The following is a 243,382-nucleotide window of genomic DNA, read 5'->3' on the forward strand; positions in this document are numbered from 1 at the left end:
TTTATTGGGAAGTTTCAGAGAAAGCAAATATAAAGGCCCCTGGACCTTACTAGGCACTCAGCAGACTTGAGTGCTCTACTCCTTCTTTTCCTTGCCTCGTGGATTTAGATGCTTTGCAAGGTTCTGTCTGGGATCTGCTCTTTTCATACCTCCTGTTCTTCTTAGTGTCATCTACTCGTATGGCTTCAACTGCCTCCTAGATGTCAGGGAGGACTGTATTTCCAGTCTCCCCCTTACTACTGATGTTCTGAATGACTCTTCAGCTGCCTGCTAACCAAGTCCACCTGGATGTCCCCTAGGCCTTCTCTACCGCACATGTCAAACAATATCACCACTTACTCCGTTGTTCAAGATGAGAAATCTAAGTATCAATGAGTATCAATGAGTCCTGACTTGACTAATCACACCCTTCTCCCTTCTCCTCACATCTAATCAGACACTGGCTTCTGTCACTTAAACTCCACTTGGTACCCTCAATGGATGATCTATTTTGCTTGTTGCTGTTTCCCCAGTGCCTGGAACAATGCCCGATATCTACTAGATACCTACTCAAATCATTTATTGAATGAATCAATCTGTGCTCTTTGTCTTCACTGCTATGATCTTTGGAAAGTCAAGGTACATAGCTCCTGAACTAGTCTGCCTGCCTCTAGTAACTCCAGCTCCTGTTACCTTCTTTCCAATCCATCTTATAGACTGCCTGCCACAAGTTAAATGGTGAAGATTCTAAAACAAAGACCCCAAATTTTCCCTCGCCCCTCATAATATAGCCTCAGTTTACCTCTTTAGCCTATTCTCCTGTCACTTCCTCACTCTAAAAGTTCCCTACTTTCACGACCTTCCACACACATACATTTTTTAAAATTTCAAATTCCAACTGTTCATTGAGGTAATAAAGCAAAATAGGGGGAAAAAAAGATGTGTTTTATGACTCAGGATGTGGTCTATCTTCGTGAATGTTCCATGTGAGATCAGGAAAAATAAATACTCTGCGGTTGTCGGATGAAGTAGTCTATAGATGTCGATTAGATCCCATTGACTGATGGCGCTGATGAGTTCAACTATGTCCTTACCGATTTTCTGCCTGTTGGATCTGTCAATTGCTAATAAGGGGGTGCTGAAGTCTCTAAATCTAACAGTGGATTCATCTCTTTGTCCTTGCTGTCCTATCAGTTTTTGCCTCATGTATTTTAATGCTCTGTTATTGATGCTCTGGTTTTGAGCATTTCATGATTCCATTTTCTCCCTTCTCTGTTAGCATATCAACTGTATATATATTTTAAATTTTTGTAAGTTACCTTCCAGTTTGCAATGTACGTTTACAACTAATCTAAGTCCATGTTTAAACACTATACTGTTTTCATGGGTAGTAAGCAATCTTATAAAAGAATATTTCCAATTTCTGCCTCCCATCATTGCTGTCATTCATTGTATTTATCCATACGCTATAAACATTAAAAAATTGTTGCTATTATTTTGAACAAAGTCATCTATTAGACCAATTAAAATTTTTTAAAAAGATTTTATTTTACCTTCATCTATTTGTTTTCCAACGCATGTACTTTATCTGTTTCTAACCCATGCCATTTCCTTCACTTTGAAGAACTTTTAGCACTTCTTGTAAGGCAGGTCTCCGGCAAATTTCTTCAGTTTTTGCTGACTCTTCGGCTTTCACTTTTAAAGGTAATTTTGCTGGATAATATCCTCTGTTGGCGTTTTTTCTTTCAACATCTTAAATATCTACACTCTGTTCTTGCTTGCATGGTTTCTGATGAGAAACCCAATATCATTCTTACTCATGCTTCTTTATAGAAAAGGTGTTTTGGGGGCGCTTGGGTGGCACAGTTGAGTGACCAACTTTTGATTTTGGCTCAAGTCCTGATCTCAGAGTTGTGAGATAAAGCCCTGCATCAGGCTCCGTGCTCGGCACAGAGTCTGCTTGGGACTCTCTCTCCCTCTCCCTCTGCCCCTCTCACTTGTGCTCTCTCTCTAAAAACAGAACAAAACCAAAAAAGGTATTTTTTTTCCCCTAGCTTTTTTTTAAGACTTTTTGTCCTTGCTTTCTACAGTTTAAATATGATATGCTCAGGTGTAGATGTTTTTCATATTTATCATACTTGGTCTTTTCTATGCTTCCTGGACCTGTGGTTTGGAGTCCATCATTAATTTTGGAAAATAGCCATTATTATTGCAAATCTCTCTTCTGTTCCTTTCTTCTCCTGGTATTTCCATTATACCTATGTTATAGCTTATATAATTGGCCCACAGTTGTTGGATAGTTTGTTTATTTTTTTCTATTTGCATTTCAGTTTGGGAAGTTTTTACCAACATATTTTCAAGCGCACTGCTTTCTTCAGGTGTGTTCAGTCTGATGATTAGTCCATCAAAGGCATCTCCATTTCTGTTAGGGTGTTTTATTTCTAGCATTTTTTAATTCTTAGAATTTTCATCTCTCTACTTACATTACCCATCTGTTTTTGGATGTTGCCTACTTTTTCCACTAAAAACCCTTAGCAAATTAAGCACAGCTGTTTTAAATTCTTGGTCTGATTAGTTCAAACATCCCTGCCATACCCATCTGATTCTGATGCTGGATTTGTCTCTTCAAATGGTATTTTTGGGGACATCTGGGTGGCTCAGTCAGTTAAGCCTCCGACTCTTGATTTCCGCTCAGGTCATGATCTCAGGTGTGTGAGATTGAGCCCTGCATTGGGCTCCGTCTGCCCCAGGGAATGAAGCCTACTTAAGATTCTCTCTTTCCCTCTGACCCTCACCATACCCTCTAAAACAGTAACAACAAGAAAACAAATTGTTTTTGTTTTTAGTTTGTTTGCTTTTTCATTATGCTTTGTAGGTTTTTTTTTGGTTGAAAGCCAGACATGATGTATCAGGTAAACAGGAAATGAGGAAATTAGGCTTTTAGTGTAAGGTTTTATGCTAATCCAGGTAGGTTTGCTATAGTTGTGTAGACTTCAGTTTCCTCTTTTCCTTGTTTTTATTCTTCCCTGTTGTACTGTCTCCCTGAGAATACTTTAAGAGTGTATCCTATCACTCTCAAATTCCACTATTATGACACTGGAGCCCCATTTGATGTAAAGGATTTGGGAAGTATTGTATAATCTTATGATTCTAAATCTGTTCATACTTACCCTGAGTCCCTGGGCTGTGACCTTCAGAAGTGTTTCTTAGAGTTTTTTTTCCCTCCTCTTACGTGACACAAGAAGGCTACAGGGGGCTAGAATGGTCTAACTGCTCTTGCCCCAGGCTGGATGAGGCTCTGGTAATGTGGTTGGTTTTCCTTAGAGGGCAGGCCTTTGTCATGGAAGATGACCCAGGTGTATTTCAAAATAGTTACTTTCCCTTCCCCTGTCCTGCCTGAAACACAGAGGATCCTGATCTCAATCCTGAGAACTTGATGGGGTTCCTGGGGATAAATCCTAGGGAGTACAGAGCCTCCCCTAAGAGTGGGCCCTCAGGGGGTTTTAACTGTCAAGCTAGTTTACACTCAGCCTCCAGTAACTTGTCAAAGTTACCATTTCACTGTTCCTATCAGTTACTGCTCCAGTAGCTTCTGCTCCCAGTAAGCTCGCTCAACTATGAGTCTGTCTTTCCAGTTTTTGCGGTAGTTTGCCCTGTGACCTCAATTCTCTGGTAGAAATAAGAAAAGCCATCGATTTCCGGCCTATTCAGCGTTTTTCTTATCGTGAGGATGGAGTAATGACTTCCAGGCCCTTCACACATCGGAGTGGAAACTGGAAGTTTCCTGCAAACTTGTTTTTAGTTCTTTCCCGATTTTCTCTATCAAGCTGGCCTGAAATAACCCTCTCTGAGGAACCTTCCCAGACCTGTCTCTAAGAAATGAAAAGCTCCTTCCTGTGCGCTCCAGTGCTTGGCGCAACTGCAAGTATCCCCCATGCTGGCTACTGGCTCTGTGACCGAATGGCTAGAGAACAGGCAACATGGCACAGCTTTGCAGTTCTAGCACATGGTATAAATCAATGTCCAGTGAAATGAAAGGAAAAATGAACAAAACACTGTTCGCTAATTAAAAACAAAGTACTACTTTTATTTGGCTCACTTCTCCATTTATTAGAATTACCACGTTTGGAGAGGCACGAAGCACTTTTAACGTTTTACACGACTACAAAGTTATCACAAATCCCAAACCTTTTAGCCACGGATACTTCCCTTACTCCGTTTAAAGAAAAAGCTTTCAGAACATTTGAGTTAGCTTGAGACACAGAGACCCTGAATATATGGGAACTACATATTTTTAAATGCTTGCGCTTCCTGTTCTAACAATGTCTTCTTTAAATGGAATCCAGCATAAAAGGGATTGAAATACATAAGGTCAGATGCAAATGCTTTGGAGAGACCATGAAATTAATCTGTACAACATCGTAAAAGCTGTTGTGTGCACAGAGCCCTGCAAGCATTCACTGAGCCATCTGCGCTTCCATGGCTTGTGCTGTCCATTCTGGCGCTGTCTGACTAATCTTCTCCAACAGGTTATTCACTTGGAAACAAAGGGACTGGATCTGTTTGTCCCACGTCGGCAGGGCTTCCCGTGCTACACAAAAGAACAAGGTACACAGTTGAACATTACTCCATATATTCACAGCAAGTGTGAGTTAAAAGATAAACACAGTAGTATTAATTTTCAAAAATCTATTCCAAAAATCTTGGCTAATAAAATTAAGCTAATTCAGGAAAGTACCCAAATTACTGGCACAAAGCACAAAACCAAAAACCATATCCACACAGATCCATGTTATTATTCATGAAAATAAAACCAACCAAAGTACCTCAATCACAAAAACCACCACAATAAAAGCCTCACTGAACCGATCTCATCACCAGTTTCTTGATTCATAAGACACTGCCACCTACTGGAGAAAGCAAATCTCTTTATATAGGCAAGGCTGTCTCTACTGGACTCTCAGGAGTAAGTATTTTAATGTTTAAACAAAAAAACAAAAAAAACTCAACATGAAAACACCAGGATTTGCTCTGCACCAGCACTATGCAATTAGAAATGATAAACCTGAGGGAATATCCCATTCGAAACAGCACCCAAATTTACAAAAATGGGCATAGAAAAGAAAAACTAAAATAAAACAATTTTAAGAAAGGACATAAAATAATCTGAGTAGACACAAATGAGTCCCAGATGGAAAGATGCAATATCATAAAAAAAAGTCCTTCCCTGTTAATATATAAATTTTTAAAAAATTACAAAGATAATCCCCCCTTCCTCTGTTTTGCTTTCTAAACAGGACGAAATTATTAAAGTTAATATGGAAGAATTGATGTTTGAGAATAGGCAAGATGATTTTGAAAATTAAGAACAGTGGCAACACTGTAGTATATCTCTACCGCAGGATAAAGTACCGCTTCCATACCATGACATGAATGGAACCAGAAAGCACTACGTTAAGTGAGAGAAGTCAAAGGTCACATAGTGCATGACTGCATTTCCATGAAGTATCCAGAATAGGTAAGTCCTAAAAAAATTCAGACAGTGGCTGCCAGGGGCTGGGAGAAGGAGGGATGAGGAGCAATTGCTTAATAGGCAGAAGATTTCCTTTTGGGAAGCTGAAAATGTTTTGCAACTAGGTAGAGTTAGTGGTTGCACAACACTGTGAACCTACTAAAGGCCACTGAATTGCTCACTTTAAAGTGGTTCATGTTATGTGAATTTCAACTCAATAAAAACATAGCAGTGGAGGGGTAGGAGATGCTTTTCCAACAGCAAAATTTACTATAAATTTGTTTATTATCATATTGTTGCAGATCAGTGGAACTAAACAGATTACAGAAAGAGATCCAAACATGTATGTGGAACCTAATATTTGTCAAAGATCAGAAAGTATGTTTTACTTAATAAATAGTACTTGCAAATTAGCGATCCATCTTAAAAAAAAGATAAACTAGACCATACCTTAAAATTATACACAAAAATGAACTGTAGACAGATTATATTTCTAAACATAAATAAAAATATTAGAAGAAATTTTAGAAAAATATTAGTTTTACCACAAAGTGAATGAGACTTTTTTTTTTTTTACAGATTTTATTTATTTATTTGACAGAGAGAGACACAGCAAAGAGAGGGAACACAAGCAGGGGGAGCGGGAGAGTGAAAAGCAGGCTTCCCGTGGAGCAGGGAGCCCGATGCGGGGCTCGATCCCAGGACCCTGGGATCATGACCTGAGCCAAAGGCAGACGCTTAACACCTGAGCCACCCAGGCGCCCTGAATGAGACCTTTTAAATCAATACAGGAAACTAAAAAGCCATAAAATTAAAAACTGACATATTTGGCTGCGTAAGAATTTTAAAATGTGTTTATGGTATGCATTGCCTTACTTCAGAGACACAACTGACATGATTTAATAATTTGGTTTTTATTTGTTTTGTTTGCTTGCCTTATGAAAAGATCACAATCATTCTGGCTGTACTATGGCAACTGGACCAGAAAGGAGCAACTGCGGACGTGAGGGGGGAAAAGCCCAGAAGGTGGGGGAGGTTTCAGAATAGGCTGGTGACAGTAAGAAATGAAGACAAGTATACGGGTTCCAGATGCACCTAGGAGATAAAACTGAAAGGATTCTGGGCAGCAAAGAAGAGGGGCCAAGGATAAGGAATTCTGGAGAAAGTGAACAATGCAGCTTTTGGCTGGCTGGCTGGCTAGCGGGTTGTGGAAGGGAGACAAGGAGGGAAGATAATGAATTCAGTTTGGGATATGTTCATTCTGAGATGCTCAACAAACAAACAGGTGGAAAACTAGTAGTCACTTAACACCACTGGGTCTAATTCTCAGAAGAGAATTATACCCTAGAAAGGCAAATATAAGCATTGTCCACACAGAGATGGCAACTGAATCAATGGGAACAGATGGGATTACCAAGGGGAACAGTAGAGTGAGGAGGAAAAGGCCTGGAGTTAGCCCTAAGCAATATTGGTATTAAAAGGCACCACAGAATCTACAAAGATGACTGGAAAAATCGCTGGAAAAGGAGGAGGGAAAGCAGGAGAATGGGGTGAAAGAGATGAAGGAATCAAGACGGTGTGGATGGTGGGGATAGTTCAAAAAGTCGTAAAGGATCAATGCTACTCAATATGCTGAAAAGTCAAAATGAGGCCTGAAAGATAAAAAGATCTTTGTTAAAATGGGAGAGACCCAAGTATGTTTAAATATTGATGGAAAGAAGCCAACAGAGCAAGAAAGAATGAAAACAGACAAAATAACTGCTAATTTCAAGTTCCTAAAAAATTGTTAAGAGGGAGGGACACCAGTCAGAGAAGGAATCCAAAGCACAAGGAGACCTGGAAAGGGAGACAGAAACCACCTCCAGTATAACACAAAGGAAGAAAAAGATAATCACATGATATTTAAAATTCAGACGTTTTATAAATCTGATCAAGAAGTTAATTTAATTTCAAACTGATATTTTTTTCTGTGAAACAGGAAACAAGGTTTGCTGCTGAGTGAAGGAGGAGAAAAGTCTGAGATTTAAGAAAAATGAAATCTGAAATACCCACTGCAGAGTAGGAAAAAAGGGTGGATTAGAGAAATGTGTCAATAATCCCAGGTACTGGGGCGCCTGGGTGGCTCGCCATTAAGCATCTGCCTTCGGCTCAGGTCATGATCCCAGGGTCCTGGGATCGAGCCCCACATCGGGCTCCCTGTTCCACAGGAAGCCTGCTTCTCCCTCTCCCACTCCCCCTGCTTGTGTTCCCTCTATTGCTGTCCCTCTCTCTGTCAAATAAATAAATAAAAATCTTACAAAAAAAAGAATCCCAGGTACTGTTGAGAACCCATGACCTTGAATTTGCAGTGGTTATCAATCTGTCTGGTGTTCTGACTCTCCTCCAACATTAGTTAGCTACCCAAGTACAGGAATGAAAAAGATGGAGAATGGGTTCATTACAGGTGAAGCTTTCCTGGACAGCCGGAACAAAAAGTTAACAAGCAAGGCATCTAGGGCACCTGGGAAACAGTAATGAAAATAATGATCAGGGTGCCTGGGTGGCTCAGTCAGTTGAGTGAACAACTCTTGGTTTCAGGTCAGGTCATGATCTAAGGGTCCTGGGACTGAGCCCTGCGTTGGGCTCTGCACTCAGTGTGGAGTCTGCTGGAGACTCTCTCTCTCTCCCTTTGCTCCTTCCCGGCTCACACACTCTCTCTCTCTCTAAAATAAAAATTAATAAAATCTTACAAAAAAAATAAAGATACAATGAATCATGGATGCCAACCTGGATAGGAAGAGTGAAGACAAAAAAGGGCTGGGCTGCCTGGAAAAAAGTTAACATTAATGGACCGGAGGCTCGAAAGTAGTCAGGGAGGAGCTGAAGTGGAACTTAACTGACACAGACTGCTAGAAAGGGCAAAGGTTATGGTGAGAGTATTTCAAATTCAAATCTTACAAGTAGCATGGTTCCAGGTACAGCAAGGTCCAGGGTGGAAATGAGGTAAGAATAGGGGCTGAGGAGGAATAGGCTTGACGAGAGTCAAGAGATAGACTTATCTGTCTGCCTCCATGAGTTTAACGCGCTGCTGAAGAAGAAATCCACTGGCATCTCTACATGCCTGATACATTGTATGTGGTGTCTGATGAGTAAGTGAATGAACTGGCATAACGATTCCAGTTTCTAATTTTTCCACAGCATAAAAAATGCTTCATTAAGTAGATCCATGAATGTAAGTTCATAAAAATTATTTTAAATTATTTCTTTGGGAAATAAGTTCATTCCAGTAGTAATATACTGGGTCAAAGGAAATTGTTCAACATGTCCTAATCATAAATATACAAGAGTTTCCTGCCATCTCATTATGATAGAAATAAGCCAAACCTCTTACTTTCAAAATGAACTATTCCATCAATCTGATCAATAAATCCATTCATACGTCCTTCTGTTATCATTTGTGATGCTATTTTTTCTGCCTGTGAAAAAAAAAAATCCAAAGAAACAATAAACTCTCACAAACTTTATCATACCTAACAGTTACTCACATATAAGAGAACTGAAATCTCTTGGTTTAGCTACCCACACACTTTCTGTATTGTTCATCTGCCATTCACCACAAGATTATTCTTGTAAATCTGCCTATTTTATCCCCCAGTTCTTTCTGGGTATAATTGATTATTTTAATATATCGTGGGATCTGTTTTACTTGTGAGATTTTGGACAAGAACCTAGCACTCTTACCAATTTCTTCCTCTGCTTAAAATCAAACTAACAATTTTTCTTCTGAGATCCACACCTCAAAAAAACCTAAACAAACTGGTTTTTCTTTTTATTTCATTTAAATTTACAGTGTTTATCACCTAAAAAATTCTTTAAGAAAATAATATTTTTGAAGAAAGTAGTATTTTGAAGGAGGAATGATGTTCAAATTTAAAAGGGCATTAAAAAGGGGTGCTTGGCTGCCTCAGCTGGTAGAGCCTGGGACTCTTGATTTTGGTGTTGTGAGTTCGAGCCCCACGCTGGGTGTAGAGATTACTTAAAAAAATAAAATCTTTTTTAAGCACTCGTGCGTGAGTCGAGCACAGCCGGAGTCGAGACCAGAGGCCGAACTCGGGATCTGACAAGATGGCCGGGCTGCCCCGCAGGATTATCAAGGAAACCCAGCGTTTGCTGGCAGAACCAGTTCCTGGCATTAAAGCAGGCAACGCCCGTTATTTTCATGTGGTCATTGCTGGCCCCCAGGATTCCCCCTTTGAGGGAGGGACTTTTAAGCTTGAACTATTCCTACCAGAAGAATACCCGATGGCAGCCCCTAAAGTACGTTTCATGACCAAAATTTATCATCCTAATGTAGACAAGTTGGGAAGAATATGTTTAGATATTTTGAAAGATAAGTGGTCCCCAGCACTGCAGATCTGCACAGTTCTGCTATCGATCCAGGCTTTGTTAAGTGCTCCCAATCCAGATGATCCATTAGCAAATGATGTAGCGGAGCAGTGGAAGACCAACGAAGCCCAAGCCATAGAAACAGCTAGAGCATGGACTAGGCTATATGCCATGAATAATATTTAAAATCGATCTGATCATCAAGTTCTCCTGTTCTCCTGTTCTGCCAAGACTTCTTCCTTTTTTGTTTGCATTTAATGGACACAGTCTTAGAAACATTACAGAATAAAAGCCCAGACATCTTCAGTCCTTTGGTGATTAAATGCACATTAGCAAACCTATGTCTTGTCCTGATTCACTGTTGTAAAGCATGAGCAGAGGCTAGAAGTACCATCTGGATTGTTGTGAAACGTTTAAAAGCAGTGGCCCTTCTCTGCTTTTATTCATTTCCCCATCATGGTTTGAGTATAAAGCACTGTGAATGAAGGTAGTTGTCAGGGTTAGCTTCAGGGGTGTGGGTGTTTTTCTTTATTACTTTTTTTGAGGGGGAGAGGTAGTTTTATTTTAATTTTTTGGGCTCCTTTCCCCCCTTTTATGGTGATCTAATTGCATTGGTTAAAAGCAGCTAACCAGTTCTTTAGAATATGCTCTCTAGCCAAGTCTAACTTTATTTAGACGCTGTAGATGGACAAGCTTGATTGTCTGAACCAAAATGGGAACATTAAACAAACATCACAGCCCTCACTAATACCATTGTGACTTGCTGTCAAGTGTAGAATCCTTCCTTCAAGAAAAAGCTTGTGACCATTTTGTATGGCTTGTCTGGAAACTTCTGTAAATCTTATGTTTTAGTAAAATATTTTTTGTTATTCTAAAAAAAAAAAATCTTTTTTAAAAATTTAAATAAATAGATAAGTGAAAATTAAAAGAATTCTAGGGGCGCCTGGGTGGCTCAGTCATTAAGTGCCTGCCTTCAGCTCAGGTCATGATCCCAGGGTCCTGGGATCGAGCCCTGCATCGGGGCTCCCTGCTCGGCGGGAAGCCTGCTTCTCCCTCTCCCACTCCCACTGCTTGTGTTCCCTCTCTCGCTGTGTCTCTCTGTCAAATAAATAAATAAAATCTTTAAAAAAAAAATTAAAAGGATTCTAGGGGCGCCTGGGTGGCTCAGTTGGTTAAGCGACTGCCTTCGGCTCGGGTCATGATCCTGGAGTCCCAGGATCGAGTCCCGCATCAGGCTCCCTGCTCGTAGGGGAGTCTGCTTCTCCCTCTGACCTTCCCCCCTCTCCTGTACTCTCTCTCTCTCATTCTCTCTCTCAAATAAATAAATAAAATCTTAAAAAAAAAATTAAAAGGATTCTAAAGACAATTAAAGAGAGGGGCGCCTGGGTGTCTCAGTCGGTTAAGCATCTACCTTTGGCTCAGGTCATGATCTTGGGGTCCTGGGATCGAGTGAGCCTGCTTCTCCCGCTCACTCTCCCTCAGTGCTCTCCATTTCTCTCTCTCTCAGATAAATAAATAAAATCTTCAAAAAAAAATAAAGACATTAAAGGGAACCAAAAGATCCTCTACCTAGCTCCTAAAGACATGTTTCATGTTTACTATGTGTAAGCAAACTGGCTTTTGACTTGGTCGTTTTAGTAATTCTGACCATCTTCACAATAAATCCTAAGCAGACTGTATTATATTGTTAAATATATATTCATTTCCCTAGTCTCAGTCTAAAAAGAAAGTATCTTTTGATGGGAACTTAAGCTTTGGTTCCCAAATTGTTCCATTTCCTGTACTGTGTATTGAATGTGTACAAGTAAAGGAACTATGTTAGGAAATTCTAAATTAAAATTTCACCAACAGATAAAAGGGGATGTGACCCATTACTACATGACTTTAAGGTATGCAAGTTAGGTAAAAGTAAGTTGATTGCTTATTTTTACTCTTATCTAAAATTAAGAGAATGTTTTTTAAATGACAGCTGAAATACCCCCTAAAGACTACTGGTACTTTGTTGGTATTTGTACAGAGCCAACCAAACCCTTATCATGACTAAAAATGAAATTAATTTCATACTAACTCAGTCAAGTTAAGATAAATCAAGCATAAAAATTACCACAGAATAGCCTAGAGAATTACCACAGTTATTCTTTCAAACAGATGAAATATTTAACCTTTGAGTCAACGAGAACAGAAAAAGAAGTAAGGCATGTATCAAAATCTCAAATTCATCAGAAGTCAGAAAACACTATGAAGTGGATTTAAACAGACACTAAGCAAAGATTCTCACAAAATAGGTATCATAACCTGGAACACCTCACTTTATCATAAAATATAGTTTAAGACTTAAAAAGCAAAGATCTAAGACAATTCCATCACTGTACTACTGTTAACATTCAGATAATTTATTTCCATTTTCCTGAGGCTTTTGTGTATTTTTATTGCAGTTGCCAATATTTATCAATTACATATTTTCTCACTACATCAATAGTCTCTTAACTTCTTTTTTATATATTGGAAACAAGAAAATACCTTAGCTGCAGGGATCTCTAAAAGAGCTCCAAGTTCTTCAAAGGTAATATTATTATATAATTTGCTTGCAGACAACAAATTGTGTTCAATAACAGCTCTGTCCAAGATGCTAGAACCTTAAATAAATATAAATAAGACAGTTATAAGCTTGAAACTTGTTTTACACGTTTTTCTAAAAAAGATTTATTATTTGAGAGAGTGAGTGAGTGGGAGGGAGGGGCAGAGGAAGAATGAGAGAGAATCTCAGGCCGACTCCATGCTGAGCGGAGCCTCACATGGGGCTCAATCTCATAACCCTGATCGATCACGAATTGATCCAAAACCAAGAGTCAGACGCTCAACCGACTGCGCCACCGAGGCGCCCACTTTTAAAAGACTCCTTGTTTTTTCTAAAAATTTCTACACATGTAACAACCCATAATCATTTTCTTTATTCCTTTTACCAAATTGTAAAAGTAAGGAAAATGCGGGCGCCTGGGTGGCTCAGTTGGTTAAGCGACTGCCTTCGGCTCAGGTCATGATCCTGGAGTCCTGGGATCGAGTCCCGCATCGGGCTCCCTGCTCAGCAGGGAGTCTGCTTCTCCCTCTGACCCTCTTCCCTCTCGTGCTCTCTCTCTCTCATTCTCTCTCTCTCAAATAAACAAATAAAATCTTAAAAAAAAAAAGTAAGGAAAATGCCTTATTTGGTAGAGTTTGAATAATATACAACTAAATACAAATAACATATTTAGAAAGTAAGTGATTGGCAAGTAGCTACTAACAGGCTGAATGGATTTAACCTGTTAGGTTTGGGGTTCTGCTTCCTTAGGGTAGCTATCAGATTCATTAACTTTACTCTTCTTGTGCTATTAGCCCAAACTTTTATTAGCAAGAAGCAGCAAAACTACCATGCAACCTGTTCTGCAAACTTGACAAAGTCAATACATATACAGCTCAGTAGAAATACCTCTCTCCTTTTGGGCATTCCATAAGCACCTTACTGTGAGGCAAAGATGAGAAATGTCTAGAAGGTAGGGCCAGCTAACCACGGGAGATCAGGTATAGCATCCTCCCTTAAGTGAGGTGACATTAAGGCCTGATGAAGTGCTGGACATAAGGCCCCATTCTGAAGGTGTCTGACTGCTAGGCTCACCCAATTCTTTCTTCTTTTTAATTTCCAGTTTCATGGAGATATAATAGACAGAGTATTGTTGTTGTTTTTAATTTCAATGATTTTTTCTTTCTTTTTTTTTTTAGATTTTATTTATTTATTTGAGAGAGAGAGAATGAGAGATAGAGAGCACGAGAGGGAAGAGGGTCAGAGGGAGAAGCAGACTCCCTGCTGAGCAGGGAGCCCGATGCAGGACTCGATCCCAGGCCTCCAGGATCATGACCTGAGCCGAAGGCAGTCGCTTAACCAACTGAGCCACCCAGGCGCCCTCCATGATTTTTTTCAAGTTTTCACTGAAATTCCAGTTACTTAACATACAGTGTTACATTTTTAATTTAGGTATAGAATCTAGTGATTCATCACTTATATCCACTTATATCCAACACCCAGTGCTCATCACAAGTGCCTTCCTTAATACCCATCACCCATTTAACCAATCCCCCTGACCCTCCCCTCTAGTAACTTTGTTTGTTCTCTATAGTTAACAGTCTGTTTTCTGGTTCGCCTCCTTTTCTGCTTATTTTCATCTGTTTTGTTTCTTAAATTTCACATATGAGTGAAATCATATAGTATTTTTCTTTCTCTGACTTATTTCACTTAGCATTATACATTCTAGCTCCATCCATGTCGTTGCACATGGCAAGATTTCATTCTTTTTTATGGCTGAATAATATTCCGGTGTGTGTGTGTGTGTGTGTGTGTGTGTGTGTGTGTGTGTACACACACACATACCTTTTCTTTATCCATTCATCAGTCGATGGACACTGGGGCTCTTTCCATGATTTGGCTATTGTTGACAATGCTGCTACAACTATCAAGGTACACATATCTCTTTGAATCAGTATTTTTGTATCCTTTGGTAAATACCTAGAAGGGCAAATGCTATATCGTAGGTTAATTCTATTTTTAACTTTTTGAGGAACCTCCATACTGTTTTCTAGAGTGGCTGCACTAGCTTGCATTCCCACCAACAGTGTAAGAGGGTTCCCCTTTCTCTGCATCCTCACCAACACCTACTGTTCCCTGTGTTGTTAATTTTAGCCATTCTGACAGGTGTGAGGTGATATCTCCTTGTAGTTTTGATCTGTATTGCCCTGATGATGAGTGATGTTGAGCATCTTTTCATGTGTCTGTCAGCCATCTGTACGTCTTCTTTGGAAAAATGTCTATTCATGTCTTCTGCCCATTTTTTAACTGAACTGTTTGTTTTTTGGGTGCTGAATTTTAGAAGTTCTTTATATATTTTGATTAACACTTTATCAGACATCACATATAATATTGTATTAGTTTAAGATGTACAACATAATGATTTGATATACGTATACATTGTAAAATGATTACCACAATAAGTCTAATATCCATCACCTCACATAGTTAAAAGTTTTTTTTCTTGTGGTGAGAACTTTTAAGATCTACTCTCTTAGCAACTTTCAAATATAAAAACCTAAATCAATGGGAAAATAGGAAGACTTAATATTGCTAAGATGGCAATAGTCTCCAAGTTGATCTATGGACTAAGGGTAATCCCTATCAAAATTCCAGCTTTTTTTTTTTTTTTAAAGATTTTATTTATTTGAGAGAGAGAGAGAGCACAAGCCAGGGGGAGAGGCAGAGTGAGAAGGAGACTCCTGGCTGAGCAGGGAGCCTGACACAGGGCTCAATCCCAGGACCCTGGGACCATGATACGAGCCAAAGGCAAATGCCCAACCAACTGAGCCACCCAGGTGCCACTCCAGCTGGATTCTTGGCAGAAACTGACAAACTGATTTTAAAATTCATTCTACTGGGACTCTGAGGAGCCAAAACAATCTTGAGGGGGAAAAAAAAGTTGGAGGACTCACACATCCCAATTTCAAAACTTGCTATAAAGATAGAGCAACCAAGACAGTGTGGTAACTGGCATAAGAACAGGAATATAAAATAATGGAATAGAACTGAGACTCCAGAAATAAACTCTCACATTTATGGTCAACTGATTATCAACAAGGGTACCAAGATAATTCAATGGGGAACTTACAGTCTCTTCAACAAATGGTGATAGGACAATTGGATATCCGCATGCAAAGAATAGAAGTGGACCTTTATCTTACACCATATACAAAAAAATGAACTCAAAATGAATCAAATGTCTACATGTAAGAGCTACAATTATAAAACTTACAGAAGAAAACAGAGCAAATCTTCATGATCTTGGATTAGGCAATGGTTTCTTAGATATGACACTGAAAGTAGAGGCAACAAAAAGGAGAAACACTGGACTTAATCAAAATTAAAAACTTAAATGTTTCAAAGGATACCATCAAAAAAGTGAAGAAACAACACACAAAATGGGAGAAAATATTTGCAAATCATCTGATAATGATCAGGTCTAGAATATAAGAATTCCTGCAATTCAGTAATAAAAAGACAAATAACCCAATTTAAAAACCGAAAAGGATCTGAACAGACTTCTCTTTAAAGATATACAGATAGCCAGTAAGTACATGAAAAGCTGTTCAGGGAAATGCAAATCAAAATGATGAGATACCTCTTCACACATGCTAAGATGTCTAAATCAGAAAGATCATAAACGTGACAGCAAATATGGAGAAATTAGAACCTGCACACACAGCTGGCAGGAGTGTAAAAAGGAGCAGCTGCTTTTGAAAACAGTCTGGCAACTTTCCAAAAGACTAAACAGAATTATCATATGTCCCAGTCATTCCACTCCTAGGTAAATACCCAGAAGAATTAAAAACCTGTGTTCATACAAAAATTTTTACATGGAAGGTGGCAGAGGAATAGGAGACCGTAATTTCGTCTGGTCCCAGGAATTCAGCTACATAGCTATCAAATCATTCTGACCAACTGTGAACTCAACCAGAGGTCTAAGAAAAGACTAGCTGCAACTCTACGAATAGAAAAGCGAACACTTTCTGCAAGGCAGGACGTGCGGAGAAGTGAATCCGAGGTGATATTCGGGAAGATAGATCGTGGGGGGAGGGTGCCTCCGTCAGCCGCCACCAGCAAGTGATAGAGCCGCGGAGCACAAAATCAGAACTATTAGAAGTCTGCTCCAAAGCCAAAGAAACATTGAAAAAGAAAGCCAAAACAGGTGGCATCACAATTCTGGACTTCAAGCTGTATTACAAAGCTGTAATCATCAAGACAGTATGGTATTGGCATAAAAACAGACACACAGATCAATAGAACAGAACAGAGAACCCAGAAAAGGACCCTCAACTCTATGGTCAACTAATCTTCGACAAAGCAGGAAAGAATGTCCAGTGGAAAAAAAGACAGTCTCTTCTTCAACAAACGGTATTGGGAAAATTGGAGAGCCACATGCAGAAGACTGAAATTGGACCATTTCCTTATACCACACATAAAAATAGACTCAAAATGGATGAAAGACCTAAATGTGAGACAGGAGTCCATCACAATCCTTGAGGAGAACACAGGCAGCGACCTCTTTGACCTCAGCCACAGAAACTTCATCCTAGGAACATCGCCAAAGGCAAGGGAAGCAAGGACAAAAATGAACTATTGGGACTTCATCAAGATAAAAAGAAAGAAACAGTCAACAAAAGCAAAAGACAACCAACAGAATGGGAGAAGATATTTGCAAATGACATATCAGATAAAGGGCTAGTATCCAAAATCTACAGAGAACTTATCAAACTCAACACCCAAAGACCAAATGATCTAGTCAAGAAATGGGCAGAAGACATGAACAGACATTTTTCCAAAGAAGACATCCAAACGGCCAACAGACACATGAAAAAATGCTCCACATCACTCTGCATCAGGGAAATACAAATCAAAACCACAATGAAGTATCACCTCACACTGGTCAGAATGGCTAAAATTAAATGACAGATGTTGGCGAGGATAAGGAGAAAGGGGAACCCTCCTACACTGCTGATGGAAATGCAAGCTGGTGCAGCCACTCTCCACAGTATGGAGGTTCCTCAGAAAGTTGAAAATAGAGCTACCCCACAACCCAGCAATTGCACTTTTACCCCAAAGATATAAATGTAGTGATCCAAAGGGGCATCTGCACCCCAATGTTTATAGCAGCAATGTCCACAACAGCGAAATTTATGGAAAGAGCCCAGATGTCCACTGACAGATGAATGCATAAAAAAGATGTGGCATAGGGGCGCCTGGGTGGCTCAGTTGTTAAGCGTCTGCCTTCGGCTCAGGTCATGATCTCAGGGTCCTGGGATCAAGCCCCGCATCGGGCTCCCTGCTCAGCGGGAAGCCTGCTTCTCCCTCTCCCACTCCCCCTACTTGTGTTCCCTCTCTCGCTGTCTCTCTCTGTCAAATAAAGTCTTTTAATTAAAAAAAAAAAAGATGTGGCATATATATACAATGGAATATTACATAGTCATCAAAAAAAAAAACCCTGAAATCTTGCCATTTGCAACAATGTGGATGAAACTAGCGGGTATTATGCTAAGTGAAACAAGTCAATCAGAGAAAGACAATTATCACATGATCTCACTGATATGTGAAATTTAAGAAACAAGGCAGAGGATCACAGGGGAAAAGAGGAAAAAATAAAACAAGATGAAACCAGAGAGGGAGACAAACCATAAGAAACTCTTAATCATAGGAAACAAACTGAGGGTTGCTGGAGGGGAGGGGGGTGGGGGATGGGGTAACTAGGTGATGGATATTAAGGAGGGCCTGTGATTTAATGAGCATGGGGTAAAAACTGATGAATCACAGACCTGTACTTCTGAAACCAAAAATACATTATACATTAATTAACTGAATTAAAATTTTAAAAAATTTACATAAATATTCATAGAAGCATTAATAGCCCAGAAGTGAAAATAACCTAAATGTCCATCAACTGATGAGGAAATAAAATGTGGTACATTCATATATAGAATATTACTTGGCAATAAAAAGGAATAAAGTACTGATAAATGCTACAGCATGGATAAACACTTTGCCAAGTGAAAAGGCTATATATTGTGTGATTCCACTTATATGAAGTGCCCACCACAGACAAATCTACTAAGCAGAAAGCAGATTAGTAGTAATATTATACACCTTTGGGAATATACTAAAAAACAATGAATTGTAATTAAAAAAAAAATTACGTCTCATGATTGCTAATGTAGGGTTTAATGCCAATAAACAAAAATGTCCAAAAGAGATAAATGAGGAAAAACAGGAAGGCCTAAAATGGAAGAAGAACAAAACATCTGTCCTCTCTATATAGTCCCATGTGAGAAATTTGAGAATCATCTGCATCCTCAAAGGTCCTAGAAAGTATCCTTTTTAGAAAAGAATCTTTTCACATTTCTTTTCATAGCCAGAAAGCTCAAAGTCAAATCTGAAGCTTGACTATATCAATCCTGGTAACTTTTTCTTTTTAACTATCTTTTAACTTGTTTGTCAGGTATCTCCTTGCAAAAAGAATTTAAAGCTGCTCAGGGGCGCCTGGGTGGCTCAGATGGCTAAGCGTCTGCGTTCGGCTCAGGTCATGATCCCAGGGTCCTGGGATCAAGTCCCGCATCGGGCTCCGTGCTCCTTGGGAAGCTGCTTCTCCCTCTGCCTCTCTCTCTCTCTCTCTCATGAATAAATAAATAAAATCTTTAAAAAAAAATGGTTAAAGCTGCTCAGAATACACGGAAAAGAATTTAAAAGTAGCAACAATCAAAACACATACATACACACTATTTATAGGTGGGCTACAAATTTAATAAGCTTTCTAGCAGTCAAGATAAGAAAAGCCAATCAGCTCATTAACTCAAAGTGTGTTTAATAAGATAAAAAAACAACTGTTCAGGAGAATCACAACTGCAAGACTGTGAAGGAATTTTTCCTGAGGATTGCGTAACGAATATCCTATAGAAAAAAAAATACCTCCTTTGGACAGAAAGGTGAGAATCAACTAGTTTGCTTCTTAAAATACAAATTAAATGAAAAATTCAATAGGAGATCACTATAATCCCTTCAGTGATCCGGTTTAACTCAGGGGAGTAGGACTGGGTGAAGTGTATACCTTTCAGCAAACTCCTGCATAAATGACTCTTTATAGCTAAATTCTCTTTGATATATTCTCATTGAATCCAAGGAAGCGAGTCCAACAAATCTGTGTTTATCTTGACTTTTTTCATGTTTCTGATGCTCTATTTTTATTATTACATGTTATTGTTTTAAGTTACTTTAAAACCTCTGTAGACAAACATATATAAAGTGACTGATGCTATAAACAAGCAACTATTAAAAACTTTTCTGGAAAAGGTAGCCTGATAAAACAAATACATCCCTTAACTAGGAAATATGACACCAAGTTCTATTCTTACTGGCAATACTTTCACCCTGAATAACCTTAAGCAAGCTACTGTGCCAAATTTTACTCATCTAAAATAGGACTGGATAATTATACTGTTAAAAACTGATGCTTAAAATTAATTAAGGTACTTATCAAAGGGTTTGAGTTTTTTAAAAACCAGGCGCTAGGGGCACCAGGGTGGTTCAGTCGTTAAGCGTCTGCCTTCGGCTCAGGTCATGATCCCAGGGTCCTGGGATCGAGCCCTGCATTGGGCTCCCTGCTCAGCAGGAAGCCGACTTCTCTCTCTCCCACTCCCCCTGCTTGTGTTTCCTCTCTTGCTGTGTCTCTCTCTGTCAAATAAATAAATAAAACCTTAAAAATAAATAAATAATAAAAATTAAAAAATAAAAACCAGGCACTATTAACATAGGCTGTAATTCTGCCCTTACAATTTCCAAAAATGCATTATTCTACAATATGCTTTCCAATAGGGCTATTTTTATAATTCAAATCCTATCTGTATATAATACTCGTTTTCAGTCAATATAATATTCCTTTTTGGTCATCAAAGTGTTATATAAAAATATTATAGAAATATAACAAGATGCTTCAAATTTAACACACGTTCCACTAGTGTGTACCTAAATATTCACTCCCACAAATTTTTAAGACATGATCATTACCATCAGCTGTAGTTGCTTTTTGGTGAGGCATCAACATGGCAGCAAATTCTTGAAGTTGATTTCCTCTGATGATCCTGTCTAGGTACATTTTCTCTAGGATCCCATAAGCAGCAAGTTGCTGGCACCTTTCATCCTTAAAAAGAGTAGCTAGCATCCGAGAACGCTGCTGTCCTAAGGGAAACAAATGAGCATCAAATATTCTCACAATCTATTTCTCCAATAAGAAACTATGTTATGACTCAATTTTTGCCTACTAAGAATATAGTCAATTGTCCTGATTTGTAGCAGTTATGTTCTACAAAGTTGCTGCCCACACTGAATTAGTGAATACTCAATTGCTCATCCAAAAAGAATGAGTGGTATGTACTGACATATAAAGATTGCCAATATACAGGTAGGAAAAAAGCAGGTTACAAAAGCATGTGTATCATGATACTGTTTATAAAAAAAGAGGACACACACAGAACTTTTACACTGAAGGAAATCCAAGTAACCAGGAAAAGTTCTTTAGAACTGGAAGCAGTACCATTTTATATACTGCCTTTTTAGTAACAAAAATACAATAAGTAAGATCACTGCTTCAGGGGCGCCTGGGTGGCTCAATCATTGGGCGTCTGCCTTAGGCTCAGGTCATGATCCCAGGGTCCTGGGATCGAGCCCCGCATCGGGCTTCCTGCTCCGCAGAGAGCTTGTTTCTCCCTCCCCCACTCTCCCTGCTGTGTTCCCTCTCTTGCTGTGTCTCTCGCTGTGTCTCTCTGTCAAATAAATAAATAAAAAACCTCTTATATATAATTTATATATAATTCTCACTTAATTTCATTATTCATTTTTAAGAGAGATATTAGACAAACTAAACTTCATATTATCTCTCTTAATAACTCCTAACACATGTGGGTAACAGACTGATACATGCATATTTAAAAATATTTCCTTGCGGGGCGCCTGCGTGGCTCAGTCGGATAAGCATCTGCCTTCCGCCCAGGACATATCTCAGGGTCCTGGGATCGAGCCCCCCATCAGGCTCCCTGCTCAGTGGAGAGCCTGCTTCTCCCTCTCTCTGCCTGCCACTCTGCCTACTTGTGCTCTCTATCTCTCTGTCAAATAAATAAATCTTAAAAATAAAAAATACATAAATAAAAATAAAAATAGTTCCTTGCTAAATCCTCTAGTAGGTAATGAGCCTGAAATTATTAATTCAGTAATGAGCCTGAAATTATTAAGCAAACGTAACTGTTCATGAAAGCACAAATTACATGTTTACCTGCTGATGCCAAGATGGTACAGTGCAAAGCATGTTTTAAGGCCTCTAGTCTTTCACTTTCGTGCACTATTGTCTTGTAAGAGAGCTCATTGTACCTTTGTGCAGCTTCAATGAATTTTCTTCTATAATCAAGAACACGTGCATAGCATACCTATAGAGGGAAATTTTTCAATTGGGGAAAAAATTAAAAATCAAAGCAAAAAATAAAAGATAATTTCTAATATATAACACCATTTATCAGATGTTCTGGAGAATCTTAGTATAGTAGGATTCTTCAATACAAAATTAATCTCAAATCAACTCATCTGTTACCTTATAATGTATCTGTAACTGTTCATTGGTGGATTCATTCTGAAGCAATGATGCTCGATTTATGTAAGCCTCTGCCTGGACTGGGTCATCATCTTCCAGATATAGCCTAGCAATCTTCAGGTAAGTTTCCAGCTTATAATCTACATTGTACTGCCTAGGATGTAACAGAAAAACACAGAATGACTGAGTATATTATCAAGAAAATTTTTAGGAGTTGGAGAAAATAAATTTTTTTCATTATATATATTCTGTTAATATAAGAGAATCAAATTTTTACTGCATTGGAGAAAATCTAAAAAATATTTCCAAAATAAATTTTATTGAATTTTTATTATTTTTATCATGATTGTTCCATTGTATTTTAGCTTCTTTCAATCCTCAGATAATCTCACAAGTCATAGAACTTAAAAGAAAAAAATGCCCAGTTGAGGGGTGTATCATATACTGCTGTTGGGGCTATAAATGAGTAAACCATCATGGAAAACAATTTGGCAATATATTTTCCAACGACCCTTTGAATCCTTTAAAATACATATATATTCCTTAACTACTACATTTTACTTCTAGAAAATAAATCCCAAGAAAATAATTAGGGATGTGCACACATACACAGAAGGAATATTCATTTGTAAAGTTATAAATATCTTAACAGGAAAACACTGGGAATCACCTATTATGATATTTATAATAATCAACTAAATTGTGGTACATAAAAGATGGTAGAATAATATACAGTTATTATAACCATTACTATATAATAGTCATGTATTTTTGCTAAGTAAAAAAACAGGATAAAACAACATGTAAGACACTATTAAGATGTATTTCTATACATACATATGAAGATAGTAATAGCAATTATCTCTAGGTGTTGAGATTACAGACAGTTTTCATTTTCTTCTTTATCTCAGTGACCACATTTTATGCAAGAAATGCACAACTGAACACCTCACATAATCCAAAACTCACAAAAATCAAGATTAATCCTTACAGAAAAATTAATCTTTTTTATTACCAGCAAAAGTGAGCCACCATGTGGCAAGAACAGTTTACAGTTTACATGGCCCAAGCTCTGAAATTCTTTACTTTTTAAATTTTTTTATACTAATTTGAATTTTTTCCACAAGTCATATATTACTAGCATTTTGTACTATACTATTTCCATTCACAACTCAAATTTACATTAACTGCTATAAATAGCACTATACTTTTTTGAATTTTCCAATTTTATGCCATCTACTAAATTTAAAATTCCTGTAATTATCAGAATGAATCATTGTTTAAAGAAACAAATTCTCAATCGTTTATCCAGATTCTACTTTTAATCACTTTTAGGTTAACTTGTTTAGAAAACTGCTAAATTTTCAGTTCTCTGATATCCTCACAGATAAAGATAATGCTACAGGACGTTCAAAATGGTAATTACTGTCACTACAAAGAACAATATCTAATTTTATATTTATTTCAACTGCCAGTGAAAGTACATCAATTGCCCTGTACTACGAAGAAAATACTCCGCACAGAATAAGACCAAAGCAAAGAAGAAAGCCCAGCCTTTTCAAACTATCAAAGAAAAACAAACAAACAAACAAATGAACACGAAGGCTTGGAAAGCAAAATTCAACATCCACATAATGAAGCCTTTCTCAAACTGGCTGCTTTTTCAAGGAGCAGCACTGTCTAATAATTTCATAATAAGCAATGCACAAAAAGCAAGATGCCTGAACTACTGTCTGCCTTATCATTCATCACAAATATTAATGAAGACAAAAAAAGAATTCCTCATTTACCTGGTAAAAGAGTAGAGAAGCAGCTGAAATATTTTTAAATCATTCACAGGTGGTATTTTTATACTTGTCAATTGAAAGGGGAACATATTTAAAAAACATAACCAATAATCTCCCATCTGCCCTCCTTCTTGTATAATGTACTTGGGAGGAGTGCTTCATAAAGAACTAGAGATATTTCTAAAAATACTAAAGGTAAGATTAATTGAATAAAAGTTATAAATTATCATCTTAATTCTTTCTAATTGTTTCTCCCTCTCACTTAGTCTAGCATCCCAAACCCAACAACCCATTGAACCCACTGTGACCTCTAAACCACTGAACTCATTATATTGCTACTGTCTTTTTCCCCTTAAAGGCCTCACTTCACCCCTCACCTCATTTAACCCCTATGGTCAATCACTGTTAATTATTGAATATGCACTCATCTCCCTTGTCCATCTCTTGCTGTCACACTTGTTGGGCAACATCGTAACTGTGATTAAACCTACGTTTGCCTACTCCTTTCCTGCACCCTTGTAGCTGAACTCTGACGGAGAAAAACACCTAACCAATCTGAATGATCTCATTTCAATCACTACAATCTTCAGATGAGCCCTTTTTGCTGCCAACTATATTCCTAGTCTACTCACTCTCCTAGAGAATTTTTTCTCCTATTTTTGTCTTCCCTCAACTTCAACACTACCACCCCCATCCACATCTCCAGCTGATGACCGATTCTGACTTCACTAAGAATACTGAAGCCATCAACGAGTACTTGCACAAACTCCCCCAGCACATGGCTAATACAGCACCCGCATACTCTGTATTGCTGGCTGTTACTGTAGATCACGGGGGGCTATTCTGCCCATCGGGGAACATGTGGCAATGTCTACAGACATTCTGATTGTCACAAATAGGGGCAATGATGCTACTGGCATCTAATGACAAAGGTCTGAGATGCTGCTAAGCATCTTGCAATACACAAGACAACCCCAACAAAAAAGAATTAGTGCATCTAAAATGCAAACAGTGCTGGGGTTGAGAAACTCAGTCACCGGTGAGCTATCTATGCTTCTATCTAAAGCCTATCCCTCCGCTAGTTTCCTTCCCCTCTGTCTACTCCTGCCAGAATCCTCTCTTACTCCCCCGTATCAAATTTTTGCTTTCCAAAAAATCATAAAAGAAAAAATAATCTCTGCTGCTTCTACCCTATTTCTCTGCTCCCTTTTGTGAAAACTTCTGCAAAGAGTTGCCCATACATACCATCTCCAATTCTTTTCTTCCCATTCTCTCTTCTCTTCCCATTCCAATCACGCTTTTTCATGCTTACCATTTCACCAAAACAGCTTTTGCCAAGTGTCTCAATGACCTCCACCTTACTAACTCCAATGGCTAACCGTCATTCCTCATCTTACTTGACCTAGCAACACCAGAGCTGATCACTTGCTCCTTGATACGTTTTCCTCATTTGGCTTTTAGGCGACCACACTCCACATTCTTCTGGTTGTCTTCTTACCTAAATACTTTTTACTTCCTCCTGCCCCTGACCTCTTAATGACGAGTGCTATAGGAATCAGTACTTAGTCCTCTTCTCTATATTTCCTCCCTTGGGGATCTCACTGATATAATGGCTTTAAATTCCATCTACATAGAGACACCTGAGTAGCTCAGTTGGTTAAGCGTCTGCCTTCGGCTCAGGTCATGATCCCAGGGTCCTGGGATTGAGCACCGCATAGGGCTCCCTGCTCCGCAGGGAGTCTGCTTCTCCTGCTTCTCCCTCTGCCTGCCGCTCCCCCTGCTTGTGGGTGCTCTCTCTCACAAATAAATTAATAAAATCTTAAAAAGAAAAAAAAAACCTAAAAAAAATTCCATCTATATATCAATGATTCCCAAATGTAGCTCAGATCTCTCTCCTAAACTACAGACTAATATATTCAACTCCCTACTAGATACTTTCACTTGGTTATGACATGTCCAAAATGGAACTCTTGATTTTCCCTCAAAACCTATTCTTTACTACTCAGTAGATGGCAACTCCATCTTTCCAGTTGTTCAGACCAAATCCAGGATTTATCTTGGCTCTTCTTCTCATACTACATATCTAAGCTACCAGAAAATCCTTAGCTCTACCTTAAAAACATATCCAGAATCCAACATTTCTCACAATCTCCATCTTCTCTGCAGTAGTACATAAGCCTCTTAACTCATGTCATTACTTCTATCATTACTTGCCTATAATTATTCTCAACCCAGTAGGCAGAATGATTTTCTAAAATATAAGTCAGATCATGTCATTCTTCCATACAAAATCCTCCAATGGCTCCCCTTCATTTCACTTAGAGAGAAGCCAAAGGCCTTACAATGACTTACAAGAACCTACATAATCTGGTCCTCAGTACTCTCTGATCTCAGCCCCCCACCTTTCCTTGGCTCACTCCACTTCAACCACACTGGTATCTCGATCTTCTGAAAACACTCCAGGCATGCTCCTGTCTTAGCACCTTTACATTAGCCATCCTCTCTAAGAGGATCTCCTAAGAGTCTTCCCTCAGCTCATAGCCATTCCCTTACTTCCTTCAAGGGTCTGAGAAGTTGTATGTGGACCACCCTACCACTCCAATCACCCTTTCTAATGATACAACCTGTTCTCCACTTTCCCTTTACTTTTCTCTATAGCACTTATCCCCTTCTAACATACTGCAAAATTTTTGTACTTATTAAATTGTTTATGATGTTTCTTTCATTAGAATGTGAGAAAAAACATAAGTGAACTATGATAAATATCCTATATACATCTCCATCCAATATCCACTATTTACTATACTTTTGTCCTGTTTCCAAAGGAATTCCCACCAACACTTGGGCTGCATTTCTCCAATCTTCTTCTTTCTCATATATGGACGCAAGATGCTGTCTTATTGAAGCAACCTGGAATAGTAGGTAGACATGTTAAATTATATCAGCTGACATTAGTGACTAAAATAAATGGAGGCTAAGTTAATCTACTGTGATAATGCTGTCATTCAACATATTAAGCTGACAAGTAAATAGTACTAGTTTAACTAGACCATCCCAATTTTTTTTATGAATTTTGCATTCACAGAATATCAAAATACTGAACTAACACACTTCTGCAATGTGGATTATGGCAATAATTTAGTTTAAATATTAAATTTTACTTTTATGTTAACTGTATATATAATGCTAGCGTTTTCCTATGATTTTAGCCTTATTAACAATTTTTCTGATTCTTAAAAATTGTCTAAAGAGTAATATTTGGTTTGTAAATCAAACTGTAATATCCAAGCAAATGTCAGCTGGAGTTACAACATCCTAATATTTAGTTTTATACTGTAACATGCTGTTTGGCGCACTGTTTTGTCAAAAATAAAACTGGATGATCATCTCCTTTAAAAATGTCATAGTATCTCTCAAAATAACTGCTGCTATCTCATGTTCAAAAATCACTGGTCTAGATTTTTACCTGCTCCTCAAATGAAATGACTCTAGGTTGGATCTTTTCCAAGGTGAAATGATAGATTTCTTTGGCTGTGCTATCAGGCAGGTTAGGGAGATGGGTACAGAAATCAGTCAGCAACTGTCGAGAGATCACGAGACTGACATTCTCATTCACCACTTGTCAAAAAAAAATAAGAGATAAGAAAACATGAATAATTTATCAATTTTCATTAAGCAATCAATTTTTACCTAAAATTAACATTAAGAACAATATAGATTAGTACAACCTTCACTGCATTATTCAGGGACTTCCATACCCATATCATCTTATATTACAGAATCAGTTTTCCTTATGCTGAATTATTTGATTACATAATGACTACACTAAAACAGTAAAAATCCCATAATTTTCCTAAGAAACAGAAATGGCTGGGGAAAAGTTTTGTTTTACATTTGAGAATTTTACATTATTCCTTCTCTTCCTTATTGTTCTACAAAGGGAAGGCACAGAAACACCTATATTTTTATGTATGTACTTATATACCACCTGGTGACAAAAAGGAGTTAAAGAAGAAACAGATAATTTTCACGAAATTTAAATAAAGCAAGTAGTGACAGTTACTGCCACTTGTATTTTCCCAATAAAAACAACAAATAAGAACTGAAGTCAGCACTAGATGTACAGACATATTTAATGACATAATTCATAAACATGTATGAGTTTTTATTACTGTATGTGATAAAGGATGAAAGCTCTGAAGCCTTGCTGCTTCCACCACTCCCGATCAGATGCCCTCCAACAAGAAACTTAGCTTGTCTGTATTTCTGTTTCCTCCTCTGTACAATGTGGCTAAGGCCGCTGAGAAGCTTAAATGCATTATACATAGAGCACTTTAAACAACATGGGGAACAAAGCACTGAACAAATGTTCATTATTATTATCACTATTATTATATTTTAAAAGATGCATCGTGCTTGTGACCACTGCTCAGATAAATTAAGTCTGAAATCAGCAGTTACTGGGAAAATAAATGATCATTCAAAAACTGTTCAGCTGAGGGCGCCTGGGTGGCTCAGATGGTTAAGTGTCTGCCTTCGGCTCAGGTCACGATCCCAGAGTCCTGGGATCGAGTCCCACATCGCGCTCCCTGCTCCTTGGTAGCCTGCTTCTCCCTCTGCCTCTCTCTCTCTCTCTGTCTCTCATGAATAAATAAATAAAATCTTTAAAAAAAAAAAAAACTGTTCAACTGATGTAAATGATTTTCCGTAGACTGCTTTTCATTGGTGCACTGGATTCAAAGTTTATATAAAGATTAAAGTTTATAATAAAAATCACTATTCTTTTGCTACTACAATGCAATGTTCTCAATAAAACCATTCCTAACATTTTTTTGTAAGCAACGGCCAGCTCAACACACACTGCAGGCCCCAATTTTTTGAGGCAGTAACTTACGGTAACCTGTAACAAGCTTGTAATCAGTTCATGATATATTAATCATAATTCATTCTTGGATAAAACCGGATACAGATGAGAAAACACTTTCATTACAAGTGTCATTAGGCACTTAACGACTGTTAGAAAGAAATTCCTACATAAACTAGCACTTCTCATGAGAATGTATGTGAAAGCATGCCCTACACTGTAAAGCACTCTCAAGTGTCATTAATATTGTTAACTCAGTATCAATTCCAGCCTGGATTTTGAGTAATTTTCAAAATAACTGGATATGTTTGAAGTCAGGGAACAGGTGAGAATGTCTTGAAGAATGGAAATGTCTAGTTCCCATTCAAATGGAATGTTCTTAACGTTAATAACGGTCAACACCTATATAGCGCTTATTATATGCCGGGTACTATTCAAAGCACTTTACTTGGTATATTAACTCATTTAACCTCAACATTTCTACAGGGTAGCTATCACATCCCCATTGTATAGACAAGGAAATGGAGGCACAAAGGAATTAACTTATCCAAGAACACACAACTAATAAAACAACAGACCAGACTGAATCTAGACTATTTTCCTTATCATTATGCTACACTGTCTTTCATCAGTTACTGTATCAATTACTGTACAAAACCTTAATTGGTAATGTAACTCTGAAGACAACTTATTGAAAAATTACCTAGTAAAGCTTAAATTCTAAAATGAATTTCAATGTATATTTAATCTCAATGAAAATTATATTGATAACTTGATATAAAACAAGCTTGAGCAAGCTTTGAAGTCCTAACTCGATAATACAAGGCAAACATGGAATTTTCATTCCACTTACTTGCTTCCACAAAAGCTTTCAAAGCTTCTAGTTGTTCTGCCCCAGATAACTGAATGGCTTTTTCCAGGATCTGACGATACCTAAAACAACACCAAATAAAAATAATGTTCAGAGAACACCATACTCTAATGCTAACTTTGATGTTTATTCATTTCTATTTATCCTGGTTTCTTTCATAGTGCTCTAGTTTGTAGTTTCTTTATAGTACACCACAGATTTTTCTGTTGTTGTTTTAAGTTCCTAGTCCATCATAAGAAACACTAAATCTGTAATTCTTAGATGTCACTTCCAGTTTTCTTTACATTATACCACAATTTTTTTTTTTTTTTAATGTTTTCAAGAGGAGCACCTGGCTGGCTTAGTCGATAGAGTATGAGACTCTTGATCTAAGGGATGGTGAGCTCAAGCCCCACAGTGAGCATAGAGCTTACTTAGAAAAGGAAAAAAAAGTTCTCAAGCCCATCAGAAGAAAACAAATCTGTAACTTCAAGTTACTGGATCTAAAGTGCCACTTTTTCTTGAAAAAGTTTTAGCTTTAAATTTAAACTAAGTCAACTTTTGGGGTGCCTGGGTGGCTCAGTCCACTGGGCATATGACTTGATTTCAGCTCAGGTTGTGATCTTGGGGTTGTGGGATGAAGCCCCCCCCCTCCCCCCACGGCTCCATGCTCAGCACGAAGTCCGCTTGGAATTCTCTCTCTCCCTCTGCCCCTCCCCACACTTGGGTGCAGGCATGTGCACATGCTCTCTCTTAATAAATAAATGAATCTTAAAAAAAAAAGTCTCTTATGCTTTGCCTTTCTCTCTTTAAAAACAAATAAGTCAACTTTCTTTCAAATGCCTTAAAAAATAAGTTTTATTTCCTTCAATTGTGTATTACACAGACACACAAGAATGTTATTTGAGGTGACCCAGAACCTTTTCCTCTTGTGGGCCTAATGAAACCAGGGTCACCAACACTAGGATAGTGTTGATGAGGAAATGAAACCAAGTATTAGGGACTGAATGTCTTAGTGTGTACAAAACAAACTCCAAACCAAATACACTGATAGAACACATCTTATGCTATCAGACAGTGCCTGTATATTCTTTATTTGCAATCACTTCTAATAACTATTCTCCCTAATATTCATGACCACATAAGATTCAAATCAGCACTCTAAAAAGGATGGGGGAGAGGCGTCTGGGTGGCTCTGTTGGTTAACTGTCTGCCTTAGGCTCAGGTCATGATCTCAGGATCCTGGGATGGAGCCCCCAATTTGGGAATCCCTGCTCAGCAGGGAGTCTGCTTCTCCCTCTCCTTCTGCCCCTCCCCCCACTCATGCACTTGCTCACGCTCTCTCTCTCTCAAATAAATAAAAATCTTAAAAAAAAAAAGGATGGGGGAAATGCTAAAAACAGGAACAATGACAATTATTAGGCAATGGCAAATTCATTCCTAAAATACAAACTCTAGGAGGTCAAGGATTTTTGTTTGTTTTGTTGACTGCTATACACACAATGCCTAAAGCAGCATATCACAAGCATTCAAATATTTAACAGTATTGGTAAATAATAATACAGTATTTTATTTCTTAAACTGAGTGGTAGGTACACAAGTATTATACTATTTTTTATCCCTTTTGTCTTAATAGTAATATTTATTAGAAGCATTAGTTAATGCATTTTACAAACCTAACAGTATCAATTATTCAGAACGTCATCCAGAATATAGTTAAGAAATAAAAATATACAAATAGGAAAATATATATATACAAATAGGGTAGGCAAATATATATATACAAATAGGGCCCAAACTCATTCAAATTTATGATTTGTAATTTTGTAGGGCACACCCTCAAGCTACCATTCAACACTTACGGATTCTCAAGCCATACAGTATTCTCTGAACCTTGGTTATATGATTTCTCAAAAACACAACGAATGAATCAAATTGACTTGTAAGAAAGATAAACTGACAGAAAAGGCAGCAAACTCCAAAAGAACAGAGAAACTACTCTAATAAAGCAAGGAAATATTATTAAGCTTTAAAATAAAAATTGATACTTTTAAAATTATTTTTAAAATTTGAGGGGCAGTATTCAGTTATCTGAAAATTCATTAACATGGAATATCTCATTCTTTCTATACATACACATACACACACATGCACATATACTATTTCCCATATCTATATTTATACATCTACTTTATTGCTCTGGGAATTTAAGTTAATACATTCAATGTTTTATTCATTTTTGATTGGCTTATTATTCATATTCTTCATATTCATGGCTGAGCCCCCTTAATCTTATATCCCTATAGATTATTTTATACTAACAATATTATACTCAAATATGACAATGTCCCACAGAAATTTTCTGATTAACCTGTTTTAAGTCATTGTTTTATAACTTATCAACTAATCTGTATTAAAAACACACCAAAAGAACCTCTAAAAAGGATAAAACTTTTATATTAACTACATCATACAACTTGCATTACAAACTGCCTACCCAAACTCTCAACTTTTATTGATTAAGAAAGTGAGATGCAGAGTTTGGGCTAGATGCTATCTTACTCATTCTCTAATATGTAAATTCTAGTATCTAAAAATAAGATATTACTTTTTTACAATAATAATAAGGAATGACTAATAAACCTAATTTAAATCTGGGATTTAAATAATCAATCGGGCACCTGGATGGCTCAGTCAGTTAAGCGTCTGCCTTCGGCTCAGGTCATAATCCCAGGGTCGCAGGATTGAGCCCCGAGTCAGGCTTCCTGCTCAGTGGGGAGTCTGCTTCTCCCTCTCCCTCTGCTTCTCCTCCCTCTTGTGCTCTCTCTCTCTCCCGCTCACTCTCTAATAAATAAAATCTTAAAAAAATAATCATTTAATATTGCCATATTAAATCATCCAAAAATGCTAATTGAGCACCTAAGCTTTTTAAAATGCTAATATAAGATTCTGTGTATGATACTAAAGAGATTTTAAATAACCTTAGTCTTTGAAGATATAATATAGTCAGGCAAATAAAAATTTAAAAATCAAATATTATCACATATTAAATTACAATAAAACAAAAGTTACTGAAATGAGTAAAACAAACCGAACAATATAAGAAATATGACTGTAAGAACTAAGAAATGAATTTGGTAAAGTTGTGGGGTACAGAATCAATGCTTGAATATTTGTTGTGTTTCCAATAGCCAAGCTATGCAAAGAGCCCAGATGTCCATCAACAGATGCATGGATAAAGAAGATGCAGTACACACACACACACACACACACACACACACAGGAATACTACTCAGCCGTCAAAAAGAATGAAATCTTGCCATTTGCACCGAAGTGGATGAACTAGAGGGTATTATGCTAAAAGAAGTAAGTCAGTCAGAGAAAGACAAATATATGATTTCACTCACATGTAGAATTTAAGAAACAAAACTGATGAACATAAGGGAAGGGAAGGAAAAATAAAATAAGATGGAAACAGAGAGGGAGACAAACCATAAGAGACTCTTAACTGTAGGAAACAAACTAAGCGTTGTTGGAGGGAAGGTGGGGGGAAAGATGGGGCATCTGGGTGACAGGCATTAAGGAGGGCACATTATGTAATGAGCACTGGGTATTATACGCAACTGATGAATCTCTAACTTCTACCTCTGAAACTATTAATATACTGTATGTTAATTAAATTGAATTTAAATTTTAAAAAATCTGTTGTGTTTCTAAACACTAATAACAAATTATCAGGAAGAGAAAACATCCTATTTACAATTACATCAAAAAGAAAAAAATAACGAGGAATAAATTTAACCCAGGTGAAAGATCTGTACACTGAAAACTATAAGACATTGATGAAAAAAATTGAAGACATAAATAAAAGGAAAGATATTCCAGAGTCATGGATTGAAAGTATTAATATCGTTAAAATGCCCATACTACTCAAAGCAATCTACAGATTCAATGAAATCCCTATCAAAATTCCAATGGCATTTTTCACAGAAATAGAACAAACAACTAAAATTTGTATGAAACCATAAAAGACCTTGAATAACCAATCTTGAGAAAAAACAAGAAAGTTGGAGGCATCACACTCCCTGATTTCAAATTATTACAAAGCTATAGTAATCAAAATGGTATGGTATCAGTATGAACACACATAGATCAAGGGAACAGAACAGAGAGCCCAGAGATAAACCTGCACATATATGGTCCATTAATTTATAACAAAGGAGGCAATATACAATGGGGAAAGGACGGTGTCTTCAATAAATGGTGCTGAGAAAAATGGACAGCCACATGAAAAATAATGAACCTGGACCACTATCTTACCCCATACTAAAAGTAAACTCAAAATGAATTAAAGACTTGAATGTAAGACCTGAAACCATAAAACTCCTAGAATAAAACATAGATGGCAAGCTTCTCAACATTGGTCTTAGCAATATCTTTTTAGATACGACTCAAGAAGCGGTGATGACAAAAGCAAAAATAAATAAAGGGGATTATACAAAACTAAAAAGCTTCAAGTGAAGAAAAACATCAACAAAATAAAAAGGCAACCCACAGAATGGGAGGTTATCTGATAAGGGTTAACATCTAAAATATATTTAAGAAACTCATACAACTCAATAGCAAAAAATAAATAAATAAAAGAGTGATTAAAAAATGGCAGAGGGGGACACCTGAATGGCTCAGTTGGTTAAGCATCTGACTCCCAATTTTGGCTCAGATCATGATCTCAGGGTTGGGAGATGGAACCCCACATCAGGCTCCACCCTAGGCATGAAGCCTTCTTAAGATTCTCTCTCTCCTCTTCCTCTCTCTCCCCAACCCCCTGTTCACTCTCTCTCTCCCTCTCTCAAAAAAAAAAAAAAAAAAGTGGGGGGGGCCAGAGGAACTGAATAGACATTTTCCCAATGATAAACAGATGGCCAAAAGGCACGTGAAAACAGGTTCAACATCACTAATAATCTGAGAAATACAAGTCAAATCCACAATAAGATATCACCTCACACCTGTTAGAATGGCTATTATTAAAAAGACAAGAAATAACAAGTGTTGGCGAGGATACACAAAAAAGGAAACCTTCATGTACTGTTGGTGGGAATGTAAATTAGTGTAGCCACTATGGAAAATGGTATAAATATGTCTCAAAAAAAAAATCCGTATTGCGATCCAACAATTCTACTGGGTATTTATCCAAAGAAAATGAAAACGTTAGTTTGAAAAGACATATAAACTCCTATGTTCATTGCAGCATTATTTACAATAACCAAGATATAGAAACAACTTGTGTTCATCCATGAATGAATGGATAAAGAAAATGTATGTAAATACAATGGGATATTAATTCAGCCATAATAAAGGAAGAAAATCTTGCCTTTTGCAACAAGACAGATAGATCTTGAGGGCATTATGCTAAGTGAAATAAGTCTGACAGAGAAAGATAAATACCACATGCTCTCTCTTATAGTGGAATCTAAAATAAAACCAACCCAAACACAAAGATGCAGATCAAATTGGTGACTGCCAAAGGCACAAAGTGGGGTATAGGAAAATGGGTGAAAGTGGTCAAAAGATACAAACTTCCACTTATAAAATAAATAAGTCAAGGGGATGGAATGTACAGCATGGTGACTGTAGTTAATAATACTGTGTATTGCATACTTGAACGCTGCTAAAAAAAAGTAGTTCTTAAAAGTTCTTGTCACAAGAAAAAAAATTTTGTAAGAATAAAAAATGGATATGTTTCTTTGAAGTTAAGAATATCTATCAAAGTCACCATTTAAAAAGTGAGAGATGCTTTCCTCAGCTGCCTCTAAGGTGCTCGGGCCTTCCAAGGAAGCTAAGGCCGTGATGGGGTGAGGGCCTCACCATCTGGTGACTAGCACCACACCAGGCAGCGCCCACTCAGCACTCACCCACACCATGGCCTCCACCTTGGAGCTCGCCTGTACCTGCTTGGCCCTCATCCTGCAAGACGATGAGGTCACAGAAGCTAAGATCAATGCCTTCATTAAAGTAGCACGTATGGATGCTGAACCTCTCTGGCCAGGCTTATTTGCAAAGGCCCTGGCCAATGTCAACATCGGGAGCCTCATCTGCAACATAGGGGCTGTGAGAGCTGCCCCAGCAGCTGGCGCTGTCCTGCTCCTTCCACCACTGCTGCTCCAGCTGAGGGGAAAGTGGAAGCAAACAAAGAAGAATCAGAGGAGTCTGATGATGACATGGACTTTGGTCTTTTGGATTAAGCCTCTTCTGTAACCTGTTCAATAAAAAGCTTAAAAAAAAAGGTGAAACATGCAAGCCACAGATAGAAAAGATACCTGCGATCCATGTATTTGGCAAAAAAACCTCCCATCCAGAATACACTTAAAATTCCTGTAAATCAATAAAAGATGAACAACCCAATTAAAGAACAGATAAAATGCTTAAATAAGCACTTAGAGATAAGATCCAAATGCCCAACAAGCATATTAAAAGGTACCAAATAACCTCAATATTCATTAGGTTAACGCAAATGATAGGCACAAGTAGATACCATTATACTTCCACTAAAATGAGTAATATTAAAAACATTAACAAATTTGAGTGTTGGTGAGAATGTAGGGGAACCAATCTCATCTATCCCTGATGAGAGTATAAAGTGATCTACACTCTGGAAAACCACTGGCAGTTATCTACTAAAACTAAACATGTCCTCTATAACCCAAATATTCCATTCTTGGGTATATATCCAAGAGAAATGAATGTCTATGTCTATAAAAAGATAAATACAAAAATTTTCATAGTAGCTTTATTCATAATAGCTCTAAACTAGAAAAAATTTTAAATCTCATCAAAAGAAAGGCCCACTAATAAAATGGAATTCTACAAATCAATAATGAATGCTTCATGCATGAATGTATCTCACAGATATTATGTCGAATGAAATAGGACAGACACAAAAGGGTCCACTGAATGGTTCCATTTACGTGCATTTTAAGAACAGGAAAACCCAAATCACAGTGATGGAAGGAGAACAGTGGTTATATTCGGGGGTAGTGACTGTGAAGGGGCATGAGGGAACCTCTGGGCATGCTGGAAATATTCCCAGCTTGATATGGATAGTTGTTACATATCTATGTATGTGAGAAAACGTATTGGGCTCTACTTTTAAGAGTAATGTACTCAGGGGCCCCTGGGTGGCTCAATCGTTAAGTGGCTGCCTTCGGCTCAGGTCATAATCCCAGGGTCCTGGGATCGAGCCCCAAACCGGGCTCCCTGCTCAGTGGGAAGCCTGCTTCTCCTTCTCCCACTCCCCTGCTTGTGTTCCCTCTCTCGCTGTGTCTCTCTGTCAAATAAATAAAATCTTACAAAAAAAAAAGAGTAATGTACTCAATGCAGTGTACTTTAAAATATACAGGTATATATAAACCCACACATATCTTATATTTTAATAGAAAGTAAAAACAAAATTAAAAAAGAGAGATGAAAAATGAAGAGGTAATATTTTAATTCAGAAAAGAGTAAAACCAAAAGGGGTTAGATTAGCTAGAGAAGGCTCCACGAATAAAACACCTTTTTACTGAGCACTCAATAGAAAAAATGGAAAAATGATTGATATGGAGAACATGAAAAATACCAAATATATTTTCCTTAAAAAATATTATGGAGGTGGGTGCCTGGGTAGCTCAGTTGGTTAAGCATCCAACTCTTGGTTTCAGTTCAGGTCTTGATCTCATGGTCGTGAGTTCAAGCCCTACGTTGGGCTCCACGCTGGACATGGAGCCTACTTAAAAAAAAAAAAAATTATGGAGGAAAATAAATTTAACTAAGGTGCTTGCATCTGCCCTATCCATTTATCATCATCAACAAATGTTTACTGAGCACCCATTTATGTCCATGAACTAAAGTTCACTATGTGGATTCCTGATTTCTTGGCACCTAAATCTGAAGGTAAATAAAACATACCCACATGAAAATGTATCACAGTCACTATTTAGAATCAAAATGAGTAGAATAGGTATGTATTAGTAGATCTTTCACCTATGGTAATGATGAATTAGATGACTAGACCAACCCTACCTCAAAACAAAAACAAAAACATAAAAAGCTGAAAGAAATGCAAAATAATAATAATAATAATAGCATAAAATCCTAACAAGAAAGAAGAAACAGGGGAGGATGAGTACAAAGAGCTTCTGCCTGTGAAAAGCCAGGTGAGAGGCAGAGTGGCACTTCTGGTGGGCTCTGCCTTGGGGCATTCTGCCAATCTCCTAGAAACATTGAGAGGCAAGTTGTAATTTTTGGCCAACTACAGAGCTAAAAGAAAAGGAATCTGAGATCCATGCTTGCCAAAGGAGGAAATACTACCACTTTGGAAATAAGATTACAATTTCTATTCTAAGGATCATCAAGGTAAACCAGAAAATTCTGAAGGCTTGATCCTAGACAGCTATCACCCTCAGGTGACTGGCAGAAGGAAATGAAAATCCTCCATGAAAGGTTACATCCTAAGCCTCCAAATGTTTCGAAAAGTATATTTTTAAATAACTTGCCCAACAAAGATCACAAGGCACATGACAATATGAGAATCAACAAAAGCAACAGACAACAATAGCAACAAGCAGGGACTCCAGATACTGGAGACTATCAGAAAGACTGTAGTACAATTACATTTATCATGTTTACAGAGATAAACTCAGGCTTCAAAATTTCAGCAAGAAACTGAGAACCATAAAAAGTGTCATTTGAAGAAAGAACCACCGAGGCACCTGGCTGGCTCAGTCGGTAGAGCATGTGAAGCTCCATCTCAAGGTCATGGGTTCAAGCCCCACGTCAGGCGTGTAGCCTACTTAAAATAAAAAATTTTAGGGGTGCCTGGGTGGCTCAGTCGTTAAGCAACTGCCTTCAGCTCAGGTCATGACCCCAGGGTCCTGGGATTGAGCCCCGCATCGGGCTCCCTGCTCCGCGGGAAATCTGCTTGTGTTCCCTCTCTCGCTGTGTGTCTCTCTCAGTCAAGTAAATAAATAAAATCTTAAAAAAATAATAATAATAAATAAAAATAAAAAACTTTTAAAATATATTAAAAAAAGAAAGAAAAGAAAAAAGAACCACCAAAAACTACAGAACTAAAAAATACTATATCCAAGCTTACTCAATGAAGTTCTTAACAGTAGATTAAACACATTTGAAAAACTGATAAACTAGGAGGCAGGACAGAAAAACCTATCCAGAATAAAGCATTGCAAAGTAAGTACAGAAGACAGGGTAAGAGACATAGAGGTCACAGTAAGAGGGGCCTAACAGGTGTTTCACTGGAGTCCTAGAGAAGAAAACAGAATGGGACACAGGCTACATTTGAAAATATATGGCTGAAACAACCCAGGACCATGAAAGAATCTATCTGATTCAATAAATACAGTGAAGCACAACCAGGATAATGCAGTATTTACAAACTAAACTAAACTAAAATAAAATACCATAATTCTTTCACCTTCTGCATATATGCCCCTTGCAATGTGACTCTGTAGCTCTTCACATCAAAAGGTAGAGTTTCTTTTCCCACCCTTTGATCTGAGCTTGTTTTGATTAATAGAATTTGATGGAAGTGAAGTGCCTGTTCTGAACCTAGACAGACCTCAAGAGGTCTTATATGTGTCTTTTTCTCTTGTAACCTTGCTGTGGCCACATGAACAAGATCAGGGTAACCTACTGGATAATGAAATATGTAGCCCAGTCACCTCCACTGCCCCCACCAACACAGCAAAGTAGCAGTGCCTACCTAACCTGCAGCTGACTACAGACACATGTAGGAGACACGTGTGGAACCCAGATCATGCAGAACAGAGAACCATCCAGCTGGGCCCAGCCAACCAACAGAATTATAAGTAAATGATTGTTGTTTTAATCCACTAAGTTTTAGAGTGGTTTATTTCATAGCAAAAGCCAACTGACAGAGAAATAAACAAATCCACACAGACATGTCACAAAGAAGTTTCAGAAAATTAAACCATTTGTAATTTTCTTACAAATCAAAACCACAATGAGATACCACTTCACACCACTCAGAATGACTGTTGGTGGGAATGCAAACTAGTGCAGCCAATCTGGAAAACAGTATGGCATTTCCTCAAAAAGTCAAAAATAGAACTACTCCAGGACTCAACAATTGCACTATTTATTTACCCAAAGGATACAAAAATAGTGACTCGAAAGAGCACACGCACGCCAATGTTTATAACAGCAATGTCCACAATAGCCAAACTATGGAAAGAACCCAGATGTCCATCAGCAGATGAATGGATAAAGAAGATGTGGTATACATACATACATACACACATACATACACACACACACACACACACACACACACACACACACACACACAAACGGAATATTACTCAGTCGTCAAAAAGAATGAAATCTTGCCATTTGCGACTACATGGATGGAACTAGAGTGTACTTTGTTAAGCGAAGTTAAGTTGGTCAGAGAAAGACAAATATATGATTTCACTAATATGTGGAATTTAAGAAACAAAACAGATGAACATAGGGGAAGGGAAGGAAAAATAAGATAAAAATAGAGAAGGAGGCAAACCATGAGACTCCTAACTATAAGAAACAAACTGAGGGTTGCTGGAGGGGAGGTGGGTGGGGAGGATGGGGTAATTGGATGATGGGCAGTAAAAAGGGTACTTGATGGCATGAGCACGGGGTGTTATATGCAACTGATGAATGACTGAATTCTACCCCTGAAACTAATAATATACCATATGTTAACTAAATTGAATTTAAATAAAAAAAATTTTTTAAAGAAAATGACTGATAATATGTAAGAGAATCTCGGTAAGATTAACAACTGATTTCTCAGCAAATTTTAATTTTAATTAAAATTTAAAATGTTAAAAAAGGAAATAATTTCCTAAATGAGCTCGATCTTTAAGTATTTTAAATATTTCAATGTAGTGTTAAGTGGGAAAGAGTGGAGGAAGACAGGTATTCTAGGCCAAAAAAAAAAAAAAAAGAAATCACTATCTGAAATGCAATCTAGTTGGGGGAAGATAATATAAGGCCAAAAGGTAGATGTGTTTAGAATTAAGGGCTATGAGCCAAGCAGATAGGTTGTATTATGGCCTTGCCACAAGATATGTAACCTCAAGCAAAGTATTTCACCTCTGTACTTCAGTTTTCTCATATGTAATGTAAATTTTGCTCATTAAGGATTAAAAAATGTAAATAAAGATGTGCTTGGCACATGATAAACATCAGATGTTAGGGAACTTCTCTCTTGAGATGGGAACCACTAAAACTGTTGTGTGTGGGAATAATAGAGAACCAGAGAACCTGAGTTATAAGGGGCCCTTGAGATTATATAGTCTTATCCTCTGGTGTGTATGTGTCCTCCATTTTTTGACAGTTCTATTCCATTCTATTACTAGAAAGTTCTAATCCAAAGTCCATCTCTGTAAGGCAGAGCAGTCTATTTTCTTTTCTGCAAAATGGCCTTTCTTTTTTAAGATTTTATTTATTTGACACAGAAAGAGAGAGAGCACAAGCAGGGGGAGCAGGAGAGGGAGAAGCTGGCTCCCCACTGAGAAGGAAGGATCCTGAGATTATGACCTGAGCTTAAGGCTGAGGTCTGAGCCACCCATGTGCCCCTGCAAAACAGCCTTTCTAATAGTCAAAGAGAGCTAAAAGGTCTCCCATTACTCTCCTTTCTCCACGCTAACAGCTTCTTGTAAAATGAAATGTTTAGACTCCAAACCCTGCTATCCTCTTCTGGGTACCTTCTATATTGAGAAGTGGGAAGACAAAAAAAAAAAAAAAAAAAAGGTCTTATTTCTATAGAAATAACTCAACAAAGACCTATAATCCATAACATCATACCTGCCCTCAAAGAGATCACATTCTAATTGGAAAAGTAGACAAGTAAACAGACAATTAAAACAATTAAGTGCTATGGTAGAGGTAAATATAATCTGCCACTGGGCATAAGAGCAACAAACCAGGTCCTGTGTGTGTGGGTAGTTATGAGTGTGTGTTGGTGGCTGTTCAGAAAAGGCTTTTTGGAAGAAATAATATCTCAACTGAGTTTCAAAGAACTGAGTACGTTTTAGCCAAGAAATTAAGACAGGCTATCGTAACAGCTACCTATTCAAATGGTCCCTCTTCAAGGCTCTCCTCCCTTCTAAAGTTTTGTATGAGATAATGATCATAATGCATAATATATACAAAAGTAGTTTATAAAATTTGAAAAATGCACCTCATACGGTCAATTTCTTATGTCAACTTTAGATTATTGTGTTAATTCACAGTTATGAGAAAGCATTTCTAATTGAAGTTTGGGCAAGAAAAGCAGGCTGATAGGTTAAAAATAAGCTTTATAGAGTAGAAAAACCTGGGTTCAAATATAAGCTCTGCACCTTTCTAGCTATTCATTAATTCAACTAACACTTATTAAATGACTGCTCTGTTATAAATATTCTTAATTGCTGGAAACACACAGTATCAATATTTTAGAAATGAATTTACTCTGCCATCCCTTTATATGTACTGCTTTGTCACTCAACTCCTAACATAAATCCTAAAACTACTGATATATTTCAAGAGTGCTTTCCTCATAGACATGTAGCTGGCAGAACTGTTTTGTTATGAAAATAAATATCCCAACACATTCCTGTAGAGATAGGACCAGATATGTACCTGTAGGCAAGGCCAAGACTTTCCTCAGAAAGCCCTGGCTATCAGTTATCAAGCACAACAATCTCAGGTGATAGACTATTACAATAATGGCCTCGAATGAATCATGCCCCATCTGTCCATGCCCCTTTCTAATGTAACTTGGCCACTCCTCCCAGAAAGAGGTACACTCCATTTTTCCTCCCCTTGAATCTGGGCTGGTCTTGTGATTTACTTTGACTTGTTTTAAAGAACTGACATTATGAGATTTCCACGGCTAGCCTTAAGCGTGGCAGCTTCCACTCAGCCTTTTGGAACACTTCTATGGCCCTATAAGGAACTACTGAATGAGAGACCATGTGGAGAGACAGAATCAGCCAGCAGCCTGATGTATATGTGAGCCCATTTTAGCTCCACCAGCCCCAAATGAGCTGCCAGCTGACTCTGCACCTGCATGAGTAAGCCCGGCTTAGACCAGCAGAACAGTCCAGTCAACCCAAAGAATCCTGAAAAATAATAGTTGTTTTACACTACTAAGTTTTTGGTTTGTAACATAGTAATACATAACTAAAGGACCCTGTAAGATAGGTACTATTGTTTACCTGCAATTCACAGCTGAGGAAGTAAATTCTTAGCTTAAGTTTCAGAATTCTGCGAACATTTGAAAAACTATATCTCTTCTGATAAAGAATGTACTTCATTTTCTTCAACAAAACAAAAAAGAAAGAAAAGCGTGGGGGGAAATATAAGCTGAGCATGGGGGAAAATATATGATCATTTTACTTTCATCCAAATCTAAAAATTACATGCAGAAAGGATTAAACCATGAATGAAGACAGTCGGTACACTACGGAGTAGAAGACACATTCACCTTATTTACAAACCAGGGAATAAGTCATTATATGTACTTACTAACTGCTTTATAATAATAATAGTAACAAAGACAATTTTGTGGCACTAAATGTCAAGTACCGTTCTAGTAACATGTGTGATGTAAATGTATATACACACACATACTCATTTTGTCCTTAGACAAGAATAAGTCCTATTATCCCCATTTTCATGAGAAGGAAACTGCAGTACATAGTAGCTAAATCCAAGATACACAGCTAGATTTCCCACTGATAAAACTAGATTACATGTGCCACCAGAGAAAAGATAGCAGAGTTTTCATAAAACACAGCCAAGGTTTCAATGGCCAGGTTAGAGCAGGTGTATCCCATTTATGTAGATGAACATGATCTCAGCTGTCAGGATGTAAATATTACCATCAACTTAAGACGCATACTTTAAACAGAATACAAGTTCTTACAAAAGAACTGTATAATGTTCTGTATAATCTACAAAAAGAAAACGGACAATTATCTACCTACCTACCTACCCACCTACGATTGTAACTGCTTGCATGACAGGCATATGTCACAAATTTTAACGTGGAGTGGATCTAACCCTTCAACATAAATTCCGCAAAATTCCTAAACAATTCAGATCCCTGCAAATATCACTAATCTAGACATCCTGACTCACGTTGTGAGGGCGTTCCGCTTATGTGCCCCTCTTCAGAGTTGGTGGCGGAGAGAGAACCCAAAACACAAGGTCTCACAGAAGATGGTCCAGGTGGTTCTGAACACATGATAGCGGCCATACCTCCTCACCCCTTTCAGCCTCTAGAAGCCATCTCCCAGAAAACCCTGCATCGAGGTCCCAGAATATACATTTCCCTCAATCAAAAAAAAAAAAAAAGGCCCAAAGAGAGACCAGAATTCGGTGTGAGAGGCCAGCCAGGGATGGAAAGAGACACCAGGGAAAAAAAAGAAGGCCGTGGGAGCAGTCGTCCCTCAGACCATGCTTCCAGAATCTTAACAGGTAAAGATGCTATCAAAGACAGAACAAGTTGACAGTCACCCCAAGTCTGACACCCCCCCCCCAGGGTTCCCTGCACCGGCTTTCCGCTGCTCCCAATTTTTGCGTCTACAAACGACCTCAGGCCCGCCCCCTTGGTCGTCAGGCTGTATCACATCCCAAAGCCGCCGTCAACACAAGAACAGGTCTATGGCTTCCCTCCCGACCTCCCAGGCCCCTGAGAAATACTCACTTGCCCGCAAGATCTTTATGAGAGCCGCTCGAATTCATGAGCTGGGCCAAATCCTGCCGCACGGCTGCCGCCATCTTTCTTCCAGCTCAGCAGAGGCTGCCGGGCCTCGCACAGCCGAAAAGAAAACGAGTGTAGGCCTCCAGACCGCAGCTAGAGGGAACCCGAGATGCCATAGAGTACCGACTGTGTGGGCCAGAGCGCCGGGTGCGAGAGCCTGCGCAAAGTCCGTCCCCAGAGTTGAGTGACGCGAAGCTCCACTCACGTCCGAGGCCCGTCCAGGATTCTCCCACAGGCTCAGGCTCGCGCGCTCCCACTTAGGATTGGCGGATGAAGTCGAAGGCGTGTGTTGCTTGTGCAACTCCAGTAAGTGCCGGGCACCCGAAATTGCCAAGTCGTCATTAATGAGGTTCCGTGTCTCACTTACGTGATTTACTGTTGTTCCTAGTTCTTTAAGACAGTCCTTAAACTTCGTGTGTTAAAAACGAATTGCTTTTATGTCCAATTCACCACAGACTGGTACTGTTGTAAAATACAGTAAAAAATGTACATATTTCTCCTCTGACTTTGTACCCTTTATATAGGGTGATCATGCATCCCAGTTTGTCCAGGATGATGCCATTTTCCGTCTGTTGTCCTGGAGTGATTATTAACAACACCCCCTTTCACTCTAGAAACTGTTTCACCTGGATGATAAATTATATGGTCACCTATCTTTTTATGTAATTGTATACATTACTCATGTATCCTTATGGACTTTCTGCACATAAATTATTATCCTTTATTTATAGAAGATAACACACCATATCATTATTCCCCTTGATTTTCTTCACTTTTTTTTGGTAGCTCTTACCATGTATATCCAGAGAGCTTCCTCATCATTTTTTTTTTTTAAACTGGAGAGTATTGCATATAATGAGGGGATGGTCATAGTTTATTTAATCTTTATAACCCGACACTTAAATTGTTTTTAATCAATCAACCAGTGCTGCAGTAAAGAAGTTCCTACCAACAATATGTAGAAGTGCCATTTTCTACAGCCTTGCCTACAAAGGATATCAAACTTGAATTTTGTCCTCATGGTGTGTCATAAATAGAATGTTCCCTCTATTGGAAAGGGGAAAGGAGAGAAGACTAGAACAAGGAAATTCTTTAAGAAAGTAATGTGGAGATTGCTTACATCAATTCTGATACCAATCCGTTGGCAAGAACTTAGTCACATGACCAGGCCTAGCAACAGTGAGGCTGGAAATTTGGTTTCCAGTCCAGCAGCCCTTTGCCTAAGAAAAAGAAAAGGATGGGTTTAAAGGGACAGTCAGTAGTCTCTACTATAATCTGTCCCACTGATCACCTAGATACCTGCGTGTATCCTTCTTACAGTAGAATACTCTTACCCCTAAAGAAGAGAGATCAATTCCCTGTTCGTTTCTATACCAGCTCAAAAAGCAGGATGTTTGATGATGCACAACCCTCTCCATCTGATTGGGATATGTCTTTTCATGGCCCAGAGTTATATACACTGTAAAACAAATTATCTGCTCATGCCTGTACATGTAATACAAAACAACAGTGGAACAGGAACAGGATAACCACAGTTAAAACTCAAAAAAATTAGAATGTGAAACACATAGCCGTTACTTCTCCATAGCAATGATGGAACCCTGGGCAGGAATTAGAAATACTCAATACCTTGTAGGGAGTAAGTTCCTTGGTTAGACCCTCATTCTGCTCTTTGAGAGGATCTCCATTGTCCATTGTACTCTGGGCCCCAGTTTTGCCCTAGGAATGTAAGTTAACTGGATTTTGGAGAGTATTCCCTCTTTGGAGGAATGCCTTTGGATCTGGATTGAGAGCTCTTGTAGGCCAGGTTTTTCAGTGTTTTGTTTTTGTTGTTTTATTTAAATGTAATTTCATTGAATATTCAGTAAACTCTACTTCCAGACAGTTTCAGGTGCCAGTAACCACGCCCACAGTTGTTTCTAGAAATAGTTGTTAAATGTGGCCTATTTCCTGGATTCCACACTCAAACCTTTCTTAACATCTTTCTTTTTAATGACAGTCTTGAGGTTATCTGAAACAATAGGCTTAAGTGAGAAGGGAACTCTATTAATTTGATTTTTGCTTCAGTTTATCTTTGTTTTCTGTTGTTTTTTTGCCCATTTGTGTTTGCCAAAAAATCTTAATGGGCTATGAGAAAACCCAAAATCTCTTCTGCTATATAGGGGTACATAAGCAGTTGGCTTTTTCAACTTAGTGAAGCCCAAGAATTACCAGCTGTTCTATTTGCTTTTTACTCTGACTTTGAGGTTTATTTGTAATACCTTGCTGAAAGCAGAAAGAAGCAACCAAACATACAAACTGTCTCTTCCCATATACCTCCACTAGAGCTACAAGCTAGGTAGAGAAGTTGTCTGCCTTCCTGGTTCTTGTAATCAGCAATTTGACTAAACTTTTTGACATGACAAGGCCTCCCTTTTCCAGACTGCTCAGGGGTAATCCTGCTCAACCTCTAAAAGAATCTGTGTGGGCGCCTGGGTGGCTCAGTTGGTTAATCGACTGCCTTCGGCTCAGGTCATGATCCTGGAGTCCCAGGATCGAGTCCCGCATCAGGCTCCCTGCTCAGCAGGGAGTCTGCTTCTCCCTCTGACCCTCCCCCCTCTCATGTGCTCGCTCTCTCTCTCTCACTGTCTCTCAAATAAATAAATAAAATCTTTAAAAAAAATAAAAGAATCTGTGTATTTTTAGGTTTTACTTACAGCACGGTGGAAAAACAAACAAGCATGGTACTGGAAACATTCTCTTTTCAGTTGCTTAGCAGCAAGAAGTTAGCTAGGCTTGTTTGAATTAAGAAATTCTAATTCTGTTTTACTATGCAAAACCTTAGGTCCCAGCCCCTACTTACTGAGTCAAAACTGTCATATTATCAAAATCCATCTAGTAATTTTTGCACATTAAAGTTTGGGTAGCACTGCTCTAGCTTAGATGTCCACACCACTAGATAGATGAGTTCTCTCACTAAACTCTTGCCTATTAAAGCCATTTCCCTGGCTAGGAAACTCCCACTTTTATATAATCAGATATAAAAGCTGTTTTCTGACCTCTCACAATTTCCCTACAAATATGCAGAGAGAGTCATCCTGGGGTCCTTTTCCTGGTGCATTTTCCACTCTGTGTCCCATGTGCCCAGCTCAAATATGCCTTGCTATAGAAATAAAAAAAGAGCATAGGTGATTGCATATATTCTGCTGTTTTCTGAGCATCAGTCCTTACTCTACATTTGTTCCACATGTTGCTAGTGCTGTGTGACAAAATTATTCTAGAGTCATCTTGTGTGTTTCCTAGCCTAGACCCAGAATCAGCTGTTTCTCCAAGAAGCCCTTGTTCCTTTAGTTCATTTACAGATAACAATCTGAGTGCCAGGGATGTTCGTTGCTACTGTCTTGGTCATTTTGGGAACTTTTCATAGGACAGAACTAGGAAATATATATATATATAGAGAGAGAGAGGATAAAATAAGTCATGAGTTCATTCTGATACTTCAAATTCCAGTATAGGTGATTTTACTTAACCTCTTTTGTATTACATCTGTATCTCCTTTCCTCCACATCCAGAATCCTGGTTCACAAGTACATAGGAGATTATAGAAGCAGCATATTCATTCATCCTACATTGTACACACAACAACTTCAGAATAGCAATACTAATACTACTATCCCCGATGTGACTGCTGAAGGAATTCAACATTTTCCTACTACTTTTCTTCCATTTCCTCTGTTCTATTGTGAGCACATACAGCTGTGACAAACTATACTTTCTTCCTCCTAATCCTCCTTCGGTCTTGTTCTGTAAGTAGTACACATTTAATGCTCACCATCAGCTCTTATATTGAGACCTCTTAGTCATTTTAGTTGGCTAAAGCTAGTTCTTTAATAGGTTTCTCAGGAAGGGGCTCCTGGAAAACATAATTTTGAATGTTCTTGAATGTTGGAAACATCTTGTGCCTTTTATTTTTGAAAATCAGTTTTGTTAGATAATCTTGACTCACTTTTCTTGAGAATCTGAAGTGTGATGCTCCATTTTCTTATGACCTAAAGCATTGCTGAAAAATAGCTCATGAGAGTCTAATTTTCTTTTCCTTATAGGTCACCTCATCTTTTTGCCTAGATGCCCCCCAGTTTTTTTCCCTTTAACATCAAGTAATTTTACTAGACTATGTGCTGGTGTTGGTCATTCTGGGTCAAAATTCTTAGGTATAGAGCGTGCTCTTTCAATAGATCGTTTCAATTTTTTCAATAATATCTTTAATTACAATTTTTCTTTTTGCTCTATTCCTTTGGTTTCTTTCCTCAGAAACTACTATTGTCTTTATGTTAGATCTTCTTTATCTTAATATTAGTCACCTTCCCTCAAAATCTTTTTCTTTTTTCACATTTTTAATTTTCTTTTCACCCTGTTTCTCTTAAGGCATTATCTGACACTTATATTTGCTCCTGGTTTCCTTCTAGTTGAGTTTTCATTCCCAAATAATGTTTTTATTGCTAATTCCTACTGAGTTCTGCCATTATGTTTTTCTGTCATGTCCTGTACCATTTTCTTTTCAATTTAACTAATGTGAAAAGTGTATTAAGGCTTACCTTCTTTTCAGTTTAACTGATGATTACCTTCCCTTTTCTGACATTCACTATCACTTTTTCTTTAGCAATATGTGAGGACAAGTTTCAGCCCTTTACTCGCTTCTGGACTCTCTAGTCCCCCATTGCCTCTGTATCATACCTCAATAAATGAGACTCATAGAATATTTTTACTTCCACATCCTTCACTTCTAGTTGAGACCTTGAAAATATATTGATGTCTGCCCCCTCCACCCTTACCTAGTTCCTCGGTTTCACTGAGATAGGTTGGTACTTTGTTCCATTTCAATAAATACTTGCTTTTCCTTTGCAGTATGGCTCTTCTATTTTAGGAATCCTTAAGTTAACACTTGGGCTGTAATTCCCAGTTTCATTGTCATTATTCACTTACATTACTATATAAATTATTCATCACAAATTCCCCTTCTCTTCATCTTCCCTGTCTTGATCTGATTGGTTGTTTGGTAGTGCTCACTCTTAAGTGATCCCTCAGAGGCTGTGCATGGGTAACATTATTTGTGATTCTGTGCATATTGACAAATATCTTTCCATCCTCTTGATGGTTGAATGAGATTTGGGCTGAGCTGCTGTCCTTTTCCCTCAGTGACCTGTAAAATGTTACTCCACCTCAACTCACCGTCTGCAGCAGCCATCCCAGACAGCCTAACAATTCCTGTAGTTATCAACCCAAAATGGCCAGCACTTGATTGATCACTGACAGCTTCCCTAATTTTTGCCCCAACCAGGGAAAGCCAAATACACCCGCCCCCTACAACCAATTACATAGGATACCCCACTTCCGGGCTGCTGCTGACAGCTCCTCCATGCCAACAACCTCCAATCAGGGCATACCTGAATTCCCTTTTTCCACTATAAAGCTTTCCATTCCTCTGCTTGTCTTTGAGTATCTGTTAAACAGAAATGATGGTGTCCCAAATCCCTTGCTATAGAAGCTCCAAGTAAATAGCCTTTGCTTGTCCTTATTTGGCTTCGTTTATTTTTGCACCTTTCTTCTCCCTCTCTTGTACTTTTTCTTCTTCCTCTTCCTCCCCCTTCTCTTTCTCCTCACCCCTCCTTTCCCACCCCCACAGTCCCCTTTGTTCTTTTTGTTTTTCATCTTCTTGTAAGTAACTTGTTCTTTCCACCTGAAAGTTTTTGAAGATCTTCTCTTTATAGGAATTTCCCTCACATACGTCTAGGTGTGTCTTTTCTCATTGATATTACCTGGAACTCAGTGACCCCTTTCGCTTGCAGATGCATGTCTATCTTTAGGTCAGGGAAATCTTCTGTTATTATTTAATTATTACCTCTCTTTTTTCTGTTCCTTTCTCTCCTTCCAAAACTCCAAACGTCACATATCAGGTCTTTTGGATGTATCTTCAAAGTGATGTGCCTTTTCATCATAATTTCTCTCTTTATATATTTTTGCTCTGTGTTTTGAGCTATCTTTTCCACTTTTCAGGCCACTTAGCAGGATTCAATCCTTCTTCTTCAATGTATCATCAGTGTTGTATTTTTAAAAATCATGATTTCCATTTATTTACTTGTGTAAAAATCTTATAGCTGCTTTATTTATAATAGCCTCAAATGAAAACAACCCAAATGTCCATCATAAGGAAAGTGAATAGAGAAACTGTGGCATATGTATTCAATAGAATACTACTCAGCATTAAAAAGGAAAAAAAAAAACTATAGATATATGCAGGAATATGAATGAATCTCCAAACATTATACCGAAAGAAATCAGACATTAAAAAGTACATATAATAAGAGTCTATCTACATGAATCTAAGATTCTAATTCTAAGTCAAACAAAACTAATCTATGGTGACAGAAAATCAGAAATTACTTAGGGAGGGGGAAAATGGGGAAGAATGGTAATTTACTGGGAAGTAGCAGGAGGTGATGAAAATATTCTATATGTTTACAGAGGTGTGGGTTACATGGGTGGTATGGTATAGATGTATCAAAAAAAAAATTCATCATACTGTATACTTAAGATCTGTGCATTTTATTGAATGTAAAATCTCAATTTAAAAACAGAATAAAATGCTTTTTGTGCAATTGTCTTGTGTGTGTATTGAATTTAGTCTTCTTAAGGGCTTTTATTTATGTATTTATATATTTATGGTTTAAGAAGTCTTCTGTCTTCTTTAGCACTTTCAAAAGCTGGTGGTCTGTCAGTTTCAAAGGAAGAGAAGTTTCAGTGCAACTTTTTTGTTTCCTTAAAGCTCCTCTTTGTCAGGATGACCAAGTCCTTTTTCTTTCTTTCTTTTTTTTTTTTTTGACAATTTATCTCATTGTTATATTTTTAATTGAAGTATAATTAACATATGGCATTATATTAGGTTCAGGTATACAATACAGTGATTCGACAATTCTACACATTACTCGGTGCTCATCATGGTAAGTGTACTCTTAAACCCCATCACCTATTTCACCCGTCCCGCCACCCACCTCCCCTCTAGCAACCACCCGGTGGTTCTCTGTATTTAAGTCTGTTTTGTTTGTCTCTTTTTTCTTTATTTGTTTTGTTTTTTAAATTCCATATATGAGTGAAGTCATATGCTGTTTGTCTTTCTCTGTCTGACTTCTTTCACTTAGCATTATACCCTCTAGGTCCATCCATGTTGTTGCAAATGGCAAGATCTCATTCTTTTTTATGGCTAAGATTCCATTGCATATATATATATATGTATATATATATATTCTACATTTTTATCCATTCATCTATCAATGAACACTTGGGCTACTTCCATATGTTGTCTCTTTTAAGTAATGCTGCAATAAACATAGAGGTCCATTTATCTTTTTGAATTAACATTTTTGTTTTCTTTGGGTAAATACCCAGTAGTGGAATTACTAGATCATATGGTAATTATATTTTTAATTTTTTGAGGAACATCTGTATTATTTTCCACAGTGGCTGCACCAGTTTGCATTCCCATCAACAATGCATGAAGGTTCCTTTTTCTCCACATCCTCACCAACACTTGGTATTTCTTGTCTTTTTTATTTTAGCCATCTTGACAGGTATAAGGTGGTATCTCACTGTGCTTTTGATTTGCATTTCCTCGGTTATTAGTGATGTTGAGAATCTTTTCATGTGTCTCTTGGCATTTGTGTGTCTCAGAAGGTCCTCTTAAGAACAGTGCCAGCGGGACGCCTGGGTGGCTCAGTCGTTAAGCATCTGCCTTCAGCTCAGGTCATGATCCCAGGGTCCTGGGGTCGAGCCCAGCATTGGGCTCCCTGCTCAGCGGGAAGCCTGCTTCTCCCTCTCCCATTCCCCCCTGCTTGTGTTCCGTCTCTCGCTGTGTCTCTCTGTCAAATAAATAAAATCTTTAAAAAAAAAAAAAAACAGTGCCAGGGCAGGTACTATACTCCCACTTGAAGGACTATGGGTCTTCTCAGACTATACTCTCTCCATTATCCAGTATGTTCTGATGCTTTTCCCTTTCTCTCTCTCTCTAGACTCACTATAACTTGAGGCTTCATTCATGTCATCTAGTGCCCACTGTGTGTCTGCTCATTCCCAAGTATTCATGTTTCAATTTGGGTCATGTAGTTGAATTGGAAGTGGGAGAGAAGGGTGAAAGATACGTGATAGTCTGATTCATTTTTATAAACTAGCTGGTACCCAAAACTTTGTGCCTTGTATTTAGTAAGGAATCAAAAATATTTGTTACACTGACTAAAAAACATAGTTGAGTAAATAAATAGACCTAGAAAATCCCAGCATCATTGAATGTTGTTTCCATCTAAATTTCCCTTCTCTGGAGTTGGCATTAAAATCAAGGAACATACAAATCCAAAGGTTGAGTAGGAACTAATGTTAGTGAGGTAGAGAAGATGGTCCAAATCTGCCACCAACTATGGGAACAACCAGAAGCGAATAGTGAAATCTGGGTTGTAAAGCAAGAGCTCTGAGACGTAGAAAGACAAGTAGGAAGGGATGGGTTAAGAGAGTAAGTAGAGGGACACCTGGGTGGCTTAGTCAAGCGTCTGCCTTCAACTTAGGTCATGATCCCAGGGTCCTGGGATCAAGTCCCGGGTAGGGCTCCTTGCTCAGCAGGGACTCTGCTTCTCCCTCTCCTGCTGCTCCCCCTGCTTGTGCTCTCTCTGACAAACAAAATCTTAAAAAAAAAAAAAAAAAAAGAAGGGCTATCTTGGGTAAAAACTGTGATGAGCATTATGGTCCAACAATAGAAACCCCAGACCCTCTTAACAAAACAATACCTGGAGGACTTACAGCTTCTGCCTACCACAGAAGGCTGAAAAAAGCATTCCCACCGTCACAACAACAAGCTAGGCAAGTTACAAAATCATAACTTTTATTGAGCCAATCAGAGAGCTGAGGTCACAGGACAGCTGACTAGCCTGAATCCAAGGAAAGACAAGCTGCTTGTAAACAGGTGAGAGGCAAGCCCTGGGTCATCTGTGGCATAGCATATGAAGGAAAATAAAGCAGCCATTCAAACAGCAAAGAATTCTGCTAAATGTTTAAATAAATTGTTAAAGATTGAGTATGGGCTTGCATGCTTGTGGAATCCCATGGAAACCACAAAGATAAGGGGAATTCACATCACCGGCTCTTCTCTAGGGAAGGTGTTTTGTAATTAAAAGGAAAAGAAAAAAAGCTTTACCCCGTTTCTAGTCTCTCTAGAGGCAGAAGTCTCCTGTTAGGTGGAAGATGAGCGTATTCCTTTTTTTTTTTTTTTTTTTCTTTTTTAATTTGTCAGAGAGACAGCACCAGCAGGGGGAGATGCAGGCAGAGGGAGAAGCAGGCTCCCCGCTGAGCAAGGAGCCTGATGTGGTACTTGATCCCAGGACCCTGGGATCATGACCTGAGCCGGAGGCAGACGCTTGACGGACTGAGCCACCCAGGCATCCCAAATGAGCACATTCCTTCAAACACATTAAACTCTGGGTCCAGGTCCAAATGAGCAAGGCCAAGAGAGGGGAAGCACTTCCCTCTCTGTGTGAGCCCTTCTTTCAAGTTCCCATACCCTGTCTCAAGATGTGCCTTTTTTCAGGATGACTGACATTGCAAATACTTCCGTCAAGTGTAAAGCCCACTCCTAACTATAGGGATGGTTACACCCTAGCAAGACAAGTCCTTGCTTATCCACAGGGAATATGTTTAATCCCTCTAGTGGATGCCTGAAACTACCGATAGTACCGAACCCTCTACATTCTATGCTTTTTCCTGTACATACATACCTATGATAAAGTTTAATTTATAAATTAGTCACAGTAAGAGATTAACAACAACTAATAAGATAGAACAATTATAGCAATGTACTATAATATATATGAAGTTATATGAATGTGGTCTCTCTCAAAATACTGTACTGTACTCACCTTCTTGTGATGATGTGAGATGATAAAATGCCTACGTGATGAGATAAAATGAGGTGAGTGACGTAGGCATTGTGATTTAGTGTTAGGGTTAAGCTACTACTGACCTTCTGATGACATGTCAAGGAGGATCTGCTTCTGGACCAGAGTTGACTGCAGGTAACTGAAACCTCGGAAAGTGAAACCACAGACGGGCAGGGGGAGGCAGGACACTAGATCAGAGCATTACAGAGAATCCTCTACTTACATCCTTTTTTGGGGGGGGTAAAGATTTATTTATTTCAGAGAGCGAGCTTGAGAGCATGTCAGCTTGTGTGAGTGGGGGGAGGGGCAGAGGGAGAAGGAGATAATCTCAAGCAGACTCCCTGTAGAGCACAGCGCCCAAGGGGCTCGATCCTACCACCCTGAGACCATGACCTGAGCCTAAATCAAGAGTGGGATGCTTAACCCGATTGAGCCACCCAGGCACCCCTACTTCTATCCTTTTAATTACAAAAACAAAAATAACTATTATAGAGGCAAATAAATCTTGTTGCCAAGAGGAAAAATAATTAACTCTGTCTACCATCAGCAGATGACTTTAGTGGTTGATTTTAATTTTCAGGTGGTTTGACATTATTAATTACATCATGTACCATATGTGAAAAAATTTAGGGTATGTTCAGAATGATACTGATCTACATTCCCTTATTAGAAACCACTGAGTATTGGGTGCCTGGGTGGCTCAGTTGGTTAAGCGACTGTCTTCAGCTCAGGTCATGATCCTGGAGTCCCAGGATCGAGTCCCGCATCAGGCTCCCTGCTGAGGGAGTCTGTTTCTCCCTTTGACCCTCCCCCCTCTCATGCTCTCTCTCTCAGGTAAATAAATAAAATCTTTAAAAAAAAAAAAAAAAGAAAGAAACCACTAAGTATCAGTGTAGTTTGGAATTGAGGATAAATAATTTTAAAAACTTTTTTCTTTTAAAACCGTCTTTGGGGCACCTGGGTGGCTCAGTCGGTTAAGTGTCTGCCTTTGGCTCAGGTCATGATCCCAGGGTCTTGGGACCGAGCCCCCCATCAGGCTCCCTGCTCAGTGGGAAGCCTGCTTCTCCCTCTGCCTCTGCTGCTCCCCATGCTTATGCTCTTCCCTCCACAAATAAATAAAAAATCTTCAAAAAAAACACAACCAACTTTAATGGAGTATAATTGACATATAATAAAATGCATCCACTTTAAGAATACCCAGTGAGTTTAGGCAGGCCAGGTTTGTCTGCTGAGTTTGTCATAAACTTCATGAAATCCTTTAGTTTTCAAAAATTTTGGATTTTGAAACTGTTGATAAGGGATTATAGATCTGTTATAAAAGAGTTACGTGATAATGGAAAAGAATACAGTGATAATTACACTTATATAGATGTATAAATTGCTTGTATAGCGACATCTGGACTTAATGACAAATGGACTCATGAACCTCTGGGTAATCTTTTGGATACTAAGCTATTTTAAGAAAATTTTATTAACTACTGTATAGTTTGTACCTAACAGTATACCTGGAACATAATAAGTACCCCATAATACATTTCATTTTTGTCTATTGATAATTCTACCCAACTCATACTTCTATACCGCTATCTTTTTTGTTAATTAAAAACATTTTTTGCGGGGCGCCTGGGTGGCTCAGTCGTTAAGCGTCTGCCTTCGGCTCAGGTCATGATCCCACTCCTGGGATCGAGCCCCGCATCGGGCTCCCTGCATGGCGGGGAGCCTGCTTCTCCCTCTCCCTCTCCCCCTGCTTGTGTTCCCTCTTTTGCTGTGTCTCTCTGTCAAATAAATAAATGAAATCTTAAAAAAAAAAACATTTTTTTTTTTAATCTTGAGTAGGATCCATGCCCAACATGGGGCTTGACCTCACGGCCCTGAGATTAAGAGTCATGTGCTCTATCAACTGAGCCACCCAGGTGCCCCACTTTATGATTATTTTTTTAAAAAGATTTTATTTATTTGAGAGAGAGCAGGAGCAGGGGAGAGGGGCAGAGGGAGAGGGAGAAGCAGACTCCCTGCTGAGCAGGGAGAGGGAACCCAACAGGGTCTCCATCCAAGGACCCTGGGATCATGAGCTGAAGGCAGACGCTTAACTGATGGAGCCACCCAGGTGTCCCTTTATGATTATTTTTAATAAGAACCATTTAGTCTCTTCTTTCCAGTATTCAAACCTCTATTTTCTTTTTCCTTATTTAATTACACTTAGCTAGGACACCCTAGAAAACGTTAAATAATAGCTGCTATAGCCCTCCATCCTTGTCGGGTCCCTCCCTGACTTTAATGTGAATGCTTCCCTCATTTCACTCTAAGGTATGAAGTTACTGTTGTTTTCTGGTGATTATCTTGATACATTTAAAGAATGGTCTTTTATTTCTGGTTTACCATAAATTTTTAAATTTGAAATGGCTGTTGAATGTTATACAATGCATCCCTAAAGAATATCATTTGGCTTTTCTCCTTTAATAAATTACCTGAGATTTCTTAGTGTTAAACCACCATTCTTGGAATAAACCATACTTTGTCATGGTATGAATTCTTTTTATTACCACACCACTGTTTTTGATATTTTAATACTCATTTTTCTTTGCAACAAAGTCATAGTGAGAACAGAAGAATTCCTCTCTTTGGGTATTGTTTGTCTTGGGTTTTCATATTAGCGTTATGCTAGCCTTGTGGAATAAACTGAGGAATTTTCTCCCTTTTTGGGATAGTTTCCCTAGAATCCAGCCAGGGTTTGATACCCCATCTCAACTCCCTTCTTCTTCTAGAGGTGTCCACAGTACTAGAGGTGTCCACTAGCTCTCAAGGCTCCTCATAAACTGGACTAATCTACTGATCCCCAACCAAGTCTGTGTATCTTTCAATTTTCTCCCTTTCCTTGCACAGGCCACAGACCCTCTGGCTTCTGAGCCTTTTCTAATTTCATGCCACTTGCCTTGTCATTGGGAGATATGGGTGGTGTTGATTTTTGCAGGACAGAATTAACATTTGAGGTGGGAACTGTGTAGCTGCTTCACACCTCTCACTTCACTTAACCCTCAAAATCCTGGGATTTTTACTTTGTAGATGGGAAAAGGAACCTGATAAATTGCTATACACTAATGTGTGAGGTGCCAGAATTTAAAACAAGGACTGCTTGATTCCAAAGCAACTGCTTCCACTACAACGTAAGTCTCACCTGGTCCATTATGGTCGCTGGCCATAGTCTCTGACGTTGACTTGTATGTCCTCCGTGCTCCGTTGGCAATTATAGACTGTACTACACCATTTGACATTGCCCTCTTTCGTATTTTTTGTTTCGTCTGTGTAGTTCTTGTCTCATACTGCAGTTATTAACTGAATGCCTGTTGATCTGACTCCACATTTAGCTATCTTTTCTTATTTTATAATAAAGGGCATCGACGAAAACAAAAGGAAAAGGTGACTAAATGCAAATAATTTTGATTGTGTTAGTCTTAGCTACACATTGCAAAAAGTCCCTTTCAAAGTAAGTTTAACTCTGCGTGGTCTCCCAAGGACTTTTTAGCGATCCCTGCAAAATCAATGCCTAAAAACAAAGAGAGAGGGCGTTTGTGAATATTGATTTACCCAAGCACATCAAACAATGGCAGTTTGCTGGAAGTCGCACCTTCAGCACTAACTTCCTAACAAGGAAAGCTAGAATAGGAGGCACTCTCAACAGCAGGCGCAACCCGGCTTACCCCCTCCCACCTTCGGCCGTATGGAACTTTCCCTGTGAAAGCTTTGACGGAGCGCTCCCTAAGAGTCACGTGGGGCTGGAGCGTACTCCCGCGCCCTGCGGAATGACGCGAGGCTCGGGTTGCCAAGGGGAGGGGCAAGGCGCCGCGGAAGGGGCGGGGCGAAGGAAGCCAGCCGGGAAGGCGGGGCCGGTGGAGGAGAGGGGCGGGCGGACAGGGGCGCGCTGGCGGGGAGGGCCCAGCGTATTATGGGATGCGGCGGTGGAATGGCGCTGGGCGCGTGATTTTGAACAAACCCGGGTCTGTGTCTCGGAGGCGCCGCCGCCGCCGCTGCTGCTGGGAGCCTAGGGAGCGCGGCGCGAGGAGCAGGCGGCGGCGCCGCCGGCTTTGGTGAGTGTCAGCCCCGGGGGTGGGGACATCTGGGCGGGAGGGCGGGAAGGGGACACCGGCCCCCGCTGCGGGTGGTGGAGCGGGCGGAGGGCGCCGGACCGCCCCCTCTGAGAGCCCGGGCTGGTGGATCGTGGCGGAGAGCGGGAACCTGCGGGCTGGGGGCCGCCGCGCCCTCCTCGGCCGCAAGGGGCGGGAGGATCCTCCCCGCTTGGCCTCTTCCAGCCGGCACCCGGGAGGGCGGCTGTCACCCGGTAGGGCCGGCGCTGGGCCGGCCGCCCGCCCTTCCCGGCAGTCGGGAGGAAGGGTTCCGGCGGCTGTTGACACGCACCTTGCGTGGCCGGAGAAGCCGACTGTGCCCGCCCTGGGTTTCTGGGAACCGGTTTTGCTGCTGTGTCATTTTGTACCAGCCCCTCCTTTCCTTGCTGCCCGCCGCCCCGTTCTTCCTATGCCCCTTTGTATGATCTCTTCGTGTATGTCCGTTTTCCTCGCGAAGCCCACCATCTAAATGTCATAATGTCCCCGAGGTGCACGGGGAAAGGGAGCGGGCCGGGACTTAGCTTGGCCAAGCAACGGTAAACACCAAGCAGAGTGCGGATGGATGGGGCTGGCGGAGGAAAAATAAAGTTTAAACATGAAGAAACTGGGAAGACTTGAGACTCTCAGGCTCGAGCAGGCTACATAGATAAAGAGCGATTGGGCTGGGTGGTAGATAGCACTTGTTTAAAGCCTGAATCTACTGGCTTTTATATGGAGTTGTCATTCAAGAAAGGTAAGGAAATGAAATGGCCTTTTCAACTTCCACCTCACTCTTCTTAGACTAACTTTTAAAACAGACAGTAGAGTGGCCCTGTTCTCAACCTTGAAATTCAATTTGATCATTGCAGGTAGGTCTTTAAGAGTTTATATTGTAGTTCAGTGGTGGGTTTAGAATTCAGCTTTTTGAATGCGCGACTACCAAAGCTTTCTGAAATTAACAAAGATAACCAATTTGATTTTTTGTTTTTGTTTTTTAATTCTGGTCTTGTCGCAAGCCTTGCAGCTTGTGGTTTTGTGTTATTTCTTAGATGATTAAAGAAATGCTTATGTTCTTTTTTAGTTATTAAACCGCATAATGAGAGTAGCTGGTGGGAAAGATGGGTAACAGGTCTTGTTCTAAAGCAAGCTATTTATTTTGTCTGTATTAAATATATCTGTGGTAGATTTTTTTTTCATTTGGTGACAGATCTTAAAAACATTTGGCAAATAATTTTAGTTTAGAGGTATATTTTCTGTACTTTAGAAATTGTTCATGAGTAGGATCAATACATTTTAAACCTTGTTGGGCTTTGACATCTTAAACCAATGACAAATTGGAAGTCACAGTGTTCACGGACAGAAATGATCAGATGAAATCAAGTGGAGAGGGAAAATAGTTCAGAACTTTATTTTTAAAACTATACCACATCTAGTTTTGACCACATCATCAGCATGAGGATCAGTGCCTGTAATTTACAAATGTGTCAGAGATCAGACATGCATATGGAAATGGGCCGTTCTGTCAAAGTAGTGCCGACAGTAGAGGAAAACGTCAGAGTTGGTGAATGACATTAAAGGTCTTTATCATGTTTTTAGTATCTGAAATGAGCAGAGTAAATAAAACGCATTCCATCATCCGTCTCAAGTTGCTTTTCTGAAAATGAAAGAGTTTGGGTTCTTTGTCCTTATGCCGCTTTCCGTGTGGCTTTTGCTCTCCAAAATATTTTTTTGCTCTTCAAAATAAAAATATGCCGGACTTGGGACTCGGCAGGTAGAGGGACTTCCTTTCACGTAGCTGCCGGGCCCGCAGAAGCACCATTTTTCGCTGTGGGGTGAAAGGTCTCGGCGTGGGCTGTGTGTGCGTTTGTATCTCCCTGTGCATTTGAAGGTTGGCGGGGCGGGCGGGAGGTTTCCCCGGATATGTGGGTGTGCGCCTCTCCGGAGGGGAGGGCCGAGGAGGGGAGGAGGAGGAAGGGGGAGGTTACTGGCGGCGGCGGCGGCGGCGGCGGCCCGGGCTCGGGCTGTCGGGGAAGCTGCTGAGCTGTGATGGTGATGACGAGGTGAAAATGGCGGATCTTTCGAAATACAATCCCGGCCCCTGACATACCAGAGGCGGCGGCAGCGGCGGCGTCTCCACCCGGACTCCCTCCCCGGCCCCCCGGTTCCCTGTAGCGCTCCAGTGCGGGCAAACTGGGAAAGGAAGCGGCTGGCCGGAGCTACCGTGCACAGGCAAAACAAGCACCGCCCGGGCTCGGAATTGCCCGGGACCTTCTGGAGCCCCCACCTCGGAGCCGGAGGGAGGAGAAAGCGGCAGCCGCTGGAGGTAGAGGAGAAGGGGGTATCCGAGGGCTTCTCTGCACTGAGATCTCTTTTATTTAGGGGGGTGATGGGGATGGGAGGAATTGCGTTGTGGATCAAGGAATGACTAGTCCAGAGTGCAAAGAATCAGTAGCCTTGTAATGACATCAACATTATTCTATGAGTGTTAAGAGGGCTCGAGTTTGCTCTTATACCTAAGGCTGCTGCTGAGGCCTAGAGGAACCGCTAGCACTTATCATGATTTCCTGACTTAATATTTAAAAACATCCACTGTAGTGGGTGTTGGTTTAATGATGTTCAGTTTATAGGGTTGTATGTTTCTTTAGAGAGGCAGAGCATAGGCATTTTTTTCTGCATTTAAGCTCTATGTCTTAGATCATAGTCTATAACTTGTTAGGGTATGGATGCTCACATTTTTTGAGCATATGGACCAGTTTTGTAACAATTAAAAATATTTTCTTTTTCTTTTATGGCTCTGTCATCTATAGAGTGACCCGTTTGCCCCTGCCATTTGGCAAATAACAGTTGAGATACTGTCAGTCATATTTTATATCCATGTTATTCCCCCCCCTCCCCAATCCATTTCATGCATTTGGAGACTAAAGTTACAGAATATTTTGCAGTATGTAAGCTTTATAATCCAAGTGAAATACAGCTGTGGGAGCTCTCTTTTGGCTCACAAGTTTTACGTTCATTGTTAAGGAAGTTGTGATGGCCTGATGCTCCCACTTGATGTGAGGACACTAAGTTGATAGAGGTGAATTGAGACCTCTGTTTTGTTCTGAATGCTGGACTTGTTAGCTCTTTGTTTAAAGAGCTGGCGCATTGGATTGATTGACTTTATGACCATAGTTTATGGCCATAGTTTAATTTTGTTTGGTTACCTAAAGATCCATGTATGTTTTAGATTGTGCTACAGATCCCTCAGGAGGTCTGTCTGCTTGCACACTCCAGTAGTGTTACTGAAAAGTTACATGTGAGTCAAATTTTTATACATTAATTTGGGGCCCTCTGGTTTTTTCCAGCTTTTGTAGTGGAAGGTTGGGTCAGTGACAGTGAGTATATTAGCCTGAACAGAGAGGTGAATATTTAAGAAATGCCCACTGGTAATGTTTATGATTAGCAGTCATTTCCTTTACCCATGTTTCCTACAAAGAGATGATGTCATGGAATGACATACAATATCGTACATTATGTATTTTATTCAGAGGAGAAATATTTTTGGTATATGTGTGTATATAAATAACTTAGGCATTTGGCTTTCACTCATTAGAAGAATAAGGGACCAAAAAAATTTTAGGGGAAGTAACTGCAGAGGTATTCAGAAACTTTAGTTAATGAGTATTTTGTTAAATATGTGTCTGATGTTCTTGTATTATCCAGTAGGGATTTGGTTTTGTTTTTTCTTACAGCTTTTCTGTTGCCATTATTTGGTACATGTTAACTAGCTTCTAAGTTAGTAGTAAAACTCAGAATTTAAAAAGTAATTAAAATAAAGAGGGAGAGTAAAATGCTTTTTCCATTGGCTTTTTCTTTTAATCACAGAGGACTATTGTCTTTTTTTGTGATTCTTTGTGATTGTCTTTAAAGGCCAGTTTTCAGATTGTTATGGTTAAAACAATTGTCTATTAGGGCACCTGAGTGGCTCAGTTGGTTGGGCGTCTGCCTTCGGCTCGGGTCATGATCTGACGGTCCTGGGATTGGGTCTTGCATCTGCCTCTGCCTCTCTGTCTCTCATGAATAAATAAATAAAACCTTAAAAAAAAACACAATTGTCTATTAATAATTAGAAGCGTATTAGAAAGAAATGAAGGAGGACTTATGCCACCAGAGAAAATCTAGTGTCTTTTTTGGGGAAGAGGAGCATTATGGATTTTCAGTATTTATAACAAGTGTTGCTATTGGGTATTTCTTATGTGTCACATACTGTGCTAGGGATAGGGCATATCTCAGTATCATTGCCTCAGGAAATTTTCAGTTTAGGAATTGTTGGGAAGTAAAATTGGAAGGATGGATTGGGTAGAGCTTTAATGCAGAAGGCCCTGAGAGTTACAGAAGATTATTTAAAACAGGAGAGTGACAGCCTCAGAGATGCACTCAAGGGAGTTAAATTCTGTGGTTTTTACAGAGACTGTGTTGTAGGTTGGAGGAAACAGAGGTAAAAGTACCATACCAGGTTTCAAACTCTGAAGATTTGGAAATTCTTGGTTGCAGTGGGAAGGAGACATTGTGCAGGTGTAATCTGCCTGGTGTATGCCAGATCAATAGTTCTATGGAGAGACATCAAAGATGATGAGATCTTAAGCCCTGTCATTTGACAGAATATCGAAGGCCATAAAAAGCTAATTTAGTTGGAGAAAGAGGAAAAGAATTTTCATTTGAGTTCGAGTATACCACATAAAACTATTTTCATAGTAACCCTGCAAGTAAACGGAGGCTTAGTGAGATTACTGTTTAGGGTTATGTGTTAAACAACTAGAAGAGCCAAGATTTGGAAATGGATCTTTCTGATTTGAATCCCTGTGTTTTGTCTACCATGTTAGTCTTAAGCATGAATAATATATATAGTCCCCCCTTTAAACAGAAAAAAAATATTGTGGGTCCTTATATTGGCCTAAATAGTTTTATTAAAATATTTAATTTTTAGGTGTATATAAATATAAATTCCTTATGTTTATTGCTTTTATGTAAGGATAAAACACAAGTAGATTTATAAATTAAATATAAACAAAACTATAAAGCCAGTAAAACAAATTAAATTTAGGGTAATGGATGATGTTGTTTTGCTGAAATAAATTCTTTGCATAGTAAATATACTATTGCCTGCCTTGGCAAGGTGTGCAGTTTTCTATATACTATACATCCTGTGATAATCCATTTCCTACACCACTTTTGTGCATTTGAATGCTGCAAAGCTTTCCTCCTTAAATCACAGATGCTTTGGCTTTCACTTGGCACAAATATATCATTTACCTTATAAGACTCTTCTGTGCCTTTTTTTTTTTTTTTTTTAGCCCACCCTAGTTCTAGTACCATTGATTATGGATATGAGGTAGTTATTCAGATGATCCAGAATACACTGTTTAAAACATATTATCAAAATGAAAATACAAATTTTTCGAATCTTCCTCAGGACTCATGGCTTATAGTCCACTGCTCCCAGTTTAGTTTGAGAAATGTAGTTATATACTAAGTTTTTGAGTTGTCAACCTTTGATTTTAGAAATCAGAGCTAAAATCCAAATGGTGTAGTTAACCAGTTAGTCTGATGGTAAGCTCTAGGTACAAAAGTATAGTTCTTAAACACTCAGATATTTTTGTCTAATCTAACAAATTACTCATCTGTAATATGGTGATAGGTCACCACTTCATAATGTCATATGCAAGAATGAAACACTTGAACAGTTGTTCATCCTGGTTGTCCTTCACCTGTATAAGAAAGTAACAGTGTTTTAGCACTGATAATATTCCATGTGGAACTCTTAAGAGATTTAAAAGCATAGAGCATTTGCCATTTCTATCTTACATTATTTTTTATGTTGTATTTATTTATTTTAATCACTGTCCTAAGTCAGACCCTCCATTTATCTCTGTCTTGAACTAATTACTCTAATAGCCTTCTAACTTGTCTCTCTGCCTCCAGTCCAAAAAAACACTGAGATGAAGTTAATCCTCCCAAAGTATAACTGTGATCACGCCATTCTTCTATTGATTTCTAAGCTTTGTTAGGGCAAGGTCTTCGGTTAATTACCCATAATGCCCTTCACAAAGTTGGGAAGTAATAAATATTTGTTAATTAAATGACTGATAAAAATTATAAACTAGTTAAAAATTAAGAGAACTGTTTCAATTTAAGATGGAATGTAATTGCAGAGAGTATTGGTTAAAAGCTAATTTTGAGTATTTAAAAACTTATTTGAAAAGGAGTTTCTCAGTTTGTGCCTTGTGAGTTTATTTTATTTGAAGTGTTGTGAAGTCTCAGCATTATATAAACCTGTCTTACTCCAATAGACAAACCAAAATTATCTTGGTAAATAATGCTTGGATTGGTAAATAATGCTAGAATTTTAGATGATACCCCTTCCCCATGATTAATTATTCCTTCTTCAAGTTTGTGTTGAAAGGTTATTATTTGGCAGCTCAGTTCTAGGCACTGGAGATAGGGGATCTAGTGATGAAGACAGACAAGTCCCAGTCCCTGTGGAGTTTGCATTCTAAAGAAGTAGGGGTAGGGCAGGAAGAATCAGACTTTCTGATTGTGATAGATGCTATGATGGAAATACCAGGGTAATGTGATAGAATGCTTAGGGCAGTGGAGATGAGTGTGGGAGTGGTATTTTAGGTAGATCTTAAAATGTAATACAGTTGAGACAAATATAGAAATCATTAGATTTTCTGAAATCAGTGAATCTTTAACACTCAGTAGATTTAAACCATTCCACCATGTTCAACTGTGAGGAGGAAAAACTCAGTGTATTTATTCCAGAATCATACTTTGCCTTTAGAACTTTGTTTTATGAGCAAAAAATATTGGAGGCAGGCAGAATATATTGTATGTTCTGTCTTCTTTCCTACCATACCTTGCCAGGTAACCCCTGTAAAGATGAGGTGAAGTAAAGCTCCTCAGTCCCTAGTGGCTTGTGAAAATCCTCTCTTTTCTTAGAGTGGTCCTCAACACAGTGATGATGAGGTTGCATGTGCTAGTACATATCTTCCATTCCTAAGGGATAAAATTAGAGTGATGATTCATGTAGCTGCATGGCCAAACCCTTTCCTGCCATGCCCACAGCTCCTTTTGAAAGTTTCTTTTAGCACAGGCCACCATGCCTTGCATGTGACCCTGATTGAAACAGATACAGATGTCTAATCGTAAAGCAGTTATCATAGTCTGCTCGGTGGCTTTGAGGTGTGCTGGCTCCAGAATTCTGCACAATCTGACACTACATAGAGACTGGCCAAACCGATCAGATCTTTTCTTCTTAGAAGTTTGAACTTTACTCCTAATTCAAGGGAGACTCTAGTCATGTAATTCCTAGTCTTTTTTAACAGGACAAATAAAAAGACATGTTATTCTGAATAGCAAGGTTCAAAATATATGAAGCAAAAAAATGCACAGACGGAGAGAGATAGACAAATCCACAGTCATACTTAGGGATTTTTAACAGCCTTTCTCAGTAATTGATAGAAGAAAAGGTAACAATATAGAACATATGAACTACACTATCAACCAACTTGATGTAATTGACATTTGTAGAATACTCCCTCAGCAACTGTAGAATACACGTTCTTTCCAGGTGCACATGCAGTGTTCACTGAGATAGACCATATACTAAGCCATGAAACAAGTCTCAAATTTCAAATGATAGAAATGTTGTAGAATATTACATTCTTTGGCAATAATAGGAGTAAATTAGAAATCGATAATAAGGGGCGCCTGGGTGGCTCAGTTGTTGGGTGTCTGCCTTCGGCTCAAGTCATGATCCCGGCGTCCTGGGGTCGATCCCCGCATCAGGCTCCCTGCTCCACGGGAGGCCTGCTTCTCCCTCTCCCTCTCCTTGTGTTCCTTCTCTCGCTGTCTCTCTGTCAAATAAAAAAAAAAAAAAAGAAATCGATAATAAGGTAGAAAATGCCCAGATAGCACACTTCTTTATTTTTCTGTGTGTCAAAGACAAAATCACAAGGAATATTAGAAAACATTTGCAATGAATGGTAATAAATTGAAAATAAAATGACATTAGTAGAATGCAGCTAGAGGTTTGGGGCAAATTTTTAATGTTAAATATTTATTTTAGGAAAGAAGAAAGGTTTAAAATCAATGATCTAAACTGAGGGTTTTAGACATACTTTTGGCTTTGGAGGCCATGTAAATCTGGTATATGTTTATGTATATACTTTTTTTCCCCCTCAGCTATTTAAAATGTAAAAACCATTCTTAGCTGGAGAGCAATAAACAGACTATAGGCCTGATACGGTCTGTGGACTATAGTTTACTGAACCCTGATCTGTGCTTCCATCTTAAGCTTCTGGAAGAACAAATTAAACCTAAAGCAAGCAGAAGGAAGGAGATAAAGATAAGAGTCAATTAAACAAAAAATGGAGAAAGAATTGAGAAAATCAGTGACGCCAAAGTGGTTCTTTGAAAAGATCAATAAAATTGATAAATCTCCAGGCAGACTGATGAAAAAAAGGAGAAAACAAATTACCAAAATGAGGAATGAAGAGTTGACATTTCTACAGACATTAATATAAAATAATATTATGTATAATTTAATGCTAATAAATTTGGCAACTTAGAGGAAATAGACATAGTCCGTGGAGGACACAAACTGTCAAATATCAAAGGTTGCTGAATAACTGGAACAACTCTACATCTGTTAAGGAAATTGAATTTATAGTTAAAAACAAGAAATCTTTATGTCTAGATGGCTTCATTGGTGAGTTCTGACAAACATTTCAGGAAGAAAGAGTAACAATTCTATGCTGACTTTTCCTGAAGAGGAGGCAACATGCCCCAACACATTTTATTAGGCTAACATTATCCCCAGACAGCCACTATACACCAGTATCTTTCATGAGTATAGACAAAAATGCTTAACAAAATATTAGGAAATATAATTCAGGAATTTATACGAAGTATAATACATCATGACTGAGTAGGGCTTATTTCAGGAATGCAAAATTGGCTTAATAATAAAAAATCAATATAATTCAAAGGCTAAAAGAGAAAAGCCGTGTGATTATCTCAATAGCTACAGAAAAAGCATATGCTAGAAATACCCATTTATGATTGGGGGAAAAAAATCCCACCCAACTTTGCAAACTAGAATATAAGTAAGCTTCCTCAACCTGGTAAAGGGAATTTATGAAAAACCCACAGCTAACAAGTAAGATTGGGACCAAGGCAAAGATGTCTGCTCTTACCACTTTTATTCAACATTTTGCTGGAGGTCCCAGACAGTGTAGTAAGGCAAGGAAAAGAAATAAAAGACACGCTGATTGGAAAAGAAGAAACATAGATGTTATATTCAGACAACGTGGATTGTGTTTGTAGAAAATCCTAAGGAACTTACATCAAAAAGCTACTAAAATTAATAAGTGAATTTACCTACGTTGTAGGCTACACAGACAATATGAAAAAAACCCAGTGGTATTTGTATATACTAGCAGCAAACAATTGGACAATAGAAAAAAAAGACCATTTGCAATGAATCAAAAAGCATGAAACTCTTAGGGATAAATTTATGTGCAAGACCTGTATACTTGAATTATAAAACATTGCTGAGATAAGTAGAGAGACACAGGTTGGGAGATAAGTTTTCCATTGGTCTTTGCAAGAGAGGCAGTGACTGTCTTTTTAAATAATCATTTCTAGGATGTTTGTATAGCATACAGCCTTGAATGATAGATATGGTGATTCCTGCTGCAGCCAAGGGCAGATTTGCTTGTTGTGCAGTATAATAAAGATAATATCTTCCTGTGGACAAAAGGGCAGGTGTGCTTCAGCCCATTATAAATGAACCAGGTTCTCTGAGCTCAGGGTTATGAGTTGTGATACAAATCCCCTGCCTACACAGCATCTACCTGGGCCTCTCCGTGTCTACCCTGTGGGACTTTCAGGCAGCGGGAAGAACTCATAGACACATGATGGTCATGTTCCTTGCTGTGCTGTAAGAAGTCATCTGCGTTTCTACCTAGGACTCCAGTGTGGTCTGCCAGTATCTGTGAAATGGTAACAGGATACTTTGTTAGCTTACAAAGAGGGTCTAAAATCTCAGATCCCTCACAGTTCTTGGCAGTTTGGGCCATGGAAATGGAGTCCTGACAGAGACATAACTTTCTGAAAAAGGAAGATGACAGCCGTGTGGGTTAGGTTAGGGGATATGAAAAGACTCTGGCATCTGGTAGTGAATGCTGTCACTCAAGTGGTGGGCAAGGGTGGCAGGGGGAATAAGTCTTCCAGTGTTCTACCTCTTAATGGATATTTAGGGGCTGAACTGAGAGCCCAAATGGTGCTTTGGTTGTTGTACATTCAACTTCATAGCCCCATCTGAAAGGCACTGTGGCTGTAGCTGCTGAGTTAAGGAGTCCCCAAAGCTGAGATAATGATAATGGTGTCAGAAATAGGACACCAGAAATGGCGTCAGAGGATATAGAATTTGGATGTATTAGAAGTTAGTTTAGTTGAGTTGTAACTGTGAGTACTTGAAACTGAAAGTAAATGCACTGCCAGACCATTAATCTCCTTCTGGGACCTGACTTCTCCCTCCTCCTACACCTTGACTTCAGGTGCTTTAAGGAGAAAGATGAATACAGATTGGGCAAAGATCTCCTTTTCCTTAAGGGGGAACCAAAGGCCATAGCCACATGTCCAAATATGCTGGGGGAACTTCAGGGAGAGCAAGGAGTCAGACTTCTGTGGTTGTGTTGGACACTGGCACTCTGCCAGTTCTGTGGGGGATGGAGTGTGCTAGATGCGACTGATGGGGCTTGGACAAGGTTTGCAGTAGGGAAAGGAAGCTAATGTGACAATTGTGGGTTGGGCCCTTTGTTGTTGTGTACTGTTTCCATTGCTGAAGGTATAATTGGTGTTGTTTTTACATGCCTACTTTAAATTCCCATAAATGTCAGAGGGGATTCTCCTGATCAGAAAGACCTGTATGTAGAGAAGTGCTAGTACTTTGGGGTCTTAAAACGCTAGTAATTCCTTTGAGCTTCAAGTTATTGTGACTGGTGATTTTATAGTGTATAAAAAGAACTTATCCAACTCAGTAAGAAGACAAAAAAGCCAGTATTTTTTTAAAAAGGGAAAAGATTTTAACACTTTTCAAAAGAAGATATACAAATACACTGCATATATGAAAAAATGCTCAGCATTGTTAGTCATTTGGGCATTGCAAGTGAAAACCACAATGAGATACCACTTCACACCCATTAGAATGGCTGACAGTACCAATTGTTATCGAGGATGTGGTGTGGGTGGAACTCTTGCACATTGCTTGTGGGTGTATACAATGTTGGGAAATAGTTCAGCAATTTCATGGAAAGTTAAAAATAAATTTACCTTATGACCCAGCAAGTCCACTTCTTGGTATTTATTCAAAAAATATGAAAATATGTATCCATAACAAGCTTGAACTTGAATGTTCATAGCAGTTTATGAGAGTCCCAAACTGGAAACAATTTCCAAATATCCACTCACAGGTGAATGGATAAACAAATCATGGTAGATTTGTATGATGGAATATTACTCAGCAATAAAAAGGAACAGAACTCCTAGTAAGTGAAGGAATAAAGATAAATCTCAACATGCTCAGTGAAAAAGCTCATTTATATGATTCCTTTATGTCCTGAGTACATAATATATGATTCCATTTATGTGAAGTTGTAGAATGGGCAAAAAGTCAAAACTATAGTGATAGAGCAGCTCAGTGGTTGTGTGGGGTGGGATTTTTAGGGTAGGGGATTGACTGTAAAGGAGTAGACTTGTTTTTTCTTCATTTAAAAATACCAGTGGTAAAAATTTAAGGCAGTGTAATTTTGTGATTAAAATTGTGAACTTTGGTATTATAAAACATACCCTGATTTTGAGTCTGGGCTCTATCATTTACTAGTTATGTGACCTTGGCAGGTTTTTTTAAGCTAAGTTTCTTCATCTGTAATGTGGGAGTGGTAATGATACTATCTCGGAATTGTGAGGATTAATTATGCCATCATTGGTATATAGCAAGCATTCAATAATGATTAATTTTGGCACTATTAGTATTTGTCAGTGATAATAGTAATTTGGTGCTCATGTCTGTTATTCTTAATCTCAGAATGGGTATTTTTGTTTTGTATTTTAAAAAAGGGAAGAAAAGGAATTGCTGATTAAGTTTCTATGGATCTTTAATGTTGTATGGGCAAATAACATTATTATTTAGTCAGTCATGAACATGATGCACTCTCTTTAATATGTGAAGATAATGGTACTGACTCCTTCATTAGAAGTTCTGCATAACCTTTGACTAAAATCATCACAGTTCTCACTTGTTCATAATCTGCTTTATTATTATTATCACCACTTTTTTTGTAATGGGACTGGTTCCCTTTTTGACATTTTAAGTGGCTATGGAGGATTTGAGAATCTTCTTTCCAAATAAAGGGTTTTTTTGGTCTGAAGCTAATTGATCAAACTTGAGCCAAATAAGTCATTTAATCTGTACTTGTTGAGGTGGATTACTCTAGAACTCCTTTAACATTAATTTGAATATTTAATGGATTTTTATAGATGGCAAACTACCCTCATCTTAGGACCTAGCTCCCTGGAGATTTGAAGATATTTTCCAATATTTGTTTACATTTAAATCTTTCTTTATATGAATCGGCAGTTTTCAAGTCTACAATAGGAAAAAAAAATAACTGGCAAGAAATAAGATGATCAGACATGTCAAAGACTGAAGAGTTTTATGAGTGGGCATTGGAAAGGAGTTTCATGTAATTATGTGACTTATTGTTGCTTGAATGCAGTATACTTTTGGATTGAGACATGGCGAATGAGAATATTTGCTTCTAGTTTTGTGTCCCAAATGACTTATATTTCAGATTCTTGAAGGTTGAGAGTGTGTTGAAGTGGTTTAGGCCAAATAGATATCAGGAATATCCTTCATTCAGTTATACATCAGCAACAGATGATTATTTTGTCACTTGCACTTTTTTGAATAATTTTATTCTTAAATCTGTTTTGAAAACTAGTAATTTATTCATTTTCAACTTTTATTGCAGTGCCTGATCAACTTTCTAGCAGGAGAACGATCATGGAGGTGGTGCCAGCTGAGGTGAATAGTTTGCTTCCAGAGGAGATAATGGACACTGGTATAACTTTAGTGGATGATGATAGTATTGAGGCTGTTATTGTTTCATCCCCAATTCCTATGGAGACAGAACTGGAAGAAATTGTCAACATAAATTCTACTGGTGACTCTACAGCCACGCCCATTTCCACGGAACCAATCACAGTGTACAGTAACCACACTAACCAAGTTGCAGTGAATACCACAATTACTAAAGCAGATTCTAATACCACAGTGAAACCAGCTTTTCCAAGTGGCCTTCAAAAACTTGGTGCTCAGACTCCTGTGACTATATCAGCCAATCAGATTATTTTAAACAAAGTATCACAGACATCAGATCTTAAACTTGGCAATCAGACCCTTAAACCAGATGGACAGAAGTTAATTTTAACAACTTTGGGCAAGTCTGGTTCACCAATTGTTTTAGCACTACCCCATAGCCAACTACCCCAGGCTCAGAAAGTTACAACTCAGGCCCAGTCAGGAGATGCTAAATTGCCACCGCAGCAAATTAAAGTAGTTACCATTGGAGGGAGGCCAGAGGTGAAACCTGTCATTGGTGTCTCAGCATTGACCCCAGGAAGTCAACTGATTAATACTACAACTCAGCCCTCTGTGTTACAGACCCAACAGTTAAAAACAGTACAGGTAAAAAAAAAAAAAAGGGGGCTTATTAATTGAAATGCATGTTAAAAATTAAATTGATTCATAGTTGTGTTTGTAGGGTGATTAAATGCATAGTTGTTACTGAATTCTTTTGAATGTTGCTTTTAGTAATTGTGTGGTTTCTTTTTCGTAAAATTTGATATGTCTAATGCTTTGAAAATGTTTGCTAGAGAACTTAGAGCAAACTTAATTTTTGTTAAATTTCAACCTAGTGTATTTATAGCTCTTTACTCATTTTTAAATGCTTTATTCTTAGTAGTAGTTTGATTGCAAGTATGCTCTGCTGGTATAAAGATACCAGACTTGCTGCTGGGCTGTCAAAAAATCATTCAGACATAATTTTTTTCAGTTAACAGATGGCCAAAGTCTAGGAAAACTTGCTGCTCTGAGAAATCCTTGGAGCCAGCAATAGTACATACTAGCCCGCGTGTGCCACCTCTTTGCAGTTTCCTGTCCACTGCCATCACTCATGTTTGCAGTGTGGAAAAGGCAGTGTCACGTGATGGAAGGTAACATATTGGCTTTAGAATTGGACCAACTGGATTTGAGTCACTTCTATGATACCCTACCACCTGTGGAACTTTGGATCGGTTACTTCTCTGAGTTTTTGACTTTAGCTGGAAGATGGCTGTTTGATCATGATGAAATACATAGTAAAAGATAGTACTTAATGTAGTTCTCAAAACTTTGAGGATCCTTCAGAATGGTGCCTATTAGTATGAATAGGATCCTAAGATAGAAGGTTAATAGAACATATATTAAATGGTTCCCAGTTTTTCATGTTCACATAGGCCTTTTTAGGTCATCACTGCTCTTAAAATAAAATGATCCTCTTAAGATCAGGAAACACAAATACATTCCCTGCTTGAAAGTTTCACCTCTCAGAAAAAAAGGAGCAGGCATGACTTAGAGAACTGGTGCAGGTACATAAGGAAATAGGAAGATGTGGGGAACTACCTGTGCTTAGCTGATGTTAGAAATAATGATGTTTTGGTTATTATGTTGGCAGAATAATTAGAAATTTATTTTTCATGGGCTTTTTTTTTTTTTAAGCTTTTGTTTTTAAGTGATCTCTACACCCAACGTGGGGCTTGAACTCACAACCTCGAGCTCAAGAGTTGCACACTTTTCCAACTGGGCCCAACCAGGTGTCCCTCATGGGCTTTTTATTTAAGCACTTTGTTTGATTTCTCAAACCTTATAATTTGCCCATATCCCTCCTGCCACTATTAAATATTCAGCGCTCTTTCCTTTCTTGATTTTTTTTAAAGACGTTATTTATTTGAGAGAGAGAGGGCACGAGCAAGGGGAGGGGGAGAGGGAGAAGCAGACTCCCCACTGAGCAGGGAGCCCAACATGGGGCTCCATCCCAGGACCCTGGGATCATGACCTGAGCCAAAGGCAGATGCTTAACCAGTGGAGCCACCCAGGCGCCCCTCTTTCTTGTTTATTATCATCTCTCACTTATCTCTGACTTCCTTTTACTACTTTTGGTGAGAATCTCTTGAATGAGATAAACTGTCCCCATCAAGCATCTTGTCCTCAGCTTGTTTTTTAAATCAGTTTTGAAACTTGTTTTTATTAGTTTACCATAGTTTATCTGGCTTTGGGAATCATAACCACGTTCACAATAAATTAATAATGAAAACCAGAATGTCATTTTTTTTCATTTACTAGAGCAATGTATACATGCTATTTAATGACTAGTTTACTTGTATCCACAAGTTTTCTACTATAATCCCCTAACTACTGACAATGAAAGCGAAGACTGGGATCTAATTCTTAGAACTTCTTTTATTATTGTTACTTTTATAAAACCTGACTATTTATGAAAAAAGGACTATCATTTATTTATTTGAGAGAGAGAGAGAAAAAGCACAAGTGGGGAGAGGGAGAAGCAGACTCCCTGCTGAGCAGAGAGCCTGACACGGGGCTCTATCCCAGGACCCTGGGATTATGACCTGAGCTGAAGGCAGACACTTAACCGACTGAGCTACCCAGGCACCACCCCCAAAAGAACTTTTATTTAAAAAAAAAACTAACAAAAATAAAAGAAACCCCATTTAGAATATCATTCCACTTGTCCAGTTTTTAGGCACCTTAAATCTTTCAAACTCCAAAGTAACCTACAAAGCTCTAAAGCACAGAAAAAAACAAATAAGCCACACATTTATGTTTCCTCTTTAGGCAACAGAATATTTGGTTTAGTATTACACAGTGTATATGATTCTCTGGTTTTTTTCCTAGACAATCCTCAGCGTTGTCTTACGTTTAATCAGAGTATTGAAACTGTTAGGGTATGGACAGCAGGTAAGGGTGGAAGAAGGAGACCCATCTTGAAAAATGAAGGAAAGAGGTGACAGTTGAGGCCAGAGGCAGTAACAAAGATGTATAGTTACACTTAATTACAGATATATAAACACTTTCCCATATTTCTTGTGTATAGTATATAAGAGTAATTAATAACTAACAGTCTGGAACAACATAACTCCTTATTAGTTCCTGAACCAATACAATACAGTGCCAGTAATTACCTGCATGTATTATTTGAGCATATATTTGGCTATCTTATTTGTAAAATTCCTTTTTTGATTCATTTTTGTCTTTATCTGCTGATTACATAAATTTGTTAAAAGTAATACTTTATGCTTTGTTTTACTTGATAAAGTGATTTTGTTCTAGAGTAGTTTAGAATTTAATGATGCAAAAAGTATGGTTCTTTGAGGGAACTATAAATCATTATTTTTAGCAATGTGCCACTAAAGAAACATAACCACAAGGGCAAATTGAAATTGTTCATTTAAATAATTAATGTATTATTTATCAAATCAATCAATTGATCAAAATCAATGCTTTTGATTGTATTGTTTACATTTTTTTTCCTGATTGGTAAGTATTCATATAGTCATATGATCATGAAAATCAATTAAAAATAGGGAAATACTCTAAGCTCCTAATCTTTACTTTAGAGTTAAGAATATTTAAAAAAAAGAATATTTATTACAAGACATGGGTTTCTAAGAACATCAATACTTTTTCCTTTTGTGATTATTAGTAGTAAGTCAATAGATGATATATTTTGACATTTTGGAATTTTAGACCTGTAAACACAGTTGGGAAATATATTCATTCCCTTTATGTCTCCCAAATTGCATCAATTTTTTGAAGTATAGTCATACATTTATTTGGGTATATCAGTTTTGCAAGCTGGGTATTTTTTTTAGTATAGTAATGGATCTCCTTTTTTTTTTTTAAGCGATTTGTATTTCATTTATATTTTGTCAGTCACATGTTCTGAGTGTAAGAAAGTAATGTATTCTAAGTGTAAGGTTGTAATGTGTTATTTAGTTTAATTTATAATTTGAGCACAAAGCTGATATTTATGTAGTTCTGTGATCCATTGCAGCTTCTGGTATATTTCTGTCATTCAAATTGGTCATGTTTATTCATTTTAAGTCATTATTTCCAATATTAGCACTTTTAGGACCTCAATTTTCATATCTGACAAAAAATAAAATTAATATTTAATGTTTTCCCTATCATAGCTAAATTTCTGCTTTTAACTATTAGAAGAAGCTCAATCTTTGCATACCTTGATAATTTCCATATTAGAACATTGATAACTGTACCCTCCTTGACTTGTGGAGAATTTTAGTTCAGGTCAACAGATATAATTTAAGATCAGGGATGAATATAGACCCTACCTTCAAAGAATTGATAGCCTAGTAAACAGTATTTTAGCAAATAACATTTCTAGCACCTTTGCCTTTAGAATAGTCTTTGTTTTGCCAAACTTATTTCTTTGTATCCTAGGGCATTAACTTGTTGGGTTCTTTGTATACCTACCCCCTGCTCTATATGTATAGATATAGATATATTTTTAGATATATGTATCTAAAGCTGAAGATCTAATCATAAGCCTGTCTTTATTGTGTATTTATGTTTTGCTTCCAGGGGCCAATGTAACTGCATTTACAGGTGGCTTCATCATTTGCATTATGCTTTCTTAACTGACTCTACTCTTCTGTTATTGAATCATTTATTATTTTGAGGAAATATTGCTGTGTCATAGTGTTTTAGTATTGTTTATTATTAAATAAGCATTATTATTAAACATTTCTAAATACTCATTTGGTTTTCATCATATGCATATTATCCTACAGACTAAAATAAGGATTTACAATAAAAATGCAAAGGTATTGCTATATATTGGCTTAAGGATGGGATCATATTAGTATTTTGATGAACGGCTGAATTTTAGGTGTTTTTAACATGAATACTTAGATATATTCTGTTAAATGAGCTGGTTTCACATGTACTTCTGTATATCAATCTTCTGTTTAATTTTGAAGGTGTTTTACAGAAACAGATCGTCTTCATAGTTATTTATATATTTCAGATTGCTAAGAAGCCTCGAACACCAACCTCTGGTCCAGTAATCACGAAGCTGATCTTTGCAAAACCAATTAATAGTAAAGCAGTTACAGGACAGACAACTCAAGTATCACCACCAGTCATTGCAGGTTATATTTCTTTATAGTTTATTAAGCTCTATGTTTACCTTCCTTATAGATTTAAAAAGGGCTTTTCTGCCATCTTGAAATGTTTTAGTGCAACAAGTAGGGTTATTATCACAAACCAAACTAGTTAATAAGAAATGTGACACTTATTAAATGTGTGCTTTGAGCAAAATATCTTATCTCAAAATTAGTCCATTATTTTAGTCTTCGTAGCTTTTTTTTACCATGAAGGTAGCGAAGTCTTAAGCACCAATAATACTAGCTAACATGTGCCTCTCACTATTCTTAGCTCTTTACATAGTGACTTAAATAGTCCTTGGGCAGTCCTGTGAGGTAGGTATTAATAACAGCCCCATTTTGCCAGTGTGGAAATGGAGGCTCTCAGCTCATAAGTGGTCGAACTGGGATTTGAACCCAGGCAGTTTGTCTCTAGAGCACATGTAGTTAAGTTTAATAGGTTTAAATTAATACCCACGAGAGTGTAGTATTTCATGGTTTCTGTTTGAATTTTTGGTTTCAGTGTGTTAATATGCTTTATATACAGTTTTCTATGGACAGAAAATTGTCCAGTGATAGTAATTACTTAAGTGACAACAGAATTTTAGCTATATTTACCAGCAAGTTCCTCAGTGTGGCCCAGTTCTCTTTCATTATATACTTTAAAATTTGTCATCACCAGTAACTGTAACACCTCAGATCTTGACTTCAAGTATTTTATTTTCTTCATAGTTTATCTGCATTGTATTCTCAATCTAGCAGTTCTTTGACTTTGAGATCTCTAGTCCATTAACCCTTCTGTTTTCTCATTAATAATCACCCACTTCCTGTCCTCAGATTCTTCCTTAGTCAACATGGAGTCCATGACCCATAATTATGATTTCTGAACAAACACCAGTGATACTATTCTTTTCCCTTTCTCCTTCTATAATGGCTTACATCCAGCTCTCTTCTTACTTTTTGCCTGGCAGGCTGCTCAGTCAGTACTTCTAGAGAGACACACAGCCATGGTAACTGGTCTTTAATTCAGAGCTATACTAACATGACTCTTTTCACCAGTTAGGGGCTCATTTCTAATTTCCATTGTGTTCAAGGCTTATGGAGGTACCTCTGGATGGCAGACTTGACTAGAGACTTTCAAATGCTAATTACCCATTGCTAGAAAGTGTATTCTTTTGATGAGGGTACTTCAAACATTAACCGTGGGGGAGGGTGGGGTAGGTGGGGATATATACTAAAACCACCTACTACTGTTTTTGATCAGTTTACAGAGAGTGTAACAATAGACAACTCTGAAGTCAATGGCAATGATCTGTCATTTTCCTGAGGCTTTGAATTGTATATAGGGAGGCTTCTCATTTTAGCAAGTGAGAGGAGGCATGGAAAGATTGTAATTTGAGGGTAGTGTTGGGTGAATGAATTTTCTCTTTTGGCCCTCAGCAGAGATTTGTGATGTTATAGGAGGCTGTCTTGAGGGCTCTTATGGGAGGCAGGTATGGCCCCAGAAGAAAGACTGGAACAGGTTTGAATTTGGAGCTGGTTCAGGAAGTGGGCTTCAGTTGGCTGAAAGTAAGGAAGGTTTTGGATATATTGATGAAAAAGGGACCCCCACCAGTCCTCTGGGAGGTTTTGGTGGAGAGGATTAACCAAGAGGAATGACCCAGTGCAGTGTTTTGTTTTGTTTTGTTTACTAGTTTTGAGTTTGAGAGAGTTCCTTAAATTGTTTAATTATGTGGGAAAAGTATATGCTAAACAATTGTGGTGTCTGCAGAAGTCTCTGAATGAATATTTGGTCATTGCCAAGATTTCACCTTTTTTATATTTGACTGTAATGATGTCATTGCTGGGTGTTTGGGTCATTTATATAATGTGTGTGCACACTAATCATAGCTTCACCTTTTAATTATAGGCAGACTTATTGGTTCTACCAAAAGGCATAGATAGACTCCTGTTAAATTTTATTAGAGTTGTTGGCATAAGTTCAGTTGGAGAGAGAATTTCTACTGTCAACTGGTTCATTACATAGCCTTTTAAATTCGTATGAGCCAAATTTTAAAACACTGAGGTAGCTTTCCTCTTGAATTCTCTTTATCACAGGGAGGTTCTATCATCTTTATATTGCAGCTATTGATTTCTCAAAGTACATTTAGATTGTTTTTAAATGACTTTTGGTCTTCTCATTGAAGATGGATATCTTTTTCTGTCTTACAGTCAAGATAAATTTATGTTTATATATAAGTGATTTTTCTAAAATGCAAATCTGATCTTGACACACCCTTGCTTAAGATTTTCTTGGCTGTATCCATTTATCTATTTCTTCGCTTCAGTCTGTCAGATTTGAATTCAAATGCAAGTGCTTTCTTAACATTAAAGGCATTTCTGATTGAATACATCCTTTTTTCATTTTCACCTCTTATCAGTTCCATATTTACTGATTTAACTTATTTTAAGAGATTACCAAATGAACTACGTTCTCTTAGGACTTAGGATCTTGGCATTGTTCCTTTTACTTAAAATGCCTTTCTTTGCTATACTCTTCCCCTGATCGTCTCTTATGTACTCCCATAAAACTTAATTACATGTACTAAATTCTAACTTTAACTAGACTTCTTTAAATTTCATACTGGTTTTTACTATTTCCATTAGTCACACTGTATTATAATACTTGGTTTTCTTGTCTGTCTCCCCTACTATATTTGTAATTTTTCTTAGTGGTAATTTTTTTGCTTTGTTCTAATTTTTAAAAATTTATATTTTAAAAATTGTGATAAGATATACATGCATAAATTGTGGTATAACGTTTTAATCATTTTCAAGTGGACTGTTCGGTGGCATTAAGTATATTCACGCTTTTGTACCACCATCACCACCATCTATCTCCAGAACTTTTCTCATCTTGCAAAAGAGAATCTCTATACTTATTAAATAATAACTCCTCATTCCTCCCTCCCCGCAAACTCCTAACAGAGACTTTTTGTCTCTGTCAGTTTGATTGCATATCTCAAATAAGTGGAATCGTACAGTATATGTTCTTTTGTAATTGGCTTATTTCATTCAGCATAATGTCCTCATAGTTCATCTATGTGGTAGCATGTAAGAATTCCTTTTTTAGGCTGAATAATACTCCATTGTGTGTATGTATGTATGTAGCTCTTTTATCTTGTTTATCTTTCCGGACTTGGCACAGTTTCTGGCACATAGATGTGGCTCAGTGAATGTGTATTTTTGGATGAATGTGTATGTCATGGAAGTGGTGTGGTGTGTGGAGCTATTGGGAAGCTTGGGTTTTAGTCATGGCTCTTCTATTGATTTTGTCTGTGATCTTGGGTAAATAATTATCAGTTCATCTTATTTCTATAAAATGTTGATAGCTGACACTTCAGAGGGCTTTGGAGATGGTTAAATGAGATACAGAGGTCCTCGTTCTCAGAGCTCCTGAAGTACAAGGTTGCTACAGTGGAGCAAGCTTCGTCAGTGTGAAAATATTCACTGATAAACTAATCTCTTACAGAATTAGTCCTCCCTTAGATAGGCGAGCTCCCTGCCTGCCCCCCAGCCCCCATCTTTTGGAGTACGTTTCTTGATTCTTGGAGAACAACCAATGATAGAGTGTAAATACCTTGCAAATTGACTTCAAGGGGAAATTGTATAACTTGCATACTTGCTTGAATCTGTCTGCACAGCTAAGGATAAAGAGGGGTTTGGAGATTAGATAATCTGGAGAGATGCTATCTGGATGAGAAATAAGCAAGCCCCTAAAAAAGAATAACTTGAATTTTAAAGAGGTATAGAGGATTCTTGGGAAAATTGATGAAATCCTGAAATATTTTGGCAGAGATGACCTTCAATGTGATCATGTTATGCCCATCAAACAGAATGTCATTGTGCTGACATACAGTTTTCAGAAGAATCCTCTTTCCCCCAGACTTAACAATTCATCCTAAGAGTTAGTGTAGTTTTAATTATAAATTGGAAATTTGTTATATAAGCCCCCCAAAATATATATATTTTGTCTTAGAAGCCCCCCAAAAGTGAAAATTTTACTCTTAGTTTTCTTTGTTATTTGAAATAAAATTTTTGTCCCTGTTTTAAACGAATTCATTTTTACGTGGCCTTTTTCCGGATCAATTATTTTCAGGAATTGAGGATTTTCTGTATTAACTTGTTCAGAAACTTTTTTCTGAATCTGTGTAATGCCAAACAAATAAGAAATTATAGTAATAACCATAAATGATGAGCATTTTACGGAACTGTGTCTTTATTGGTTATTTTCTTAACATAATGGTTGTTGGGGTTTCAGGTTTATCCCACAGGTATTAGTTTTAGAAACTAGAACAGGCAAACATTTTACTTCAGGCAGGTTCAACACTTCAGGGTGGCCTAAAAATATCTGATGTAGATTCATTTAGTTTATGTAGAATTGACTTACTTAGTTATGATGTAATTCAGGTTAAAGAAGACAGCTCTCAACTGAAATTCATTAATGACTGTTATCAATGAAATTAAATGTAACCATGTACTACAAAGAAATTGAAAAAATTGTATTTAAAATATTTTTAAAATTCATAAATGTGAGATAAACCTGATTTTAAAAAGAAACTGTGTATGCTGTGGCACTGTTATCAGAAAAAACAATCCAGGAGCTCTTTAGTGCTAGTTCTCTATTTTCGTCTAAAGAGAAAGTCCTTTCTTTTTTCTCTTTTTCTCTTGCTTTCCCCCCTCTCCCTCTCTCTTTCATCTCTAGATAGATCTATGAATTAAATCACAGCATTGAAGAGGGGATTTTTAGAGATAATTTAGTTATCCACCTTTTCTCTTTCTTGGGTGCTTGAAGTCCCTTTTTAGCCAGTGCATTTGATTATACAGCATCTGCTTGGAACACCTTCAGTGACTGAAAACTCACTTGTGGGAAACGGTCATTTCAGTTGGAAATTTTTGTTAGAAGTTCTTTCCTAGTGCTGAGCTGAAACTTGTGTTTCTGTGTGTTAGTGCTGTGCATCTGATGTGCTGAGAGTGGCTCTAATCCTTCCACTTGACAGCCTGGATCAGTCAGGGTAATCTTGGCTTTCCTGCCGTAACAAACAATCTCTAAGTCACAGAAGTTTAACAGATTGTACTCTTAGTTCACACTTGATGAGATTATCTGCATGTCCACTGTGGATTAGAAAGAGGGCTGTGATCCTGGTTTCTCAAGGACCTGGGTTGAGAGAGGGATCATCGGTCCTCTCAGATGTGGCAGAGGGAGAGAGAGCTTGGGGAGGTCTTGCACAGGCAGTAAGTGTTCCGGCCCAGAACGACACACATCACCTCTACTCAGAATTTGTCAGCTAGAACTTGTCAGGTGGCCCTAACCAAATCACAGGGCGTGGGGAGCAGTCAGAAGTGCAGTTCTACCACGTGCCCAGAATGGCAGAGAACCAGAATACTTGGTGAACGACTGTCATACAGTCGTTCAAGAATTCGGAGATGTGTTGTCATGTCTTTGTACGCCTCTCTTGCATAGGATAAAAATTCCTAATATTTCAGCTCATTGTGATATGATTCCCAATTTCCTAAGCCATCCAGACACCGTGCAGTTTTTCTGTGTTTTTCCTGATGGGTATTGTCCAGAAGGGAACACAGTATTCCTGCATTCCTGTTGGAATTTTTTTCTTTTCTTTTGGCAGTCTAAAATCAGGTAGTATTAAACCAGTGTTCAGGTTAGTCTGATAACTTTTATAGACGTGGCTTTAAATTGTGTCCTGAATGGGTTAAGTTCAGAGTAAGACAGCTGTAGTATAGTACAGAGAAAAGTTTTGAGACTTGGATTCAAGGCCTGACTTTCAGGAGCTGCGTTATGCAGGGCATGTTGCATAGTTGTCCTGAGCCTATTTTCTAATTATGATAGATAGAGCCTAACAGGATTGATGAGAATGTGAGCAGATGTGTTTTCATGGACTTTACATAAAGCGGTATTAAGATACAAAGTATTACTAAGAAGCATTGTTTTGTTTCCTTCTGACTAGTTTCAACTTAGTTCATTAGGGACTCACTTGAGTGTTTGAGTTCATATGTAGATACATATGAAGTAGTGAACATATATACTACAGTCCTTGTGGGTGTAGATCATCAACACATACATTTTTATATTATTATTGAAAAAAGTCAAACTGATGTGCTGCCTCTCATTTGCAGGTAGGGTTCTTTCACAGTCTACTCCTGGGACTCCATCAAAGACCATAACAATATCTGAAAGTGGTGTTATTGGATCAACTTTAAATTCTACAACACAGACACCAAATAAAATAGCCATCTCACCTTTGAAATCGCCAAATAAGGTAAAAAAAAAAAATTAGCCACAAATGCCAAGTGTTGTGGTTAATGCCTTTATGTTCTTACTAGTCACTTTAGATACTTCAGTTTTAATATATTCCCAAGCAAGTAGTAGGCATTCATCGAATACTAGATTAATTTAGTAATCAAGGATATATGGCAGAAAAAAAGCCTTACTCTAAACACATAGTAACCTAGTAATCATTTTGCATGCTAAGATAATTTCCATGGCCCATATGAAGATGGGTACAACAAAAATCTTTTGAATGAGGTACATGATGTGTTTAGATCTTCAGTTAATATTTGTGCAAAATTACTGTCTTTGGGAAGTCACATATGTAGTGACTATATGAATATAAAATGTTAAATGTAACTTTATTATTGTTATTTTGATAAAATACTCTGTTTTCTGCTTAAACTGTCCTGGGTTTCATGGAGATCTGAGCTTTTGCTGGGAAACAGAGTACCCAGGGTACTAGAAATTGCCATCAAATGCTGGTAATCAGATTCTCAGTTTTTAGACTTAAGTACAGTTCATTCAGAGCATTCAAAAGCTTTTCATAATTTGTTTTCATTTTAAGGTAGCTATAGTTTTACTCTTAGGTCAAGTAAGTAGTCTTCGCTCACTTTCCTAAAACATACCGAGTCATTATACCAGCATAACATTTTGAAAAGGTATGTTTTAAAGGACATATTCAGGTGGAAAGCTAAGCATCATTATTCTGTAAGATACTGCCTTTGTGATTCTGGAAACTTACTACCCTTTGTACTGCCTTCTCCCTTAACTTACTATTATTATTCATAAATAGAACAAACATTAAACATTTGTTTTACATTTTTAAAAAAGTATAGCTGGTGGTTTATGTCTTAGTGAACTTGAATATAATGTATAAATATAATGTCTCTTATAGTTCATTAAAATGGGATTCTACTGCATAATAATAGAAATTAATTATTAAATGAAATGAATTCAGTAGATATTTGAGTGCTAACTATGTGCTATGCATAGTGATAGGCATTGGGGATAAAAGCATGAATAAGACAAGTTTTTCATTTCAACAGGGAAGTTAGACTTAAACATTAAAAATTGCCCTACAGAATCATGATGGTCACAAGTGGGTTGATGAGCTCTGTTGTGTGTCAGGGAAATTTTATACAAAGGCTATTCTTGAAAGGTCTTAACTTTAAAGGTATTTTGGGTCTTAGCTGTGGGTGAGCAGAGGAGGCTTTCTGGATTGAAGTAATACTTTACACAAAAGTGGAAAAGTGTGTGGCCCTTTGAGGGAACTACATTGCTTTGGTAGTGTAGAGCTCAGGGTGCTGTGGTTAGATGGAAGGTTTTATTATCTTCAGGGAAGTTTGCCCTGTATTGTTCTTGAAGACTTTCTGTGGCTTTCCGTTGCTTCTAGGGGAATGGTGTCCTTGTCTGCACATTGGGATCACCTGGGGAGTGCCTGGTTCCTATCCCCAGAGACTGTTTTAATTGATCTGGAGTTTGGCCTGGTGTCAGGATTTTTAAAAGCTCTCTAAGTGATTTTAATGGGTACCCTAGATTGAAAACTACTACTCTAGGAAAATATCAGATATGCATTTTTAAAAAGATGATTCTTGTGGCATTATGAAAGATAGTTTGGAAGAAAGTAAGTCTGAATTTTGAGAGAGACCAGTTAGGTTAGTGATTCTCAACCTTGGCTGAACTTTTGAAGCACCCTGGGACCCCCTGAAAACACTAATGGCTGGGTCCTACCCTGACTGTTTAAATGAAGGTCTCTAAGACTGGAGCCTAGGCATTTTAATATTTTAAAATTCTTAAGTGTGGGCCAGGGTGGGCAATCACTAAGTTAGATTATTATAGTACTTTATGTTTGAGCTAGACTAGTAGCTAAGAGGCTTGGGAAGAAGAGATGTGTTAAAAAAACTTTAAGACATAAGATTGGATGTCAGGGTCCTAGGGAGGAGAAGGCTCTAGGATGACTCCTAGATTCCTGACTTGAATAACAGAGTAGGTGGTGGCACTATGGACTAGTATGACTGGTATATGGGCGATACCTGATGGCGTACAAAGAGGAACTAGCTTGTTTTTCTCTCATCCTTGACTTTAGCCATGAGATCTTGGATCTTCCTCCCCTACCTCTTGACAAGAGGTTATTTTTAACTGTAAGAACAAGCCTTACTTTGGTGATTAAATTCACAGGTATGAAAAATCTAGTCAAAACTTTGAATCTAGTTGAAAGCTTCTCTCTTCAACTCAGACCTAATCATGGCTCAGGGACCATGTAGTGGAGAAGAGGAGTGTTTCTTCCCCTCTTCTACCTCCCCCACTTCTGCTTTTGGCTGCTGACTGGAAGGAAGATTAGAAGAGAACGGACAAAGTTTTATATGACTGAGACTGTTGTAATCTAGTGGCCAGTGTGGCAGGTGTTCAAGTGTGGACTTTCACAGATGTGCGTTTAGGAAAGTTTTTGGAGACCCCTGTGGATATGTCCCCATTGCCCAGTTCTCTGTCAAGAGTGTGATACACACTCAGGCTATCTTTGGCAGTTTTCTCCTGGCTGTCGCTTGACTCCTGTAGTCTACAGCCTTTTACTGCAGAGCACCCTTACAGCAGAGGTACGTGTCTTTGGCCCATCAAGATGCTGTAGCCCTTCTGCAGGCTGGGACCAGTTTCTGTGTTCACGTATGTCCTAAACTCCTGGAGGTATGTGTCAGGTTCTCCCAGGAACTCTCTCATTGCATTCATTTCTGGTGTGGCTAGACCAAGATAGACTTGAGAGTTTATCACACACACACACACACACACACACACACACACACACACACACACACAGTTTCTTTATCACAGTATGTTGCCAACCAAAAATTAAGATGTCTGTTTTCCCTTCTTAGAGTTGTCACCCAGTCTATCCCAGAGATTTTCTTGGAGAGCCCCTGCCTTTGTTCTTACTGAGGTATAAAGCCTTAGCATTCTGTCTTTATGAATTCACTTCTATTTCTAATCTGTTTTGTTTTATTTTCAATAGGCAGGAGGTAGATGACGGTAGTCTGCCATGGATGTCTTGTCTTAGTTTTTAGAGTGTGGGGGCTTATTATTTGTAGTTCTCACTTCAACCAAATTTGAGATAGTAGAAAAAAATCACATTATTGTTTTATACTAGAGAGGGGATATAGGGAGAATAGCTGATTTGGGCAAAAAGATGCTGTTTAATTCTTGGAGATGTTGGTCATTGAAGTACCCGCTGAATAGCTAAAGGAAGATGTCCATTAGGAAGCTGAATATAGGCAGTGACTAAAACTACGCGTGTGGATGAAATCAAGGGAGCGTGAGGTTGTCTGTAGAGAGAAGAAAGCAGGACCGAACCACAGAAATATTAAGTTAGTAGAAGAGAAGGAGTCAGTGGAAAGAAGGAATGGTAAGAGAGGTAGTAGGAGAAACTAAAAAAAACTGGAAGGGGAGATGACTTCAAGAATGATATTGGGCTATAATCTCAAATGTTAGGAAAGTCAGTTAAGAAAAAGACTGAAAAATAAGGATTTGCCCCATTGATCAAAAGTGGTCAAAAGGAACTCCAAATACCCACCTTTTCCTACCTGCCAGCGCTCACAATCTGACCACCATCTGCCTTGAATAACCAGGAATTCTCTCATTATTTATCCCTGTTTATATTGGGTAACATCCAAAGGCCCGGATTGCTGTCACACCTTTTCTCTCTCACATCTCATCTCCTTAAGGCTGTCAGCATGTTCTATCCCTGTTCTCACCTATCCCCTACTCTTGAACTCCCTCCCTGGAGTTCATAATCAAAATAATACCCTAATTCCTCAGTCTCTTTACTGAGTGTTCCTTTTATTTTCTTGTTCTAACAGATACCCAACTCTCCCCTAGGATACTGCCCCAGCAGACCTCTTAAATGATGGCCATTTTTTTCTCCTTTAGTCCTTTAGGCCACTGAGCCTGCAGTGGAGGGGATGGGACTGAGTCTTCCTTGCTTCTTCTCATTACATTCTTCAGACCCTTCTCACTTTCTTCATCTTTGAAACTAATGTGTTCAGGTTTGTTTTGGAAGTCAGGCATATTTTCTCCATTTACTTGATACTATAGTTGTCTGTTATTATAGGACATATTTCTTCCATTATATTTATTTTCTAAAGTAATCCTCAGTTCTCTAAAGTATTTATTAGATATGTAAATAAGCGCTAAACCAATGAAAATGTTCTACATGGTTTACTTTCTTCTTGCTTTAGATTTTAGCAATGCTTTTCTCTACTTTCTGACACTTAATGTCTTTTGTCCTGTAATCTTATTCTTACCTTTAAGTACTGTTTTTTTTTTCATGGCATATTTGGATTTATTTCAGAAATGCAGTGTGATTTAAAATTCAGAAATCTATCTGTCGAATTCACAACATTAATAGGAAAACAAATAATTTTACAAATATATACAGTACATCTCAATACATGCAGAAAAATCCTGATGGTAGCCAGCCTCCATTTTGGTTAAAAATACTTCAAACAATAAAAATAGAAAGATATTTTAATAATTTGAAAAGGCAGAAAATGCATCAAACTTCATGTTATCTTGCAGTGTTGAACAAGCATATCCACTTCCCACACTTGTTCAGTTCTACTGCAGGCCTGCATTAATGTGGTATTGCAAGAAAAAGAAACAGATGGCATAGGGTTTCAAAAGAAAGTAAAAAAATGTCACAAATTACATATTATGTTATTACATACATGTAAAATGTAAGAATCTGCTATTGAACTATTAGAATTAATATATAAATTTAGCAAGATGATAGATACATAGTCAATATAAAAATCAATATTTCTAGACCATTTATGTTTAATGTAATTGTTCATATGTTTGGATTTAAATCTTGCATCTTACTAGTTATTTTCTCTTTGTCTCATCTCTTTTTTTTATATAACTCTTCTTATGCCTTCTTTTGGGTGAATAGAATTGTTTTTGTGATTCTATTTTTTCTCCACTATTGGCTTATTGTAGTTTAAACTTTTAAAAAATTTATTGGTTGCTTTAGAGTCAAATAATACATTTTTGACTTATTGTAGTCTACCTTTATATTTATGTCACTTCATGTAGGGTAAGAACCTTATAGTTGAGTACTTCCAGTTCTTTTCTCCTATCCTTTATGCTGTCACTGTTAAACATTTTACTTTTACATGTTATGAACTCCGTAATATATTTTTTGTTTTTGCTTTACACAAAATTACCTTTTAAAATAACTAAAAATAAGAAAAGTAAGTCCTTTATTTATTTTCATTTTAACTATATCTTACACGCTTGCTTTCTTTCTGTAGGCCCCAATCTTAGTTTGGTATAAAACTCCTCCCTAAAGAACTTTCTTTAGGAGGGGTGCCTGGGTGGCTCAGTCGGTTGAGCATCCAACTCTTGGTTTCAACTTGGGTCTTGACATCAGACCCCACATCAGGCTCCGCACTCAGTGGGAGTCTGCTTGTCCCTCTCCCTCTGCTCTTCCCCCACTTGTGTTCTCTCTCCCTCTCAAATAAATAAGTAAAAATCTTAAAAAAAAAAACAACTTTCTTTAGGAAAATTTAATTTTCTAGGAAAATTAGAAATTTTTTTAAGGAAAATTCTGCTGATGAGATTCTCTCAGCTTTTGTATTGCATGAAAAAGTCTTATTTTGCTGTTAACTTTTGAAAGATATTTTCACTGGGTAAAAAATTCTAGGTTGACAGTTTTCCCCCCAGTGCTTTAAAAAAGTCACCCCATTGACTTCTAGATTGCATAGTTTTGGCAAGAAGTAATGCTGTAATTTTTGTCTTTTTTTCCTTTGTATATGTAATGTGTCTTTTCTGCCCCTGCCTGCTTTCAAGATTTCCTCTTTATATTTGGATTTCTATGGTTTGACTGTTAATGTATCCAGCTGTGTACTGTGTTATTATTGTTTTCTTTTTTAAATATATATTTATCTTGATTTTAAACTATCTTGGATATAATAATTTATTGTCTTTTATTTTTTTTTTAACTTTTGACTATTATCTCTTCAAATATTTCTGCCTTACGTTCTCTCTTCTCATTCTAGAGCTCTGTTTTTAAAAACGTTAGACTGATACAGATCCATAGCTGTAGATACTCTCTTCTATTTTTCCTCTCCCACTTTGTTTTGTTTGGGTTTGGGTTTGGGTAATTTCTATTGACATGTCTTCAAATGCATTGATTCCTTCCTCATTTTGTGTGGAGTTTACTGACTAGGCCCATTGAAGGAATTCTTCATCACTGATAGTTGTATTTTTTAAATTTCTAGCATTTCCATTGACTCTTTCTTCCAGTTTCCATCTCTCTGCTGCATTTCCCCCATGGTTCATTGCATGTTGTCTTACTTTCCTACTGAGTCGGCTGATATATTAATCATAGTTATTTTAAATAGTTATCTGATGGTTGCAACATCTAGGTCATCTCTTAGTCTTCCTCTCATTTTATTGCTGGAATGGCTGGCTGGACCATTTAAAAATTTTTTTTGGATTTTTAAACTTATACATCTAGGGTGGGGAAACCATATTCTATTAAAAGTAGGTGACTTAGAATACAGAGTGAAGCTGAACTGTTGATTCATTTCAAATCTGATCAGAAAGATTTCAGGATAGTGAACTTTTGGATAAATGAAGCTCAAGAAAGGTAAAGGTTTCCAGACCTTGTGTTCTAGAAAATTGGATCAAAGAGGGGCCCCTGGATGGCTCAGTCATCAAGCATCTGCCTTTGGCTCAGGTCATGATCCCAGGGTCCTGGGATGGAGTCCCACATCGGGCCCCCTGCTCCTCAGGGGAGCCTGCTACTTCCTCACCCTCTGCTGCTCCCCCTACTTGTGCTGTCTTATTATCTCCCTGTCAAATAATAAATAAAATCTTAAAAAAAAGAAATTGGATCAAAGAAAAGAGAGGTTAGAAACTTCGAAACCCTTTCTTTCCCACTAGTTTGGTCTTAGAGTAAATAAATATTCCTAAAAGGTAAGGCCTCATCATACTTTATGTAATGTTAATGGTTACCCTTTTTTCCCTTAGTGTCTTTATGATGAATGTGAATCCATCTTCAAAATATCTTACTCTCTACTTTTGAGAGTTTATGTAAATTATCTTTGATATCTTTGAATATACTTTACATAAACTTCTTGTCAGTTTTGCTCCCCAACCCAGAGGAGTGCTTTTCCTTTTTGACTTTTATTTGGTAAACAAATTGTCCTCTTTGCCCTGCCTGTGGTAAGTACTTGAACCATCACCTAGCCATTTAGAATGCAGGCTGCCATGTGAGGAATTTCAGAGCATAAACTATGTATGGATGGTTTAAGAAAAGCTTAAAAAAAAAAGGTAAAGTTTCTTCTCTGATTCCTATGACCAGTATAACTTCTTGAATTCTTCCTACTTCTGGCTCTTCTAGGTTGGAAGAATTCTGTGAAGCTTTTATAATTAAATTCTAGATTCAACAGTTTACTGTAGTTGCTTTGTCATTTATCTATCTGTCCCTGTATCCATTAATCACCTTATTTTTAAAATTTATTTCAGAGTAAGTTGTACATGTCCAGTATACTTCTCCCCAAATATTCCATTAAGCATACCACTGACTAGAATTCACTATTTGTTTAGAGGTTTTTCATTTAGGTGAACTTTATGTATACTGAAATATGCAGCTCTTAAAAGGTACCATTAGATGAGTTTAGATAAAAAATGCATGTATCTATGTAACCCAAATCTGTTAGGATAAAAACATTGTTATCATTGTAGGAAGTTAAGAAAAGTTTTTCCTAATTATTTTTTAATGTATCTAGATAAACAGGGCACCTATCATTTGACAGGTTTGGTAAAAAAACATTTTTGACGTATGTCCTAGAAATTGAGAAACAAATGACTGCAGATTATTAAAACTTTTTGCTTGTAGTTCAGATAGGTTCCAGGTTTTTTTCTCTCCACTAAATTAGAGGAGGACCTAAGTGAGTTTTCAGATCATTAAAAATAATTTTTGATGGTAGAATAAATTTAAGTTTGGGTATAAAACTCAGGAGTTGTTCAGAATCTTAATGTATATTACAATAAATATTCATCTGTTCATGTATACTTATTTGTGCAAATAATGTTTTTAGTATTTATAAGAAAAATAGGAATAGAATTGGTACTGAACTCTCACTCTTGCAATATGTAATGTTCAGCTGTGAGTATGGGAAATAATCTTAAAAAAAGAGTACCATCATCCATCTGATTAAGAGATGCATTCTAGGGGCGCCTGGGTGGCTCAGTTGGTTAAGCGACTGCCTTCGGCTCAGGTCATGATCCTGGAGTCCCGGGATCGAGTCCCGCATCAGGCTCCCTGCTCAGCAGGGAGTCTGCTTCTCCCTCCGACCCTCCCCTCTCTCATGTGCTCGCTCTCTCTCATTCTTTCTCTCAAATAAATAAATAAAATCTTTTAAAAAAAAAGATGCATTCTAATAAAATCCTTTTTATTTGTAATAATCACAATTTGTAATATATTTATTTTGCTTTGATTAAGTCTATACAGTAATTAACTCAATCCAGACAAAATTATATAATACTTAGAGCTTTACATTAATGGGAAATAATGTTTTTAAATTTTCAATTTATATACATCTTTTTGTTTCAGAGGATTATAAAAGAATTTCATACATAAAAATGTTACATGGGAATAAAATTTTTAGAGTTTATGGAATTAAATACAAGTTCATAGAGTAAAGGGAATAATGTAAATTTCTGACTGCTAAAGAATGGTTTATTTGTATTAAAAAAATGTAATAGATACTGGTGAGTATCAAATCACCGTGTGGATTTGATTCCCTGAAATACATTATAAAAAGTGATGTGACAGGTTTATGTTAATCTTACTAATACTTATAATAGGCTTGAAATTACAACAAACTGAATGATGTTCTTAGTCTCTCTGAAGATTGTCTCCATTCTAGCCAGCTGGAAGAGAAAAGACATGGAAAAGCACACGTGGGAGGCTTTTATGGGCCAGACCTGGAAATATGCTTCCATTCACTTCACTAGCTAAAATAAAACTGAGTTGCATGGCCTCACCTTAACAAGGGAGGCTAGGAAATATAATTGGCTATATGCTTAGGAAGCAGAAGAGACTGTGGATTTTAGTTAGCAGAAAGCAGTCTGTAGCATAATTATCTATATATAGCATAAGAGTGCTACATTAACATGGGTAATTGACATTAGTCAGGAAACTGGGAACCTGAGCAATAATGAAGTTTTCTATTATAGAGAGATACTCTTCTATTCTCTATCAGTGGCTATCAGTATTTTTTGAGGTCATTGTGTCCCCTGTGCTGAGACTGTGGGAACTATAGAAGAGCTTACAGTGGTGGTTGGGCAGACAAAATTGAATGCGCATAAAACAATAATGAATAATGAAATAGGTGCTTAGTTGTGTGATATAGACAAGATAGTTCAAAACTAAAAAGAGGTAGGTCCTCTTCCTTCATTCACCATTTACTCAGATACTTAACCAATGCCTACTATGTGTTAGGGGCTGTGCTAGGAAATAGGAGAGAACAAAATTAGAAGCGTGGAACCTAAAGTCTATGGCAGTTGCGGGAGGGAGTGTGATGGAAATGAATCAAATAATTATACAAACATATAAAATTGCAAAACCATGAACAGAACAGATGGCATGAGATCCTATGTAAGGAGGTTGAACCACAGTTAGGATGATTAGAGAGGGTATCCCTGAGCTAAGGTTTTGTATGGCTTTGAATTAGAGTGGATGTCAGCCACAAGAGTGAAGAATTGGAGTGTACGTGTGCGGCACTAAGACAACTATTCTGATCAGAATTAGTAATGCTTTGGAGGGAATGGAGAGCATATATAGATAAGGTTAGATTATGGATAATTTTCAAAACAAAGCAAATTTAGGCTTAAAATTAGTAATGCTTTGGAGGGAATGGAGAACATATATAGATAAGGTTAGATTATGGATAATTTTCAAAACAAAGCAAATTTAGGCTTAATTTTGTCATTTAATGGAGATTCATGGAATGTTTCTGAGGCAACAAGAGCTAAAGAATTAAAGTGAAGTTTGCAAAAAAATAGCAATGTCTCTGGTGGCAGGTAGAGGCTAGTCATAAAGATGATTGAATTTGTTTTGCAAATATCCAGGCAGGAAGTGATATGAGCAATGACAATATCAAAAAGTTAAGTTAGAACTGTTTGGGGACAGAGATTTCAGAAGTTGATAGCTTTTGCTTTGGCGGTGAAGCTCTCACATATTTGAGTTGGAAGTGATTGTGGTGGTAATGAGTACAATTTGAAGTGAAGGGTGTCTGTTTTCCTGATAAACTTTGACGTAGATTGTTGTAATAAGAGTTGGAGTTGAGATAAATTATAGGTTCCATTGGGATTCTGTTGCCTGAAGCTTTATTTTGTTTCTAGCTCCTCATACCAGTACCCAATAGTCAGGTTATAGGAGCAGAAGGAATAAATGAGAATTTATTCTTTTTTCTGTTATATTGGCTTTGTTTTATGCTTTTATAATTATGTTGATTGAATACCTGTGGGGTCCTGTGGCCATATTATTAACACCTTTTACTATAGAAACTTAAATTTTTTTTAAGATTTATTTATTGACTTTAGAGAGAGAATGAGTGAGCTGGAGGGGGAGGGGCAGAGGGAGAGGGAGAGAGAATCTTTAGCAGACTCCATGCTGAGCGTGGAGCCCAACACAGGTCTTGATCTCAGGACTCTGAGATCACAACCTGAGCTAAAACCAAGAGTCAGATGCTTACCTGACTGTGCCACCCAGGCGCCCCTAAAATTAAATATTAAAAGCCTAAAAATATTAAAAAGTTAGGATAGTATAATTAACCCCCATGTACATGTACCCTTTATCCAACTTTAGAATTATCAGCTTTACCTTGTTTTCATCTATAACCTCCTACCACTTTTTTTTTTTTAAAGTAAATCATGTCATTTCATCTGGAGATATGTCTTTATGTATATAAAAGATAGGGACACTTTTTTTTAACTTACCCATATTCCTTTAATGTCATTAAATACCTTGTTAATTTGCATTTCCCTAACCATCATATTTATTTTTACAGTATGTTTGAATTTGGGATCAGATAAGATTGTGAATGATCGCTATTTCTCTTAGTTTTTTTCATCTTCCTTTTTTTTCTTGACCTTTAAAAAAAAAAACAACACAAAATTGGGTTGTTTATATCCTATAGTGTTTCATAGGCTGGTTGTGTTCCTTTTTTTTTTAAGATTTTTTATTGATTTATTTGACAGAGAGAGAGACAGTGAGAGAGGGAACACAAGCAGGGGGAGTGGGAGAGGGAGAAGCAGGCTTCCCACGGAGCAGGGTGCCCAACGCGGGGCTCGATCCCAGGACCCTGGGATCATGACCTGAGCCGAAGGCAGCTGCTTAACCTACTGAGCCACCCAGGCGCCCAGCTGGTTGCATTCCTGCGGGGTCCTGTTTAGTTTCAGTAATTTCTGGAATGGAACCCAGATGGCTCCTGTATCTTTCGACTTTACATGTGTTTTACAGATACTTTTTCCTATTGTGTGGCTTATCTTTTATACCCTTAGCAGTATCTTTTGCAGAGCAGAAATTTGTAATATTAATGAAGTTTGACATACCAGTTTTTCCTTTCGGGGATTGTGTTTTGGGTTTTGTATCTAAACAGTCATCACCAAACCCAAGGTAAACTATATTTTCTCCTGTGTTATCTTCCAGGAGTTGTATTGTTTCATAGTTTTATAGTTTTAGGTCTGAGTCCATATGAAAGGTGTCTGTGTTGAGATATACTTTTTTGTATGTGGGTGACCTATTGTTCTAGCACCATTTGTTGAAAAAACTATCTCTGTTGAATTATTTTTGCTCCTTTGTCAGAGATTGATCAGTTGATCATTTTTGTGAGTCTATTTCTGTGCTCTCCTGTTTAATCAGTCATTTTTAGTCTTTGCCAATCTAATTGATTAAAAGGTCTCACATAGATTTATATTTTAAAAAATTATTCATGTCTTTGTGTCTTCTGCACTCCTTTTCTGTGAACTCTGATGCCCTATGTTTTCTTGTAAGAGTTTTTTAGTATTAGATCTTACATTTAGATCATGGATCCCTTTTGAGTTAGTTTTTATATATGATGTTGGGAGAGGAGTCATTCAACTTCATTCTTTTGTATGTGGATATCCAGTTTTCCTGGCAACATTTGTCTTTTCTACATTGAATGGTCTTGGCACCCTAATTAAAAATCATTTGACCATATATGTGCAGGTTTCTTTATAGACTCTATTCTGTTTCATTGGTCTGTGTGTTCAGTATTGGTTTTTGGGTTTTTTTTAGATTAAATCTTTGATCTATTTGAAATTTATTACACAGAATGAGTTATAGGGATCCAGCTTTTTTTCTTCAGACCAAATAGCTAATTTGTTTATTGAATAGCTCACCATTCTCTGTTGATTTGAGATGCCAGCTTTCATCATGAACTATTCTATATATAGGTTCTTTTTCTTTAATTCTCCAAATAGTTTATTTCAAAATTATTTTTGTTATAATAACAAATTTAATAATTTGAAATTTGCTTTACAGTATAATGTCTAAGATTCACCTATGTCATAATCTATAGCTATAGTTAATTTTCATTGTTCTGTAATTTTTTTTCCTTTCTTCCCCCCTTTTTGTTATTGAAGTATAATTAACACACAGTGTGATATTAGTTTAGGTGTACAACATAATGATACAACAATTCTGTACGTTATTCAGTGCTCATCACGGTTAAGTGTGCTCTTAATCCTCTTTATTTCACCCATCCTCCCAGCCACTTCCCTCTGGCAACCACCAATTTGTTCTCTATTTAAGAGTGGTTTTTGTCTCTTTTTTCTTTGTTCATTTGTTTGTTATATAGGTTCTTTTATCTATTCTTTTGATCTTTAGTACTCTACTCCTAGGCCAGTCCCATACTATTTTCTTTATCCTATCTTGATAATGTTTTAATCTTTAGTAGGGCTGGTTCCTGATTTGTATAAGGCTGATGCTTATAAAGCGGGTTGTCTAATTTTGCCTGTTAATAGTCATTTGACTCTTTCTTTGAATGCTCCCATGGATACTAATATATTTCAATTACTCATCCTTGTCACTGTACTTCATAACTATAAAGAAAACATAAGTTGGGTTAATATCCCTGAAAAAATAACAGAAGAATGCCTTACAGCTATTTCATAATATTCCATCAGTTAATAAAACAGTGCTGAAAGTTCTGGTATTCATCTCAAGGTTTGACTTTGTCATTAGTCATATAATATATATAATATTTATCTCTTCCTAGTTTCTCATTTGTCTCTTAGTCTGGAAGCATTTTAAAGGTTGCCAATTTGCTTCTTGTTAGGTTTATTTATTTTAATAAGTAATAACCTGAAGTTTGGTAATTAGGATAATATAAACATAGTTTTTCCATGATGATAAGCTCTATAAACATTCACAGATTTTTAAAGACCATATTAATATGGGGGTGCCTGGGTGGCTCAATCACTGAATGTCTGACTCTTGGTTTCATCTCAGGTCACCATCTTATGGGTCATGGGATTGAGCCCCACATTGGGCTCCGTGCTCAGCAGGGAGTTTGCTTGAAAATTCTCTCCTCCTGCCCTCCCCCAACTCACATGTGTGTGAGCTCTTTCTCTCTCTCTTTCTAAAATAAATAAATCTTTTTTAAAAACCATATTAATATGAAACCCTACAAATTCCTGATTTCAAACTATATTACAAACCCATAGTAACCAAAACAGTATGGTATTGGCATCAACACAGATACACAGATCAGTAGCACAGAATAGAGAGCTTAGAAATAAACCCAATTAATATAGTATAGTCAATTCATTTATGACAAAGGAGCCAAAAATATAGAATGGGGGAATGATACTTTCTTTAGCAAATGGTGTTAGGAAAACTGGATAGCCACATACAAAAGAATGAAACTGTACTATTATCTTATATCATACACAAGAATAAACTCAAAATAGATTAAAGCCTTGACTATAAGACCTGAAACCATATAACTTCTAGAAGAAAATGAAAGGGGTCTTTGACATCAGTCTTGGCAGTGATTTTTTGGATTTGACAGCAAAAGCAAAGGCAACAAAAACAAATAAGTGGGACTACATCAAACTAAAAAGCACAATAAAGAAAACCATCAACAAAATGGAAAAGTGACCTATGGAATGGGAGAAAATATTTGCAAATCATATATCTGATAAAGAGTAATATGGAAAACATATAAAGAACTCATACAACTCATTTGAGAGAAACCAAACAATCCAATTAAAAAATAAATGGGCAGAGGAACTGAATAGACATTTTTCCAAAGAAGACATAACAAATGGCCAACAGGCACATGAAAAGGTGCTCAGCATGAATAATCACCTGGGAAATGCAAATTAAAACCACAATGAGATGTCACCTCACACGTGGTAAGGTTTTGGAGGTTCCCCCCAAAATTAAAAATAGAACTCTACCATATAATATAGCAATTCCATATCTGCGTATTTATCTGAAGGAAATGAGATCACCATCTTGAAAATATGTCTGCATTCTAATGTTTTTTGCAGCATTTTTACAATAGCCAAGACATGAAAACCACCCAAGTGTCCATTGACAGATGAATGCATAAAGAAGGTGTGAAATACACACACACACACACACACACATACACATATGTATATATATGTCATATATGTATAATGGAATAGTATTCAGCCATTAAAAAAAAATCCTGCCATTTGCCACAACATGGAAGAACCTTGAGAGCATTATGCTAAATGAAGTAAGTCACAGAAAGACAAATACTGTGTGATCTCACTTATATGTGGAATCTTAAGAAAGAAAAAGAAAAATGAACTCATAGATACAGAGAACAGATTGGTGTTTGCTGTGGGGTGGGGTTGGTTGTGGGTGAAATGGGTGAAGGTGATCAAAATGTACAAAGTTCCGGTTAGTTATAAGGTAAATAAGTTCTGGGAATGTAATGTACTGCATGATGACTTTAGTTAACATAGTGTATATTTGAAAGTTGCTAAGAGAATAGATCTCAAAAGTTCTCTTCACAAGAAATACTTCATTATGTCCAGTGATGGATGCTAACTTATTGTGGTAATCAGTTTGCCATAAATACATATATGGGGGCACCTGGGTGGCTCAGTCGGTTAAACGTCTGTCTTCGGCTCAGGTCATAATCCCATGGTCGTGGGATTGAGCCCTGTGTCAGGCTCCCTGCTCAGAGGGGAGCCTGCTTCTCCCTCTCCCTCAGCCTGCTGCTCTCCCTGCTTATGCTGCCTCTCTGTCAAATAAATAAATAAAATCTTTAAAATATACATATAAGATAAATATTTTTTTCATATATATATGAAATCATTCTGTAGACTCAAAAACTAATATAATGTTATATGTCAATTATATTTCAATAAAAAAGAAAAACATAAGCTCTTTTCTCTTTTAAAATTATGCCCAAATTAGTTGCCATTTACCTAGATTCAAAATGAGTCTTAAGTCATGTTCTATGTAGAAATACATATGAATTGCTATTTTAAGAGATTTCACAAATATTTATGGTGCAGGTTGGTTAGGATTCATTATGTCTGCTCTGCCATTCTTTATTACAACTTCTTGTGAAAAGCTATTTCCTATGGGGTGTCTTTACATGGTACCATTTGCCTTTCTCTTGGCACCAATATATTTTTTTAAAAAAAGAAAAATTCCCCACCCCACCCCCCGCAAATGCTACTGCTAAATAAGTTTGAGAAACACCATATACCATATCCATCTAGGAAATGTGTAGTGGTCATTAGCATATAGTAAGGGCTCTGAGAAGGCTTTTGTTTAACTTTGTTTACCTTAGGGTTTCATAAATCAATTTGACAGAGTAGGCTGTTTCATGTAATATCTAATCCTGAAGAGTTAATGTTTAATGAAACAAACACACTTTAGTAACACACTTTCGTAAACACTGCCCAGTTAGCATTAAGGAAAATATTGTTCTGATTTTGCAGGAGATTAAACAAAGGCCATCTTAATATCTGTTTGAAACAGCACAATTTATGAAGGTGTCTCAAAGTGAGATTTCATGTAGTGGTAATGTTCTCCCTTGTACAATAGACAAACAAAGATATAAAGAAGCATTAGGTTGCTTGCCAGAATACACACATGATTGAGACTTAACTGGAACCAAATCCCGTATTATCCAAACAATGATTTCTAAGCAGTATTTACAAAGAACCAAATATGGAACCCTACAAACTTACTGTTTTTGGATATTGGTTGAGCCTTTTCTCTCTCTTTCTGTCCCTCTCTCTCCCCCTCTGTCCCTCCCTCCCTCCCTCCCACTTCACCAAATAGAATAAGAATCCTCATTTGCAGAACTAGAAGAGTGTTTCATTTCTTTCCTTTTAGGTAAACTTCAGTTAAGCAAGAACTTTTGCCATTTGCTAATTGGAAAATAATGTTCAAAGAAATTTATTTTAAACACATAATTATGATATTAATCTGTAAATAGAAATAGCTTAGAAAGGGGTGCCTGGGTGACTCAAGTCAGTTGTAAGTGTCTGCCTTCAGCTCAGGTCATGATCCTGAAGTCCCAGGACATGCCACACATCAGGCTCCCCACCCAGTGGGGAGTCTGCTTCTTCCACTGACCCTCCCCTCTCTCGTGTTCTTTCTCTCTCTCTCTCTCTCTCTCTCTCAAATAAGTAAATAAAATCTTTACCAAAAAAAAAAAGAAAGAAAGAAAGAAAGAAAAAATAGCTTAGGAAATAGTATAAATAGAATCTTTCAAGTCCAGGTATTTGAGGGAAGCCCTTAATGCATGTTAAATGTTGCTATTTTGAGTTTAAATTAATATAGTTGCTTTTTAAACCAGCTGTCAAGGATGTTAATCAGGAAATAGAGATACCTGAAGATTTTTTTTAATTAAAAAAAATTTTTTTTTTGAGAGAGAGCACGTGCAGTGGGGGGAGGTTTGGGGGGCGGGGCAGAGGGAGAGGGAGAGAGAGAATCCTAAGCAGGCTCCACGCCCAACATGGAGCCCCACATGATCATCCAACCCTGAGATCATGACCTGAGCCAAAATCAAGAGTCGTATGCTTAACTGACTGAGCCACTCAGGTGCCCCAAGAGATACCTGAAGTTTTTTATTGAATTCATATTAACTGTTTTTCTGGTAATGTGGTATATTCAGAGAGGCATTCATAGGGAGTTCCTCAGACTGTTGTACTTCTAGGAAGGGACCAACTTGTAAATTCTCAAGGAAATTAAGTGTATTCTAATGCCTCTGTCTTTTGCAAAAATAGTAACTGTTATATGTTACCTAGTATTTCAGGTGTTTGGAAAATGCAGTTTAGTAAGTGGTTGTCAAGAGTTGGTGTTGGGGGAGGGTATGCATATAAAGGGCAGTGCAAGAGAGTTTCTTCGTGGTGATGGAACAATTTTGTATCTTGATGGTAATTTGATTACATGAATCTATACAGTCTTTAGTATACATCCCCCATAAGTGCATATAAAAACTGGGGAAATCTGAATAAGTTCTGTTTTGTAGTTGAGTTAATAGTATTGTATCAATTTCCTGGTTTTAATAATATTCTATGGTTATGTAAGATGTTATTCTATTGGGGAAAGTGTACATGGGAACTCTTAGTTTTGTAACTCCTTGTGATTTAAAAAAGTACTTTCAATGTTTCTTAGAGGCAAATGTGCAACTTTAGTTCTTACTGGAGTTCTTGAGGACTGGATACTATTTACTTTTATTTAGTAATTTAATAACTATTCATTAAGCATCTACAGCTGGAGGCATTATGATGTCCTACTTAAAAGGATGGGATTTGGAGTTGGGTCTGGTTCAAATCCTGGCTCTGCTACTTTTTAGCTTTGTGACCTTGGGCAAATTTCTTAATCTCTCTGAGCTTCAGTTTCTCCCATCATCTATAATGGGCATAATGATGATACAAACAGCAGCTCACATTTATTGAGCATTATAATATGTGATAAGTTATTATTTGTACTTCATATAATTTAACTCATTTAATCCTTAATAACAATCCTTTTAAGAAAGGTATTATTTTCACATTTTCAGTTGAGAAAACTTAGGCACAGAGAAGTTTAGTCACTTGCACAAGGTCACACAATGAGGAATGTTGTAGCCTAGATTAAAACCCTGGCAGTTGGTATTTCCTGTTTTTGACTGTGCAGAACTAGCTTGTTGCAGACCAACTGTCTTACCAAAAACAACTAAAAAACAGAAAAAAATATATTTTAAAAATCTATCTGTTTGAAGTCATTGGAGACTTACTAAGGGAGCTAGGACACCAGAGGCCACATTCATGAAGTAAAGGGAAGCCTAGAGAAGTCATCCTCATGTTCATTGTGACACTTCTTTTTAGGGCATTTGCTGATTTGTAAGTTGTAGCTGAAAGACTGAGATGATGAGCAGAAAGTGGCTACAGAAAAGTTAAGGAGCTGACTGGATCTGTCAGTCTTATAAATCTCATGAACAAAAATTTGGATTCAGGGTCAAAGGAAACCTATAAACACCCAATTCCTAGTTGGGGCCACTATACAGGAGAAGAGTGAACCAGAAATAGATAAGGCCTCTGGAAGATTGAAGCTCCCCTTCAAATCAGCTCAGTTTGTGATTGGTTTAGGATAATCTGCCCCTACTTTTAACTGCCTACCATAAGCCGAAGTGAATTTTCTCTGGAGGAATATAACATCATTCAGAGCCTCAAATTATGCTTAATTTTTCATAAACAGTGTCTGGCATTTAGTCAGAAATCATCAGGCACATGAGGCAACCAGACCAAATTATTCAAAACCAAGAAATATAGGTAATGGAGTTATCAGACTTCTAAAATAACTAAGATTAATATATTCAGAAATTTATTTAACAAGATGAAGAATTTCAGCAGAGAGTTAGAAACTTATAAGAAGGAATTCAATGAACTGGAAACTAGTGTAACATTGTGTATCAGGTATGCTTCAATTGAAAAAAAAATCAGATGAATATTTTCAAACTGGAAACTTAAAACGGAGATTAAGAATTTAATAGATGAGTTTTTCAACAAAGTAGATACAGATAAAGGACTGGACATTTTTTGAGACACAAAATGGAGAGAATTCCTCATCAGCAGACCCACACTTAAGGAAATCCTCAAGTGAGTTCTTTAGGCAGAAGGAAAATGATCCTAAATCATCAGTGCTTTGAAGCAGGAAGATACAGGAAGGACAGAAAGGGTAAATTTGTGAATGTATGTAAATGAATGTTTTGTGGAGGTAAAATTATATGTAGAATTAGAATACTTAACAATAGCATAAAGTTGGGGCAAGAGTAAATGGTGTGAGTGTTCTAGGGTTCTTTCATTTCCTGGGTGATACGTAAAGTACTAATGTAATTTTTACATTGTACATCGTCATCTCTAGGGTGACCAGTAAAAGATTAGTAACATAATGTATAAATAAAAAGCTAATACCGGAAAGGGGAATGAAATAATAAAATATTTAACCCAAAACAAGGTAAGAAAGGAGAGAAAAAAGGAATAGAGGACAGGGGATTCAAATAGGAAACAGTACAACGGTGGGTTTAAATCCAGATCTTTAGATAACTGTGTTAGTTGTAAACAGACACATACTGATTTAAAAATACAGTGAGATCTTATTTTTGTTTTAAAGACCCAATTATATACATCTCGTAAGAGTTATAGCTTGAAGCTTAGGATGCAGAAATTTGAAAGTAAAGAGATGGAAAAAAAGTTAAGTATGCTCTGCAAACTTAACTAAGCCAGCCCCTGTACTCGTCCCATGCTATACCTAGCTCATAATGTGGCTGCTAGATTTAAATCAGATCATCTTATTTAGAGTTTTAAAAGCACTGTCCCTCATACATTTTAAATACCTGATAAATTTACTGTGCTTGAGGCACCTTGTTTAGGATAGTATTTTTTTCCATTTTGAGCTGAGATAAAAAGGGCTGTGTCTCTTGCATCACTGTATATATTTGTCTCAGGCTTGCTTGATTTTTCAATAGCTTCCATATGTAAACATTTTATCCCTTTTCTTAAGCTTTATATTGTCATTTAACCCATGACTGTTGTGGCTGTTTTCTCTTTGTTTTAAATCTGCTTTGTGGTGCCTCTCCCCGGTGACAGTATGTGAATCATTTTATGCTGAAGTAATCTCCTTTGACTATTGCCTGTAGCGTTTCCACACTAAATGACATTCTTTTCTCTCTCTTTTTTTCTGAGCTTTTATGACAATGTTCAAATTCTTAAGAATTATTCTTTCATAAATAATTATGCACATAATATAGATTTCTTCCATCATGTCAGTTGTCTTTTAGCATGAGGGCTCTTTGAAGAATAGGTGGGGATGTAATTCTTTTATAAAATAATACTGTAGAACCGGTTGAGAATCTGGTCTGGACCTTTGCTTTGGAGAAGAATCTGTTGTGTATTGGTTAAACATCAACTGAAAACATCTTGAAAGACTTCAGTTCTGCCTCTGATGTTTCATTTAGCTTTTTGGGAAGCTGTTTATCAGAATAAAGGAGAGTATTAAAAATTATTAAAATGATTATATTGACTCAAGTTTGAATCTCCCAAAATTAGTTTCCCTAGACAGCCAAAATTGGGGTAATTTTGGACCGAATTTGGCCCCTTAATTAAACCTGTATGTTAATGGGTACATTTTTGTCTGCGGATACAACTGAATCAACTAGACTTAATGAGGGTATGAGATGGGCTTTTCTTTTGGGTTTCTTTCTTTTTTAGAACATGTAAAAATGAAATTTGTCCTAGTTAATTTGGTGGGTAGCAATAAAGCCAAGTATCTGCATCCTCTTCTCTGTGTTGAATATGAGGCTTAATTCTGGGAGTTTTAAAATAATTCTTTTTTTCATAAATATTAACAAAACTGAATAAGTTCTTGTAACTTAAGTAATAATTTCTTCATAGCAAGTCATCTGACCTGGATTCTCAAGGAAGTAACTACTAGAGATGGAAGGTAGAACTCATTAATTTTGGTTTCACTCCTATATTCATTACTATTCTTTTCATTTCTCTTTGAACAGGTTGTTCCTTGCAACAGCTTTTGATGAAATACAGGAACATACTTTTTATTTGAGCAATTGTCATAAGTTAAAAGGGTAGGAAAGTTAAATCCCAGATTAACGATAGCCATGTTGTATTGTTTACTAGGCAGTGAAATCAGCTGTGCAGACCATCACTGTTGGAGGCGTGAGCACATCACAGTTTAAGACAATTATTCCTCTGGCAACTGCTCCCAATGTCCAGCAGATTCAAGTGCCTGGAAGCAAGTTTCATTATGTCCGACTTGTTACTGCCACAACAGCCAGTAGCTCAAGCCAGCCAGTTAGTCAGAATCCCAGTACAAACACTCAACCTCTCCAGCAAGGTTAGTAACCATTTTTTAAAAACAGTAATGAATTCTTTGAACATTATTAAAGAACACTGGTCCTTTTCTTGCTGAAATCCTGATTAAGTGTGGCATTTCAGCTGAGAGTATGAATCAGCAACTGTTGCAGAAGACCGCAAAATAGAATCATAGTTGTATGTAAATACAGTCTCTCACTCTGCTAGAAGTTGGTGCACAGTGTACTATACTACCAGACCGTCAGAATCATTCATCAGTTTGGGGTTAGCCATTGTATTGCTGGTTTATAAGCCTGTCATTTATGCTAGTGGGACAAATTTAGATGAAACCAAATTATTTATCTTATTTTCTAAACTGTGAAGCTGCTTGATAGGGTTTGGATCAGTTGAAATGACTAGTAGGCAAGGTATAAGAACTTGATACTACTTTCATCCTTTACTTATTTTGAATCTGTAATTGCTAATAAAAAGCAATTAAAATATTCTGTTATTTTCCTTAGTTGTACTTTTCCTGGAGGGTATTCTTGTTTGTAATCCTTCCATTTTCTGTTTGTGTTTAACCCTTCCTGTCACCTGATACATGTACACAGACACACAACAACCACTTTCCATGTTTGTCCACTTGTTAGAAATTGAATGATGTGAAAGGATCAGGACAGTTTACAGTTTAGGGCCAAATTTTTTTGTCTTAGAAGACTGCTGCATGTCCCATCGATGTCAAAAAGCAATTGATGGCAAGTAAATGATTTATTATTTACTGGATGTAAATAGAAGAATTAAAGACCGCTTGTTTGCGCTTTCATTTTTATTAAGGGATCAGTGGGTTGGAGCTATCTATTGCTGATAGCTAGTTCACCTGAGGGAAACTGGGGAAAAGAAAACCTACCTATTTATTTTTTAAATCACTGGTGGGAGAAACTAGGGGGTACGTGAGGGAAACAGTACTTTAGTATGTAGTTTATTAAAATTAGACCTGTCAGGTAATTATATTTTCTAATCCCTCTTTAAACTGATGTTAGAGGAAAATCTTTTATTACGGTGTTCTTAATAAAAGGAAAAGGAAACTTGTGTAGTGCTAAGGGAGCCAAGTTTTATATTCTCTCAGTACTTAAACTTAGCAGGCCACTAAAAGAGGTGCTGCAAGTGCGGTTTACTCAGACGGCCATAATGGTGTAAAGCACCCATTAAGTACAGTGGGCTGTATTTTATGTGTGTGTGTGTGTGTGTGTGTACCATATGCTGAGATCCACTTCCAGTGTAATGTTAATACTAATTTCCTTGTCAATGATAAGCCTTTGGAATAAGTAGAAAAGACGCTGAAGACCCAGGAAGAGTGGAGGAATAGGTGGGACAGTGCGTAATTCTAGTGCATTTATTGGTACCTTCTTTTCCAAGTTTATATCTTTCTGCCTCTCTCTACCGCTGTACGCCTGTTGCTTCCTGGAAATCCCTCACACACACACACCTGCTTTTTCCCCGCTTCTTTCTTCTTTGCTTTCCACCTCCCGTTTTCCCTTTCTGTCCTCACCTCGATGTCTCCAGCTCCTTCAGTTCTCCCTGTATCTACCCTCTTCCCACCCATGCATATACAAAACCACCTGTGTGATGGCCCTTATGCCCACCCGTGGTTTTCTCTGGTTGCTCTCCTATCCCATAAGAGACCTAGGTATACATAATATATATTATATCACAGGAATAATGAATTTATAATTTTTATTAGCAATACACAAAAATAGTTGCTCTAGTTCATCGAATGTATTAATATGTCCTTCTAAGGGCTTACTTTCCAATAAGGGATTTCCTTATGCCAAAGGGAGTTGGGCTCATGTTATACATTTCCCACCAAAGCCATACAAAACCAGTATTCAAAGGCTCCACCATGGTCACTGCTGGCTGGATAGCAGGCAGCACAGTAGAAAGATCCAGAAGAGTTCATGATTAATCTCTTTAGAATGTAATCTCCTACCATCTTGGTAAGGAAGTCAATTTAAGAAATTAAAAAGCCTTAAACACTTGGGTATATGGTTTCTAAAATTTGGAAGGAGTTTGTTCTAAGAGGATTGTTCAGAATTTCTGTTCAAGACTAAAGAAAAGATTATTCCAGCTTCTGTGAAAATGGCAGTAATAGTAATGAGGGACTGTGCTCAAAAGTTGAAGAGGGAGAGAAATACAGACCATTGATGTAGTTATGTAACACCAATATGTCCCCCTTTCCATAGGTAACTTGTAGCGTTCTCTTTTTGGACCGCTTCATTTTATATTTTCTTTATTAACTGGGTTTTAGTGAAAACTCAGCCTGCAGATGCCAAGCTAATGTAAACCTAGAATTCCCCCAAATTTTCTAGCTGTGTGCCTGTGTGTGAGTGCGCGTGCCTACATATGCCCACATGCATGGAGACAGTTACCCTTTCTTTATTATCCAAATAAAAATCATCTGCATTTGTCATTTGATGTGACTAAGGGCAGGCCACACACTCCTTCCCGTTGTTGCAGAGACCACCAGGAAGTTCTTACCTTCTCTGGTTGTTGGAGCCACTTCATTGTGGCTGCTCAGTGTGCTCACGGAAAGATGACCAGCATCCCCTCTCCAAGCAGCAGGTGGTGTAGGGGGTCTGTTCTCCAAGTTCTGAGCAGGAATTCAGGCTTTTAATGCCTTTTCATTCACCTTTTAATTCTTTTTAGTATCACTGAGACCAGTGTTCGGTGGTTATTATAACTTAACGAAAGCAGCCGAAGAGAATCAGAGCAGGAAATAATTTTAAATCCAGTATCAGATGTCACCACTCCTATAATTCTGGTCCTGTGCTTTTTGTGTAACAACTTTATTGAGCTATAATTCGTGTCTACTATAAAATTTACCCTTAAGCATACAGTTGAGTGGTTTTTATTGTATCGAGAGAGATGCAGTCATCACCACTAAAATACTTTCTGGAGGGCTCCCCCTCTCCCTTTTCCCCCTGTCCCCTTGCTGCAGGGGCTCACTCCCTTTTAGGTCAGAGTACTGTCTGGTGTTCTTCCAGGACTCTCAGCTTTCTGTCTTTAGCCATCAACCCTCCCAAGCTTTTTTATCTAAGGAAGTCTGTTCTTTTTATTGTTCAGAGCAGTTTAGATCCCATTATCTCAGCCCCTCTCTTTCAGACCTGGCTCTAGTTCTTTTTGCATAAATAGAACCGGAAGGGCCATCCTTCCTGTCTTTTTAAGTCCCTTTTTTGGACTGTGGAAATAGCAGTAGGCAGCATTAAACACTTTACTTCTTTTGGTCCAAACATGCAGGTCTGGTGCCAGCCTCTCCTGAATTTCTTCATAGCTTTTCTCTATGTTGGGGTTCATCTTCCCTTCAAATCAGCTCATCCTGGAGGTGTTAGTTCTGGTAGCTGTCATTTTCCCGGTCACTTGAAAGCTTCACGATGGCTTATGTTTTCTTCCCTCATACGTGCGGTTTCTGCCATCTACTTGGGTGATAGTTCATGTTCCTTTCACCTCCACCGTATCTCTTGCAACTGCTCTCTCCTGTCCGTCCCCAGCTCTGTCACCCCAGGTAGACCCTCAGTGTGTACACTCTTCTAACTTGCTTTGTTTCATGCAACTCCATTCTGGTTTGCACACTGCTACCAAATTGGGTTTTTCTTGTGCAATTCCAGTCATATTTCTGTACTTCGAAATCCTCAGAAACTTCTCATTGCCTACTGAATTAAAAAATAAAGATTAAATATATAGATTTCAACCCTGACATTCAAGACTTGGGCTTGCCTACTTTAACCCTAGGTTCCAACCAGACTGGTCTGTTCACCAACATTTTGTGAAATGCTTTGCTGCTTTCCAGCATCAAGCCTCCACTTCTCATGCTCCTGCCTCTGCATGGAATGTCCTGCTTCCGGTCTGTGTGCCCTCTCCACAACCTGACCATTGATCAGGACCCATCTCAGACACTATGCCCTCCATGCATTCTTCCATATTCCCATCCTCTGCCAGCAGACGTAACGTTCTGTCTCCCTTGGACTCCACGGCACTTCCTCTTTTTTAACCGTGTTTATTTTATTTGGTACATGTCTAATCTGCTCTACTTGAGTGTAAGCTCTATGAGCAAGTGTCTTATAGTTTAGTTTCCCTGGAACACAGTCCACAGTGCCATTTATATAGTAATAATGATTGTAATAACAACAATGACATTAATGGCAACTAACATTTATTGAGCACTTACTATTTGTTGGACACTGTTCTAATAAATTTTCATGGATTAACATATTTAATCCTTATACCCTGTGAGGGAGGTACTATTCCCAAGTTATAGATGGGGATATAGGCAAAGAGAGTCAGAAGGCAGCAGAATTAGAGTTTGAGCTTCCAGGGCGTTATGACGTAAGAGACCGTGTTCTTAACCTTTGTGCTGCGCTGCCTTTTGGTAGGTACTCTGTAAATAATGAATTATACAGGAATGACATTTTCTCTGGTTTCGATACAGACATGGCAATTGGAAAGAGTCTAGAACAGCATTGTTACTCAAGCTCCTGAATGGCAGTTTTTTTATTTAAAGGACATTTCAACTGACTAGATTTAGTAGGGAATGTTTAAATTATCTGAATACAGATTGAAGTATTTTCAGTAGACTGCCTTAAATGACAAACGTCCCCTTGTCAAGCGGACAGACTATAGCTGCTACCTTAGCTCTGAGTTCCCTGGCAGATGGGGTAAGGAATTTTAAAAGGGAACTCTCCTGATTAAAGATTGCCCCAAATAGGAAACCAGTGGGATTCTTTAAGCTCTTTTATGAGGATATCTTGAGAGAACTAAGTATCTTCAATGTTTCAAGCACCATTTCCTGTAAATAAATTGTCCTTTCCTCCCCTTTTCTAAAAAGCAAAGCCAGTGGTGGTTAATACCACTCCCGTGCGGATGTCAGTTCCACTCGTCTCAGCGCAGACTGTCAAACAGGTGAGTGGCACAGAACTTTCTTCAGTCTCTCCCAGACAGACAGTTCACTTTTCAAATTGAAAGTTAAGATTCACATCCAAGAGATTCATCCTGAATGGAGAAGCTGTAAAATGTATTTCTGTAACCATGGATATGCGTTCTTTTTTTTTTTTAAGGTTGTTCCCAAACCCATCAATCCCACTTCACAGATAGTTACCACCAGCCAGCCACAGCAGCGGCTCATCATGCCTGCCACCCCACTGCCGCAGATCCAGCCCAACCTCACGAACCTGCCGCCAGGCACGGTGCTGGCCCCGGCTCCAGGGGCAGGGAATGTGGGCTATGCGGTGCTTCCCGCGCAGTATGTTACCCAGGTAGGAGGACGAGCCTGAGTCCTTGCACTGCAAAAAGGATAGTTTGGTCAGAGATGTACAGCTCTGTCACATTCTGAAACTACTGGAAAACATCTTACTCAGTATTAAAATGGCTGTTTCCAAAAATCTTAAGATGCTAACGAAAACTTCTGAATTTATTTTTATATATCTCTAGCATTTTGAAATACCAGCACAAGTCACGTATACAAGTCAGACACTTGGGAACTGAGAGCAGTTTGGTGAGAGGACAAGACTATGTAAATAGAAGAGGGGAGAAGTTGAAGCTAAAGTCAGCAGAGTCAAGTGCATGTAGAGAGCGCTGTGACTACGATCCGGCTCTTCCTCACATATGAGGAGGATGCCACGGACTTGCTCCTGGAAAGGAGACTGTGAGATGCATGTCTAGGTGATGCATCTTTAGTGACCCATCTCTGAAGATGATAGGGTCAAAGCTGCCTATCATCCAACTGGCTGGCGAGGGTTAGGAGTGCTGCTTCTAGGAAACAGATAGAAGTTTTCTTTTTCATGTAAGAATCCAGCAGATTAGCACCGTGTTCTAAACTGTTGAATTGATCTCCTCAGATTCTGAGAGAGAGAAACAGAAACCTGGGTACTCTAAATGAAATGGACTGTGGAGTATGTTTAATGTGGCTACTGATTAGAAAATGAGTGTTCAGTATTTTTATCATCAGCGTCTCTTTTTGTGTGTAGAAATCAATGTAAAATAGAAAATGATTGCCCATGTAATTGTCATTCTCTATAACTTGTGATGAATGATCAGCATAGTACCTATTTTATTTACAACTAGACACATTGCATTGTTCTAGCCAATACAAGTTAATACTTGTACTTTTGGAGCATGCATCTAGAATTTCCTAATCCTCATAGGCTTATTCCTCTGTGAAAAATTTCTTGTATTTGTACCATGTAGTACTTTAAAATGTTCACATTGTTTTCACCTCTAGTAATAGTTTGGGTCTTTAGAAGAGCTCCATGAAGTACTGTGTCTGTATGAAATTCTCCATACTATTTTTCCTATTTTAGTAGATGAATTTGTTTCTTACTGATCATAACATCTGAGCGTATTGTGCGTTTTTGTAAATGTGGTCTAAAATTACCTTTCTTTATGTGTAGCTACAGCAATCTTCATATGTGTCTATAGCAAGCAACTCTAACTTAACTGGGACAGCTGGTATCCAGACCCAGGCAAGGCTTCCATTCAATGGGTGAGTGTTCTGAAAACATGTAAGTTAAGTTGTTGGATCAGATTCAATGCAGCATTAAATATATATATTTCAGAATACATTTATATGCTATTTTTTCCTCAAAGCCATATGAGCATGCCTCTGTAGAACTTTTTATTTTGAGGAAAAGTTATAGGAACAGTCAGAGAACCCCCAAATATCTTTTACTTAGATTCCTCAATTTTGCCACATATTCTGCCTCTTTCTTCTCTTTCTCATCCTGAATGTTTTTAAAAATGATATTAACTAGTTTTTAAGTTGTTACATTAGGTCTTTGCCTTTTTTTGTTGTTGTTAGTCTGCTTAGGGGCACCTGGGTGGCTCAGTCATTAAGTGTCTGCTTTCAGCTCAGGTCATGGTCCCAGGGTCCTGGGATCGAGCCCCGCGTTGGGCCCCCTGCTCGGCGGGAAGCCTGCTTCTCCCTCTCCCATTCCCCCTGCTTGCGTTCCCTCTCTCGCTGTGTCTCTCTCTGTCAAATAAATAAAATCTTTAAAAAGAGAGAGAGAGAAGCAGTGCTTAGTTAATTGCATGAAACCAGTCTACCTCTCTCCAATTCCAGCCCCATACACTCCTTTCTCCTCACTCCCTTTTGTAATTGCATCCCAAAAGTTTTGAGCAGATTTCAGCTTTAGTTCTCTCAGAAGGAAGAGTATTTTTTGTGGAGTGTTCTTTAGGGCTATTGACAACTTCCTTTTTTAAAAATCCCTATCTTGGCTCTCTACCTCTCTTTTCATGTTACAGCTTGCTTTTGAACTTGATGTGAAGGGAACAACATAGCAAACTTTTATTAGAGATGGATACATTTGTGGAAGTTTATTTTAGGAGGAATTTACAGAGACTTTTCTCATTTTTAATAGTTATCTTTAACTGATTAAAATGTATATCTTTTTTTTTTGTATCTGTATAGCATAATCCCATCAGAGTCTGCCAGTCGGCCCAGAAAACCCTGTAATTGTACAAAATCGCTGTGTTTGAAATTGTAAGTCTTTTTGCTACTGTTTCTTATTTGCTATAGCTGAAAATGCTTTTAAAAGCAAATGGAGTTAACAAAGAAGTCTTAACAGACCAATTTCATAAGTCTAAGTAATTTAAGTAAACATGCACATGAATGTCTGAGCATGTATGACGGTGTAAAAATACTCTCTCATTCATTCGGAAAGAAGTAATTTTATAGTCTTTACCATAGATAAAGTGGGCGGTCTTACCCACTGCATAGATGAGGCACTGGTGTAGGGGTTTAGGGACACAGCAGTATGAGACAGACATAGTCTCTATCTTCAATAATCATAAATTTGACCTTACTTATGACCTTTATATTTGGCCTCCTAAATGAGGTGATACTCTGAGTAGCTTTTAAAATTGTTGGATGATTAATTTGCTTATTAGCTCTGAACCAAGAGGTTTGGCCTGAAACAGTTAAGTGAAAAGCATTGGTCATACAAGGGCTTTAGAATCCCAAGAAGCACGACTGTAGTTCAAGGGAGCCGATTCCACTACTGGAAGATAGCCCATGTTTTTCCTTTTTTATGATTTGAAATAACGTACTTTGGGAGCATATAAAATCACATAGCTTTTGTGTTGACAGCAGTTAATCCTGGAACTAAGTTTCTAAACCAAAATTCTGGGAGCAGTGACTTGACATTTGAGCCTGATCATGTGGTTGACTGTCAGTATATATTAATTCCATAACTGGGTGTCTCCAAGTACATTCTAAAATGCTTTCCTGAGTGTATAATGCTCTTAAGCAGGTAATTTCTAGTTCTATTTATTTTAACAATGACTTTTTTATGTGACTTGCACTGATTTTTATATTCCAGATATTGTGATTGCTTTGCAAATGGTGAATTTTGCAACAACTGCAATTGTACTAATTGTTATAATAATTTGGAACATGAAAATGAAAGGCAAAAAGCAATAAAGGTGATTATTTTTTATTTTATTTTATTTAACTGACAAAAACTTCCCGTTTCACCTGATTTTTGTAGAACTCAGTTGTTTTACAATGAAAATTAATTCCTTTTGCAGTGTTTAGTGTACTGTGAACTTCAGTTGATATTTGATCTGTTTTGATAGGCATGCCTTGACAGAAATCCAGAAGCTTTTAAGCCTAAGATAGGGAAAGGAAAGGAGGGAGAATCAGATCGACGTCACAGCAAAGGATGTAATTGCAAACGATCAGGATGTCTTAAAAACTACTGTGAATGCTATGAGGTGAGATGCTGGTTGGGGAACATAATCGAACTGGTTTTTGCAAATAACTTTGGGAAAGGGTATATTGTAAAAATTTACCTGCAAATCGGGAAAGTACTCTGCTCTTACAGTTTGAAAATGTGCACAGCTGGTGCACGGACCCTAGTTTGAGGAAGACCTTCTGGCCTCCCAAGCAGGCCTTCAGAGGAATGATAGCTTGGTTTTGTCATTACATAATGCTTTGGGTCTCATCGTCTGATTTATCAGTTCATACTTCTTAATCATTATGCCTGGAAGTACGCAAATCAGGGCACCAGTTTATTCATTTTTAGTAAAAATAACATCAGAGTGGATTGGAAACTCTAGCAATGGTCCTCAACTGAGGGGCAGTCCTACCCACCGCACTCCATGGGCTTTTTGAAAATATATATGGATACAAAATAGCCTGCATTCCAGGGGGCGGTCCTGAAAGTAAAGATTTATCTTGCCCAAAATGCCTGTTGTCCTCTTGAAGAGCACTGCTCTATGAAAAACTGAATTATGTTCAGAAGTTTGCTTTCTGAGTCCAAGAATAGGCAAGGAGACATATGGAATATTGCTGGCTGAGGTTATTGGTCATCATGAAGTGACTGCATCCATTTTTGCCATTCCACCATCCCACTCAACTGGCTGTTTTTATTTATTGGTCAGGCATCTTTCCAGGAGAAAGTGGTTGAAGCTCTGCTATGACAGATACTGTTTATTTTTAGATGCTATTTAAATCATCCCCTTCTTGCTATAGACAAAGTACTATAAGTTTATTATTTTTATTTTCGAAGCTTAAATATAATAATCTATTCATGCCCAAGATTACTCTATGCTTCTGTATTGCTTTCTTGGTGTACCTGAAACTCTCGTGACAGCCTTTTGAGTTGAGTCATTCCTACAGTTAATTGGCTCTTCTCTTCTATTATATTTTCAGTCTTTCAGACTTCCTGTTGAGAGGGATACCTTATTTTTAGTTTTGGCAGAAGCCATAGCCTTGCACTTGGTAAAGTAATACCAAGGCTGGCATTCTCCCCTCGTAGGGTTTGCTGTGCTTCGGGAATCTGTTCCTGCCATTCGGTGCCCCTTGCCATACAAAATGTGTCACAGTAAAGATTTTGTATACTGTATTCTCTGTGTAATGAATCCTTTTTTTTAATTTATTTTTATTTAAAAAATTTTTTTTAAAGATTTTATTTATTTATTTGACAGAGACACAGCGAGAAAGGGACACAAGCAGGGGGAGGGTCAGAGGGAGGAGCAGGCTTCCCGCGGAGCAGGGAGCCCGATGCGGGGCTCGATCCCAGGACCCTGGGGTCATGACCCGAGCCGAAGGCAGATGCTTAATGACTGAGCCACCCAGGCGCCCCATGTATTCTCTGTGTAATGAATTCTTAATTCACGTATTTTAGAAGTCAAATACTCCTCTCAAGAAGTGTAGTAAGCTAACAACCTCTTGTCAGTCCTAAAGTCAATATGAATGAAAATTGCATATAATCAAGAATATTTTGAAAGTCTCTTAAATAATGTCTTATAATCCATTAATCAGCTTTTTATTCTGTGTTGGAAAAGATGGACTCTTTTGTTTAAACACCTGATGAAATAGGTGGCTTTTCTTCATAAACCATATCATACAAAATTTGTCCTGAATATGTAAAAAATGTAAGTTATAAAACCAAATCCACAAAAAGAGAGAAAATGGAAATTGATGTAAAGCTGGGTCAGAAGGGCAAGGCAGCCCTTCCATGCGTATGGCATTGAACAGTCAGTACATGCAGGGCATAGGAAATGCAAACGTAAAAGAACCAATAATTTAATTGAATCTGAGAATTAATAGAAGTAGAAAAGGCAGTGCTGGTTGAGATACATTAGAAGAGAAAAAGCTGCCCTGTTATAATAAAATCCTTGACATTTAGGACACACAGTGTCTAATAACTCATTTGTCATTCTAAAAGACCAAGAAATGGAAAAACTTGGAATACACTAAACTATGACTAGCGGTAGCTGATTGGCTCACTGTGAATTGGCTGTGATGTTATTTGAGAGTTTGTGTGCAGTTGTTGGTCTTTTGAATTGAATTGGCTTTTTTGGTCCAGTTGGTCTACATCTGGATAACACATTCATGTTCCTTTCACACACTTCTCAGGGCTTGTTGAGTAGATGAGTGACTATCCACATTATTTAAATGGCTGTGCCTTGTAACCTTGTTTCCTCCCCTTTTTTTGACCACAAGGGAAGTTAAATTAGCAAAGCTAAATGAATACCCTATCATTTTAATTTCTCCTTCCCAAGTTCCTCTTAGATTATTAGTACCTTTCTTAGGGTTCTTCATACTTAATCTAAATTACCATTAGTGGCATGTCTTTTTCCCCCTTGATGTCAGAGATTTTATCTCTTCATCGTTAGATATTTATTAAGTATTGCTTTAGTTAGATTCTCAGACTGGCTCATAGTAAACCATGAACTCAAAATGTATATGCATTTTTTTCCCTTGGGAAAGAGAATTTATTTGTGTAAGAAAGGAGCAGGGTAAATGTGTTCATCATAATATGATTTGTTTATCTTGCCAGGTGCTGTAGAAAGGGCGCTAGGTATGTTTCTTTAAATTGACATGGGTTCGCTGAAGAAAATGAAGCCAACAAAAGATACTCAGATTTACTAGGTCTGGGAAATGTAAATGAAAGAACAATGAGATCTCACTTTATACCTCTTTCCCCCAATCAGATTGGTAAATGTTAAAAAGAGCTCTAGTATACACTGTTGGAGGGAATATGGGAAAGGCTTTTATACATTGCTCATGAGATGTGAGGCGGTAGAATTGAAAAAAGTCTGGCCACATCTATTAAAATACATGTACCAGTGAGCCCAATTCTAGAAATCTGGCTCATAGAAATAAAAGCATAATATATTAAAAAAAACTTTTTATACATTATTTGTGGTACTCAAGAACTAGAAACAAAATAAAGGCCAAGCAACAGGCAAGTGAATGCCTGAATCACTTGTGGCACATCCATACCAGGGATTACTGCCCAGCCATTAAATATAATGGATTCAGTTTATGCTAGATGACTGGGCGGGGCCAGCTTGGGACTGGGGGCGATTCCATGAGGCGTAGCGTGAGTAAAGGAAGATGCAGAAAGTGAGCATATGATTTTGTAAAACAACCTAAAAAAACAAAGACTGATGTATTTGTTAGCTAAGATAGCTATTTGTACATGAGGGCTGTGTTTTTCCTAAAAATATATGTTTTACATATTTTTACATACAAGGACACACTAGTTTAATATGAACTATTGAAGGGTTTGGGGAATCTGGAGAAGGGGATTCAGGGAGGGAGATTATGGAGATTATCCATAATGAAAATAACATCTATGAAATTCCTTTAATGTGATAATTGTGTTTTTGCCTAAGTGGGAAGTCACCAACATGTTAATGGTGATTTGATTGAGGTGGTTGAATTCTGGATAACCGTTATTTTTAAATATTACATCATTCATATTCTTTATACAGAACAGACGTTATTCATATCGGGGAAAACTTTTAGACGGGGGAAAAACTGACATGGAAGGGCTCAGAGACATACACTGTGTAGTCACTCTCAGATATTTAAGAACAGCTGACCTATCCACATATGTAGTTATTAGCCCATTTAGTATTTGTCAGGAAAAGACATGTCCATTGTGTCTATTGTCAATTGGCCAGTTAATTCTGTTCTCTACTGATTTGATCACAGAGTCTACTTAATGTTTTTTTGGATTTGATTTGGAAGCTTTTCTTTTGTAAATCTTTTAGGCAAAAATAATGTGTTCCTCAATATGCAAATGTGTCGGCTGTAAGAATTTCGAAGAAAGCCCAGAAAGAAAGACACTGATGCACTTGGCAGATGCAGCTGAAGTAAGGGTACAGCAACAAACAGCAGCGAAAACGAAGTTATCTTCCCAAATTTCAGACTTGCTTACTAGGCCAACACCAGCCTTGAATAGTGGAGGAGGAAAGTAAGTCGGTATTTTAATCTCTTTGTAGTATGATTATTTTTGGTAAAGTTTCTTCTCTTTGGACAAAATTAAGTTCATACTTTTGATTGTTGCAGACCTCTTTTTGCATTTTCTATCTTTAGTTACGTGTAAAGGAATTTGGAGGTAACAGGAAAACCACTGTCAGATATAGTACACACTTCTAAAATTCACTGTGCTTAATTTAATTGAATTTCTCCCCACTAAGATGAGGTCATTATTTGTAATGTGACAAACCCTTAAGAAAACCAAATTTTTATAACTCTTCCAGGTAGTATCATCATTCATAATTTTGCACATTTTTACTTAATCTCTTCTTTTTCCAGGCCCTTGTAGCCCTTTCCCTGTCTTTCCGGCACACCTTTCACATACCTTATTATTGTAGCCCCTTATTTCACTAGACTGCTGAACTCTGGAGTAGGAAAGCTCCAGCCATAAAGCCTGGCTGAGCTGAGTTTAAATACCATCTGTGCTCTGTGGTAGTTTGTGAATTCGACAAGCACTCCCTCTCTCAGTCCTGGTTTCCTTAATCCTTCCCATCAGCCTTACGAAGTGGCTATGAAGAATAAAGCATGTCTAGCCCAGCGTTTGGCAGGGCCTCATGCAGCAGAACTTGCTGATGTGGATCTGTAGTAGAGTTTGGTAGAGGTTAATTTGAGGAATTATTAAATGCAATGAACCTTGCAAATGGGATATATTATTTCAAATACCTGAGTTGAAGTAGACTCTAATGCTTATAGAAATGCTTCTTTAGGGGCGCCTGGGTGGCTCAGATGGTTGAGCATCTGCCTTCGGCTCAGGTCATGATCTCGGAGTCCTGGGATTGAGCCCTACATCAGGCTCCCAACTCAGCAGGGAGTCTGCTTCTCCCTCTGCCTCTCCCCCGACTTGGCTCTCTCTCTCTCTCTCAAATGAATAAATAAAATCTTTTTTTAAAAAAAGAAAGAAATGCTTCTTTTAAAAAAAATTATTTGTTTGAGAGAGAGAGAGAGGGAGAGGGCATGAACAGGAAGGGCAGAGGGAGAGGGAAAGAGAATTCCAAGCAGACTCTGTGCTGAGCGCAGAGCCCGACAGGGGGCTCAATCTCACGACCATGAGATCACCTGAGCTGAAACCAAGAGTCAGATGCTTAACCGACTGAGCCACCCAGGCACCCCTAGAAAATGCTTCTTTTTGTGCAGAATATTTCAGATAGTAATTCTGAAGAATTCTTGTAACTGGAATATAATCAACAAATGGTTATTGACTGGATAAAGTAGAAATGGGTAGACACTTCAATAAGGGTTACAACAAGGGATCCTTTCTGGTCATCTGCTTTCAGTAATCCTTTAGATTATTAAATCTAAATCTCCATGTGGAAATAAAAGATATTGCTACACTAAAATATTTACAGTTAATACCTGGGAAAAATATAAAGTGAAAAAGCACAAAATTATACACTATAATCAAAACTAAAAAATTATTAACAATTTATACTGTCATGTTTATACACTGCTGAGTGGCAAAAATTTGAATTTTTTCCTTTTGCTTTTCTGTAGTTTCCAAATGTTATATAATGAGCACTATTACACAGTGTTACTAATTATACAATATTAACATCATATTCTCTAATTGAAAGTGTTTTGTATTTTGAAGTTCTCTGTACAACTGTACAGCAGCCCAAATCCTCACTTTCTCTCGTCCTAGCAGACCCAAATTTCAGACTTTGTTTGTTCTGCAGTTTCCCTCTGTCAGTGTTGTCGAGTTAGTGGTTATATTAGGTTGCCTGATTTTGTCTCTGAAGGCTTTAAGAATTGGTTACATATAGCAAGTCTCAAGATGGATTGCTCTTATTTAATACCTAATAGTTTAGGTCTTTATGAATGAAACTCCATGTATAGAACAGCATTTGGTTTCCCCATTGTTTTGTTTGTTGTGACGGAACAATGCAAAATTTTTATGTGCTTTTTTGTTTCTTATGAACAATATATATGGGACTATGGGAAAGTGCTTTATTTTTAATGTTGTCCAGGAGATAATGTTTTCAATTCCCAATTTTATTCATTCAGCAAATATCCATGGGAGTGTTTCTATGTGTCAGGCAGTGTTCTAGGCCACGAAAAAATAGCACTCAATAAAACAAAGATTGCACTCTGGAAACTACCATTCATGAATTAGGAGTACTTTGTTATAGAATTATCTGGTCAACATGTAGAATTAACATCTTTTAGTTAACCAGATAACCTTGTCTAGGTAATAAGACATGTATTTTATTAAAATTATATTTTCTGAACAGTGTTTAAAAAATATGCTCAATAATAAAACCAGGTCTAACTTTTTAAAGCTCTCCAGGATGTGCCTGTGCTCCCTGCACAAATTGTAGTGCTCAGCGTGCTGGTGAATCATGAAAATGTCAACAGATTCTCACTTGAAATAGTATCATTCATTTTTGTTGTGACTCAACGCCATCATCATCTCTCTTTCTCTCTCAAAAATCGTTTCAGATTGCCATTTACATTTGTAACTAAGGAAGTAGCCGAAGCCACGTGTAATTGCCTTCTTGCCCAGGCAGAGCAGGCAGACAAGAAGGGAAAATCAAAGGCAGCCGCCGAACGGATGATACTTGAGGAATTCGGACGATGTTTGATGAGCGTCATCAACTCTGCAGGAAAAGCAAAAAGTGACCCTTGTGCCATGAATTGCTAACTCTTGCACAAAAGACTGATAAATGGAACTCTACAGAAAATTGAAGGTGCAGGGACACTTGATTTTCTGGAAGATAGTTTAACAATTATTGTATTGTTAATTCAGTCCTTGTGAGACCTGAAATTATAATATTGAAAGAGGAGAAATTTTAAATGAGGAAATTAGTACATTTTAAATCTCAGTTAAATCTGTTTATGCCCCTTCTAAATTGAGTTTTTCTTTATTGTATTATATGGATTTTTAATTTGCATGGGTTTCTTAAGAATTAGATGTTCTATCCTTCTAATTCTATTGACAAAGGACATTTATAAATGACTATAATTTGTAACATATGGTGTTGTATGACTTTGTTCCAGTAGAAAAAGCCAAAGAACCATTGGTATTGCCCATTCTTTGGCACTAGACCTAAGCAGATAGAATATCTACATAAACAAATTCTTATGAAACATATTCAGATGACATTTTGTGTTTAGAAAAGCACTGTCTTTTTAAGAAAAAACAGCTATTTAGCACAGATTCTGGAATAACACCCTGTTGTCACTTTGGAAATGTCAGAAGGGGAAGTAATCCATAGGCACACTTTTAAAATAAAAAGGTTTTTAAAAAAATAAAGTGTTAAGGGACAGTAAATAGTTCTTAATAGGCAATGTGTTTCTCTAAGGAGTGACTAAGAAATGCTCTAGGGTGTTTCCGTTTTCTTTGAAGGAGGTGGTGTGCATTTGAAATGATAATAAATTGTCAAAGTGATTACCGGGTACTATTAAAAGTGAGAGGTGCATATGAATAGAACTTAATGTTATTATGTAGTGATGATATAAAACCTTACATAATTATCAGGTATAAAATTTGGCTTGGATGGAGAAATAAAGAACATTGAAGCTCTAATAGATGAATTTAGGGAAGGATTTTTCATCTATACAGTTCTCTTTATAGACTTTTGAACTAAGAGATCTCAATCCAATGTATTGAGTCTTACTTGATTTACTGAAAGGGCCTCCTAACAAAACTTTCAAAATTATAGTGGGATTTCTTTTTGTAAGGGAAGCTTAATATGGCATTTTTTTTAGTGATTTGGTAAGCTGAAAGTATGAGTGTTTTATTACTACTAAAATAACCTAAATCATTTTCACTAATTCAGAATTCGAAAGCTTTATGAATTTAAGAGCCAGTAATAGGACTCCGGATTTTATGACAAGAAAAAAACGTGTTGGAATTCAGGCATTTTGTTAGGTACCTTAATCCTCAGTAATGATTAGTGTATGATTATTACATTTCCTACAAGGAATCTATAGTTGTATGTATTAAGTGTGTATATATGTTCATATGAACACGCAACATATAGGCAATAGAAATTAAGTAATCCAAAAGAAGATTCCGTTATTCATTGAAGTATCTTCCTTTTGAAATTTGGATTTATAAAATTATAGTGCAGTAACTTTAAATGTAGATAGTGCAAACATTCTTAGCACCTCAGTCTAGTATAATTAAAATTTGTATAAATGTAAATTAGTGTAAGAGGATAAAAATTATCTAATCAAGTTATTTTTCAAAAGATTACAATACCTTTTTGGTCTAAACCTAAACTTTGTTCATTTTGTACATATTCTGTGTTTAATTCTAATTGCACCTTTGTGATGTGTATTTATATACAGTGTGCAGAAAATGTTTGTGAAATTTGGATTACAATTGTAGATTATGTATGACGGCATTGCTTGAGAATGTTTTGCTTGTAAAAACTTGAAGGTGCAATCAAATGCTACTAGTTTTTCTGATTTTCAAGAAGCTATCTAAAGTATTAAGACTTTTCCTTCCTGTGTAGTACTTACTAAGCAACTTTTTGTATTTAGGCATTTGCATCAAATTGCTGAACAAGATTAATATCCACATTAATTCAACAATTTTAAAAGACTATTTGGGGCGGGTTGGGTATATAATTTTTTTAGCTCTATTTACATCCCAAAGTAGAAAGATTAAATTTATATTTACTAGAGCTATTCAAAGAATACACTTTTCTATATTGTAAAAACAGGACAGCAAAGTAAATCATACAGAAAATAAACATTTATACTATTCTGTAAAAAAAGGGTTTTGTTTTCTTTAAAAACACTTTTAAACAGGTTACAAGAAACTTTTAAAATCTGATTTTAAGTAAATTTAACATTACTTCTGAAAGCACACAACTAAAAAATAAGTCTCTCATTTTGCCCAATTATGATTAAGCTAAATTGCTTTGAAATGAAGAGTATGTCTTTTTTCCCACTGCGTAAGGGCAGAAACTTGGTCTACTTTTTCCTTTAATGTTTGATGTTTTTATGGTGAGCACCTTTCTTAGTTTCCTTTTCTCTCAAGAACTAAAAGCAATCTGTAGGTCTTATCTCTGGATTATGTAGGAAACAGAACCTTAATGTTGCCTGCAATAAAACCAGAGCAGCAACCATGAGAGACTACTGCTTTAGCGTCCCTATTCTTTCATAGGGACAACTGACATTTTCTCAGTCTTATGTAAAATGTGAATAAAAATACCTTTAGAAAAGTTTTCCACTTTTATTGTTCTGTAACACAAGTAGTTAAGAAAATAAGTACTTATGTAAATGCAGCTTCCAAAGCAGGACCTCCAGCATCATGTTGCATCCTTTTTCAGCATTTTATGTAGAAATTCCACAGCAGCGACTCAGAGAGGGAAGCTAGAAAGCCTTTACTATTGGAATTATTTTCTATTATGTTAATTACGTAGGACTTTGTGTGTGTGTGTGTGAGGGTTTCTTTAATGCAGATTTTGGCATTATCTATAGACCACGTGTGAGCTTTTTATGATCCAAGTGATTTTACAAAATGAAATGTATAAAGGTCTCTTTAAAAACTCTAAATAGTAAGTTTTATGAAAGCATTTAAGGCATGTTTAGTTTTTACTCAAAAGCAGTAAGAAAATAAATATATTCAGGGTAATATTTACTGTAAGGCCACAGACTTCAACTCTGTAATTGATTCTATTATCAAGTGAAATCTGGCAATGGATAAAAAGAATGCATCATGAGCAGGTTGGGTTTTATCTCAGGAATAAAAGGTTGGCTCAACATTAAAAATAACCAATGTAATTCACTATCAACATCAAAAAGTAAAACTACATGATCATGTCAGAAGTTGCAGGAAACCTTTTGAATATACTAAAAACTGCTGAATTACATGCTTTAAAAAGGTAAATATTACAGTATGTAGATTATATCTCAAATGTTTTTCAAAAAAAAAGGTGCAGAAAAATTATCTGACAAAATTCAAGACCCATTTATGATTTAAACACACACACACTCTCTTTGGCAAATGAGCAAGAAAGGGATTATCAACCTAAAAAGACCGTCTACCAAAAAGTCTACAGCTAACATCATGAGTGATGAAGACAATGTTTCCCCCTCAAGGACTGGGAACAAGGCACTCTTGGTCAACATTGTGTTGCACGTCACCATACAATAAGGTGGGGGGAAGGGGAAGAAGACACAGATTGGAAATGAATAAGACAGTATCTGCTGGTGGATGATATGACTGCCTACATAGGAAAGTCATAGCAATCTTTAAAAAAAAGCTACTAGAGTGAGTTTAAGCAAAGTCAATATACAAAACTGTATTTTTACATAGTAGCAATGAACATTTAGAAACAAATTTTTACAATTACCATTATAGTAGCACCACAAAACATGAAATGTAACAAATATATACAAGATCTGTAGGTGAAATGTAGAAAACATTGATAAAGTTAAGACCTTAAAAAAAGATATACCATGTTCATGGATTGGAACATTCAATATTATTAAGATCTCATTTCTCTCCAAATTGATCTTTAGATTCCACAAAACTCCAGTCAAAATCCCAGCAGGAATTTTTGTAAAACTCAAGTTGATTATAAAATTTATACAGAAAGGTACAATTCAAATATTTCTGAATAAAGAGCAGAGTTGACAGACTCCCACCTAGCTTGAAGAGTCATATAAGGCTAATCAGGTCACTGTGGTACTGGTGAAGTGTTAAACCTATGGATCAATGGAGCAGAACAGAGAACCCAGAAGTAGACCCATATATAAGTGGTCGATTTTTGACAAGCGTTCAAAGGTCATTCAGGGAAGAAAGAAGAATCTTTTTAACAAACAGTGCTGGGATATCCATATGTAAAAATATATGAAACTCAACTTACACCACAGACCAAAATTAACTGAAAACGGATCATAACCTAAATGCAAAACCTAAAGCTACAAAATACCTAGAAGAAAACAAGAAAAATCTCTGTGGCCTTGAGTTAGGCAAAGTATGAAACTAGGTATGATCCCTAAAAGAAAAAAATTGATAAATTGAACTCAGCAAAATTAATGTCTGCTCTTCAAAACACACTAAGAAAGTAAGAAAAGCCACAGATAGGCAGAAAATATTTGCAAAATACATCAGGGCACTTATATCCAAAATATGTAACAATAAAAAAAACCAACTTTCCAAAATATGGGCAAAAGACTTGAACAGACCTTTCACCTAAGAATATGTGGATGGCAAATAATCCTATCAAAAGATGCTCAGCATCTTTAGCCATTAGGAAAATGGAAATGAAAGCCACAATGAAATATCACTGCACACCTATTAAGATGGCTAATTCAAAACAAAACCCTGGCACTACCAAATACTGGGAAGAAAGGAGAGCTACTGAACTTTCATACACTCCTCATTGGAATGCAGAGTGGTACAGTCATTTCACAAAAAGAGTTCTGGCAGTACAACACATATCTACCATATTACCCATTGGTAATGGATACAGCACATTTTTATTTATCCATTCATCAGTTGGACATTTAGGCATTTTCACTTTTTTAGCCATAATAATGCTATGAAATTTGTGTACAAGTTTTTAAATGGACATGTTTTCATTTCTCTTGGGTATATGCCTGTCAGTAGAACTGCTGGGAGATATGGTAACTCTATGTTTAACTAACCCTTTGAAGAACTGCCAAGCTGTTTTCCAAAGCATCTGCATTCCCACCAACAGTGTATGAGGGTTTCAATTTCTCCACATTGTTGTCAACACTTGTTATTATCTGTCTTATCGCCATCCCAGTGGGTGTAAAGGGATACCTCATTGTGGTTTTGATTTACATTTCCCAGATGGTTTAGGATGTTCGGTATATATTCATGTATTACAGGCCACCTGCAGATCTCCTTTGAGGAACGTCTATTCATGTTCTTTACCCATTTTTCAAACTGGGTTATTTGTCCTTCATTATTGAGTTACAGGAGTTCTTTGTATATTCTGGATACAAGTCCTTTATCGGATATATTAGTAAAAATTTTCTCCCATTCTGTGTGTTGTCTCTTTCTTGACGGTATCCTTTGAAGCACAAGTTTTTAATTTTGGTGAAGTCCAATTTACTTTCTGTTATGTTTTGCAGGTCATATTTAAGAAACTATTGCCTAATCCAAGTACTAAGGATTTACTCTATTTTCTTCTAAGAGTTTTTAGTCTTACCTTTTACATTTAGGTCTTTGACCCACTTAGAGTTAATACTTTTGCATGTGGACATCCAGTTGTTTCAGCACTATTTGTTGAAAAGCAGGCAAGATAAGTTTCTGAAGAGAATGTTTGTTTTCTCTGAAGAAAAAAGGACAAAGGTGCTAAGTGAAAAATATAAACTAAATTACCCTAGTCAAATATGAATAATTTATTTTAAAAATTCACTGTAAAGCATATCATGTGAAGCAAACCTGATAACAGACTTGAAACACTTTCACTAGGGCAAGAGCAAGTAACCATTAAAGGCAGTGAAGGAAATATTTGTGTCTTCCATGTTTGTCCAGTTTATCCAGCATTTGAAGAAATAATGCAAAACACTAATTTCTTAAACTACAGTATATATTAGTACAGTAGTAAAATGCAACAGCAAAGAACAGACACCTACAGATATGAACCTAGTTTTAAGTAAAGTTCAGGCCAAAACTTGGATTTATATAAACAATAAGTTAAAAAGGTGGTGATTTACAAATAGGCTTCCTTTAAATAAGATTTATCCGGTGCATCTAAACTCATTCTATTACAAACAAAAACCACAATCTCTAGACTTCTCAGCAATAGCTCTTGCATAAAATGTAGTACAACTCTGGTTACATCTCAAAACTTAAGCCTTTGTTTGAGGTAGAACAAACAAACATATAAAAATATACAATTTAAGGAGAATTTTAATTAATAAAACTCAACTTTTACCTGGTCGTTAATCTTCTGCAATTTTAAGTTTTCATATTAACTGTACTTTGTGAATATTCACTCAATGACAAGAAGAGTAAATGTTTTACACACAGAGATGAATCATCATGTGTTTGTTTCTTTTATCCATTTAAAACACTCCCCATATGTGAAAGTACATATACCTGTATGTTTTTCTATTCATCTTTTCAATTCTGGGTGTGAGAGAATGGAGAAAATTGTTCTTTGTATGTTTCCATCTTCAGATTATTTAAGCGCCTCTAAATTTCTGAAAAAACTCATTATATAATTAAGACAAATATTTTCATAACCATTGTCTCAATTGACCATATTTTTCTCATTTATTAATTGCATGGTGTGAATCCCATTATTCACTCAACACTGAAAATACATTTATTTCAGCCTCCCTGCAAACACAAGGAGACTTCAGAAGGAGAAGCTGGAATAAGGCTTCTCCTCATTCTCTGATGGGCATCAGGCTCTTCCGGTGGTCAAGTAAGTACCCACGCTATTACTCAAAAATAGTGTTTCGAAGTCCAAGGACAATGGATTGTGAAAATGACATCACCTATGTACTTCCCGGACTACATTCCCCAGCTTCGTTGCAGCACATTTGTTTTAGGGTACCCTGGCAAAGGGATTTTGTGGTATTTGGTATTTTAAGTTAGCCTAATCTTCAAACCACATCTTAATTTTCTTATGTAAGTAAAAATTATATCCAAGGTTTTATAGGTATTTTGTCAACATTCCTTTTACTTTTTTTTTTTCCTGTCAACATTCTTAAGAGCTGTAAACCAAAGCACTTTTAGGGAAGGTAGTCTATCTGTCAGAGTCAATGTTTTAATCACTCTTAGTTGTTATTCTCTCATTTTAAAATAGACTGAACAAGTTAAAAGTATGTCCAGTCCCATTACTCAGTCTTAGAGTAGTATATTCAAAAGCAGCATCTGTTGGCTAGTCTGCTCCTACTGACTTACAGCTTTCTATGATCCAAGTAACTGCAATGCTGCAAACCAAAGTATGAGATTTTATAATATGCATAATTAGAAATTCTAATAAGTCAGAATTACAAACTTGTCAACTGTGCAAAATGGTCAATTTATAAAATAAAGTTGAACTTTAAAAAATGTTGACCAACTATTCTTCATAAAAACTGACATATTTTAGGTCCCTCATTTGAATGGATATCCATCATTACTTAACAAATGCCTGAATTTATTGGTATTAGCAAAACCTGAACATCTGTAATCCTGTAAAGGTGACCAGTATTTCCTTGACAAAGTTTTCATTTCAAGTCTTTCTGAATGGTGTTTTAAAGGGTACTGCGCTACATCTTTAGCTCTGATCTTTAAGAAACAAATTATTATATCCTTTAGTAACTTTACGAAGTGATTGATGGCACACACTTCTCCATCAAAGAGATGCTCATCTAAGTCTACAAAAAGATAAATATGCCCAGAAAGCTCACATAATATTTTCTGCTGGAGATACAATTCTCTCTGTTTAGGAAGTAGTTCATAGACTGCCATTCTTGAATGGGTTCTTACAATTCGCTCACAAATATTTATGACTTGACATAGACTTTCCGAAGGGAAATGCAAACCATTCTTCTTTTTAACACATAACAGTGACCCAATTTTAGCAACTTTGAGATCCGAAGCATACAGTGCACTGATGCAGTCCTCACAAGTTAAAAGAGCTGATAATTTATTTGCAATATAACTGGCACAACAGGTGAGTTTTCGCCTGTGATCTGACAGATCGAGTAATGCCTCACTTAGAGAACAATAAGACCAGTCTTGGCAAATATCCTCTTTGTGAAAAAGAGTCTTTATAACACTGACACCATACTGACGCTGAACTGTCCAAAGGGCCAAGTCTGTCCTTCGAGCAATTGAAATGTCAAGGATGCTTACTTCACTTAGAAAAACTTCGTCTTGTAATCTGTATCTAGTCTCCAAATTATGGTAAGCTCTCTGGAATGCCATACAGGTAGGGTTAGAACTGGTTACTAATACCTGTCTAAGCATCTTCAGAAATAATTCCAGATGGTCTTGACTGAATTTATAAGTCAGAAGATACGGAAAAGGCATGACCTTAGGGAAAACATAATTCTGGTAGAGCCATTTTAAGCTCTCAGCGTTAAGTAAAAATCCCAGGAATCCTAGTTTTCGCTTACCTTTAATTATTTGATTGTTGCTAGCGTCAGATAATGTCACAAAGATAGTCTTGGCTTCAATTAGCACACGATTAATTTTACTGTAAGTTTCAGGCAGTAGAGGGCCTTTAAGTCCCTTTCCATAACAGTTCCTACTATTAAAGATGTCAAACAGGTTGTTAATTAAGCGTAAAAAGTGGACGGTACCAATACAGTTTTGAAACGGAGGCAGGCCTAACGACAGCAGGCACTCCAACGCACTGGCCACGCTCTCACTGAACACTTGGGCAGCGCAGTTCATCTTCAGTACATGGTTTTTCAGATTTGTAAGTTTTCTTGGGAGTCTTTCCATATTTGCTAACTCCTGTTCCCCTAGTGCTCCTAACTCCACGAGGTGCTGCCAATGTGCTGTGCCATTAATGAAATGAATGCTTTGCAAATTCTGAAACGCGTTTCTTATTAATCTGAGCAAGTGGCAAGAATCAAAAAAGTATGCAATCTGTTGGCTGGAAGATGAAGGATGCTGAAACGTACACTTCATGTTGTCTCCGTCGATATGTATCCCCAAGGCTTTTGCCATCTGAACACTGTGAGCTGTAGCATCAGACGTAACAGCCAGAACTGTGATCCCTATGTCACTCAGTTTGCCGATGGTAAGACGCAGCAGCTGAGCTTGCAAATACCCAGATGCCCTGTTTACGAAAAAATAACCAAGAGGTGCTCGCCAGTGACCAGAAATACCCACTGCCATTAACAAAATCGTTTCGGAGGCGAGGGGCGTTTCATCAGCATCCAGTGCACCGAGGCCAAAGTCCATAAACCCTTGCAGACGGTGACTGTTAGGGTCCCACTGGAGCTGCTGCTTGAGAGAGAGGCCTTTTATGGTCAGTGAACAATACTGATAGAGCTGCTCTCCCTTCTCCACTCTTCGCTGAAGAAAAGAAAAAATGTTGCTGTTGAAACCTGGGCTGGGTTTGCATTTGGATAACCATCTGGAAAATGGGAAAAAATGAAAATGATAAAATTCAAATGAAAAAATAAAAGAAGGAAAAATGACTTAAACGGTACAAAAGTAGGGGCGTCTGGCTGGCTCAGTTGGTTGAGCGTCAGCTCTTGGTTTTGGTTCAGGTCATGACTTCGCAGTCCTGGATCGGACCCCACATCAGGCTCTGCACTCAGTGTGGAGTCTGCTTCAGATGCTCTCTCCCTCTCCAATGAGTAAATAAAATCTTTATTTTTTTAAAAAAGATTTTATTTCTTTATTTATATTAGAGACAGAGAGCACAAGCATGAGAGGGGGTGGGGAGAGGGAGAAGCAGGCTCCCCAGTAAGCAGGGGGCCCAATGTGGGGCTCAATCCCAGGATCACGACCTGAGTGGCAGGCAGATGCTTAATCGACTAAGCCACCCAGGCGCCCCTAAATAAAATCTTAAAAAAAAAAATGGTCCCAAAGTAGCCTCAAATCCCTATAGAAACAATGCCAAGTATAAGTAGCCACATTCTACAGTTATTTTCAAGCATGTATTCATATAATTACTCTAAAATAAGAAGGTAACAGAGAAACTCAGAAACAGAGTAGTATTTCAAGATGCAAACATACCACGAAGCAATTTTCTTGCTCATTTACTTTTTTTAAAAAGTATACAAATCAATTACCTAGTTTGTTCTCATTGATGTATTTATAATTTAGATCATAAACTGGTCTCAACTGTAAATTCAATGAAATGAGAAAACTGCTGAAGGGGAAGGAAGTTTGAGAGTATCTAGCACATCTACCTCATTTTACAGATTAGGAAACTGGGACAGAGGGAGAGCTTGAACCACATGGCCCTTACTGTGCTGCTGGCTCTGCACAAACAGGAAACCCAGCTTTCCCAAGGTCCTGCTCAAGCTTTTCCCTCTGCTCCCTGCAGTCTCAAAATTATGCCCTCAGGGACAATTAAGGAGTCTGCATCTGTCTGCCCTACACAAAGTACCTACATTACTACCTTAGCAGTTCTTTTGTAGTGTCCCTGACCTTCCCAGATTCCTGATTATGCTTTCCTATTAATGTTAGCCTCTGTCTTCAGAATCCTTTTCACTTAGTTCTAATTTACTCTTTCTAATTTGTTGTAGGGTCAGGAAAGGCAACAGCCAAGTTAATCACTATCTAAAATAAGACTAAATGGATTCTGAAGTAGAGATGGAGTGTTCATCTTAACCGAAGTTTACTTAAAAAAAAAAAAAAAGATTTTATTTGAGAGAGACAGAGAGACAGCACAAGCAGGCAAGAGCGGCAGGCAGAGGGAGAGGGAGAAGCAGGCTCCCCGCTGAGCAGAGCCCACTGTGGGGCTAGATCTCAGCACTCTGAGATCATGACCCAAGCCGAAGGCAGCCGCTTAACAGACTGAGCCACCAGGTGCCCCTGAAGTTTACTTCTGTAACTCAAATGACTTTTGGTGGGGGTATATTTCTTCCCATTTTTTAAAAGATTTTATTTATTTATTTGAGAGACACACAGACAGAGCACAAGCAGAGGGAGGAGCAGAGGGAGAGGGAGGAGCAGACTCCCTGCTGAGCAGGGAGCCCAATGTGGGGCTTGATCCCAGGACCCCATGATCATAACCTAAGCTGAAGGCAGAAGCTTAACTGAGTCACCCACGGGCCCTCTTTTTTTAAGATTTTTTTATTTGAGAGAGAGAGAGAGAGAGAGAGAGAGAGCGCAGGTGTGCCAGCATGAGCAGGGGGACAGGGAGAGGGAGCAGCAGACTCCCCACTGAACAGGGAGCCCGATGTGGGGCTTGATCCCAGGACCCTGTAATCATGACCTGAGCCAAAGGCAGATGCTTAACTGGATGCTTAACTGACTGAGTCACCCAGGTGCCCCAGGGGAGGTTATATTTCTGATTTGGGGGCTATATTCTAAGCTGCCAAGGTTTCTTCTTGGACAGCCGACCTCTAACTGAGACTCTAACGTACCTAAGTATTTCAGGACAGGGCTTTCCAAATATTTTGCTGCAACCTAAAAGTTCCATAAATGAAATTTACCCTCACTACATGCCATGCACACATATATAACATGTGTGTATATAATGCCAATTATGACCCACTAAATTTCCAGATGCACTAATGGATTTGAAAAACACATTTATAGGATGCCAAAAGACATATTTTAAGTTGCTTTTAACCTATTTAAGAGACAAAAGTATTAATCAAAAAAATTTTAAGTATTAATCAGCTGTTGATACTTTAAAATAGTAAGATAATGACAAAACAGGCAATGCTATAGCCCACTAGTATGTTGGATGCCCTTTGCAAATGTGTCTCCAAATTTTAATTGTTAAAATTTTTGTTTCTTGCATTAAGATTCCTCAAGTGAACACCAAAGATGCTAACCGTGCTGCATATGGAATCAGTATGTAATGAAACTACTTCATGCCTCTACGTAAAAGTTTTTATTTTAAATAGGCTAAGAAGGGATGCCTGGGTGGCTCAGTCGGTTAAGCGACTGCCTTTGGCTCAGGTCATAATCCCAGGGTCCTGGGATTGAGTCCTGCATTGGGCTCCTTGCTCAGCAGGAAGTCTGCTTCTCCCTCTGCCTGCCACTCCCCCTGCTTGTGTCCTCTCTCTCTGACAAATAAAAATCTTTAAAAAAAATTAATAAATAGGCTAAGAAAGCTTACGTTCTTTGAGTTTGATTTTTAAATGGAATTCTAAATGGTATCTTAATGTTCATAGCTACGAGAATGAGGTCTTGAATATCAGGCAGAAAGATATGTGGCCTTGTTTCTAAAAGTTTTTGTAACTGAGAGTGGAAATATCCAAACCGTTTGTGACTTAGAACCGTAGAGAAGTGACTCAAACTTTTCTTCCCCCTCAAAATGAAAAAATTTTTTGATTAAAAAAATGTGTCATTTTTTTTACAAAGTAAAACAATACCAAAAGGTACAAAAAATAATAGTCACTTTAATATTTCAGGGACGTTCTTCCAGATTTCTTTATGTATATACACCTAGATACAATTTTCAAAATTTATACTGAAATCTATTTTTTTTACTTAATAGTAATGTTACAGAAATATTTTTCTGTGTCCTTAATTACTGACCTACCGCAATTTAAATGTGTACATGGTATACCACAGTATAGGTAAGCCATAAATAATTTAACCTATAACCAAAGATGTTCAGGTTGTTTCCATTTTTTAGATAATACAAACAGTACTGTACTGTGTACTTGGGTGCACATATATACATGTACGTATTCATGTCACTTATGCAATTCCTAGTAGTAGGATAGAAAGGTAAATTTACTTACACTAGCATTGAAATGCATGGATTCAACTTTTTTTTCTAAGATTTTATTTATTTGACAGAGAGAGAGAGAGAGTGAGAGAGCACAAGCAGGGAAATAGCAGAGGGAGCTGCAGAGGGAGAAGGAGAAGCAGTCTCTCTGCTGAGCAGGGAGCTCGACATGGGGCTCGATCCCAGGACCCTGGGATCATGACCTGAGCTGAAGGCAGTCGCTTAATCGACTAAGCCACCAGGTGCCCCTGGATTCAACTTTTATAAGAAATTAAAAACAGGGCACCTGGGTGGCTCAGTTGGTTGGGCAACTGCCTTCGGCTCAGGTCATGATCCCGGAGTCCCTGGATCGAGTCCCGCATCGGGCTCCCTGCTCAGCAGGGAGTCTGCTTCGCCCTCTGACCCTCCCCCACCTCATGTGCTCTCTCTCTCATTCTCTCTCTTTCAAATAAATAAATAAAATCTTTAAAAAAAAAAAGAAATTAAAAACAAATTTTGGACCTCCAGTGCAGATAATTGGGTGAATCAATTTAAAATTAATTCACATTCCCAAATTTTCTTTCACAGAGTTTTTACCAATGATTTACATTCTCATCAACATGATATTTTAAATTAAACACTAGCTTATTTATGGAGTGATCATAGGGAGTCCATTGCGTGGCTTAAAACTCTGCCTGGAAAAATTAGAGCGCTGAAGAGCCATAATGTTGAGCTGAGTGTTTTTCAAGACTATTAGACCCTCCCATGGTCTTGTTTACCTTTCAATTTCTCATTCCACCTTCCCTATTAGAGGGAGCTAATTTACTAAATTGCAATGAATATCTAAATAGAAAATTAGAAAAAAATCTATAAGATCATTCCATATTTATCACTGTTAAAATAAGGAAGGCTAAGGATGTTATGACATTCTTACAAAAGATATGTGAAAACAAACCTTCAAGACCCAAAGAACTGGAATTAGAAGAAGCAGAGCTCTGGAAAGGTTCTGGACATAAAGAATTCAAGAGAGAACTGAAAAAGATCCAACATCAGTGCACAGAAAATTAGAGAAGGGACTGATAGTGGCTAAGAATTAGAGAAAGATACAAGTAGAAATTAGTGAGGGAGGCACCTGTCTGAACCAAGGGTTTTTAGAAAAAAATGTAAATCTGGCTTGGTCTGTCATCATCTAATTGTTTACCATATAACTGTTTCTCCATCATCACAGAGGGGAAAAAACAACTATTCACATTTTCTCCTTTCTCCCCAAACTTCTTTTATCTCCTTCCCCAATGCCCAGTGCAGAGCCCAATGTGGGGCTTGAACTCACAACCCTGAGACCAAGATGTGAGCTGAGATCAAGAGCAGGTTGCTTGATGGATTGAGCCACCTAGGCGCTCCTCAGCTATTATATTTATGTCACTGAGAAAACAGAAGCAATTCAATAAAAACTCATTTTCCGACCATCAATCTGTTAACCTACTGAATCTGTATCTCTGCCTTTCTTCCTGTTTAAATGAGTGAATTGTCCCTGCTCCTCATTAAGGCCAGATGTCTCTCCACAATGGTGTCAGATGTTATCCCCCGCAATGACCCTTTCTCCTGTGCATCACCAATTTTCTCCCCTACTAGATCATTCCCTTGAGCGCGCAAACACAGAACAACTGTGCTCGCAACAGACGCCCTCCCCTCCACCTATGTTCCCTTTGCCCCACAGATCCATATCTCTGCTCCTTACATAGCAAAACTCCTTGAGAATTCATAATCATGCTCTCTCTTTCTTAGGCTTGATCAATATAAATAAATGTCCAATAGCTGGAGAATGCACTGGTTAAGTAGGGCACAACTTCCTGATACTATGCAGTTGTTAAAGATTGTAACTATGTAAAAAACTAATAAATCTAAGCACAGGAAAAAGACGGGAAGAAAATTCCCTAAATGTTAATAATAATTAAATGAGTGAATTGTCCCTGCTCCTCATTAAGGCCAGACATCAGTGAGGTTCAGTAAACCACAGGAAGGAGTTGGCCTACAGGTTGTGGGTAATGGGGAGGCTTATATTATGCATCAGGAAAGTGACTATTATCTGTTTGAATTGTGTCCCTCAAAAAAGATACATTGGAGTCCTAATCCCCAGTACCTCAGAATGTGACCTTATTCGGAGATACGGTCTTTACAGAGGTAATCAAGTTAAAATGAGGTCATTAAAGTGAATCCTAATTCTACATGACTGGCTCATAAAAAAGAGGAAGTCTGGGCACAAAACACACATATATAATGGAAGATGATCTAAGGAGACACAGGGAAAAAGACCACCACCTACAAGTCAAGAGAGACACGGAACAGACCCTCCTCCCTCACAGCCCTCAGAAGGAAGTAACCCTGATGACACCTTGATTTTGGACTTCCAGCCTCCAGAACTGTGAGACAATAAATTTCTGTCACTTTTAAGCCAAATACATACATACATACATACATAGGCATCTGTAAAACCAGTAATAAAAAAAATAGTAAAAGTTAAGTATTACTTTTATAAGACATTACTGTAAAGCCTCTGTGTTATTTGCTTATAACACAGGGTTATAACACTAAGAGTTATAAATACATCTATGTATTTTGACCACAAATCCTACAAAATTGTTTACCAAAATCTCCTCCCTGAACAACCTGCCCCGGGCATCAACTACAGTGCTTACAAAAATGCAGATTTTTGTGCTTAGCCTCAAACCAATCGTGACAATCTAGAACTGTTCTAGATTTTCTAGGATAGTCTGATATTAAAACTACTGAAAGGTTTTTTTTTTTTTTAAAGATTTATTTATTTATTTGAGAGAGTGAGAATGAGAGAGAGAGAGTACATGAGGGGGGAGGGTCAGAGGGAGAAGCAGGCTCCTCGCTGAGCAGGGAGCCCGACGCAGGACTCGATCCCGGGACTCCGGGATCATGACCTGAGCTGAAGGCAGTCGCTTAACCAACTGAGCCACCCAGGCGCCCCTGAAAGGTTTTAGAAGTCCCCAAACTACTAAAGTATTTTAGAATCCAGATTTTTTTTTTTTATCACTGAGAGTGTCTCTGCCATCTGGAGGATGCAAAAAAAATTGTCAGACTATATGCCTTCATTTTGTTGGTGAAAATCTTGCTGCTGTGATAATATGCAAATACCACCTAAAAGTTTCTAAAAAGAGAAAATGGATTAATAAATGAGAGTATGAGTATGAATAGCCTTACACATAAAATGCAACAAAATAATAAAATACTCGTTAACATCTAAAGAGTAATTCACTTACGTCCTGAGGATGGAAGAATGAGGCAGCTTGAGAATCTTTCTTACATAATCATAGACTTTGCTACTGCACAAGTAGAGGGTACATGCAAACTGTTTCATTTCTGTAGAGTACTCAGCTGTTTCTCTCCAGTTATACAACTCCCACTTAAAATCTGTTAAAATAAATTTATTTATTCTTTGTGATGAAGAGTGTATACAGTGACATTTTCAGGTACAGATCATAGCATTTGGATGTAAATGCAGTGGGCATCCAAATCCAAATCCAAATCCAATCACAGTTTAACTGAGGTGGGCATCCAAATCCAAATCCAAATCCAATCACAGTTTAACTGAGTTTGTTCAAAGGTTAATATCCAATCTTAGGGCCTCCTGACCAATTAATTCCTCCTGTTCATCTTGGATCACTTCATTCAAAAGAGAGAAGAAAAAAGTTTCCATTTGAATCACTATGTTTTACTATTCATTGGCAGCCTAAGTGGAGAATTTTAGAGGAATAGGAAAGAGAATGAAATAACTGGATAAACCGAAGTCTCTGGGTTATAAGTATATTTGTTTTATTTTGTTCCCTGGTTACCATTTATCGGAATGAAAATGAGACACAAGAAACATTTCTGAGGATAGGATGCTATTCAGATTGAATAGACAATCTTGCCTACCTTGAGGAAAAAAAAAATCCTCTTTCCTGGTGGGGATTTCTATTTATTACCTCTGTTCCCCTACTGGAAGAACACAAAATATTCTCCTCCTTTGAAGATACCTACTCTTTTCTAGAAACAAGACATACTTATTTTTTACCATAATGTAAATCCAAAATCTCTGCTGCTTTCATCAAAGAGTAAGTCGGCAATACTTATTTTGTCCCTCTTCAAATATCTGGTTCACGAAGAAGAGTAGGTAGTCTTTCCAATGGACATATATATCCTCTATATTTGAGAAAATAATATGGACACTCATAGAATTTTCAAGCTCAAAGGGAACTGGCAAATTATCTGGTTCAACTCCACCACAAAAACACTTTAGTGATAAATTATGTAGCAGTTAAAATTGCTTATAAAGAATTTGCAGTAAAATGAGTGCTTTATAAAAAATGAAAAGTACAGTATATGGTATCAACCGTATGATCTCATCTCTGGGTAGCAGGATTACGTGTAATTTTTATCATTTATATATTTCTTTGCTTTTCCTTTAATAAACACATTACTTTGAAAGCTAGAAATACCTAAAAGGATTTTGGCAACTACTTTTCCTTCTTTTTGTTTACCCCGAGACTTCATGTTTCAGCGAAAAGCACATTTTCATAGGCAGGAACAAAGTAAATAATGGTCATTCGGAAAAGGGGAACATACCTGAAAACTGTGCTCGTAGCAAACATTCTGTCTCTTCAGAAAGGAGTTTCTCTTCTACTAGTGCATCAATTAATCGTAAGCCCTTTCTCTTCTTGATCATCCTGTAGTTTTTTACAGAGACCAGTCTTTTTTTGGACACCTGGAGCATCTGTTGCACCTCAGCCAGTTTCTCTGCACCTATTGTCAGAGGTCTCTTTAAACTGTAGTTATGGTCCTCGGTAGCAACCTCTTGCGAATTATCAGGAAGCGGCTGTTTGAGGATTTTCTGTCTTGCTTTACCTTTAAGGTGTACACCCTGCAGAACCTGCAATATCAAATTCAGTTTATTTTTGAGATTACACAGAAGACGGTCTATAAAAATACCACTAAATGCAAAGCACTCACCTGGTTGCTGTGGAGTGTTAATTATGAAAGAAAAAGGTCAGAATCTATGATTTTTTCAAATGTATTTATAGGAAAATGTGAAAAGGGTTTTTTGGTTTTTTTCATCTCTACAGAAATAGTAACCTGATGCTGAAAGTGTCTGAAATGGTTAAGGTAACAACAGAAAGGTGGTAATTTGGAAGGCTTCGTGGAAATGAGTTTTGAGTAGTTTTTTAAAGAAGCAATAACGTGACTTAACAGAGGGGACAGGAAAGTTATTTGTGCAAAAAGGAAGGCATAGTGGACAGAGCACAGGCTTTGGAATTAAGACTGATCTGGGTTTGAATCCTGGATCCCTCATTTATTAGCTGTCACTAAACTTCTACAATCCCTCATCTCCTCATCTGTAAAATGTGGTTAATAATACAGAGTTGTTTTAAGGATAATTTATGTAAATCTTCTGGCACAATGGCCTGGACTACTGTAGGTCTCAGTAAATAATAACTACTGTTGATTTTACACAAAAGCATGAAAGCAAGTCAATTTCTCACGATGCAGTAGTTTGAAAAGAGAATTTGAAAAAAGAATACAATAGTTTGAAAAGAGAATTCAGAGCAGTTAGATCAAATGTAGAAATGCACAATTAAAAGGAAGCTCTTGGAGCTTTGAGTTTGGATTTGACATCAACTACATTCTTCTGAATAGAGGAATGAGACAAAACAATACCGAAAGGAGATTCCAATGGATAAGAGGAGGGAAGGGTAGCACCAGGATAGAACAGATAAATGACTACTGCAGGCTGTGCAGACAGTGACGAGCCATGTATAAAAGGGTGGCCAAGAGGTGGCCAAGAAACAAAAGAATGTAACACGAATACTGGTAACTGACTCATGGAAAGCCCTCTCTTTTCTGTATATAACTCTCTATATCAATGCTAATAATTAGGTACATTTTTGGTCGAGATTAATAACATTATTGGAGGAGTCCTAAAAAGGTGTCATTTCTAAGTATACTGGAAACTGTCTCACACTTAAACAAAAGCCTGAATTCTAAGGCATCTACTAGTTGATTCTTGTGATCAGTTTAGTAATCTTGTGATCCGTTTAGTATCTTGACAACGATTTGCATTTATATACCTAATTAAAAAAAGAATTCCAACATTACATATAGATTAAAAAAAAAACCCAAAACAAGTTTTCTAAGCATTTAAAATCTATTACTGGACTTATTTTAAGACTTAGGATTTTTTAAATCTCATGTGAGGTATCTTGGTTTTTAAAGGCTCTGTAGAATTGTTTTTTTTCCACCTAGATTTAAGTACCTTGTATAGAGAAACAGAAGGCACAGCTCCTTTTTTCAGCTTTCTTCTTATGCCATATGACTCAAAGTCACTTTCTTGAAAATGTTTGGAACATAGTATAGCACCTGGTCCTGGGATCCAAATCTTTTTGCTTCTGGGGTCCACACGATTAACAGCCCTGATCCATTTTGAGCGCTGTATGGTATCAGTTGGAAATCTACAGCAATCATATTAAAGTTCCATTAATGTGAAAATATTATAGTAATACTACAGTAGTATTTATTACATAAACCCATTTATTATTTAACTGCTTTATATAAACATCAAGTCCAGTTAAAATTTAACTTACTCAATCTGATTTCATTTTTCAAAGTTCTTTGATTTTTTTGAAACCAAGACTTCAATATCTAAGTGATCTCATTTGCTTCAATTTGTACAAGGGCAATTCTCATATTAAATACCCTACCACATTTTGTCTTCACTGCCTACACTTAACAGAATTTGCTCAAATTTAGTATGTGCATCTTTAAACATGTCCACAAATTCTGTGCTTCTCCTCCTATCAAGGGATGGAGCCTAATTCCCCTCCCCTTGAGTGTGGGTTAGAGTTAGTGATTTGCTTCTAAGAAATAAAAAAAAAAAAAAGCAGGAGTGACAATGGGCTAAATAAGACTAGATAATAAAAGGCACTTGATCCCTCTACTGAATGATTTTTTTCTCTGGGGGTAACTTCTCTGCCATGTAATGAGCAGTCCTATAGAGATACAGGTCTACTGAGCAAGAAACAGGCTTCCAGCCAAAGGCCACGTTGAGTGAGCCTTTCTGAAAGTACACCCTTCAGCCTCATCAAGTGTTCAGAAGATTCTAGTATTGGCTAACATCTTACTACAACCTTATGAGACACCCTGTAACACCCAGTTAATCTACTCCTGAATTCCTGCCCTCAGAATTTATGTGAGATAATGTTTCCACACTGCATTTAAAAAAAAAATTGTTACTGAGCAGTAGATATCAAGTACACTTCCCATACTCAGTTTTCCTCTTTTTTGAAAGGCACCACTTTTTCCCAGCCTTGAATATAAAAATTACCTTGTAGGTCTCTATTTTTAAGCCCAAATTACTATGTTTAGAAATTATGAGGAAAAAAAATTATGAAACTGATATAATGAAAATCACAAAACTACTCTTTCTGCACCTTCTTCCTTGACTTGTCCTGGGGACAGATCTACAGGTAGCTGTGTGATTTTGGTATATTTTAACTTAGGTTTTAAAGCATGTAGTTGTTATGAACTGAAACGAGTGAAAATTTTAAGTTCCTCAGCTCATGGTTAGGGAAATAATACAGCAGTATAGTAAAACAGAATTCTGAGATACTGAATTCTGAAAGAATTGGAAAGAACACTGAATTGGAGAAAAAACACTGAATTGGAAAACCTGTATTTAAGCTTCAATGACCTTTCATCAGCCATGTGGTATTAGATACATCTCTCAATCTTTGAGCCCCCTCACAGGGTTGTTGTAAAGGTGTACAATGCGACAAATGCACTCAAAAACCTTTGTAAATGGTAAAGTACTACCCAGAATTTCTTTCCTAGGAACAACAATTCCACTTTCAGGACTTTCATTATATTGTTCCAGGAAGATAATGCTACTTGATCAAAAGGAAGGTCTTTTTCTAATAAAGGCGAGGCAAATCTCTTTTCACTGAGCTCCTTTCTTCACTAATGGCACATGCTTGTGAGGCAGCTTTTCCACAGATTGGGTGTAGTCTCTAACCACACAAAGGACAGTAAAAAGGGAGCTAGTCCACCAAGCTCTATTACTAGCCTGATCCTCTCATGCAGTTTCCTGACTGGCATGCCTGCTGACCACACCCATCAATCCCCTTAACTCGTGGAGTGGCCTGGGCCATCTGGAGCCCTTGAAGTAGGTATAACAAGCCAGTCCCAAAAAACTGTTGGTTTGCCCCAAAGTACTAAACAAAATGAAAGGGTTGGGAAAATACTGTAGTCTAACCAGCATGACCAGTTTGAATTCTGAATTAAATTGGTAATCATAATTGATACTACATTTAAAGCATTTACCTTGTGCCACAAATGTGTGTGTGTGTGTGTGTGTGTTTAAAGTTTAAGTAATCTCTACATCCAACCGTGGGGCTCAAGTTCATGACCCAAGATCAAGAGCTGCCCACTCTTCCAACTGACCCAGGCACCCAGGTGTGCGTGTGTTTTGAAAACTTAGTTTTAGTCTTACAAAAATAATGCACGACACGCGTTTTTATCCTTTCACAGGAGATGAAACCAAGACCAGACCTAAGTACAGCTACCAGTAAATAGTAGTTGAAATTGGAATTCATGTCTCCCTATTCTAAAGCCTCCTCCGGCAAAAGAAAAATCCCAAACCAATCATCATCTCATATATACATTAATGAATTGGTTTACACTAATACAGAATCCATTTTCTCTCTCCTGCTGATTATGCCTTTTTTAGACCACTGGCAGAAATTTACCTTTGGCTCCCTGCATATATTTTCCAGAAAAAGTGGCTAACAAAATCCTTTCTACAGTGGTTGCCTCTGAGGAGAGAGAGAAAGGATTGAGGGGGTAAAGTTTTAACTATAACTGTAACTTAATTCTCTTTCAACGGGGAAAAAAAAACAACCTGAAACAAGGCAAAATGTTAATATCTACTTAATTCTAGTGGTGGGTACATAGATGTTTGTTATGTATTATTTTTTGCATGCTAGTCTTTTTGAAATGTTTCATAATTAAAAGTTTAAAAATAGAATTAATTATATAATTCAGGTAAAAACTCTTCCACATTATCATACATATATTACTTTGGTTATGAAATAAATTAATTGCTTTACACCAACAAAAACAGAATGAATCACAGTGTCACTTCTTTTTAAACTTGCCAGTCCCACCTCATACTTAACCATTTATGTGTCTAAGTTCCAGTATTCTCATAACAACAATTTCCACACCTTTAGTCATTTTGATTCATGGTTTTCAGCCACAGCCCCTTGCCTGTGTCCCTGCAACATCTTTCACAACTCTGGTAATGGTGCTTGGGATGTTGGGGAAGGCTTCAGAAGAGATAATATTGGAGCAAGAACTGAAGTGTCGATAGGAGCTTGCCATGCAGACAGTGGCCACACCAAGCAGATGCAAAAACACAGAGATATAAAATAACTACTGGATCTTACTTCATAAAGCATTGAAAAATAAGTTAATTTGGAAGCTGAAGAGGGTTAAAGGAGAGTACGGAGGTAGCTGGTACTGGTTACAGATGGGCTGGAAGGATGGCTAGAGGTAAGATCATAAAAGATCTTTTATGCTCTAGTAAGTTTGGGATCTATCCTTCAGATCAGTGGCCTCCAGAGGAGAATGGACTCATCTACTGAGATTTGAAGAACATATTAGAATACATTTTTATAATTTTTTGCCCCATCCTTTGATTTTTGTGTTTCATAATACATATTAGTACATCACTTCATGTTATGTAATTTATAAATCACCATGCATATATCAGGGGCCTGTACTCAAATTTCCTTACGGAGAGGGCTCCATGATCAAAAAGTTTGAAGATGATGCCTCTGGGCAATGGCAAGTTGACAATTTAAATTCTTTCCTCTGAACCCTTCTGATCAATACTACCTTGTTGCTACGACTAGCATCATAGTATTCTAACTCTTCTCCCTGTCTCTCCTTTCTCCTGCCTTCCTTACAACTTCCTAGGTATAGGAAGACAGATGATTCCTTCCCATTCATATATAAGGACATGTGTTTCATTCAGCACATATATACAATAACAGAAAACAGAGGGAATGTAATTCACATTTGGAAGAGAGGTATAGAAGGAAAGGCTCCACAGAGGAGCTTCGACTATGTCTTTTAGGCACTGAAAAGTTCAGATTAAAATCCTTTCTTCAGGAAACTAGCATAAAATTTGCATTTTTAGAAAAATCATTTCTGGGAATCAGGAAAATGGAATGAATGGAGAAGAAATCAGCCTGGAAGAATCATAGCAGAGTACTGTGATAATTATATCACTTTCTTTTCTTAAAATTAAGCAGGTCTTACTTTGGTCCTCAATATATAAAATAAACAAAAGCAATAAATGAACTCCTCCTCATTTAAAGAACCTAAGAAGTCATAAGAAAAGCATGGCAGCAAAAAATTGAAAAATTAGAGAAAAAGGAGATAAGTAGGGACAGTGTCAATAAAATCAATGGAGGTGAGAGTTTCATGGAGTAGTTGATATGATTAAAAGTTAAAAAGGTCAAGAGAAGGATTTAGAAGTGCTCACTTAGATTTGGGAAAATTACTGGTGACCCTTTGTCAGTGCATTAGAGCAGTAGTGACAGGTATCTGGCTACAATAGGTTGAAAAGTCAATAGGACTTGGGGAAATAGGTGTATGCTCCTGTTCTGAGGAGCCTGGTTATGGAGGGAAGGAGTGGTAGGGTCGTGCAGTTGTGCACATAGGCTCAAGAGTTTGTGAGTCTGTTTAAAAATGGAAGCAATGTGAGCATGCTCATTGACTTAGACAAGTGATCAGTAGAGAGAGCAGTTTAAAATAAAAAGAGAAAAGGAACAAATTGATGGGGGAAAAATCCCGAAGGAAAAAAAAATACAATTACAACAGCTTAAGTTGGAGGAATCAACCCTATTCAAAAAACCAAAACAAAACAATGACTACAAAAGGCCAACCACACATAGTTGAAACTCCTTAACCTTTTCTTTTTAAATGTCTTCAAGCTACTTTTCCCACTCCTCTGGTTATCTGCACTTTCCATCCCTTTACGTTTTTCCATGCTATTCCTATTTAAGTGCTAACTCCCACCCTCGATTAAGTTCAAGGTCCAATTCAAATACCACCTGTCCCATAAAGCTCTTTTTGATCTTCTCATAAAAGTCCTCTGTCAATGGTTTAACTCTACATCTCCTGTTACCTTAGTAGACTACCTCTTTTTGAAGTATATTTTTTTTTTGTCTGTGAGAATGTTTTACTCACTTTTCTACTTCCGATTGTGCCTTGAACTTTGATTTGAATGACACATATATATAAATAAATATATATATATAAATATATATAAATATATATATATATATCTATTACAGATGGACTACAGATGTGGGTTTAAATTAGACTGCTCTGAAAATCTGCCCCACTCTGGAGCCAAATGAAACTTCTTGCCATGACCAGATGCAGCCATTCTGGCCGGCCTTGTAGAGCTCAGTCAATTCTACTGAATAACTTGCAATGACAGGCAGGACTGGTGAAAACTCATCTACGCTCATGCTCATGAGCAAGCCACACACTCTAATGGAATCGAACACCTTCGACAGTTCTCCCAAACTGCCCTCCCGTCCCGTCTCACATTAAATAAGACGACCGAAAGGAAGCACGACTCCTTTCGAATAACCCCCGCTAAAAGCCATTAGGTAAGCGGTAGGCAACGAAAAAGAATCGGCAACTTAGAGGTAAACAATGTGCCGGAACAGCAGGAATAACCGTAACTCTCAAACTTCCCCCGTTCCTTTCCTCCACGCTACGCACGTCACGCCACGTCACGTCAACGGCGCGACGCACGCCCGGCCCCGCCCCACCCTGGCCTACTGCCCGCCAGGCCGTGCTGGGAGTTAGACAGCCGAAGGCTGCTCTCACGCACTGGTGAAAGGAGAGGCCGCGCTCCCGGCTCAACACGGTGTCCCGGGTGCTGCAGCCCACTGCCGAGCAACTTCGGGTCATCTTGCTACGTGGGGCTCCACTTTGGGTGTTCCCGTGACAGCATTAATCGCGACAGATTTAGCTCCGCCCGTGGGCTCGGCGGCTACGACCTTTATTTGTCGGAAAAGGCGGGCTCTTGAGGCGCAAGACTCCTACCCTTCCTCTTCGTGGGCGCTGCGCTTGACGTCGTGACCAATCACAGGCCACGTCGCGCCGCTGCAGCCAATCGGAAAAACCGGAGGCATTAAGACGAGCACTTGGCGGCTCCTCCCTCTTTGTTCGAGGGTGGTTAGTGGTTTTAGTTGTTGACGGCCTTGTTTTCCTCCTGTTTCAACCCCATCTGGTGACATCCGATGCCATCGGGGTTCTTGTGAGACCGAACTTGAGAATGCGAAGTGAAGAGGCAAGGCCAAAATTGAGGCGAATCCAGGGGCATGGGGATAGGTCTCCGGTACGAACTCAGAAAGTGACTGGAGGATATGGCTGGAGGAAGAGATGGGCGAGGAATAAACGCGGTGCCCTGGAAATATTGAAGACAAAATTGGGCCCAAAATAAATTATTTACTGAGAAGCGTATCATTTCCTTGCGTTTTATTTGGTAGTTCCTTGATGTGGAGATAATAATATAGGAGCTGTTGGTATGGTTGGCCTGAGATAAGTGACCCCGGAGGGGCTTGAATGAGAGTGAATATGAGGATACGTCGACATTTAATTCAACGAACCCTTTTCTACAAGACCCATTGTCTGTGGGGGAAAAGAAGGAAATAAGGTAAGATCCTTGAGGCTCTTGGCGGCAGCACTTGTATAGTTGGGGACTCGTCAGCAGTAGTACGAGGAAGGACGGGAAGAAAGGGACAATGGAATGATTTTGGTTGGGATGTGGGACATCATGGATAACTTTCAAGGGGTGAGAAGACCTTAGAATGATGTCTTGTGTAAGTTTACGGCGTGAGATTGAAGTTTTCATAGAAGAAATAAATTGGGACCAAAATGGGGTGTAGTTTATTTTGTACCTTTGGAGATGTTTAGCATATTAAATGGCTTCTTTCTCTCCTGCTAAACATTGGAGGACCATTAAGGAAACAGAAATGTTTGTACTTCCTATTCAATTTTTTCATTTCCTTCTCCAGCAGGCAAGAGTGATTGCAGCATTTCCAAGCCAGATTGCTTCTTTTTCCCCTTTTTGTTTACTTAGTCCAGATTCCTGCCAAAAAGGTATTACTTATTCACATCTACTTTTGCATTATAATATGCTTATATCTTGCTTGAACGAAGTTAACAGAGCTTTTGTAGATGTAGCTTTCTTAAAGTCACATGGCCTAAGGATAGTCCTGATTTTGGGGGAAATTGATCCATGGGCATGTGCTTGCTTGGCTGTTATATGTGCAAAGGGTAGGACCTGGATTTGATTCACCTTCAATTTGTTAGACTATTAGAAACTTTTCTAGTACTCAACCAATTAAGACCCAAATAAGGCTAAGTAGAGATAAAAATATTTTATTATCTTTAAGGAAAAAATTGTTGCTTCGGTTTTTTGGGTAACAGTTTTACTGACTGTTACATACCATACAACTAACCTACGTAAAGTGTACAAATCAGTGGGGTTTAGTATATTTGTGAGTTGGGCAACCATCACCACAATCAGTTTTAGAACATTTTTATAACCACCCTTACCCCATCCCACCCCCGCAAAAAGAAAACCGATTCTCATTAACATTCACTCCCTCTATCTTCCCTACCCTCAGTTCTTGGAAACCACTAATTTTTTTGGTGTAGATTTGCCTATCCTGGAGATTTCTTATAAATGGAATCAGAAATAATACATGGTCTTTTGTGAGTGGTTTCTTTCACTTAGAATGTTTTTAAGGTGCATCCATATTTTAGCAGGTATCAGTACTTCTTTTTTTTTTTAATTGCCAAAAGTATGGATATACTGCCATGATTTTATTTATCCATTCATCACTTAAACATTTGGGTTGTTTCCATTGTGGGGGGCAATTATGGGTAATTCTGTGAAGTTAGTGTACAAGTTTGTGGACACGTTTTCATTTCTTTTGAGTATATACCTCAGGGTGGAATTGCTGGGTCATATGCTAACTTACATTTAATTAAACTCTTGAGGATATGTCAGACTTTTTCCAAAGTGGCTGGACCGTTTTTCATTCCCACTAGCAGTAGATGAGGATTCCATTTTCTCCACGTTCTTGTGAGTGTGAAGTGGTACTTCATTGTGGTGGTTGCCCAATTTTTAAGGACTTGGGGTTTGTAGGGAACCTGCTAGAGGATGCTCCTTGAGTGTAGACAATGTCTAAGGTGAATTTGTCTTTACGGCCTCCAGCACACAAATAGATAAAGTATGTTCTATAACATACGTGTTTCTGAAAAATACCTCTGTTCAGAAAATTGTGCATCTGAAAGAAGCAGGGCTTATAGGGAAAAAAGAAAATTAGCAATGATTACTCGAAATCTATGCAATTTGATCATCTCTAAAATAGTGATCAGTACCTGGGGAAGTACTCCTAAGCCCTCCCATCCCCTGCAAGGTAACTTCAGTGGAGACTGCCGTAGGGTATATTAGAAGAATGAGGCTGGTGGATGCTAGACATTACAGATAGAAGTGGAGCTCTGAGTATGATAATGGGCTGCTAAATGGTATAACCTGTTGAGCACCTGAGGGCATGTGGGTGGAGCTGGGGAGGTAGCCCCAGGTGGAGGCTCTCGTTTTTCATTTTCTTAAGTTAGAGTTGAAAGTACCCCTGCAGCCAGTTAGGCATCATGGGTTCAGAGGAAAAGAGGGCTTTTCTTTCTGCTTAATTGGATTCCAGATACTGTGGCTCTCAACATTATTCTCAAGGCATTCTTGTACAAACGAGTTACTGAAAACTGCTATGCTGCAAAACAGATTTACTTTTTTTTTTTAAGATTTTTATTTATTTATTTGATAGACACAGCGAGAGAGGGAACACAAGCAGGGGGAGTGGGAGAGGGAGAAACAGGCTTCCCGCTGAGTAGGAAGCCCGATGTGGGGCTCCATCCCAGGACCCTGTGATGATGACTTGAGCCAAAGGCAGACGCTTAACGACTGAGGCACCCAGGCATCCCAAAACAGATTTACTTTAATGGTGTAGACTGATTAAATGAAAAACTCACTTTATGGGAGCCACGAGGAGTCACTGCCCTAGGTATTTTTAGGGCATACTTCTGGATAGGGAAATATGCAATCCTTCATAAATGCGTAATTTTTTTTGAGTTGTATTTATGTATCTTTATATTTGGTTATAACTTTTACATTTTTGTTGCTATTTTACTGGTGACACTGAGGTTCTCAATTTGATCATTTATCTTTGCTTCCTCCAATAACTTCATATCCAGTGATTAAACCTTTTCACTGCTGTTCACATAATGAACTGTTGTGATTATTGAATATATAAATGAGGATATGTAAGCTGTATTAAAGGTTATTATCGCAAAAGGCATTGACCATTGTGCAATGTAATTTTTAAAATATCTTTTTTCAGGAATTAACATTCTTGGAGATGTTGGAAAAAGATTCCTGGGCCTTGGAAGATAATTACTCCAAATATACAGGGGAGGTAGTGTATCAGTGTATCTTTCTCTTTTAAATGTACTAAGGGTTCCTGGAATGATAGTACTGAGTTGGAAATAGAGGATTGTCCAAGTAAAGATTTGTGAAGGCTTTGGTGAAATATAATTTCCTGTTATAGAATCTCATTAATTCGGTAGCTTGGGGGAGAAAATAACAGCTAATGGTTATTGAACCATTATATGTCAGGCATTGTGCTAGCATTTTATACACACAGTTTTGTTTTTATAAACTCTCACAACAAGCATATGAAAGCAAATAGGCTATTTTAATTTAAGAGACGGGGAGGGGGTGGGGGCTGTTAGAGGATGCTCCTAGAGTATAGGAGAAATCGAGCCCCCCCCCCCCAGAGGGAGAAGCAGACTCCCTGCTGAGCAGGGAGCCCAGAGGCAGAGCTAGATCCCAGGACCGAGATCAGGACTGGAGCGAGCGGAAGGCAAAGGCTTAACAAACTGAACCACCTAGGTACCTCAAAAGCAAATAGACTTTTTGCTTTCTAAGACTAGTATCTTCCTTGTTGAACACCTACCCTTTTGTTGGATTCCTTAGCTAGTTCTACTAGAACCCTTATTGCCCTCATATATTAAAATGTATTTCTAGTAATATTCTTGCTGAATTTTTCATCCTTTCAGTTCAGAAAGCCTTGGGGTTTGGAAATTATTGGTGACCAACTGTAAAAAACTGTTCTGAATCTGATCCTTTCTCCAAAATTTCGGATCTTTTCAGTTAGTTCATAAATTGTACATTTTACCTTTTTTTAAAAGGTATATTTATTTAGGGGCACCTGGGTGGCTCAGTCAGTTAAGCGTCTGCCTTCAGCTCAGGTCATGATCCCAGAGTTCTGGGATTGAGCCCTGCATTGGGCTCCCTGCTCAGTGGGAAGTCTGCTTCTCCCTCTCCCCCTTCCCCTGCTCCTGTTCTCTCTCACATACTCTCTCATGTGCATACTCTCTCTTCTTTTAAAAAAGATTCTTTTTATTTATTTTCAAGAGAGAGCACAACTGCAAGCGGCAGGGGGGCAGGGGAGGGAGAGGAAGAGCTGAGTGGAGAGTACAACACAGGGCTCTGTTCTGGGACCCCAAGATCATGACCCAAGCCAAAATCAAGAATTGGCCACCCAACCAACTGAGCCACCCAGGCACCCCTACATTTTACTTTTTGAATATGGATTGTGGCCCTCTGTATTAATGTTATGTAAAAATCCCCCAAAACTTAGTAGGTTACAACAATAAACACTTACCTTACAGTGGGAGGAGGGTGAAGCAGAGACATCAGTTTTCCAGACTCTGACTTGGTAAGCCTCAGTTCCTTGATGGCTTTTGGCTAAAGACTTCAGTTCTTCACCATGTGAACATAGGCTGCCTGAGTATCCGCACAACATGACAACTGGCTTCCACCAGAGGGAATGATCCAAGAGAGAAATGCCAAGATGACATGGAGGTGGACACGTACAAGGGTGTGAATACCAAGGGTGGAGGATTGTTGGGGATCCTCTTGGAGGTCAGCTACCACGCTTGCCTTTTTTTTTTTTTTTTAATTCAATTTATTGAATCAAGAGTTTGATATTTGATCTTCTGGTCAGATAATTAGAAGTATGAGAGCCTCTGTATCCAATAAGTGCTCTCTTTTCTAAGGTGCACAGTTTCTTGCCCATGAATATATAAATTCCATAAGTGATGCTACTTTCCTTTTGGAAATTTGCTAAGGACTGTATAAGAAAGTATTTTATACCTAGATACTCTACGTTGGTCATATATATTTTTCTTGGACCCATTTCCCTTTTCCCAATTCTTCCTAGGTGGAGGTGGCTAGAGAAGACTATAGATATAAGTACTCCTGGTATTTTGCTTGGGATGCAGACTGACTTAGGTTGAAATTTGTGTTTCCAGTTTTTGAAGGAACATAGTCCAATTATTTAAAGGCACTTATGCAAATATTTGACATAGGATGGAATAAAGGTATAAATATGCAGCAGCAGCTTTAGGCACTTTGTGTCCTTTTCCTCAAAAGCTTGATATTTATCCAATATGGTGCGTATACTTTTCTTTCTTTTTTTAAGTAGGCTCCACACCCAGCATGGAGCCCAACACAGGGCTTGAACTCACAACCCTGAGATTAATAAGAGTCAGACACTTAACCAACTGAGCCACCCGGGCACCCCATACTTCCTTTCTTTCTGTTGCTCCCCTCCCCCCATGGTCGTCTGTCCCTCTTAATGAGCAAAATATAGACTTGGCAAAGCAATCAGAATGCCAATAATTGGCAGAATTCTAATTAGTGCCAAGGATTTGTAATCCTTGGAGTCGTCTTTTCCTTTTATCACTGCTTAAAAGTTCTTTGTTAGGAGTGACAACTCTCCCCCTTTTCCTTTAAAACTTATGTGCTTCTGATGCTTGGAAAGGCAGTCCTTACTTTGTCAAATAACAAAAAGCATTACTATAAAACAAGATATAACCAGTTTTGGAATGTATTTGTATTAAGCTATAGTTATCCTTTCCATGTCAAGCTTAATGTTGAGAATACATTTCTAAATTAGCATAAGGTAATCTATGCAAAGTAGATAAATAAATACTTGAAATTAATCTTTGGTATGAGTTTTTTTTCCAATCATAGTAAAATTGGAGGTCTTAATCTGTTTATGAGAATTAAAATTTATAGAAATGTGTATTATGTGTTTAAAAAGGGCTAATCCAGGGAGCCTGGGTGGCTCAGTTGGTTAAGCAACTGCTTTCGGCCCAGGTCATGATCCTGGAATCCCGGGATCGAGTCCCACATCAGGCTCCCTGCTTGGCGGGGAGTCTGCTTCTCCCTCTGACCCTCTTCCCTCTCGCGCTCTCTATCTCTCATTCTCTCTCTCTCAAATAAATAAATAAAATCTTTAAAAAAAAATAAAAAAAAAATAAAAAGGGCTAATCCATGGAAAACTTATGATTATAGCTTAAGTTGAAAATAGGAAAAAAATATAAATGTCCAATGATTAAACTTTTCCACTGCTGTTCACATCATGATTTGTTGTGATTAATGTATGTGGATGAGGACATAATGGAAAAAGAAAATCATAGAGAAAAGAAGTATAGATAGACTATAGTTTCTGTCTGTTGATTTACTTATTAATGTTTTCCCTTTTAGGAATGAAATTGAGGGTTTTTCATAAAGAACATCATTTTGTCAGATTTGTCTGATAAATGTGAACGTTTATATAGTAAGGTAAGAGGTTTATTTGTTAATTTTGGCGAACAGAAAATCAGATATCAGCAAACGATATGTGAGCATAATGTGGATATCATACTCAAATTTTTTTCCCTTTCACCTTTGAAAGATAATTTTCTAAATCAATAGATTTGATTCAGGATTGGCAATTGGGTGGCTGGGGTCAGGACTTTTAACCTTGATGATCATCTTTTCTCAGAAACAATAATGTAATTCAGGCCCTGAAATTCTTAGAGATCATATATTCCAGGGTTTAAATTTGCTGAACTTTTGGATCATCTATAAATGACTCTTTGATATGCCACTGAATGACCATCCTGTAACTTAAGCTTTATTCAAGAACAGTAGATAAGTAGGTAGTCAAAAGCTGGAAATCTCAAATCTAATACCAGATTAGTCTGTCAGTATGCATGTAGTCTTGGAGTGTTTCAAATCTGAGGAATATAAAGGAGAAAAATTTTTGCAAATACTCAAAATTGATTCACACATATTTTCATTTCATAAATTTCTACAAACATAAAAGTTGATGTAAACTTTGCTTATATGCCTTAATGAAAAGATGTACAAAATAAGTGCATTCAAAAACAAAACTAAAACATTAATGAGATGGATGCTACTGTTACAGAAGTAAACATAGTGCTTGCTGGCTGGTATGGAATAAGTTGTAAACACATAGAGTCTTGTGCCTTGTGATGACTGTAAAGCTTTACAGCCTGGACTACAGTAGATTTGGCCAGAACTTTACTTTTTTGCAGACCTCAATATTACTGAAATGAGGGGAGGGGGCCTAAATTCTCAAAAGGATGTCTTTGGACTGTCTGCAAATCCTAATATGAAGAATTATGTATTTGTCTCCAAACATTTTTCCAGCTCCAATGAGTAATTCAGTCTGGAACTAACATTCCTTTGAGAAAACCTTTGGTTTTTATTTTGATCTACAGTTATGTTTGACCAGTAGTTAAATTGGGTTAAAAGTTGACTATTTTGTGAACTAATACAAGTTTTTCTTTTTAGATACAGGTAGTCCTTACTTTGCATCATTCCAATATACGTGAAGATCAGTTTTCACAGTTTAGTTAAATAACATCAATTCCCCTACAACATGGTTGAAATTTCAGTTACCACAATAGTAACCAAATTGTTGCATAAGCTTTGCTGGTAGCTCTTTGTTCCACAAATGATTATGCATATAAAAGATTGTCAGTAACCACTTATATCACTTCTTTCAAAAGTCTGTTGGTGATTGATCACTGAACATCTGTTAGTTCACACAGAGAGTAAAGCATGTAGTTGTGTTGCCTAGTTTTCCAGTGATAAACCCCCCGACATTTTACAAAAATGGATAATCAAGAGGGAATTGGTCAACAAAGATGACAGGGCAGCAAAGAAACAAAAAGTGGTAACACTGGAAGTGAAATTGGACGTCATTAGAAGATTTGAAAATGGTGACAGCATAGTGAAGACAAGATGAGACCTAGGCTGACATGAACCTATAGTACGAACCATCTTTTAAAAGTTCAGTGAAACTTTTAGGTAAAGTTGCTTCAACATTTTTTAGTTTAAATTGTACTAGGAACAGAAAGCCATGTATGGTTGAAATGGAATGTTTACTTCTACTTGGCACTGAGGACTCTAATAAAAAACAAATCCCAATCAGTTTGGCTAGCATTCAAGCCAAAGTGTTGAGGTTAGTTGCTGCACTGAAGGAAAATGGTTAACTACAAGGAGACTGAAAAAGAACATTTTACTGCTAATAAAGGCTGGTTTCGTCGTTTGTAAAGTCGGCATGAATTGATTAATTTTCTGCTATCTGGTGAAGCTGCAAGCTCAGATAAGGATGCTACTGTGAAATTTGCACATTATTCCAAGAATCATAGGCAGTCCTTGCTTTGTACATTAGAAGACTACTGTGTAAAAACATCACAGGGTTTGGCTGTAATGTAAATGGAGTTCTCGAAGATACAGATGACTGGGAATGTTAACACTGCTGCTACTTCAAGTAGTCTAGATATACAGCCAGAAGAATTTAGTGAAGGTGAACATAGTTATAGAGGAGGAAAGCCGTTGTGTGTTGTAAAGGATGAATACGTTTCAGAGGAAGTGATGCAGGTGACAAACCACATTAAAGGAACTCTCAGATATTTCATGACATTGAATGCGTAAAGAATAAAATTTTAGAAGCAGATCCAAACTCAGGAGTATGACAGTTTGCCAAGGTGAAGAAAAGATTCTTGCTCCATATTGTAAATTACATGAGAAAGCAAGCACTATTCAAACTACTGTTGAGACTTTTCTGTAAATAAAACACTATAATTTTCAATGTTTCTGTTTTAAATATTTTTTTGTATTTATAACCAACATCAAGAGAGTTTGACAGATTTTAAGGTTACAGAACAAGATTGTTAATCCCGTAGGTTAAGATTGCAGTTTTAGCTTGCATAGTCCACGTGAGAACTCCCTGCATTTAAAACAAGCTAGGAAGTCTTTATATTTAACCAGATAAATAGATTAAGTCTAGAAACAAATACGCTTTACCTTTATGATCACCAGTTACAATTGACTTTTTTTTAATATATTTATTAGAGCAGGAGTGTGTACACAAGCAGGGGGAGCTGCAGGCAGAGGGAGAAGCAGGCTCTCTGCTGAGCAAGGAGCCAAATATGGGACTCGATCCCAGGATCCTGGGATCATGACCTGAGCAGAAGGCAGACGTTTAACCAACTGAGCCACCCAGGTGTCCCTGTAATTGACATTTTGCATACTGCCTTTGTATGCTACTATGCCAAGGCTTTTAAATAAATTTACAATACTGTATGTCTCATACTTTGAGTATTAATCCATTTGTAGGTAAAATCCTCTCAAAGAGTAGGGATTGGCAAACTTGTAAAGGGCCATACGGTAAATACTTGAGGCTTTGCAGACAATTATGGTCTCTGTAGCAACTACTCAAGTTTGCCCATGTAGCACGAAAACCGCCATTGACAATACATAAACCACTGAAAGTGGCTATGTTCCAATCATGAGACTTGTTTCATGAAATACCTTTTTTACCTCACAGCCTACAAAAGCGGGTGGGGAGCAGGGAGCTTTGTAGTTTGACTTAATGCGATAGGAACATGTACATTAAATGATAACAAAGAATGTAACCACTGCTTGAATCATTGAGTTTTGGTGAAGTTCGAATGAACACTTTCTCCATACTGTACAATTCCAGGTAGTAGGAGGTCTGGGGTAGTAAGGACTGGGTGTTTTTTCTTGACTCAAATGATAGGCCCACTTTTTTTTTTTTAAGATTTTATTTATTTGAGAGAATGAGAGGGAAGACGGTCAGAGGGAGAAGCAGACTCCCTGCAGAGCAGGGAGCCCAATACGGAACTCAATCCTGGGACTCCAAGATCATGACCTGAGCCAAAGGCAGTCGCTTAACCAACTGAGCCGCCCAACAGACCCACTTTTAAGTCGGATTTTTTATTGGCACCTCTAGGTAAAAGCTGTAGGTAGAAATGGCTTTGTAGAACACTAGAAATTAGCTACTGTAACCTAAGTAATCCGTTTAATCTCTTTCTGTCCTAGAAAAACAAACTCGGCTTTTCAAATTAAAAGGGTGTTCGAAAGAGTGCAAAAATCCTACTCTCTTGTACTTAGAAGTAAAGGTGCTTTAGAGAAGGCCTGAGGAGATAATGTTGATCAGTGTAATGGAAAGAGAACTGCTATAGTAGACCTGGGTTCGGTCGAGGTTCTGATCGTTAGTAATACCAAGTGCTTTTCCTCTGGTTTTACTTTCTATGCTGCAAAACAACTCCTAAACTAAAAACGACATCCAGGCAATACATTAATTAGATGCCAGGGTTTGGCGGAGCTAGTAATGTTCCAGTGACAAAGGGCAAATCTTAGTAGATCTCAAGCAGTACCATACCATGGTAACTGGACTACTTGACTCCACTATGCCCCTTTGGAGTAACAAAGTAAGAATGTCCATAACAGACTTCATTTTTTTAAATGTTTTATTTATTTAAGAGAGCACAGGCAGAGGAAGAAGCAGACTCCCCGCTGAGCAGGAGCCCAATATAGGGCTGGATCCCAGGGATCATGACCTGAACCAAAGGCAGACGGGCTTAACCCCACTGAGTCACCCAGGCGTGCCCACAACAGACTCCGACCAGACCATTTGGTTTTTAAAGAAGTTCTCAAAACGCAATACCCTAGAACCAACTGTGCAATTAAAAAAAAAAAAAAAAACCCAATCACGGGGCCTGGGTGGCTCACTCGTTGAGCGTCTGCCTTCGGCTCAGGTCATGATCCCAGGGTCCTAAGATCGAGTCCCGCATTGGGTTCCCTGCTCGGTGGGGAGTCTGCTTCTCCCTCTCCCTCTGCTTGTGTGCTCTCTCTTTCCTCTAAAATAAATAAATAAAATTTAAAAAGGGTGCCTGGGTGGCCCAGTTGGTTGGGCGACTGCCTTCAGCTCAGGTCATGACCCTGGAGTCCCAAGATCGAGTGCCGCATCTCTCCTTCTGACCCTCCCCCCTCTCATGCTCTATCTCATTCTCTCTCTCAAATAAATAAATAAAATATATTTTTAAAAAATCTTAAAAAAAAAAAACCCAATCACAAATTAGTTCAATTAGGGCCCTACAGCCCCTTTTCACGTGATTTGTCCGGTGTTGGCGGTGTTGCCGAGGCTGCCCACGTCTCATAGGATTAACGCTACGTGGCGTTCCTGCGGGCCTCAGCAGTTCCTCGAGCAGACAGCTACACCCAGCAGGACTTTTCTTTTTCGAGTGCCCGGGTCATCGCACCCTCGCCCTGCACGCCGCCCTTCAGAACGGGTCGCCAGGCGCGCAGGCGCGCAGGTCGCCGCCGGCCTCACCGCGGGCCCAGGGCCGGGGACTCCGCCTGCCACCACTCCCGGAAGTGCCGTGGCGGGCAGTGCTCCGGAGTGGGCCGGGCGAGGCGTCGCTTCCGGAAGCGTCGGCCAGCCGGCTGGGAGGGGCTGCGGCTGCCACGTTGGAACGGAACGTGGAGGTGGCCCTGGGGCTGGAGGAGGGGCGGCGACGAATGCTGGGAGCGTCCGACGGGCGTCGCGCTAACACAGGAACCGGTCGCTGAGGGTCCCCTCCAGGTGTGTCCGTCTCTCCCTCCCCCACCCCCTGTCCTCTTCGCCGGCCTTCGGGCGTTGAGGTAGAGCACAGGCGAAAGCTGGGACCGCGGCATGTGTCTCCGCTGGTTCCCGTCAGCCTGCGGCCCGGTCTGTGGTGGCGGCGCGCCCCGGTCTTCGTTTCGGGCCCGTCGGGACAACGCCTGGCGTCACGGCTGCTTCGGGGATCGCGCTGATCCACATCCGCCAACGTTTCCACTGCTGAGCAGGACCTCCCCTGAGGCTTGCGACAGGGTGTCGTTCCAGGGCCGGTAACTAGGGTCTGAGGTTAGAAGACCCTCACACCCTTGGGCACAAAGAGGTGCGGGCCCGAAGGGCGAGGGAAGGAAGCAGACCTCAGGATCACTTTGGTTAACTTTAGTTTGGTGATGATTTTTTGTTTGATTTTGAACTGTTGCCAGGTTTAAAGGTTCATAGGTTTTTAACTGAAGGTTACTGTCATTGAAACGGGATTGGATTATTTCAAGGGTAGTCGCCAATCTCAGCCTGTACCTCGAAGGAAATCTCATTAAGTTGTATGTTTTTGCTAATAAGTTATTCTAATGAGATTAAATTACAGGGTAGTTGTAAAACGAATCAAACTATTGCATGGGCTTGTGGGCATTTTGAACTTTTCTGTGAGCTCAAGCAACTAATTTTATGTAGGTCTTTCTGAAGTTGCAGTGATGGTCTGGATTTATCTCCAAAACTGTCTTTTCTAACTATAGAATACTGAAATTTGACTGTCTTTGTAGCCACTTGTAACTGTATTCAGTCGATAATTAGAGCCTGTCTCTTCTATCATACCGGCCCATGTTTTCTGTACATACGGACTGTACCGGGGTTGACTAAAGTTCACTCAACCGTTTTTTAGTGGTTCTGTGCTCTTTGTTTCTTACTGTCTCTTAAACAGCTCTGGGAAAGGCTTGTAGGCTCTAAGAACTTTTGAATAACTTGAAGTGTTTTTGTAGTTGTGAATTTGTTATACATATTCAAAGTTATTTGGGAAATGTGAGATTGGAATGGATTTAGAATTATACTGCTTAATTTTATGTAAGCAGGTTCTTTTTGAAACTAATAACATAAGGACAAAAAGAAATTTATAACTGTAAAAAGCAGTGATTCTTAACTTTTTGGAATTCCACTCCCTTTTTAGGATCTGATGAAAGCATTGGATCACCTTCCTAGAAAAATGCACACACACACACACACACACACAGAATTTTCTGTATCATTTCATGAGGTTTACAGATCCCAGGTTAAAAATTCTTGTCAGGTGATATTATTAAATTGATTTTTACAGTGTTTTAGGAAATGTTGTCATTCTTAGATAGGTTAATTTCAGCTCAAAAAGTTTTATTTATTAGGTTCTAGATAGCATTTAGTTCAGCACACAATTAGTTCTTTGATTTGGTTTTGGTTTAATGAGCCTAGAACATTGATAACACTAAATAAATCCTCTAGAACAAATGTGCCCATCCATAATAAGATATTTGCCCACACAAGATAGATTTTTACCACAGTGCCAGCTAGAGATTGTTTGAGAGTAAGAGTTTCCAATCCTGTTAACGCTTCCACTTTTTACTTTCTGAGGTATGAGTCATCTCTGTATGTAGCAGTGTAAGTTTGGTATTTTTTAGACAGTAGTACTGTTGGGTTTTAGTACTGCTTTACAGAATTAGCAATTAGAAAATGAGCAGAAAGACAAGCTTCCATTTAAATGCATGCATTTAACTACATGCATGTTGTGGGGAGAAACTTGGATGAAAAAATGAGTTCTAGTCTGGAACATAAATTTTATTCAATAGATGTATTCTTTTTTTAAAAAAGATTTATTTATTTATTAGAGAGAGAGAGCAAGTGCACGTGCGCAGTGGGAGAGGGGCAGAGAGAGAGAGAATCCCAAGGAGAATCCCCGCTCAGCATGGAGCCTGATTCGGGGCCTCATCTCAAGAGATTAAGACCAAGAGTCAGACGCTCAACTGACTGAGCCACCCAGGTGCCCCTTCAGTAGATGTATTCTTGAAGATTCATTGGGATAAACATTTTAAATTGTGACTTTTGCAATAGCTGACATTTACAAGCATGTATTTACTGTGTGCCAGGCACTGTTCTAAGCTCTCTGTGTAATGCCTCATTTAATTCTTACAACCCTTCTTTTTTTTTTTAAGATTTTATTTATTTATTTGAGAGAGAATGAGAGCTGGAGAGAGAGTGATAGAGCATGAGCACACACAGGGGGAGGAAGAAGTAGGCTCGCTGCTGAGCGTGGAGCCCAACTCGTGACTTGATCCCAGGACCCTGGGATCATGACCTGAGCCAAAAGTGGACACTCAACCGACCAAGCCACTCAGGCGCTCCTCACAGCAGTCCTTCTTATACATACTTTCATTATACTTATTTTACCAAGTGGGTAACCAAGACACACATAGAGCACGTGAGAGCTAGGACAAGGTGGGGCTGGAATTTAAACTGAGGGTATGGCTCCAGATACCATATCCTAAATTGCTGTGCCATCAATATTGTCTTGTAGATGACATATGTGAATAAGCCACTGTCTTCACAATTTTCTTTTTGTATTATCAGAATGATTTTGTTCTGTGTAAAATAGTCTTGAATGAAATAAGTCCACATAGTGTGAATTCTAATCACATATGATATTGAAAAAAAATTGCACAAAGCTTTTAAAGCATGTCTCACTTGGGAAGTACACATGGTTTAATCTAAGCATTCTTCAGATTTTCAAGAAAATTAGTTACAACTAAGTGATCATTTCTAAGAGAAGGAAATAATGCAGGCAGTTATTTCCATAGTATTCTTAGTGTTTTGAGAATGATTGCAACGGATAAGATTATGGTACTCTTCTTTAATTAGATTCAGACCACATAAGGTAGTTCCAGGCCATTGTTGTAGTGATTTAAAACAAAACAAAACAAAACAAAGAAAACAGTTAGTTTTGAAACCTTGTGTTCAGTACAAGTTAGTAAGTGCAACTGCATCTCGTGGAACATTGAGTGCTACCTACGGACAAGACTTTTATAAATGTTTGAATTCTCACTTAACCCTTTTATGTACTTGTGAATTCCTTTCTCTTTCAGTAAATGTTACACATTAACTAAGTGTTCATGAATTAGGTAACCCTTGTTGTACCTTTGCTGTTAGACATACTGTAGTTTTATTCAGTTGGGTTTTTTAAATATATATAGCTGTTTTCTTATTCTAAAGCATCTTCTAAAACCTCTTTTTCCTCTAATGATACCTTTCCCTATTTTTTAAGTAAGAAAAGTTAAAGTTATTAAAGTTATTTTTTCCTTTAAACACTTAAGAATTTAAAAATTAAATGTTTTACCCGAAAGTAATCTTTCTAGCTTATCAATCTTTTTGTATTTCCCTAAATATAAACATTCAAAATCAAACAAAGCAAAACGTTTTATGTACTCACCCTGTATTAAGCAATTTTGATTACAAAAGGGTAAAAGTTGTAATATTTGATTGAAAAAAGACATTGTCTAGTTAATGAGACAAGATGACATACAAAACATTTAGTTAAAAAGGCAATGGAAAAATATGTAACAGTATGTACTAATAGAATATTACGAAGTTTTGTTAACATAGAATAAGACACTTTATTATAAAATGCTTAAAGTGGTACGTTAAGAGAGGTTAAGAGATTATATCATTGTGGATTGGATCATTAGGGTACTTCGCACGAAGGAGCTGGGACTTGAACTTACTATTAAAAACAATTGGCTGAGAGTAAGACGGCATTTCATTTATAGAAAATAGGCTTCTTTTTCACTTCTTAGAGAATTGAGATTTTTCCTTTTTTCAGATAGTCTTAGGAAACTAGATGTGTAGTTTCCTTGATTAATCTCATGATTGTAATAATTTTAAAAAGTAGTTAGCTTATTAAAACCTGTACTTACCTATGTGCTAGGCATTGTGTTTGGCCCTATATAAAATACGTTATCTCATTAAAACTTCACAACATCCCATGAGGTAGTCAGTCTTATCCTCATTTTACAGATGGGGCTCATGGAGGTTAAACAGTGTGTTCAAGGTATCATAAGTAGCAGAGCCAATATTCAGATCGAGCATTGACTCCAGAGGCCCTACTGCTTTTAACCACATGATTCAACCTCCTTAATCCACTTTTGCCTAGCCTAGCATAGTTTCTAAAATATGTTTCTTTTTCTCTCTCTCTTTTTTTAAAAGATTTTATTTATTTGAGAGTTAGAGCAGGAGGAGGGGCAGAGGGAGAGGGAGAAGCAGACTCTCTGTGGGCAAGGCTCCATCCCAGGGCCCTGGGATCACGACCTGAGCTGAAGGCAGACTGTTAACCAACTCAACCACCCAGGCGCCAATGTTCTCATGCATCCTCGTTGCTTTGTCATTATTTCTTCTAAATGGTGGTATGTCTTCTATGATTAAAATTGAATACCTGAATTTGTTGGGGTAACAAGTAAGAGTGTGGACTCTGGAAGTAAACTTCAGAGTTCAAGTCTTGGCTCTACCCCTTGCTAGCACGTACAAATTATTTAATCTTTCTGTGCCTTCATTTTTATTATCTGTAAAATGCTCTTCAAGTATAAACAATTTGAACATGTAAGGCATAGGGTATATTGTTAGTCTAAGCCCTCTTAAGGAAGCTATTGGAGCATGAACTTCATCTCTAGAGATGAGTAAGAAAGCTGGTAAAAAGTACTTTTGGAGAGCATTAAATATATTTAACTATAGACCGGAGACTAAAATGAAAGTGGGAATAAGGAAGAAAGAAAATGTGTATGTTAAATATCTGATAATGTAGGAATTGGTTATAAAACTTTAAAAAATTAAGAGAAGTAGGAAGTAGGAAAAAATTGGAGGTAAATTAAGCTTATGGATCGCTTCATCTGTAATGGCTGGGAGTCAAAGGACATACTCTAAAGCTGACAAATCAGTTGGTAGAAGTATAAACATATTCAACAGTACAAAGGTAAACACTGAGAAAGATAACACTATTGACTATAACTGTGTAGTACAAGAAAGGCAGTAAGATTATGTAAACCAGTTTCATTAGTGCTTATAGTAATTACTGTGAAAGAATAAAGGACTAATAGTACTCAATAAAATTATTTTAAATTATAAAGATAGAACCAGAAATACATATTAGAAGAAAAATACAAGTCATCCTAATTATCAGAAAAGTTACAAATACGCAAATAGGTACAACAGGGAAAGTTTTTCTTTAATTATAAAACGAAACTAAATAGCAAAGTAATATAGAAGGAAGAGCAACCATATCTGTCAAATCAGGAGAAAATTCTATATCAGTAAATTTTATATGGACTTAGCTAATCTATTTAAAAATTTTCAAATTGGATCACCAGGCAAAATCTGATTTTATTTATTTATTTATTTATTTTGCTGTATTTAAGGCAGCCAATTAAAACAAAGTGGTTCAGAAGTTGAAACAAGGGCAGAAACATATACACGAAGGCACATAAAAAGTAAGCTAGGGTATTGGTCTTAATATGAGACAAAATGAAATTCATGCCCAAAGGCTTACTTAAGATCAAGAAGAATACAAAGTTAAAATGTGTATTTGACAGTAAACATTTAACATTATGAATATCTGTCAACCAAGTAACTATATTAAATACAAAGTAACTTTCATAAAGCAACTTTCAGGAGGTACCAGGAAAAATAGGCATAAATGCATTAGTAGTAAGTGACTTTTGATTCAGTATCCTTGGTCCAGGGAAGATTAAATGGAAAAGCAGTAAGACTCTAGATGACCAAACAATTTAGTCAATAGGGTAGATTTGATTAATATATATTGAACTTGACCCTGAAAACAGTGTATCCCTTCTTTTTAGATCTCATTTACAAAGACTTCTCTATAGCCCCCAAAGAAAACTTCAATACATTTTAGAAAGGAGAAACAGTATAGAAAAATCACAATGCACTTGCATATTAAGTTCAAACAACTCTTGGATCAATGGAGAATACAAATGAAAATTGTAGAATATATAGATGACTGTGGTGATGAGAACACTAGAAATATATGGAATCTAGCTAAAGCAGTGCTCAGAGGAAATTCAAAGCTTTAAATGCTTATACCAATAAGTAATAAAAATGAGTGGGTTAAGCAGTTAACTCAAAAGGTTAGAAAAAGATCTAAGTAAATGAAAAGAAGGTAGAAGGAGGGAATTAGAAATAAAAAATTAATTAGAAAACAAAGCAGAACTAATTGGCTGTTTGAAAATAAACAGACAAATTGCTAGTTAAGCTAATCAATTATTAAAGAGGAGGGTAGGGGAAACAAAAATATATGTAATAAATAAAGACTAATAATCATAAATAGCAAAAATTTAAAGATTCCTGAGTGTTGGTTGTTCAAGTCTTAAAAAATGAGAAAATCTGTAAAAAAAAAAATTGAAGAATTATCATAGGAAAGTATAATTTACAAAAAATGACCTTGAATAAAGAAAATTCAATAGATCAATTTCAATAGAAGAAATAGAGAACATTAGCAGAGGAGCACCTCCTCCCCAAAAAGCATCTGGCCCAGATGTTTCATGAGAGAATTCTGCTAAATCTTTGAAGAACCAATAATTTCAGTTCTGTTGAAACTGTTTCAGGGCATAGAAAAAGATGGAAAACTTCTACATTTGGGGGGCACCTTGGTGGCTCAGATGGTTAAGCATCTGCCTTCGGCTCAGGTCATGATCTCAGGGTCCTGGGATCAAGCCCCGTGTCAGGCTCCCTGCTCAGTGTGGGGGAGTCTTCTTCTCCCTCTGCCTCTCCCCTCCTCTCGTGCTCTCTCTTAAATGAATAAAGTCTAAAAAAAAAACTTCTGCATTTTTTATGAAGCGAGTATAATATTGATATCAAAACCTGATGAAGATTGCATAAAAGAAGAAAAGTATAGATGCAGTCTTACAACTCCAGAAGCAAAACTCTGTTAAACAAATGGAATCTAGCAGCACATTAGTAGAATAATACATCATGAGAAGTTTATTCAGGGTAGAAAAAGATGGTCCATAATAGGAAATCTATTAGTATAATCTATTTTATTGATAAACCTAAGAAGAAGAATCTGTGGTCATTCTGATTACCTCATGAAAAGCATTTGACAAAATTCAAAACCCAGTATAAATAGCGTTCAATAAAACAGTAATTGATGATTAATTTCCTTACATTATATACATTTATATATGTGCATATGTATGTGTATTTCAAAACCTAAAGTCATGTCCCATGGTGATATGATAGGCTTTCCCACTAACGAACAAGACAAGAAATGACACTGTTATCACTACTGCTTAATATGGTAGTACAAATACTATTAGCCTTTGTATAACAGTACCAGGAATACAGTCTATGTAATGGGTGTGGGGTGGGGGTGAGCCACATTTACAAACAAACCAAAGATAAAATAACGTAGGAATGAACAAAACCCACATGTCAAAAGATTTAAAATAATACTGAAAGATAAGGCTTAAAAGACAACATGTTCTCATTGGAAAGATTGAACATTGTGTCAGTTTCTCCACATAAATTAATACAGTAATTTGATGCAGATTCAATAAAAATATTAACATTCTCTTTTTTCTGGAATTAGACAAAAACTATTCCAAAGTTTATGTAATAAAATAAACAGTGATAGCAAGGAAAATAGTATGGGAGAGAAGCAATGGATAAGGGTTATGGGAATCATACTCCTAAAAAGCCTAAGTATTTAAAACAATAGAGTGCTTGGGGCTCCTGGCTGGTTCCTGATCTCAAGGTTGTGCTCGCTTCAGCAGCACATATACTAAAATTGGAATGATCTCAGGGTTGTGAGTTCAAGCCCCATATTTGGTATAGAGAGATTGCTTAAATAAGTAGACTTTAAAAAAGTGGAATGTCTAGCATGTAAATAAGTGGACATAAGGAATGGAAATCCAGAAATATACCTAAATATATACAGGAATGTAGATCCTAACCTACATCCTAATACCTACAGGAATATAAACATAGGAGCACCTGGGTGGCTCAGTTGGTTAAGCGACTGCCTTCGGCTCAGGTCATGATCCTGGAGTCCCGGGATCGAGTCCCACATCAGGCTCCCTGCTCAGCAGGGAGTCTGCTTCTCCCTCTGACCCTCCCCGTCTCGTGCTCTCTCTCTCTCATTCTCTCTCAAATGAATAAATAAAATCTTAAAAAATATATATAAACATAAATAGTAAATCCAGAAATAAACCTAAATATAGGAACTTAGTACATGGTAAAAGTGATATCGTAAAATTGACTTTTCAATAAATGGTTTCATTGTAATAAGAAAAAAAAAAACTATGAACATACATTGTATACCAGTATGTATTCCAGGTTCTGAGTCAAAAGTTAAATGAAAAAAAGTCACAAGTGAATTTGCTTAGAAGAAAAATATGAATGAATTTCTTCATAATCTTGGCATGCAGAAGGTCTTTCTACCTAATCAAAATTCAGGAACCATTTTTTAAAATGATAAATTTGGCTATTAAAGCATGGTACATCCATACAATGGAATATTTTTCAGTGCTAAAAAGAAACGAGCTCCAAATCACAAAAAGACAGGGAGGAATTTAAGATACCTGTTGCTAAGTGAAAGAAGCCAATTTGAAAAGGCTATGTACTATATAATTGTAACTAAATAACATTCCAGAAAAGGCAAAACTATAGAGAGAATAAAGAGATCAGTGGTTGCCAGGAAGGAGGAGGAGGGATGGAGGAGAGGGATAAAGAGGTGGAGCACAGAATTTTTAGGGCAGGAAAACTTCTGAACAATACTCTGTGGATGGGTGGATTTGGGTGGGTGAATGTGTCATTATTCGATTGTCAAAACCCATAGAAAACCCAAAGAATGAACTCTAAAGAAAATCATGCACTTTGCTTGATAGTGACGTGTCAGTATAGGTTGGATTGCAACAAATGTACCCCTGTGGTGCCAGACAGTTTATGGTGGCAGAGGCTGGGGTAGGGGTGAGCGGAGGAGGGGCCGGGACGAGGTAGGGAGGTATGTGAGAACTCTGTAGTTTTCACTCAGTTTTTCTGTGAACCTGAAACTGCTCTGGTAAATAAAATCTTTTAAAAAATCAAAATCTTGTGAAATGTAAAAAACAAACAAACCCGTAACCAAAATAAAGTCTGACAACCCAATAACAAAATAGGCAAGTAACATAGACAAGAATAGACAGAAAAGGTGACAGAGAAGGACATAGGGATGACCCATAACCATATAAAAAAGATGCTCAACATTATGGCATGAGAAATGCAGATTGTAACTACTCAGAGTAAACATTTTTCACCTATCATTGGTAAAAATCTGAAAGTGTTACTCTAGTAAGGCTGTAGGGGAGTGTGAAAAGGTACAGATATCCTGGAGGGCAACTTGACAATAACCGTCCGAATTAAAATTGAATTTATCTTTAACCCAGCAGTTTTACTTATGGAAATTTATAGCTATCCTGGCCCACGAATGAAATAACATGTAGATATGGCTATTTATTTCAGCATTGTTTGTAAAAATAGCAAAAGATTAAAAACAACTCACGTGTTCACCAGTAGTGAACTAAGTAAGTAAATTATGGTATATCTTACAGTGGAATACTGTGCCATGTGAATGTATTTATGTACAATAACAAAGTTTTTTTTTAAAGGTACAACACAGTACTTGCTGAATTTTTATACCGGAGTAACTTTAACAGAGAATATATAAACTAGTGGTGTGTGGAACTGTAGTTTAGAGTGACCAGCTTCTTAAAGTTTGTGCTAAATTTATCTTTAAAATCTGTAGGCTTACTATATTCTTCTCTGTAATTAGCCCTTAAAATTAATTTTTAAAACTGCTCTTAGTCACTTAGTAATCCTGATCCAGGAAGATGTACCTTGTTTATTGTGTGCTTTCTCTTACTCTGATGCACTGTCACCCATCCTCACCTGAGAAGTATATTGTGTAGGAAAATTAATCCCTCAGGTACTACCCTATATTGTGGGGTTTTTTTTAAGTTTTTTCCCAGACTGATTTTTCAGCTGAAGGACTATAATTTGTAAACAATTAGAAAAGCCCTATATTTGTCTCAAAATAATTTAACAAGTTTTTCTTCTAATATTGACTGTTCCCACCAAATGATACCTAAACCAGTTTGATTTATTGGCATTTGGACTAATGAAGTAGTGGTTGGTTCAGTATATTTCTATGTAAAAAATGTTTGTGTTCTGGGCGCCTGGGTGGCTCAGTTGGTTAAGCGACTGCCTTCGGCTCAGGTCATGATCCTGGAGTCTCAGGATCGAGTCCTGCGTCGGGCTCCCTGCTCAGCGGGGAGTCTGTTTTTCTCTCTGACCCTCCCCCCTCTCATGTGCTCTCTCTCTCATTTTTTCTCTCAAGTAAATAAAATCTTAAAAAAAAAAAAAGTTTGTGTTCTCTGTTACATGTTCAATATATTTCTATGTAAAATATTCTCTTTAGCAGGATGAAGTTAAAGGAAGTAGACCGTACGGCCATGCAGGCCTGGAGCCCTGCCCAGAATCATCCCATTTACCTAGCTACAGGTAAGTTCAACAGAGAGAAGATAGTATGAGTCACTTAATTTCTTCTTTTCCACATTTGGTTTATTCATACCTGTCCTTTAAAACTCATTTCGAGCTTCATCTCTTCTAGAAAGCTTCTCCTTCTCTAACAAGGTAACTACATCCTCCCTTTCAGCTGAGTTTAATGACCTTCCTCTCTGTTCCCTTTAGCACCTTGTTCATCATAGCATTAATCATGATGGGGCGCCTGGGTAGCTCAGTCAGTCAAGTACCTGCCTTTGGCTCAGGTCATGATCCCAGGGTCCTGGGATTGAGCCCCACATCGGGTTCCCTGCTCAGCAGGGAGTCTGCTTTTCACTCTCTCTCTGCCCCTCCCTCACTCGTGCGCACACGCGCGCGCACACACACGCACACACACGCACACACACACTGTCTCTCTCTCTCAAATAAATAAAATAAATAAAATCCTTAAAAAAAATCATATTACATTTATAGTGTCTTCCTCACTTCATAAGAATTATGTTTCATCTTTATTCCTCCAGTATTAAGCACAAGAGATAACTTGTAAAAAAAAGTTAATCAGTTGAACAATTTTGATGCTAGCATTTTTATACAAAAAGAGAGTTACATCATTTATGACTATAAGCAGGTATAGTAAATCAAGAGACTGTTTTTACAGAGAGCTTTCAAAATATCTACAGGTTTAAAAAGTTACCTGCACTATCTGCTCTTACAAACATCATCTCTGAGCCTTGTATCAGAATCTCATTGCTATAGTAATTTAAGCATCTGTTCAATGGCATGCATCCTGAGATGTTAGTCACTAATGGAGCATTCGTGAGTGAGATCATTGGAAAACATGCATTTAATTTCTGTTTTGTATGGTTTTCTCTGAGTCTTTTATTTTTGCATTGTAGTTACCATAAATGTATTTTCCGTAGGAACATCTGCTCAACAATTGGATGCAACGTTTAGTACCAGTGCTTCCCTTGAGATATTTGAATTAGATCTTTCTGATCCATCCTTGGATATGAAATCTTGTGCCACCTTCTCTTCTTCTCATAGGTATGAGATTGATGAATATTAAATTCACATTATTTATGGTTGTGGTTATTGTGGTTGATGCCTAGTTTGTCTATTATAAATATGTTATTATTAGAAACTGCAAGGAATACCATCAATGACATGAAATATTTTGTGAAAAAGTATATGAGTGAATTTCTATGGAAGTAAAAGAAGGGTCTGTATGTTCTATTGACTTCTTTATTGCCAACTGACGTGTAGGATAGGAAGGAGAGGCTCAATTTTCTAGTAGTTTTTTTCCTCGTGATATAGTAGACATACTGTCTTTTATCTCCGTTTTCTCAACTGTTTACAAAAAAAGGATAGGTATGGCTTAAAAAAAGGAGTAGTTGGATGAATATTAAGGTGTTAGAAGTGATTATCTCTGAATGGTAGGTTATTTTTTTATTGTGCTTATCTATATTTAGAAATATATCTCACAAAGATTTTTGTTGACATGATTTCTGATACAGTAGGTATTTGGGTCATCTTTCCAAGTACTTAACATCCTATCATAATGCAGAAAAAAGACACTTTCATTTGAGTAGTAAAATATGCTTTATTGTCTCAGTAGCTTGGCAGATTTTGGTGAAGAGATTGTACTCTAGCAAACAGCACATAGCTCAAATCATGGAGTCTCATGGGACCTCTCACAGTTTTCAGAGCTCTCCCATTGTGGTGGGAACCTCAAATACCTTTTGTCTGTCAGTTTTCCTACTCACCACCATTTGTGTCATTGTATACTTCCATGCCATCTTCATATTTCAAATCTTTATTCTCCACCAGTGGGGGTACTTGTCATAATAAACATAATTTTGATGTCACTTTTCCACTGTTGGAATACATTACTTTTCTTAGAAAATGTTATATACCTCCTTTAACGCCTCTATTGCTTAACAAACCTCTTGTCAGTGACTACTTCTATAGTCAAATAATATCAAGGGAAGTGGTTGGTTAGAGCTGTTTTACAGATGAACCAAAAGCAGCTTAGGAAGATTCAGTAACTTGTCCAGGGTCTCACAGTTTCTAAATGGTAAAACCATTCTTAAGTCCATATCTTTTGACACACAAATCAAGTATACTTTTTGACATATTACCTCTACCAGAAAGCTTTTACTCTTCAGGATTATAAAATCAAATATGCACATATGAATATAAATAAACACTAAAATGCCATTTCACCAAGTCATGCACGGTTACCAAGAATAGAGGAGAAGCTATGTTTTTATTTATGAAAACATATGGAATTGAATTTATAATTTCAAATGCTTTTCTATAACTATTTGACTTAAATCAGTTATTTACTCATTTTCTCTTAAAGGTACCACAAGTTGATTTGGGGGCCTCATAAGATGGATTCCAAAGGGAATGTCTCTGGAGTTCTGATTGCAGGTGGTGAAAATGGAAATATTATTCTTTATGATCCTTCTAAAATTATAGCTGGAGACAAGGAAGTTGTGATTGCCCAAAATGACAAGCATACCGGCCCAGTAAGAGCCTTGGATGTGAATATTTTCCAGGTTAGACTTTTGACATTTATTCATAATTCTTGAGATATGTACTGCTTATTTGAAATAAGCATATGAATCTGCTATGCCTCAGTCTTGGAATTAAAAGCTAAAAATGTGTGCCTGGGGCGCCTGGGTGGCTCAGTTGGTTAAAAATGTGTGCCTGTGCAGGTTGATGAGTGAGTGTATTTTTTTGAAGAATGGAGGGTTCAGAGTTGGGATCAAGGTAAATGATAATAACTCCATGGAGGGGATCAGGCAACAAAGAGTCAGGCAGTCTACTTTTGCCATCATAAACATTATTGAATATTAATTATATAAATGTATAGTTTAGCAAAGATCTTGAGTTAATAGGATATTAGAGCATAACAACCAAAACATGAATATTATCTCAAAGTTTAAAATAATTATTTTTCTTGTATTATAAATAAATACTTAGGGTATAGAAATACAACCTGAACTTCTTTTCCATAGTTTATGGTGCCTACTCTTTAGATTAGATAGTTAGTTCCTTTGTTAATTAGTTTAAACAGCAGCTGCTTCTTGGTTAGTGTCTTGTGTTATAGGTGACTACAACCATAGAATTCCTCTGTTTTCATAGTTATATGTCAGTTGATCAGAGAAGAATTTATGAGAGTGAATAATAAAGGATCAAAGCCAATATATGAAACCCATTATCTTTCTGTACTTCCTATCACAGTTGTAGGGTCTTTTTGACCCTAAAGGTATGCAACAGAGAGAACCTAGAAATACTGCCATCCAGAACAAGATTGAGTGTAAATGAACTAGAAAGACATGAGGATTTAAGACAAGAAATTTTCCAGAAGCTGACTTTGAAGTATCCAGAGATAGATGCCATTATTTTAAGATTCAGTTATTTGTCTGAAAGCAATAATTGGTTTTGCCTATTTTTGTCTCTCTCTCACAATCAGATCCCCTTCCTGTACAAATGATAATCACCACATGGTTGCATGATTGTTTAAGAATTTATCCATATAATTATTTTTTAATCTCTTACAATGCCAGTAGACCTACTGTCTTTTTAGTGAAATAGAATTTTATAACATGCTTCTCTGAAAAACTATTGCAATTTCAGATTATTATCCATAGCTTTTAGGAATTCATGAGTTTTGTTTTTTTAATTAAATAGAAAAGTTGTATACCCTAAAACTGATGGAGCTATCTCTGAACAGTTACTTAGAGTTCTCTGAATTATTCATAAATGCTACTTCATTATTAATTATTTCTTACTGCAGACTAATCTGGTAGCCTCTGGTGCTAATGAATCTGAAATCTACATTTGGGATCTCAACAATTTTGCAACTCCAATGACACCAGGAGCCAAAACACAGGTATTGCATTGATTTTGATGTAATCTGAAGAACCAATCAACACTTATTTATTTCATTTTTTTCACACAAAATATATTTGTTTAAAATCAGTGTTCAGATGTTACTGATTTTCCTTCAGTATAGCAAAGTATTAGTAAATGTGTTTTTCAAAGTATCAATGAGTCCTTCAACAGCAAATATTTATTCAGTGCCTACCACCAGATACTGTTTGGTGTACTAGACATATAGTAATGAATAAAATAGACAAGTCTGATAATTTTTTAGATACAGTATTTTATATAGTATAATATTTTGTGTTGTATAGTATTTTGACGATATTGCACCTTAGAATAAAAATCATAGACTAGAAAGGAAACTTACTTTTTAAAAAAACAACTCAGCCCCTTTCCTATGTATTTCTGTAAGTTAAGAAAGAACAGTCTTCTACTTGCCTCTTTGAAGTTCGTGTTATATAGACTACTCAAATTGAGTAGCCATTATACTGGGCCCCAACATTCTGGCCATCTCAGAGGTAGTAAAATGATAGCATATGATCTACCATTTATTTTTATTTATTTATTTTTTAAGGATTTTATTTATTTGAGAGAGAGAGAGAGAGCACATGGGGGTGAAGGGCAGAGGGCAAGGGAAAGAGAGCATCCCAAGCAGGCTCCCCGCTGAGTGTGGAGCCTGACGTGGGGCTCAATCTCAGAACCCTGAAATCATGACCTGAGCTGATATCCAAGAGTTGGACACTTAACCCACTGAGCCACCCAGGCGCCCCTAGGCTGTAAGTTTTGCTCTGCCTGGTTGTCCATCATACTTATCAATGTCTACTTTGTAGTTCATTATCTACCTTGTGGCAGTTGCAAATTAAGAAAAAGTGCTTGATTTGTAGCAAGAGCTTAATAAATGCTGGTGAATGAGACAATATTAAACAAGATAAAATACTTGAATTTGGCACATACCTGAGCTCTAAATTGTATTATATTTATTGAGAACTTATGAATATAAAAAAATTTGTGGAATAGATCAGATTTTAATTAATTCATTTTTTAAAAAGAAGGATCAGATTTTGTACTTAAATTTGATCATAACTGAGAAATGGTTTTTAGCAGTTTCTTCCTTTTAGCCCCCAGAAGATATCAGCTGCATTGCATGGAACAGACAAGTTCAGCATATTTTGGCATCAGCCAGTCCCAGTGGCCGGGCCACTGTATGGGATCTTAGAAAAAATGAACCTATCATCAAAGTTAGTGACCATAGTAACAGGGTAAGTATATGATTGATTTGTCATATACAGAAACATGCTATGTTTCTGCTGTACGTATTTCTATATTGTTTGTCAGTGCTGACAACAAATCAAATTTTTGTAAAGTCAAATCCTGTCTTTTCATGGACCAATCATGTTGGAATGAGGTTTTTCCTTGGGGAAGATAAAAAAATTTCTGATAAACCATGTTGGATATTGTTAATGGTGAAGAGAGAGATTGTTAATTAAATACCTTATTCCATGATGTACTGGTTGTTTTTACTAGCTGTTTCAAAGCATTATAGCAACTTTTTAGCTTTCTCTAGAATGTACACATTTTTCCAGCTGATAATTTTATGACTGTTAACTCGTAGTTTCCAAACTCCTGGCTTTATCTCTTCTGATTAGGTACTGCTAAAGTGAGCTAATATTCTGTTTGCCTAGTAGATGTAGTTGTATAACACATTAAATTTTTGACCTTACAAATTCCTTAATACTATGTCATAATGTGCTATAAAATATTTTAGACATAATTAAGGGCTTTATTTTGTTAGTTTTTAATTACATTGTTTAGTTTGACATTTTTAAAAACAAGTTTGCCTAAATCAGAGAATACATATATAATTTAACAATAACCACAAAAAAACTATTTAAAAAAATATTTCTTCAGGATATTGTTTTTCAGTGAAATAGGAATTTTAAGACAAGTTTTAATTGAATAAAGCATACAATAAGCATTTCCATTATCTTCTGGAACACTTAATAGGATATGAATGTCCAGGTAATTCTCAGTAATACTGTTAATTTATTCCATGTGAAAATTTAAACGGTAGCTGTTGCTTTAGACATTTTGTCTTGATTTTTTTGACAAAATAGAGGAAAGGTGTGGATTTTTTTTTTGTTATAATCTTTTTTTAAAAAAGATTTATTTATTTATTTGTGAGAGAGAGAGAGAGAGAGAGAGAGAGAGCATGCTCCATGGGGGAGGGGCAGAGGGAGAGAGACAAGAGAAGCAGACTGTCCACTGAGTGTGGAGCCCGACATGGGAGCAATCCCAAGACCCTGAGATGAACTGAAAACATTTAAACTTTTTACTTTTAAGAGTACTGTTTAAGGCTGTTTAATAAAATTTAATAGTTTTAAAGAGACATCATATCTTGAAGGCTCCAAATGCAGGCTCTGGAGATAGCTGTCAGGATTCAAAATTTAATAGTTTTAGGTTTTGTTTTTTGTTGTTTTTTAATAAACTAAGCCTGAACCGATGTTTTCTACTATTTGTTTCAACAAAGGCATGTTCCTCAAGCTCATTTTGGCTCTTCATAAAGTAATAGGATTGATACATTGTGAGCCTTAACTATCTGCAGATGCATTGCTCTGGGTTGGCGTGGCATCCTGATGTTGCGACTCAGATGGTGCTTGCCTCTGAGGATGATAGATTACCAGTGATCCAGATGTGGGATCTTCGCTTTGCTTCCTCTCCACTCCGTGTCTTGGAAAACCATGCCAGGTATCATGCTGCTCTTCCAAGGAACTTGATTTGTTTATTTTTAAAAACACATTTACTTATTATTTTGAATTATCAGATAATTATTTTTAAATTCAGGAATCTATTTTGTCTCTTATCTTGTAAAAGTTAGTATAAATGGTTTTTATTTGAAGCAATAATCATCTGATTTTCTGTTCCCAAAAATGGTAGCCAATTCATATCCTAACTACAAAAATGTGATAAAGGATATTCCACTACTTTTTTCACATTATAATTAATAGATTAAAATTCCAGTATATCACCACACTTTACTCTTGACATTATCCAGTTTGATCTTTATTAGGGTCAGAATACTCCATAACATTCAGTGACAAGCAACAGTTAAAAAATTTGTTTTATTTCTGAGTTTCTTTTTTTTTTTTTAAAGATTTTATTTATTTATTTGACAGAGAGACGCAGCCAGAGAGGGAACACAAGCAGGGGGAGTGGGAGAGGGAGAAGCAGGCTTCCCGTGGAGCAGGGAGCCTGATGTGGGGCTCGATCCCAGGACTTTGGGATCATGACCTGAGCCGAAGGCAGACACTTAACAACTGAGCCACCCAGGTGCCCCTATTTCTAAGTTCCTATTTTAATTTAAAAGCATAGAAATTGAGATTATTCTGCTTTTATTTTGGTTTTTAATTTTTTATTATTTTTTTAAGATTTACTTACTTTTGAGAGTGAGAGCACAAGTGAGAGGGGCAGAGGGAGAGGGAGAAAGAATCTCAAGTAGAGAGCACACAGCCCAACTTGGGGCTTGTTCTTGCAATCCTGAGATCACAACCTGAGCTGAAACCAAGAATTGGACCCTTAACCAGCTGTGCCATGCAGGTGCCCCTGCTTTTAATTGTAATAAATGTGCAGATTCTCTAAAAAGATATGAGTGGGGTGCCTAGTTGGCTCAGTCGATAGAGTGAGGGGTTGTGAGTTCGAGCCCCACTTCGGGTGTAGAAATTAATTTAAAAAAATCTTTAAAAAAATAAAAAAAATAAAAGATAAGCAAATTTTCTCATGTTAGGTTCGGTAGCATTAAATTTAATTGTAATTTGGCATGTTTCCTAACATTGATTTTCAGGTACCCAGGGAGTTTATATGTATTTGTTTGATAGTTTGAAACAAGAAGTAAATCCCTTTTAATGTTACAATATTTTCTGAGTACTTTTGGGCTTTCTTTCTTATTTAGGGATATATAGACTAAAGCTTTAAATCCTATTTTCCCACTGGGTAGTGGATTTGCACACTAAGAAGTCTTAAAGTTTGTGACCTCTCCTTTAGCTTCTTATAAAGGAGAAAAGAGTCCAGTAAAAATGTAATCCTATTTAGATGTTATGCTTCAATCAGCTTTTTAGTGAAGAAGGGATGATTCTGATAAGTTTTAATATTTTTTCTATGTTAGATAAGGTTTTGTTCATTCATTCAGCACATACTTATTGAACATGTGTTCTGTACTAAGATTCAGTGGTATAACATAAAGATCCCTGCCTTCAGGGAGTTTATATTATAGTGGGAGGACAACTAACATTTGTATAACATGTAAAGTGTACAAGAACTTTAAATATTAAGTCAATTAATCCTCATAACAAGCCTATGGTGTAGATACTATTAACCCATTTTACAAATTGGAAATTGAAGCTCAGCAATGTAAACTTCACCTAGGTCATATAACTAGTCAAGTGCTGACTTCTGACCCAAACATTCTGATCCCAGATTCTGTGCTCCTAACTCTATATTTTACTGCCAATTTTAGGTGTGATCATAATTTAGCAAGACAGAAGACCACACTGAGTTGCAGGAGCAAATCAACTCTCTGATTTCTCAATTTTCTCTTAATAATATATGCAAGAAGGTGGATTAGATGATATTTAAGATCCTTTCCTGCTCTGTAATTCTGTGATTTTTTTTTTTTTCGGTCTTTAATACTTAGTAAGAACCTAAATGTTCTTTAAAATGTGATATTAAATATGTATGAATTTCTTTAAAAGGCATTCTTGGGGATCCTGGGTGGCTCAGTCGTTAAGCGTCTGCCTTCAGCTCAGGTCATACCGAGCCCTGCATCAGGCTCCCTGCTCAGCGGGAAGCCTGCTTTTCCCTCTCCTACTACCCCTGCTTGTGTTCCCTCTCTCGCTGTGTCTCTCTCTGTCAAATAAATAAAGAAAATTAAAAAAAATAAAAATAAAAGGCATTCTTGACATACTTGATTTTCTTGACATGTATGATTCGATTCTAAAGGGGGAGCAGTTAGAAAGTATATTATTGATGCAATTGGGGAAATTTGAATATGGACTATATATTTTTAAATATTGTATATAAGTAATAAATATTTTCAGTATATAATTGTATTATGTTATGCAGAAGAATGCTGTGATTGTTTTTTTGGTCAATGGTCATTGTGTATATGGAGAGAGAGAGAAAACCACATAAAGTAAATGTAGCCAAACCAATGAGTCAAAGTGAGGAGTATAAGACTGTACATCATACTGTCCTTATAATTTTCACAAAGATTTTAACTTTTTAAAAATAAAATATTGGAAACAAAAGGCAGTCTTAAACAATTTGGGTTCTTTTCCTATACTGTGTTCTCCTGATTCTGAGAGGATATTGAACATCTTTACAGTGATCAAAGAACATACACATTCCTAAATTGCTTTCCGTAAAGATTATATGAAATTATGCTTCTGTTAGCAGCATGTGTCTCCAGAGCCTAGACAGGAATCATTTGGAGGCTTGGTTTTCTCAAGATTAAAAATTTCTTCATCTTGTGTTTTATCTAGGGGGATTTTGGCAATTGCTTGGAGCATGGCAGATCCTGAATTGTTGCTGAGCTGCGGAAAAGATGCTAAGATTCTCTGCTCCAACCCAAACACAGGAGAGGTATAAGGGGGAAATATTTGTCAGACTTATAGCTACTATAATATTTATTCTCTAGCTGAATAAGAAATTTTCTATATGGATTCTTTAGTGCATTAATATAATTAAGGACATGGAGATAGAGGTATGTGTGAAATGTTAATCTAGGAGAGATTTTATCAGTAATATTATTTAAGCTCACCTGTTTTATCCAAGAAAATCAGCCATTGAAATAGCTTATTTGAAATTAGTAATCATCCCCTACCCCCCATTTCTAATAAAAGGTGTTTACCTACACTCAGAAGTACTTGGTTTGATTTATTTAACATGTGATCTCTGAAAATCAGTGCTTTTAAAGCGGGAGTGTTCAAGATTTGGGTCTTTTTCCTGCTTTACCATTCCTGAATATCCTCTCTGATTTTGGAAATCAGTAGATGTATGTTTTTAATTTCTCTTCTGAACTATACAGCAGGAATATACTTTACAATATTTGTCGTATGTTCTACCCATAGAAATTAAGATGTGGGAAATTTTACCTCTTCTTCAATATCAATGTTATATAAATATAACTTAATTACTTTTAATTGCTTTGGATTAAATTAATGGGCTGAAAAAAATCTCTATTCTAAAAATTATTTTTCTTAGTTGAATGATTTCCCTCTTTTTCAGTATTGGGCAAGAGGCCATAGATTTTTGTTTTTTAAGTTTTTATTTTATTTTTTTAAGATTTTATATATTTATTAGATAGAAAGAGAGCTCGAGCACCAGTTGGGGGGAGGGGGCAGAAGGAGAGGGAGAAGCAGACTCCCGCTGAGTGTGGAACCCAATGAAGGGCTCAATCCCAGGACCCAGGCAGACGCTTAACCATCTGAGCCACCCAGGCACCCCTCTTCAGTTGGTTTTAATGTATAATATTAAAATAGAAACAAGCACTTTTGTTATTTGATTTGTGGTTTAAAGTTTTCGGATGCAGTGATATCTAGAAGAATATAGAAACATTAAAGTTAGGGGAGGTAGGAGAAAAAAATTAAAGTAGTAAGTTTTGCCTCATATGTTTGTAGACCAAATAATAAAATCTTGCATTTTATACTGTGCCTTCCCAAGGGAGTTCAAAATCATGGAAATTACTGTTCTAATTTTCTCAGTTATATGATTTGATAAAATGAATTTTGCATATGATTAGTTGTGTGTGCTTGGACTTTGAAGGAATAAACTTTTAGTACATGCTGCAACCAAAAAGTTGAGTAGATTTTTTATTCAAATGCAAATTAGGAATAGAACAGTGGTTTAAATAACATGAATAATGAGTCTTATCAACCAGTTTAAGCCTTAAAGATGAGTAGGCTAGGTACCTTTTCACTTAATTCTGTTTTCTTATAAAATAAAACATTTAAAACATCCCACAAAGTCCACGTTAAGATAATTTGACTTCTTAAAGCCATAAAACCAGGGTGCCTGGGTGGCTCAGTCAGTTAAACATCTGCCTTCGGCTCAGGTCTTGCTTCCAGGGTCCTTGCATCTAGCTCTTTGTCCATCAGGCTCCTTGCTCAGCCAGGCTCCTTGGTCAGCAGAGTCTGCTTCCCCCTCTCCTTTTGCCCCTCCCCCTGCTCATGCTTGTGCCCTTTCTCTCTGTCTCAAATAAATAAAATCTTAAAAAAAAAAACACATAAAACCTATGCTCTTTAGGTGCATCAGTTATCATCACACTAACTTTGAGTTAGCAGTAATTATTACATTGTAAAGATTTTATATTAACCGTTTTTTATAGTTTTTCCATATTTTCCTTCTAAACTGTTTATGCTGAATCTGTTTCCATTCTGCAGTAATACAAACGATGTATACATGTTTTTGCTTGACTAAAGACCAGATTTCTCAGTGAATTCTTCCTTCTTGAGGCTATTTTTTAAATGTGGTCTTCAGATAGCCTAAGTATGGTTGTTTGGATCTTGGCAAGCAAAAATTGTTGGGCAGAAGACCATTACCTTTTAGAGTTTTAACAAGCTGATTCTTATTTGTTCTGGTCTTTCAGATACACCCGCTACTACCACTTCAATAAAAACAGAAAAACCTTAGTTTTTAATACGTACTTATTCTAAATCTGGTCAAAATTTTGAAGAAGCATTCATTTTTATCATAATAGATCACCATAGTGGACTCCTTTTATACTTTAAATTTTACAGTTGTTTTTCCTGGCTCAACATACTTTCTGAAAGGAATTGATTAATTAAGCTGCACATGTTGATCATATTTGGGTGTTTTGGCTGTAAAGTGGCTATACCATTTTCTGACTTTTGTTGTTGTTGCCTAGGTGTTATATGAACTTCCTACCAACACGCAGTGGTGCTTTGATATTCAGTGGTGTCCCAGAAATCCTGCTGTCTTATCAGCTGCTTCCTTTGATGGGCGTATCAGTGTTTATTCTATCATGGGTGGGAGCGCAGATGGCTTAAGGCAGAAACAAGTTGACAAGGTAATAGAAAGTGTTAAAATTTTCAATCATAACATTTGAAAAATACCATCTTATTGTTTAATTATTTTGAAAATGACTTCAGTAATCAGTGCTACTGATTAATTGGATAATTGTGATAAAAATATTTCATGGGTATAACTTGAAAACATGTAACATAATCTCATATAAATTACAAATTCTCATGTTATTATGTTTTTTAGCTTTCATCATCTTTTGGAAATCTTGATCCCTTTGGCACAGGACAGCCCCTTCCTCCATTACAAATTCCTCAGCAGGCTGCTCAGCATAATACAGTGTTGCCTCTGAAGAAGCCACCCAAGTGGATCCGAAGACCTGTTGGTGCTTCCTTTTCAGTAGGTGGATTTGTGTTTTTATGGTCCATAAGCATGAAGGACTTCCCGTAGTAAAGTGTTCTTATAGGATCACTCCGATGGAAGAAGATTGAGGTGTGTCTGTAGGTTTTTCATCATGCAGAATGGTTTCTCAGGAAAAATGGGACCTTCTCGTTTTCGTTTTTATTTTAAATTGTGGTAAAATATAAATAACATAAAATTTACCATTTTAACCATTTAGAAATATACAGTTCGGTGGCATTAAGTACATTTACATTGTGCAACCTTCACTGTCCATCCCATTATTAAACTTATCTTCCTTCTCTATCTCTCCTTCCTTCGATCTTTTTTTTCTTTTTTTCTTTGGAGGAAGGTATATCTGTGTATCCTCCTTCCTTCTCTTTATTCTTTCCTTCTAGCTTTTTTTTTAATTGCCAATTTCCTTTTTTATGGTAAAAAACATGTAGCATAAATTTACCATTTTAACCCTTTTTAAGTGTACAGTACAGTATGTTAACTGTATATACTTGTTATGCAACAGATCCTCAGAACTTTTTTATCTTGCAAAACTGAAACTCTTTTCCAGTTGAACACCTGCTCATTTTTCCCTTCCCTAGCCCCTGGTAATCACATTCTACTTTCTGTTTCTATGAGTTGGACAACTTTAGATACCTCATATAAATGGAATCATGCAATATCTGTCTTTTTGTGATTGTTTTGTTTCATATCACGTAATGTCCTCAATGTTCATCCATGTTGCTGTGTATGACAAGATTTCCTACTTTTAAAAGGCTGAATAACAGTCTACATTTTCTTTATCCATTAATTTATCAGTGGACATTAAAGTTGCTTCCACCTCTTGCTAGTGTGAATAATGCTACAAAGAACATTTGTGTGCAGTTATGTCTTTGAGATACTATTTTCAGTTCTTTTGGGTATATACCCGGAAGTGGGATTGCTGGATCTTATATGGTAATTCCGTTTTTAATTTTTGAGGAACCTCCATACTGTTTCCCGTAGTGGCTGCACCATTTTACATTCCCATCAACAGTGCACACGGGTTCTAATTTCTCTACATCCTCAGTAACACATGTTATTTTCTGGTTTTTTAGATAATAGTCATCCTAATGGATATGAAATGATCTAATTGTGGTTTGATTTGCATTTTCCTAATGATTAGTGACATGGAGCATCTTCTCATGTATCTTGGCCATTTGTTTTGTATGTCATCTTTGGAGAAATGTCTGTTCAAGTCTTTTGCCCATTTTTTTAACAGGTTGTTTGGGGTTTTTTGTTATTGAGGTGTAGGAATTCTTTATATATTCTGAATGTTAACTCTTTACCAGATAAATGATTTGCAAATATTTTTCTCCTATTCTGTAGCTTTTTTATTCTGTTGATTGTTTCCTTTGCTGTGTAGAAGACTCATTTGTCTATTTTTGCTTTTGTTGCCTGTACTTTGGTATTATATCTCTATCATTGCCATATTAATGTCCTCAAACTGCAGCTTAGAAAACTCTGGTTATTCCTATAGACCAGAAAGAAGAAATAAAGTCCTTTCCTAAATATTTTAATTTCACTACTGTTTTTAAGTCTTGCATAGAAGAATCCATCTCTCCAGTGTTGGGTTACTTTCTTCATACAACCTACAGGTACAATAAAACTTCATTAGTAATATTAATAGTTAAAGTGTATTTATTTACTATGTGCCAGCCACTTTCTAAGCATTTTGCATATAGTAACTCATTAAATTCTCACAACTGCTTATAAAATAGCTACCACTATTACCCCCATTTTGTAGATAGAAAGGCGCAGAGAAATTAATAACTTGTCTAATCTTATAGTTATAAAGATTTTAGCTATTCTCTTGCCAGTCGAATCAGATGCCTACTGTGCATAATGATGAGAGTGAGTCTCTTGGTAATAATGCCCAAAACTAAGGTACTAAACTTATATTATTTGGGGCACCTGGTGGTTCAGTCAGTAGAGCGTGTGACTCTTGATCTCGAGGTCATGAGTTCAAGCCCCACATTGGGGGAGAGATTACTTAAAAAATAAAAATTTAAAAAAAGCTTATATTATTCAGCTTCTCCATCATCATAACAGAATTTATATGCATCATAAAATTATATATATTCACCTTTATCAAAACTGAGTGAATGATCGCCTCTGGAGTTACTATTGAGTTCTTACTATCATTCTTCTATTAGTCAAGCTCAGAACTTTTTTTCAATCTCTCATATTTTTTTTCGATCTCTTATATTGCTCTCTTTATAAATCTCTTGGATTTAATTCTTCCTTTAACTTTTGCTGTTACGCTGCCTAATTCTTCATCTTTTCACACTGAACTGTTATATGATTGCCTGTCTATTGCTTGTCTATTCCCCCGCCAATCTATACTACATCTCGAGATTAATCTTCCTAAGATAGACTTTTGATTATGTCACTCATAAATCCATCTTTTGGATTTAATTAATCTTCTCATCCCTCCTGTTTAGTTTTCTCTACTATCTCTACTCTTGCCTTGGAATCTTTTCCTTTGTTTATGACTTCCCACTTTTTTTTACTGAATACTAACCATTCATCCAGTTACTTCCTTCCCTAAGTAACTAAAACAATTATTATTATAAAATTGTATATGTACAGGTTTAAAAGAAAACCAAAATGTGCAGAAAAGATCCCCCCAAATATAAGCTTCTTGAGGACAGACTGTCTAGTTCACAGGTATGTTTCCAGTGCCTAGAATGGTCCCTGACAAATAGAAGGTGTTCACTGTGTATTTATCTTAGAAATGAGAAGTGAACATCTTTCCCCTCCCCTCGCTAGTATTGGAGTATTATAAAGACAATAACACTCTTCTGAGTTTAGAACGGAGTAAGAGAGATGGAGAATCAAAGTATCAACTTTAGTGCTGCCATAAGCTAGATTGGAGGCTACAGTTTAGATGTCTAATCATAGTGGGCCTTGTAACAAACTAGAACATAGAAGACTCTGTGAGAGCTGGGCTGTTTTGTTTGCCTCTATATCCCCAGGATCTGATTTAATAAACATGTTTTTAGCTTTACATCTGTATTAGGCTGCCTTACTAACCAAGTTACAGGCAAACCTAGGTACTGTAGGGCTTTCCTTGAAGGTGCAGGCAGCTTATCCACATGGACTATTGCTCTAGGTGGGAAGACAACTGTAAAAAGCCCTGAAGAGCTGATGTAAGCATGCTTCATTTCTTTCCTGAGGAACGTCAGTCGGTCCTTTCCCAGGGCAGTGTGAAGGACAGAGAAAGGCTGGAAGTGTTCCTCCTGTTAGTTCCTCTTACGGAGTATAAGGAAAATGCCCTCTCTGTGAACATGAGGGGTAGAATGTCAGTGTCCTTCTCAAATATCTTTCGGTTACGTGTTCTTTTGTGATTATCTTTATAAATGTAAATAATTTACCTAAACATCCATGTCTCAGTATATCAGCTTCATATGGTACTAATTGAAACTCTTCTATTCAATATTAAATTAGTGCAATTATATACTTCCTTCCAGTTTTTCCAATTTTTTCCTTTCCAAATGTTTTATTTCTGCCAATTTTTGTAAATTACATTATTTTTATATTGTTAAGATATTTAAGTTTTCCATATTTGTTTTGGTTGGTTTGAAAAAATGATGGCTGACAAGAAGCACTTACATAATTTTTTACGCTGCTTTTTTAATTTTTATAATTAAATTTAAATTCAATTAATTAACAAAGCACGTACATTATAATTATATAATATTATAATACTATTACACAGAAGCAGGTAAATGAATAAGCATAATCTTCTTGTGAAACACAGTCTTGCTTCTGGGGGGTGCAGTTTTCACCAGCTTCCCTAAACGTGGGGAAACCCACTTGCCCTTAAGCTGTGAAGTTCATATGATGTGTGGTATTATCTGCATCTCATTTAGAACTTACAGGTGCCTGTTGTGTCCAGTTTTATTCTCATGTTAAATTCCTTAAGGATAGGGCGCCTGGGTGGCTTAGTCGTTAAGTGTCTGCCTTCGGCTCAGGTCATGATCCCAGAGTCCTGGGATCAAGTCCCACATTGGGCTCCCTGCTCAGCGGGGGGCCTGCTTCTCCCTCTCCCACTCCCCCTGCTTGTGTTCCCTCTCTCGCTGTGTCTTTCTCTGTCAGATAAATAAATAAAATCTTTTTAATAAATAAATAAATTCCTTAAGGTTAGTGGTTTATGTTTTGTTGGTATTTCAGTTTACATAAAAACAGTAATCCTTACACAAAAATTACTGATTATAAAGAACCAGATTTGGTCCTGTGTTTCCTTCTTTACCTATATTTATTTGTATAAATATATTAATCAGATAGTAACTGTTTACTTGCTATATACAAGATATTGGGTACTGTAGGAGATAAAAAAATAAAGTAGATACAGAACCACAATCCTTATGTATAGGGGGGGCAGAACTTTGCATCTGCCCTCCTGGGGTTTTCACCTGGACCTGAGAATTAAATTGATATAAGACAAATTAACAGGAGAAAAGCATACAGATTTTTATGTATACCTGGGCCCCCATTGGGAAATGAAAACACAAACAAGTGGCAAAATCTAAGTGCTTATATAGTAGGTTGAAAAAAGAACGGCAGTTGTGGAAAAGTAGTGGTATTATTTATTATCTAAATAATAAAATATTTAGAGAGGCTAAAGGGAGGTAATTGTTACTTAACAAGGTCTGTTTGTACAGATTTCTCTCTTCTCTGGTGATAAGAATGTTTCTTTCCGCCTGGTATAGAGAGGGCAGCTGTCACATGGGAGTTGCATCTCCTGCTTTCAGAAAGAAAAGAGGAGGTTAGGGTGCCCTTATTTCCTGCTGTTTTTCAAGTAGTCCTTAGCTCAAAATAGTCCTTATGCCAAATGGCACATCTTGGACGGGCATATTCTGCCACCCTTTAAAACTTAGAGCCGAGAACAGAAGGTGAGGCAAATACACAGAAGCTAGTAGTTGAATCAAAAGAAATCTATAATATATGGAGGGCATCCGAGGTGGAAGAGGTGGCATTTGCCCGGGACTTAAAGAGAAGTAACGTTGAGTATGTGAAAGTTAGTAAAAACAAGTAGGTGAGAAACTGGGGCACAGTAAATAGTACATTTTATCTAGAAGGTAGGTGGTATGAAGAAGAGTAGTGATCGAAGGCTGGGGTCAGATTGTGGAGTATGGGAGACCATATCAGCTAATTTGATCCAAAGTGAGACCATAGTTCTTTCCATTAGCAGGTTTTTCGGCCTTTTCCTCATGGTTCAAACTGACTTTGTTCATTTTTTCTTTCATAGTTTGGAGGCAAACTGGTTACCTTTGAGAATGTCAGAGTACAGGCCCAGCAGGGAGCTGAGCAGCAGCAACAGCAACACCATGTGTTCATCAGTCAGGTGGTAACAGAAAAAGAATTCCTCAGCCGATCGGACCAACTTCAGCAAGTCGTGCAGTCGCAAGGATTTGTCAGTTATTGTCAGAAAAAGATTGATGCTTCTCAGACTGAGTTTGAGAAAAATGTATGGTCCTTTTTGAAGGTAAAGTTGAGATTAAAACAATTTCGTTATCTGCAAATTTAACTATTCCCATTGTATTCTCAGTCTGTTCTTATGAAAAAATTATTGCAAGATTGTGATTTCAGGAGCTTCCTGATGACATTAAAGAAACCTTATGAAGAGCACATGACCATAGTTTTATGACAAGAGTTCTTCCCTCTCTGCTTTGAAGAGCCTAATATGAAGTACTTTTTTTAATAAGTGAAAAATGATATAATAGTAACAGAATATTTAATTTCTGAGTAGATCCAATTAAGGAAAATGGGAAAAGAGGGAAGAGCTACAGGGGAGAGAGGTTGGAGGCATTTCATTTCTCATTCCTTTTACTGAGTTGCATTTATGACAGTAGGAAATAAGAGTTTTCTGGTTGGTCATTTTTCCTCCACTGGGATGTCTGTTTCTTGATACTGAATTTTCCAAAGAGAGCTTAAATACAATAAGGTTAAATTATAAAATTAATAGAATTTTATATTTTGTAATTATTAATTTGGGGAAAGAGTTTTAGGACATTTCGTGTTCCAGAGAGTGTCAGGTTTTGCATGCATATAACCACTGGACATGACTTAGCTTGTATTTACAAAAATTATAGTTTAAAAGTAAGCTTTGGGGCGCCTGGCTGGCTCAGTCAGTAGAGCATTCGACTCTTGATCTCGGGGTCATAAGTTCAAGCCCCACAGTAGGCATGGAGCTTACTTAAAAAATAAAAGTAAGCTTTATTCAACAAGGTTAATTAATTACTAGTATACTTACTATTTTAAGAAGTAACCTATTAAAGGAAACTATTTTGGGGATGCTTTCTTAAACTGAGCCTTCTACGTAATAGATATAGAAAGCTTTCATTGGTAACAGTAGACTTTAGTAGACTTTATTTTTGATAATTTTTAATAATTCTACTTGGAATTTGATCAAGTAATTAAAAATTTAAAGGCAGAAAAAAAATTTAAAGGCAGGTCTGTATTTCAAGATTATGTCTTCTTTAAAGGTGAACTTTGAGGAGGATTCTCGGGGAAAATACCTTGAACTTCTAGGATACAGAAAAGAAGACCTAGGAAAGAAGGTAAATTTCTGCAAAAGTTAAAAGGCTGTGCTTATGCAAGTAAAATATTTATGTAGCCTAAGTGTTCTTATAAACTTCTATACAGATAATCTCAAATCATTCAATAAATATTTAATAAGAATTTGTGTTTGGTTGCCAGAATTCCAAATACATATTATTAAATGTGTAATTCCACCTTGTACCTGGATTTAAAAACTGCCAGAACCACCTTGACTCCAAACTTGATTTAAAAGCTGTGTCGTATCAGGTAGAATTGGGGCTTGAAAGATAAGAGGCTATCAACTTCAAACACTGGAAATAACACTTGGATTTTAAGAGGGTGCGTAACCAATGGCCCTGGGGGAAAAGAAAACGAGAGAACTGTTAGAGACCATCCCGTGTTCACTACAGCTTAAGTGATGAAAAATAGAGTACTGGTTCAGATTACCACAGTTTTCTACCCTTGCTGTTCATGCCTTTAGCCCACGTTCCCAAACTCTGTATGGAGTTTGTCCAGCTGACAAATAGCTAATAAATATTTTGGAACAAGGGCAATTTATTGTACTGAACCTGAATAAACAAAAGTCCCACTGAGTCACTTAATTTTTTAACTTAGAAAAAGATTCCCTTTTAAAAAGAGAAAGTCATATTCCAGTTACACAGTTTTGTTCTCAAAGAGGGGCTTCATTATTATTCATTCCACAATATTGACATGAACAGCACGAAAACCTCTCTGACTTTGGAAACATTGAAGGAGGTATTTTAGATTCTTTGTGTAATTATTATTAGCCCTTTTTTCTTTGAAAGTGACTGAAGTTTTCTGTAGCATTGAAGATTGCTACATACGAGGTACAGCTTAGATACTGCACACTCTGAGCAGTGCCAGGCACATTGAAGATGTCACATCACAGGCCCACCGCTTACCGGCTGTGTGTCTTTGCTCATTCCTTTAGTTTTTTTACATTTAATTTTATTACTAGTCTGAACTTCTTGGTGCTATAACTTTTACAGGTTTGTAAAAGGTTAATATGAAAGTTTTACTAAATACCTAATAGCAAAAATGAGGAAAAAGAATCTGATTGTCAAAATACTTCTAATAGTTCTTTTTGGTAGTGTGTACTTGAAGAAATTTTTTTTAATTAATTATTGTTATTTAAAGGAAAGTAGAAGAAAACATGCTTGTTTTGAGGTTAGGTTTGTGATTGAATAGCAGATTTTATTCTCTCCTTAAACACCCCATCCCCAATCTGAAATTTGGTGGATTTTTGCCAATGAAAATGGAGAAAGAGGTGAGCATTTGCTATATGCGTTGAAATAGAATTCCATGTAGTAGGTGAGTTGTTGTTTTTATTTCAGATTGCTTTGGCCTTGAACAAGGTGGATGGACCCGATGTGGTAAGAAGGCCTTTAAAAATAGCTACCTTCCAAAATTTGGTCTAGGTTATAACACAGAAGGAAATATAATTTAAGAAATGTGTCTGTTTTATTGCTTTACAGTGTAAAAATAAATGCTGATTGTAGATATTTTAATACGTGAATTCTCATTTTAAAATAGTATAAGTTTAGCTGGTAGAGAGTATTCATTCCTTTCTCTTGATGATACTTGAATTTTGCAAAAGAGGAAAAACAGTATCAGTGACTGCTCAGATACTTGAGGTTAAGATCTTTGTTCCTGGGGGACATTTGGTAGGAAAAAAAGGAAGGTCTTAGTAATAATGGCTCTTTGCTTTTCCTCTGATAGTGTTTCTTAAATCAGTTTACTTAGTGTTGCTTCTTAGGGTTAAACTAGCTCTGAATGTTGTTGGTTGGGTCTTTTGTCTTTCTACGTCACTAATACTCATTTAATGCTACATTCTCAACTTCCCTTGTAATTGTTTTGTGTACCAAAGGCTCTTAAAGATTCTGACCAAGTAGCACAGAGTGATGGGGAGGAGAGCCCCGCTGCTGAAGAGCAGCTCTTGGGAGAGGTACTTATTTCTTTCCTTTTTAATTACATTGGGAAAATATGTGATATTTGTTTATCTCACACTGAAATATGGAAAATTTGCGTAACTACTTGTTCCAAAATGAAGTTGGAATATATTGTTTTCTTAGAGATTTTTGGGATAGGAATCTGTTTACTTGTTTGACAGAAGTATCATCTATGAAATCTTTAGTTCTTTGAACTAGCTTCAGGATTATATATTTTAAAATTAACAGTTGACATGAGATTGACTTAATTTGGTCAGATGGATATCAGCATGTCAAAATGAAAAGAGATCTTACTCAGAAATCCACAATACATTGCATGTAAAGTTAATGTTTTTTCTTGACACATTAATATTTAGGGCCTGCTATCAGTGGCAGAGGCTTCTAGATTAGTCTTGAACTTTGAATCCAGGTCTAGAATTTTTCACTAAATAAACTGTCATGATTTGATTGTCATGATAAATGTGTCACGAGTTGTAGTTGACAATTTTTATAACCCGTTAAAAAGAGTCCTTGAACACAGAGTTGTATCATTAATTTTTTTCCTTTTGTTTTTCTGGGGTTTTTTTAACCATTACTAAATAATTCTGTACTTTTCTTGCTTTCTAGTTATATTTCATCTTGGAAAATTAATCAACAAGTTCTTATTTCTCATCTCATCTTTGGCCTTTTCATTGTTCTTTCTGATATGAGATACCCTAACTATAGAATGTTTCTTACAATCCTTAGCTAAGTTATAAGAATAATTCATCAGTAAATTCAGACTTTCACAAGATAATTATTAAAAAACACTTCCCATAGAAGTAGATCTAACATTTATTTAACCTGAGAATAAAGACTATGAGTAAAATCTTTGGAAAGATTTGAACTGATTTTGGTAATACCTATTCAGAATTGTAGGATACATTGAAGGAACGTACTTTCATCTATGTACAACTAGATCAACTATGTATTATCAAATAGAGGACCATTTGGAAATACACCTATGAATCAATAGATCAGAATAATATGTATTTAACAAAATGATAGTCACCAATGTGTACTTTCAGAGTATTTAAAAAAATTTTGTTTAGGGTGGTAAAATCTTCCCCTTTACCTTGATGATGCTATTTATCAGATATAATAGTTTATATATTGAAAATACTCAATGTGTAATAAGCTGTTTTTTCAGCGTGGTATTTCAGAAGTCCATGAATGAGGGTTTATTAATTGTTTCTTCGAAGACAAATTTGAAAAATTGTGAGTTAAAAAAAAAGAAAAGGTTTTTTAGTAGGTGAATATAATCAGATCTATTTGATTTATTTATTAATGTGAATAACTTAAGCTCTAAAATTTTTTAATTTGAGCTTTTAAAGTTCTAAAATGCTTCTCTTTGGTTAGGGAAAGAATTAAGGTTATGGTTATTCTCCTGTAATAGTATTAACTAATTAAGCATTATTTACAGATGATGCTACGTTGTGCCCTGCACTAAAATTCCCCAATCCAAAAATGCCCCTGACTTTGAACACTAGGCACTCACATTCAGATGTGTAGGTAATGCGATCACAGAAGATAGGTATTTTATCTCATGCAAGACAACTATGTTTTTCTTTCAGAATTTCTCTGTCATCTCTGATACAATTTATTTTTGTCTTCTTGTGAATTTTTATACATAGAAAGCATTTAAACTATTTGCCAGCAATGTGCCTTCCTTATGTTTCTTTTTACTCAGTCTTACAGGTAGTCTCAGGAGTTTACTCAGTCTTACAGGTAGTCTCGGGAGTTTATAACAGAACTGTGTATCTTTTTACCAGACCAACCTGCTATTGCAGGTATGACTAATTTAAGAGAATACAAAATCTGCAATTGAATTTGAGTAGGTTCATATAGTCTTTTATGTAGCATTGGTACAAGGGCACCAGGTGATTTTTTTTTCAAGACTGGTTCAATTAAAATAAAAAGACCTTACTACTAAACCTAATGATCGGACAGAAATTTTTAGACATGTAGAAAATTTTATTTTATATTTTTTAAGATTTTATTTATTTGAGAGAGAGTGAGAGAGAGAGAGCACATGAGGGGGGTAGGGTCAGAGGGAGAAGCAGACTCCCTGCTGAGCAGGGAGCCCGATGCGGGACTCAATCTTGGGACTCCAGGATCATGACTGAGCCGAAGGCAGTCGCTTAACCAACTGAGCCACCCAGGCGCCCTAGACATGTAGAAAATTTTAGATGTATAGCAGCAGGGTTGTTTTAAAATCTAAATACAGTAAAATTAAAAACGTGTATTTTGCATGTTTCAGGCTATTCTTATTTGAAGTATCTAAGAAAACAAAGATTCTTCAGTAATTTCTGAGCTACCAGTAATAGATTATGTACCCTTAAGGTTTTTTTTTAACATTATTCCTGATTGGGCGCCTGGGTAGCTCAGTCATTAAGCGTCTGCCTTTGGCTCAGGTCATGATCCCAGGATCCTGGGATTGAGTCCCACATTGGGCTCCCTGCTCTGCGGGAAGCCTGCTTCTCCCTCTCCCATTCCCCCTGCTTGTGTTCCTGCTCTCGCTATGTCTCTCTCTGTCAAATAAATAAATAAAATCTTAAAAAAAAATTATTCCTGATAACCTTGTATTTTATTTATGATTGTATAATGGGAGTTAATACTTAGGAAAGTCTTGGATCTGAGAACTTTTCTGGAATACTTGGCATGTTATCTAGTTAGTAGGTGAATAATCATATATAAATCTTGTTTTGCCAGTAAATTATTCCAGTTTCATTCTGGCTAAATTGCTGTCCTTTCCATCTCTTTAGTGCATTAAAGAGGGAAAACAAGAATCTGAATTTCTACCATCAGCAAGAGGAACATTTAACATCTCCATCAGTGGCGGTAATTTTTTCATTTTGATTTTTAGCTATTTGAAAGCAAATAGTCTCTAAGTTTAGGTTACAAATGTTTTGTCGCAAGTGGTAGAGGGTTGAAAAGAAGAACTCAGTTATTTAGTATATGTTATCGGTCTCTTGGAGATAGTGGTATGTTCTGACATCTCTGTGATAAAAAAACTGTATGACAATCTCTATTACTCCAGTTTAAAGAATCTGAAAGATGTGTTATTTTACCTGATTTTACTTACATGCATCTCAGTATATTTCCATAGACCTCAAAAACTTGTGTTAGAAATTAATCCACTAGTAATATTCAGAAGTTAGCATTGTTTTTTCCTTTGTGTGTACATGTAAAAATTGATATGTATAGGATTCTTTTCTTGTAACAAAAACTTTATTTAACTTGGATGTATTATTCCTCATTGCAGATATTGATGGTTTAATTACTCAGGCTTTGCTGACGGGTAACTTTGAGAGTGCCGTTGACCTTTGTTTACATGATAACCGTATGGCTGATGCCATTATATTGGCCATAGCAGGTGGACAAGAACTCTTGGCTCAAACGCAGAAAAAATATTTTGCAAAATCCCAAAGCAAAATTACCAGGGTATGTTATTTTAAAAATAGATAAACTGTAACATTTACCTGTTATAACACTTATAAAAGCAATACAGTCTTACTAAAGATAACTGAAATGCAAAAAGCAGTAAAGAACAAAAAACCCAGTCATAATTCCTTGAACCAGAAATAGTTATTGTCGATAGTTTGGCACTGTTATTATTTTTATTTTTTGTACTTTGTGTATATAACTTTTTTAATGAAAAGTACTTTCATTTTTTTATTGTAGAAAAGTTAGAATATAGAAAAATATAAAGATAAAAATAATTAATTTTAAAATTATGATTCTTCCATCAAATTGGTACATACCCTTTGTACCTCTTTCTATGTATTTGTAGAATTTTTAAAAACAGAATCAGGCCCATATATGTGTATATATGCGTGTAGTTTTGCTTATAGATATTGTCACTTACATTGTAAATGGTTTACCATTTCATTAGAGTCTTACAAAAATTTTTAATTGTTCTATAATGTTTTATGGTAAGGATATATTATTTCTCTTACTATTGAGGTGTTTAGGCAGTTTCTAATATTTTCCTAATACAGATAAGATAGTGATAAACATCTTTGTTGTGCCCAAGGATTTTATGTGATCTCTAATTATTTAATGAGGCTGTAAGTCCTAGGAAAGGAATTTTTGGTGCAGAGAGTCTGAATATTTTTAAGGCCCTGCTTAATGTTACTAAATTTCTTTCCATAAAAGTTGTCTCAGTGTTCAGTCCTATCAGCATTGGTTGCTGTCAGTCTCCCCTGCCTTATCTCATGTCACTCCCTCCCTTTTATCTTTCAGCCACACTGGCTGCCTTTCAGTTCCTCAGACACTCTATGTGCCTTTCTCCCTTGGGACTTTGCACCTCGTGTTCCCTTGACCTGGAATGTCGTGGGTTTTTTTTTCTTTTCTTTTTTTTGTTTTAATTTAAATTCAAGTTAGTTAACATACAGCATAATAGTAGTTTCAGGTGTACAATTTAGTGATTCAGCACTTCCGTACAATACCTGGTGTACTCCTTAATCCCCATCACCTATTTCATCCACCTTCCTTCTGGTAATCATCAGTTTGTTCTCTATAGTTAAGACTTTCTTCCTGGGTTTGCCCCTCTCTCTTTTTCCCCTTTGTTTATTTGTTTTGTTTCTTAAATTCCACATATGAGTGAAATCATATGGTATTTGTCTTTCTCTGACTGACTTATTTTGCATAACATAATACTCTTTAGCTCCATCCACATCATTGCACATGGCAAGATTTCATTCTTTTTTTATGGCTCAGTAATATTCCATTGTTTGTATATACCACCTCTTCTTTATCCATTCATCAGTCAGTGGACAATTTGGGCTTTTTCCATAATTTGGCAATTGTTGATAATGCTGCTGAAAACATCAGGGTGCATTTATCCCTTCAAATCAGTATTTTTGTATCCTTTAGGTAAATACCTAGTAGTGCAATTGCTGGATCATAGGCTAGTTCTATTTTTAACTTTCTGAGGAACCACCCTTCTGTTTTCCACAGTAGCTGCACCAGCTTGCATTCCCACCAACAGTGCATGAGGGTTCCCCTTTTTCTACATCCTTGCCAATATCTGTTGTTTCCTGTGTTGTTAATTTTGGCCATTCTGACAGGGGTGAGGTGATATCTCATTGTAGTTTTGATTTGTATTTCCCTGATGATGAGTGATGTTGAGCATCTTTTCATGTGTCTGTTAGCCATCTGTCTTCTTTGGAAAAATGGCTATTCATGTCTTCTGCCCATTTTTTAATTGGATTATTTGTGGGAGGTTGAGCTATATCAGTTTTTTATATATTTTGGATACTAACCCTTTATCAGATATGTCATTTGCAAGTATCTTCTCCCATTCCATGGTTGCCTTTTAGTTTTGTTGATTGTCCTTTGCTGTGCAGAAGGTTTTTATTTTGACGAAGTCCTAATGGTTTATTTTTGCTTTCATTTCCCTTGCCTCAGGAGACGTATCTAGAAAGAAGTTGCTACAGCCTATGTCAAAAAGGTTACAGCCTGTGTTCTCCCCTTGGATTTTTATGAATTCTTGTCTTATATTTAGGTCTTTCATCCATTTTGAATTTATTTTTGTGTATGGTGTAAAAAAGTGGTCCAGTTTATTCTTTTGCATGTTGCTGTCCAATTTTCCCAACATCATTTGTTGAAGAGACTTTTTTTTGCCATTGGATATTCTTTCCTGCTTTGTCGAAGATTAGTTGACCATATAGTTGTAGGTTCATTTCTGGATTTTCTGTTCTATTGATCTATATATCTGTTTTTATGCCAGTACCATGCTGTCTTGATGACTACAGCTTTGTAATATACCTTGAAGTCCGGAATTGTGATGCCTCCAGCTTTGCTTTTCTTTTTCAAGATTGCTTTGGCTATTCAGGGTCTTTTGTGGTTCCATACAAATTTTAGGATTATTGTTCTAGCTCTGTGGAAAATGCTGTTGGTATTTTGATAGGGATTATGTTAAATGTATAGATTGCTTTGGGTAGCACAGACATTTTAACAATATTTGTTCTTCCAATCCATGAACATGGAATATCTTTCCATTTCTTTGTGTCATCTTCGATTTCTTTCATCACTGTTTTATAGTTTTCAGAGTACAGGTCTTTTACCTCTTTGGTTAGGTTTATTCCTGGGTATCTTACTATTTTTGGTGTAGTTGTGAATGGGATTGATTCCTTAATTTCTCTTTCTACTCCCTCATTATTGATGTATAGAAGTGCAACAGATTTCTGTACCTTGATTTTGTATCCTGTGGCTTTACTAAATTCCTGTATCAGTTCTAGCAATTTTTTGGTGGAATCTTTGGGTTTTCTGCGTAGAGGATCATGTCATCTGCAAATAGTGAAAGTTTGACTTCTTTGCCAATTTGGATGGCTTTTATTTCTTTTTGTTGTCTGATTGCTGAGGCTAGAACATCCAGTACTATAATGAATAAAAGTAGTGGGAGTGGACATCCTTGTCTTGTTCCTGACCATAGAGAAAATGCCCTCAGTTTTTCCCCATTTAGGATGATATTACCTGTGAATTTTCACATACGGCCTTTATTATGTTGATGTGTGTTCCCTCTAAACCTACTTTACTGAGGGTTTTTATCATGAATGGATATACCTTGTCAAATGCTTTTTTCTGCATCTACTGAAAGGATCATATGGTTCTTATCCTTTGTCTTACTGATGTGATGTATCATATTGATTAATTTGCGAATATTGAGCCACCCTTGCAACCAGGAATAAATCCTATTTGATCATGATGAATGATTTTTTTTTTAATGTATTGTTGGATTCAGTTTGCTAGTATTCTGTTGAAGATTTTTTTTGCATCTTTGCTCATCAGAGATACTGGCCTGTGGTTTTTTTTTTTTTTTTAAGATTTTATTTATTATTTTTTTGAGAAAGAGAGTGTGTGAGTGGGAGGAGGAGCAGAAGGAGAGGGACAATCAGACTCTGCGCTGAGCACAGAGCTCTACATGGGGCCCGATCTCACAACCCTGAGATCACGACCTGAGCTGAAACCAAGAGCTGGATGCTCAAGCAACTGAGCCACCCGGGCGCACCTATAGTTCTTTTTTCTGGTATCTTCATCTGGTTTTGGTATCAGGGTAATGCTGTCCTCATGGAATGAATTTCGAAGTTGTCTTTTCTATTTTTTGGAAGTTTGAGAAGAATAGATAATGAACTCTTCTTTAAATGTTTGGTAGAATTTGCCTATTAAGCCATCTGGTCCTGGACTTTTGTTTTTTGGGAGTTTTTTGCTTACTGAATCAGTTTCATTGCTGGTTATTGGTCTGTTCAAATTTCCTATTTTCTATTTCTTCCTTTTTCAGTTTTGGTAATTTATGTTTCTAGGAGTTTACCTGTTCCTTCTAGGTCGTCCAATTTGTTGGCATATAGTTTCTCATAATATTCTCTTATAATTTCTTGTATTTCTGTGGTGTTGGTTGTTACTTCTCCTCTCTCATTTGTGATTTTACTTATTTGGGTCCTTTCTCTTTTCTTTTTGATAAGTCTTGCTAGAAGTTTATCAGTTTTGGGGCGCGTGGATGGCTCAATCATTAAGTGTCTGCCTTCAGTTCAGGTCATGATCCCAGGGTCCTGGGATCAAGCCCCGCATCGGGCTCCCTGCTCAGCGGGAAGCCTGCTTCTCCCTCTCCCACTCCCCCTGCTTGTGTTCCCTCTCTCGCTGTGTCTCTCTCTGTCAAATAAATAAATAAAATCTTAAAAAAAAAAAGTTAATCAGTTTTATTAATGTTTTCAAAAGAACCAACTCCTGGTTTCATTGATCTGTTGCTTTTTTTAGTTTCTATATCATTTATTTCTGCTCTAATCTTTATTGTTTCCTTCCTTCTGCTGGCTTTAGGCTTCATTTGTTGTTCTTTTTCTAGCTTCTTTTAGTGTAAGTTTAGGTTCCTTATTTGAGATTTTTCTTGCTTCTTGAGGTAGGCCCGTTATTTCCCTCTTAGAACCACTTTGCTGCATCCCAGAGGTTTTGGACCATTGTGTTTTCATCTTCATTTGTTTCCCTGTACTTTTTTTTATTTCTTTTTTTTATTTCCTATTTGACCCACTCATTGTTCAGTAGCATGTTATTTAACCCCCATGTATTTGTGACCTTTCCAGATTTTTTTCTTGTGGCTGACTTCCAGTTTAATAGCATTGTGGTCGGAAAAGGTGCATAGTATGACTTCATTCTTTTTATATTTGTTGAGGCCTGTTTTGTAACCTAATATATGACCAATTCTGGAGAATGTTCTGTGTGCACTTGAAAAGAATGTGTATTCTGCTGTTTTAGGATGGAATGTTCTGAATATATCTGTTAAGTCCATCTGATCCAGTGTGTCATTCAAAGCTATTGTTTCCCTGTTGATTTTCTGTTTAGATCTGTCCGTTGATGTGAGTGGGTTAACTACTATTTTTGTGTTATTATCAATTACTCCTTTTGTGTTTGTTATTAATTGTTTTATATATTTGGGCACTCCCATGTTGGGTGCATAAATATTTATAATTATTTTATCTTCTTGTTGGATTGTCCTATTTATTATTATATAGTGTCCTCCTTTGTCTCTTGTTACAATCTTTGTTTTAAAGTCTAGTCTGATACTGCTATTCCAACTTCCTCTTGATGTCCATTTGTGTGACAAATGTTTCTCCACCCCCTCACTTTCAATCTGCAGGTGTCTTTTGGTCTAAAATGAGTCTCTTATAAGCAGCATATAGATGGGTCTTGTTTTTTTATCCATTCTGATACCCCATATCTTTTAATTGAGGTGTTTAGTCCATTTACATTCAAAATAATTATTGATAGATATGTATTTATTACCATTTTATTACTTGTTTTGTGGTTGTTCCTGGAGATTTTCTCTGATCCTTTCTTGTCTTTTTTTCACATTTTGCTAATTTTTTTTAGTGATACATTTGGATTTCTTTCTTTTTATTCCTTGCATGTTTTTTAGTAGTTTTTGATCTAGCATTACCATTAAGTTTGTGTTTAGCCTCTTCTGCATATAGCAGTCTGTATGAAGTTGATGTTAGTTTGTTTGAACTCATTCTTTTATCCTCTCCTCCCCATTGTTTATATATGTTATTATATTTTATGTCCTCTGTGTGTGTGTGTGTGTGTGTGTGTGTGTGTGTGAGAGAGAGAGAGAGAGAGAGAGTTCCTTGACTCATTTTCGACTTCTGGGGTATTTAAGATAATTGGATAGTTTACCTAGTTGTATTCACAGGACAAGGTAAGCCTAGGGTCCTCCTGCTCCTCTGCCATCTTCCTGTTTCTTGACCTGTTTTTTTCTTGAGGAAGTTAATTCTGACTTCCTATCTCACATGTACTCCATCAGACCAGGTCATGTTTCCCTGTTAAATGTTTTGATAACACCCTATACTTTTCCTTCCCAGCCTATTTATAAAATATGTTTGTTTTGATGTTGTTTGAGGAAAAATAATAACCATCTTTTATGTCAGTTGGTTCAAGGATACACTTCACTTTGCTGCTGCTTTATTCTGCATGAAATACTTTGAATAGTAGTTTTGAATGATATGACTGATTAGCCAGAGTTAATTTTTACTAATAGACCAAAGGCTTTTAATTCTCCCTTTATTTTCCTTTCTTAAGCTAATTACTGCAGTGGTGATGAAGAACTGGAAAGAAATTGTTGAGTCTTGTGACCTTAAAAATTGGAGAGAGGCTTTAGCTGCAGTATTGACTTATGCTAAACCAGATGAATTTTCAGCCCTTTGTGGTAAGAAAATGAGCCTTATAGTTATATTTATATTATGTATATGGCATAGCATATTTTAAATAAAATTACTGAGAGGTACTATTAGAAATTTTTGCAAACCAACTAATCACTCCATAAGAAAAAGAAGTTCTCATTTGAATGCTTTTCTCAGAATTATTAACTACATTATTTCTCCATACCTAGTCATTATTTTTAATGATTTTGGTTTCAGGCAGATCAGAGTTGGAATCTTGCCTCTGCCACTTACTAGCTGTCTGACCTAGGAAAGATTACTTTCTAAGCCTTAGTTTATTATTTGTAAAATTGCAGCTTTCACTTAATAAATATTAGCTTGATAGGGGCACCTGGGTGGCTCAGTCATTTAAGTGCTTGCCTTCTGCTTGGGTCATGATCCTGGGGTCCTGGGATCGAGCTCCATGTTGGGCTCCCTGCTCAGTGGGCAGTCTGCTTCTCCCTTTACCTCTGCTGCTCTCCCTGCTTGTGCTCTCTCTCTCTGTCAAATAAATAAAATATTAGCTTAATAAAATTAGTAATTATAGCATTTGAATGGAAATTAAAAATTACCATTAAAGGCCATGACTAGACTGGTGGCTAAGGAATGATACTCCTTATTTGTAAGAACAGAAGCTTTAGGCTGCTGGTATAAGAACAACCAACCATTTGCTACCTTGAAAGCATTGTGAGAATATGAAAGTTATAAGGTATTAACTTTATTACTGTAAGTAATTTATAGTAGTCCTGCCTACCATTGATGTTCATTCCAAATGTGCCATATTGTAGTCTACTACTTACACAAACATCAGATACGATGAAATGGAGTTAAATGTTCATTAGGGGGCGCCTGGGTGGCTCAGTTGGTTAAGCGACTGCCTTCGGCTCAGGTCATGATCCCAGGGTGGTGGGATCGGGCTCCCTGCTTGGCAGGAAGCCTGCTTCTCCCTCTCCCAGTCCCCCTGCTTGTGTTCCCTCTCTCGCTGTCTCTCTCTCTGTCAATTAAATAAATAAATAAAATCTTTAAAAAAAAAAAAAGAACAAAGATACCATTTAAAAAAAAATGTTCATTAGGATTTTTCTGTTCAAATATTGTTCCCATTATTTTTTAATATGATTAATGGAAGGTCATTCTATAGCTAGGTATATAGAATCTTGTCAAGCCGTTTATTATATACAGTTAGTTACACACTTCCATTCTTTTAACAAATAAATATTTACTGAGCATTTACATAACAGTGATTTTGTTTTTATCTACTGCTCATTGGTTGTGAAATTTAATTCATACTTCTGAAAATATTATTGGCCTACTTACAATTTCATATATAGATTGCTTTGAGTATAATCTTATTTTGTTTTCCTCTTGATCTTTAGATCTTTTGGGAGCCAGGCTTGAAAGTGAAGGTGATAGCCTCCTGCAGACTCAAGCATGTCTGTGCTATATCTGTGCAGGGAATGTAGAGAAACTAGTTGCATGTTGGACTAAAGCTCAAGATGGAAGCAGTCCTTTGTCCCTTCAGGTTAGTATCTTTGAAACTTTGTGTTGTCTTTCACCCTACTTATATTCTAGAAATTGATTCGTTCCAGAAATTCATTGCTTTCACCTTCGTTATCTGTGTTTTAGAAGTTCTTTTGCTGGATAATTTATGTGTCTTTGTAGCTATATTTGGAGGGACAAAGTATGAAATGATGGAATAGGTAAAATGGGGTCGCAACTGTTTATGAAATCAAGGTTATAATTTGGTAGTTTATTGGGGGAAACAGATGGCAGTAGCATGAAAACAGCCCTAGAGTTAATTCTTTTTCCTCATGCTTCTCTCTCGCTGCCTCTGGTGACTCTCTCTGTCTTGGGCAAGGAAAGAAGCAATGTGGGCAAGGAATGGGAGGCATCCCCAGTACCAATAGAGAATAGATTAAGATATTCATGGTTAAGAGAAAATGAAAGTAAGAGGTAAATGGAATCCCATATAGCACTACAACCTGGGCAAGAGGGGTAAAAATATGGGGACTCTTCTCAGTCACTGAGCAACTATATATTTAGATCTTTTTTTCCAAACATTTAATCAGCAGAGTCTCATAATATTTCATTCAAGTATATTTTTTTTTCTCTCTGGAAAGAGATTTTCTCAATAGAGTTGTTACTTTAAAGATCCCTCTATTGAAACTAAAAATCTGGTGGGAAATCAAGGCTTTCCTTCTAAGTGCTTCTGAGAAAAAGCACACTTGCTTGATACTTCTGGATCTATGTACCTTTGAAGGACAGATAGGTAGGATATTCTTGTGCTTTATACTTGAAGCTCCCCATTATTGAAATAATTGGTATCAAAGAGCAACATGAGAAACTTTGGGTTGAAATAGTAAGCTCATTGGAGGTCACCTCATAGTAGTACTGTTTTTATAGTGTAGCTAGTATGGTATTTTTAGTCATAGTTCATTTTATACCTGCTGGAACCCAGCTTCTGCCTTTGGCTGTCTATCACTTTCACTTTGGATATTTGCCTACTTTAACTCACAAGATAAGTATCTGGCAGTTTAAGGATATTTAGAACGTGGTAACCTACGACTTATCCATGAATAAGAGACCTTCTTCCTCCTTACTGTTTTTCAGTTTACTTAAATTGTGGTCAGCTGTTGCAAATGTTTTTTAGAAAGAGAATAATAAGATGTACTTTTAGTAGGTTTTAGAAACCTTCATAACTCTTTATCTTTTCCTGCTTTCTTTCATATACATCTTGGTATCTTTGGTTCTCCTTCTCTCTCCCTTCTTTTTCTTATTTAGGATCTTATTGAGAAAGTTGTCATCCTGCGAAAAGCTGTACAACTCACCCAAGCCATGGACACCAATACTGTAGGAGTTCTTTTGGCTGAGAAGATGAGTCAGTATGCCAATTTGTTGGCGGCCCAAGGCAGTATTGCTGCAGCCTTGGCTTTTCTTCCTGAAAACACCAACCAGGTAATTAGAATTGACCATTTTTCTTCTTTTAATATGTGAATAAAGGTGAGTCCAGTAGGTAGCAATCAGTATTAAACATATTGGTAGGTAGAATGTTTTAGAGCAGTTGAATTTCTATCATCTGAGTATAGGTGAATATTACTGACAATTATTCAAGGATCATTTTAGGTGTAGCCAGACTGTATCAGAGAGATAGGATACTCTGGTTGTGTGATAGATCCCTTTCTACTGAGGGGCATAGTATTTGAGGAAAATAAATGGGGAAAGGACCAACTTTTTGTTTCTTAAGCCAAATGCTGATTCTTCGTACAAGGTTCTTTGTAGGAATCTTCTGTGTTGAAAAGCTATAAATATTTAATACTTAACCAAACAAATGGGGTTGTGGTTTTAAAATGCCACCCCAGACATAGATACTAGTGACGAAGTTCATTTTATATACCATTCCAGTTTGATATTTTGTGTGTGTGTGTGTGTGTGTGTGTGTGTGTGTGTGTGTGTGTGTGTGTGTGTGTGTGTGTGTGTGTGTGTGTGTGTGTGTTGGGGGTGTGGGGAGGCATGCCCAGTGTGGAGCCCAGGCTCCAACCCACAACCCTGAGACACCCTGAGATAATGAATCAAGAGTCGAACGCTTAACCACCTGAGCCACCCAGGCGCCCCAGGGCAAGTATATTTTTAAAGTACTGAAAGCAAAGAGAATTATATTTCTAATTTAGTGTCCTTATTTGGTGTCCATTAAAATGGGCTTTTTCAATGCAGTGGAATTCAGTAAGTGACTGACTATATAGTGATGGACACAATTGCCAGGATTCTTTTCCTGAGGGAGTTTCCAAACTCAAACTGAATATAGACAAGTAAACATACAATTCCAAAGGTGATACATACTGTGAGAGAGGTAGTAGGGCTGTGGAAGCACAGAAGAGGGCAACCTAAATTTAATAATAGAGCATGGGTGGAAATTAGGGTGGGATTTGAGGACAGTTTTCCATGTTTATATCTATATTGTGTGTCTGACAGAGCTTAATTTTGAGCCTTGAAGATATTTTCTTATTTCTATACTTTTTATTATTAACTTTGTTTTAATGGATTTTTTTAGTTAAATGTTTTCAGTATTTTGTCTGTTCTAGGGAATTATCAATAAATTTCCTTGAGTAATTTCATTGAGTAAAAATACTTATATCTGTGTTCCAGGATTATGGATGTATGACTAGTTGGTTTTGAACATACTTATATGTTATATCTTTATGAGAATATTAGGTAGAATAGAAACATAGGCTTTATGATGACTTTGGCAAAATAGCTTTATGCCTTTTTACTTAATAAGATCCCATTATTAAGTTATAAGACCCTTTATTTTAAGAATAACTTAATCTAAAACCTTTAGATCTTCTAGCCTTAGTATTAAACTTTTTATTTTCAATACCATTTATAACAACATACATTCTCTATACATCATTCTTCATGTTTTCTTTGGACTTTTAAAGAACGTTCTTTATGTAATAATAAACAATTTTGAGGTTGCTGTCTTCTATGTATCTCAGTAGACCCTTAGTATTTTCTGGGGAATATGTTCTGAGACTTTGTGATATCATTATAGTATCTAATTTTCCTCCCTAATAGGCAGTAAAGTATACCTTAAAGTTTAAATGACAGCTTTAAACCTTTAATGAATTTATAGAAATGTATGATTTTTAAAGATATTAAAATCAGTTCTTGCTGAAATATTTTAACATTAATTTTTTGTTGTTGTTTGTTAATACCTAGAACGTGTATGTGGTCAACTCACACTTATTGTAGATCTGTATAATTATAAATCTGCATAAGCTACTGTGAGTGTGACATCTTACTCTTTTAACTTATTTCCAACATCTTTTTTTTTTTTATTAATTTTCCTCTCTTTCTCAGATCACCATTTTCTTCCATCACCATCTTTAGCAGTTGATTCTTTTGGGGGGCCTTATTTCCCTATAAAGAAAAAGTTGTATTTTTTTTAACACTTTTATGATTTGTGAGCATTACTCGACTACAAGAAAATATAAAAGAGCAGAGATGATAAGTGACACTCATCTTACATATTACTGTATAGTGGATGTAATTTCAATCCCTGTCTCAGTTAAATTCCAAGTCACACTATGTATCTTGGACCTTTGGTATCAGTCTTGAGTATCAGAATCCATGATGTGAAACCCTCATGTGCCAGGGTCTATTATATAGAAAACAGCATATAAACAAGGAGCATGTGACCGATCAAGCTTACTTGAAGAAAAGCTACATGCTATCATATAGTTGGGTGAACACTAACAGTTTGCTTTGTTTTCTTCCATTACTTATTTTAGCCAAATATTGTGCAGCTTCGTGACAGACTTTGTAGAGCACAAGGACAGCCTGTACCAGGACAGGAATCACCTAAAATTCCTTATGAGAGGCAGCAGCTTCCCAAGGGCAGGCCTGGACCATTGGCTGGCCACTCACAGATGCCAAGAGTTCCAGCTCAACAATATTATCCGCATGTGAGTGATAACGGTCTGGATTAAGTAGAACATTTATATATTTCTATTCAAATTGGTGGTTTTAGTTTATTGGGTAGGAAACCTTAATCTGCTATGATAAACTAGACAACATATTATTTTAGTAGTCTTTCTTTTTATATTCTTGGAAGTGGTATTTATGGTCTGTTGTTTTTTTTTTTAAATGATCACTTTAATCTAGGCAAACAGATTATATTTTAAATGTAAATTAATTTAAGCTCTCTGGGGAGATTTCTTCTTATTTCTCATCACTCATACTTCCCTTACACACGTACATGTGTTCTTGAAACTGCTACAGTTTGATTCATCCAACAAACTGTAAGTAAAGTAGTGGGAACAATTTTTGGGGTGATTTGGTTAATATTATAAAATATTCTTAGAAAAAGTACTCTTTTTTTTTTGAGTATTCTCATCTGAATCATTATTATAAGTTTACTGTGTCTTCTGTATCAGCACAATAAAGAGTATACAGAATAAACTTTTTTTTTCTAAAGATTTTATTTATTTATTGGAGAAAGGGAGAGAGAGAGAAGGAGTGAGCACCAGCAGGGGGAGGGAAAGGGAGAAGCAGACTCCCCGCTAAGCAGGGAGCCCGATGCGGAGCTCGATCCCAGGACCCCAGGATTATGACCTGAGCCAAAGGCAGACACTTAACCAACTGAGCCACCCAGGCGCTCCTAGAATGCACTTTTTTTTGGACAGCTTGGATATTAGAGAATGATCAAAGGTGTATGAAGTTATAGGTCATGGGGATTATGAAGAAAATTAAATATTTTTTAATTAATTTATTTAACTAAAATTACCAAACGGTTAGTGGCATAAAATGTGGCATCTTACTGTCTTTTACTATTTTATGTAAAAACTATATTTCTGGACCCGCAGATAGCCTTCATGTTCTTAAATGGAAAGTACATTTTCATAAGTAAAAAATGGTCTTCACTGATAACAAAGTTAGGAGGTACTCTGCCCTTTTTAAAATACAACAGATTATTTTAAAAATGAGTTAATTAAATTAAATACAACAGATTACTGATAGAATTGACAAGGCCTTTTTTTTATAAGTTTTTTTTTTTAAGATTTTATTTATTTATTTGCCAGAGAGAGAGAGAGAGCAAGAGAGCTTGCGAATACAAGCAGGGGGAGTGGGAGGCAGAGGGAGAAGCAGGCTTCCCGCTGAGCAGGGAGCCCGATGCGGGACTCGATCCTAGGACCCTGGGATCATGACCTGAGCTGAAGGCAGACGCTTAACCAACTGAGCCACCCAGGCGTCCCAACAAGGCCTTTTTTATATTTCATTGCAGCAAAAGTAAATATAAAGTCATGGAAAACTAAAAAAAAAAAATCAATTTGTGTGCTTTTGTCTATTGTACTTTTGATTAATACTTAATCAGAATAGATTACATTTGATTTTAACATTTGTTTTTTCCTTTATTTGACAATTATTTTTTTGAGAGCTTTACTATGAGTGTCTATCTTTATTCTACCTGTTGGTATATTGGTAAACAAAACAGATTAAGTTTCCCACTCTTGTGGAGATTGCACTAGTTTTAGAAAGCCTATGACATAGGGCAAAGCAGGCAATGGCTAGAAAAACTGAGAGGCAGAGAGGTCAAGTGACAAGCCAGTTTTAAGACTTAGAGCTTGAATTTCTTAGCATTGTGTGGCTAGTTAATGGCCAACTTGGTGTTAGAACTTTCAAGCACCTTTAGTTCAATCACACTGTCTCGGTACTGAAGTGAGACACCCTCTATATTGGGAAAAGAAAATATTTACTCTTTATGTCCTTGGGTTTATCTGTCTTTCTGGGAAGATGTAAAAACACTGGAAAACTTTTGTTATACTTTGACCTAGCAGTCTCATCCTTTAAGAAAAGGAAAACAAATTCAGTAGTAAATTAAGTATTGATTTTCTTGATTAAAGCTTATGTCATGCTGAATGAAGGGTTTCTATGAAGGTTTACTTGACAAAAAAGATTTTGATGGCTTAAAAATTTTTTTTGAAAATATCAGGACTCTAGGGTAGGCAGTGTGGTGTAGTATATAGCAAATACTGGCCTGGGAATCAGGAGGCCTGATTCAGTCCTAGTAAGTAATGTCACCAGCTAGTTGTATGGACCTCAGCAAGCCCCTTCATTTCTCTGGGCATTGGTTTTCTCAATGGTAAAAGGTGGGGATTAGACTGGATGGTCTCTAATATTCTCTGTATGTTTCTAAGCCTCATATGGGACTAATAAGATTTTTGTGGTTCTAATAAAATCCAGAAAAGGGAGCTTATAGCAATACATTTACAGATCTAATAGTAGCATGAATACTATTAATGCTTCAAAATCACTTTTTTACTCAATTACCCGCCCCCCCAGCGTCTTCTTTCTTTACCTACTTACAGGAACTAGCTTTTTCCCCTTATTCTTGACACTTGAATGGCATTGTTTTTTATGCTTTGATTTAGGTTTTCATATTGATTTTTCTCCTGCCTCCCTCCCCGTTTCATTGTGAATGTGTGCTTTTCCTTTGGAATCCCAGCTACCTTGAAAGCAATTGCCTGACTAACATATAGTATCTTGCTGTTCTTACTTTTTGCTTTGCATCCGGCTATTACTGCCTTTTGGGGTTTTTTTTTTTCTTCTTTTAACATTTTTATTTTTTATTTTCTGTGATTGGTATTTCTTTGTTCAATTCAGGTTAGAATTGCCCCTACTGTCACTACCTGGAGTAACAAAACTCCTACCGCCCTTCCCAGCCATCCACCTGCAGCCTCTCCCTCTGACACACAGGTATATCCTTCATTATTCATCTTTGAGCAGAATTCCGCTCACCTAAATATATATAGTTAAATATTCTCTACCCGCCCCCCCGCCGCTTTTCTTAAGTTATCCTCCCCCCATCTGTCTGCCTGCTTATTGCATTTTAATGCTTTAGGATGCAAGAAGCAGTTTTTAGGACAATTCGTTTATTTTCTTATCCCTCTCCTTCTTTTGCAGTTCTAAATTGACCTCAGCTAGAAGAATATCAACTAAAGTTCTAGTGGTTTAAATCTGATTTCACTGAAGATTTTCTTTTTTCTTTCTTTGTTTTTTGAGCATTGCAGAAATTGAAGAGAAGCGAAAGTTCCCTTGTGGCATTTATGCTTATATTTCCAAAGTGTGGAGTAGTGGATGGAATTTAGTAGAGATGGAAAATCCTGGTGACTTAGTATGAATATCACTGACACTATTTTATGAAGTTATTAGCATCTGTTGCAATTCATTGCATTTATTACTTTGGACCTGTTTAATCTTTAAATCACTTAGAATGTGTTGCTCAGAGAATGTGTTCTAACGAAGATACAATGTGCAAAATGCAGTGTTTCTTACACAATAAATTTTTTTTCTTTTTTTTTAGAAAAATAAACACAGTTCCATTTCAGAGATTATAAATCCATCTGGGTAAGATTCTTGGTTCCAAATGTAATCCTCCTTTTTATCATATTCTCATTCCCTAGGGAGAAAATCCTCCACCTCCAGGTTTCATAATGCATGGAAATGTTAACCCAAATGCTGCCACAGCTCAGCTTCCCACCTCTCCGGGTCATACGCACACCCAGGTACCACCTTATCCACAGCCACAGCGTAAGTAGTGCAACCCTGAAGTCCTTAGTGCAGCCCCATGTCTTATTCTAATGGTGAAACCATTTGCTTTGGAGCTCCAAACCCATGATCAAATCAGTTTTAACAAGTAAAAAAAGAACCATTCTGTGTAGGACTGGAGAGAGAGAGAGACATGGTTTCCCTAGGAAGCATCCTGAATCAGCATACGAGGAAACAGCTCCTGTGCCAGTCCATTCAGAACAGTTGGCTCCTGTTCCTGAGTGATTACTAAGGACAGTGAATTGTCTGATGATTTGGGTAGGAACAAAAAACAGAATTTTTGAAAGGATTTGGTTGCATATTCTTTCCTTTAAGCAAAATGACACAAACCATTTTTGGAAAAATGGTTCCCAGGGACATTTGTTTTTGTTGTTTTCCATTTATATCATCTTTTTAAGAAACAGACTTTATTTTAGAGCAGTTTTAGATGGCACATTTGAGTGGAAAGTATAGAAGGTTCCAGTATCCTCCCTGCCCCCATGCACAACCTCCTCTGCTATCAACAACTTGCACCCCAGTGGTCCATTTGTTACGGTTAATGAACCTACACTGACACATCATTATCACCCAAAGTCCATAGTTAACTTAGGGTACACTGTTGGTGTTGAACATTCTATGAATTTTGACAGATATATAATAATGACATGTACCCACCTTTGGCTTTTGTTTTTTAGAAAACATTTATTAGAAAGAAAATATCACCACTATTTTAAAATTTAATTGACCACAAAAATAAAATTCTCCAAGGGGAAAATTATATGACTAAACAACTATTAGAAAAGCAAGAGGCCACTGCCTAGTAAGAACTAATCCTAATAAGTCTGTTCTGTACTAAAATGGATGTTCTTACTTAACATAAATACAGATTTGACACAATTTTTCACTCGTGCTCTCTTCCAAGCAAAATAAGTACAGTTCTATTAGATTCATTCTATAGAAGTCCATACCTACCCCTAGTCATGAAGAATGTGATAGCATTCTCTTATTTGGGTTCAGATCTTTGCATCAGAATGTTAGTTGGCTGCCTGAAGGCTTACTAACCAACTGTGCACAGTATATAAAATATTGTATAGTAATTATTTTGTCAGGGACCATAGAGAGTTGGCTTTTAATCTGGAACTATGCTCAAAATCACAGTTTGAGTAGCTGATGATATTACCAGAATTTGGAGAAGGTATTTGATTCAAAACAATAGTGTTCACCCTACAATTCTTACAGTGGGAGAGATGTTGAGCCACCACCAGAGTCCCTATAATTTACTGTAAGGGGAAGTGCTTTGAACATGTAATTCCTGCGTGGTTCCATCTGGGGGCTAGTAGGTGTCGCTGCAGTCTTTTCCCAGGGGCAGGAAAGGGTCAGTCTTGTAGTTCTTGGGTCTGATGATTCAAAGATTTTTTTTAAGATTTTATTTACTTATTTGGGAGTGAGAGCGAGAGGACAAGTTGGGAGGGAGGGGCAGCGTAAGTGGGAGAAGCAGATTCCCCGCTGAGCAGGGTGCCCGATACAGAGCTCCATCCTAGGACCCTGAGATCATGACCTGAGCCAAAGGCAGATGCTCAACCGACTGAGCCACCCAGGCGTTCCTCAAAGATTTTCATAGCCAACGGCAGTCTGGAGATGGCAGATTTCAAATATTGGATCCAGTGACTCTTAGTATTATTTAAGGGTATCCAAGGTATCAAAAGCATAACATGGAAGTGTTAATATTTGGTTGTAGCTTATTGTTATAAGAATAATGATGAAAATAATTTCCATAGTATGAAATAACTTTGGGGTTTTTTTATTGCTGTCTGAATAAACTTATAACTAATTAAAATTTCTGTTTCTTCTCCTTGGTGTAGCTTATCAACCAGCCCAGCAGTATTCCTTCGGAACAGGGGGGTCAACAATGTATCGACCTCAGCAGCCTGTTGCTCCTTCTGCCTCAAACGCTTACCCTAACACCCCTTACATATCTCCTGCTTCTTCCTATTCTGGGCAGTCTCAGCTGTATGCAACACAGCACCAGGCCTCTCCACCTACCTCCAGCTCTGCTGCTTCTTTCCCTCCTCCCCCTTCCTCTGGAGCATCCTTCCAGCACGGCGGACCAGGAGCTCCACCATCGTCTTTAGCTTATGCGCTGCCTCCTGGAACAACAGGTACACTGCCTGCTGCCAGTGAGCTGCCTGCGTCGCAAAGAACAGGTCTGCGCTTGAAAGGGGTTTGGTTTGGCTCCCTCCTTTATTGTTTCATGAACACCTGGGTGGGTGGAGGGCAGTCATGTCTGACTCTTGGTAAACAGAGTAATCTGAGGTGTTGATGGAGTTTTTATAACAAATTCTAAAACTATTTCTGAAAGTGTGATTGTCCCATAATGAACTTTAGTCACTAAATGAGGAGAGCTTCAGAACTTCAAAAGGCTAAGAGTGTATCATCAGCCTCTGAACTTAAAATAAGTGGTAAGAACTTAATTGGCAAGATAAGTGGTGGATGAAACTAGATTTAATTGACGTTTCTTTAGAGCAAAACTTTGTTCTGTTCTTACTGAGAAGTTTGCAATTTTTAAAATTATTTGTGCCTGTGACTCATTCGTGGAGATTAAACAGTATAGTGTCTTAATGAGATTCTACATAATTTTATGTTTATTTATAAAAATGAGGGATCTCGATATGCTTATCTAAAGGAAAAAAGTGAGAGAACACAACTCTGACAGAGTGGATCTCTAAGACAGTAGAAAGTCAGTGGACAATAGTGTAGTGATTCTTCATTAGGGCAATACCACCCTCGGACATTTTGGGAATTTCAAGGATTAGATAGATAGGTAGATAGTCTAATAGTGTAGTCGTGCCTAAAATTTTCTAATTAAAATCATAATTTTAATTATTTTTATAGTGAAATACATGTTTTGTAAATTCTGGTTTATCTCATATTACAATTAGAACATTACATTAATTTTTTATGGGTAGGTTATATTATCTGATTTTTATTTGGGATAGTAATAGAGGCTCAAAATCATGTTATAAAAAGGGACTGATGAATCAGGGTTAAGAACCACTAGCCATATTGGTTAAGAATGCAGGCTTTGAAATTTGACTTCCTGGGTTTGTATCCCAGCTTCACTACTATCTAGTTATGTAACTTGGAAAAGTTACTTAAACTTCTTCAAGCCTATTTCCTCAGAATAATAATAGTACCTACTTATAAGCTTATGAAGAAGATTGAATGCATTAATATATTAAAACATTTGGGGATAGTGACTGTAAAATTTGCTTTGATTACACAAAAGCTGACTCAGAATTAGAGCTCTGTGCCTGTTGGTATTTGAAAATAGTTTCCCTTTTAGATTATAACTGGTTTTTGAGCTAGAGGGGCAAAGAGATGAATGAATCTTGCTTTGCTCCTCATACTGAAGTTGTTCCTGCGGAGTCCAGCATATATATTTTTTCTTTTAACCAGTAGCTGTAATTACTGAAAATACTTTTCATGAAATAGGAGCTATTGGGCGCCTGGGTGGCTCAGATGGTTAAGCGTCTGCCTTCGGCTCAGGTCATGATCCCAGGGTCCTGGGATCGAGTCCCGCATCGGGCTCCCTGCTCCTTGGGAGCCTGCTTCTCCCTCTGCCTCTCTCTCTCTCTGTCTCTCATGAATAAATAAATAAAATCTTAAAAAAAAAAAAAAGAAATAGGAGCTATTGAGGAAGTATTTTTTTCTAACAAAGTTTTATAGATCCAGAATTACATACCTATCTCCTCTCTTCTCTAATACATAAAATAAAGTCCAAAATACCAGAAATCACACACACGCACACACACAATATCTGTATCACCCTTTACTGCACAAATAAAATTTCTGTAACTTTTAATATAAACCGTTAAATAGGTTGATATTTTAGAGAGGAGTGCTGAAATGCAGTTACAGAGTTCAAAAAATTATCTTCTAAAACCTCCGTGAGTGAAGACAGTGTCCATTCTGGTCCAAGAGTTCTTGATCGAAAGATTAGGGTTCCAGAAAATCCCTGTTTAAAAGTGGTGCAGGGAAATAGGGAGGTGAATTATCATTTATTGAACATGCATTGGACATATACCCTCATTTGCTGTATATTTTCTTATTTAATTCTCAGAGCCATAAGAAACAGAAATATATATATTTTTTTAATTGGCATGAGGAAACTTGGTTTCCTAGGAATTAAACTCATGGTTGCATGGTGAGAATTTGTAAGTTGAGATACAAACCCAGGTCCCTCAGTCTTCAGAGCCTGAGTTCATTCTTTACCAAATGGTCTACACCTGATGTAAGTGATAGAAGTAGTTAGTTATCAATGTTGGAATTACAAAAATCATACAACAACACTGTTTTAGGCATTTGTTACTTCATCTAAGTTAAATATTTGCATGGTTATTTTTCTTCTCCTTAAGCAAAAGTGTATTTGGCCTTGAGATAGTCTTTGCTTATATACAAAGTAACAGAATGTTCTAACCTGGCTGGAGAAACAGTGACTAATAGGAAGAAGAAGCAAACACTTTTCAGTATTCAGCACCTACTGAGCCAGCTGCTTTGTTACCCTCTTGCATGTTAATAGCCCCCTGTATTTTAATTAATGGTATTAGCTTTACCATATTTTATTTTTTTATTTTCTAAAAATTTTATTTATGGTATACAAATAATTGTGACTGAAAATTTTATCTTTTTCCTTATGTGTCTTAGATCATATCATGGTTCTCTATAGGACTTGGAAATTGCATTTGTCTAGTGGATAATTCTTGACAGACATTAGGATTTGCAAGGCCTGTTAATTATTAGTGAACCACAAAATTATATGCCTGAGGCTCAGAGAAACTAATGTTGCAATCATCAGAACATTCATTCAGTAAATTCTTAATGAGTACTTGTTTGGTCTATCATCAGAATTAGTCCCAGCAGAGGTAGGGAGGCAGAAAAGGACAGTACGTTTCTAGTGAACAGCACATAGCTTTGTTGTAAGTTGGAACATAAAATTTATATTTGAGCCAAGTTTTGGAAAGCCTTAAATGCCAGGGCAAGAAGTTTATAATTCATACAGTAAGAAGAAAGGTGCTTACGAAGGGGTTTGAACTGCTGAAAGGCGTGGTCAAAGTGGTACTTGAGGGAGGTTAATGTGGAAGTGGTGGTCCTACAAAACAGACTGTGGACAGCATGGCAGAGTCAGAAAACAGTCCTCTCTCAGTTCTAGATATAAAGTAACAACAGCCTGAGTTAGGATAGGACAGTGTCCTTTCAGTGGTGGCAACACACAAAGCAGGAAGTTTTCTCTGTTTTACTCTTTAGGATAATTAGGATACTGCCTGTCACTCTTTTCTCCCTCCTGATTTAATGTATGTTATTACTAAGGAAGGGCACTTTCAAATATGAAGGCCTTAGAATTTTACTCAAAAAATTGTTTTCTGATAAAGTTACCTTCAAGCTGTCATGAAACTGTCTTTGAGTGAACGTTATTGATTTTGTTAAACAATGGAAGATTTAATTTAGGTATATAGTCTTGTGCTTTGTCACATAAAATAGTCTTGAAGCGGCATAATGTTATGTATTTTCACAAAACTGTCCTGAAAAAGATTTTTTTAAATTTTCATAAATATTCCTTACTCAAATTTATTATAAGTATCTGGTTTAACCTTTTAAGTAAATAAAAGAAAACAAGATAACCCCCCTTATTACTTTTCTTTGGATAATTGTTTTATCTTGTGTCATTGGAAAATGACCTCAAGGATTCATGTCTTTCTAAACTTTAATTTTTAATTCCGTGACCCTTTTGTTTTTTAAAGATTTTATTTCTTAGAGAGAGAGAGCATGTGAGCAGGGAAGGGAAGAAGGGGAAGGAAAAAGAATCTGAAGCAGACTCCACACTGAGCATGGAGCCTGTTGTGGGGCTCGATCCCACGACCACCATGAGATCATGACCTGAGCCAGAACCAAGAGTCTGACACTTAACTCACTGGCTGTGCACCCAGGCACCCCAACCCTTTTATTTTTAATGTGACATACTAGGCTTATAGGGGAAAGGGGAGGTATGTGGTTGAGAAGGATGCTGTCTCAGATTGTCTTCTAGCCTAGTCTCCATACCACTAATATTTTTCCATGAATCCACTGAGAAGTATCTTAGCCAAAGTATAGATCCCACATTATGCTTTTGAAAGAATACCTATGAAGGTTCTCATTGAGAAGTGGGTTTCAAGTAAAGATGGTTTGCAACTCCTATATGTGAGACCAAGTAGTTCCCTCTTCCTTCCCCAAAGACATTGTGGAGAACTGATCCCTACACTAAGGTGGATAAGGGCCTCCAATTCCGTGCCATATTCAGTTTTTAAATTATTTTTTCCTTGATTTTTATTAATTTTTCACTGTAGGATTTTTAAAGACTCCAAATAGTATAAAGAATAAAATTTAAATTTTCTGTAATTCTACCACTCAAATATAAGCACTAATACAGGCTTAATTTATTCCCTTCATACACATATATACTTACCTATATGTATGTGTGTATGCATATATTAAAAATATTTTTAGGGGCACCTGGGTGGCTTAGTCATTAAGCATCTGCCTTCCGCCCAGGTCATGATCCCAAGGTCCTGGGATCAAGCCCCACATCGGGCTCCCTGCCCAGTGGGAGGCCTGCTTCTCCCTCTCCCACTCCCCCTGCTTTCATTCCCTCTCTCGCTGTGTCTCTCTCTGTCAAATAAATAAATAAAATCTTTAAAATATATATATATTTTTTAATGTGGTAAAATATACTGACATAAAATTTACCATTTTAACCATTTTTAAGTATATATAGTTCAGTGACATTAAGTACATTCACATTGCTGGAAAACCATCACACTGTCTCCAGAACTTTTTTGTCATCCCACACTGAAACGATGTAACCATTAAATAACTCCCTATTTCCCCCATCCCCTGGTAACCACTGTTCTACTCTCTGTCTCTGTGAATTTGACCACTCTAGGTATCTCATATAAGTAGAATCACAATATTTGTTCTTTTGTGACTGGCTTATTTCACTCTCTCCAAGATTCATCCATGTTGTAGCATGTATCAGAACTTTCCTCTTTAAAAAACCTGAATAATATTTCACTGTATATATATATATACCACATTTTGTTTATCCATTCATCTGCACATGGGCATTTTAGCTATTGTAAATAATGCTACTTGAACATGGATATACAAATATCTGTTAAAGTCTTTGCTTTCAGTTCTTTTGGGTATATACCCAGAAATGGAATTACTGGATCAAATTCAATATTTAATTCAGTATTTAATTTTTTGAAGAACAATCATACTGTTTTCCACATCTACACCAACCCTTACTGTTTTCTATTTTTTTGATTCTAGCCATTCTAATGGGTAAGAACTAGTATCTCATTGTGTGCTTGTATTTTTCAAGAATTGAGATCATAATACACACACATACCATTTTACATCTTACAGTTGGTTGGGGTTTTTTTGAGAGAGAGGGAGAGTGTAAGAGAGCACAAGCCGGGGTGGGGAGGGGGAGAGAGAGAGAATCTTAAGCAGACTCCATGCCCAGCATGAGTTTCATCATGGGGCTCGATCTCACCACCATGAGATCATGACCTGAGCCAAAATCAAGAGTCACACGTTTAACCGAGTCACCCAGGCACTCCTCTTACAGGTTTTCCTAACATTACACCATGAACCATTTTTTTCATGCCCTTTAGAGTCCATGTCATGTTCTAAAAAAAGTAAGATTTATCATCATTTTATAGTTTTTTTGGGAAAGAGTAAAAAAAATTATCTTTCTTTACAGTTTTATGAGAGAATTATGTCCAAGATTAGACTATGCTGTATTGATTTTTCTAAATGACTATGCGGTGTTGAAATTTTAAAATGCTGACCAAGAGTATCATTTTGCACATCTATAATACTGTTTCTTAGAGATATTCTTGTTGTTCATGTAGCTTGCTTTACCTAATGTGGCTATTAAAGTGTATTTACAGAGGTCAATTTAATTGTGTTTTTAAAAAGTCATATTTAAACAGTCAATTTAAAGACATAAAAGCAAAAAGATTGAAAAGGGTTAGAGTTATACCTGAGACAAAACTGCACTAAATTGATAAGAGATTTGAACAAGGATTATCTGGGCTAAATATATTACATGGTTTGAGGTTGGGAGGAGTCAGACATATATTTTGAGGGAGAACTTTGATTATTGTACAACTGTTACTTTCTACCCAACAAGACATCTGTACCCTCGAGTTATGTGAGCTAGCTCATTGGCTATCCATTCCTGTTGTGAGTCTTTTTGTTTCTGATTTTGATGAAGTGTCATTCCTAGTTTTGAATTTGATTTGATTTCATTACAAATTTAGAGTCATTTTACCAAAGGGTCCTGTGAAGTTGCTCCAGAAACTTTTTTGTGCTAATAGTGTGCTGATTGTGAAATCTCAGGATACCCTCCCAGGCTTCAATTCCCAGGGCTTGAGTCACTGCCATGAGAAGTTAGAGGGGAGACTGCTCTCCTCCTCCTGCCTCTCCTGGGCCAGGAGAGTAGGCATGTTGTTGAAACTATGTTCTAGAAGAAAAGGGTCAAGGTCAAGGTATTTCTGGTACTTTAGGTTTGTAATATACGGGCTCCCTCCGCCCAGAAGTGGAAGTCTTATGCTAGAGAGTACATCAGTAGTTGTGCATCACGTCAGTCCTCTGTAATAATGCACACACAGTGACTCCCAAGGCTTTACTGACAGTAGTGCTATGAGGTTGTATCTTGCATGGGGAATTAGGTTGTAAAGTCGTCGTGTAAGGCAAGACAAAAATAGGAAATCACTTATAAAAAATAGGAAATCCTCGATCACTTCTTTCTCTAGTTAAGCCCTTGATGAAGAAGTTGGCTTGTTCTATAAGTTATATGTGCATATAATGTACCTCCACTGCATACTTTTGATTTGAGGCTGGGCCTGGCCTGACCCTGAATATCTGATCATTTTGGCATTGCTGTGTTAGTTTTCAGCCTTTTTTCCTCTTGTCCACTGCCAGAAACTTCCATTCTCTTAAGTAGTGGTTTCTGGAAAGCTTGTGCTAAACAGTCTGCAAATCCATATATTTTTACAGAAAAGACCATATAAGATGGTTACATATTTACTGGGCCTATTGTCATTTATGCTTATATTCATGGTGTGACATGAATTACATGAAATTACAGTTTCATCAGGATGCAGCCTCCCAAATCTGGCAGTAAAGTGGCACCACCTTGCTAAGATTGACATTCTTATCTTTAACAAGTACAGCGCTGATGTCTACAGGACAGTGTAGAAGGCCTCCCATTTTTCTTTAAATCCGTACTAAAAGAGGGCTTTGACCAGCAAGCAGCATTGGCATTACTTGGGAGCTAGCTGGAACAATAGAATCTCAGGCCCTTCCCTATACACAGTGAATTAGAATCTGCATTTTAACAAAATCCTCAGCTGATTTTGATTGACAGCTTTAACTAGTGCTAAATGCTCCCCCCACCAGTGATGTTATTGATCAAATAGTAGGAAAAAAAATCCATGCAAACAGGGAAATACTATTTTAAATAGGCAGGAACAAAATTTTTTTCTTAAACAGCACAGTAAGAGAAAAAAGTGATGTTTAAGAGTTAATTGGAGGGGTGCCTGGGTGGCTCAGTCGTTAGGCATTTGCCTTCGGCTCAGGTCATGATTCCAGGTCCTGGAATCGAGCACCGTAATCGGGCTCCCTACTCGGCGGGAAGCTTGCTTCTCCCTCTCCCACTCCCCCTGCTTGTATTCCCTCTCTCACTGTGTCTCTGTCTGTCAAATAAATAAATAAAATCTTTAAAAAAAAAAAAAGTTAATTGGATCTGACACAACCTAAATGAATTTGATTTACCCAAAAACTGATTTTCTTAATTAGATAGAAGACATTTCACATGACTTGATTAAAAAGAAGTTTTTTTTCCCCTTATAAAATTAGTTTTTTCCTTTTTGGGTTGATGGAGGGAGAAGCAATTACAAAATGAGAAATAGAGTTTAGAATGTTTTTGATGCTAATGCTGTTTAAGTGACTTTTACATTTTGTCTACAGAAAATCAATCTATGCAAGACCAGGCACCTATGTTGGAAGGTGAATTGGTTATAAAATATATCTTTGGAAATTTTTCAATCATTGAATATAGTTAATGAATGACCATTCACAATAATGCATGTGAACCTCAAAGTTGATGATATTCTAAATCTGATCAGTATCATTTTTTTAATTTGACTTCTTAATCAAATCAAATCTTAGAACTGATTGAATTAACATGGTGACACAGTAGCTTTAAATCATTAAAGTCGTCTATTTTACATAATCATAAAGACAATGACTATATCAAGATTGTCTTAGATAGGAGTAAGACTAGAACATGATGAGAGATTTGAATGATTCTCTACCTATGATCAGAACTTTGAGAATTTGTTAAACAGCAGCATGTAGCTTAATATTTTGTGATTAGCTCTTGAGTGTTTTGAAGCTCATTTGGCAGTCTGTTTCTTAGCAAACCTGTAGAAAATTAAAAAGGCAAATGAAGGATACCTGGCTGGCTCAGAAGGACACATGACTCTTACTTTCAGGGTCATGAGTTTGAGCCACTTTACTAAAAAAAATAAGTAAACTTTAAAAAAGGCAAATGAATACATGCTGTTGGAAGATCTAGTTTTTTAAAAAATTTCTGTGGCATTATGTATGGATCACAGGTTCTTTGGTCTGCTAAGCAATTTTGTGTGATTTAATATGGACATCAATAAAACAAGTAAAAGGTAAAATTCTGAAAGAATGTCTAATTTGTTGAAAGAGGAGCAATATTTTTGCTTTAACTATAAACATACACAAAAATCAATGAAATTTAAAATGATTACATTTTGATTTTAAAATTATCCTATCTTTATTTCTGGCATGTTTTCTTTAAAGATACTGGCATTAAAGTACTTAATGAATTCTGCTACTGATGTCTGTTTTTCACTTTGAGATGAAGGGTTTTGGGGGATTTTTAGGGGAAATTTACTAAAGTTGACAGTAATTTAATTTTCTATTTGCTGCCAACCTGAAATTTTTTGTGTGTGGCATTAAAAAAATCTTATCACAGATACTTAAATGCTTTCTACTTTATAAATAATTCCTAAGGCAAAGATGGTGAAATTGCAGTATTGTGTAGTTGAGACCTTTTTTTTAACAGTGTTTCTGCCATATGGATGATTTTGCTTATATTGAATTGCTCTCTTGGGAAATAGGAGATTGTCACTTTTATTCTTTTCTGTATGCTGAATATAGCAAAAGTAGGTTTTTTTTATTTTTTAGCAGACTCAGGTGATTTATTTTTTCTTTATTAAGAGAAAATTTCTAACTGATCTTTGAAGATTATACATCTATATAGACATGAAGACTTCACTATCCCTAAATTTAGTACAGCTCTTTCACTTTAAATGGAAATAATATCAAGTTATCTTGCCTGGTAAGCCAAGGCCTTGTGAATATTTGAGGGAATGAGTTTGAGGATCCAGGGCTTCAGAGTGATCCCCAAAGCTCAGCTGGTAAAACTTTTGTGAGTTGTCCTCGGGGTTAAGGCAGAATTTGAAGGTATTATAAGATGGATACAATTGTTTTCTTCTTTTCAGAATTCTAAAGGAAAATGCCCTTTATTATCTGTTATAGGTCCTCAGAATGGTTGGAATGATCCTCCAGCTTTGAACAGAGTACCTAAGAAGAAGAAGGTACTAGAAAAAGCTGTCCATCCAGTTGCCTGCAGATGTTCTACTAATCACAAAGCCACCTGGAACACACTATCCTTCACTGGTCCTTTTAAAAGCAAAGCTTACTGATTGATAGGTTTAAGTGTACTTCAGCTTGCATCTTCTATTCCATGAAGGGAAGGAAAGAAAGTTAAAAAAAAAAACACAACAATATGGTGGTGTGAATTTAATTCCCATTAGAAGACAAGATGTAAATTCCCAACAGGTCTCTTTCAAAGAGTAGGAAACAAAATTTTTCAATGATTTTTTTTCTTTTTGGGGTTACTTTGATCTTTTGTTTCCAACAGTAGTCATGAATTTGGTAATTATATTTTGGACTGTTTTGTCTATCACATAGTATGAATGAAGAAATAACCTTATAGTTGAGCACTGTTTAACTGTCAGTAACTGTTGAGAGCTGTTGGAGCACAAGATAAGATTCTTCTCTCCTTCTTTCTTCCCAAACATTTCTACTTTTTGTTTTTAACTTCTGGTGATTTCTTTTCCTTATATAGTAATGAGAGGTCATAACAATAAAATTGGGAGCACTTAATGGTCAAAAAAACCCAAAATTTAGGTTAGTAATAATTAGAAATTTAATCTACTACTTTTAATATGATTGAATTGACAGGTAATATCCACTTAGTAATCTAGGAAGAGTATTACATCGTGATCACATTAAATACAAACACACATTTGGCGTATCTGATTCCACTATGGCTAGATATAATCCTCTAGACTTTAACATCCTCTTTCAAAACGCCTGTTTTGGCTCCCCATATGAGAGGAAGTGTGGAAGACAAAGGGGAAACAGAGGTCCAGTTTTGAGCTCTCTATCGTTCTTAGCCAGATTAGCTCTACTTTTATGTTTTACTCTAAAATTCTGCATAAGATTTCATTTGAAAAAAGTATTCTATTTTTCTTTTTTTAATGTTAACCTTATTTAAAGGTGAGTAAATGATACTCTTTTTCTTATGCTTGGTGTCTCTTATTTCTGTCTTTTAAAAGATGCCTGAAAACTTTATGCCTCCTGTTCCCATCACATCACCAATCATGAACCCTTTGGGTGACCCCCAGTCACAGATGCTGCCGCAACAGCCTTCAGCTCCCGTACCTCTGTCAAGCCAAGCTTCATTTCCACAGCCACATCTTGCAGGTGGCCAGACCTTCCATGGCATACAACAACCCCTCAGTCAACCAGGCATGCCACCATCTTTCTCCAAGCCCAATATTGAAGGCGCCCCAGGGGCTCCTATTGGAAATACCATCCAGGTAACAGTAAATCTGCATAAGTGGAATGGGGAGATGGCTCTATTTCAGTTCATTTTTTTAATGTGTTAACTTTGATGTTTACACCTTTACTAATGAACATCTAAATTTGGTTTCAATTAAGACAACCTAAATAAAAAATAGTAACCCTTTTTTTAAGATCGATCATGCATAGATATTTTTCAATTACATGGCCGTAAACTTTCTAGAAGAGGCTCATATATTTGCTAGTGTATGTTTACACTAACTTGACAATTGCAGTATTTCATTTGACCTAATCCGTAGCCATAATTTTAGATCAGTTGAATCCATATTTCCAGCCAGGCTTGCTAAGCAGAAGCTATTTCCAGAGGTTTTCCCTTTAAAATATAAAATAAAAATGTAATGAGTTATATCTTTTCTTGTGTATGTGTAAGAGCTAATAATATACAGCATACCTTCAGATGGAGATGTAAATTTGTACTTGCTTTTCACGTACAGCTAGTTGGCAGGGTTCTAGATGATAAAAATATCACATGTAATTGACTTAGACATACAAAGATAAACATTTTGATCTGTTCATGAAAAGTGAAGAGCTTGGGTCAAAATTAACATAAGAAGATGAAACAAATCCCTGCCCAAAGTATAAAACTAGTTCTGGTTTTGTCTTTGATTCACTAAAGTCAAATTTATAAAGATGTATCTCTATCACAAGGGTATGCTTTCATATTAATAGATAGTTCTGCCTAAGGAACTTCTGAATTATAAAAACCAGTGTTTTGATGGAAGTGGGAGAACTGACTTTTTTTCCACAGGACTATAAATTATAAAAATGCATTGTTAATTTTTTTTTATGATTACAAGTCTATGCTAGTTTGGGAAGCTACCCAGCCATTCACTTTTGTTTAGACCTGGGGTGTTCATGCTTTACTCATCTATACCAGAAACTCAGTTACCATCGGAAGGGAATGCTGCACAAGATGTATGTGTTCAGACAGGCCATTACATCCAGCTACCTGCCTACCTCGATGTCTCCGAGGCACCTCACACTCAACATTTCTGAAGCCTTATACCCCTTAAACCCTTATAGCCCTCCCAAACCTGGCCTTCAAAAACTTGATGTTTCCTGTTTCAGTGAATGGCACCATAATCCTTCCTATTTAATCTAGCCGAAAACCTGAGAATCATCTTTATACTCTTTTCCTTTAATCCCACTTTCAAATCTATCCCTAAATTTTGTTGGTACTATTTTAAAATCTCTCTCAAATCCCTGGTCTACACTTCCAGTCTAATCTATGCTGCCTTCATCCCCAATTTTCAGCAGAGCAGGATCCTCTAATTAGTCTGCCTTTGATCCATCTATGTGGTCTTGTCTCCTCTTTGTTTAAAGCATTGCTCTGAGGATAAAGACCAAAGTATTTAACATTGTCTGGAAGCCCTCAGCTTCTTACTCCTCCTTGCTGTCTCTCTGTTCCAGCTACACTGGCCTCCTTTTCGTCCCCCGTATCATGATCCTTCCTTTGTACATGTTCTTCCTCTACCCGGAATGCTTTTCCTTTCTTATTTAACTCGTTAACTCCTACTTGTCCTTCTGATATAATTTCCTGGAGAGAGCTTTCCCCTCAGTTAAATTCTAGTTATATTATCTGTTGGTTCCATTACTGTTAACTTATTAGCAATTAAATAGCAATACAGTTGCTATCTTAACATGTATTGATGGCATTTTATTTTTTTACTTTTTTTTCAAGTAACATCTTTCATTAAGATAGTAAATGTACTTTTTTTTATGACACTTTAAAACTTTCTTTTTCTTCTTTTAGCCTAGTGAATTGCCAGAGAGTTGAGATCATTTCTGAATTGGCTCACAAATACACAGTCAGTGCCTAGCACATAATTGCCTAATATTTTTGAATGAATGAACTAATAAATCAGAACTTTAAAAACAAACATTCCTTCTTTGTCTTTCCATCTATACATTCAGTAACATCATGGTCTCTTATATCCCAGCTTTTGACTTAATTGTGGCAGTTTGGGGGCACCTGGGTGGCTCAGTTAAGCGGCTGCCTTTGGCTCAGGTAATGCTCTCAGGGTCCTGGGATCGAGCCCCACGTCAGGCTCCCTGCTCAGTGGAGAGCCTGCTTCTCCCTCTGCCTTTGCCCCTCCCCCTACTTGTGCTCTCTCTCACGCTTGCTCTCTCTCAAATAAATAAATAAAATCTTAAAAAAAAAAATCTTGCAGTTTGATGATAGACCAGTTACCAACCTTCAAGAGTAAACCAAAGAATAGAAGAATGCCAAGATAAACAAATGAGCCAACAAGCAGAGCAAGCAGCCACTCTAGCCAGCTTTGTAAATGCCTTGTTCTTTTTATTTCCTACTGGCATCGTAGGTCTGCTGTCTATTCCCACCAGATACATACAGTAGTAACCAACATATGTTCCATAATTGACCAAATTCTTTATATCCAGTTCTGTTTTTGAAAATCAAAGCTGTAGAAGCCTGTACCTTCTACTGAATATCTGATTTTCATTTTTACTTATCCCCAAGGGATTTCACATGTTAATTTGTCATTTGATTTTAACAGCCTATCTACAAGGTAGTTAGTTGGTTTCTCTTTATCACAGAGTTTCAGGGCTTTGTGTATAGTTTCTGGTCATTTCTGGTCATTTTATGGTATTATTTCTTCCAGCATGTGCAGTCTTTGCCAACAGAAAAAATTACCAAGAAACCTATTCCAGATGAGCACCTCATTCTAAAGACCACATTTGAGGATCTTATTCAGCGCTGCCTCTCTTCAGCCACAGATCCTGTATGTATTTTTTTCTCATATTTTGCTTATTTAAAATAATCACTTATGGAGCTCTTGTGTAATTGCATGAAGTCTTACAAGATATACTTTAGAAGTTTGTACAATAGTAATAAAACTAGCACTTACATAGTTTGCTTTACATATAAAAATGTATTTAATTTCTTTTATATGTAAATATTTAATCCTCACAACAACCCCATGGTAGGTAAATTTGTTATCTTTATTTTACAGACAACTAAAGTAAGCAAAAAGCTGTTAAGTAACACCCAAGGTCAGAGCCAGAATTCAAACCCAGCTTAGGTCCAGAATTTATGCTCTCACTCACTATGCTGCACTGCCTCTCAGTAGCAAACCTCGTGTTTGGCACATAAATAGAACAGAATGGTGGTATGTAAGAAATTGAGGTTTGGGCTTTCTTTCTGAGCTTAGATCAAAGCTTTTAAAAGTAGATAATCATACGTAACTTTGCAAAGATCTTAAAAATAATTGTTTTAGAGTCTAGAGTCATATTCACAGTTAAAGCAACTGATTTTACTTAGTTTATTGAGAGGATGCCTGTGTATATTGGCAACAACAAAAATCCAACAAAGCTGGTCTTGTTTTAGATGAAATCTCAATTTCTGCCAGTAAACATTGAATATGTTTATTTAGCCACTGGCCACTTGTCTGCTTGAAAAATAGCTTCTGGAATTTGTTGTTTCATCAAACATTAAGTATTAATATGTGCAGCTTTCTGCTGGTCCTTTAGAAGGCTATTCCCTGTACTAAATGTGTCAGGAAAGCAGAGGCAGGGAAAGGTTAGCGTCGTGCCTAGCATTCTGGAAGTGATGGAAACACTGAGTGAGGAACAGAGAGCAGATGAAGCAGATAGCCTGGCATACACTGTCCCCTGTGAACACCTCTAAATAGGACACAGTCATTCAAAAATAGAAGAGTCCTAATAAAAATGAAGGAAAACTCCAGCCCTCCTTCAGGCATGAGTCAGTATAGAGAGGTTGAGAAGACACGTAGTACACAGCCCAGCTCAATAAATTTTTGTTGAGTTTAAACTCCTCTAGGTCAACATATCATCTTCCTTCTGGGTCCACAGGAGCCCTGGGCAGAAGAGAACCACAAAAGACAAACTGTTCCTGTAATTTCTGTAACCAGTTAGGGGAGAAAGTCCTAATATCCTATCCTGCCCAACTGACTCTGCCCCTGGGGTAGCGCTCCTGCTGGTAGCTAGATGAGATTAACTTTGAGCAGGGACTATCAGGGTTCTCCTCCACACAAATCCGTTTCATCAATAGCTGGAATCATTTTTACAATATGGCTGTAATACGTATTTTCACTTAAGTTATGTCCAGACAACACAAGGTAATTTTGCAGCATGACTTAGTTTGTGATGTTATGCTTGATATCTTCATCTCTTTCTCTCTTTTCTTCTCTCTTTTTTTTTAATTCATTCCAGGTATATAATACAGTGCTTCAACAATTTTGTACAGTACTGAGTGCTCATCATGATAAGCGCACTCATTAATCCCCATCACCTATTTCACCCATCCTTCCATCCACCTGCCTTCTGGGAACGATCATATTCTTCTCTGTAGTTTAGAGTCTGTTCCTTAGTTTGTCTCTCTCTCTTTTTTTTTCCTTTGGTAGTTTATTCTGTTTCTTAAATTCCAAATGTGAGTGAAATCATATATTTGTCTTTCTCTGAATGACTTAATGTATTTAGCATTATACTCTCTAGCTCCATCCATGTTGTTGCAAATGGCAAAATTTCATTCTTTTTATGACTGAATGATACTCTGTTGTGTATATATACCACATCTTCTTTATCCATTCATCTATCAATGGATACTGGGTTGCTTCCATAGTTTGGCTATTGTAAATAATGCTACAATAAACATAGGGGTATATGTATCCCTTTGAATTAGTGTTTTTGTATTTTGGGGGTAAGTACTCAGTAGTACGCTTGCTGGATCATAGGGTAGTTCTATTTTTAACTTTTTGAGGAACCTCCATACTGTTTTCCAGAGTGGCTACACCAGTTTGCATTCCTACTAATAGTGCAAGAGGGTTCCCCTTTCTGCATATCCTCACCAACACTATGTTGTTTCTTGTGTTGTTGATTTTAGCCATTCTGACAGATGTGAGGTGATACTTCATTGTAGTTTTGATTTGTATTTCCCTGATGATGAGTGATATTGAGCATCTTTTCATTTGTCTACTGACCACCTGTATGTCTTCTTTGGAGAAATGTCATTCATGTCTTCTGCCCATTTTTTAATTGGATTATTTTTTGGGAGGGGGTGTTGAGTTATATCAGTTCTTTATATATTTTAGATACTAACCCTTTACTGGATATGTCATTTGCAAATATCTTCTCCCATTCAGTACATTGCCTTTCAGTTTTGTTTATTGTTTCCTTTGCTGTGCAGAAGCTTTTTATTCTGATGTAGTCCCAGTAGTTTATTTTTGCTTTTTATTTCCTTTGAGGAGACATATCTAGAAAAATGTTGCTATGGCTAATGTCAGAGAAATTACTGCCTGTGTTCTCTTCTAGGATTTTTATGGTTTCCTGTCTTATATTTAGGTCTTTAATCCATTTTGAGTTTATTTTTGTGTATAGTGTGAGAAAGTGGTCCAGTTTCATTCTTTTGCATGTAGCTGTCCAGTTTTCCTAACACCATTTGTTAAAAAGACTGTCTTTTTCCCATTGGGTATTCTTGCCTCCTTTGTCGAAGATTATTTGACCATATAATTGTGAGTTTATTTCTGGATTTTCTATTCTGTTTCATTGATCTGTGTGTCTATTTTTGTGCCAGTATCATACTGTCTTGATTACTACAGCTTTGTAATATAATTTGAAGTACAGAATGTGACACCTTCATCTTTGCTGTTCTTTTTCAAGATTGCTCTGGCTATTTGGGGTCTTTTATGGTTCCATACAAATTACAGGATTATTTGTTCTAGTTCTATGAAAAATGCCATTGGTATATTGATACGTTAAAAAAGTCATTCACAGGAGCACCTGGGTAGCTCAATCGGTTGAGCTTCTGACTCTTGGTTTCATCTCAGGTCATGATATTGGGGTCATGAGATCGAGCCCCACATCAGGCTCTGTGCTCAGTTCAGAGTCTGCTTGAGATTCTCTCTCCCTTTCTCTCTGCCCCTCCCCCCACTCATGTGCTTGCTCTCTCTCAAATAAATAAATAAATCTTTAAAAGAAAATCATTCACCAACAAACAAAAAATTATTCACCACAGTCAAGTGGGATTTATGCTTGGGATGCGAGGCTGGTTCAGTATTCAAAGATCAATTAATTGCTTACTTCAGCAGCACATATACTAAAATTGGACCAATATAGAGAAGATTAGCATGGTCCCTGCACAAGGATGACAGACAAATTTGTGAATATTCACAGACCAATCAAAGTGATGCATCACATCCAGCAGAGAAAGGATAAAAACCTACATGGTCATTTCAATAGATGCAGAAAAAGCATTTGACAAAGTACAAAATCCATTCCTGATAAAAACCCTCAACAAAGTAGGTATAGAGGGAACATACTTCAACATAATAAAAGCTGTATATGAAAAACTCACAGCTAACATCATCTCCATGGGGAAATATTCAGAGCTTTTCCTTTCTCTTTTGATGGATTGACATTCCTTCCTCCAACATACCAAGAGCATGTCAGCATCGACAGCTTTGTACTTGCTGCTCCTTCTGCGTGGAATCTTTCCCCACATAACTGCATTACTCACTCCACCCTTGTTCCAGGTTTCTCAAATGTCCCAGTAGCTATGTGGCCTTTCTTTACTACCTCATACTCCTAATACTTCTAGCCCCTCACTCTGTTAAGTCTTTCCTCATGGCATTCATCACCATCTCATCTACAACATACTGTTTATTTAGTATCTTTTTCCCACCCAATAGAATTTGAGGTCCCTGAGACATAAGCATGGCACATAGTAGGCACTCAATAAATACTGAAAAACAGTGTCATTTCTAAAGCTGTTGCATAATATACATTATTAGGTTAATCACATTGTAATTGAAACTTTTAATTTTAGTTTTAGAATAGTTTTCTCTCACTATATTTCTAGAACAAGGATTGGGAGGTGGGAGGACTCCTTGATTTAAGAACTCATTTTACTACTTGCCTTTTAGTAATCTTAAGCCACCAGAAGGTAATTTTCTTTTTTTTTCTTCTTCTTGGTGTTTTAAAAGCTCAGAAAGAGGGTTTCTTCCTCACCTGGGTTGCCCCATCAGTTAAGCATCCAACTCTTGATCTCAGCTCAGGTCTTGATCTCGGGGGTCATGAGTTCAAGCCCCACGTTGGACTCCACCTGGGCATGGATCCTACTTAAAAAAAAAAAAAAGAAATAAAGAAAGCTCAGAAGCAGGATTAATAAACATATTAATGTGACTGAGTATATAAGTAATATTTTTGAAAGGTTACAGTAAGATTCCAGTTCACTTCTGTGTTTGCTGCCATTGTAAATAGCTGTCCTTAGATCCTCTTTTCTGTAATACAGTGACCCACTGCTGCCTCCAGATGGCCCTTCCTGTTGCTTGTGGATAGTGCAATTATACATGCACACACCTTGTCAAATGAGCTGACAGTCCATGTGAAATCCAACCACTACTCCAGTTTGCACTCCAGAAGGAAGCCCCTTATCCTCCTACCCTTCCCCGTTAATAGGTTACTGAACTCTGTCCTAATGGTCTGTTCAAGTTTCTGAGTCATAGTTGCCTCCATTTCTTTATAAAATGAAGCTGTTCAGCATCGGGAGTGTAAGGGTTAGTGAAATGAGATGGGTCAGGTCTTTGGATAAAAGTTAAGTATCCAAATGTAACACATCTGTTTTTCCTCTCCTACAGCAAACCAAGAGGAAGCTAGATGATGCCAGCAAACGCTTGGAGTTTCTGTATGATAAACTTAGGGAACAGACAGTAAGTTTGTGGGGAAAAAGGATTCATGATAATCATTTATTCCTAGTTTCTAGTAAATAAGCATCTCATCAGCACTAGCATGTAATATATTTGGGGGCAAAATTGTGATGACAGTGATAGAATGGGCTTTCTCTAACTGAATTTTATATGTCATTTAAATTTGGGGATGAGGGAATAGGAGAGAGGGTGTGTGTATGTGTGTGTGTGAGATAGGCGTGCAATTTTAACTTTTCTTATAACAAAGAGTAGAAATATAATCTGCCTTGTATTGGCCCTAAGGTAACTGGCCTTCTGTTCATTTTATGTGTAGCTATATTTTCTGCATTTCAACATTCCTCTTCTCCATTCCTCACATCAGTCCCATCAGATAAAAATAACCACTCATGTCATGAGAACCAAACCAAAGAAAGTTGATGTAACAGTGGAAGTGGTGTGGTCCATGGACTGATCCAAAATAAATACTTCCCTCAGAAGTATAGGCATATGATCCAAGTAATGACATGGGATAAAAACGAGATGTTACGGTTTTAAGAGATGGTAAGATTACAAAAAGCAGTGAAGAATTGATAAATTGAGTACATGGTAGCTGCTGCCCTATGAACGGAGGTGGACCACAAGTTTAGGGTCTCTACTGTAGACGTGGTTTTAGAGTACATTGGGTCCTTACGTTGAGATAAAATGATTAAGAACCTTTAAATTCCTTCATATGCGTGGGAAAAGTTTTAAAAGGTGTGAGGCTATATCTAAAATATTTGAAGAATTAACACTCTTTTAAGTGGAGAAAGACATTAGCATTTCAGCTTGGGGGAGGAAAGCTGGCTTCTATAAAAAAATTAACTGACTCATACATGTTCATAATTCATAATAATCTCCTTACATTAATCATCTTGCCATGGTTCTCCTTTATAACTTAAAGAGTTGCTTGGTCCAAAAAACTGTTTCTAGAAAAGCTAAATGGTTTATTTGCTTTTTTATAATATTTGTTTCAGTCTCCTTTTAAATATCAGGGTTTATGGGAAATTCTTCCTTAATTTAATTTTTTTCTCTTGATTCTACCTTTATTTCAGCTTTCACCCACAATCATCAGTGGTTTACACAACATTGCAAGGAGCATTGAATCGCGAAACTACTCAGAAGGATTGACCATCCACACCCACATAGTTAGCACCAGCAACTTCAGTGAGACCTCCGCTTTCATGCCAGTTCTCAAAGTCGTTCTCACCCAGGCCAATAAGCTGGGTGTCTAAAAGGACATCTTTACTCCCAGCCCATATTGCCATTTTTCCAAAGAAACATACTTTAAAAAATGTTAAGATATGGACCAATCCTCATTAGCATGTTTCCATAACAGCCAGTCAAGAGCATTTACACCATTTCTGCAGATATACTCACCTTAGAACTGCTCAAAACCCAGGTGCTTTCTTTTGTTTTAATCTTTTATTGCCCATGATGATTTTCCTATTCTGCAAGTAGTGTATTTCCTGGATTACACATAGTGTGTTTTCCTGAAGTATTCTGATAAAATGTGGTTTTTAAAACCTCAGTATACTTTCTGGAAAAGGAGCATCTGGTTATGCATAAAGCAGAGCTAAAACTAAGTTTCTTTCATGTCCTCCCTTCTTCCTCTATGTCAATCACATTAAAGTGTGTAATCCTATTTTATGTGTATATAGTCTTTTTTTTTTTTTTTAAAAAAAACAGCTGCTCAGAGTTTAGTTTAATCCCTGTTTTTGTGTCTTTGGCTTCACTCAGGTCCTGAACAAATAACTAAATCTAGAGGTTGCTACATAGATTATAGCAAAGATTAATGAAGAGTGGGATCACTAGCTTTAAATATCTGTTGGAAAAGACTGAGCGTTTTCATTCTGTGGAATGCATTGGACTTTTTTGTATTAATAAATGTTTTCAATATTCTGTTTCAGTTTTCAGATTGAATTATCTCCAGTTTATATTTAGAAATTTGTTCATCCACTTTTTAAAGTCACCGAGAGCTCTGAGGTTTAAATTTAGAAGGAAAACTTTAATTTCTAACTCCTGAATCAAAGGCAGACATTTTTCAGCCCGTTTTTCTGTTAAGTGATTTTATTATAATTTGTCTTAAGAACAAACAGTGTGGTGGGGCGCCTGGGTGGCTCAGTCGTTAAGCGTCTGCCTTCAACTCAGGTCATGGTCCCAGGGTCCTGGGATTGAGCCCCACATTGGGCTCCCTGCTCAGCGGGAAGCCTGCTTCTCCCTCTCCCGCTCCCCCTGCTTGTGTTCCCTCTCTCGCTGTGTCTCTCTCTGTCGAATAAGTAAAATCTTAAAAAAAAAAAAAAAAAACTGTGGTAAACAAAAGATAATGGTCCCCATAGAATCTTGAGAATTAGATACTAATAATTTTTCATTGTTACATTATGTAATTTCACGTAAGTAGGTTGGAAAACTAGAAAATAAATATTGTAACTACTGTGGAGTTGCTGTTTCAAGGAGTTAGAGTAGTTCCTGTAAGAGTAGTTCGTCAGGCTTTGTACATCCTGAGTGAAATAAGTTGCAAGAACCTCTCATTTTCTTTTGCTGGGATTCCCTACTGCCAAATAAAACCCCTCTTTTAAAAATTAATCCCTTGGTGTTTAGCTCAGAATAGTTTTATAACTAAAAAAAGGAGGACCTTGATAGCATGTGTGAACATTGGAACCGCAGGACTAGGGTGATCTCTCAGCACCCTGCCTTCAGTCTCCTGGGAGTGTAGTCGCCTTAGTCAGTTCTGTGACTCACTGAAGTGAGTGGCAAGTGAGTGCTTGACCTTCAGGACCTGCCTCTCAACTGTGGGGTCAGCCCAAGACCCCATCGGAACAGCAGGCTGGCCTCTAGCAACTTTTTTCATCCTTTGTCCTTATAGTTAGGGTTTGTTTTATGTTTACCCTGATATGAGAGTGGCATAGTTGGCAGCATTTTATGAAAAAACAAATTCCCAAAAGATGAGAAACAAGAGTAGGTGGCAGTAGAGCCCTGGCCAACCCCAGAGATTTTACGAGTATGAGTAAAAAAACAAATGTGTCACTGACATCTGAGCAGCCGTTATCCTCCTTTTTCAGTACAGCATTGTGGTATTTTTTCCCCTACTGTGGAGACATTTTTCCACATGACTTATAACCTTGGAAAAGTTCCACATAAGTGGATGGTGGTAAGAGGAGCTGAACCCAAAATACTGTGTTGTCTCTGAAGTATGAAGATAAAAAGAGATTATGGAAAGAGCATAGTTTGTTTTCTTGAAGAAAAACAGAACAACTTTCAAAAAGTTTTTTGTTGGGCGCCTGGGTGGCTCAGTTGGTTAGGCAACTGCCTTCGGCTCAGGTCATGATCCTGGAGTCCGGGATTGAGTCCCACATCGGGCTCCCTGCTGAGCGAGGAGTCTGCTTCTCCCTCTGACCCTCCTCCCTCTCATGCTCTCTGTCTCTCATTCTCTCTCTCGCAAATAAATAAAATCTTAAAAAATTTTTTTTAAATGGTAAAAAGAAAAAAAGTTTTTTGTTATAAAATTAGAGAAAAAAATTCAACTTAATTTTGTAAATGAGCCTGTTTTTAACGTTTTCACCTCCAAAGACATTGAATTGTATGCCCGCACAATTCAGGCACCTCTGTATAAAGTTATTCTTACACAAAGATGCGGTGGATCTGTTTAGTCTGGGAAAGTCACAGCTGTATCCTTGCCATTACTTCATGCATAGTGACGAGTCATTCTTTTACATCCCAAATTTGTTCAGTTTTGCCCTTACTTTGGGTGTGTTTTATTTCTTTAACCTACCTAATTTTAAAACAAGGAAAGGGCTGTGAGGGAACCTGGTAGGTGGGGCTGGGTGTCAGCCAGGAGATGTATCAGATCTCTGGGAGGTGCTTTTTTATATTGCACCTGCTCTTCTCCATTTTTCATATGACCGTTTGTGCTGGGTGGGATGGATGTATTCTTAGGCCCCATTTGAAAATCTTTATATGTAATGGGATACATAGCTGATGAAAGTCATGCATTTGGATAGTGTGGCAGCAGGAAAAAGTTGGGAACAACTGCTCTATACTTGACTATTGAGAGCCCAATGAGCCTATATATTCTTTTGGATTCAGAAAACTCCCATGTATCCTGGAGGACAGTAGAGTTCGTGGCAACCAGATGTACCCTGATTAACTCCTGCCTAAAAAGTAGAAGGAGGGATGGTAACTGGTTAACACTTTTCTGATAACCATTTGTCTCCTGAGCCAGATTTGGGTTCACGTAAGAGTGACTGCAAGGCCAACTGTTGACCCTTCTGCTGTGGTGGAGACTTCGTTTGGAACTGTTGTGAAGATTCAGCAAGTAGTGTCCACGCGTTTGTGTATGCATACATGCATCAGGATGCATGCGCCCCTCTTTATTGTGTTATTCCCAAATAGAAGCCCTGACAGATCTATGGGTGTTCATCAAATGCTGAGGACGTCCCAGGTAGCAGAATCTCAAATTGCGCAGTCAATAAGAGGGACTGTTTATGCACAGAAAATCTTAACTTTTTGGCCTTAATGGATAAATAGGCCAAATCTTTCAGTCAAACTAGATTACAAAGAAAAAGCAGTCACATTAGCTTTATAGTTCCACTCTTTCTGGTACACTACTTGTTTCACCTACATTTCCGTAGCATCCGTGCTTTGTCACTGTACCAGTCCCCGAGGCCCAGGCTGCGCAGTATGCTTCGAAGCTCATGGGAGTCAAATTGTACCATTCTTTCATTTCCAGCTGTTTGCTTTTTTACCCACTCGGGGGAGGAATGATGTGTAGGTTTTAAGGTGGTTGGTGTAGGTCTTGAAAAAGCTAATAAGATCCAGCAAGAGAAAATAGACCTTTTTTAAAAAAGATTTATTTATTTATTAGAGAGAGAGAGAGCATGGGGGGAGGGGCAGAGGGAGAGAGAAAAAGAATCTCCAGCAGACTCCCCTGCTGAGTGGGAGCCCCACATGGAGCCTAAGTCGGATCCTGCAACCCTGAGATCATAACCTGAGCCCAACCAACTGAGCCACCCAGGTGCCATAGAAATAGACTTTGGTATAACTGTGGTACATGTTTTTCGCATTCTGGATTCCCGTTTCCTGTTTCTAGAGATCTGCTGATTTATTTAGCAAACTGTTAATGTTGTTAGTCTAAAACACCTACAATGACTTTGTACAAACATCATTTCTCAGTAATGTCTGAGGTCTTTATTTTAATGGAGGTGTACTCCCTGTTGAATTTGAATTCAATTTTTGGCTGACATTTCATAGACCTAAAAGGCTATTGTTAATCCGGTAGGCCTTCCTGCTTTTATCGCTGTGCCTTAAAATTTCTAAGTCCATAACCTTTCTAAAACCACCTCTTGTGTATCAGTGGGTTCACGCTGTGCAAGCATGGGGTTGGGGGGGGGATGGCTTCAGAAGCCTTGTGAAATAGAGAAAACTAGTTTCTATTTCAAAAAAATAACAAGAGTTTCTTGGATTTTTAGTCTGTGTGAAGTAAATCCTAATGAAATTTATGTCTCAAACATCTGCCATTATCTCTTGTATACCTTTAAAGGCATTTATACTTCCCAGCTCTAGAGAGTAGCATTTTAGCATTGTTATTAACTTGGTTTCTTTACTTCAGTAGATACTTGTTAAAGGGCTTCATGCAGTTCAGTAGGAAGACTTCATGTCCAAACAGATGTGTGTTTCCAGATAGGCGATGTAAAATGAACCAGTAGGGAGCCTATCGTAGGAACGGAAAGGATTCAAATTCGATAAGAGGAAAGTTCCAGACCTTTTTTTTTTTTCTGATAAGTAAAAGGGCTGTGAGTATAATATATAATTCAAGGGAACCATTAAGGCTGGCCAATAAGTATGATCTGGTTAATGATGAGAAATCATTTCATCTTGCACTTTGTCCAGTAAAGGAACTCCCCACTCTAGGAGGACTAGAATGTGTGTGGTGGAATTGAATATCAAAACAGACTTCTGTAGTAAAGAAGGAAAGCAAACCATCTCCTAAACATGACCTAAAATAACTTCCTTTCCCTCTGGTTATATCTCCAAGTAAGATGACTTTCCTGACCCTTTTTTTTTTTTTTTTGCCTGAAGGAGTCTTCTGGAGAAAACAAGTCAGTTTTAACAGGCAGAAACCAAGTCCACAAAGAGTTCTCTCCTGAGAGGTGCTGCTTGGACACCCTAAGTGGACAGACCTCACCTTTCCTTGAGCTGGGTACTTTGCTCCCTCTTCTAAGTCATCACATCAGCCCAGGGAGCTAAGCTATTCATTCCAGTTGCCTGGTGCATCTGGTAAGCAGTAGAAGCTGGATTCAAATCCAGATCTCAGCCTAGTGAGCACATTTCTTCCACAAAACCACATTGTTCCCAAAGTAACTGCTGCTACAACAAAAAACGCATTCTGCTTTCTGATTTTGTGCTTCTCCCTCCTATTAGTCTGCAGACATCTGGCATTTCCCACAAACGAGGAATGTGGTTATGATAAATGGATAAGTTTATTGAGCATTGTGTATTGGCTTCTTTTGAGGCAGGTTGTCTTTACGTGCTGGGGAAAATGGCCCCTGGCAGCCCAAAGCCTACATCTCCACTGCTTGTGTTACACCAAGGGGAGAGGAAACCTCTCACAATACCCAGTTACTGCTCACAAGGACAACTCCAGTTGCTTCCGTGTGGGTCTCATGCCCACTACCTACCTGAGTTCTCTGGCCAGAGAGATAGGATGCCAGAATTGGCTGGCCCATATAGTGTGCCCACCCTAGTATGAGCACGGTGATTTGAAGCCCCATGGAACAGTTCCCCCAAAGGAAAGGATGCGATTTAGAGAAGAGGGGGGAGAGAGTAGACCAAAACAATCCCTTACCTACCAGAGGGAAGCCCTTAGTGGTCACAGTAAAAAGTTTCATGGCACCTGTCTGAGAGTCAAGAAACAGTTTCAATGTCTTCCCTGCCACTTACTGTCAGCCAAATGCCACCGCTTTCTGCCTCCAAATCCCCATTTGTAAAATGAGGGGGTAGGATTAGATCTCTAATTTCACTTCCAGCTCTGGAAGTCTGTTATCTATCTACCTTTCCCACAGCATCTTTGTACATTAACTGCAAGTCTTCAAAAAGGAATCGAAAATGTTTGGACGAGCACCAAAGCTTTGAAGAAAGATGACAGAAACAACTCAGGCCTATTTATAATTGGATATCTTTTTTCCTTTTGTAGAATTAATTTCACTGCTAATCTGGAGAAAGATCAATGCAGCACTTTCCTTGATTGGAAATAAGGAAGCATTAAAATAAAATAGTTTTCTAGGTTGAGGACTTGGAATAAACACATTTGCTCAGCCTTGAGGTCCTTAAGTCGTGAGTTTCCCTCTGTAATGATCTGTATTTCCATGAAATTAACCATTCTACACACCTGTTCCCCACATCAAGAATAGGCCACATTTGATTACATAGGATAATCAACAGTGAACTAGTTTTTTCTCTGGTGCTACAAATCTGGGTCACCCGTTTGACATTCCTGAACTCTATTTACAAATGCCCCCTCCCTGCTTGAGAACAACAGGGGCCTTTGCCTTTTAAGAGCAGCCTGTGGTAATTGACACAGCAGGGAGAGAAAGAGATCACTGAAACAGAAACAGTCACACAGCAAATGCTGAGAGGTAAATAAGAGCTTCTCTAGGTTTATCTGCCCTTGGAAACCAAAATAAGGATCTTAAAAGAAAATGGGCGGGTGTTTGTGGGGGAAGGGGAACTAGAGAGCTGAAAGAGATGTGGGTGAAAACCACATCAATACTGTCTTCTGTCACAATAATAGGGTTTGTTCATTTATTTCAGAGGGGATTTCGCAGCGGGGAGAGAGAGTGGGGAGGAGTTTGCTTCGGTTTGGGCGCCCTGTTTTTAGCCAGATGTTTTGGTCAAAGGGGGATGCGGTGTAGGTATTCACAAATGTTAACTTGCCATGACTGGGTCTTAAAAGATGATTAGTGATCCCTCCATAGCATTTCCTAGAGTTTGTGGTATATTTAAAGATTTATTTATTTATTTATTTGAGAGAGAGAATGAGATAGAGAGAGCACGAGAGGGAAGAGGGTCAGAGGGAGAAGCAGACTCCCTGCTGAGCAGGGAGCCCGATGCGGATCCCGGGACTCCAGGATCATGACCTGGGCCAAAGGCAGTCGCTTAACCAACTGAGCCACCCAGGCGCCCGAGTTTGTGGTATATTTAAAGTGAGTATTTGATTACTATCTGGCTTCCCTACTGGACCTTGAGCTCCATGAGCATAGCCACATACTCTGTCCGTGGAGCTGAGCTTATGCCTGGCTTCTAGAAGAGGCTCAATAAATAGGTATTGAATAAAAGAATGTTATGTGATTCAAACTGAAGGTAACTTGGAAAATTGCAAAGGGCAGCAGAAGAGACAGGTTTGGGTTGGTTTCAGTACTACAGTGCATTTTTCATTAAGTAGGTGCTCTTAATCTAGGAATTAGGAAGTAAAGGCCTTCAAATCTGGCCATCTTCCATGCCTAGTTTCCTGCTGCCGAATTGTAGCACTCTATTAAGGGTGGTCAGGAAATGTGAAATGTGGGAAGTCTTAAGTAAGAAGGCTGGGTTTTTGTTAAATCCCCTCACTCCCTTCACATCCAGAGCAATAGAATTCATTTTATAGGAACAGGTCCCCCGCCCTTCATCCACTGCTATAAAATCTCAATGAGAAATTTTTCTAATCCATTTAATACAGAAAAAGGGGAGCCGACCCTTCTGTGACTAGAGGTAGCTGAGAAGACTAATTTTCTATTAAGCCCATAGTGTTGGTATCTCTCAAAACCAATCTTCTAGTAATCTTGAAGGCTAACTTCCCAACTTTATGCTCCCCTGAAATTAATCTAAAGCCTGTGAGTGGTTTTCTCAGACCAGGTGCACAAAGGTTGTTTACATTTGAAATTGTTGTCCATGCCTCTCATCCAAAAGGCAATCCCCACTCCCTCTCCCTTTAATTCCACAAGAGTTGCAGGGTACATCCCTTCCTGGTACCAGGAGAGTTGCCTGATAAAGCAGAGCAGCTGGTTTTATTTCACAGTTCCCTGCTGCAGCTACAATTAGTTCTTGGAAGGTCTGAATCCCTCCAACCTACCCACTTAATTATGCTGCTTTTCCCAGTCTGGGATCCCAGATCCCACACCTGGCTTCCAGGTCAGGCAGGTTTCATGACGGCATCGAGTCCACCTCTCTAGGGTGATTAGAAAATAATGAAATATTCACGTGATTTTGTAAGTGTTCATTGACAATTGAGAGCAGTTACTTGCCCTTGTATAGGAAGCCTCCCCCAAACCACTGGGCACCTGGCTCACAGTCTTCTTCAGCTAAATCTGGACACCATGTGCTGTGATTTCAAACTTCTGGGAAGGTCCTGTCCATTAGACCTCAGTCTCTTCAGCACCAGTGTACCTTTGACCTCCTCATCTCCAACAACAGCCACTTCTATAACCCTTTGGCCTCACCTTGGAATGGCTCATTGGAAACACTTCTACCACTATAGGTCTTAAGTCCTAAATCCCACTCTTGCAGCACAGTGACCTTTACTTCCTTTATTCTCATTCCCGAACAAACAGAAATCTGCTCCAACTTCTTTCAAAATCTTGGTGCCTTTGATTCCTCTACTGTATATGAGTTCTTAGCTCCCTTCTGATCACCTCCTTTCCCCATCCTGGACTCTGCACAAACTTCTCTCTCACCAGCACCTCAATTAACTGGCTCTCCTGTCCTCCCATCAAATCCCCATCCCTACTTCAATTTGGATATTCCATCAGACTGCTGAGTGAGGCTGTGCAACCATAACTGTGCAGACTGAAGCCATTATAAGCTTGAAGCATCCATTCTTAGTTGGGCCCTTAATTTGGCTCAACAACCTTCTAAGGGTCCTTGGTCAGCTTCCTCTTTCATTCTGCTCAACAGCTCTGGAAGCCTTCATCACTTTTCTCCAGGTCTACCAAATTCCCACTCTGCTTACCCAGCAGATGATCTGACCTTCCCTTCAGAGGAAATAGTCTATCAATGGCACCCTGCCTGACTTTACTGACTCTAGAAGCTTTATCTGCCCTCCTCTTCATTTCCTTCCAGTCTTCAAGAACAAGCTGTCCCTCTGCTCAAAGTGCAACCATCATCTGATTACCTGATCTCATCCTGCCTAACCTTCTCCCCAACCCTAGGAAACTAGCTCCATCAAGCAACCCCTTCCTCATATTTTTGGCCTTTGACCTTTCATTATCTTTCCACTAGCCAAAAAATGTGCTCAAATTCCTCTTATCTGAACACTCAGACACACACTCAGTTTTGCTTCTCCATCCTTCTCTTCACTGCCAAGCTTCTTGGAAAATTACATACATGTGCTATGCCTGTCTCCTCCTTATTCTTAAATTTTTGTGTAAGGTGTGTTCCCATAACTCACTGAAAAGGCCTTGGCAAGGGTCAGCAATGACCTTTGTATGTATTGGGCTCCTCATTCTCCCTCTTCCATAGCTTTTCTGTAACATTCGGTTTTGTGAATCCTCTCCCACATTTTGCTGATTCTCCTACCTCTTTCATCTTCTCATTCTATACCAGGGACTTCTCTTTCTTTGCCATTCCCATGAACAGTAGTTCACTAGAATTCTACCCATAACCTCTTCTACCTTCCCAGGGTAACTGCTTCTACTGCCATGGATGTTAGTATACTGAACTGTGACTAAATTGTTCTGTTCCAGCCCAGATCTTTGCTGGGCTCCAGGCCTATATATTCCACAACCTGCTGAACAGATCTACTTGGATGTCTGACGAAACAGGACTTTTTCTTTTTTTAACTTGCTCTTGCTTCTTCAGGCTCAGTCTCCAAAATGATTAGAATGATTATGGCGACAATGATGCTGATTAATATTTATGGGCTCCTTACTACATGCCAGACTCTGTGCTAACCCTTAGTTGCCACAAGAATGCTATAAAATACGTATTATTATGCCTATTTTACAAAAATGCTAATAAGCACAGATTTAGTATCTCAGTAAGTGACACTGTCTTTCACTTGAATACCAAATCCAGAGAGCCAAAAAGAACCCTGTATTTTTCCCCCTCCTCTTTCATGCTCAATTAAGCATGAAGTCTTATTGGCTCTTCCATTTTAGTTTCTTTGGATTTAGTCTTCCCCTGCATTACCTCTTCTCCAGAATCTGTGCCTTTGCTTTACTTCAGATCTTCATCATCACTTGATCAGACTGTTAAAATAGTGCCCCAACTAGTCCTCTTGCCTTCAGTCTTTCCTCTCTCTACCTCCAATCCAGTCATTTTCCACACCTCCTCTAGAGTGGTCTTTCAGTAATGCAAATTTGATCAGATTATTATGTTGCATAAAACCTTTCCAGGCCTCCGCTCACCTATCACGTAGCTCTTTCTGCATGACATTCCTGAGACCCACCTACCTTCATGTGCTGCCCACTGCATGACATTTCAGCTTCGTCTCCCACTGTTTCCCTACTTTAACTTCAGATGAAAGATATTCCAGACATCTCCCTAAATGCCAAATGCAGAAGCTTTTGCTTTTGTTTGCACTACTGTCTCTGCCTGGAATGTCCTCTGCCATTTATTTGTCTAATAAACTACTCATCATTCAAAACTGTGTTTTCCAATATGGTAGCCAGGAGCCACACGTGGCTATTAAGCACTTGATATGCGGCTAACCTGAATTTTAAGATGTGCTCTGCTATAACTATAAACAATGGATTTTGAAGGTACAGTGTGGGGGGAAAAAGTGTAAAAATCTTAATTTTATATTGACTATACATTGAAAAGATAGTATTTTGGATAGATTGGTTTAAGGAAACTTGAAATTTATTTTTTCTACTTTTTTAATGTGGCTACTGGAAAATTTAAGTATGTACATGTGGCTTGAGTTTGTGTGTGTATTATATTTCTATTAGATAACACTCCTTGAAAATTCTCACTTGACAAACTTAACCAAGGAGACAAAAGACTTGTACACTGAAAACTACAAAATGTTGCTGAGAAAAATTAAAGGAGACACATACAAAGACATCCCATGTTTATGGATTGGAGACTTAATAGAGTTAAGATGTCAATACTAACCAAAGTGATCTTCAGATATATGCAATCTCTATCAAAATCCCAGTGAAATTTTTTGCAGAAATAGAAACATCTATCCTAAATTCATATGGGATCTCAGTGGATCCCAAATGGCCAAAATAATCTTGAAAAAGAAGTACAAAGTTGGAAGTCTTACACTTCTTGTTTTCAAAATGTATTGCAAAGCTACAGTAATCAAAACAATGTGGCACTGGCATAGAGACAGACATACAGACCAATGGAACAGAATAGAGAATCCAGAAATAAACCCTCAAGTATACAGTCAAATGCTCTCCAATAAGGGTGCCAAGACCATTCAATAGAGAAAGGAGAGTCTCTTCAACAAATGGTGTTTGGAAAACTGAAAATCTACATGCAAAAGAATGAAGTTAAACCCTCATCTTACACTAGATACAAAAATTAACTCCAAATGGATCAAAGACCTAAACATAAGAACTAAAACTAAAAAAGCCTTCGAAGAAAACAGGGGGAAAGCTTCATGACATTGGATTTCACAATGATTTCTTAGATATGATACCAAGAGCACGGGTAACAAAAGTAAAAATGGGTAAACTGGACTACATCAAAATTTAAAGTGATTTAAAATTTACAGTGAAAAGGCAACCTTTGGGATGGGAGAAAATATTTCCAAACCATTTATCTAATAAGGGGTTAATATTCAGAGTATGTAAAGAACTCTTATAACTGAACAACAACAACAACAAAAACCCAATCAAAAAATGGGCAAAGGACTAGAATAGATGCTTCTCCAAAGATGACATACAAATGGCCAACAAGTCCATAAAAAGATGCTCAACATCACTGACTATTAGGGAAAAATAAATCAAAACCACAATGAGATATCACCTCACATCCATTAGGATGGCTGTAATCTAAAAAAAACAAAACAAAACAAAAAAAACCAAAAAAACAAAAAATCCCCAACAAAAATAACAAGCCTTAGTGAGGATGTGGAGAAACTGGAACTCTTGCACATTGTTGGTGGCCATGTAAATGGTGCTGGATTTAGTCTTCCTCTGCATTACCATTATGCTGCTGTGGGAAACGGTGTGGAGTTCCTGAAAAATTAAAAATAAAATTACCGTAAAATCCATCAATACTCCTTCTGGGTATAGATCCAAAAGCGTTGAAAGCAGTTTCAGAGAGATAGTTGTATCCCTATACTCATAGTAGCATTATTCACAATAGCAAAAAGGTGCAAGGAACCCAAGTGTCCATTGTAGGATTAATGAGTAAGCAAAATATGGTATATACATACAATGGGATGTTATTTGAAACATTGATACTTGAAACATTGTTACTTGAAAAAGAAGGAAATTCTGATACATGCTACAACATGGATGAACCTTGAAGACATTGTGCTAAGTGAAATAAGCTAGTCATACAAAGACAGTGTATGACTCCACTTATACAAGATATCTAGAGTAGTCAAACTCAAGGAAACAGAAAGTACAATGATGGTTGCCAGGCTAGGGAGAGGGAAAAATGGGGGATTATTGTTTAATGTGCATAGAGTTTCAGTGTTGCAAGTTGAAAAAGGTCTGAAGATTTATCTATTTTATTATTTATTATATATTTAACACTACTAAACTGAATGTTCAAAAATGGTTAAGATTTATGCATATTTTGCCATGAATTAAAAAAAATCTTTAAAAAAACAAGTTAAAAAATCCTACTTGGATATTACCCCTCCCCCCCCACTATTCTTTCCTTTGTGCCTCCATTTTATCTTGTACATACCACTATTACGGCTCTTACCACATTTTTGATAATTATTTGTTTGACAAGATAAGGTTTACTATCCCATTTGCCCCCATTAAGAGGTGAGAGGAACTCATCCACTTCTGAGATCTTGACCAGAAGCTAAGAAAATAAAAGACCTTAGATTGGAAAAGAGACAGTAGCCCTGATGGCATAATATGCTACAGGGGACAGTTGTTATCTGCAAGAGTATATCTTGTATCTGTAGAGGCTTCACTCTGAGATTGGATCTGGAAGAACCATTTTTCTTCAATCATCCTTTTGTAAGCAGGATCTGAAAGACCTAAAGAGCACTTCCCCTGACCTGCAACACATACAAACATCCCCTACTCCATCCTGAGTCCAATCTGCTGAAATGATTGGCCCAACCCAGTCTGACTCATTATTGGAGGGAAGAGAGGAAGATGTTCATTCAAGATAGATTCAAGACAGAGTGGCTTATCCTATAGATAATGTACCCAGGGGTCAAGCAAAGAACTGTTTTGCTGCCTCCCCTGGACTCTTGGTGTGTATGCTTGATGTATAATAAAAAAATTTTTTTCTGATAATGAACTGGACCTTCCTGCCCTTCCAAGGTCATGGCCAAGAGGTTACATTTGTTTGATCTGTCTTCCCGCCCAGATGAGGAGTTCCTTTAGGGCACGGACCACACCTCATTCATCCTTGTATTCCCAGTGTCAACTAGTCCTGGCACAGAGCAGGTGCCCAATAAATCCCAAACAAACGATCAAATGGTTAGAGCGAGTGGGAGGGAGTCATTACAACAACCCAGCGATTTTTTGCCAAGTAACTAGTCCACCCCTGAGAGAAAGGACAGTCTGAACTAAAGACTTGCAGGCAGTATGTGGGTCTGGTGGGAGTGGGAAGGAGAGGACTCAGGAGAAGAAAAAGTGGTTCATTATAAAGCCCAGGTTGAGCAGGTTAACGAAATCGATAGCCTCTAGTTTCATGTTCTATTGTCTCACTAGTCCTTATTCAGTGCCAACATTTATCTGGCTGGCTGCCAGGCAAATTTCCTTTCATTCTATAATTTCAGCCCCATCTGAATCGCCACCATAACACTGCCTCAGTGGCCCCAATTCCACAGCAACATACCTTGCTTCCATTTTAAATCAGACATTATTTCAGTCTGGCTGATTGGACTGGTTCAGGTCGGCTAACAAGATGCTCACATATGGCCCTTTCAGGCAGTCAGTTCTTTGTAATTTTTTGCCCTTCCCCAGAATCTTGGAAAGGATTCCTAACAATGGGTAATCCAAAAATCAGCTTTATTTGTCAACATAATGGTACTCCTTCAAACTCACATTCATAGAATTTGCAAGTTGGGAGAAAGAGTACAAGTGAGTTCTGTTCCCCGTAAGGAAATTTGTGTCTGGAGAGCCGAGGTGGGTCGCACTGTCTTAGAACTAGAACTCAGAGCCCCTGACTTCCAGTTCTGAGGCCTTTTTCTTCTGCAACCACCAGCCCGTAGGTGCAGCCACACCTGCTTGGGACATAACCAGCTCACCCCTCTCAGCATTTCTGTACAATTAGGGCTCACCCTGAAGCAGCTCTAAATTATCTACAAAGAGAAGAATGACACAATTTTTTCACGGGTTAATTTTCCTTGGAATGTTCTGGGTGATTTTTCTAAAGCCCCATTCACAATGGTGCTGACTTTACGGTATTCCATCAACGGAGAACTACGGAGATAGTCCGGAAGTGCGCTGGTTGGCCCAGAATAGGCCATAAGCAGAGCTGCGCGGATGATGGGCTGCGCGAGGGGCAGGGTACCGTTGGCTACTAAATCGTGCATGTATCATCTAATAGGCACTAACTGAGCATCTAGTGTGTGTCTGGCTGCAGCTGCCTAATTAAAAGTTGAGCAGCTGCCTTCATCCCTCCACCGGCCCGAGGAGCCATACCAACCGGCAGATGCGCGGGCTTCTGGTTCTCATCTCGGATAGGGCCTTAACGTGTTGCGACTCCAGACAGGTATTTTAAATTC

The 243,382-nt window shown here is 37.4% G+C and overlaps 4 protein-coding genes, 1 long non-coding RNA gene, 1 other non-coding gene and 2 pseudogenes across 25 annotated transcripts; 6 read left to right on the forward strand and 2 right to left on the reverse strand.

Annotated features, from left to right (window-relative positions):
• Nucleotides 1–4,045: 4,045 nt before the first annotated feature.
• On the reverse strand, nucleotides 4,046–44,544 carry COPS4 (COP9 signalosome subunit 4). 2 transcript variants are annotated; one of them, XM_028124202.2, is made up of 10 exons: nucleotides 44,307–44,529; nucleotides 29,561–29,640; nucleotides 27,310–27,461; nucleotides 26,650–26,753; nucleotides 22,057–22,210; nucleotides 21,745–21,895; nucleotides 20,484–20,654; nucleotides 12,377–12,492; nucleotides 8,862–8,946; nucleotides 4,046–4,570 (listed from the first exon to the last, which is right to left on the reverse strand). In XM_028124202.2, exons 1-10 carry the CDS (start codon nucleotides 44,378–44,380, stop codon nucleotides 4,437–4,439), a joined length of 1,221 nt encoding a protein of 406 aa, XP_027980003.1. In that variant the 5' UTR covers nucleotides 44,381–44,529; the 3' UTR covers nucleotides 4,046–4,436. The 2 variants fall into 2 exon arrangements, with proteins under 2 accessions (XP_027980003.1, XP_027980004.1); XM_028124203.2 differs by lacking the exon at nucleotides 8,862–8,946 and having other exon boundaries at nucleotides 44,307–44,544.
• LOC114224911 (ubiquitin-conjugating enzyme E2 N pseudogene) lies at nucleotides 9,560–10,725 on the forward strand (annotated as a pseudogene).
• Nucleotides 35,477–35,799, forward strand: LOC114224912 (large ribosomal subunit protein P1-like; annotated as a pseudogene).
• A 16,065-nt stretch (nucleotides 44,545–60,609) lies between the features above and the next one.
• Nucleotides 60,610–121,965, forward strand: LIN54 (lin-54 DREAM MuvB core complex component). The gene is given in 15 exon segments (XM_088021137.1): nucleotides 60,610–60,739; nucleotides 71,496–72,211; nucleotides 76,629–76,752; nucleotides 78,187–78,227; nucleotides 78,229–78,304; nucleotides 82,921–83,063; nucleotides 104,285–104,501; nucleotides 109,338–109,411; nucleotides 109,567–109,764; nucleotides 110,899–110,990; nucleotides 111,915–111,986; nucleotides 112,825–112,927; nucleotides 113,081–113,218; nucleotides 117,014–117,216; nucleotides 119,718–121,965. Coding segments are annotated over 14 exon segments (2,367 nt in total). The 5' UTR covers nucleotides 60,610–60,739; nucleotides 71,496–71,527; the 3' UTR covers nucleotides 119,920–121,965.
• On the reverse strand, nucleotides 106,817–144,741 carry THAP9 (THAP domain containing 9). 3 transcript variants are annotated; one of them, XR_015767791.1, is made up of 7 exons: nucleotides 144,537–144,741; nucleotides 138,882–139,077; nucleotides 137,198–137,501; nucleotides 135,853–136,003; nucleotides 125,417–129,298; nucleotides 109,681–109,791; nucleotides 106,817–108,165 (listed from the first exon to the last, which is right to left on the reverse strand). XR_015767791.1 is itself a non-coding variant. In XM_028124148.2 (5 exons), exons 1-5 carry the CDS (start codon nucleotides 144,614–144,616, stop codon nucleotides 127,321–127,323), a joined length of 2,709 nt encoding a protein of 902 aa, XP_027979949.1. In that variant the 5' UTR covers nucleotides 144,617–144,741; the 3' UTR covers nucleotides 122,450–127,320. The 3 variants fall into 3 exon arrangements, 1 of the variants encoding a protein (XP_027979949.1); XR_003612469.2 differs by lacking the exons at nucleotides 106,817–108,165; nucleotides 109,681–109,791 and having other exon boundaries at nucleotides 122,450–125,539; nucleotides 126,313–129,298; XM_028124148.2 differs by lacking the exons at nucleotides 106,817–108,165; nucleotides 109,681–109,791 and having other exon boundaries at nucleotides 122,450–129,298.
• Nucleotides 144,496–153,729, forward strand: LOC114224878 (uncharacterized). Of its 2 annotated transcripts, XR_015767793.1 has the most exons (5): nucleotides 144,496–145,364; nucleotides 145,726–145,810; nucleotides 148,114–149,699; nucleotides 151,329–151,406; nucleotides 152,424–153,729. It is a non-coding gene; the product is annotated as an uncharacterized LOC114224878 (long non-coding RNA). The 2 variants fall into 2 exon arrangements; XR_015767792.1 differs by having other exon boundaries at nucleotides 151,329–153,729.
• A 2,675-nt stretch (nucleotides 153,730–156,404) lies between these two features.
• Nucleotides 156,405–229,174, forward strand: SEC31A (SEC31 homolog A, COPII component). Of its 16 annotated transcripts, none has more exons than XM_028124165.2 (27): nucleotides 156,405–156,528; nucleotides 167,015–167,097; nucleotides 168,018–168,141; nucleotides 169,460–169,658; nucleotides 170,903–170,998; nucleotides 172,110–172,250; nucleotides 173,594–173,736; nucleotides 176,526–176,625; nucleotides 178,910–179,071; nucleotides 179,272–179,424; nucleotides 184,712–184,948; nucleotides 185,949–186,023; nucleotides 187,359–187,397; nucleotides 187,892–187,969; nucleotides 190,757–190,832; nucleotides 191,257–191,435; nucleotides 197,562–197,688; nucleotides 199,054–199,199; nucleotides 200,459–200,632; nucleotides 202,966–203,139; nucleotides 206,638–206,764; nucleotides 208,624–208,965; nucleotides 218,441–218,499; nucleotides 219,526–219,789; nucleotides 222,454–222,573; nucleotides 227,446–227,517; nucleotides 228,585–229,174. In XM_028124165.2, the coding sequence occupies exons 2-27, from the start codon at nucleotides 167,019–167,021 to the stop codon at nucleotides 228,762–228,764; spliced, it is 3,666 nt and encodes a 1,221-aa protein (XP_027979966.1). In that variant the 5' UTR covers nucleotides 156,405–156,528; nucleotides 167,015–167,018; the 3' UTR covers nucleotides 228,765–229,174. The 16 variants fall into 16 exon arrangements, with proteins under 16 accessions (XP_027979966.1, XP_027979967.1, XP_087877259.1 ...); XM_028124166.2 differs by having other exon boundaries at nucleotides 167,018–167,097; XM_088021133.1 differs by lacking the exon at nucleotides 156,405–156,528 and adding an exon at nucleotides 216,836–216,874.
• On the forward strand, nucleotides 225,882–225,988 carry LOC114224943 (U6 spliceosomal RNA). Its single transcript, XR_003612490.1, has one exon. It is a non-coding gene; the product is annotated as a U6 spliceosomal RNA (small nuclear RNA).
• Nucleotides 229,175–243,382: the final 14,208 nt, after the last annotated feature.

This window comes from Eumetopias jubatus, unplaced genomic scaffold, assembly GCF_037043125.1.
Source record: "Eumetopias jubatus isolate StellerSeaLion01/CBP00866 unplaced genomic scaffold, mEumJub1_p1.0 scaffold_2, whole genome shotgun sequence".
In the NCBI taxonomy this organism is placed as follows: Eukaryota; Metazoa; Chordata; class Mammalia; order Carnivora; family Otariidae; genus Eumetopias; species Eumetopias jubatus.

Bases quoted from the DNA above. Each gene is read 5' to 3' on its own strand.
- SEC31A (XM_088021133.1), top strand. From the start codon at position 167,019: ATGAAGTTAAAGGAAGTAGACCGTACGGCCATGCAGGCCTGGAGCCCT. The intron at 191,436-197,561 runs GTATGTTATTTT...TCCTTTCTTAAG, and splicing joins CCCAAAGCAAAATTACCAGG to CTAATTACTGCAGTGGTGAT. The intron at 208,966-216,835 runs GTCTGCGCTTGA...TTTTGTCTACAG, and splicing joins GCCTGCGTCGCAAAGAACAG to AAAATCAATCTATGCAAGAC.
- THAP9 (XM_028124148.2), bottom strand. From the start codon at position 144,616: ATGACCCGAAGTTGCTCGGCAGTGGGCTGCAGCACCCGGGACACCGTG. The intron at 139,078-144,536 runs GTGCGTGAGAGC...TGATTGCTGTAG, and splicing joins CGCGGCCTCTCCTTTCACCA to ATTTCCAACTGATACCATAC. The intron at 137,502-138,881 runs GTACTTAAATCT...TTGATATTGCAG, and splicing joins CTTCTGTTTCTCTATACAAG to GTTCTGCAGGGTGTACACCT.
- COPS4 (XM_028124202.2), bottom strand. From the start codon at position 44,380: ATGGCGGCAGCCGTGCGGCAGGATTTGGCCCAGCTCATGAATTCGAGC. The intron at 29,641-44,306 runs GTGAGTATTTCT...GTGTTGTTTTAG, and splicing joins CATAAAGATCTTGCGGGCAA to GTATCGTCAGATCCTGGAAA. The intron at 8,947-12,376 runs GTATTTTCTTGT...TTTTTTTCACAG, and splicing joins TAGAGATCCCTGCAGCTAAG to GCAGAAAAAATAGCATCACA.